Source organism: Moschus berezovskii, chromosome 21 (assembly GCF_049115385.1).
Source record: "Moschus berezovskii isolate FMDL1 chromosome 21, NW_MosBer_1.0, whole genome shotgun sequence".
In the NCBI taxonomy this organism is placed as follows: Eukaryota; Metazoa; Chordata; class Mammalia; order Artiodactyla; family Moschidae; genus Moschus; species Moschus berezovskii.
In genome coordinates, this window is record NC_142480.1 from 64,153,726 (window position 1) to 64,442,083 (window position 288,358).

A 288,358-nucleotide genomic window follows, 5' to 3' on the forward strand; every position below is an offset into this window, starting at 1 on the left:
TGGACAGCCAGTTGAACCATCAATAGACCCTATTTCCTCCTCCACCTTTGAAGGGTAGGTACAGAAAAGGGGGCTGAGAAAACACCTTTAGGGCCACGCTCTTCAGCATTTCCTCAGGGCTGCACATCACAGGGCTCAGGCTAGTCTCCAGCCTATAAGTTGCTGTGTGTCTGCGCTGTGCACAGCTGAGAGGCTTGCCCTTGTCAGGCCTGGTCTGCGTGTCTCCTTGTTTGGTGTCTGTATCCCAAGGCCAGTGGCCCTCAGGTCCTAACTTGGCTCTGGTCTCCTCACTGTTCCTTCTGATTCCTTGCAGGGTGTTTCTAGAATACTGGCACTCAATAAGACCAGAAATAATCTCTAGGAAGCCAAGCTGAATCTACTCAATCACCACACACACACAGGACTCTGTCTTTGTTTTATTGTAAATCATTACCATTACAATAATACTGGTGGCATGGTGGAGTACATTTTTATAAAGCCATTTGGTGTATAGTATAAGCTTTTGTTTCCTGTAAAAAGAGAGGTCAGCCTTAAAATTAACCACAAAAGCCCTAAAAGATGTTACAAAACATGAATCTCTACCTCTTCGGAGGTAGTTTGGTGCTTCCAGCTTACCATATGCAGTTGGAGTTCGCTTATCAATTTTACTTTCGATGTTCAAATAAGAAAAAAAAAGAACTGGAGGATAATACAACTAAACACGTTTTTACTTCAAGCAAGAAGATATTTGGTACAGAGACTGAAATAAATCAAGGCAAATGTTTCTGTTAACTGGAAAATAAAAATAATATCTTAGTGTGACCTTTCACCAAAATAATAATAATTCAACAGCTATGCTTGAACAGTTGTAACTGGAGGCATTTGAGATTTATAATATATATTATACATATAATGTTATTGTACTTATAAAAGCAGATATTATACAGAGAAACCCGACACATTTTTTCTGTTGCTCTAACAATTCCTCAAAAAGAAATTTTGTTGAGAAAGAATTCTGAAGGTTTTAAAAAAAATATTTTTACTGAAAAATAAAAACAAAAAACCAAAACTGCCAACACCTTTACCATATACAGTGTCACTTGTGCTGCAGGGGCTGCGGCCCCCACTGGTGGAGCCTTTGTGGGCTTTACTAGTCCCCATGGGCTCAGCTTCCACTTACTTGGCTTTGTAATATGGACCCTCAGGAAAACAGGATGAAGACGCAAAATGTGACCAAAAAATATGAGACTCTCGGGGGGGAAAAGTTGCATATTCTGCTCCTCTTCCCCTGCAAGGTTCTGCCTCTCCTCAGTCAGCCACCTGAGAATGCCTGAGGTGCCTGCACGCAAGCCTTAGGAGAAGCACCCCTGTGAGGGCTGACAGGTGGCTACTGACCTACCAACCCCTACCTGTCCTTCCAAAGAGGTAGGCGGCCCAGGAGCTCACACTGACTCAGACCTTCTTGGGGGTGTTCTCCAGACTTTCTCTTGTTCTGTGTTACTGCTTTGCACTCTCGTTGGCTTGGACTGCAGAGATTTATAGTGCAGCATCTCTGTTTCCAAGACCTCCTTTGCTCAGGAGCTCAGGTGCATGATGCACCCCAGATGCTGGGCTTCTTAGTGATGGTGACTCGGGGAGCAGCCTGACCTGGGTCCAGTGCCCTGGTGGACTCCATGGCCTGCTGGGTAGCTCTGCTGGCTGAGAGAGTGGCTCAGGACACAGCAGGGATGTATCCCTCTAGGAGAGGAAACAAGGAGAAACCAGCAAAATACAAGGAGTGGGGCCCAAACTCCCTTCTCTTGGCCATGGAGCCTGAGGGACGAGGACCTGGGAGATGTGAGAATTACCTTTGGGGAGCTAACAAACAGTCACCAAATAAAGTAGAAACAGCTTTCTGGGTATTTGCATTTCTAGGTGTCTCCAGACACATTTAAAAGGAATTCTTCAAGACTATGCCTTTTGTTCAGGCCCATTCAGTGTCCAGTTTCACCAGGCTGCTCTCCCAAACAGGGCTGGGATCACAGTGAATGGAGGGCCAGGGCTGGGGTCAGAGTGGAGAGAGAGTCAGGGCTGGGGTCAGAGTGGAGAAAGGGTCAGGGCTGGGGTCAGAGTGGAGAAAGGGTCAGGGCTGGGGTCACAGTGAAAGGAGGGTCAGGGCTGCGGTCACGGTGGAGAGAGGGTCCAGTAATAGGAACACCATAGCCTACAGTATGCACTCTTATGCCCATTATTATCTCATTTGATCCTTACTCCATCCTTGTGAGGGGACAGGGCACATCTGGTTCTTCCCATTGGAGGGACAAAGCACACAGCATGGAAGGCTTAAATACTTTCCACAGCAGAAGGGAGCTTGTGAGCCCTGAAGCCTGGCCCCTTAGTTTGGTCCTGCCACCACTGTTCCTTTGCTATCTTTAGCTCACTTTTGGGAAGTGAGTTATCTCTGTGGCCAAACACACCTGGAAAAGGTGGGTTGCCTTAGCACTTCTCAAATCATCATGTACACAGGCAAGGTGGGAAGGGGAAGGCCCACAACCAAGTTGGCTCCAAGTGTCTCAAATGCATGAATGGGTACAATTAGAACTAGAAGGGTTCTCTGAAGAAATCTTTGAAGCCTGAGTCCTAACTCCAGTAAAATCCACTGGGATGCTTATATTCAACATTTTAACACAAAAACAACATCTTGTTAAATACATCTTAGGAGGGGGGAAGGTGGTGAAAAAGAAAGAAGGAAGGGCAAAATCTGTGGTCCCTCTGGGTCCTGAGGCCACAGCAGTGGAGGAGGGAGCACGTCCCACTCCCAGCAGCCTTCGCGGTGGGCTGTGCACTGGGAGCTACGTGGGCTTCAAGCTAACGGCCATGCTGACCATTGGGGATGAGGTGTCTGTTGGCCCCAAGGCTGTTCTTCAAATGGTCTGTCTCTTTGCCTCCCACGGCTTCTTCCTTCTCCTCTTCCTCCTCTTCTTCCTCTTCATACTCACCCTCACTATCACTTCTCACATCCCGGATGCTCTGGACAAAGAAAACAATGGGCTATGAGTGACAACTTTCCAGAAAGACTCTTAGGTGAATAAGCAAACAAACAGGCCCAGTTCAGAGGTATGACTCCCTTCAGAGAAAACACATATTCATTCACACAATCAAACATTCACCAAGACAGAACATACCATGAATCATAAAACAAACCTTAACAAACTTAATCGAAATTGTGAAAAGTATCTTCACATCCTAATGGAATTAAGCTAGAAATCGATATCAAAAAATAATAGGAAAATTTCAAAACACTTGGAAATTAAGCAACACCTTATAAATAAATCAAGGGATCAAAAGAGTAAGTCTCAAGGAATACTAGAAAATACTTTTAATTAAAGTAAAAATATAACACATTAAACTTGTTCATGTAGTTATAATAGTGCTTAAAAGGAAATGTATACCTTATAAATGCTTATATTAGAAAAGAAGAAAAGGCTCTATTGATATGAGGTTCCAACTTAAGAAACTAGGGGAAAAAAGAAATGAAAAATAAGTGCAAAGTGAGCAAAAGGGAGGAAATAATAGAGATGAGAAATCAATGAAATTGAAAACTGAGGTTACCTGAGTAGTCTTAAAACTATGGAAAAAAATTAAATATGTAGTTTAAAATCTTCTGAAAAAGAGTATCATCAGGAACAGATGGTTTCACTGGCAAATTCCATGAAACATATAAAGGAGAAAAAATACCATATCTCTTCCAGAAAAAAAGAAGAGGAAACACATCCCAATTTACTTTAGGAGGCCAGATTACCCTGATACCAAAACCAGACAAAGACAGCATAAGAAAATACAACTACAGACCGATATCTTTAATGAACATAGACTTTAAAATCCTCAACAAAATGTTCCAAATAAAAATTAGTGATGTATAAAAAGTAGTACACCATGAGGTTTGTCCCAGTAATGCAAAGCTGGTTCTATATTTTGAAATCAGTGAATGTAACCCATCATAGTAATAATATAAAGAAGGGAAATGATTACATTAATTGATGCAGAAAAGTCATGACAAAATTCAACATCCATTCATGATTTAAAAAAAACAAAACTTTGAAAACTTCTCTGCAAAGAAGGACTACTTGATGGTGAATGACTGAACTCTTTCCCTCTAAGACTAGGGACAAGTCTGGATGTCCACTTTCACCATTCCTATTCACATTGCATTGGAAATCCTAGTCAATGAAATAGGGCAAGAAAGAGAAACAAAAGTCATACAAATTGGGAAGAAAGAAATAAAAATATCTTTATCTGCAGAAGACATATTTTTTTTAACTTTTTACTTTTTTGCTCACGCCACGTGGCATGTGGGATCTTAGTTCCCCAACCAGGGATCAAACTTGGACCCCCTGCTTTGAAAGTGTGGAGTCTTAACTGCTGGACTGCCAAGAAAATCCCCAGATGACATAATTATTTATATAGAAAATGTAAAGAATCAACCCCAAAACTCCTAGAATTAATATATGAGCTTAGCACTAAGGCTACAGCATAAAAGGGCAACATACACAATCTCTCTGTCTCTCTGTTTCTTTATGTCTCTGTTCTCTCTCTCACACACTCACAATCTTGATTTCTAAACACTAATGTAAATGTAAGTTAGTAAGTTAAGTCGCTCAGTTGTGTCCAACTTTTTGCAACCCCATGGAATGTAGCCTGCCAGGCTCCTCCAACTATGGGATTTTCCAGGCAAGAATACTGGAGTGGGCTGCCATTTCCTTCTCATGTAGTAAGCTGAAAATGTCCTCAAAAATATTATGTCTTAACTCCTGTAATCTGTGATGGCTAACTTACATGGTGAAGTTTTTTGCACATGTGATTAAATTAAGGATTTTGAGATGAGAGATGATCATGGCTTCATAAGAGGGGCAGAGGGGATCTGACACAGAGGAAAGGAATATGAAGGCAGAGGTAGAGACTGCAGTGATACAGCCACAAGCCAAGGAATGCTGGTAGCCACCAGCAGTTAGAAGAGCCAAAGAACTGATTTCCTTCATGTGTGAACACAGACCAGCCACATAGTTTTGATTTCTACTCAAAACTGATCATAGACTTCTGACCTCCAGAGCTTCAGAAAGTAAAGTTTTGTTGTTTTAAGCCACCAAGTTTGTGGCAGTTTGTTACAGCAGCCATAGTAAACCAACATGACTAGAAATTTCCAACTAAAATAGAAAGTTAAAAACAAGGAACATTTACAATAGTTTTATAAAACAAAACACTTAGGTACAAGTATAACATAAGATCTTCATGTAAAACCTGCAAAACTCTGATAAAATAAATCAAAGATCTAAATAACTAAAGAGACATACTATGTTCATGATGTATGCTGCTGCTGCTGCTGCTAAGTCACTTCAGGCGTGTCCAACTCTGTGTGACCCCATAGACGGAAGCCCACCAGGCTCCCCCGTCTCTGGGATTCTCCAGGCAAGAACACTGGAGTGGGTTGCCATTTCCTTCTCCAATGTATGAAAGTGAAAAGTGAAAGTGAAGTCACTCAGTCATGTCTGACCCTTAGCGACCCCACGGACTGCAGCCTACCAGGCTCCTCCATCCATGGGATTTTCCAGGCAAGAGTGCTGGAGTGGCTTGCCATTGCCTTCTCCATCATGATGTATAGATTCCACATAATACCAATTAAAATCTTAGCAAGATTTCTTATAGATAAGCGGATTCTAAAATTTATATGGAGATGCAAAGAAACTAGAATAGAGAAGGCAACTATGAAAAAGAACAATAAAATCGGAAAACCTGAATTACCCAATTTTAAGACTTGACTATAAAGTTACAGTAATAAAGACTGGGTGGTATTAGCAAAGGGGTAAACACATAGATCAATGAAACAGAAAAGAGAATCTAGAAATGGACTCACACAAATATGGTCAATTGAGTTTTGACAAAGGTACAAAAGCAACTTAATGGAGAAAGGGTAGTCTTTTCAACAATTGATGCCGAAGCAACTAGAAATCCATAGACAAGTAAATTTTAACCTTATATAAATGTTAACATAAAATGAATCATAGCTTTAAATGTAAAATATAAAACTACAAAACTTTCAGAAGAAAACCTACAACCTAGGGTTGAGTAATGAGTTCTTTGACATGATACAAAAAGCATATTACATTAAAAAAATGATAAACTCTACTACATCAAAATTAAAAACTTTTGTTTTGTAAAAGAAACAATTTAGAGAATAAAAATACAAGTTGCAAACTGGGCGATATTATTTGCAAATCCCATATTTAACTTGTAGGATAATAAAAAATTCTCATAACAATACGAAAAAAAATTTTAATGGGAAAATATATAAAAATAGACACTTCTATGAGGATACAGGCTGTCCACATGAAAAGATGTTCAACATTATGAGCCATTAGGAAAATGCAAATTAAAATCATGATTAAATTAAAATTAGAATTTTATTCTAAAATTAGAATTAAAATTAAAAATTCTTAGAAACCAAGTGCTGACAAGGATGCAGAGTGACTGGAAGGAACTCTTAAACATTGCTGATGGAAATGCAAAATGGTATAGACACTTTGTCTCAGCATTCCTACCCGTGATGATCTATCCTAGAGACAGATATAATATTAATGTTCACACAAAAGCAAATGTTTACAAAAACTCTATTCATAATTGCCCAAAATTGAAAGCAATCCAAATGTTCTTCAAAAAGTAAATTAGTAACCAGTTGTACATTCATAAATAGAAACAAACTTCTGATATTTATAAGACATTGGATGAATCTCAAAGGCTTTAAGTCAAAAGTTTGTTTCAAAAGGTTACCTACCAAAAGACATACTAATGTACTTTTCTTTAAAAGACATTCTTTAAAAGACTAAACTGTTGGGATGGTGAACAGATAAGTGCTGCCAAGAGCTGGGGTGAAGGGAGGAGCTACTGGAGTGATAGAATTATTCTATATCCAGATTATAGCAATGGCTACACAAATCTACACTTGTGTTGAAATTTATAGAGCTGCACAACAGTACAAAAATATTTTACTGATGATAAGTTTAAAAATAAAACAAAAGTATTTCTTGTTATAAAGCAAACATGATGGTTTCCCCAATAAACATCTGCTAAGTAAAGTATTACTCATGTGGGCATTTTGGTTGTCAGGATATTTTTACTTTGAGGGATTGGATGTTTCCTGTTTTCTTTATGCAGGAATGTCCTTCCAAGACAGTTCTTAATAAAGAGTTATATGTTTTTCCTTGGCCTCATGGTGTTCTGAAAGGAATTTTGCCAGGAAAACTCCTAGAGGAATAAAATTGTTCCCAAGGAAGGCAGATGGAATTGTCACAGATCAGATTTCACTACAAAAGATAAAAGATGGTGTGAACAATTAAAACAATACCAAGTTCTGTGCAAGGCCATCATTGGACATGATCTCTGACTCTCTAAGCTGGTTCACAAATGTATCTATTAACTCTAACCTAGAGCAGAAAAAAATATAGAAGGTGAGACTGTTTCCTCACACATAATTTTTCAAAATGACATCTATAACCATAAGGGTTTTCCCTTTTGTGACCTGAAGACTAAAACCAACCACCTCTGGAGATTCTTGGGGTATGTGTAACCAAACACTTCTTTGTGCAGACAAAGGCCTAAACAACAACATCAACAACAATGTACATATTCTGCTGTCTTACTCACAGAAATACAACTCCATAGGCCCTTTTCTGTACATTCTGCTCTTTTCTACAACACAGAAAGAGTCTCAAAATAAACAAAGCTCACTGTAAACCCTGAGGAATAAACTTGGCATTTCATCAGTTAAGATGCAACAGAGAAAGGCAACCTTTCCACAACTGGCTGGGAGCCAGGATCAGAGTGCTGCCCCCTGCAGACGGAGTCCTTTGGGGAAGGGCCATGCTTGGTTGATGTTTGCTTTCATGGACAATGCCCCTTGGCTCTCCTTCTCATTAATAAAATGATTTTTGTAGGGAACAAGGGGAAATCTGAATCAGAACAAAGAAACTAATTTCTCCCTGAAAGTGAAAGTGTGAACTGTTAGTCACTCAGTCCTGTCTGACTCTTTGTAACCCCCCTCCACCCTCTGTCATGGACTGTAGCCCACCAGCTCCTCTGTCCCTTGGATTCTCCAGGCAAGAATAGTGGAGTGGGTTACTATTCCTTTATCCAGGAGATCTTCCTGATCCAGGGATTGATCCCGGGTCTCCTGCACTGCAGGCAGATTCTTTACCATCTGAGTCACTACTGACTCCACCCCTAATTTCTCCCTAGAAAGTCATACTAGCATCTTTCCACTCCATGAAAAGTTATTTATTTATTTGCTTATGGCTGCATTGGGTCTTCCTTGCTGCACTTGGGCTTTCTCTAGCTGCAGAGAGCAGGGGCTGCTCCCTAGCTATGGTGCCCAGGCTTCTCACTGCAGTGGCTTCACTTCTTGGGGAGCATGGGCTCCATGCAGGCGCATAGGCTCCAGGACTTGCGGCACGCAGGCTTAGTAGCTGGGGCTCTAAGTCTCCAGAGCTCGGGCTCAGCAGTTGTGGTGCACGCACTTAGTTGCTCTGCAGCATGTGGGATCTTCCTGGACCAGGGATTGAACCTGTGTTTCCTGCGTTGGCAGGTATATTCTTAACCACTGGACCACCAGGGAAGTCCATTTCTACCCCTTTCTCAGGACTTGAGTAGCTGCTTTAGCTGAGAGATAAATTCATCTTGGAGGATGCTCACCTCCACATCCTTCATTCAGCACCCTCACCTCTAGGAAGAGGGCTTGGACCATATAGGGACTTTGGAAATGTATGACATCCTCACAGTCAGAAAGACTGACCTTCTGAGCACTGTTGACTTTTAGTGAGCATTGGCTAGGGATGCCATACATCTTACAATGTGCATGACACCCAAATGTCCTGACAGACCTACATTTGTAATTATCCAGGCCTGGAACCTAATTCCATTTTACATTCAGGCACAGGAATTCTTGCATGGTTGTTAATATATTCTCAGTTCTTCAGGAATGCAAATACGTACATAAATCAAAGAAAGACTATACTTCATTTTGTTCCGAACAGTTTCAGAAAGCCATGTCACGGACGGCAACTCTACCAGTGGCATTTAAGACTGCATCATCTGAATTTGCAGCTGCCCCACTCACGGTGAGTCTCCATATAAGCAAACATAGCACCTGTCAACACAGTACATTCTCTAGTGCTCTCATGCACACCTTACACATGAAATGCATATTTTATGAGAAATGAGAAGTGTCTTTCATCTTATTTCTTTTTTATTACAGTTGTGGCATTATATTGCTTTTTTGAAATTATGCTTTTGGATGAGTGCTATTATCTAGGAATTTAAATTCAGGCTAGTGAAGGGAGTGTGGGTCCAATAGAATGGAGAACCACTGCCCTTGGTGGTGAAGCTCAGGAATATTTCCTGTTAGTAAGAGTTGTTAGATGAATGATGAATGGTTGCATGTTATACAAACTTTAATAACGTAAATTGTAAATTGAATGGTGTTCATAAATATTAATAAAAACTCATATTATATTCAATTTCATCTTGTATATGCTACCTGTAATACAACAACAATGACACCCTTAAAGGGTTATTTTTTTCCACTGCCCTGAAAATCCTCTGTGCTCTGCCTGCTCATCCCGCCTTCCTGCCTAATCACTGGCAATCAGTGATCTTTTTATTGTTGCCATAGTTTTGTCTTTTCCAGAATGCCTTGTTGTTAGAATAATACAATATTTATCTTTTAAAATTAGCTTCTTTCACTTAGTAACAAACATTACTAAATAAAAAGAAATGAGCCATTAAGTTTTTTCACAATTAATAACTCATTTCTTTTTTACTGCTGAAGACTATTCCATTGTCTGGATGCACATACCACAATTATGCATCTACTCATGCATTGGAGGACATCTTGGTTGCTTCCAAGTGTTGGTAATTATAAATGAAGGTGTTATAGACACCCACACTATAAATATCCATGTGCCGGGCACCAAACTAAGCAGTTAGTATGAATAATACCATTTCCTCCTCACAGCAACCCTAGGATATAGCACCCTTCTCTTTACTTTAAGAGGGAGGCTTAGCGGGGTTCAGTAACTTTTTCAAGGTCACACAATCATGAGAGGTAGATAGGATGAAAACCCTGATCTAAACTTAGACATTTTGAACCACAGTGCTCTACAAACCCCTGCTGAAATACTTGGAGAGACAGGGCATCCAGGGGGTCAGACAGACACTGACATACTTTATTCTATTCTATTTCATTTAAAAATGATACAAAACTGATTTGGCAACCTATTAATGATCAACCCACAGTTTAAAAAACCTTGACTAAGGTGTGCTAGAAAAAAATGACGCTTTTCTAAATCAGCTGAAATCCAGAAAGTTTAAGATATAAACTACAATCTATACTATGCAAAGTACTTCTCACAAGGTAAATCTTTTCCAGAAATTACAATACTTAATAAAAATAAAAAATAAGTCAAGCAAGCTCTAGGGGAATAAGGCAACTACTAATAAATACTTGCTGAAAGTCAAGCCACAGTGTTTTCTGGAACTCTACCTGTCTGCTTTGATGAGATGACAAGACTGCTTGTACCAGCAGCAGTGAGTCTTCTCTTGGAATCAGCCAGCTTCTTTTCTTGTATTGCCCTTCTCTTTGCTTGCTCTCTGCACACCAGTACCCCTTACTTCCCTATTTCTTAGTTGTCCCTGAGCTTGTAGAACTGGTCTCATGTAACTCGTTGACCCTAACCCATCCCACAAATCATTAAGGGCCCAAGAAAATCCATGCAAAAAGAAGGATCCAAAAATATCCAAGGATCTTCTTTGAAGAGTAAAGGGTGAATCTGGGCTTCAGCAACCAAAGGACTGTAGTCACTGGGTGCACAGCTCTCACATGTGCTAAGCATGTTGCAGCACGCAAACTCCTTGTTACCTGCTGCCAGCTGCCTTTGGCACCAGTACTGGCAAAAATCACTAGCCGGCACTCCAAAAGGGCAGAGAAGTCTTGCATTCAGAGGATGGTCTTGAAGTCACAGTCACTGTGAAGGAAGGCATGCAATCAGTCTGTCTTGAGAGCATCCCATACCCTGAGGGAAACAGAAACTCTGCAACTGGGACCAAAATGATCTCCCCTAGATTAAAGGCACTTGAAGCCAACTTTCCCCTTTGAAAGGCATGTTCTAGGAGCAGGGGTACAGAGCTTGACTGAACCATGTTCAAAGACTCATTCACCTGAGCACGGGAGAATCTCAAAGCAATGGACACACTTCCAACTTTTCCTAGTTATCCTTTTTCTCTGAGAGGGGGGCTCATGAAAACATGCTTGAACCTGTGGTATCACATGGGAATTTGCTCTGGCTGGAGTCAAATGTCTCAGACACAGAGTGCAGGACCAAGGCCATGTCTCAGCTTCCTCAGTCCTGAGTGGGAGTCAAAGCAGTACTGAAAACATACCCCATAGCTGGCTTATTCATGGCTCCCAATTTTTTGTGACTGGTGTATATACATAGAGTGCCTCTTCTTGATCTTCAGAACCATGCTCAAAGGTTGCTTTGCTTTTTAAACTGTCCCAACTCACCAGTATAAAATATATTCTATTTTCTACAGATGGTGTTTATTTTCATTACATTTGCTGCTATCTATATATCTAATTTCCTGAAGAAATTATTTCACTTTTCAAAGGCTTATAGGCTTTTAAAAATGAACTCCTAAGAGAAAAAGTAAGTTTTAGGGATAGGTGGATTCTGGAGAACATCTGGTCAGTCACATTTATTTTCCAGGAGAGATTAAAGCTACAGTAGTTGATCCCAGCCAGCTCAGTGACTCAGTTTACTGGAGAAGAACTCAGATTATAAAATGTGGCTCTTGATAAAAGTGCATGGATTTCTTTCATATTTTCTACATTACCTGAAAATAAATTTAGAAGACTCTGTGGTAATCATCAAGTTGTGATGTAGAAAATGATTTGGTATCATAAACATACTTTGCTTTGGGAATTAAAACCATTAAAATTAGTGTATTTTCTACACATTCTGCATCTTTTCAACACAGTTTAAATTCAATAGCCTGAAAGTTCCACAACTCTAATTGGGCAAAAATATACAAAACCATTTTGAAAAAAATCTTCAGGATTTAAGTAAGCAATACTTACGAAATAACCATGAAAAGACAGAGGGTTAAGTATACAGCCCAGAAAATGAGTACTAAAATCTAAATGGTGAAGTTTGTTTCAAACGTTAGCATCAAACAAAGAATTCATACGCACCATTAAGGGAAAAAATCCAACATGACAGAAAAGCAGACAAAAGATATAAACAGATGATTCACAGAAGAGACAGCTATTGACAATTATATAAAATTCTCAAGCTTAGTAATAAGAAAAATGCAAATTAAAATAAGACAAAAATCTCATGTTCATCAAACTGGTAACTATTGAAATGTCTGAGGATGTGGGGCAAGAAAGACTCTCGAAGATGTCGGAGGAGTCAGTGGACGTGGAGTCCATCTCTCTCCATGGAGACATCAGGAATACACCTTCAGACACAGAAGTGCGTACAGAACACTGGCTGAGAGCAGACAGGAGGACCTGACCAGCGGAAAAGAGTATATAGAACCACGCAAAACTACATAGGACAAAGGAACTGGGGGAAAGCAGGAGTATTAGTAGGGCTGGTGGAAAAGGAAATGGCAACCCACTCCATTATTCTTGCCTGGATTATTCCATGGACAGAGGAGCCTGGTGGCTAAATTCCATGGGGTCACAAAGAGTCAGACATGACTGAGCATGCACACACACACACACACACACACACACAATAGAACTGAACCAGCCCTCGGTGGGTGGGGGAACTGAAGCAGGGGTCTGATCCCCACATTGGGGCAACTGTCTGAGTCAGAGGAGAAGCATTTAAGGCTGAGAGTGAAACAACTGATCTATGGCAGCGCAAACTGAATGAGAATCAGACAGTCCTTGCTGCAGCCATATATACGCCAGGCAGGAACGTGGGTCTCCTGGAAGGAACAGCGACTGGGAGCTGGAGTTTAGGGACTGTGGAGCAATCCCAGGGCGAGGGGGCCTGCTGATTGTGGAGAGACGGATTGAGGGGACGTGAGAGAGGAGATTGTGGGGGGAAATGCCTGTGGAAGAAAGTCAGGCAGCCACAGAAGCAAGACGATACTGCTGAGTCACGCGTAGAGGGTGAGCCATCACCACAGCCTCTCTCTCACAACAGGCCAGTAATGGCCGCTGAACCATAGAGAGCCTGGCCCATCAAATGCCCGAGGCACTGAACTACAGAGTAGGACCCCACCCAGGGTGCCCTTTTAAGTGCCTGATGCACAGATCTACAGAGTAGGACCCTAGTCAGGGGGACCCTCTATGTTCCTGATGCACTGAACAACAGAGGACCCCAGGCAAGGGAGCCCTCTTAAGTGCCTGAAGGGGCAGAGCTATGGAGAAAGACTGGCCAAAGAGGCCTTCCAATCACCAGTTACAAAAGGCTCGAAGAAAGACTCTGATCGGGCCATGACTCCCGTGGCAGAGGCAGTCCGTGTCCCTGCACACTTGGTGCTGCCAGGGTCTCTGAAAGCCAAGTAGCTGTGCCACCTTCACGGTCAACTTTCACTGGGGCAGAGCTGCCATAGGCAAAAAATGCCTTGCGTCTATGCATGCAGGGTCGCTTCAGTCATGTTGACTCTTTGTGACCCTGTAGACTGTAGCCTGCCAGGCTTCTCTGTCAGAGAGGGGATTCCCCATGCAAGAATACTGGAGTGTATTGGCCAATACTGGTCGCCATACCCTCCTAGAGCACTGTATTTCCTGCTGCCCTAGCAACAAACTCCCCTGAGTACCTGGTGCTGCCAGAACCCCTGCGACCCAAGCAGCTGCACCACCTCCACACCTGGCCCTCACAGGGACAAACCCAAGCCCTCCAGGGCAACCTCAGGAGCAAACCCCATTGGACAACCCACAGGTAGAGGTAGAAATAAAACCACAATTGAAACCCAGGGACAGTGTGACTAAGGAAGAAGACCCCAAACCCTCCCACCAGCTGTACAAGCTACAGATTAAATCCACACAATCAATTAGGCAGACTCTGTGTCTATGGAATATATAAAAAGTCATTGAGAGCTACCACAAAAGAAAACGCACTAGTTCTGATAACAGTGGACCTTGGAGGCAAGAACACACAGGAGTAGGACCAGATTGGAATCCAAGCTGCCCCCACAGCAGGTCCAGAGATCAACACAGTGTTGGAGGGCATCCTAGGGAGGTGAGGTGGACTGTGACTCCCAGCGAGGGAAAGGACTCTATGAGCAGTGACTCAAGAGAAACATTTATTATTCTTATGTTTTGACTTGCTCTGTAGAATCTTTTGGAATTGGTTTTTTTCCCCCCTCTGTTACAGTTGGTGATTTTATTGGCACTATGAAATCCAATTAAGCTTTTTCTTTTTTCTCAGTCACATTTTTTGTTGTTATAAACCTCTGCCTCTGCATTGGGCTTTTGCAGTTCTGTGGAGTTTTCCTTTTTCTTTTCTTTTCTCCTCTTTTAATTTTTAAAACCTATTATTATTTTGTCTACATTTATTCCTTTGTTTGCTTTTCCTACTGTTCTTTTCCCCTTGCAGTTAATCTTTAACATATATAAATCTTCCTTATCTACCTCTATTTAACTTTGCATCTCTATTCTTCCTTTCTTTTCTTTCTCTCCTTTCCACTCAACATATTTGTTAGTTTTATTTCCATTGCTTTATTCCCCGATTGGCACCTTACTCTAGTTTTGTTTTCCAGTTTGTGCTTTAGTTGGTTTTGTTCTGGCAGATATAACTTTTGGTTTCCTATGTTCGCTGGGTCAATCTATTGTACTTTATTTTCATTGGACTGTTTTGATTTTGCTTATGTGTGTATATGTGTATATTTAGCCACACTTGTTATTGTTGTTATAAACCTCTGCTCTACATTGGGCTTTTGCAGTTCTGTGGACTTTCCCTTTTTTTCTTCTTCTGTTTTTTCTTTTCTCTTTTCTATAATTTTAATTTTTTAAAACCTGTTATATTTTTTCTACACTTATTCCTTTGTTTGCCTTTCCTACTGTTCTTTTTGCCTTGCAGTTAATCTTTAATGTCTATAAATCTTCTTCATTTACCTCGATTTAACTTTGTTATCTACTTTTTCTTTCTTTCCTTTCCTTTCAACATATTTGTTAGTTTTGTTTTCATTGCTTTATTCCCCACTTGGCACCTTGCTTCAGTTTTGTTTTCCAGTTTGTGCTTTAATTAGTTTTATTCTTAACTGGTAAATATAATTTTTTATTTCCTTTGTTTGCTGGTTCAATCTATGTATTTTATTTTTGTTGGACTGTTTTGACTGTGCTCATGAGTGTATGTATATGTGTATATTCCATTATTTTAATTATTATTTCCCTGATTTTGTAACTGCCATTTGTCTGGGGAATCATCTTTTGTTTCTCATTTTTGGATATTTGTTTTAATCTCACTTAATGCCATAACAAACCATTTGTGGAAGCTTCGTTCCTGACCAGAGATCAAGGCCTGAACCTTTGGAGTGGGAGCACTGACTCCAAGACCCTAGACTACCAGAGAAATAACCCTAGAGGGTATCAAATAGTGAGAACTCACACAAAGGAAACCACTTGAATACAAGACCCAGCATCACCCAACTACCAGTAGCACCCTGTGCAGGACGCCTCATCTAAACAACAAACAAAACAAAAATATAAACTCAATCATCAGCAGACAGGATTATCACCTCACTCAGCCTTGCCCATCAGAGGAAAAACAAACAAACAAGTCAGCACAAATCTCACCCTATACAAAGCTTAAACAAACCACTGGACCAATATAGGAAGGGAAGAAACCAAAAGGAAGAAAGAATTCAACCTCCTTCAAGGAAAAAATTCAACTTGCCTTGAAGCCTGGGAAAAGGAGACCTCAAGCACAATAAGTTAAAAAAAAAATAATGAAAAGGCAGAGAAATACCACACAAATGAAGGAGCAAGCTAGAAACACAGAAGTCCAAATAAATGAAGAGGAAATAGGCAAATTACCTGAAAAAGAATTAAGAATAATGATAGTAAAGATGATCAGAAACCTTGAAAACAAAATGGAGAAAATGCAAGAAACAATTAACAAATACTTAGAAGAATTAAAGAATAAATATACAGAGTGGCTCAGAGGTTAATGCGTCTGCTTCCAATGTGGGAAACCGGGGTTCGATCCCTGGGTTGGGAAGATCCCCTGGAGAAGGAAACAGTAACCCACTCCAGTATTCTTGCCTGGAGAATCCCATGGATGGAGAAGCCTGGTCAGGCTACAGTCCACGGGGTCGCAAAGAGTCAGACACGACTGAGCAATGGAACGGAACAGAATACAAAGACAAACAACACAATTACTGAAATTAAAAATACTCTAGAAGGAATCAATAGCAGAACATCTGAAGCAGAACAAATAAGTGAGTTGGAAGATAAAATGGTATAAATAACTTCTGAAGAGCAGAATAAAGTAAAAAGTATTAAAAGAACTGAGGAGAGTCTCAGAGTACCCTGGGACAATATCAAATACACCAACATTCAAATTATAGGGGTCCCAGAAGAAGACGAGAAAAAGAAAGGGTATGCGAAAATTTTTAAAGAGATATAGTTGAAAATTTCCCCAACATGGAAAAGGAAATAGTCAATCAAGTTCAAGAGGCACAAAAAGTCCCATACAGGATAAACCCAAGGAAAAAATGTTAAGACATATACTCATCAAACTAACAAACTAAATACAAACTAACAAAAACTAAACACAAAGAAAGAATATTAAAAGCAGCAAGGGAGAAGGAACAAGTAACATACAAAGGAAACCCCATATGCTTAACAGCTGATCTTTCAGTAGGAACTCTGAAGGCTAGAAGGGATGGCAGGATATAGTTAAAGTACTGAAAGGGAAAAATCTACAACCAAGATTACTGTACCTGGCAAGGATCTCATTCAAAATTGATAGAGAAATAAAAAGCTTTCCAGATAAGCAAAAGTTAAGAGAATTCAGTACCACCAAACAGTTTTATGACAAAGGTTAAAGGGACTTATATGGTCAACAAATACAAGAGACGAAAAAAGATCTACAAAATCAACTCCAAACAATTAAGAAAATGGCAATAGGAACATATATATCAATAATTACTTTAAATGTAAATGGATTAAATGCTCCAACCAAAAGACACAGACTGGATGAATGGATACAAAAATAAGACCCATATATATGCTCTCTACAAGAAACCCAATTCAGATCTAAAGACACATATAGACTGAAAGTGAGAGGGTGAAAAATATATTCCATGCAAATGGGAAGCAAAAGAAAGATGAAATAGCAGTCCTCATATCAGACAGAATAGATCTTAAAATAAAGAAGATTACAAGAGATAAGGAAGGATACTACATAGTGATCAAGGGATCAATCCAAGAGGAAAATGTAACAATTGTAAATATCTACGTACCCAACATAGGAGCACCTCAATACATAAGAAAAACACTAACAGACATAAAAGGAGAAATTGACAGTAACACAATAATACTAGGAGACTTTAACACCCCACTAACACCAATGGACAGATCATCAAAACAGAAAGTTAATAAGGAAACACAAGTCTTAAATGATACATTAGATGAGATGGATCTCATTGATATCTTCAGGACATCCCATACAAATGCAGAAGAATACACCTTCTTCTCAAGTGCACATTCTCCAGGATAGATCACATCTTGGGTCACAAATCAAACTTCAGTAAATTTAAGAAAACTGAAATCATTTCAAGCATCTTCTCTGACCACAATGCTATGAGACTAGATACCAATTACAAGAAAAAAACTGTAAGAAACACAAACACGTGGAGATTAAACAATGTTTCTAAATAACCAACAGGTTACTGAAGAAATCAAAAGGGAAATAAAAAAATTTCTAAAACAAATGATAATGAAAAAACAACAACTCAAAACCTCTGGGATGAAGCAAAAGCAGTTCTAAGAGGGAAGTTTATAGCAATACCTCAAGAAAAAAAAACAAGAAAAACATCAAATAGACAACCTAACTTTACATCTAAAACAACTGGAAAAAGAAGAACAAAAAACCCCCAAAATTAGTAGATGGAAAGAAATCCTAAAGATCCAAGCAGAAATAAACGAAAAAGAAATGAAAGAAACAATAGCAAAGATTAATAAAACTAAAAGCTGGTTCTTTGAGAAGATAAACAAAATTGACAAACCTTTAGCCAGACTCATTAAGAAAAAAAGAGAAAAGAATCAAATCAACAAAATTAGAAATGAAACAGGAGAGGTTACAACAGACAATGCAGAAATACAAAGGATTATAAGAGACTATTATGAACAACTATATGGCAATAAAATAGATAACCTGGAAGAAATGGGCAGATTCTTAGAAAAGTTCAATCTTTCAAGACTGAACCAGGAAGAAATAGAACTTATGAACAACCCAATTACAAGCACTGAAACTGAAGCTGTGAGGACCAGATGGCTTAACAGGAGAATTATATCAAACATTTAGAGAAGAGTAAATGCCTATCCTTCTAAAACTCTTCCAAAAAATTGCAGAGGAAGGAACACTTCCAAACTCTTTCTATGAGGCTACCATCACCCTTACAACAAAACCAGACAAAGACAACACAAAAAAACAAAATTACAGGCCAATATCACTGATGAACATGGATGCAAAAATTCTCAACAGAATTTAGCAAACAGAATTCGGCAACACATCAAAAGCTCATACACCATGATCAACTTGGGTTTATTCCAGGGACACAAGGATTCTTCAATATATGCAAATCAGTCAATGTGATACACAATATTAACAAATTGAAAGATAAAACCATATGATAATCTCAACAGAGGCAGAAAAAGCCTTTGATAAAATTCAGCACCCATTTATGATTAAAACTCTTCAAAAAATGGGCAAAGAAAAAACATACCTCAACATAGTAAAGGCCATTTATGATAAGCTTACAGCAAACATTATTCTCAAATGGTGAAAAACTGAAAGCATTCCCTCTGAGATCAGTAACAAGACAAGGGTGTCCACTTTCACCACTATTATTCAACATAGTTCTGGAAGTCCTAGATACAGCAATCAGAGAAGAAAAATAAATAAAAGGGATCCATGGAAAAGAAGAAGTAAAGCTCTTGATATTTGCAAATGACATGATACTGTACATAGAAAACCCTAAAGATAATATCAGAAAATTACTAGAGCTAATCAGTGAATTTAGCAAAATCACAGGATACAAAATCAATACAAAGAAATCACTTGCATTTCTATATACTAACGATGAAAAATCAGAAAGAGGAATCAAGGAGTCAATCCCATTCACCATTGCAACAAAAAGAATTATATATCTAGGAATAAACCTACCAAAGAAGGCAAAAAGAACTGTATAGAGAAAATTATAAGACACTATTGAAAGAACTCAAAGATGACATAAACAGATGGAGAGATAGTCCATGTTCCTGGATAGGAAGAATCAATAGTGTAAAAATGACTATACTACCAAATGCAATCTACAGATGCAATATGACTCCATCAAATTACCAATGGTGTTTCTCACAGAACTAGAACAAAAAACTTCACAATTTATACGGAAAGACAAAAGACCCCAAAAAGCCAAAGCAATCTTGAGAAAGAAGAATGGAGCTGGAAGAATCAACCTTCTTGACTTCAGATTATATTACAAAGCTACAGTCATCAAGGCAGTATGGTACTGGCACAAAAAGAGAAATACAGAACAATGGAACAAGACAGAAAGTCCAGAAATAAACCAATGCACCTGTGGGTACCTTATTTTTGACAAAGGAGGCAAGAATATACAATGGGGCAAAGACAGCCTCTTCAACAAATGGTGCTGGGAAAACTGGACAGCTACATATAAAAGAATGAAATTAGAACACTTCCTAACACCATATAGACCATTCAGGTATGACCTAAATCAAAACCCTTGCAATTATACAGTGGAAGTGACAAACAGATTCAAGGGATTAGATCTGATAGACAGACTGCCTGAAGAACTACGGATGGAGGTTCATGACATTGTACAGAAGGCTGGGATCAAGACCATCCCCAAGGAAAAGAAATGCAAAAAGGCAAATGGTTGTCTGAAGAGGCCTTACAAATAGCTGAGAAAGGAAGAGAAGCAAAAGGCAAAGGAGAAAAGCAAAGATATACCCATTTGAATGCAGAGTTCCAAAGAATAGCAAGGAGAGATAAAAAAAAGCCTTTCTCAGTGATCAAAGCAAAGAAATACAGGAAAACAATAGAACGGGAAAAACTAGAGATCTCTTCAAGAAAATTAGAGATACCAAGGGAACATTTCATGCAAAGATCGGCTCAATAAAGGACAAAAAATGGTACGGATGTAACAGAAGCAGAAGATATTAAGAAGAGGTGGCAAGAATACACAGAAGAACTGTACAGAAAAGATCACGACCCAGATAATCACAATGGTGTGATCAGTCACTTAGAGCCAGACATCCTGGAATGTGAAGTCAAGTGGGCCTTAGAAAGCATCACTATGAACAAAGCTAGTGGAAATGATGGAAATTCGGTGGAGCTATTTCAAATCCTAAAAGATGATGCTGTGAAAGTGCTGCATTCAATATGTCAACAAATTTGGAAAACTCAGCAGTGGCCAAAGGACTGGAAAAGGTCAGTTTTCATTCCAATCCCGAAGAAAGGCAATGCCAAAGAATGTTCAAACTACCACACAATCACATGCATCTCACACACCAGTAAATTAATGCCCCAAATTATCCATGTACATGAGCCATGTATATGCCTTCAATAGTACATGAATCATGAACTTCCAGATGTTCAAGCTGGATTTAGAAAAGGCAGAGGCACCAGAGATCAAATTACCAACATCTGCTGGATCATGGAGAAAGCAAGAGAGTTCCAGAAAAACATCTATTTCTGCTTCACTGACTATGCCAAAGCCTTTGACTGTGTGGATCACAATAAACTGTGGAACATTCTGAAAGAGATGGGAATACCAGACCACCTGACCTGCCTGTTGAGAAACCTGTATGCAGGTCAGGAAGCAACAGTTAGAACTAGACATGGAACAACAGACTGGTTCCAAATAGGAAAAGGAGTACGTCAAGGCTGTATACTGTCACCCTGCTTATTTAACTTCTATGCAGAGTACTGAGGAACGCTGGGCTGGAAGAAGCACAAGCTGGAATCAAGATTGCTGGGAGAAATATCAATAACCTCAGATATGCAGATGACACCACCCTTATGGCAGAAAGTGAAGAGGAACTCAAAAGCCTCTTGATGAAAGTGAAAGAGAGTGAAAAGGTTGGCTTGAAGCTCAACATTCAGAAAACAAAGATCATGGCATCTGGTCCCATCACTTCATGGGAAATAGATGAGAAAACAGTGGAAACAGTGTCAGACTTTATTTTGGGGGGCTCCAAAATCACTGCGGATGCTGATTGCAGCCATGAGATTAAAAGACACTTATTCCTTGGAAGGAAAGTTATGACCAACCTAGATGGCATATTAAAAAGCAGAGACATTACTTTGCCAACAAAGGTCCATCTAGTCAAGGCTATGGTTTTTCCAGTGGTCATATATGGATGTGAGAGTTGGACTGTGAAGAAAGCTGATCGCCGAAGAACTGATGCTTTTGAACTGTGGTGCTGGAGAAGACTCTTGAGAATCCCTTGGACTGCAAGGAGATCCAACCAGTCCATCCTAAAGGAGATCAATCCTGGGTGTTCATTGGAAGGACTGATGCTAAAGCTGAAACTCCAATACTCTGACCACCTCATGTGACGAGTTGACTCACTGGAAAAGACTCTGATGCTGGGAGGGATTGGGGTCGGGAGGAGACGGGGACGACAGAGAATGAGATGGCTGGATGGCATCTCCGACTTGAGGGACATGAGTTTGAGTGAACTCCGGGAGTTGGTGATGGACAGGGAGGCCTGGCGTGCTGTGATTCATGGGGTCGCAAAGAGTCGGACACGACTGAGTGACTGAAATGGACTGAACTGAATCTTAAATTCCCCAACTAGAAGAAATTCTGAACAGTTAATTATGAAAAGCCAGGCACTCGAGAAACAGTGTGTTTGACTGTTCTTACAAAAACCTAACTTTTCTCTGTATAGGATGACGTTGTCATGTCAGAAAGCAAGGAACAATCTGGGATCAACACCAACTACAAAATGAAATCAACAAAAGGAGAGAGGAGTTTACCTACTCATTCCAGGAATTTCAGCCTGGGTACTCTTGACATTGTCAGCCAGTTAATTCTATAGGGACTGTTCTGTCCGTTGTAGGAGGGTTAACAGTAGGTATTTCTGGTCTCTCTGCACTAGATGCCAGTTGTGACCACGAAAAATGTCTTCATGTGTGGTTAGTCACATCCAACACTTTGCAACCCCATGGACTGTAGCCCACCACGCTTCTCCATCCATGGGATTATCTAGGCAAGAACACTGGAGTGGGTTGCTATTTCCTCCTCCAGGGGATCTTCCAGACCCAGGAATTGAATCTATGTCTCCTGCGACTCTTGCACTGGCAGGAAGATTCTTTACCACTGAGCCACCTGGGACTGTCCCAGCAGGTGTTGGCGGGGGCAAAATCACTCCAAGTGAGAACCACTGATTCAAAATATGTATCTTGAGCCCCTGTGCATTGTGTAAGGCTTTGGGGATATAATAGTCTGCTTTCAAATAACTCACACTATGTTCAGTGAGCCAAACCCTAAGGTATCAAACATATATTAATATGTAACCACACATTTGTAAGTATTATGAAGTAGAGAATACATACCACAATATAAATTGGGGACCTCACTTAGATGGGAAGGAAGATCTTGCTAAGGAAATGGAACTCAAAGGCTGTAATTGGAAGGTTAAGAAGGAGTAGTCAGTAAAAATGGGGTAGGCATTTCATGAAGAAGACATAGTACATACAAAGGCCCTGAGATGAATGGCATGCTCAGAGATGAAAAAGGCAGTACAGCTAAAACGTGATAAGAAAGATGATGCATGACCTAAGATGAAATCAGGGAGTATGCATGGACCAGATTATGGATTTAACAGGTCATGTTCAAAAGTTCCAAGTTACTTCTGTGTTCAAATGGAAGCTGCTGTGTAGCACTGCTTGAAGTATTAGGAACATATATGATACAAAAGACAAGGTCTGTATCCTCAGAAATCTTCTGCTTTCTGTGGAAACTGGTTTATATATAACAGTATTCTCTGTTGCTGTGTGAAAACAGTTGGAAAGAATCCAGGGTGGCCACAGGTGGAGCACTTAGGAGGCTGTGGTCATAGACCAGGAGAGAAACGTCAGTGGCTTGGAATGGAGTGGTAGCATTAGAGGTGTAGAGGGGCAATTGCATAAGGAAGAATGGTGCCCAGAGGCCTCCAGATTTGGAGGGGTTTTTAAGCTCATCTAATTTCTGGGGCTTCCCAAGTGGCTCAGTGGCAAAGAATCCACTTGCTAATGCAAGAGACGCAGAAGATGTGGCTTCGATCCTTAGCAGGAAGATCCCCTGGAGGAGGAAATGGCAACCCACTCCAGTATTCTTGCCTGGAAAACCCCATGGACAGAGGAGCCTGGCAAGCTACAGTCTACGGGGCTGCAAAGAGTTGGACATGACTGAGCACAAACACACACAATCTAATTTCTACATGTTGATATGCTTTTTTTTTTTTTTAACAACCAGAGCAGAAGATGTACATTCTCCTGCTTGTACATTTCCAGTAATTCATTACCTGTTTCTTTTTCATATGGTTCTAAAATCTGCCTCTATCTAAAAGGGGTCTATGTGCTTCCTTCAGACATTGAAGTTAATCCCGCTTTAAACTAAATATTCTCATTTTCTTCAGTTTATCCTCATGTGACATGGCACCAAACCCTTCACTACTCTGCATATTTTACAAGTACCTATTCCCATCCACAGCCACCACCATACTCTGGGCTGTCTATGTGTAACACAGACAGCACCACTCAATTAATACACAACTTACCACTTTCATATTCACCCAAAAAAAGTGAGTACAAATTTAAAGTCAAGCCCTGATGACATCCATACTGTTAGCTTTATTTTTGTGTAATTTTGTTTCTATCTTTAGATTCCAGAATATATACACCTTTAAGAATTAATCATGATTTGTCCATTAGTGAAAGTAAGTAGCTGGCCCTGGTGTGCAGGCCTCCAAAATTATTGCAAGGATTACTGAACAAAATAAACTTTGACAATGAGAAAAAATATGCTGAGGATAAAACTATGAATAATCTCTTCCATAGCACTTCCATACACTCTGGAAATGACATCTGCAACCACGGCTTCAATAAAATTGCAGAGCTGTGCTTCTGAAATGCCTTAACTAAACTCTGTGCTCAGGAACCTGTGGCTTTACAGTAATGTCAAAAGCCCAGGAGGTCATGAATGACTCATAATGTCCCACTGCTTTTTGAATGGCTCCACATCGAAATCCACAGTTGGCAGTGAAACAAAGAACACTATAATAAGCACTTTATGCTGTTTTGAAAGAAACTTTTAGCTTTAACTGAATGAAAAAGAAGTGTACTCAATAAAAGAGTTTAATTTTCTAAACTATCAAAATACATTCCTTTCTGTTATATTAGTTCTTATTATCCAAGTTGACAAGGTTACAGAAAAAAACATTTGAGTTTTTCCCTTTTCTTTTTTCTCTTCAAAGGAGTTGCATTAAATTTAAATAGGATTCTCTGAAACTTGGCTATACATGGACATTTCCTGCCAGTTATCTGGAATATGAAATTTCTAGACCAGTGCTTCTCAAACTTTAATGTGCATATGAATCACCTAAGGTTCTTTACGAAATACAGATTCTCATGCAGAAAGTATCTAGTGGGGCTTGAGAGGCTGCATGTCTCATCAGCTCTGGGTGATGCTGTGGCTGACAGTCAGGGACCACATTATAGTTCAGTTCAGTTCAGTTCAGTCACTCAGTCGTGTCCGACTCTCCGCGACCCCATGAATCACAGCACGCCAGGCCTCCCTGTCCATCACCAACTCCCGGAGTTCACTCAAACTCATGTCCACAGAGTCGGTGATGCCATCCAGCCATCTCATTCTCTGTCATCCCCTACTCCTCCCGCCCCCAACCTTTCCCAGCATCAGAGTCTTTTCCAGTGAGTCAACTCGTTGCATGAGGTGGCCAAAGTAGTTAGCAGGTGGTTGATTAGGTCAAAGACCCTCTCTAGATCTGCTCTTTGTAGAAAGAAGTTGAAGCAGAGGTTTGCCTAAGAGTCTTTCACATTTTAAAATCCCAAGATTGCAAACAATTTTGATCTCCTTAACTCTGTATGTCTTGAGTCTTTTTAGTCCAGAAAGGCAATATAAAATTACCAGTATGTCTCACTTTATGTAATAGATGGTTGTTTAAAAATAATTAGTAAGTCATCTTATAAAATGACTCATGTCTTTAATTCTCCAGAGAAATATACTATTTAGAGAACTCTGGTTTTCTACAAAGGAAAGAATCTCAAAGTGCTTGATGCCTTGTTTCAACTTTTTATTTGTAAGGATTTTTCAGCACAGAAGATCTATGCAATACAAAGTCTACTGCTCTTGTCAATTTTTTGCACAATGGGAGTATTTGCTGAGGACATGGGGAAGAGTACAACTACCTTTGTTTTTTATAAAACAGATTCTGCAACTGGAGAAATGTCAAGGGACACTTGTGCAGAGTGGAAAGGACACACACAGAGCTGGGTTTCCCCACTTGATCTAGTGGCTCTCAACCTGAGAGACAGAGAATTACTTATGATGAGGGAAGATGAGGACTATCAAAATCCCCAGTGTTTGGGTCCAGTCCTTGTAGATTCTAGTTTAGTTGGTCTAAATTAGGACCTGGCCATGAATATTTTTCTTAAGGCTCCACAGGTCAGTTTGGTGAAGTTGTAACTACAACTTCATAGTCAGCATGAAACAAGCTGAACTGAAGTGAAACAAAAAGTGGAAATCCTGGGAGATCTTTTAGAGTGAGGTCCAGAATGATACCTTATTTTTCAATCATCTTAAATTTGATTACAGTCTTCTCCTGAGCCAAAAAATAACTTTACCCCCATGAACTAGATTACATAGGATAGTTCTTTTAATAGGTCTTTTGGACAAAAGGTCTTCTGAAACATATAAGCACCTGTCACCAAACGTCATGCTTTCCCATTCTTAAACAAAAGGCTCAAATGATAAGCTGGTCAAGCAAAATGAAGTTTAACAAGAAGGAACATAACTTTCACAAAGGACACTATCATCACCAGACAATCCTGAGAGGAAAATGTGGCTTGGCTTATGTGAAAAACACTTAAGAGATTTTAATCAATTTCAAGCTCAATGTGAGTTAACAGCTAATGGGAACTACCAGCAACTCAAAGAGAAACTACTATGCACTGATGCACCATAGTTTTCACAGAAAGAGACATCAGACCTTCTTGACCTTGTATTAGTCAGACCATACCTAGAAGAAACCAGTGATCATTTAAAGAAAAACCTGGAAAAAAAAGAAAAAAATTACAAATTCCAGTTAGCTCCCATAGTCCTCCAGCTTGTTTCTAGGAAGGGAGCAGGAAGAGGAGATTGGAAAAACAAGCAGCATGAGAGTACAGGACTTAGAAGAGGCACAGACAAAATTACCCCCAGAAAGAAAAAGTGAAACCATTAAGAACCCAGAAGTTCACAACCTTAGCTAACGAGAAGGCGGTCCCAACATATGCAAAATAGGAAATGTCAGCCTCGGAGTAGCAGAACTTGAGAGGGAGAGCTGTGTATAGAGATAAGAGTGGTACCTGGAGATAAGCAATGAGGGTAAAGAAGGAAATAGAAGATGTAAAGTAAGGCTCCTGCAGAAAAGAGAGAAAAATAAGATAAAGCATTGCTTTAAAAATAATGATCCTGAGAATAGTATCTATCTTCCTTCCTTGCTCACAAACTGGAAAGGTTTTTTGAGTGGAAAGAAAGAGGTACAGCCAGCATGTTACAATTGAATATAACACCAAGGACCCCATGAGAACATATCCCACCACATGTTGCATATGCAGTGGTCAAGAAGCATAACTGCTAGTCTAAAGCCAAAGACATAACACCCAATGCAATAGCCAGCCATTCACGTGTGCTTTCTGAAGTGTGGTCAGTCCAAACTCAGAGATGCTCAGTTCAGTTCAGTTCAGTCGTTCAGTCGTGTCCGACTCTTTGTGACCCCATGAATCACAGCATGCCAGGCCTCCCTGTCCATCACCAACTCCCGGAGTTCACTCAAACTCATGTCCATCAAGTCGGTGATGCCATCCAGCCATCTCATTCTCTGTCGTCCCCTTCTCCTCCTGCCCCCAATCCCTCCCAGCATCAGAGTCTTTTCCAGTGAGTCAACTCGTCGCATGAGGTGGCCAAAGTATTGGAGTTTCAGCTTTAGCATCAGTCCTTCCAATGAACACCCAGGATTGATCTCCTTTAGAATGGACTGGTTGGATCTCCTTGCAGTCCAAGGGACTCTCAAGAGCCTTCTCCAGCACCACAGTTCAAAAGCATAAATTCTTTGGTGATCAGCTTTCTTTACAGTCCAACTCTCACATCCACATATGACCACTGGAAAAACCATAGCCTTGACTAGATGGACTTTTGTTGGCAAAGTTATGTCTCTGCTTTTGAATATGCTGTCTAGGTTGGTCATAACTTTCCTTCCAAGGAGTAAGCATCTTTTAATTTCATGGCTGCAATCAGCATCCGCAGGGATTTTGGAGCCGAGAAAAATAAAGTATGACACTGTTTCCACTATTTCTCCATCTATTTCCCATGAAGTGACGGGACCAGATGCCATGATCATTCGTTTTCTGAATGTTGAGCTTCAAGCCAACTTTTTCACTCTCCTCTTTCACTTTCATCAAGAGACTTTTTAGTTCCTCTTCACTTTCTGCCATAAGGGTGGTGTCATCTGCATATCTGAGGTTATTGATATTTCTCCGGGCAATCTTGATTCCAGCCTGTGCTTTTTCCAGCCCAGCATTCCTCATGATGTACTCTGAATAGAAGTTAAATAAGCAGGGTGACAATATACAGCCTTGACGTACTCGTTTTCCTATTCAGAACCAGTATGTTGTTCCATGTCCAGTTCTAACTGTTGCTTCCTGACCTGCACATAGGTTTCTCAAGAGATGCTATATGTGTAAAATACACACTGAATTTCAAAGACTTACTATGAAAAAAGGATGAAAAATATATCATTAATGATTTTTCTGTACTGATTGCTGAATGACTATATTAGCTTTAGGTAAGAATTACAATCTTCCCTTGATTAAAATACATACCAGACAAAATATACTTTAGGTAAAATTGAAATGATAATAATTTGCTTGTATAATGTTAAATAGAATATATTTTTAACTATTTTTACAATTACACGACTAGATAACATTATGTATGTGTCTCACATTATATTTTAATTGGACAGCACTGACCTTGAGGGAAAAATCAGGAAAAAGGAAGGAATCACCAAATAGTTGTACTTATTTGAAAGGTAAAATAGTATATCTCAGGAAGCATATTAAGTATACCTATTCAGAAAATAAAATACTATGACATCTGCTTTTGTCTATTATTCTAGCGTGTTAAAACAAATAAAAAACTGGATAAAATATGTGAAACAGCAGTTTTTAGACACTGGTCAATAAGCTGCTTGGGACTGTGATTCCTGAGAAAAGGGAAATGAAGGAGGGGAGCCCCTCAGCTGCCCCAGTTACCACGTGGAGGAAGCTTCCAAAAGCGGAAGCACAGCAAGGATGCCAAATGGAGCCTAGTGGTGCCACTGAGGAGAGGAAACAGAGGCTGGCACTCACCAAAGCCAAGGACGCTAGAACTCATGGGGCAGAATGCTGGTAAGAAAGGAGTTACACAGACAGTGAGCTCCACAAATCTTCAGTGTGGTCCCCTTCAGCCTTTGGCTGAGTACTGATCAGTGCCTGTGTATAAGGAAACTACTGGAGACCAGGCCAAGGACCACCAGAAGGGGGCTGGCAAAACAACCTCTGGAGCCCACGCTGAAATGGCCATTTATTGTCTTCTCACCACCCAGAGTGGAAAGAACTCTTTGTACACAGGCAGTAAGGATAATACTATGAAGGACTCCACTTAATACCATAGACGAGCGACTGAACTGAACTGAACTGAAAGGCTGTTCCACTCTTATCTTCATAAAGCTAAAAGCAGACTTTAAAAGGATCAAACTTATTACAAGTAACTTGGCTTCACGCAAAACTATAATACACTAGGGGTGCTACAAAAACAAAAAACAGTATGTGAAAGAATACAACAATATCCAGCATCTAACGCAGTAAATTCAAAATGTCTGGAATCCAATAAAAAACTACCAGGTTTGCAAAGAAGCTGGAAAATGTCACATAACTCTGGGAAAATTCAGTTAACAGAATCAGACCCAGAACTATTAGAGATGACATAATTAGTACAGAAAGATGCTAAGATAATTATTATAAATTATGCCTCATATTCAAGGAGGTAGAGAAAAACATTAATATAATGAAAGAAATGGAAGATATAAAAAGATGAAAATTCAATTTATAGAGATGAAAAATAGAACATGTGAAATTTAAAAACACACAGGATAGGCTTAACTGTGGTTAGACACAGTAAAAGAAAAGATTAAAAATTGAAGATGTAGCAATAGAAAATTTTCAAAATGAAACCGATCAAAAACAAAAAGACTGAAAGTGACTAGAACAGTAATGATTTGTGGGCCAGAAAAGTGGTAATTGAAGTCCCAGAAGAAGACAGAAAAAGAATGACAGAAGAAATTTTGAAAATGCTGAAATTTGATGAAAATTATAAACCCCACAGATTCAAGAAACCTCATGCATAAAACCTCATGCATAAAACCTCATGCATAAAACCTCATGTACCTTGGACTTCAAGGAGATCCAACCAATCCATTCTAAAGGAGATAAGTCCGGGGTGTTCACTGGAAGGACTGATGCTAAAGCTGAAACTCCAATACTTTGGCCACCTCATGCAACGAGTTGACTTACTGGAAAAGACTCTGATGCTGGGAGGGATTGGGGGCAGGAGGAGAAGGGGACGACAGAGAATGTGATGGCTGGATGGCATCACCGACTCGATGGACATGAGTTTGAGCAAACTCCGGGAGTTGGTGATAGACAGGGAGGCCTGTAGTGCTGTGATTCATGGGGTCGCAAGGAGTCGGACACAACTGAGCAACTGAACTGAACTGAACTGAAGACGTGTCCTAATCATGAAAATTAGTGCTAAAGAGAAAATCTTAAAATCAGCCAGAAGATACATTATTTAGAGTAACAAAGTTAACAGGAGAGCAATATCTCACCATAAAATATGTAAGTCAGAAGACAATGAAGCAGAATCTTCACAGTAGTGAAATAAAGGGGGAAAAAGAAAAAGTAAAAACGAAAAAATTGAAGACTTTTTCAGACAAAAACTGACATAATTAATCACCAGCAGACTTGTACTACAAGAAATGAGTGTCTTCGTGTGGAAAAAAGAACAGAAAAAAAAAAAAAAAAACCTGCTACCTAATGTATACTTATATTTACAGAAAGGAATGAAGAGAGCCAGAAATGACACATATGGAGGGAAATACAAAATACATTAAATTTTTTTAATTTTTAAAATAATTAACTGTTCAAAGCAGAAAAGCAATATGAGATGTTATTTATAATACATATAACTAGTATTTACATATACTTGTTTTTATATAAATATTACATAATTAAAACTATATAGGATTTATATGATTATTATATGCAATTAAAATGCATGACAACAATAACACAAAAAATAGGAGTAAGTAAGTAAATAAAACTGTTTCTGTGCTTGAGGAAGAAAACATGATGTACCTCTACAGAAAGGGGAAAAGGATATATGTGCAGATAGGAGGTGATTCCCAATCATGGAGATTTTTACCTGGGAACATTTGAGAACACCTGGAGACATTCTTGGTTGTCATAACTATGGGTGAGAGTGTCACTAACATCTGGTGAGTATAGGCCAGGGGTGCTGTTAAAACATCCTACAGTGCACAGGACAGCCCCGACAACAAACAGTCACCTGGCCCAGGATGTCTCTAATGTATTCACTGCTGAGAAGCTCTGAACCAGAGACAGACCTGCTAACTTTAAGGATGCCTCTGGAACACATGAGGAAGAGAGGCAGTCAGCACTTACAGGACCTTCTGTGAAGACTGGGAGCCAGGAGTGCTCCCTTCTCTACAGGTTATGAGAGTGAGCAGATGAGGGACCAGATCTATCAGACTCCAGCACTTGCCTCCCAACAGCATTATGAAACTTCTTGGGAAGGCTCAGTCTGACCCCCGACCCCTTTACAGGGCAGTGTCCAGAGACTCAGGCTATGCCTACTCACCCGTTCTCACTCCAGAAACCCTCATGTGGCAAGTTTTCTCACCAGACACCTCAGCAAAGTGTTTCAATGCTTCAGTGGGTGGGCCAGGGCTCAGTAATCTATTTTTCACAGCTCAAAAAGTATATATAACATGAGAGAAACAAGTGTCTTGGGAGTGAGGGGGTACAGGAAAATATACTGGGGTTGAGACTGACTTGGAATCATTGCAATGTTTGGTTCCATGATTATGACACTACCACATATTTCTCCACATCTCATAGTGTAGAGAGTAATTTCATTTACTTTTTGTTGCTAAGTCGTGTCCAACTCTGTGACCCCACAGACTGCAGCACACCAGGCTTCCCTGTCCTTCACTTCTCCTGGAGTTAGGTCAGATTCATGAGCATCTAACTAACCATCTCATCCTCTATGCCCCTGTCTCCTGCCTTCAATCTTTCCCAGTATGAGGGTCTTTTACAACGAGTCAGTTCTTCACATCAGGTGGCCAAAGTACTGGAGCTTCAGCTTCATCATCAGTCCTTCCAATGAATATTCAGGGTTGATATCCTTTAGGATTGACTGGTGTGATCTCCGTGCAGTCCAAGGGACTCTTGAGAGTATTTTCCAGCACCACAATTCAAAAGCATCAATTTTTCAGTGCTCAGAGCTCTTGCATCCATACATGACTACTGGAAAAACCATAGTTTTCATATAGATCTTTGCTGGCAAAGTGAAGTCTCTGCTTTTTAATACACTATGTTTGTCATCACTTTTCAAGGAGCAAGTGTCTTTCAATTCCATGGCAGAAGTCACCATCCACAGTAATTTTGGAGCCCAAGAAAATAAAATCCACTTTTCCCCCTTCTATTTGCCATGAAGTGATGGGACCAGATGCCATGATCTTAGTTACTGAATGTTGAGTTTTAAGCCAGCTCCTTCACTCTCCTCTTTCACCTTCATCAAGAGGCTCTTTGGTTCCTCTTCACTTTCTGCCATTAGAGTGATATCATCTGCACATATGAGGTTGTTGATATTTCTCCCAGCAATCTTGATTCCAGCTTGTGCTTCTTTCAGCCCAGAATTCCACAGGATGTATATAAGTTAAATAAGCAGGGTGACACTATACAGTCTTGTCATACTCCTTTCCAAATTTTGCACTCGTCTGCTTTACCATGTAAGGTTCTAACTACTGCTTTTGACCTACATACAAATTTCTCATGAGGCAGGTAAGATGGTCTAGTATTCCCATATCTTTAACAATTTTCCATAGTTTGTTGTGATCCATACAAAGGCTTTAGCATAGTAAATGAAGTTTATGTTTTTCTGGAATTCCCTTGCTTTTTCTATGAGCCAATGGATGTTGGCAATTTGATCCCTGGTTCTTGTGCCTTTCCTAAACTCAGCTTGTATATCTGGAATTTCTTGGTTCACATACTGTTGACAACTAGCTTGAAGGATTTTGAGCATTACCTTGCTAGCATGTAAAATGAGTACGATTGTGTGGTACTTTGAACATTCTTTGACACTGCCCTTCTTTGGGATTGGAATGAAAACTGACCTTTTCCAGTCCTGTGGCCACTGCTGAGTTTTCCATATTTGCTGACATGTTGAGTGCAGCACTTTAACAGCATCATCTTTTAGGATTTGAAAAAGCTCAGTCTGAATTCCATTGATTGTTCATAGCAATGCTTTCATAGCACTTGACTTTACAATAAAGGATGTCTGGTTTGAGGGAGTGATCATACTATCATGGTTGTCTGGGTATTAAGACCTTTGTGGTATAGTGATGTATATTCTTGCCTCCTCTTCTTAATCTCTTCTGCTTCTCTTATGTCCTTTATCATGCCCATCCTTACATGAAATATTTCCTTGATATCTCCACTTTTCTTGAAGAGATCTCTAGTTTATCCCATTCTACTGCTTTCTGCTATTTCTTTGTAATGTTCACTTAAGAAGGCTTTCTTATCTTTCCTTTCTATTCTGTGGAATTCTGCATGCACGTGGGTCTATCTTCCCCTTTATCCTTTGCCTTTTGCTTCTCTTCTTTTCTCAGCTGTTTGCAAAGGCTCCTCAGATAACCACTTTGCCTTTTTTCATTTCTTTTTCTTGGAGATTGTTTTGGTCACCGCCTCTTACACAATGTTATGAACGTCCGTCCATAGTTCTTCAGGCACTCGATCAGATCTAATCCCTTGAATCTATTTGTCACTTCCACTGTACAATCATAAGGGATTTGATTTAGGTCATACCTGAATGGCCTATTGGTTTTCCCTACTTTCTTCAATTTAAGCCTGAATTTTGCAATAAGGAGTTTGTGATCTGAGCCACAGTCAGCTCCTGGTCTTGTTTTTGCTGACTGTATAATTTCTCCATATTTGGCTGAAAAGAAAATAGTCAATCAGATTTCATTATTGACCATCTGGTGATGTCCATGTGTAGAGTTGTCTCTTGGGTTGTTTGAAAAGGGTGTTTGCTATGACCTGTGTTTTCTCTTGACAAAACTCTGTTATCCTTTGCCCTGCTTCTTTATGTACTCCAAGGCCAAACTTGCCTGTTACTCCAAGTATCTTGTGACTTCCTACTTTTGCATTCCAGTCCCCTATGACGAAAAAGACATCTGTTTCTTTTTGGTGTTACTTCTAAAAAGTCTTGTAGGACTTCATATAACCAGTCAACTTTAGATTCTTCAGCATTAGTGGTTGCGGCATAGACTTGGATTACTGTGGTATTGAATAGTTTGCCTTGGAAACGAACTGAGATCATTCTGTTGTTTTTGAGATTGCAAGTAATACCACATTTTGGACTTTTAGTTGACTAAGAGGGCTACTCCATTTCTTCTAAGGGATTGTTGCCCATAGTAGTAGATATAATGGTCATCTGAATTAAATTCCCCCATTCCTGTCCATTTTATTTCCTAAGATGATGATATTCACCAATCCCTAAGATATTGATATTCACTCTTGCCACATCCTGCTTGATCACATCCAATTTACCTTGATTTATGGACTTAACATTCCAGGTTTCTATGCAATATTATTTTTTATAGCATCAGACTTTACTTTCATCACCAAACACATCCATAACTGAGCGTCATTTCTGCTTTGGCCCAGCCGCTCCATTCTTCCTGGAGCTATTTGTAATTTCCCTCTGCTCTTCCCCAGTAGCATATTAGACACTATCCAGTCTGGGGAGATCACCTTCTGGTGTCAAATCTTTTTGCCTTTTCATACTGTTCATGGGGTTCTCACAGGAAGAATACTGGAGTGGTTTGTCAGTCCCTCTTCCAGTGGACCACGTTTTGTCATAACTGTTCACTATGACCCGTATGTCTTGGGTGGCCCTGTACAGCATGGTCCATAGCTTCATTGACTTAGCACAACAAGGTTGTGATCTATGAGGGAGAATTTCATTTACATCACAGCGTTTAATCCTTACCACAACCCTGTAAGGAAGGTAGGCAGTTATCAACTTGAATTAGAGAATGGAAGGTGGAGACTCAAATCAAGATGGCAGAGAAAGAGGACACAGAACTCACCTCTCCCTGTGAACACATCAAAAATACACCTACATGTGGAAAAATTCTCACTGAAATCTAACTGAAAACTGGCAGTAAACCTCCTATACAACCAAGACTGTAAGGAAGACACATACAGGAAGCAATTGCATTTGGACCTGGGCCCTGGAGGGGACTCAGAGATAAAGGAGATGACATGGGTGGAGATGCTTCCTGTGGAGTGAGTGGTTTGAGCCACATATTGGCCACCTCAGCCCTGGGGTCCAACAAAGAGAAGGTGAGACCCCTTGGCTAGTAGGAGGACTGGTAACACAAACAGAAGGTCTGAGCAAAAGCTTGACTCTGCTCATGAGAAGCACGGGAATACCTGCTTGCTCCCAAGGCAGGGCAGAAAGACTGGATTGAGAGCACATAGCTGCTGACTGGTTTTCTGTGACTACCCTGGTGTGCTTCTCAGCCCAAGCTGAGCAATACCCCAGCACTGTTTGCCTTGTGTTGCAACTCCACACGGGAGCATGGGCAACTACAACCAAGGAAAATCTCAACCGTGAGATGCTTCAGCAGCTCAAATACAAGTGGCAACTGAGCAGGGAGCAGGCAGCCAGTCCTGGCAATTGCAGACACAGTGCCTCAGAGGCAGATCTCATCTCTGAGGGTAGCCAGGCTGCCACAACCCCTGCCCTGACCCTAGCTGAGTACTCAGCCCCTCCTACTCCAACTCTGCTACCCTTATGAGCTGAGGGTGCCAGGGCTGGGACACAGCACACACTTAAGACAGAGCTTCTGCTCCAACAACTAGAGACATGAATCATAAATCATGAACTAATCATGATTTACCCATTAGTGAAAGTAAGCAGCTGGCCCTGGTGTGCAGGCCTCAAAAATTATTGCAAAGATTACTTAACAAAATAAACTTTGAGTGATAAAAATATGCTAAGAAGATAAAATTATGAATAATCTCTGCCACAGCACTTCCATACACTCTGGGAATGACATCTGCAACCACAGCTTCAATAAAATTGCAGAGTTGTGCTTCTGAAATGCCTTAAGTAAACTCTGTGCTTGGGAATTTGTGGCTTTTTTACAGTAACAGCAAAAGCACCAACGAGGGGGTGACACCTACTGGGCAGAGGTAGAAGCACTACCTTACACACATGGCTTTGGTTCTAGCCCCTCCTTCTCCAGGTCCACTACCTTCCAAGGTGGTAACTGCCAGTTCTCCCTGAAGAAAGGCATAACTCATGTTCATGCCAAATCCAGCTCTCCCAACAAGGCCACTGGGCACCAGCAGACTGCATAGGGATGCTCCCACATAAGGACACTCCTTCGAGACTGTGATAGGTAATTATTTTACCTAATTTCATAAAGAGAAGAAGACAAGCAAAATAAGACAGAGGAATTTGTCTCAACTGAAGGAGCAAGAGAACCTCCCTGGAAAAACAACACTAATGAAACACTAATAAACAGTTTACTAGATAAAGAATTCAAAGCATTACTAATAATAATGAAAACTGAACAGATGAACACAGTGAAGATTTTAACAAGAAACTAGAAAGTATAAAAAATATCCAGTCAGAATTGAAGAATACAATAACTTAAATGAAAAAACAAAACACTGAAAGGAATGAACAGCAGAATAGATGATACAGAAGAACACATAAGTCAACTAGAAGACAGAATAGTGGAAAGCACACAATCAGAATAGGAAAAAGAAAAACACATTTTTCTTAATGGAAATAGTTTAAGGGATCATTGGGATAACATCAAGTATCCCAGAAGGAGAAGAGAGAGAGAAGGGGATTGAACATGTATTTAATGAAATTATGGCTGAAAACATCCCAAACCTGAAGAAGAAAATAAATATCCAGGTACAGGAAGTAGAGAGGGTCCCAAATAAGATGAACCCAAACAGACACACACCAAGACAGATCATAATTACAATGGCAAAAGTCAAAGAGAGAATTCTAAAGGCAACAGGAGGAAAACAAAGAGATACAAGGGAACCCTTTGTATACGATAAGGATAACAGCTGATTTTTCTGTAGTAACTTAGCAAGCTAGAAGGGAGTAGCTGCTGCTACTGCTGCTAAGTCACTTCAGTCGTGTCCGACTCTGTGTGACCCCATAGACGGAAGCCACCAGGCTCCCCCGTCCCTGGGATTCTCCAGGCAAGAACACTGGAGTGGGTTGCCATTTCCTTCTCCAATGTGTGAAAGTGAAAAGTGAAAGTGAAGTCGCTCAGTCATGTCCGACCCTTAGCGACCCCACGGACTGCAGCCTACCAGGCTCCTCCATCCATGGGATTTTCTAGGCAATACTACTGGAGTGGCTTGCCATTGCCTTCTCCGAGAAGGGAGTAGCAGGATATACTAAAAGTGTTGAAAGGGAAACCCTGCAACCCAGGATATTCTACCCAGCAAGGTTATCATTTAGAATCCTAGTACAATTTTGTGGGGCTTCCCGGGTGGCTCAATGGTAAAGAACCCACCTGCCAATGCAGGAGACTCAGGAGACATGGGTTCAATTGCTGGGTCAGGTAAGATCCCCTGGAGGAGGAAAAGGCAAGCCACTGCAATATTCTTGCCTGGAGAACCCCATGGACTGAGGAGCCTGGCTGGCAACAGTCCACAGGGTCGCAAAGAGTCAGACACGACCGAGTAAGAGAGTGCATGTGCGCGCACACACACACACACACACACACACAGACACACACAGAGTGTGTGTGGGATTCAGACACGACTGAGTAACAGAGTGCATGTGCGCGCGCGCACACACACACACACACACAGACACACACAGAGTGTGTGTGGGATTCAGATACGACTGAGTAACAGAGTGCATGTGCGTGCGCACACACACACACACAGACACACAGAGTGTGTGTGGGATTCAGACACGACTGAGTAACAGAGGGCATGTGCGCGCGCGCACACACACACACACACACAGACACACACAGAGTGTGTGTGGGATTCAGACACGACCGAGTAACAGAGTGCATGTGCGTGCGCGCACACACACACACACACACACACACACACAGAGTGTGTGTGGGATTCAGACATGACCGAGTAACAGAGTGCATGTGCGTGCGCACACACACACACACACAGACACACACAGAGTGTGTGTGGGATTCAGACACGACTGAGTAACAGTGCATGTGCGCGCGCACACACACACACACACAGACACACAGAGTGTGTGTGGGATTCAGACACGACTGAGTAACAGAGGGCATGTGCGCGCGCACACACACACACACACACACAGACACACAGAGTGTGTGTGGGATTCAGACACGACTGAGTAACAGAGTGCACGCGCGCACACACACACACACACACAGACACACACAGAGTGTGTGTGGGATTCAGACACGACTGAGTAACAGAGTGCACGCGCGCACACACACACACACACACAGACACAGTGTGTGTGGGATTCAGACACGACTGAGTAACAGAGTGCACGCGCGCACACACACACACACACACAGACACAGTGTGTGTGGGATTCAGACACGACTGAGTAACAGAGTGCACGCGCGCACACACACACACACATACAGAGTGTGTGTGGGATTGTAGATTTATGCAGCCACTCTGGAAAACAGGGTGAAGTTTGCTCAAAAAAACTAAAAACAGAATTACCATGTGATCCAGCAATTCCACTACTGGGGATATATCAGAAGAAAACAAACACACTAACTTGAAAAGATATATTCACCCTAGTGCTCACAGCAGCATTATTTATGATAGCCAAGACATGGAAGCAACCTAAGTGCTTATCAATAGAAGAATGGATAAAGAAGAATGTGGTGTATGTATATATACTCAGTGGAATATTACTCAGCCAGAAAAAGAATGAAATTCTGCTACTCACAACAACATGAATGGACCTTAGTGAAGTCAGTCAGATGAAGACAGACAAATACTCCACATTATCACTGATAAGTGGAATCCAAAAGATGAAACAAATGAATGTATATAATAAAACAGAAAAGGTCTCATAGACACAGAGATAAAACTAGTGGTTACCAGTGGGGAGAAGGAAGCGGGAAGGGACAATATAGGGAAATGGGATTAAGAGACACAAACTACTATGTAGAAAATAAATAAGCAACAAGGACATACTGTACAACATGGGGAAATAAATATAGTCATTATTCAGTCACAGCCTTAAATGGAATATAATCTGTAAAATATTGAATCAGTCTGTTGTACATATGAAACTAATATTGTAATCAACTACACTTCAATTAGAAAGAATACAGAGGATGAAAAATAAATACTTTGAGGCTTCACATCTAAGTGTTTGGGAACCCATGCCCTCTGATCTCTAGTCTGCCTCCCTACAGAGGGTAAATGTAGTTCTCTTTGTGGGGGCTGGTGTTAGATTTGGGATAGGGCAGGCAGAGACTGGAGGCTATGTGGACCCCACGATGCACAGCCCAGAAGCCCATTCAGGACCACAGCTCTGATTTCCCAGCTGTGAGAGCTTCTAGCTGTGTTCTTCTCTGGTATTATCCTTGGCTAAAGGGAGCTCCCTTGACCAGAGTCACGCCTCTCTCCAGAGGACAGCCCACATCCAGTGACAGGTTAGTGCTGGGGTACAGAGGTCTGGTCCCACTGCTTTAGCTGTAGTACCTCTGAAGGGCCACACAGCTACAGCATGCTCTAGAGGGTGGGTTGAGGCCTTTGTAGCAACTGCACCACATTTTAATTTCTCCCTCTGCCCAGTTCAGCTCCCTTCTCTCTCTCACCGGTGTGGAATCCGAGAACCCCTAACGCCTTCTGTATATGCATCCACACACATACACACTCATCCTCACATGTGATATAGGGAAGAAACAATGGCTAGAGAAAGGAGACAAAGTCTGATTGGGTCTCTTCTATGTCTTCACTGAGTTTACCTCCCCCTCATTATTCTTTTTCTGGATAGCCAAGATCCTGGGGCCTCCCAGAGGCTGGACTTTCTCCACACTCTTCATATCTTGCACCCAGAGAAGTGGGTACATTGATTGTTGTGGGTGCAGAAAGGCTGACTGGCTTCTATCAAATCATGATGTAAGTAGCGACCTAGTGAAGCTATTAAGTAGGACAAGTACTCACCTTGGCCTGCAACTTTATTGTGGCCAGGCCTCAACACAGTGCTCCAGTGATGGGATCGGAGGTCCCAACCCAGCCAACAAGGAAGAACAGCCAATCCCATTCCCTTAGAAGACCTGACCACGGTTTCCAGGTTCACACCAAAAACATTACAGAAGCACACCTACAGGCCTGTGCTGCTCAGGGCAATGTTGAGGAGATGACAGGTCTCAGGGCAGGCCTGCAAGATACACTTCAGAGACACAGGAAGGGAGCATGTACCCAGTGCTGCTCACTTTTAAGATTTCCTGAGCCTGACACGTGTGGCAAGGAGACACTAATTGCAGAATATAGAAAATAGCTCCCCTGAAAGTCAGAGTTCCACAGATGGCATGCTTGCTATTCCCTAAACAGAACTCAGATAAAGCCATCAGTATTATAAATCATTCAAGCGCTAAAGCCCACATGATAAATCAAAATGGAAATGTTTTAAAAAATGAACTAGGTTTATCCATATCTACAAGCAAAATGAATTTTCAGGAATAGGGTTCCTTTTGCGTTATGTAAAGCCCTCTCCTGAGTCTTATGCAGTAGGGGCATGGAGGGGTAATGGCCACAGAAAACTGTGGGAGAATAACAGGGACAGGATAGGCCAGGCACACTCTTCCCCTCACGTGCTCTGACCAATCTCTCTGGCCCAAGAGCCCATTAATAAAACTTTCACATTCTGGTGTGAACGTGTAAATTTATTAAAAGGCATGAATTGTGCTTGTCCCATTGTCTAGGCCGATACAGAAACTGAAACTCAAGTTCCATATAAAACATTTGTGTGTGTATGTGTGTTTATGTGCATGTACTTATGCATCTGTTTCTCCACTAATAAAATGAAGAATATCTATTCCTTTTAGAAGTATATAAAAACCCATTCCATTTTGTGAAATTATTTTTTAAAAACATGAGTACAAGAGATGTCGGAGTTTCTTTTACCTATTTTCACTTGGATCTTCTCCCATAGCTCCCCTTCCTTTTCAACTTCAGCAATACACTATGAGGGGAGCATCAAGTCAACATTTGGGACAGAGGAACTAAAGGCAGGATTTAAGCACCCATTGCTGTACTCAAAAATACTTCATGGGACAGTTCTCACCCGAACCGGAGCCCTCCTTCTACAACAGCTTCAGTTAACCGCTTGTCCATCAAATAACTTATGCAGTCCAGTACCTCCAAGAACAGCATCTTGATAACCATTGTTAGAAAACAGAAAAGACAAGAAACTTAAGGGTACATGCATAGGGAGCCAATACCTGATAAAGTAAGTATGGAAAATTACCATATAATTACATAGTTCATGGGCAACTGCAGGAAAGGGAGGTTTGTCATTTTTAAACAGACACCGAGCAACTGAAATCTCCTAGAGGGAACAGGTCCCACTCAGCTACCAGCACCCAGCTGCTTTCCATGCCTGATTCCAAAGGAACAGAGGGTAACTGAAGAAAACTGAAATAAAATCTCATTTTTACTTATTTAAAACTCCTAATATAATCTTTCTCCCTCAGAGGTCAGTGTGCTTGGAATTAAGAGCTGAAAAGATACACTGCTGTTGTCAGCCACAGGAAGAGGGGTTACCTCACAGTGACTGGGTGTGTGCCTCCCAGTGACTGTTTTGACAGAAATAAGAAACAGTTTAGAAAAAAACCAACAGAAGAATTGCCAAATAGCTTCAGAAAACATACTGACCCATGCCACTGTAAGAAAATGCCTGTATAATGCTATCCTAGCATGAAAAAGAGGTATTCCCGGGGAAGGATGCTGGTGGTTCCCGTCCGGATTTGCATGGCCTTAGGAAGTCCCTTCCTCCCTCCACGCCTCCGATTCCCCTTTGGGCAGGTGATCCTCTCCTTCCAGTTCTGTGCCACTTCCACCTCCACTATGAATGTGAGGTTGGGGCTTCTCCCAAGCAACAACCTTGGGGCCCTGGCTGTACGTGTGGGCCTACTGTGGGGGCCTCTCAGTAGAGGGCAAAGCAGCAGGGGTTCCATTGGGGGCATGGGGCTTAGAAGAGGCCAGTCTACTTGTGGGCCTGGCCCTCATTCAAGATATGTTTTCTCTTTTATTATCTTTTGACTTCTTTAAACAACTCTACACTCAGGTGTAAAAGAGATCTATGATTGAATTACACCAAAAAATCTCCCAATGGGAATTTGCCCTCAATGAGATTTTCTGAAAAGCAGCCTCTATGAAGAGCTGGAATTGATTATTTGCCAAGGTAACCAAGCAAAGTCAATGACAAGTTTGTGGGAAGTGACCATAAGCCACACTAAACTCACATACACAGATGTACACTGTTCCGGGGAGGCAGAGAACAGCATTAACCTCAAGAACCCCCAGTCCTGTGTGACCCTGGGTGAGCTGCATGTGCTCCTCACTCAGCTCTCTCCTCCTCCAGACATCAGAGACAACCATCCACATGGACATCAGGGGTAGGCGGCAGTAGCAGCACCATGAGGGGACGCTGGTTTCCTGCCAGACACTTAGTGGTCTCTTCTAGCTCCGAAATCCTATGTGATTCTCTATTTGTGGCTGAACTGAACATCAAGTATAGAAGAACATTCAAATTTGAAATTCTTTGAGTCTAGTAATTTTGAAAAAGTATTTTTGTTATCAAATTTTCTAGATTCCACTGTTGTTTTTTGAATAGACTGTTAAACTAATCAATCTACATAATACCCAGACATACGGAAATACAAATCAATAGCATTTTTATAACACTCTATTTCAGTGGTCAGTCTTTGTGATATTTTTATGATGTCTTGTTCAGCTGTTTTTGCATCCACTATCGCAGACTAACAAAAGAGAACTGAAGTCTTCTCGGAAGTTACAGATTTTATGTTTCTTCCCTAAAATGCTGATATCTGAGTGAATGTGTCCAAAAGTACTATCTAGAATGTGAAAGTCGACTGGCAGAAGATGGCTTAGGAAACTGTCACTGGAGCCACTGGCAGAAAGTCAAGGACTCTGACCTCTGACATCAGCTGCAGCTTTATCTAAGGAAATGGAAGACAGCTTGACTGCAAGTAAACTTCCAGGTCACCGGAAACTCACAGGGTCTCTGGGATTCAGCACAAGGAATAGTGCTACCTTATAACACTGACAGTGGTGATGGCAGCTAACACTGATCATGTGGGCACTGGGTGCCAGGCACTCTTCTAAGGGCTTTTTCCTACGAGGTAGGCACTAATATTATCAGCCTCATTTTATAGGTGAGGAAACTGAGGCAATGAAGAGAAATGATAATGCTCAAGATACGAATCTACATAGAGCCATTAGTCTTAGCTACTACCCTAAATGCTTTACTAGGAGGTAAAAAATAAAGATTAAAAATCATTTAAAAAATAATTATAAAACTGTTTTATGCTTTTAAAAAGTTCAAAAATAAACTGAAGGATCTATGTTTTAATCTACTATTTTGACTACTCAGTTTGTTTCTGTACTCACTATTTTTTACTCCATACAACTATTTTAAATTAATTTTCTGGTTATTAATCTTCTTCCCTGAAAAATTAGGAAAGGTTAAGTATGATGGGGCTTCCCAGGTGGCAAGTCTTAATGACCCAGATAACCATGATGGTGTGGTCATTCATCTAGAGCCAGACATCCTTAAATGTGAAGTCAAGTGGGCCTTAGGAAGCATCACTACCAACAGAGCTAGTGGAGGTGATGGAATTTCAGTTGAGCTATTTCAAATCCTAAAAGATGATGCTATTAAAATGAAGCACTCAACATGTCAGCAAATTTGGAAAACTCAGCAGTGGGCACAGGACTGGAAAAGACCAGTTTTCATTCCAATCCAAATAAGGGCAATGACAAAGAATGTTCAAACTACTGCAATTGTGCTCATTTCACATGCTAGCAAGGTAATGCTCAAAATTTTTTGAAGCTAGGCTTTAACAGTACATGAATCAAGAAATTCCAGATGTAAAAGTCGAGTTTAGAAAAGGCAGAGGAAACAGAGATCAAACTGCCAACATCCTTTGGATCATAGAAAAAGTAAGGAAATTCCAGAAAAACATCTGTTTCATTTACTATGCTAAAGCCTTTGACTGTGTGGATCATAACAAACTGGAAAATTCTTAGAGATGGGCATACAAGACCACCTGACCTGCTTCCTGAGAAACCTGTATTCAGGTCAAGAAGCAAGAGTTAGAACTGGATGTGAAACAATGGACTGGCTCAAAATTGGGAAAGGAGTACCTCAAGGCTGTATATTGTCACCTTGCTTATTTAACTTATACACAGAGTACATCATGCAAAATGCCGAGCTGGATGAAGCACAAACTGGAATCAAGACTGCCGGGAGAAATATCAATAACCTCAGATAAGCAGATGACACCACCCTTTTGGCAGAAAATGAATATGAACTAAAAGGCCTCTTAATGAAGGTGAAAGGAGAGTGAAAAAGCTGGCTTAAAACTCAACATTCAAAATATAAAAATAATAATGCTTTTCTTGAGTCTCTGCTGTCAGCATCATTTCCCTCGCTGGGAGTCACAGTCCACCTTGCCTCCCTAATATGCCCTCCAACACTGCACTGGTCTCTGGACCTGCTGTGGAGGGAGGCAGCTCAGACTCTAATCTGGTCCTGCTCCAGAGGTTCAAGAGAGATGGGACATATGTATACCTATGGCTGGTTCATGTTGATGTCTGACAGAAAGCAACAACATTCTGTAAAGCAATTATCCTTCAATAAAAAATAAATTTCAAAAAATATCTGAACATTCAGAAAGATCATGGCATCTAGTCCCATCACTTCATGGCAAATAGATGGGGAAAAAATGCAAATAGTGACAGACTTTATTTTCCTGGACTTCAAAATTACTGCAGATGGTGACTGCAGCCATGAAATTAAAAGACACTTGCTCCTTGGAAGAAAAACTATGACCAATAGCATATTAAAAAGCAGAGATGTCACTTTGCCAACAAAAGTCCATATAGTCAAAAGTATGATGTTTCCAGTGGTCATGAATTGATGTAAAAGTTGGACCATAAGGAAAGCTGAGCGCCAAAGAATTGATGCTTTTGATCTGGTGTTGGTGTTGGAGAAGACTCTTGAGAGTCCTTTGAACTGCAAGGAGATCAAACCAGTCAACCCTAAAGGAAATCAGTCCTGAATATTCATTGGAAGGACTGATGCTGAAGCTCCGATACTTTGGCTACCTGATGTGAAGAACTGACTCATTGGAAAAGACCCTGATGCTGGGAAAGATTGAAGGCAGGAGGAGAAGAGGATGACAGAGGATGAGATGGTTGGATGGCTTAATCAACCTAACGGACATGAATTTGAGCAAGCTCAGGAAGACGGTGAAGGACAGGGAAGCCTGGCATGTTGCAGTCCATGGAGTCACAAAGCATCGCACATGATTTAGCAACTGAACAACAACAACAATTATAAGTTAAAAGACTCAGGGTCTTCTAGTTTTGACCTTACTATGCAATTACTGTGTGTATTTGGTTGAGCCTCAGTTTCCTCAGTTTCCCTTATTAGAGTGTTCCTTTCTCTAACTAAAATAGTTCTGCATGTGTTGAAGTGTCATTCTGTGAACTTAAGAGACACTGCTTGTCAAGAGCAGATGGCTAGGACCAGTTGCCAAGGCACTGGCTTCTCCAGTCTGGCTGTAATAGCTGCAGGCTACAGTTCCACCTCCATGTTCTGGTGATGTACCAGTCTAAGATGTCACAGAAACATGCTTGAGTTGGCCAGCACCTAGTATGATATTTCAGCTCAGTTCAGTTCAGTTCAGTCGCTTAGTCGTGTCCGACTCTCTGCAGCCCCATGAACCACAGCACGCCAGGCCTCCCTGTCCATCACCAGCTCCCGGAGTTCACTCAAACTCATGTCCATCGAGTCGGTGATGCCATCCAGCCATCTCATTCTCTGTCGTCCCCGTCTCCTCCCACCCTCAATCCCTCCTAGCATCAGACTCTTTCCCAGTGAGTCAACTCGTTGCATGAGGTGGCCAAAGTATTGGACTTTCAGCTTTAGCATCAGTCCTTTCAATGAACACCCAGGATTGATCTCCTTTAGAATGGACTGGTTGGATCTCCTTGCAGTCCAAGGGACTCTCAAGAGTCTTCTCCAATACCACAGTTCAAAAGCATCAATTCTTCGGCGATCAGATTTCTTCACAGTCCAATTCTCACATTCATACATGACCACGGGAAAAACCATAGCCTTGACTAGACGGACCTCGGTTGGCAAAGTAATGTCTCTGCTTTTTAATATGCTATCTAGGCTGGTCATAACTTTCCTTCCAAGGAGTAAGTGTCTTTTAATTTCATGGCTGCAATCAGCATCCGCAGTTATTTTGGAGCCCCAAAATATAAAGTCTGACACTGTTTCCACTGTTTCCCCATCTATTTCCCATGAAGTGATGGGACCAGATGCCATGATCTTTGTTTTCTGAATGTTGAGCTTCAAGCCAACCTTTTCACTCTCCTCTTTCACTTTCATCAAGAGGCTTTTGAGTTCCTCTTCACTTTCTGCCATAAGGGTGGTATCATCTGCATATATGAGGTTATTGATATTTCTCCTGGCAATCTTGATTCCAGCTTGCGCTTCTTCCAGCCCAGCGTTCCTCATGATGTACTCTGCATAGAAGTTAAATAAGCAGGGTGACAATATACAGCCTTGACGTACTCCTTTTCCTATTTGGAACCAGTCTGTTGTTCCATGTCCAGTTCTAACTGTTGCTTCCTGACCTGCATATAGGTTTCTCAAGAGGCAGGTCAGGTGGTCTGGTATTCCCATCTCTTTCAGAATGTTCCACAGTTTATTGTGATCCACACAGTCAAAGGCTTTGGCATAGTCAATGAAGCAGAAATAGATGTTTTTCTGGAACTCTTTTGCTTTCTCCATGATCCAGCGGATGTTGGTAATTTGATCTCTGGTGCCTCTGCCTTTTCTGAAACCTGCTTGAACATCTGGAAGTTCACAATTCACATATTGCTGAAGCCTAGCTTGGAGAATTTTGAGCATGACTTTACTAGCGTGTGAGATGAGTGCAATTGTGCGGTAGTTTGAGCATTCTTTGGCATTGCCTTTCTTTGGGATTGGAATGAAGACTGACCTTTTCCAGTCCTGTGGCCATTGCTGAGTTTTCCAAATTTGCTGGCATATTGAGTGCAGCACTTTCACAGTATGATATTTAGAAGAAAGCAAATAAATACTTAAGAATGATTAAGTTCTAAGTAATATCAAACAAAAGCATGCTATGCTTCTTCTAATTTTCTCTTAAAGCACGTCTCATGTTAGCAAAGAGAGTAATATGTCAGCCCATTATACTTCCCTATGTGATGTGTGGGCTGGTAGTTCATCACAAAATCCTCCATTTTATAGGAACCAGTTATGTTTCAATGCCAATTCTTGTTCTCGAAAGAAAGCTGCCTGCTAACCATGGTGTGTATATGTTAGTGTCCTGAAATTACAACAATATTGTTATTTTAAAGTAGCAAATTCATCATAAGCATGCAGCAATCCTATTGCTTAGGGAAAATAAGTTTTTCTTATTCTTAAAAAAAATCACATTTTTTTAAAAGAATAATCACTTTTATCTTTTCAGTCTACCATGCAAATTCATAGAGACCATAAACAGATTCATAAATTATTTTGTAATAATTTTGCCATCCAAAATACCATGACTTCTTTCCCAAAATTATTTATTCATTTGCATGTTCAAAATTACTTATTAGGGGCCTGTCAGACATAAAGAACTTGAAAAGACAAATTCTCAATCACTGTTATAGGATTTTAAAAAATATTTTGGAGGCCTACAGACCTCTGCAATTCCATTTTATAAATATCAAGAATTAGTCACCTTAGTAACAATTGTTGTGTGTTAAAACCTAAATATTTATTAAATAGAATTGAAAACTGACTCATTAGTTGTCCTCTAAAAATTTCAGCTCCTGCCTCTATCCCTCTCCTCCCCTTTGCAATGCAACTACGCCTTCAAACAACATTCTTTAAAAGGCGGCTTTATGGCTTTGGAGGAAGAAGCTAATTTCACAGCCAGATTTGCCACTGCTGTGGAAAACAGAGTGCACATGCAAGCCAGCTGAAGTCATAAGGGCTGCAAGGATTAGGGCCGCGGGGGACTCCACTGCTGCTGTCAAACTGCAATTGGAAACAGATTTTCCAAAGTACGGCATGAGAAATCAGGAATTCCTGTCCACAGCTCCCCAACCCAGAGGGTTTTTAATCAGGCTTGGTATTACCCATTAGAGATCAGAAATATGAAAATCATGATGAAACCAAACAAGAGTATTTTCTAGTTTCCAAATTTTGTTCTGCCTGGATCCCTTCCAAGCCTGTAATTATTGTCACTCACTAGGAGATGTGGGTTTGCTCCCTGGGTCAGGAAGATCCCCTAGAGATGCGAATGGCAACCCACTCCAGTATTCTTGCCTGGAGAATCCCATGGACAGAGGAGCCTGGCAGGGTACAGTCCATAGTGTTGCAAAGAGTCTGACATGACTTAGGGACTGAACAACAGCAATGACCAGTTAAAAAGGGAACCGCTTCTGACTGGGACAGGAGCTCTAGGAAGCTGGACCCAAAGGCAGGGCAGGCTCAGTTCAGTGACCTGCTTTCCTTCCAACCCCTGGATATGCAGATTGTCTTAAATGCTCAAATTCAGTTACTTCAACTGTACCTGTCACTTGTGAAAGTGAAGTGAAAGTTGCTCAGTCGTGTCTGACTCTTTGCGACCCCATAGACTATACAGTCCATGGAATTCTCCTGGCCAGAATACTGGAGTGGGTAGCCTTTCCCTTTTCCAGGGGATCTTCCCAATCCAGGGATCGAACCCTGGTCTCCTGCATTGCGGGCAGATTCTTTACCAGCTGAGCCACAAGGAAAACCTGTCACTTAGGGATAAAGTAATTTTTGCAGAGATCATAGAAAAACCTTTGAGAACATTAATAAACTAGAATCATTCAATGAAAGGTTTATTTTCTAAGTCACTCCAGCTAAAGAAAATAATTTTTTCTCAGGAAAACAAGTTCAAATCATCAATTTAGTTTAAAAAAAATTGACGATTTGATTTAGGATTAATCCAGATGTAGCCTAATTTCCAATACCTTCGTCTAGATTTAGAAGATGCAGAGGTCATTTATGGCAACCTCAACTTCATTTGTCAACTTTCCAATGATCTTTGAGACACAAATGCTAAAGTAGGAAAATTAATCAGAGATTTTATTTTAAAAATGAGCTTATCAGATAAACTACAAGCACATCTATTACATATGTCACTCATTCTGATCATGATACAATGCTATGTTATACAGGGATTAGGTAACACCCAAAAGTGGGCCAGCTGTAACTTCCTTGAAAGATTCTTAATTAAAATTCCCCTATATGTATGGCTTCCAGGCAAGGAAGGAGTTATGACTTGATTTTTTTTTTTTAACTTGCCTTAAAAATTCCAGTCAAATTCCATCTATACAACCAAACTTTCTCTGGTCACCTTGAGTCAATTTCTCTTTTGTTTATCACAGCAAGTTTCTGGTACCTCTCTTCAGCACAGGACATTTTACACAACAAATATAGTTGCTGCTGCTGCTGGTAAGTCACTTCAGTCGTGTCCGACTCTGTGTGACCCCACAGATGCCAGCCCACCAGGCTCCCCCGTCTCTGGGATTCTCCAGGCAAGAACACTGGAGTGGGTTGCCATTTCCTTCTCCAGTGTGTGAAAGTGAAAAGTGAAAGTGAAGTCGCTCAGTCATGTCTGACTCGTAGTGACCCCATGGACTGCAGCCTACCAGGCTCCTCCATCCATGGGATTTTCTAGGCAAGAGTACTGGAGTGGCTTGCCATTGCCTTCTCCGAATATAGTTGCTAGTAGATGAATATTCCCCAACTAGACTCTGGGCTGTTTCTCCAAAAGCAATGATTGTATCTTATTCATTTCTTTAAGCCATCTCCTCCCCTGTTCTGAAATTAAAAACTAGAATTCTAAATGAAACAAAAAAATTCCCTTCCATTGTCTAAAATGTATTATTCATTTCTTAGGGAAGAAGATAGTTTCAGAAAGAGTATTGGCAAATGATGGACAAAATTTCAGATAGGAGAAGAAAGCTCAGGGGGAGGACATTATGCACAAACTGGACAATCAGCTAAGGTGAACTAAGGATCTGAAACAGCACTTAATTCTCACCATAAAGCCTGCCCCAAACTGGAGCAAATTTAGACTCATCAGGACTTTCTTCAAGAAGCAGCAATCAATTCTTGAATAAAAGTTTTCCAGAAAATCCTTGTCCTCTAATAAAAGCAATTTCTTAAGAACACCTTGGAAATCTACTTAATAACCATAAACAGATTCATAAATTATTTTGTAACTGGCTGTCCAAAATACTGTGACTTCTTTCCCAAAATTGTTTATTCATTTGTATGTTCAAAATTACTTATTAGGGGTCTGTCAGACATAAAGAACTTGAAAAGACAAATTCTCAATCTCTGTTATAATATCTTAAAAAATATTTTGGAGAAATTCTCAAGACAATCAAATCAAGAAAAAATTCTGGTTAACTATAAATGAAGTAGAATGTTCCATCATCTAAGCCTCACCTTTGTTTTGGCAATGAAATCTACTTGCTAAGAGCAATGAAACCTGAACAGCCCTTACCTTCGTGAATATACTTCTTTTGAGCATCTTCAGGATGAAGTAACTCCAGTAAAGATTAAGAACTTGCAGGACCATGAGCTGTAGGTTGAGGAAGATGTATGAAAAGAAAGGTTGAAGGTAGTGCAGAGGCAGAATCAGCGTGCAATACAAAATCCTGAAAAACCAAACAAATGAGAATGTTTCATTAAAGTCAAAGCACTTCTGAATTTTCAGTGAGGAAACAAGTACTCTTTCTCCCAAGGCATACAACATTTATTTCATTTCTAATAATGTTCAGGAAAGACTCAAAACAATATGGTAATATCACCTTTTATATCATTTTTGGAAAGCCACAAATGTTCCTCTTTTCAGTTTCCTCTCTGCAAAGAGAACTGTATATACTAACCCCAATCACCTTCCCGGGATTGGAGAACATGAGATAATGCATATGTGCGTGGGGTTATTATTGCCTTTTACACAGTCTCATTCATTTGGCATCAAAAGTGAATGGGAAATTCTACATGAGTAAATTTTCTGGACAAAACAGACTTTTAAAGAAGCAAAAATTCTATCATTACTTTTACTTCCACTTTCTAAAGTGAATTGAATACTTTATTAATTTCATAAACAGACTCCTGGACACAATATGAACTGCCCTCAATGACCAGGATGCACAGTGCTTTCAGATACAATTGGAGCATGAAGGCTATCTGTTGTCTTCCCAAACTGCAAACACTGCTGTTTAGACATGTTTGGAAGTATATTACTTGAATTATAAAAATAGTTTTTTCATACAAAATTGGAAAAATAAGAAAGCTTCCCATAAATTTAAAATTAAAAAAAATAATGCTGTAATTTTGTGCATTCTTTTCTAATTTTTCTTACATATATTTAAATTTTATTTTTAAATTAACATATAGTAAAATTGACTATTTGGGGGTGTGCAGTTCTACAAATTACAATAAAAGCATAGATTTGTATAACCACCACCACAAAATAGAGACAGAGTGGTTCCATCAACCCCCAAACACTGGTGCTGTCCCTTTATAGTCATATCCCCAGGCCTAACACTTGGCAACCGCTTATCTATTCCCCACTCCTTTAATTTTGTCTTGTCAAGAAGGCCATATAAATGGAATCATACAGTGTGTCAGCTTTCGAGATTGCCTTCTTTCACTCAGCACAGAGCCTCTGAGATTCATGTAAGTTGTTGTGGGTATCAATAGCACGACTTTTTTAAACTAGTGAGTGGTATTCCATTGTGTGGGTATACCCATTAGTGACCATTTGTATTGTTTCCAGTTTTTGACAATTGTGGACAGATCTGCTATAAATATTTATGTAATATTTATGTTTTTTTGGGCACATGAGTTTTCACTTTTTAAGGGTAAATACATACAGGTGGGACTGTTGGCTATCACACTGCCAAGTATATGCTTAACCTTACAAGAAACTGAAAACTTATTTTCCAAAATGACTATTTTGCATCCCAATCAGCAGAGAATGAGAATGCCAGTTGTTGCTTATCTTCAGCAGCACTTATTATTATTCAGTAGAGACTTTGCCACTGCAGTAAAAGTATCACTTGTGGGATCTTACATTCAGTTTCATTTAGCTTTAAATCAAAACAGTTTACACACAATCCCTAGAACCCTATTTCTGACAAATAGCAAGGAGATCTGGATCCACAGGTAGGAACAATGCCCATGGTCAGCTTGAAGCAGTTACAGACGATGGACCATCAGCCCCTCTGCCACTTATAAGGTTTTAAGAGTCCAGACTCCTTGAGGGGGAAATCCTACAGCATGCAGGTAGCTAGATATGAGCAGAGAAATGGGGACAGGGATCGGGTGGTAGGAAATCACACATCTTGTAAACAGCAGGGGTCCACAGACAGACAAAGAGCAAAGCAGAAACCTTCAGACTGATAGGAAATTGCGTGATAAGGGTCTGAATAGAAGACAAAGAAAGGTGTGAATCTCCTGTGTTCAAATGTAACCTTCTGTTCATTATGATCTTATTAAAAATAAAATCAGCCTTATAGATAAGAAGTACCCATCCTGCATTGACACTTCTGATCTAAGCTAAATAAGGACAGAAATACCTCTTCCTCTCAGGAAAATGGAGTTGGCATGAAAATCGGGGAAGATGCCCTCCCCAAATTCCTCCTTAGTGAATATCCTGCCCCTTCATTAGTATGCCCATCATAACCAGTTTAGCAAAGAAATCCAGTGTGGCAGTTCCTCACCTGCCTACTCACTCTCCCTGAGAGCATATCCTTACTTAAATAAACCCCCACTTTACGTTCTTTAAAAAAAAAAAAGTTTACACTGTTTGAATAATTTGGTGTGTTAGGGGAAGCACACTGCCTGAATCCGCCAACCCTGGCCAGGCACCATAGTCACCGTTTGCATGAGTTGTCTTATGACAGGAGGACGTGGTAAGGACATGGAACTAGTAAGCCACCACCAACCAGAAGAGTTCAGGAAAGGTAAAAAGGAGACACCACGTGTCTGACCACATCCCAGCATCCTTGTCACTGGCATCCATCTTGGCGGAGCAATGGGGGCACCACCAGGAAGGCCTCTGAGTCAGGATGATTTGTCAGAGACAACCCAGAAACTAATCCCATCACCATAAAACCTGAGACTGGGAGCCATGGGGCAGAGCAGTCCTCCTGGGTTCCCTTACATGACTGCTCTCCACCCGGGCACCTTTTCCCAACAAAACCTCTTGCTCCATTAGTCTCCTCAGACAATTGGTTTCTGAGTGTTAGACAAGTGCTCACTTTTGGGCCCTGGAAGGGGTTCCTCTTCCTGCAACAAATGGTGACTCTGGTGGGGACTCTTCTTCACCACAACTGACATCCTGACTACTTGGGGTACTCAACTGACATACTGACCACTCAGGGTGCTTGGGGACCAGCTTACCCACCAATGGACCAGACCCAGCAGCTCCAACTGGGACCATTTTGTCCTTGGTCTCCTCCTGATGCAGACAACTGGCCAGGGTGCCTGACCAGGTAAGGAACAAGAGACTTTACTGACCTCTCTCACCTTCCCTCTATCTTTCCTCTCCTTAACCCTTCCTATCCTACCCTTTTTTCCAGTCCCCCAGTCTTAGACACAGGAGTCTGGTCAAAGGGCCTCAGACTGAGCTGAGGATCAGAGCCTAATCACCTCTGCTTGGCAGAGAACTCGAATTCTGGTCCTGTCCTGGTTTCTGCTTTGAATTCTGGTTCTGTTCTGGTCTAGCCTGGTTTCTGGTAGGGCTGATTTCTAGTCCTCCCTTCTTTGAAGGCCCAGAAGTCCCGTAACACCTGGGTATCTGCAGGCAGCCAGAGATGTCTGTAAGGTCACCCCTTTTGCTTCCCCATCCCGCCTCCCTCCCCCTTGTCTTTCAGCCTGGCTTCCTTTCCTCCATTTGAAATCTCTGAAGACTTGAGATTACTTTCATTCACTCTGTAAGAACTTGGATCTGAAGTACTGTGTCTCTATAGGAGGTTTTATGAGAGAATGTAATCTTGTATTTAAAGGAGTGTCTGATTAGGATGGTTGGGTATGTGTATGTGTTCTGTGTTGTGATTTGTGACGGCCATTTTGCTTCGTGTGGCTGCCATTTTGTTTAGACCTGATGCTGTTTTGTTTTAGAGCTTGATTTTCTCTTCCTTGCCTTGAGATCAGAGCTTTCAGAAACACTAATCTAGACCATCTCTAATTCTTAAGACCGAAGGGCAAATGGGAAGAAGCTTTTAAAACTGTTATTTATCCCAACTGTTATTTATAAAGTAGTGAATTTTATATTGTAATATCTGATTCATGACTAAGTTTAGAAAATGAAGCCAAATCTTGTGTCTGGATATGTGTGTGTCTCAGTATGTGTCTTTGTCTCTGGATAATATGTTGAGATTAATTTGTAAATGAGCTCTATTTAAATGGCTTAAGGAAATGTAAGTGCTTACAAATCGAACAATTCCAAATTAAGCTAAATGAATTTCAGGTTCATGTGAACTAGGAAGTACTCAATATTAATACGTGGTGATACAGACATGTCTTTAGAACCATCAATAAGTATAATACTTCGTTGTACCTAGATTTACTAGAGGTCAAATAAGACTGTATTCTATCTGCTACAAATGTGTTAACAAGAAAAGGAACAAACACAATGTGGAAAAAAACTTTCAGGGAAGTGCTTTTAGTAAGAAAAGGTGTGAGAAATGAAAAAGTAGTGAAACGAATGAGTTACGAATGATCAGGATTTTCTAAAATTGGATTACAATTAGTTGGGTAAGTAGATTTTGTTAGGAATGACTTCAGTTCAGTTCAGTTCAGTCGCTCAGTCATGTCCGACTCTCCGCGACCCCATGAATCACAGCACGCCAGGCCTCCCTGTCCATCACCAACTCCCGGAGTACACTCAAACTCATGTCCACAGAGTCGGTGATGCCATCCAGCCATCTCATTCTCCGTCGTCCCCTTCTCCTCCTGCCCCCAACCTTTCCCAGCATCAGAGTCTTTTCCAGTGAGTCAACTCGTCGCATGAGGTGGCCAAAGTATTGGAGTTTCAGCTTTAGCATCAGTCCCTCCAATGAACATCCAGGATTGATCTCCTTTAGAATAGACTGGTTGGATCTCCTTGCAGTATAAGGGACTCTCAAGAGTCTTCTCCAATACCACAGTTCAAAAGCATAGATTCTTCGGCGATCAGCTTTCTTCACAGTCCAACTCTCACATCCATACATGACCACGGGAAAAACCATTGCCTTGACTAGACGGACCTTGGTCGGCAAAGTAATGTCTCTGCTTTTTAATATACTAGCAAGGTTGGTCATAACTTTCCTTCCAAGGAGCAAGCGTCTTTTAATTTCATGGCTGCAATCAGCATCTGCAGTGATTTTGGAGCCCAAAAAAACAAAGTCTGACACTGTTTCCACTGTTTTTCCATCTATTTCCCATGAAGTGATGGGACCAGATGCCATGATCTTTGTTTTCTGAATGTTGAGCTTCAAGCCAACCTTTTCACTCTCCTCTTTCACTTTCATCAAGAGGCTTTTGAGTTCCTCTTCACTTTCTGCCATAAGGGTAGTGTCATCTGCATATCTGAGGTTCTTGATATTTCTCCCGGCAATCTTGATTCCAGCTTGTGCTTCTTCCAGCCCAGCGTTCCTCATGATGTACTCTGCATATAAGTTAAATAAGCAAGGTGACAATATACAACCTTGACGTACACCTTTTCCTATTTGGAACCAGTCTGTTGTTCCATGACCGGTTCTAACTGTTGCTTCCTGACCTGCACACAGGTTTCTCAAGAGGCAGCTCAGGTGGTCTGGGATTCCCATCTCTTTCAGAATGTTCCACAGTTTATTGTGATCCACACAGTCAAAGGCTTTGGCATAGTCAATGAAGCAGAAATAGATGTCTTTCTGAAACTCTCTTGCTTTCTCCATGATCCAGCGGATGTTGGCAATTTGATCTCTGGTGCCTCTGCCTTTTCTAAAACCTGCTTGAACATCTGGGAGTTCACGGTTTACATACTGCTGAAGCCTGGCTTGGAGAATTTTGAGCATGACTTTACTAGCGTGTGAGATGAGTGCAATTGTGCGGTAGTTTGAGCATTCTTTGGCATTGCCTTTCTTTGGGATTGGAATGAAGACTGACCTCTTCCAGTCCTGTGGCCACTGCTGAGTTTTCCAAATCTGCTGGCATATTGAGTGCAGCACTTTCACAGCATCATCTTTCAAGACTTGAAATAGCTCAACTGGAATTCCATCACCTCCACTAGCTTTGTTCGTAGTGATGCTTTCTAAGGCCCACTTGACTTCACATTCCAAGATGTCTGGCTCTAGGTCAGTGATCACATTATCGTGACTATCTTGGTCGTGAAGATCTTTTTTGTACAGTTCTTCTGTGTATTCCTGCCACCTCTTCTTAATATCTTCTGCTTCTGTTAGGTCCATACCATTTCTGTCCTTTATCGAGCCCATCTTTGCATGAAAAGTTCCCTCGGAATCTCTAATTTTCTTGAAGAGGTCTCTTGTTTTTCCTATTCTGTTGTTTTCCTCTATTTCTTTGCATTGATCACTGAGGAAGGCTTTCTTATCTCTCCTTGCTATTCTTTGGAACTCTGCATTCAGATGCTTATATCTTTCCTTTTCTCCTTTGCTTGCCCCGGCGGCGCAGACGCGACGCGAGAGACGCCGGCCCCGGCGGCGCAGACGCGACGCGAGAGACGCCGGCCCCGGGCGCAACGAGCCACGCAAAGAGGTGCGGCCGTGAGGAGCTACCCCACGCCTGAGGCCAGGGCCGGCGGCCGAGAGGAGCTACCCCACGTCCAACAGGCGGTGGCTGCGCTGGCGCAGGAGGGCCGAGAGAAGCTACTCCGCGTTCAAGGTCAGGAGGGGGGGCCTTGAGGAGATACCCCTCGTCCAAGGTAAGGTACAGCGGCTGCACTTTGCTGGAGCGGCTGTGAAGAGATTTTCCAAGACCAAGGTAAGAGAAACCCAAATAAGATGGTAGGTATTGCTAGGGGGCACCAGAGAGCAGACAAACTGAAATCATAATCACAGGAAACTAGCTGATCTAATCACATGGACCACAGCCGAATGTGGTCCCCTGGAGAAGGGAATGGCAAACCACTTCAGTATACTTGCCTTGAGAACCCCGTGAACAGTAACAAAGGGCAAAATGATAGGATACTGAATGAGGAATTCCCCAGGTCGGTAGGTGCCCAGTATGCTACTGGAGCTCAGTGGAGAAATAACTATAGAAGGAATAAAGGGATGGAGCAAAAGCAAAACCAATACCCAGTTGTGGATGTGACCAATGATAGAAACAAGGAATGACTCAGCCACAGGAAAACTGGTTAGAACCCACAAGGTCCAAGATGGCAGAATCTGCTTTCACTAGACCTTGAGCCTTGGTATGTACACCCATTGTGACACATGTAAGCTAAGTGACACACCTGCCAGCACTGGCTAAATCTGACTGACTGTTCTAAACCCTTTGGATTTTGGGGGGACAAAATTTCCTAATTCTATCGAAGTTCTTTTGACCTCTAAGTTAACTTTGGGATGCTTCAGAGGGCCCCTGAAACATCCCAAAGAGAGATATATTAAATTAATTGTGTTTATTTGGTTGGTTAAATTACATGGGAATTATTATCAAATGAGTAATAAATCCTCTCAGGTTATATTATATGATAAATGTTAATAATATAGTATCCTAGAACTTAAATGGAGTTCCTAAAATTTTGTCATGTTCTGGTATTCTAATGGGAAACCTGATGACTTTACAAAGGTTAACAAAAGGACTGCTTGTGAACATGCTTATAACTTTTATGGTTTCTATATGAAAAAACTTATAGGTTTGAATCAGTGTTTCCCAGGGGTAGGGGAAATATTCCCCTCAAGCTAATTATGACATTAATGTGGTAAAATTATAAACAAATGGAAACAATTATCTTTTCTCTCTCTGACCCTTCCAGAGATTGGAAACTCTTAGATTTTCAATAACTTTTTCAGACAAGTTAGGAAAGTTAGGTCACTAACAAGTACAGAAATCTCAAGGAATTTTTGAGACCCTGAAAAGTGAAGACTTCACCCAGATTTGTTAGGCAAATTCTGTGACAAGCCTTTGGCATGACTTTCCTAGCCCTGAGAGATTTTATTTTAAAAGTTCGGTCTGAGACTCTATAAAAGTTTCAGCAAAGCAAAAAGTCTATGATCAATTATGGTTATATAAATCATCAGGTCAGGTTTATTGAGACCAGAACTATTTTGCAAACTAGTCTTAATTTGGTTATATTTGGTAAAAATGAGGGTGATTTTAGGGAGAAAAAGGTGTTTCAATAAATGTTAAATCCAAGTTTGTTAATGAAGGTCCGTATCTACTAAGACCCATTTCCTGAATAGTTCTTTGCTGTTAGGGTATATTACTGCAAAATTCACTTGAATTATTAAGAGACACCCTAAGTTTGTTTCTGAAGCTTATCTCAGTAATCTATCTTCAGACGAAGATCAGATGCCTCACAGCCTACAACCAGGACTGGAAAAGGACATAATTTAAGGGACTGAATCCAACCTGGATGGAAGGACCTTTTTATCAGGTACTCTTAACTAGCTCATTCACAGTGAAATTGAAGGTAAACTGACTCTTAGATTAATTCCCACTTCCAAAGGTCCTGATGCTGGACTAAGTCTATAGAGAGGAGAGGTGACCTGATCTCACCTTAAAATGACACCCAGAGGAGAAACTGCACCACACCAGGATGAGAAGAAGACAACATCAGAGACAGACAGTTTGCCCAAGATGCTGCACCTGATTCAGATGATCATTTATAATGTTTTCTCGACTTCTTGGACCTTTGCATATAAATCAAATGCTTTTCTATCATAGGCCTGATCCTATGCTAGTTTTAGAAATCAATCCAATTATTGGGATTGTGGCCAATCCCTGTGTCCAGTTCTGGGTTACCTTGGTGAATTTCTTCACTCCAAGGCTCAAAATGGTTGGCCCTGAGAAAATTTACTTTAAAAGGAAAATTATAGTCATGTTCAGGTCACTACTGATACTACTGGATGGTATCTCCTCACTTGGCCAATTAATAATGCCTGCTTTGACCCTGGTCATAAATTTGAGTTTTCTTCTATTACTCAAGCTCAGTCAGAGCAACAAGCAAAGTTTTAGCAAAGGAAAAATATCTTCCACAATTATGGGATGGATTAATATATATAGATAACACCAGGCTATGATAATTTTTTTAAAAAATAAATAAATTTAGCTTTAAAGTCTCCTCTACGTTGGGAACTATTAAGTCATACTAAAGATAATCAGGCTAGTAACACTAGGAACGGAGAAGGCAATGGCAAGCCACTCTAGTACTCTTGCCTAGAAAATCCCATGGATGGAGGAGCCTGGTAGGCTGCAGTCCGTGGGGTCGCTAAGGGTCGGACTCGACTGAGCGACTTCACTTTCACTTTTCACTTTCACACATTGGAGAAGGAAATGGCAACCCACTCCAGTGTTCTTGCCTGGAGAATCCCAGGGACGGGGGAGCCTGGTGGGCTTCCGTCTATGGGGTCACACAGAGTCGGACACGACTGAAGTGACTTAGCAGCAGCAGCAGCAGCAACACTAGGAAACTGGGCTATGTGCCTTATCAGTTCAGTTCAGTTGCTCAGTCATGTCCTACTCTTTGCAACCCCACGAATCACAGCATGCCAGGCCTCCCTGTCCATCACCAACTCCCGGAGTTCACACAAACTCATGTCCATCGAGCTGGTGATGCCATCCAGCCATCTCATTCTCTGTCATCCCCATCTCCTCCCATCCCCGATCCCTCCAAGCATCAGAGTCTTTTCCAGTGAGTCAACTCGTCGCATGAGGTGGCCAAAGTATTGGAGTTTCAGTTTCAGCATCAGTCCTTTCAATGAACACCCAGGATTGATTTCCTCTAGAATGGACTGGTTGGATCCCCTTGTAGTCCAAGGGACTCTCAAGAGTCTTCTCCAATACCACAGTTCAAAAGCATCAATTCTTCGACGATCAGCTTTCTTCACAGCCCAAGTCTCACATCCATACATGACCACGGGAAAAACCATTGCCTTGACTAGACGGACCTCGGTTGGCAAAGTAATGTCTCTGCATTTTAATATGCTACCTAGGTTAGTCATAACTTTCCTTCCAAGGAGTAAGCTTCTTTTAATTTCATGGCTGCAATCAGCATCTGCAGTGATTTTGGAGCCCAAAAAAATAAAGTCTGACACTGTCTCCACTGTTTTCCCATCTATTTCCCATGAAGTGATGGGACCAGATGCCATGATCTTTGTTTTCTGAATGTTGAGCTTCAAGCCAACCTTTTCCCTCTCCTCTTTCACGTTCATCAAGAGGCTTTTGAGTTCCTCTTCACTTTCTGCCATAAAGGTGGTGTCATCTGCATATCTGAGGCTATTGATATTTCTCCCAGCAATCTTGATTCCAGCTTGTGCTTCTTCCAGCCCAGCGTTCCTCATGATGTACTCTGCATATAAGTTAAATAAGCAGGTGACAATATACAACCTTGACATACTCCTTTTCCTATTTGGAACCAGTCTGTTGTTCCATGTCCAATTCTAACTGTTGCTTCCTGACCTGCATACAGGTTTCTCTGGTATTCCCATCTCTTTCAGAATCTTCCACAGTTTATAGTGATCCACACAGTCAAAAGCTTTGGCGTAGTCAATGAAGCAAAAATATATGTTTTTCTGGAACTCTCTAGCTTTCTCCATGATCCAGTGGATGTTGGCAATTTGATCTCTGGTGCCTCTGCCTTTTCTAAAACCTGCTTGAACATCTGGAATGTCACAGTTCACGTGTTGCTGAAGCCTGGCTTGGAGAATTTTGAGCATGACTTTACTAGCGTGTGAGATGAGTGCAACTGTGCGGTAGTTTGAGCATTCTTTGGCATTGACTTTCTTTGGGATTGACATGAAGACTGACCTTTTCCAGTCCTGTGGCCACTGCTGAGTTTTCCAAATTTGCTGGCGTATTGAGTGCAGCACTTTCACAGCATCATCTTTCAGGATTTGAAATAGCTCAACTGGAATTCCATCGCCTCCACTAGCTTTGTTCGTAGTGATGGTTTCTCAGGCCCACTTGACTTCACATTCCAAGATGTCTGGCTCCAGGTGAGTGATCACGCCATCGTGATTATCTTGGTCTTGAAGATCTTTTTCTGTACAGTTCTTCTGTGTATTCTTGCCACCTCTTTTTAATATCTTCTGCTTCTGTTAGGTCCATACCATTTCTGTCCTTTATTGAGCCTATCTTTGCATGAAATGTCCCCTTGATATCTCTAACTTTCTTGAAGAGATCTCTTGTTTTTCCTATTCTGTTGTTTTAGACAGTGCCAATATATAATTTCCCTGGAAGATAAGGATTCGTACGGAATAGACTAAGTCAGATGACCTGGGATATACTGGGCTGCATCTAATGGAAGCTCTTAGCTTAATTCTTACTTATGACTTTACTAATACCGCTGGCTATGTTATCTGTATTTCACCTGTTTTACAAAATTGCTGTTTCTTACATTACCAAGTGTGTAACTGAACCTCTGATAAAATAATATATAGTTTCATATGAGATTGATGATGATAACAATGTAACTCTAGATATGGGAAGAAGCAACAAGAGAGAATGCTTTCCTGGACCAAGAGGCTAGTAAGACAGGTGGTCCAGAGAATTCTGGATACTCTTTTATGGCCTAGTCCAGTAACAGCACATTGAATGGGCTATAAGAGAAATCTTTGCCAGATCTGGGAATTGTCAGCATTCTCAGTACAGTGGGACAAAATGGTCATGAGATGTGCCCCTAAAATCATGGTCAAGCTTATGATCATGAAGGGGCCCTATCAACTGAAAACTGGCACTTGCCATCTACCTCTACAAAGATCAAATCATGGCCACTGCAGTTGCTGACCTTTAACACCCCTGAAAGGAGTTCAGGGTGGAGATAAAAAAATGAGGCACTCTGTGCTCTGGGAAAAACTGGAAGACCAGTCCTTCACATAGATATTTTCAGGAAAAGATTTTATGAATCCCAATCCTTGCATCTTCTTATACCTAGAAAAACACTAACATTGTTAATTGTAATATCTGCTTTGGTTATTAAGGAGAATATCATAGTTAAAAATCAAAATAGAGTAGCTATGGTTCAGATATCCATGGAAATAAGTAGGTCACAGTAATGGGGGTAATTTCAGACTAGTCCTTATATTGCTAAGAACTTGAGTTTTCTGAGCTGTGTCAGACTTAGATGCCACCAGACATTCTCAGAACAATGTCTGTAGGAAGCTAATAACTGCAACCTTACTTTTTATAAAACTAGGCAACTGGCTACCTGGCTACAACTGTCCCCAAAGTGCCAGGTCCAGACATGATTTCATGCTTATTCTTCTGAAAAGAAATGAGATTTATTCTTTCTATTAAAATTCCAGTTGTCACTCCTCCAATTACTTCTAGTTGGGTCTGTTACACCAAAATGGGAGACCAAGAGATTGACGTTTTAATCATATAAAACTCAGATCTAGGACTTGGAACTCAGAAATAACTTCCAGTTCAGTGTCTGTTCTCCAAACTGAGGCAGTCCTATGACCCATTTTGACAGGAAGTTATCAGAGTCATAGTTTAACAACCCCCTGAATTAAAACTAAGCAGGATTCTGTGGGGCTCTAGAGTACAGATCTGTTCTGTATTCTCCATTTCTTGTTTGTAGGATCTAGGCTTCATTCAGCATCCTTGACCTTCCCTGAGCCCCCAAAGGCAGATTCAAACAGTTCCTGATCTGGGAAGGGAGGGGATACAGAAACAGAGGAGGAGCAATCAAATGGTGGTACAGCCTTGAGGCAGGGTCCTGGTTTTCATTCCAATTGCAAAGAAAGGCAATGCCAAAGAATGCTCAAACTATCGCACAATTGCACTTATCTCACACGCTAGTAAAGTCATGCTTAAAATTCTCCAAGCCAGGCTTCAGCAATATGTGAACCGTGAACTTCCAGATGTTCAAGCTGGTTTTAGAAAAGGCAAAGGAACCAGAGATCATATTGCCAACATCCACTGGATGTTCCAGAAAAACATCTATTTCTGCTTTATTGACTATGAAAAAGCCTTTGACTGTGTGGATCACAATAAACTGTGGAAAATTCTTAAAGAAATGGGAAAACCAGACCACCTGACCTGCCTCTTGAGAAACCTGTATGCAGGTCAGGAAGCAACAGTTAGAACTGGACATGGAACAACAGACTGGTTCCAAATAGGAAAAGGAGTACGTCAAGGCTGTATATTGTCACCTGCTTATTTAACTTATATGCAGAGTACATCATGAGGAACCCTGGGCTGGAAAAAGCACAAGCTGGAATCAAGATTGCTGGGAAAAATATCAATAACCTCAGATATGTACATGGCACCACCCTTATGGCAGAAAGTGAAGAACTAAAGAGCCTCTTGATGAAACTGAAAGAGGAGAGTGAAAAGTTTGGCTTAAAGCTCAACATTCAGAAAACTAAGATCATGGCATCTGGTCCCATCACTTCATGGAAAATAGATGGGGAAACAGTGGCAACAGTGGCTGACTGTATTTTTGGGGGGCTCCAAAATCACTGCAGATGATGATTGCAGCCACGAAATTAAAAGACGCTTACTCCTTGGAAGGAAAGTTATGACCAACCTAGACAGGATATTAAAAAGCAGAGACATTTTTTTGCCAACAAAGGTCCTTCTAGTCAAGGCTATGGTTTTTCCAGTGGTCATGTATGGATGTGAGAGTTGGACTATAAAGAAAGCTGATTGCTGAAGAATTGATGTTTTTGAACTGTGGTGTTGGAGAAGACTCTTGAGAGTCCCTTGGACTGCAAGTAGATCCAACTAGTCCATCCTAAAGGAGACCAGTTCTGGGTGTTCACTGGAGGGACTGATGTTGAAGCTGAAACTCCAATACTTTGGCCACCTGATGTGAAGAGCTGACTCATGTGAAAAGACCCTGATGCTGGGAAAGATTGAAGGCAGGAGGAGAAGGAGACAACAGAAGATGAGATGGTTGGATGGATATGGATGACACCTGAATGCAGAATGTGATCCTGGCCAAATCTGGTAGGAAAAGCAATGAAAGGCACTATCAGATCAATTGACAAAACCAAAACACGGATGGTAGATTGCTACCTTTCTTGAAATTGATGGAAGATTCTGTAGAAGAATGTCCTTGTCCTTAGGAAATACACACTGAACTATTCAGGATTAAAAGGGCATGATGGTTTCAACTTTGGTTCAGAAAAAAATGCATATATATATATGCACATATACACACACACATGTGAGCGTGTATGTGTGTGTGTGTGTGTGTGTGTATTGAGAGAGAAAAAGAAAGAAATACAGCAAACCAGGGAAATGTTAATTGGTAAATTTGGGTAAAGGGAACAGGTAAGAGTTCTCTGTAATATACTTGAAATTATTCTGCAAGCTTGAAATGATTTCCATACAAATAAACAAATAAAGGGGTTGCACTAAATTATGAATAAAGCCCCTCATTCTTAAGTTCTATGGACTGTGGTAGTTGTCTTTCTTAAGTTTACAAGCAGCAGCAGAAGCGCCAAGCCTGTGGGGTGTGGGAAGAGCTCCCCTGAGCAAGACTCTGAGCAAACACTTGCAGTGATTTGTGCTGTCTCCTCCAGAAGCTGTGTGACTGGAAAGTCTAGTTCTGAGATAGGCATCTGCAGGGCGGTCCCAGGGAGCGGGTCGGCTGCAACAGAGCCCTCTCACAGCCCTGCATCTCCTCTGGTGACTGAGGGAAGGACACTGCCATTCCTGGCGGGTGTGGAAGCTGACGGGACCCCAGCAGACCCCTGCCTGCCCCTGACTGACTTCTCAGAACTGAGGCCTCAGGCGTTAAAAGGAAAAAAGACTATCATGTGCTCACTTTAGTCTCCCTCTGATGGACATCAGCTGAGAGCACTGCTGGAGGCTTTTGGCTCTGCTGTGTCTCCTTAAAACTGTCCTCTCTCTAACAGCCATTTCAAGGGTTTATATTGTCTCATCGCCCACAAAATTCTTTTTCATATGAGGCTTCTCAGGGTACTATTTTTTGATACCAGTGAGACCTGGATCATCAAAAGATGAAGCCCAAGGTCCCGTGAACCAGTGGTGGGAAAATAAAGTTACCACTAGCATATGTATCCCTGGAGGTAAGGAAGTTGTTTTGAGTATTTTTCACAGTTAGAAATGTTTTATTTTTTAACCATTTTTAAAATTTAAGTATAGTAAATTCACAATGCTGTGTTAGTTTCAAGTGTATAGCAAAGTCATTCAGCTATAGATATATGTATCTATTCTTTTTCAGGTTTTTTTTCCGTTATAGGTTATTACAAGATATTGAATACAATTCCTCTGTAGGTCTTAGTCTTTTACCTGTTTTAAATATAGTAGTGTGTATCTGTTAATCTCAAATCCCTAATTTATCCCTCCCTCACTTTCTCCTTAGGTAATCATAACTTTGTTTTCCACATTTGTGAGTCTGTTTCTGTTTTGTAAGTTCCTTTGTATCATTTTTTTAGACTCTACATATAAGTGATATATTTTTCTTTCTCTGACATTTTGCTTAGTATGATAATCTCTTTAAGTCCATCAATGTTGCTACAAATGGTATTATTTCATTCTTTTTTTACTTCTAAGTAATATTCCATTGTATACATGTACCACATCTTCTTTATCTATTAATTTGTCAGTGGACAAATTAGGTTGCTTTCATGTTGTGGCTATTATAAATAGTGCTGCTATGAACACTGAGGTACATGTATTTTTTTGAATTAGAATTTTCGTCTTTTCCTATATGCCCAGGAGTGGGATTACAGGATTACATGGTAGCCCTATTTTTAGCTTTTTAAGAAGCTTCCATATTGTTCTCCTTAGTGGCTGCACCAATTTACATTCCCACTGACAGTGGAGGAATATAGGAGGGTTCCTTTTTTCCTCATCCTCTCCAGCATTTATTATTTGTAGACTTTTTAATGATGGTCAGCCATTCTGAACAGTGTGAGGAGATAACATATTGTAGTTTTGATTTGAAAGAAATGTTTTACTCTTCAAATGTATGAATAAGGTGGTGGATACAAAGATCTCTTCTACTGCCATCATGAACTCAGCAGGCTAGGAACTGCATCTCACTTATCTGTGAGCTCCTCACAACATCTAGGGATGAGTTCAAGAAATGAAGCAATGACCCAGCATTGCGACCTGGAAACATCAGCTGTAACATGCTCCTTCCCCTCAGAGCAACCATCTTGGACTAAATCAATATCTGCTCTTTTTATTTAAGGAGAAAAAGTGTCAGGAGTCAGGGTAATCGTTTATCTGACCTTTGGAGGATCTTTTTTCACTGAATGGGCTTCCCTGGTGGCTCAGTTGGTAGAGAATCTACTTGCAATGCAGGAGACCTGGGTTGGATCCCTGGGTTGGGGAATGAGTCTCAGGTGGTATTTGTATAAAGTAGAGAAATACATCCAATAATTCGCAAATATAGCAGCCATTATTTTAATACAATAGTTGGGAATACAATGTGAAAAACATAAGCCTTAAATTTAAATGCTTTTGAAGAAAAACTCAAATAAATAGGGTAACCAAGCAATTAGATTAAAGCAGTTTGGCCTGTGCCAACTGGAGTGTCTACCTAATGTTGACAGTAGCAATGTTTAGAAAATCAAAGCAGTTAACTCTTGCTGATATTGACTGAAAAATGGCTATAAATAAGTTCCCTGAAAAGAGGAGGGGAGGAGAACTGGCAACACAGCTGTACAAACACATATGGAAATTCATGAGGGAAAGCAAACCTGCTTGAGGCTGAAGGAATAAGGGGAAAGGAGAAGAAAAAGAAAGACACACATGATGTTAAACTCTTGTTCTTTCTCTCAGGGTTTCAGATCCCTTTCAGATGGCACCACCCAGGAGCTTTCTCCACACTCAGTCCTTCATCTCACCACAAAATGGGCAACAAAACAACTGAGAAGAACAGAGCAGTAGATGGCGAACCACCCCCCACAGCACCTCTGAAATGTCTGAATCTTGAAATGGGCCTCTTGTCTGCACCTTGTTTGGTCCACGGTAAATCCTCAACAAATCTGGACTAGTAAAACGTCCTTAAAAAGTAAGTATGCAGAGTTACAAATTTTAGACAGATGTCTGGAGCCAGACTAACAACAAGGAACTGACTTTTCCTCTTTGGCACCACAAGATGGTTGTGTAACAGGTTCAAGCTGATGGGATAGCTATTTAAGCCAGAGTAATACACTACAACTGATGCTTTTGAAAACCATGAAAAACCCAGCTCCCAAACTTCCAATAGTTTGTTGAGGTTTTCTTTAACCCTCCAAGTGAGGATCAGTCAACATCAGTACAGAAAAAATTTTACCCACAAAAAATTTTTATAGTCAAGTCTACTAATACTGGTTTATTTGCAGCCCAACTCTCTGAAGACAGCAAACAGTGGTATTGGCTGCCCTCTGCAGTGAGCTGGTGAATTCAGAAAAATATCAAGATCAAGAAAATGCCAAATGCATGTAACTAATTCTCCTTGAAATACAGAAATGCTGGCAAGAGAATGAGTTCTTATGTCTAGGATTTTAAAATTGAGGGTGTGTGGAAAAGTAACATACCACTTCCCAATCACTCAACCCTAACCTAATGTTCAACTGTCTGTGAGGCTTGCCTGTTGATTTTGAGACATTAAAGTTAAGTTCTAGGTGAGATCCTTTGTTGCTGAATCACAAATCAACCACAGCAGCAATACTTAGAAGCTTTTCAGAGAGTTCTCTAGACTGAGAACTTCTATGGTATGTGTTTTTAAAATATGTCTATAAATTATTTGAAATTACTCCCAACAAGAAATGGAGGCTAATTTTCCTTCCCTTAAATATGAACTGGCCTTAGTGATCTGGATCCAATGAAGAAAATGAGGTTGGACATGACATGCTATGACATCTGAAGCTGAGTTACAAAAGGAAACACAGCATCTTCCAAGCTCTCTCTTTAAACTGCTCACCCTTAAAATCCATCTGCTGTCCTAGGAACAGATCAGGCCAGTGAAGGGCCATGGGCATGCAATCCAGCTGACAGGCCCACAGCAGTCTCAACCAATAACCAGCATCAACAAGCTGATGTCATGGGTATCACCTGAACCTTGTGCCTGAGGAAGCCTTCAAGAAAACTCCAACTCCGACTGCCCAGCTACCATCTGACTGTAACCACATGAGTGAAAACCATGTAAATGAGGTCAGTCAACTCCGAGATCCATAGAGGTAATAATAATGATAATAATAACGTGTTATTTTAAGAGATAAGCCTGCCAACTATGGCTTGTTGATAAAGACTGGCCTATAGAGCATTTTTCTACAGCCAGTGATCTAAGCTGGGTTTGGTACATTTTTAAAGGATTGTAAAAGAAATAGAACAAAACAAAGAAAAACATGCAACAGAGACCATACATGGCTCTTAAATTCTAAAATAGTTATTCTATGGCCCTTAATAGAAAAAATTTGCTCACTACTGTGTTAAGCCACTAAACTTTTTAGAAGGTTTGTTATACAGCTATAGATAACTGGAACACATGGTACCTCTGAAACAAAATAAGCAGTGGGCATATGCTAGATTCAGAGCACCATGAAAGTCACACTAAAAAACCACAACTTAACTGCTATCTTCAAGTCAATTCTTATCCTATCGATATTGTACAATATTCTAATTTCACAAACACACTTGATCAGCCAAAGTGAAAGTGATGGTAATATGATTCATCAACCAAGAAGAGCATCTTAAACATGCATCTCAGATTTGATTCTGGATTAAAGTCCAAATTCTCAGAGACTCATTAATAATTTCAGTAATAACAGTTGGCATTTACTGAGTCTTTACTATGTTCCAGACACTATTCTAAGCTATTTAATATTTCTTATCTCACTTAAGCCTCGTGACAATCCTTACATTTTACAGATGAAAAACTGAAGCAGAGAAAATTGATCTAACCTGTACAAGATTGTACAGGTGATAAGTTTGCAGCTAGGACTGACCTGTACCCATGAAATTCATCACTGCACTCTGCTATTTCTCTCTAGAAAAAGTATCTAATCAAGACACCCTGTCCTGTGTAAAAGAACGCAGCTGGCTTCCACAGAGTGACCAGCACCCTTTGAAATCTCTAACCAGTCTTCCTGTGTGCTCTCCTCTCACAAGGAATCAGGCCTGCAACCTGGGACCCTATCTCTTTCTCCTGGAACCAAGGACTTCTAACAACACTAGTTTTTCTGTTGAGAGTATCTGAAACTCCTAGGCTAGCCCCAACTACAGTTAGTTTTAAGCTGTTCTTTCCAAACCCTCAAAGTCTTCCTCACATTTTCCCTCTGATTTCTGTCAATCGACACATGGGAAATTACACTTGTTGAAGGAAAGGCTGTCAGGAGAGACACAACGTAAGTTCTGCATTGCCAGCCCTTGGCTAAACAAAATCAACAGACTGAGCAAGAGCCAGTGGTCCATACCACTGTTACAACTAGAGATCATGAAGAATGAAATCAGCATCAGTTTTGTCATATGTGAAGTGGAAGTGATGACACTTATCTTTATGGTTTGCTGTATAGCTAGTGCCAAGATGTATTAAGGGCCTAATCCAATGCCTGGCATTCAATTAATGGTGGTTATTAACTATTGCAATTCTAACACAGAATGTGCCTCTCTTTTAAAGAGCTGGTAACTGACCAATGACATTTCACTGAACAACTGGAAAAGTTGTTAATTGCAAAAAAGATCCATGTTCATGAGAGCAGACGAAGAGTAAGAGATGCTGCTTTCCACTGATCACACATCTTTTATCTTCCTTTGTAGCAAGCCTTTCACATTAGAAGGTGTGGTTTTAATTATCTATAAAAATGGCCCTTTCACATTCTTCTGTCCAGCTAAACTTGGCACAAATAGCTGGAGATCAGTATGAGAAAGAAAGGGCAATGTTCCAACCTGAACATGCAAGGTCACCTCAGCATAGCGACCAAAGGCATGCACAGCACCTTGTCTACTCACCAGAAGGGAAAAATAATGAGGCGACTGATCAAAAACACGGTGGAGAAGATGAAAAACAGGATGTTACAGGTTTGCTTCCATCCGGCATAAGAAAACATCTTAGCAGACTGAGAAAATAGAAAGAAATTGCATTCAGATAGGGTGATAGTCGTGTAAAATTAAATATCTATAAATTAAATTATATCTGGGATTTGCTTCAAAATCTTGGTGGGGGTTGGGTTATGGATAGGAAGTAGAGGAAATAAGATTGGCCCACATTAATAACTATTAAAGCTGGATGGTAGACCCATTGGGCCCTTTATATTCTTTACCTTGTCATATGTTTGGAACCTTGCATAATACAACATTTAAAAAATTAGTTAGAATGACTGTAATATTACTCTTTTATTACATAAGCACTACAAATTAGCATAACTACTTTTAGCATGTATGTTAGCTTGACATTTATTGAATTCCTCTATTTAACTGGGAGGAGAGCTGGACTGAAGAAAGGCTGGGATATGAGTAAAGCCCTGGGCTGGGCTGGGCACGCTGCAATCAAGGCAGCTACTTTCAGGCGGATGATACAGAGTGGAGTTAGGAGGCAGCCCTTAGGGCCCTATCCTGGTTGAAGCAGAGTTTCAAGCACTTGATTTTTCCTGCTTACTTCATTCTAGTCTGTAGTGCTCATATGATTTGTGTTGAGTAAAAAGAATTACAGAAAGTGCTGTTTAATGTGGTATTAATGTAATGAGGATTCTCTTGCATTATCCAGTGTAGCTCAAGGCTGAATGGGAAAGTGTCTGAAGTTGGGAGTGGAAGCTGGGCAGAAGTGTGGCTTAGGCCTGCCAGTTTTAGAACTGAAATCTCCCAGGAAAGTCAAGGTCCATCTAGAACAAGAGAAGCAGCTTATTACACTTCAGGAATGGTTTACACTGCATTTTCCATACTTTTCCCTACTTACCAAGGGGTAGGAATGTGATCAGACTATGGGGTTAGCAGAGACCCAAAAGGAAGTAGCCTTCACTGCTAAAATGGAAGGCTGGCATGCCAGCGAGGCCCAATTTGGGTATGGGGAGAAAGCTAGGAGTTTACAGTGCTTGGAATATAGGGAGCTGTTTGAAGGTCAGCAGCCAGGCCCGGCTGCCTGGAGAATCCCAGGGATGGGGGAGCCTGGTGGGCTTCTGTCTCTGGGGTCGCATAGAGTCGGACACGACTGAAGCGACTTAGCAGCAGCAGCAGCAGCAGCCAGGCCCGGCAGGAAGTTGGAGATGTGCATAGATGTGAAGAGAGCCACCTGAGTTGGCAAAGTAGCACTTCTTTGGGCCCATGCACATACCACCTATCCTGGACTGTGCAAAGATGGATATCAGACAGTAACCGCTCTCCTTTGCAATCAAGACACTGTTAAAGTGTTGGGTCCTGGATCCAAACTTAACATGTAGAAAAAGAGGATCATGAAGATACATGAAGAAGGCACAGACTGCTTATGAGTAAAAACTGTAGATGCTGAGGCTGTTCTTCCTTGCAAAGAAAGAACTAAGAAATGACCCAATAACTCTTTTGAAGAACAGGATAGATTAATAGTTTCCATCTTTAGGAAGGTCTAAACAGGTCACCTAGGGAATCTATGTCATATCAGTGTCAGGGTAGGCAGGGACAACATGGTGCTTATTCCCAGTCCTAATACCTAAATCTCCCTTTTAGTAATGCAGTGAAGCTGTTCTTATGGTGGACACCAAAGGCAGTTGAACTAGAGGGCTAGAAGAACAGAATAGCATAAAGTTTTAAAGTCGTAGCCAATGTGATCTTAATTTTCAGAAAGGGTTACTGAGATCTGATTGGAGAAGGAGGTGATTGTAACAGAGATGGCTACATTCAGAGAGCAACACATGGAAGAACTGGCATAGTCCTCCTTCTGCTAAGTCATCTGCTTCTCTGAAGCACATGTAATAATCTTTACCCTTACAATTGGATTTACATGTCTAATTATGGTTACATACAAGAAACACAATTCTGCACTTAGCCAATTTTAACAGTAGCCAGTTGCTTTGAAATGTCTTCAAATGACTTCTGGTTACATCTACAACAGGGTTTGGCAAATTACAATTCAGCTGAGGGACTAAAGCTGCTCAGCACCTTGAGTTAAGAATGGTAAGAATGGTTTTCACATTTTTAAAGGAGTATAAAAGAAAAGGAAAAACAACAGAAAAAGAAGAATATGTGACAAGAGAGCATATGAGGTCCACAAAGCTGGCTTTTTCCCAAAAAGTTTGCTGAATTCAGTAAGGCTATGGTTTGTCCAGTAGTCATGTATGGATGTGAGAGTTGGACTATAAAGAAAGCTGAGCACCTAAGAATTAATGCTTTTGAACTGTGGTGTTAGAGAAGACTCTTGAGAGTCCCTTGCACTGCAAGGCAATCCAACCAGTCCATCCTAAAGGAAATGAGTCCTCAATATTCATTGGAAGACTGATGTTAAAGCTGAAACTCCAATACTTTGGCCACCTGATGTGAAGGGCTGGCTTATTTGAAAAGACCCTGATGGTGGGAAAGATTGAAGGTAGGTGGAGAAGGGAACAACAGAAGATGAGATGGTTGGATGGCATCACCGACTCAATGGACATGAGTTTGAGTGGACTCCGGGAGTTAATGATAGACAGGGAAGCCGGGTGTGCTGCAGTCCATGGGGTCGCAAAGAGTTGGATATGACTGAGCAACTGAACTGAACTGAACTTGCTGAATCCTGGAACAAGATCTTATTAAATTAATTTCTTCCATATCAACTTACATTTAATTATTAGCCCTTCAAGAGGTTATCCTGAATGCAAATATGTTAGTATCATTTCCCCCAGCTTGGGCTACCCCTGTGGCTCAGCTGGTAAAGAATCACCTGCAATGTGGGAGACCTGGGTTCAATCCCTGGGTTGGGAAGATCCCCTGGAAAAGGGAAAGGCTGCCCACGCCAGTATTCTGGCCTGGAGAATTACATGGACTGTATAGTCCATGGGGTCACAAAGAGTTGGACCTGAGTGAGCAACTTTCACTTTCATTATAAATGAATATATGTAAATAATGAACAATGTGGCTCTAAGTATAGCAGGACCCACTGTCTCAGGGTAAACAGAACCAATACACAACAGAAACACAGAGAGTAAACAATACTAATTTTGCTTTGTTTCTTATATTTTGTATGGCTCGAGATTAGGAAGACTCTTGTTTTAAAGTCTGCTCTGAAACACTGCTTCCTTAGAAAATAAAAATCATTTAAATAAACATTAATTCCCATTCCTTAAAGCTGGAGGAGGAACCCTGCAGGGCAGTGCAAGCATTCGGTGCCTATTTAACTTTGGCTTAAGTGAACATATGGGGCCAATCAGCTTTAAAAATTCACAATGCCATAGTCCAAATTTTCCTTTTAAAAGATAAGAATTCATTTTTTCTTCAGATACCTCAGCTTACTTCCTAAGCTAATAACTGCGTGCAAGTTGCAAATAGAATCCCACAAAATAACCCCTCTCTCTCGACTACCATGGAGAAAAAAATTAGAAACTAAAAACTTTCCTTTCTTTGAGCTTGAAAGACCTGGGGACCTAGAGATATCCACAGAATTCAGGTGTTTTCAGAACTGAGAGCTCTGCTAAATCACTCACAGAGAGTTCTTCCTGTAAAGAGTCACAGTTAACCCAGGACATGGTACTGTTATTAGTTTTTTAATGGCAAACATTTACCTCTAGCCAAATATCGGCCACATCATGTACAATCATCACGAGGGTCCCACTGCGAATATAATTAGCACACCAAGAGAAGCTCATCAAACTGACAGCAGCCAGGTGGTGGATGACATGTGCTAGAAAATCCTACATAATGAGGGCAAATGGAGACCATTAAGTAAATGCAGCTATTTTCCAACCAGTTGAATAGATAATAATAATAATTTAAAAACTAACAACTTATATCTGCATATTTTGAAATTTGTAAAATGCTTTCATTTTCATTCTTAAACACAATTCTTATGAGAGAGATAGAACAAGTGTTATCCTCATTGATAATCATTTGAGATAACACTGAATAGTTGCCATCTAAGTCCTAATATCTGCCATTCTTCCCACTGCCCTACACCAGATATATATACACTTTACACACATACAAAAGATATATATATATACATAAGAATATTCCTATGTACATTTACATTTATTGTTAATTCCCTGCCTAATTCCAAGAGAGATATAATGAAATTACACAACCATTAAAATAAGAGTTACTGAATATGAAATAAGTAACAAATAAAAGTGGAATAACTACATTAGCAAAATATTGAAGTATTTTACTAATACTAAACAAAGCAACAAACAAAAATAAGCACTGGCTAGAATGTTGAGAAGTTGGAACCATTATACATTGCTGGTAGGAATGTAAAATGGCATGGCTGCTTTGTTAAACAGTCTGACAATTCCCCTAAAGGTTATACATAGGACTACTATATAGTATAGCAGTTCCACCGCTAGGTATACATCTGAGAAAAATAAAAACGTATGTTCATGTAAAAATTTTCATATAAATGTTCACAGTAACATTATTCATAATAGCCAAAAAGGCAGAAACAACCCAGATATCTATCAATTGATAAATAGATAAACAAAATGTAGTATTTCCACATAATGTAATATTACTCATTAATAAAAAGGAATAAAGTACTGATGTATGCCACAACATGAATGAACTTTGAAAACATCATGCTAAGTGAAAGAAGCCAGATATTAGGTTGGTGCAAATGTAATTGAGGTTTTTGTGAATTTTAAATCATTATAACTAGGCTCAAACACATCTTTATTAATCAAAAGAAGAACCATTACAATCAACATATTTTTGCCAGTGAAAAATAAGTTTGTTTATTCTTGTAGCATAAACATCTGTGCTTCAATTTGTCAAACTCTTGGAAAGCATTTTCTGCCTCCTGCTGGTTGTGGAAGCATTTTGCCTGAAAAAAAATCATTGAGATGCTTGAAAAAGTAGTCAGTTGGCGAGAGGTCAGGAGAATACTGTGGATGAGGCAAAACTTCATAACCGAATTTGTTAATCTTTTGAAGCATTGATCGTGCAACATTCAGTTTGGCCTTGTCATGGAGAAGTATTGGCCCCTTTCTGTTGACCAATGTCAGATGCAGGCATTGCAGTTTTCGATGCATCTCATTAGGTTGCTAACCATACTTCTCAGATGTAACAGTTTTGTTCTGATTCAGAAAGCTGTAGATCAGACAGGCAGCAGACCACCAAACAGTGACCATGACTTCTTTTGGTGCAAGTCTGGCTTTGGGAAGTGATCTGGGGCTTCTTCTCAATACAACCACTGAGCTGGTCATTTCTGGTTGTCATATAAAATCCACTTTTTATAACTTGTCACAAACTGATCAATAAATGGTTCATTGTTGTTGTGTAGAATAAGAGAAGATGACACTTGAAAACAATGATTTTTTTAAAAAAATTTTCAGTCACTTCATGAGGCACCCACTTATCAAGCTTTTTCACCTTTCCAATTTGTCTCAAATGCCAGAAGACCACAGAATGGTCGACACTGAGTTTTTTGGCAACTTCTCAAGTGGTTGTAAGAGGATCAGCTTCGATGACTGCTTTCAGTTGGTCTTTGTCAGCTTCCGATGGCCGGCCACTGCACTCCTCAAGTTCAAGGCTCTCGTCTCCTTTGCAAAACTTCTTTAACCACCGCTGCACTGAAAGTTCATTAGCAGTTTCCTGGGCCAAATGTATCACTGACGTTGCGAGCTGTCTCTGCTGCTTTACGACCCATTTTGAACTTGAATAAGAAAAATGCTCAAATTTGCTTTTTGCCTAACATCATTTCCCTAGTCTAAAATATAAAATAAACAGCAAGTAATAAGTCATCAACAACAAAAAAAAAGAGTGAGAAATGTGCATTAAAATGATGTATAATATTATCACAATTTATTTAAGAATGTATTCAAGTATCAAATGGGAAAGTTCAACAGTGCAAAACCACAATTACTTTTGCATCAACGGAGACCTGGTGTGCTGTGATTCATGGGGTTGCAGAGAGTCGGACACTACTGAGTGACTGAACTGAACTGAACTGAAAACAAAAAATATATATTGTATTACTACATTTATATAAAATATCCAAAAGAGGCAAATGCATAGACACAAAAAGTAGGTTAGCAGCTGCCTGGGTCTGTAGAGGTTAGAAGAAATGGGGAGCGACCGCTAAAGGGTACAGAATTTCTGTCTGAGCTGATGGAAATAGAATTGACTGTAGTGATGACTGCAGAATCCTGTGAATATACTAAAAACCATTGTATTATGTATTTAGATAGAAGAGTTGCATGGTATGTGCATATCTTCATTAAAATGTTTTTTCAGTTCAATTCATGTCTGACTCTTTGTGACCCCACGAACTGCAACATGCCAGGTTTCCCTATTCATCACCAACTCCTGGAGCTTGTAAAAACTCATTTCCATCAAGTTGGTGATACCATCCAACCATCTCATCCTCTGTCGTCCCCTTCTCCTCTCGCCTTCAATCTTTCCCAGCATCAGGGTCTTTTCTAATAAGTCATTTCTTCGCATCAGGTGGCCAAAGTATCGGAGTTTTAGCTTCAGCATCAGTCTTTCCAATGAATATTCAGAACTGATTTCCTTTAGGATTGACTGGTTTGATCTCCCTACAGTCCAAGAGACTCTCAAGAGTCTTCAACACCACAGTTCAAAAGCATTGATTCTTTGGTGCTCAGCTTTCTTTATAGAAAGAAAGCTCACATCCATACATGCCTACTGGAAAAACCATAGCTTTGACTATACGGACCTTTGTCAGCAAAGTAATGTCTCTGCTTTTTAATATGCTGCCTAGGCTGATCATAGCTTTTCTTGCAAGGAGCAAGTATCTTTTAATTTCATGGCTGTGGTAACCATCTGCAGTGATTTTGAAGCCCAAGAAAATAAAGTCTCTCACTGTTTCCATTGTTTCCCCATCTATTTGCAATGAAGTGATGCAACCAGATGTCATGATCTTAGTTTTTTTGAAAGTTCAGTTTTATGCCAGTTTTCAGTCTCCTTTTTCACTTTCATCAAGAGGCTCTTTAGTTCCTCTTCACCTTCTGCCTTTAGAGTTGTATCATCTGTATGTCTGAGGTTATTGATATTTCTCCCGGCAATCTTGATTCCAGCTTGTGCTTCATCCAGCCTGACATTTCACATGATGTACTCTGCACAGAAGTTAAATAAGCAGGGTAACAATATACAGCCTTGACGCACTCCTTTCCTGATTAGGAACCAATCTGTTGTTCCATGTCTGGTTCTAACTGTTGCTTGACCTGCACACAGATTTCTCAGGAAGCAGGTAAGGCGGTCTAGTATTCCTATCTCTTCAAGAATTTTCCACAGTTTGTTGTGATCCACATAGTCAAAGGCTTTGGCATAGTCAATAAAGCAGAAATAGATGTTTTTCTGGAACTCTCTTGCTTTTTTGATGATCTAATGGATGTTGGCAATTTGATCTCTGGTTCCTCTGCCTTTTCTAAAACCAGCTTGAACATTTGGAAGTTCCTGGTTCACATATGGCTGAAGTCTGGCTTGGAGAATTTTGAACATTACTTTACTAGTATATAAAATGAGTGCAACTGTGAGGTAGTTGGTACATTCTTTGGCATTGCCTTTCTTTGGGATTGGAATGAAAACTGACCTTTTCCAGTCCTGTGGCAACTGCTGAATTTTCCAAATTTGCTGGCATATTGAGTGCAGCACTTTCACAGCATCATCTTTTAGGATTTGAAATAGTTCAACCGGAATTTCATCACCTCCACTAGCTTTGTTCGTAGTAATGCTTCCTAAGGTCCACTTGACTTTGCATTTAAAAACAACCATTTTAATGTTTTTTTAAAAAACTTAAAATTTCAGTTTCCTTGTAGCCAAAGTAAAAATAATAACAATAACAGCCTAATTTATTGAGTACTTTCTATATACCAGAAAGTGGTTTATATGGATTAACTTGTTTAATCCTCACAACAACTGGAGGAGATAGAAACTATTTTTAACTCTACATATGAGGACATTAAGTTTAGTGAATATAATCAACTAGCTTGAAATGGTAATGAAGACGGGATCTACACTTAGGCAGTGTGACTTCAGAGCCTGTGCTTGACCCAATCCTTAACAGTTTTTTGTCTCTGAAAGTATGTATTTTTAAATATATGATGTATATCTACATTTAATTTTTTGAAAAGTGCTATGAACCTGTAAATAATAAAGAGAAAGCAACTATTGAAAAAAATCAAAGGCTCAAACATGGGAAAAGGATGATTATGGGGTCATCCTACCTGAGTCTCTCTATTAATACTTTCTAAATAATGATTATTTTCAATTCTATCCCTTGAGAAAATGCCTCAATTAAAATTTGATATATTCTTAGCCTAAACTAAGTTAATAATAATTAAACTATAGCGATCAAGTTTTCTGGAAAAGGAAATCATTTCCATCAGATTTTCTACACTATGTTCTTATGGTTTATTCTGTAAGTTTCTTTTTAGATCTTCAGTTGAGCAGCTGACTGTGCCCCTTAGTGGTAGATAATGTACACCATCACTTAAACATCATTTAGTCAAGCCAGCTTGGTTTTACCTCCTTAATACGAATTCCACCTGATTTTATTTATCATACGAATTTTGCTACAAACTGATCTTTTATACAGAGCATAACATACAAAGTACATGCCAAGAGTATTTGCCATTTGGCCTGTACTGCTAGTGGGCATGAGGAAACCTGTGACTGCACCGAGAGTCTAACATGGTTTTCTGCGCCAGCAAACGGGAATCAGCAGCAACCAAACAGTGCCTAAAAATATCTTACTTTGTGACCTCAGAGGATGCATTTAGCATGCCTGTGACTCAGTTTCCCTGGAAATAGAGCAAAGCTAGTAGTGCCCGAAGCAGTATTTCCTAACAAGAATCTTGGACAAATTAAAGCAAAAAAAAAAAAAAGTTTTCAAAGACACTGAATACATCAAAGAAAAAAGTAGTCTGTAATCAACTAAAAGACCCGTTGTAGAATTAAACCTACTAGCACTTTTCTTCTTTGCACTGAAGAACACTACATTCCCAAACCAAGAGAAAGAAACAGACAGCATAAAGTAGAGTCCTTTTCTCATCAAACAAGAGTGGAACTTCAAAGTTAAAGTTTTTATAATATTTCACTACAAATACTGATCAAGTCACCAAAGAATGAGCATATTTGCACTATTCTATGTGCTATAAAAGTAAAAAAACAAAAACCTATCAACTAGAACTAAGAACACAAAAAAATATAAAGATTAGGATTTGGGGAAGGGGGATGAACATTTCTGAAAAAAACTGGATAAAGCAGCTTTGTAAATAAGACGCTTACCTTCCTCTTGATATCAGAGCCAAGGCTAAATAAGAGAGACCAATAAAAGCTCATCTCCAAAATGTAGTACCAGTACTGGGATGGCAGCAAGGGCTGAGGAAAACAAAAGTATCCACTACTTTAACATCACCATATAAACAACTCATTTTAAGGATTAAAAATACTGTTTATACCTATTGGGCTATACAGTCCATGGAATTCTCCAGGCCAGAATGCTGGAGTGGGTAGCCTTTCCCTTATCCAGGGGATCTTCCCAACCCAGGATCAAACCTAATTCTCCCACATTGCAGGGGGAGTCTAAGCAGGATTCTGATACCAGCTGAGCCACTAGGGAAGCTTATATACCACAAATTCCTCTCAAATAATAATGTCTTACATTTCAACTTCTGAAAAGGAATTAGAAACAATATTTTGAGGCATTTTCTTTCTAAAAAGGGAGACAAGAATTCCAAAATCAAGTTAAATGTTTTGTTTAAAATGTAATAAGACTACAACAGGTGTAACTGCATTATTTTAGTTGATTGAGAGTTAAATTAGATTGAAAAGTTGTTTTGCTGGCTCAACAAAATACCTTGTTTTATGTTTATTGAGTACTACTCAAATCTGATGTCCTAACCTCTTTTCTGGTGATAGGCTGGGGACCCAAACTGGCCCATTCTCAGATGGGACAGTAGTAAAATATATACAGTTATTTAGGTAGTCTAAAAAGGTCTCCTAAAAAACAGAATGAAATTCCTACAGCTAGAGTTTTCTTTAAAGTAAGGAGTGGTGTGCTTCTTTTAGATAAGCTGAGACATTATATTACTATGTGTGATGGGATGTAACATTAATGCCCTCAATGAATCTCACCTCATATTCATGTCCTGGTATAGTCACCTCCAACATGACCAGGAATTTGAATTCTGGGCATTGGTCAAGGGGACATAGCAAATATGATGCAATCAGAGACCTCATAAGCACCAAGTAAGAAACCCGAGGCCTTCAACTGTGTGGATCATAACAAACTGCAGAAGCTCTTAAAGAGATGGGAATGCCAGACCATCTTACCTGTCTCCTGAGAAATCTGTATGCAGGTCATGAAGAAACAGTTAGAACCCTGTGTGGAACAACTTATTGGTTCAAGATTTAGAAAGGAGTACAACAGGGATGTCTGTTGTCACCCCATTTGCTTAACCTATATGTTGAGCCCATCATGAGAAATGCCTGGCTGGATGAGTTACAAGCTGGAATTAGGTAGGTGGGAAAAACATCAACAATCTCAGACATGTGGATGATACCACTCTAATGAGGGTGAAGGAGGAGAGTGAAAGAACAGACTTAAAACTAAATATTAAAAAACAAAGATCATGGCATCTGGCCCCATTACTTCATGGCAAATAGAAGGGGAAATGGTGGAAACAGTGACAGATTTCCTCTTCTTGGGCTCTAAAATCACTGAGAATGGTGACTACAGCCATGAAAACAGAAGACAACTGCTTCTTGGCAGGAAAGTTACAAGAAATCTAGACAGTGTGTTGAAAAGCAGAGACATTATTCTTTTGTCAAAAGTCCACATGGTCAATGCTATGGTCTTCCCAGTGGTCATATGTGATTGTGAGAACTTGATCATAGAGAAGACAGAGTGCCAAAGAACTGATGCCTTTGAACTCTAGTGCTAGAGAAGACTCCTGAAAATCCGTTGGACAGCAAGGAGACCAAACCAGTCAATCTTAAGGGACATCAACCCTGAATATTCATTGGAAGGACTGATGCTGAAGCATCCAGTATTTTGGTCATCTGATACAAACAGCCAACTCATTGGAAAAGACCCTGTTGCTGGGAAAGACTGAGGGCAGAAGAAGAGGGTGTCAGAGGATGAGACGGCTGGATGGCATCACCAATGCAATGGACACGAACTTGGGCAAACTTTGGGAGATGGTGAGGGACAGGGAGACCTGGTGTGCTGCAGTCCAAGGGGTCTCAAAACATTGGACACGACTGGGCAACTGAACAACAATAAGAAACCTGAGCTACCCTATTGGAGGCCACAAAGCAGAGAACCAAGATGTCCACTGACAAAAATACAAATTAGGGCACATGTGCTATCCCTTAACCAGCCTGGCAGCTAACTGAAAGTATATAAATGAACTCAGTTAACACCACATGGAAAAGAACTGCTTGGCTGTGCCTAGCCCAAACTGCTAATCCATATCATAAGCAAATAAATCGTTGCTGTTTTAAAGTACTAAGTTTTGGTGATGGTTTACTATGCACCAGCATAAACTGATACAACTGAGAAGTGAAGAGTAAGGCTAATACATTAAATGGAATAGTTTTCTGATCAATTCATTATCCTTGATAAGGCCATAAAAGAAAGAGAACTTCTGCTTTATTCTATGACAAGTCTGTATGAGACTAACCCTCCCAGTGAGAACTACTTTAAAAATATGGAAAAGTACAGAAAATATCTGTTTGAAGGTACCAAGGAACAACCAAAGCATCCTGAAGCATCCCATGGAGCCAAGATTTCAAAGATAAGAAAAATGCATTAAATGGAATCTTTTATTTCTAGTGCATCCTTAATTCAAGAAGTACTACAGACCCTACACAGGATAATTTCAAAGAAAATCACACCTATGTATAGCATAAAGTCTGTGTTTGCTGATTTACAATCACTATAGGGCCCAGAGACTCCATACATTCTATATTCTCTGAGGTATAAACATTCCTTTATCTTAAAAATATAGTGAAGAGAAAATATCTAGATATTCAAACACAATGTTATTTCAAACATAGAAAATGTGCAATTGAAACAAATGAAAGAGAATTTCTAGAAAACAGCAGCTCAGAATTCTAAGCAGAAGTTAAGCAGGACTTTTGCCAATCTCATAATGTGAGGAAGCAAACTGATGTTCAGGGCCAGCCAAGGAAAAGGAGTCCTGGTAAATACTATAACCTTTTATTTAAAACCACTGTAAGAGAATGCCCTAGAAATACAGATGAGCTATAAATATATCTGCCCTTACAAAGACTGGAATTCACATAAAATCACTTCAAAACATATAAAACTTAAGATGATCTGTCTAAACTCTAATTGCTTAAAAGAAGTGAAAATAAGTCCACTCAGGAGGTAGATAATATCATTCCTAAGTATAATTTTTCATATGCAGTGTCTATCATTCAACCAAAAGTTATCAAGCAAAAGGAGACATGGATAAGAAAGAAAACAGGTAATCAAGATATTGGATTTATCAGGCTATAACTTTAAAATGACTTTTAAAATTAACTAGGCTTTTAAGGTTATTTTTAGAAATCAGTGAGAATTTTTAATAGAGAACTGGAATCCATGAAAAAGAATTAAGTGAAAATTTGAGAACTGAAAAATATCATAACCAAAATTGAGAACTCAAAGGATGTGTTTCAGAGCAGATTAGACACTGCTGAAAAATGTACTAGTGATCTGGAGGCTATGAAGTGGAAAATATCCAGAGCTGTGAAGTGTCTGATATTTCACCCTATTTGCAAGTTATCTTGCCACAGTTTCATAAATGCTGGTAGGATATATGAGACTCCTGGGTTAGAGATAAAGGATAGTTTATTGTTCACAGTACTATATTTGCCAGAATAACAATATTTGGGCCAGTTCTCCCATCCAATGCCCATGGCTAAACAAAAGGGTCAGTTTATGCAAAGTTGGGCACAATAAAGGACAGAAATGGTATGGACCTAACAGAAGGAGAAGATATTAAGAAGAGGTGGTAAGAATACACAGAATTATACAAAAAAGGCTTCAAGACCCAGATAACCATGATGATGTGATCACTCACCTAGAGCCAGACATCCTGGAATGCAAAGTCAAGTGGGCCTTAGGAAACATCACTACGAACAAAGCTACTGGAAATGATGGAATTCCAGTTGAACTATTTCAAATCCTAAAAGATGATACTGTGAAAGTGCTGCACTCAATATGCCAGCAAATTTGGAAAACTCTGCAGTTGCCACAGGACTGGAAAAGGTCAGTTTTTATTCCAATGCCAAAGAATGATCCAACTACTGTAAAATTGTACTCTCTCTCACACTAGAAAAGTAATATTCAAAATTCTCTAAGCCAGGCTTCAACCGTACATGAACCAAGAACTTCCAGATATTCAAGCTGCATTTAGAAAGGCAGAGGAACCAGAGATCAAATTGCCAAGATCCACTGGATCATCAAAAAAGCAAGAGAGTTCCAGAAAAACATCCACTTCTGCTTTGTTGACTATGCCAAAGCCTGTGAATGTGTGGATCACAAAAAACTGGAAAATTCTTGAAGAGATGGGAATATCAGACCACCTGATCTGCTTCTTGAGAAACCTGTATGCAGGTCAAGAAGCAATAGTTAGAACTGGACATGGAATAAGACTGGTTCCAAATTGGGAAAGGAGTATATCGTCAAGGCTGTATATTGTCACCCTGCTTATTTTACTTCTATGCAGAGAATATCATGTGAAATGTTGGGCTGGATGAAGTACAGCTGGAATCAAGATTGCCAGGAGAAATATCAATAACCTCAGATATGCAGATGACACCACCCTTATGGCAGAAAGTGAAGAGGAACTCAAAAGTCTCTTGATGAAAGTGAAAGAGGAGAGTGAAAAAGTTGGCTTGAAGCTCAACATTCAGAAAACTAAGATCATGGCATCTGGTCCCATCACTTCATGGCAAATAGATGAAGAAATAGTGGAAACAGTGTCAGACTTTATTTTTTGGAGCTCCAAAATCACTGCAGATGCTGATTGCAGCCATGAAATCAAAAGATGCTTACTCCTTGGAAGGAAAGTTATAACCGACACAGACAGTGTATTAGAAAGCAGAGACACTGCTTTGCCAACAAAGGTCTGTCTAGTCAAGGCTATGGTTTTTCCAGTGGTCATGTATGGATGTGAGAGTTGGACTGTGAAGAAAGCTGATCGTCGAAGAACTGATGCTTTTGAACAGTGGTGTTAGAGAAAACTCTTGAGAGTCCCTTGGACTGCAAGGAGATTCAACCAGTCCATTCTAAAGGAGATCAGTCCTAGGTGTTCATTGGAAGGACTGATTTTGAAGCTGAAACTCCAATACTTTGGCCACCTCATGAGAAGGGTTGACTCACTGGAAAAGACTCTGATGCTGGGAGCGATTGGGGGCAGGAGGAGACGGGGACGACAGAGAATGAGATGGCTGGATGGCATCACCGACTCAATGGACATGAGTTTGAGTGAACTCCGGGAGTTGGTGATGGACAGGGAGGCCTGGCGTGCTGTGATTCATGGGGTCGCAAAGAGTTGGACACGACTGAGCAACTGAACTGAAGGAACACGTGTAACAGTTTAGTTCTGTCAAGGGCAGCAGGGAAAGGTTTTAGGGTGACGGGTTCAAAGAGTCATACTTTTTTATGCAGTTTTTTAAACTATCTGGGGATGTTTTCTATTGAGATGGGTCTTGAGAGACTGTGAACACCCAGAGGGGTTGCCTTTAAACATTCAGCAAACTAAGATTATGGCATACGGTCCAATCATTTCACGGCAAATAAATTGGGAAACAATGGAAACAGTGACAGACTACCTCGGGGGCTCCAAAATCACTGGAGACGGTGACTGCAGCCATGAAATTAAAAGACGCTTGCTCCTTGGAAGAAAAGCTACGATCAACTTCAGTTCAGTTCAGTTCAGTCACCCAGGACTGGTCTCCTTTAGGATGGACTGGTTGGATCTCCTTGCAGTCCAAGGAACTCTCAAGAGTCTTCTCCAACACCACAGTTCAAAAGCATCAAGTCTTCGGGATCAGCTTTCTTCACAGTCCAAGTCTCACATCCATACATGACCACTGGTAAAACCATAGCCTTGACTAGATGGACCTTTGTTGGCAAAGTTATGTCTCTGCTTTTTAATATGCTGTCTAGGTTGGTCATAACTTTCCTTCCAAGGAGTAAACGTCTTTTAATTTCATGGCTGCAATCAGCATCTGCAGCAACCTTGGAGCCCCAAAAAATAAAGTCTGACACTGTTTCCACTGTTTTTCCATCTATCTCCCATGAAATGATGGGACGAGATGCCATGATCTTAGTTTTCTGAATGTTGAGCTTCAAGCCAACCTTTTCACTCTCCTCTTTCACTTTCATCAAGAGGCTTTTGAGTTCCTCTTCACTTTCTGCCATAAGGGTGGTGTCATATGCCTATCTGAAGTTATTGATATTTCTCCCAGCAATCTTGATTCCGGCTGTGCTTCTTTCAGCCCATCATTCCTCATGATGTACTCTGCATATAAGTTAAATAAGCAGGGTGACAATATACAGCCTTGACGTACTCCTTTTCCTATTTGGAACCAGTCTGTTGTTCCATGTCCAGTTCTAATTGTTGCTTTCTGAGCTGCATACAGGTTTCTCAAGAGGCAGGTCAGGTGGTCTGGTATTCCCATCTCTTTCAGAATTTTACACAGTTTGTTGTGATCCACATAATCAACTTAGCATATTAAAAAGCAGAGACATTACTTTGCCAACAAAGGTCCATCTAGTCAAGGCTATGGTTTTTCCTGTGGTCATATATGGATGTGAGAGTTGGACTATAAAGAAAGCTGAGCACCGAAAACTTGATGCTATTGAGCTGTGGTGCTGGAAAAGATTCTTGAGAGTCCCTTGGACTGCAAGGAGATCCAACCAGTCTATCCAAAAGGAAATCAGTCCTGAATATTCATTGGAAGGACTGATGCTGAAGCTGAAGCTCCAATACTTTGGCTACCTGATGTGAAGAACTGACTCACTAGAAAAGTCCCTGGTGCTGGGAAATATGAATGCAGGAGGAGAAGGGGACAACAGAGGATGAGATGGTTGGATGGCAGCACTGACTCGATGGACATGAATCTAAGCTCCGGGAGTTGGTGATGGACACGGAGGCCTGGCATGCTGCAGTCTGTGGGGTCACAAAGAGTCAGACACAACTGAGTAACTGAACTGAACTGACATTTGCACATGCAGTGGGTTTTGTTACCAGAGAGGAACCCTGAAACAGGGAACTTAAATCTTTCATAATGGAGAATAACATGTATATCTATTGTTCCAGAGGAGAGACTGCCTCCATCTTCCAAGCTTGTTCGCCATACAAACATCTTTCAAAAGACAATACAGAACTAAGCCAGCCTGTGTTTCGCTTCATATGACATGCATAAATGCAAGAGATCTGTGGAGAACTGTGTTCCTATAGATTGAAGCAGTGAGGCAGAGGATAGAAAGTATGCGAAAAAGCATGTAAGAGATTTGGGACCTAGTGTAAGAGTCTAGCACATTAGCTCACTTGTAAATTGAAATTCCAGAAAGAGAGGAGAGAGAAAAAAAAACAAAAGCAACAGCTAAGAATTTTTCAAAATGGATTTAGGACATCAAGCTACACATTCAAGAATTACTATTGACAATAAGCAGGATAAATTCAAAGAAGACAACATTTATGCCTATCACAATCATACTGCTGAAAGACAAATACAAAATGTTTAAAACAGAGGAATAAAAAGACATCATCCAAAGAAGCAAAAATAAAATGGACAACTGAATGAAAGAAACTGAGGGGATCCAGAAGACAATGGAATGACGTCTTTAAAGTGCGCAAAGAAAATAACTAGTAACCTAGAATTCTATGCCCAGCAAAACTCCTTTTAAAAAATAGGGTAAAATGATGACATTTCCAGACAAGCAAACCAAAGGGGCTTCTTCAGCCATAAGGATAATAATGCCAGATGAACGTGTGGAAATGCAAGATGCCAAATAATATCAAGGAAAGGGCAAATTGACATTTATAAATAAATTATAGTAGTGACTTGTAGGCTTTTAAATATTTGAAGGAGGAGATAGGTGTAGTCTAATGACCTTTCAGTGACTGGAAAGAGGTAAGAGCATTAATTTGTATCAGACTCTAATAATTGAAGAATGCAAAAGGTAATCTCTGGGAAAACTACTGAAAGAATGTGTGCATGCATGCTAAGTCACTTCAGTCGTGTCTGACTCTTTCAGGCCCTATGGACAATAGTTCGCCAGGGTCCTCTGTCCATGGTAAGAATGGTCCAGGCAAGAATACTGGAGTAGGTTGCCATGCCCTCCTCCAGGGGAATTGTCCTAACCCAGGGATTGAACCCATGTCTCTTATCTCCTTCACTGACAGGCAGGTTCTTTACCACCAGTGCCTGCATAACTGAAAAGCTAATATAAGGGAAGAAACAGAGTAATAATTTTAAAAACTTCACTGTCCTATACAAAAAAGTAATAAGAGAGTACCAAAAAAGGAAATGTATCCAGTGATACAAAAAGAAAATAAATAGTAATATGGTAAATTTAAACTCAAGTACATAATTACATTAACCATAAACAAAGTAAAGGAATGAGACAAGTGATGGGTAAATAATGAACAAGAATGAGTAAGCTCCAGTAGACAAAGCGCCAAAGACTGCATGAAAGTGGACACAGAGCAGGAAGGGACTCAGACCTAACTCAGGGGGCAGGCTGCTGAGGAGGGGAGGGACTGCATCAGGGGGACTTACCTGTCTGGGGTAGCCATTCCAAACTTCCCACAGGTCATATACCCAAGGTTTCTGAAAAAGCAAGGAACCAAGAGAAACTGTTCAGAGTCAAAGGCTGATTTCAGCAGAAACCTAAGCCCTTCCTGATGTCGCTGACAGGGAGGAAACATGCACAGTAAGATACTTGCATCACATTCCTGCTCCCCCAGCAGTATCTCCCTCCTTCCGCAGGTATTTCAACTTGTTCTTATACAATACCTCTGTGACATGCAAGAGTTCTAGTGAGTCTGGGATCGATAATAGTCCTGATTCTCAATGGAAATTATTTATTTCAAACAAGTGCCTCTTTTAATGAAATCGTTTCTGGACCAATTAGATTACTGCTTCTGTAGCAATAAAAAAATCTTGAAATATTCATAGCAATAAAATATCTTAAGAGAAATCTTAAAAGAATCTTTAAAGACATCTCCAAAAGCTAGTTATCTTCTTTTTCTGTTAGCAATTTACTATTAATTTTATACATCACATAATGAGATAATCGTTTAATAATTATTTTATCAGACAATGTAAAGGGATTATGATAAGGAGAGATTTGATTTCTGATGGACAAGTAATGAAAGTCTTCATGAACAAGTGATTAGAGTGAGTAGAGGTTTAAAAGCTGGTTACCTTATTGAAAGTATATCTCAAGGGATTCACAAGCAGGAATTTTTAAAATTAAAGACAAATTACAATCAAAGATATATCAGAAAGAAAACTTACATCATAAAGAAATGCAATTCCAGCAATGGTAATAATTAGGTAAAATGTAAATCGCCAGCTGCCAAAAGAAATAAAAAACTTGTTAAGGTGACTGACACCTGAGGAGAAAAACATTTTACATAACAGTTTGGAAAGAATGCACATTCTGGAGTCAGAAAAATCTAAGTTAATATCCTGATTCTGCCACTTGTTGGATGGCTAAAAGTTCAGGTATGTCACTTAACTCAAGGAGCCTTAATTTCTTCATCCATAACAAAACTTACCTCCAAATGTAAAAATATTGAAGATAACTTATGAAAAATTATGATATAGTACCTGGTATGAACTAAGCAACCAGTGTTAGCTACTGTTATTACTAATATGCCTAGCCTAGTTCCTGACACATGATAAATGATGTTTGATAATCAGTTCAGTTCAGTGCAGTCACTCAGTCGTGTCTGACACTTTGAGACCCCGTGGACTACAACACGCCAGGCCTCCCTGTCCATCAGCAACTCCCGGAGTTTGCACAAACTCATGTCCATTGAGTTGGTGATGCCATCTAACTCTCTCTCCTCTGTCGTCCCTTCTTTTCCTGCCTTCAATCTTTCCCAGCATCAGGGTCTTCTCAAATGAGTCAGTTCTTTGCATCAGGTGGCCAAAGTATTGGAGCTTCAACTTCAACATCAGTCCTTCCAATGAATATTCAGGACTGATCTTTAGGATTGACTGGTTGGTTCTCCTTGCAGTTCAAGGGGACTCTCAAGAGTCTTCTCCAACACCACAGTTCAAAAGCATCAATGCTTCAGCACTCAGCTTTCTTTATAGTCCAACTCTCATATCTATACATGACTACCAGAAAAACCATAGCTTTGACTAGATGGACCTTTGTTGGCAAAGTAATGTCTCTGTTTTTTAATATGCTGTCTAGGTTAGTCATAGTTTTTCTTGCAAGAAGCAAGTGTCTTTTAATTTCATGGCTGTGGACACCATCTGCAGTGATTTTGGAGCCCAAGAATATAAAGTCTCTCACTATTTCCATTGTTTCCCCATCTATTTGCCATGAAGTGATAGGACTGGATGCTATGATCTCAGTTTTTTTGAATGTTGAGTTTTAAGCAAACTTTTTGACTCTCCTCTTTCACTTTCATTAAGAGACTCTTTAGTTCTTTGCTCTCGGCCATAAGGGTGGTATCATATGCATACCTGAAGTTATTGATATTTCACCTGGAAATCTTAATTCCAGTTTGTGCTTCATCCAGCCCGACATTTTGTATGATGTACTCTGAATATAAGTTAAATAAGCAGGGTGACAATATACAGCCTTGACATACTCCTTTCCCAATTTGGAACCAGTTTGTTTTCCATGTCTAACTGTTGCTTCTTGACCTGCATACAGATTTCTCAGGAGGCAGGTCAGGTGTTCTGATAGTCCCGTCTCTTTAAGAATGTTGCACAGTTTGTTGTGATCCACACAGTCAAAGGCTTCGGCATAGTCAATAAAGTAGAAATAGATGTTTTTCTGGAACTCTCTTGCTTTTTGATGATCCAATGGATTTGGCAATTTGATCTCTAGTTCCTCTGCCTTTTCTAAATCCAGCTTGAACATCTGGAAGTTCACGGTTCACATACTGTTGAAGCCTGGCTTAGAGGATTTTGAGCATTACTTTGCTAGAGTGTGAGATGAGTGCAATTGTGCAGTAGTTGGAACATTCTTTGGCATTGCCTTTCTTTGGGATTGGAATGAAAACTGACCTGTTTAATAATACTGTTATCTAATTACTCACTTCATCCAAATTTAATTCCCAGTGAAAAGGTTTCTATGTGGCTAGACTTTAGTCATGTTTCTAAAAAGCACGTTTTAAAAGAATTTTTTTTCTTATGTATGGAGAGGGATTTATATAGATTAAGAGACACTTAAAAGACCAATTATAATGCACAGGTCTTATTTAGATCCTGATTCAAATAAACAAACTACAAAGAAAAGTATAAGACAATCAAGGAAATTTGAATACTGATTGAATATTTGCTGCTATTAAATACATTTTAAAGGTATGACAATATCTAAAATGGGGTTCCCAGGTGGCATACTGGTAAAGAATATGCCTGCCAATGCAGGAGATTCAACAGATGTGGGTTTGACCCCTGGGTCGGGAAGATCAACTGGAGGAAGAAATGGCAATCCGCTCCAGTAGTCTTGCCTGGGAAATCTCATGGATAGAGGAGCCTGGTGGGACATGAGTCGGACATGACTGAGCACACACACTCACACACACAATATCTAAAACAGTTCTTATCACTTAGAGATACATAATAAAATACTTACAAATGAACCACACAATGTCTGATATTTGCTTCAAATGTGATCTTCAATAGTAACTGAAGGAAGGTGATCAAAAGGTACAAACTTCTAGCTATTAATTAAATTGGTACTATGAATGTAATGTGTAACATGATGACTATATTTATACTGCTATATGGTATATTTGAGAGTTGCTAAGAAAATAAGTTCAAAAAGTTTTCATCACAAATAAACTGTTTATTCTTTTTCCTTTATGTATCTATATGAGATGACAGATGTTAACTAAAATGACTGTGGTAATCATTTCACAACATTCGTAAGTTGTCATTATACTGTACACTTTAAATTTACACATGCTATATGTCAAATATATCACAATAAAATCGAAAGAAAAATATTATCCACATACAAAAAGATCTGGTAACAGAGAGAAGTAGATGGGGGCAGAGAGGACACAGGATAGCCTTGAGTTGATAATTATTAAAGTTGGTGATGAATACATATCACACACAGCTTATTAAGCCAGTCTTCCTACTTTTGTATATGTTTGTGAGTATGTGTTTATCTGTGTGTGTGTATGTGTTAGTCACTTAGTCATGTCCAACTGTTTGCAAGTCCATGGACTCTAGTCCACTAGGCTCCTCCATCCATGGGATTCTCCAGGCAGGAATACTGGAGTGCGTTCTCATGCCCTCCTCCAGAGAATCTTCCCAACCCAGGTGACCCAGGTCATCCGCATTGTGGGCAGATTCTTTACCATTAGAACTACCTGGGATGTTTTGAATATGTTTACTACTTTGCTGGGCTGCATGAAACACAAGATGGAATCAAGATTGCTGGGAGAAATATCAATAACCTCAGACATGCAGATGATACCACCCTTATGGCAGAAAGTGAAGAAGAACTAAAGAGCTTCTTGATGAGAGTGAAAGAGGAGAGTGAAAAAGCTGGTTTAAAACTCAGCATTCAAAAAACTAAGATCATGGCATCCAATTCCATCACTTCATGGGAAATAGATGGGGAAACAGTGGAAGCAGTGACTGACTGTATTTTTCTGGGCTCCAAGATTGCTGCTGATGCTGATTGCAGCCACGAAATTAAAAGATGCTTACTCCTTGGAAGGAAAGTTATGACCAACCTAGATAGCATATTAAAAAGCAGAGACATTACTTTGCCAACAAAAGTCCATCTAGTCAAGGCTATGGTTTCTCCAGTGGTCATGTATGGATGTGAGAGTTGGACTGTGAAGAAAGCTGATCCCGAAGAATTGATGCTTTTGAACTGTGGTGTTGGAGAAGACTCTTGAGAGTCCCTTGGACTGCAAGGAGATCCAACCAGTCCATCCTAAAGGAGATCAGTCCTGGGTGTTCATTGGAAGGACTGATGTTGAAGCTGAAACTCCTATACTTTGGCCACCTGATGCGGAGAGCTGACTCATTTGAAAAGACCCTGATGCTGGTAAAGATTGAGGGCAGGAGGAGAAGGGGACGACAGAGGATAAGATGGTTGGATGGCATCACTGACTCAATGGACATGAGTTTGGGTAGACTCCGGGAGTTGGTGATGGACAGGTAGGCCTGGTGTGCTGCAGTTCATGGGGTTGCAAAGTGTCGGACATGACTGAGTGACTGAACTGAACGGAACTACTTTGCAAAATAAGATTTTTTAAAATTAGTACTATTTTTTCTAATGATTGCTGAAACAACAATAATATTAAAAACAACATTTGTTCCTTACATTTGTGTAATGCCTGTAGTGCTTTCCTCAACATACCTGTTAAATAAGAAAGAGGAATATAGGCCTATCTTCACTTTGGAGATGAGAAGCCAGATCTTTTATAAAGGCTAGGCCTAGTCAAAGCTATGATTTTTCCAGTAGTCATGTATAGATGTGAGAGTAGGACTATAAAGAAAGCTGAGTGCCCGAGAATTGATGCTTTTGAACTGTGGTGTTGAAGAAGACTCTTGAGAGTACCTTGGACTGCAAGGAGATCTAACTAGTCCATCCTAAAGGAAATCAGTCCTGAATATTCATTGGAAGGACGATGTTGAAATTGAAACTCCAATACTCTGGCCACCTGATGTGAAGAACCAGTTTATTGGAAAAGACCCTGAAGCTGGGAAAGATTGAAGGCAGAAGGAGAAGGGGATGACAGAGGATGAAATGGTTGGGTGGCATCACCGACACGATGAAATGAGTTTGAGTAGGCTCTGGGAACTGGTGAGGGACAGGGAGGCTTGGTATGATGCAGTCCACGGGAACACAAAGAGTTGGACACGGATGAGCAACTGAACTGAACTGGAGGCCATTCCTCAGTTCACACAGCCAAGCAGTGACACAGTCAAGGCAGTAATGTAGGTCTTTGAACCCTGAACCCAGTAGTGTTTCCAGAAAACTGTCACTGCTTCTAAGTTAACATGATGGTTTTCCTTCATGGCTTGTTTTGATTAGGGGAAAATGTAGGGTTCAATTACTCAGAAAGTTGAACCATAAAGTGAGCCAGCTGAGACTCTTTCCCACTTGTTTCATTTACTGCTGGTTCAGCAAAGCCATGTGCTTAAATGCAGAGAGCATTTCCTTGATCCTTAATTATTCTGGCCAAACAAGAAGTACAAAAATGAGATGATGAGGTCTGCCAGGCCCAAAGGAAGCCATAAGCTTGGTGGCACATCTCATATCATTTGCGTCTCAAACATGTATTGACCTCTTAGTCCTGTTTCAGGAACCATGCTAAGCATACTTGTGTGATGCCATATTTTCTTCTTTACAACAAGCTTATGAAGTAGCTCCTTTTGTGGGTTGTTGCTTGATTCTAACAACAACACTAAAAGGTAGATGAGATGAAGACTAAATAATGCTAAACTTGAGAGAGATCACATAATTCACCCAAGACTGTATAGTAACAATCAGTATTGTTGTTCAGTCACTAAGTCATGTCCGACTCTGTGACTCCATGGACTGTAGCACGCCAGGCTTCCCTGTCCACTATCTCCCAGAGTCTGCCCAAATTCATGTCCATTGAGTCGGTGATACCCTCCAACCATCTCATCCTCTGTCTCTCACTTCTCCTTTTGTCTTCAATCTTTCCCAGCATCAGGGTCTTTTCCAATGAGTCAGCTTGCTGCATCAGATGACCAAAGTATTAGAGCTTCAGCATCAGTCCTTCCAATGAATATTCAGGGTTGATTTCTTTTAGGACTGAATGGTTTGATCTCCTTGCAGTCCAAGGGACTCTCAAGGGTCTTCTCCAGCACCACAATTCGAAAGCATCAATTCTTTGGTGTTCAGTCTTCTTTATGGTCCAATTCTCACATCCATACATGACAGATGGAAAAACCATAGCTTTGACTATACAGATCTTTGTTGGCAAAGTGATGTTGCTGCTTTTTAATACACTGTCTAGGTTTGTCATGGCTTTCTTTGCAAGGAGCAAGCATCTTTTAATTTCAGGGCTTCAGTCACCATCCACAGTGATACCAGAGCCCAAGAAAGTAAAATCTGTCCCAATCAGATGCAAGAGTAAAATCTAAGCTTCACATCCTCCCGGACCAGCCCTATCAGGTCTATTACACTATTCCAGGGGTTCTCACAGTCAGGGATCTCTGACATCAAACACTTTCACAATGATAATGAAATGTTATTTGTCTTATTTCGTACTCTCATTTCCTCTCAAGTGTCCAGTGGCATTTCCCAGAGGCTAAATGTCCTGTGATGGTATCATTGCTCTGATAGCTGATGACACATGTGCTTGTGGAGTCTTATATTTTAATTTCCATTTCTAGTACAGTAGACTTCAATAGGTAAAACTCACAAAAGCAGATGCTCTTTGGGGTCTGTAATAGTTTTTAAGAGAACAAAGGGGTCCTGAAACCAAAAAGCTTGGGAGCTGCTATGCTTCACTAATTGTGAAGCAACTGACTAATTGTGCTTCACTAATTTTCCTTGCTTCAGATGAACCTAAGGCAGCAAAATGTCCTTTTTTTCCAGGAATGGCTGAGACAAACATGATTGTGAGGGGGGAAAAAACCTCTCAGAAAAAAACAAATTGACTGGTTAGACACAGATGGCAAAGTTGAAAGATGAAGGCTGCTAAGTGCGATCAGGGAGGAGCTGGACAGCGGGAACTCAGGCGACATGAGACAGGACAGACATGTTTCTCCACAGTGGTGGGGCAGGATGGAGCAGGCGGTGGACCTGCCCAGTGGCCAGCTGGGCAAGTGATGGTCCACCCAGCAGCAGAAGACTGCCTCCCACCAGCACGAGACACACCAGGTACTTGTATGTGTGCATGCTTAGTCATGTTGGACTCCTTGCGACCTCATGGACTATAGCCTGCCAGGCTCCTTTATTCATTAAACTATCTAGGCAAGAATATTAGAGCAGGTTGCTATTCCTTCTCCAGGGGATCTTCCCACCCCAAGGGCTGAACCTGTGTCTCTTATGTCTCCTGCATTGGCAGGCAGATTCTTTACCACTGAGCCACTGGGAAGGCCCACTTGGAAATTGCTTGGTGTTTTAATTAAATTTCTCATTGCTAAATGGAAATACTTATTTTAAAAAGAAAAGTGATCAGTTAATATGGAATCTGATTTAAAAATGAAGGATTCACTATGGATTAAAATCCTGAATACTGTAAAACAGGGCTTAAGGGTCACCCTTACAGAAAGTAATCAAGGAAACAATACACTGAACTTAAGGTGTTCAGAGCTTAACCATCCTGGTATTGTGGAGAAGTGCTGGCCTGTTGGAGAGTAATTTGTAAGAGTTCTATGAGAAACCAAGGGAACATTTCAGAAAAGATGGGCTCGATAAAGGACAGAAATGGTATGGACCTAACAGAAGCAGAAGATATTAAGAAGAGGTGGCAAGAATACGCAGAAGAACTATACAAAAAAGATCTTCATGACCAAGATAATCATGATGGTGTGATCACTCACCTAGAGTCAGACATCCTGGAATGTGAAGTCAAGTGGGCCTTAGAAAGCATCACTACGAACAAAGCTAGTGGAGGTGATGGAATTTCAGTTGAGCTGTTTCAAATCCTGAAAGATGATGCTGTGAAAGTGCTGCACTCAATATGCCAGCAAATTTGGAAAACTCAGCAGTGGCCTCAGGACTAGAAAAGGTCAGTCTTCATTCCAATCCCAAAGAAAGGTAATGCCAAAGAATGCTCAAACTAACACACATTGGCACTCATCTCACATGCTAGTAAAGTCAGGCTCAAAATTCTCCAAGCCAGGCTTTAGCAATACGTGAACCATGAACTTCCAGATGTTCAAACTGGTTTTAGAAAAGGCAGAGGAACCAGAGATCAAATTGCCAACACCCACTGGATCATGGAGAAAGCAAGTGAGTTCCAGAAAAACATGTATTTCTGCTTTATTGACTATGCCAAAGCCTTTTGACTGTGTGGATCACAATAAACTGTGGAAAATTCTGAAAGAGATGGGAATACCAGACTACTTGACCTGCCTCTTGAGAAACCTATATGCAGGTCAGGAAGCAACAGTTAGAACTGGACATGGAACAACAGACTGGTTCCAAATAGGAAAAGGAGTACGTGAAGGCTGTATATTGTCACCCTGCTTATTTAACTTCTATGCAGAGTACATCATGAGGAACACTGGGCTGGAAGAAGCACAGCTGGAATCAAGATTGCCAGGAGAAATATCAAGAACCTCAGATATGCAGATGACACCACCCTTATGGCAGAAAGTGAAGAAGAACTAAAGAGTCTCCTGATGAAAGTACAAGAGGAGAGTGAAAAAGTTGGCTTAAAGCTCAACATTCAGAAAACAAAGATCATGGCATCTGGTCCCACCACTTCATGGGAAATAGATGGGGAAACAGTGGAAACGGTGTCAGATTTTATTTTGGGAGGCTCCAAAATCACTGCAGATGGTGATGGCAGCCATGAGATTAAAAGATGCTTACTCCTTGGAAGGAAAGTTATGACCAACCTAGATGGCATATTAAAAAGCAGAGACATTACTTTGCCAACCAAGATCCGTCTAGTCAATGCTATGGTTTTTCCAGTGGTCATGTATGGATGTGAGACTTGGACTGTGAAAAAAGCTGATCCCGAAGAATTGATGCTTTTGAACTGTGGTGCTGGAGAAGACTCTTGAGAGCCCCTTGAGTGCAAGGAGATCCAACCAGTCCATTCTAAAGGAGATCAGTCCTGGTGTTCATTGGAAGGACTGATGCTAAAGCTGAAACTCCAATGCTTTGGCCACCTCATGCGAAGAGTTGACTCATTGGAAAAGACTCTGATGCTGGGAGGGATTGGGCGCAGGAGGAGAAGGGGACGACAGAGAATGAGATGGCTGGATGGCATCACCGACTCAATGGACATGAGTTTGAGTGAACTCCAGGAGTTGGTGATGGACAGGGAGGCCTGGCGTCCTGTGATTCACCGGGTTGCAAAGAGTCAGACACAACTGAGTGACTGAACCGAACTGAACTGAACTGATGTTGGGGAATAAGTTTCCTGAGATTTCCAAAATGCCTGGGGCTGGGTATGTCCTGCCATGTTTCCTGTAGCACATCTCATAGCTGAGGGAATAAAGTGCAGTCCCTACACAATTAAAGAGCTTGACAGATTGCCCCCAATAGCAGGCGACCTTGAGCAAGTACAGAAACTAGATAATGTGCAGTTTCTCATTTCTCAAACAAGGCCAGCCCCACTTTCCCTGACTGCCCCACACTGTGAGAGGCAGGGAGGATCAAACTAAGATTATTTATAAACTGTAAGGCACTATGATTTATAAGAAATTACCATACTCCTTCACTGGAGTATGATTCAGCTCTGAGGTAGAGACTTAGTCACTGCTTGGGACTTTATTTAAGATAAGAGTCATTTGCTAGAGAGGATAAATGATAACAGAAAAACAGAAAGATGTAACATGAAACCAGTTCCACTTTATAGTGTTTTGTAGTGATTGTCAAGAGAGATTCACCTGGGTCAAGGTGACATAGTGGCAACACAATATTAACTAATATCACAAGGGCTAAAACTCAGAGATAAACAGTTAGAAAACAAACCAAGTCATACACCTTCAGCTACTGTGGGAAAGACAAAAGAAGCCCATGATGAGAAAAAAAAAAGTTTATCTCAAAGACACCGTGAAGAATTGATCTGTGCCTCTAAATATACATCACCAGTCTCACAGTTGGATGACTGTACTCAGGAATGTATAGGTAGTTAAAGAAAGTCATTAAAGTTTAGCCTTTCACAGGCTTGATTTCTTTGAGAGTCTTATACCAAATCCCTATCTATTTCACCATCAAAACAAATATATCTGGTGAAACTCATTAGGCAACCTGAGGACCTTAAGAAATAGGCAAAAGAGAACTGCCATATGACCCAGCAATCACACTCCTGGGCATACACACCGAGGAAACCAGAATTGAAAGAGACACATGTACTCCAATGTTCATTGCAGCACTGTTTATAATAGTGAGGACATGGAAGCAACCTAGATGTCCATCTGTAGACGAATAGATAAGAAAGCTTTGGTACATATACACAATGGAGTATTACTCAGCCATTAAAAAGAATACATTTGAATCAGTTCTAATGAGGTGGATGAAACTGGAGCCTATTATACAGAGTGAAGTAAGCCAGAAAGAAAAACACCAATACAGTATACTAACACATATATATGGAATTTAGAAAGATGGTAACCTTAAGCCTGTTTATGAGACACCAAAAGAAACACAGGTGTATAGGACAATCTTTGGAACTCTGTGGGAGAGGGCGAGGGTGGGATGATTTGGGAGAATGGCATTGAAACATGTATATTATCATATGTGAAACGAATCACCAGTCCAGGTTCAACGCATGATACAGGATGCATGGGGCTGGTGCATGGGGATGACCCAGAGGGAGGATAAGGGGAGGAGGGAGGTGGGAGGGGGATTCAGGAGGGGGAACACATGTCCACCCAGGGCGGATTCATGTCAATGTATGGCAAAACCAACCAATATAATATTGTAATTAGCCTCCAATAAGAAAAAAAAAGAAATAGGCCAAATGAAGGAATGCTATTGGTGTGTAGAATGTGGCAACCCAACTAACATTTATTGGTCTGGATGTAAAGAAGAAGAACGAAGTAATAGCAATGACCTAGACCCTTTTTGTGGCACAGGTGTCAGTTTTTGACACCAAGGGAGCAACCTAAAGTACTATAATACTCTGAAGAAGAGGAAACAGCAGCATTTTAATAAAGCCAAAAATAAGCGTGATACTGCCACACTGCCCTCGGAATGTGTCTGCAGTAGCTGGCTACGCAAACACTCTGTGTGGTGCCAGTCCATCCAGCCCCCCGCTACACCAGTGGGGACACCCAGAGGAACTGGTCGTGCAGTCCACAAGCAGGAGTAGGGTGCGGAGACAGAAAGAAGTCCTCTTAGCCAGCACTGAGAGAAGAGGACAGCGCCCTCTCAGACCTTCTCTGCCCTTAGAATAGGACAGAACAACTATAATGTGATTGGAAACAGGCAATAGCTGGTGAGCTAGGGCCAAGTGCTACCCTCGAAAAGATAAACACCAGTTAAGACATTTTTATGAGTTTTCTGGACTTCAAGATAAGTACATAATATCTCATTTAACTGAGACAGTTCATATCTTACCTTGTTTAATAAAGAAGGAAAGTGAAGCACAAGAGGTGGATGAGTGGCTAGTATCAAACTCTTGATTGGTAAGTGATAGAGCAGGCTCAAACCCTTCTTCTGCTGCAACCTCAGGATTCTTTCTGAGATGACTGTTCTGCTCCATACAAAATGGTACCATTTCAAAAGCTTTAACTATCCTTACCAAGCTTCCTGGAATTTCTTCATCCTGCAAGGCCTATCTTGACTCTGCCGACTCCTAAACCATCTTTCAACCTGGCGCTCTGTCAAGTTACACTTCTTTGCCAGTCCATAAATATCAGTCTGAAAGGGGATGAAACAAATGAGTGAGTCCTTAAGAGCAGAGTAGGCTGGCAGGCAAACAAAAGACAGTGAGACTGAGTTAAAAGCATTTGTGCACTGGAGATGAGAGAGATTTGCATTAATCCTTGGGCCAGTGCATTTACCCCTTTTGTTCATGGAATCACACACACCCATCCCAAAACAGAGAGAATATTAATTCCCAGAAAACTCAGTTGCTAAGAAAGACCAATTCTCCATAAGTTGGTAGCAACCCATACATTCAAGGTCGATACATGGCTCACTTCTTCAGCCAATTTTATTTAGGGCCTCGTAGGCACCCCACTCCAGTACTCTTGCCTGGAGAATCCCACAGACATAAGAGCCTGGTGGGCTGCCGTCTGTGGAGTCGCACCGAGTCGGACACAACTGAAGCGACTTAGCAGCAGCAGCAGGTTCCACGTAGAGTAGTTTAAGATGTCAATCAAACCCAATCTCTGTATTTTTTCCTGTGAGAAAAATGGGACTCCAAGAGTTTTAACAGCTTGTCCAAGACCTAAAACTAGTAGCAAAGTGAGGATATGAACTTAGGCTCCTGCCCTTTCTGTTATTTCATACAATGTTTCTAACAGATCCAAAACTTTCACATTTAATCATATGCACAGCCTAATTTGGAGAAGGAAATGGCAACCCACTCCAGTATTCTTGCCTGGAGATACCATGGACAGATGAGCCTGGCTGGCTACAGTCTACAGGGTTGCACAGAGTCAGACATGACTTAACGACTAAACAACAACAGCATATTTTAAACCAACCTTAAATAATTCCAATTGTAAAAAATAAGGATTTCAGATTATAATAATGATGACTGCTTCCCTTCTGGAAGGCAGAAGTTGAGGTTATGGTTTATAATTGAAAACAATGTGGATGACAGATTTGCTCAAAGATCACAAATGTGAAGTTCTCCCAGGGCCAAACAAGAACCACCCAAAATGACCGACAGAAGAAGCTCTGCTTCCTGGTGGTATTTTAAGCTGTGTTCTTTCAACAGGGGCATGTTTTACATGCTAAACCTACAGTACCTTCCACTTCCACACGGAAATAAGCTCTGTAATATTTTTGAGACACCAGTCTTCTCGATCTTTCATTTTGCAACGCTGAGTACGAGAAATATTTCAGTTTACTCTTAACTTAATGCATGTTCAGTCGCTTCAGTCGTGTCTGACTCTTTGCAACCCTGTGGACTATAGCCCACCAGGCTCCTCTGCCCATGGCATTCTCCAGGCAAGAACACTGGAGTGGCTGCCATTCCCTTCTCCAGGGGATCTTCCCGACCCAGAGATAACTGCAAGCTTATTACTTAATCTGAAGAGAAAGAAAGCAAAACAAAACATAGACAAGACATATTATACTGTTTCCCTGTAAACTCTCATCTCTAATACTATTATTTTATAGGCCAAGGTTTCACCTCCTGTTCTATGTTGTTTTGGTTTGTTTTTGTGTTTTTGATGGCCCTAAATTGGCAGCTATTCATTGGTGAGTATTTCCTGCACGTATTGTGCTTGGCACTGAAGATCTAAATGAACAAGATCAGTATTTACCAGGCCTCCCCTTCATGAGGTAAAGTCTGTCTGGTAAGGAAGTCAGAAAATGCAATAAAGAATTCTAACAAATTATGATGAGCGCTGAAACAGGGGAAGGTCAGGGTACCATGGGACCTAACTTAATGTAGGCAATTCCTGGAAGTTACACTTATGCTACACCCTGAAAGATGTCCCAAGAAGGAGAAGATGAAGAAGGGAAGTGTCCTGGCAGCATGTGAAGTCATCTGGGGATGAGAGCACAGGGGAGCTGGGAGTACTCAAGGGACAGAAAGAGGTCTTGCAAGGTAGAAACATACAGACAGGTGAGGAGGAAAGATGTGGCCAGGGCCACAGCAAGGAGGGCCTTGCCTGGAATTTATCTGTAGGTTACAGAATGTTTGCACTTTGAAGGCTTCCTCTTGCAGTGTGTAAAGTATGAAGCACCAGTATTGAGCGGAGGTGGAGACAGTGTTTACTTTGCCTTGTTATTTTTGACCTCTCTCAGCGATGTCCCCACAGCAAGGATCTCGCACTCCAGATGGGACAAGTTTGGAGGTCTGGATACACTCTCCCAGGCAGCACCAAACTTGTCACAGCCCTATCGCAGGAGGAGAGAACACAGCAGGTTTTCAGGCAACAGAATGCAGTAGGAATGGCAGGGAACTAAAAACAGAAGATCGAGTTCTGCTATTTCCTAGCTCTGCAGCCTTGAGCTGTGTGCTCTGACCCACTGTGGGAAATGGGGCACTGATGATGAGTGGTTGCCTCCTATCTCGTGGGAGTAACTTAGGATCTCGAGGCTCTATCTAATCATCTATCATGTGCTACATCAATGCTAGAGATTATGGCTGAGCCCACAAAGGAGACCACAGACTGAAAATCATTTCAAAAAAATATTCCTCTACTCCTAAAATAACTTGTAAGCATGAATAGATTCCCCCAAACAGAAAATATTGCTTGCTCCATAGCAGAACATATTCTGAAATGCAGCAGCACTACATTCTGTACTTTCTGAGACTGAAGGGCTTCGGGTCCAGCTTGACTGTTTTAAAAGTTTTATTCATCCGATCATTCACAAATGTTTACTGAGCCTCTACTCACTAGTGGAAGTCAGTATTCTAGGCACTGGAGATTCAGCAATGAGCAAAGTCCCTGTTCTCACAGTAGAATTTTCCCAGATCTAAGAACAATACAATTTTACTACCTCATCATTTCTACAGATACCTGATGAATAAATGTATCTAGAAGATGGTGATCAAACATGATTTGAAGCATTTTTTCCTGATTTGGAGCACAGATGAATCTGATTCAAAATCTTGACAACACTGGCCTCATATATCTACAATATTATTGGGAAAGAAGTCCTCTTGCAAACAGATGTCTTTTGTAGTATTTTGTTATTAATATATGAAAAACACATTTATTGAACACCGACTAGGTACAGAAAGTTGTGTAAGATATTATGGGAATATAAACAAGCAAATTTAGAAAACAACTAATATTCCCTTGGGATAATTAATGTTGGGAAGATATATTTGAGAACATTCCTGTAAAAGTCTACATAATAGGTATAGCCTATGAATAATAGGAGCTGACCTTGACTGTATGCCAGGCAGTATCCTAAGTACTCAATTCAATCCCTGAATTGAGAGTCCTATGAGGTAACTGCTGTTAACACACTCAGTTCACAGAGGGGGACACTGAGGCAGAGGGGTTAGTCTGCTCACCTTCACACACAATCTGTTCTCACAATTAGTGTTTTTAGCCTGAACACTACAGAAAATGTGTCTGTGGAAGGGAAAGGCTCTCAGGCAGAATCTAGAAGAGAAGCAGTGTGGCCTGAAATGGAGTCATGAGGCCTGGCTACATGATGCAAAAACCAACTCTCTGGGACCATGGAAGAGCCACTCAACCTCTTTGTCTATCACATGTCTCACCCATAAAATAAACTGGACTAGAGAGCTAGACCGGAGAAGGCAATGGCAAGCCACTCCAGTGCTGTTGCCTAGAAAATCCCATGGACAGAGGAGCCTGGTAGGCTGCAGTCCGTGGGGTCGCTATGGGTCGGACACGACTGAGCGACTTCACTTTCACTTTTCACTTTCACACATTGGAGAAGGAAATGGCAGCTCACTCCAGCATTCTTGCCTGGAGAATCCTGGGGACGGGGGAGCCTGGTGGGCTTCTGTCTATGGGGTCACACAGAGTCGGACACAACTGAAGTGACTTAGCAGCAGCAGCAGTAGCAGCAGAGAGCTAGACAGCCTTTGGCTCTAAAAATGTTTGAATCCATGGTTGAGACAAGCTAGCAACCTGGAATGCCCCTATGAACCCTTCTCCAAATATGGACCACAATACCTGGCTGATGTCAGTCTTATGGCACCACGCTTTCTTGAGATTACCTTTCAGAACTACACATTCTTTGTTCTGCAACAGTTCTCATTGCGCTCTTGCGAAGGAAAAAGGCTAGTTAATAAGTTCTGCTGTTCTTTCATTTTACCAACAGCAGGAAAAATGATCTGTTGACCAGAGCTATTGGTATGTTATCATGATTCTCTACCAGTTAACATGATTCTCTCTCTGAATTTCATCTTGAAATTGTCATTGAGATACACACAGAGAGAGGCATACAGATATATAAACAGTGGACACAGCTGCACATACACAGTCATAAAGAAGTGTGTGAAACAGAACAAAACTCTCAGTGGCAGTTCACATGTATAGCTTTTTCAGTTCAGTTCAGTTCAGTCGCTCAGTCGTGTCCGACTCTCCGCGACCCCATGAATCACAGCACGCCAGGCCTCCCTGTCCATCACCAACTCCCAGAGTACACTCAAACTCATGTCCACAGAGTCGGTGATGCCATCCAGCCATCTCATTCTCTGTCGTCCCCTTCTCCTCCCGCCCCCAACCTTTCCCAGCATCAGAGTCTTTTCCAGTGAGTCAACTCGTCGCATGAGGTGGCCAAAGTATAGCTTTTTGGACCTCATCAATACCATGTTATATCCTCTGTGCTAACCAGCATAGAATTGATACTGTGTATCTGAAATGTTTTTGTTTTTGTGGTGCAGTCTGTAGCAGCTGAAGAAGAATCCTCTGTGTGTCCTCAGCTGCCTTAATAAAGTCAGATGTTACGTACCCGTATTACCACTGCAGTGCCCTGTGATTACAGACTTGGAATACTTTGTTAGAGGTGATACTCACCCATCCCTTGAACCAGCACAATTTTTTTTAGTCTTCCCAGCAACTTGTCTTACCTCAGCTATAAATTAAGCAAAAATGCTGTCTATATGACATCGGCCAAGTTAATGTGTGGAAGTATTGTGGTATCATTTTGTTTCCACACCTGAAATCACTATTAAGTCATCTACTTTGCCTTCTTCTACTGCAGGTCAGGAAGCAACAGTTAGAACTGGACATGGAACAGACTGGTTCCAAATAGGAAAAGGTGTACGTCAAGGTTGTATATTGTCACCTTGCTTATTTAACTTATATGCAGAGTACATCATGAGGAACGCTGGGCTGGAAGAAGCACAAGCTGGAATCAAGATTGCTGGGAGAAATATCAATAACCTCAGATACGCAGATGACACTACCCTTATGGCAGAAAGTGAAGAGGAACTCAAAAGCCTCTTGATGAAAGTGAAAAAGGAGAGTGAAAAGGTTGGCTTGAAGCTCAACATTCAGAAAACAAAGATCATGGCATCTGGTCCCATCACTTCATGGGAAATAGATGGAAAAACAGTGGAAACAGTGTCAGACTTTATTTTTTGGGGCTCCAAAATTACTGCAGATGCTGATTGCAGCCAGGAAATTAAAAGACACTTGCTCCTTGGAAGGAAAGTTATGACCAACCTTGATAGTATATTAAAAAGCAGAGATATTACTTTGCCGACCAAGGTCCGTCTAGTCAAGGCAATGGTTTTTCCCGTGGTCATGTATGGATGTGAGAGTTGGACTGTGAAGAAAGCTGATCGCTGAAGAATCGATGCTTTTGAACTGCGGTGTTGGAGAAGACTCTTGAGAGTCCCTTATACTGCAAGGAGATCCAACCAGTCCATTCTAAAGGAGATCAATCCTGGATGTTCATTGGAGGGACTGATGCTAAAACTGAAACTGCAATACTTTGGCCACCTCATGCGACGAGTTGACTCACTGGAAAAGACGCTGATGCTGGGAAAGGTTGGGGGCGGGAGGAGAAGGGGACGACGGAGAATGAGATGGCTGGATGGCATCACAGACTCTGTGGACATGAGTTTGAGTGTACTCCGGGAGTTGGTAATGGACAGGGAGGCCTGGCGTGCTGTGATTCATGGGGTCACGGAGAGTCGGACACGACTGAGCAACTGAACTGAACTGAACTGACTATATTCTATCTTCCTAAGATGTAGTACTTTTATTCTACAGGCATTTTACTGGCCAACTTGTTGTCATCTTGATCTGTTATACAAATACTACCTTGATTTTGTAATCTATGAGCAATATAAATTAGATGCTTTAATTATGTCCCTTCATCTTCATAGTTTAGTGGAGGACGTTTTCTAACACTTGGGGGTTGATATATAACACTTCTTCTATTACCTATGCAAATGTCCAAATTATAACTACACTAAGCCATACTGTATATTCAACTGAGCTAGAATAATTATTTACAAACATAGCTCCAGACTCTGAAATATATTTTCAACATCCTGTACACAGTTAAAGACATCATTTAGCCATAGTAGAAGCAGCACTTGATAGGGAGTCTTGGGCCAGGGTGCAGGTTTGGATTCAGCCATTAATTAGCTGCATGATCTAGGACAGGTCCACTGGTGACCTTAGTTTCCTCATCTCAATTGTAAAGAAGAAAGATGACCTAATCTCTAAATCTCTTTCAGCTTTTCTTCACTTTTCTTTAACTATCAGGTGGCCAATTTATCTTCATAGCTGAGAAACTCGATAAGAGCCAAATTTTCTACCTTGAGCCTCGGTATATACGCCCATAGTGACATATCAACAAGCTAAATGATACACCCATCAAAATTGACTAAATCTGACCAAATGTTCTAAGCCCTTTTAAGTGATTTTTTTGACAAAACTTCTTAAATCGAATTCTTTTGAAGTTCCTTTGACCTCTAGCTAACTGTGGGGTGCTTCAGAGGGCCCCTGAAACATCCCAAAGAGAGATATCAAACTGTGTTTATTTGGTTGGTTAAATTACATGAAAAATAGTATCAAATGAGTAATAAATCCTCTCATGTTATAATGTATTATAAATATTACTAATATAGATATCCTAGAAATTATATGGTGGAGAAGGAAATGGCAACCCACTCCAGTGTTCTTGCCTGGAGAATCCCGGGGATGGGGCAGCCTGGTGGGCTTCTGTCTATGGGGTCACACAGAGTCGGACACGACTGAAGTGACTTAGCAGAAATTATATGGAGCTCTTAACTCCAATACTTTGGCCACCTCATGAGACGAGTTGACTCACTGGAAAAGACTCTGATGCTGGGAAGGATTGGGGGCGGGAGGAGAAGGGGACGACAGAGAATGAGATGGCTGGATGGCATCACCGACTCGATGGACATGAGTTTGAGTGAACTCCGGGAGCTTGTGATGGACAGGGAGGCCTGGCGTGCTGTGATTCATGGGGTCGCAAAGAGTCAGACACAACTGAGCGACTGAACTGAACTGACTGAACTGAACATTCTGATATGTCCTGGTATTTTATGAAAAACCTGATGACTTCAGAAAAGTTAACAAAGGACTGAATGAACCAGCAAATTTGCTTATAACTTTCATGGTTTTTATCTGAAAAATTACAGGTTTGAACCTTGTGTTTTCCAGGAGTAGGGAAAACTTTCCTTTCAAACTAATTATGAAAATAATTTGGTAAAATTATAAACATTACAAACAAAACAATTATATTTTTTATCTGACTCCTCCAGAAATTTGAAACTCTTAGGTTTCCAGTAAGTTTATCACATGAGTTAGGAAAGTTATCTCACTAACAGGTACAAAAATCTCAAGGAATTTTTGAGACCTTATAAAGGGAAGAATTCACCTAGATTTGTTAGACAAAATCTGTGATAAGCCTTTGGTGTGAGTTTCCCAGCCCTGTTTATTTTAAAAGTTCAGTCTGAGACTCTATAAACGTTTCAGCAAAATAAAAAGTCTATGATCAATTAAGGTTATATAAATCATCAGACCAAAATTAGTGAGAACAGACCTATTTTGCAAACAAACTCACCTTAATTTGGCTGTATTTGATAAAAATGAGGGTAACTTTAGGGAGAAAAAGATGTTTCAATAACTGTTAAATCCCAGTTTAAAATAAATAAATAAATAAAATTATTCTCAGATAATAATTATTAATTATTCTCAGATAGAAACAAAGGATAATAAGGATTCTCTGACAGAGTCCTAACTTTTCATAAACACAACTAAATAACTTCCCCTCTGCAAAATGTAAAATGATGCTTAAGCATTATTGTCACCAGAGGTAACAGCAGTATTTAGGTGAATGACTTCAGTCTTTTAGAGCAGATAGAAATAAATAACACACAGAGATGGCTTGTCAGACTGCTCTCTTTTTAGGAAAAAAAAAAAGGCACAAACAGAAACTGATGGCAGACAAGTTAGAGACTGCTGGCAAGCCATGAATAATTCTGGACATGATGCCTAGTGCTATGTGGTCAGATTTCAATATGCTCATTTGTGCAGGGAGGCTGCCAGACCAGTGACAGAAAGTGTCACAGAATCAGCAAGTGAATTCAGCAGATAAGTTCAGGACCTTAAAAATCTATCTATCCTGAAACCACATTAGTACATATTTTTGACTTAAAATTACTAGTGAGAGATGTCTGTATTTGTCGGAGAGGGTGTGCCACTTTTGGAGAAGTTTTTATTTAATCTCATTTAAATGTGGGGTATAATGAAACTAGACTTGCCTGGACACTACTATTTTTACATAACCTTTAGGTTAAAGTCTTTTTCTGTAGTATAAACATGCAGTGCACTGTAACATTTCATCAAGTACATCTTGCATAGAGAAGAGAATCGTGACTCTCCTAAGGATTCCATCTCTGGGGAGTGGGCAGGAGCACAGAGTATTTCTGAGTAGTTTGAAGCCTTGGATAAAATAAAGGGTTCTGCTCAGGAAAGCCACCCCGAGAGACACTTTTGTAATGTGTGCCGTGTGTACTGACAGTGCCACAGTCATCAGAAGTGTCATATATGGGCTGCTCTGCCTTAATAAGGATCCATTTTCATTGGTAAACTTTGTACATATCCTAACACTGAAAATTAAATTTTGATCTTTATACCCAAACTGTCAGTGTTCAACACTAGTTAAATATCTGTTACTTTATATTTTATATATTTTATATCATTATATATTTTATATATTGTATATTATTATTGTGTCACTTTATATTATGCTCAGAATGCTTTATAACTTATCAAAAGAGGAAAAAATCCAAATGAAACAAATTATTTGCTGTTCAACTGAAACTAACTTTTTGCATAGATGAGGTAAGCAACAGATGATGGAAATATTAAGAAAGGAGATTTTAAAATACCAAACAAAGAATTTGTACTTACTTGAGATGGTTTCCTTGTGGAATGTTTGAAAAAATTCTCTAAAACAGTATTTGGTATAATCTTCTTTTGAACTTCCTCTTTAATGCCAAATGTTTTTGCTAGAGGTGAAGCAATAAACCTATGAAAATATAAACAAAAGAAAGAGTCAGACATGGCTGAGAAACTAACACTTGCTTTTCAAGTTCAAAATCTGAGAATGAATCCACAATGTCGCCAGGAAAGTCAAGCTGTAACTTTAGATTCCAAATGAAACATCAGTCATTAGACTACCTAAAGCTAATATCTGCCTTAGAGAAACTCAAAGAACAAAATTTGAGATCTTTATACAAGCAATAACTTAAAATACAAAATACACTTGACTAAACACACGGGGGTGAGGGGTGCTAACAGTACAGTGAAAATCCTCCTCATATAGCTTACAGTCAGCCCCTAGGTAAGTGGTTCCTGCTTATTCAAGGTTTCACATCCATGGGTTCAACCAACCATAGATTTAGCGCTGTAGTATTTACTACTGTAAAAAATATGCTTACAAGTGGACCCTGCAGTTCAAACCGTTGTTGTTCAAGGGTCAACTGGACTTGCATAGTTCTAAAATCCATTCTATGTAAACTCAAATATATTTATATATAAGATCCAGGAACCAGGATAAACCATCCTACTTAGTTTCATTTTTAAGATTACTAGAGATTAAGATAAATGTTTTTATTTTCTTTGGTGATATTATCTTAAAGAAATTATTATGCCCCCTATTTAAAGTTCTAACAAATGAAAAATGGCATGACTCTTGGCTAAATATTTAGCAATGGGATTGATAGGTTGTATGGCAAGTATAGGAACCTGGAATGTTAGGTCCATGAATCAAGGCAAATTGGAAGTGGTCAAACAGGAGATGACAAGAATGAACGTAGACATTCTAGGAATCAGTGAACTAAAATGTACTGGAATGGGTGAATTTAACTCAGATGACCATACTATCTACTACTGTGGGCAGGAATCCCTTAGAAGAAAGGGAGTAGCCATCATGGTCAACAAAAGAGTCCAAAATGCAGTACTTGAATGCAATCTAAAAAACGACAGAACGATTTCTGTTCGTTTCCAAAGCAAACCATTCAATATTAGAGTAATCCAAGACTATGTCCCAACCAGTAATGCTAAAGAAGCCGAAGTTGAACAGTTCTATGAAGACCTACAAGACCTTTTAGAACTAACACCCAAAAAAGATGTCCTTTTCATTATAGGGGACTGGAATGCAAAAGTAGGAAGTCAAGAAACACCTGGAGTAACAGGCTAATTTGGCCTTGGAGCATGAAATGAAGCAGGGCAAAGGCTAATAGAGTTTTGCCAAGAGAATGCACTGGTCATAGCAAACACCCTCTTCAAACAACACAAGAGAAGACTCTACACATGGACATCACCAGATGGTCAACACCGAAATCAGATTGGTTATATTCTTTGCAGCCAAAGATGGAGAAGCTCTAAAAGGTTAGCAAAAACAAGACCAGGGGCTGACTGTGGCTCAGATCATGAACTCCTTATTGCCAAATTCAGACTTAAATTGAAGAAAGTAGGGAAAACCACTAGACCATTCAGATATAACCTAAATCAAATCCCTTATGATTATACAGTGGAAGTAAGAAATAGATTAAAGGACCAGATCTGATAGATAGAGTGCCTGATGAACTATGGACGGAGGTTCGTGACATTGTACAGGAGACAGGGACCAAGACCATCCCCATGGAAAAGAAATGCAAAAAAGCAAAATGGCTGTCTGAGGAGGCCTTACAAATAGCTGTGAAAAGAAGAGAAGCGAAAAACTAAGGAGAAAAGGAAAGAAAGATATAAGCATCTGAATGCAGAGTTCCAAAGAATAGCAAGGAGAGATAAGAAAGCCTTCCTCAACGATCAATGCAAAGAAATAGAGGAAAACAAAAGAATAGGAAAAACAAGAGATCTCTTCAAGAAAATTAGAGATATCAAGGGAACATTTCATGCAAAGATGAGGTTGAAAAAGGACAGAAATGGTATGGACCTAAAAGAAGCAGAAGATATTAAGAAGAGGTGGCAAGAATACACAGAAGGACTGTACAAAAAAGATCTTCACGACCAAGAAAATCACGATGGCAAGATCACTCACCTGGACACAGACATCTTGGAATGTGAAGTCAAGTGGGCCTTAGAAAGCATCACTACGAACCAAGCTAGTGGAGGTGATGGAATTCCAATTGAGCTATTTCAAATCCTGAAAGATGATGCTGTGAAAGTGTTGCACTCAATATGCCAGCAAATTTGGAAAACTCAGCAGTGGCCTCAGGACTGGAAAAGGTCAGTCTTCATTCCAATCCCAAAGAAAGGCAATGCCAAAGAATGCTCAAACTACCGCACAATTGTATTTATCTCACACGTTAGTAAAGTCAGGCTCAAAATTCTCCAAGACAGGCTTCAGCAATATGTAAACCGTGAACTTCCAGATGTTCAAGCAGGTTTTAGAAAAGGCAGAGGAACCAGAGATCTAATTGCCAACATCTGCTGGATGATGGAGAAAGCAAGAGAGTTCCAGAAAAACATCTATTTCTGCTTCATTGACTATGCCAAAGCCTTTGACTGTGTGGGTCACAATAAACTGTGGAACATTCTGAAAGAGATGGGATAACCAGACCACCTGACCTGCCTCTTGAGAAACCTGTATGCAGGTGAGGAAGCAACAGTTAGAACTGGACATGGAACAACAGACTGGTTCCAAATAGGAAAAGGAGTACATCAAGGTTGTATATTGTCACCCTGCTTATTTAACTTCTATGCAGAGTACATCAAGAGGAATGCTGGGCTGGAAGAAGCACAAGCTGGAATCAAGATTGCTGGGAGAAATATCAATAACCTCAGATATGCAGATGACACCACCCTTATGGCAGAAAGTGAAGAGGAACTCAAAAGCCTCTTGATGAATGTGAAAGAGGAGAGGGAAAAAAGGTTGGCTTGAAGCTCAACATTCAGAAAACAAAGATCATGGTATCTAGTCCCATCACTTCATGGGAAATAGATGGGGAAACAGTGGAAACAGTGTCAGACTTTATTTTGGGGGGCTCCAAAATCCCTGCGGATGCTGATTGCAGCCATGAAATTAAAAAATGCTTTCTCCTTGGAAGGAAAGTTAAGACCAACCTAGATAGCATATTAAAAAGCAGAGACATTACTTTGCCAACAAAGGTCCATCTAGTCAAGGCTATGGTTTTTCCAGTGGTCATGTATGGATGTGAAACTTGGACTGGGAAGAAAGCTGGTCGTTGAAGAATTGATGCTTTTGAACTGTGGTGCTGGAGAAGACTCTTGAGAGTCCCTTGGACTGCAAGGAGATCCGATCAGTCCATTCTAAAGGAGATCAGTCCTGGGTGTTCATTGGAAGGACTGATGCTAAAGCTGAAACTCCAATACTTTGGCCACCTCATGCGATGAGCTGACTCACTGGAAGAGATTCTGATGTTGGGAGGGATTGGGGGCAGGAGGAGAAGTGGACGACAGAGAATGAGATGGCTGGATAGCATCACCGACTCGATGGACATGAGTTTGAGTGAACTCCGGGAGTTGGTGATGGACAGGGAGGCCTGGCGTGCTGTGATTCATGGGGTTGCAAAGAGTCGGACACGACTGAGTGACTGAACTGAACTGATGGCAAGTATCCACTTAACTTTATAAGAACTTAGTGAATGTTTTTCAAAGTGTCTATACTATTTTACATTTCCATCAATAATGTGCCAAAGTTATTCCATATCTCTGCCAATAGCTGGTATTGCCATTTTTTAAAATTTTAGCAGTTCTACTGGGTGTGTAGTAGCTTTTATTGATTTTAGATTCTAATTTCTATTATTTCTTAACTTCTGCTTGTTATAAATTCAGTTTGCTTTTTTCCTTTGTTCATTAAGGTAGAAGGTTAGATTACTTATTTGAGATTTTTTTTTTAGTAAATTGAATTGTTAGAATGTTATTACATTTGTGAGGTGCTATCTATAAACTGTGAAAGGTACACTGACTTTATTTTTTTATTTTTGTTTAATTTTAATTGGAGGCTAATTACTTTACAATATTGTATTGGTTTTGCCATACATTGACATGAATCCGCTCTGGGTGTACATGTGTTCCCCTTCTTGAACCCCCCTCCCACCTCCCTCCCCATATCCTCTCTCTGGGTCGTCCCAGTGCACCAGCCCCGAGCATCCTGTATCATGCATCGAACCTAGACTGGCGATTCGTTTCACATATGATAATATACATGTTTCAATGCCATTCTCCCAAATCATCCCACCCTCGCCCTCTCCCACAGAGTCCAAAAGACTGTTCTATACATCTGTGTCTCTTTTCCTGTCTCACATACAGGGTTATCGTTTCCATCTTTTTAAATTCCATATGTATGCGTTAGTATACTGTATTGGTGTTTTTCTTTCTGGCTTACTTCACTCCGTATAATAGGCTCCAGTTTCATCCACCTCATTAGAACAAGTTCAAATGTACTCTTTTTAATGGCTGAGTAATACTCCATTGTGTATATGTACCAAAGCTTTCTTATCCATTCGTCTGCTGATGGACATCTAGGTTGCTTCCATAACCTGGCTATTATAAACAGTGCTGCAATGAACATTAGGGTACACATGTCTCTTTCAATTCTGTTTTCCTCGGTGTGTATGCCCAGCAGTGGGATTAATGGGTCATATGGCAGTTCTATTTCCAGTTTTTTGAGGAATCACCACACTGTACTCCATAGTGGCTGTACTAGTTTGCATTCCCACCAACAGTGTAAGAGGGTTCCCTTTTCTCTGCACCCTCTCTAGCATTTATTGCTTGTAGACTTTTGGATAGCAGCCATTCTGACTGGCGTGAAATGGTACCTCATGGTGGTTTTGATTTGCATTTCTCTGATAATGAGTGATGTTGAGCATCTTTTCATGTGTTTGTTAGCCATCTGTATGTCTTCTTTGGAGAAATGTCTGTTTAGTTCTTTGGCCCATTTTTTGATTGGGTCATTTATTTTTCTGGAATTGAGCTGCAGGAGTTACTTGTATATTTTGGAGATTAATTCTTTGTCAGTTGCTTCATTTGTTATTATTCTCTCCCAATCTGAAGGCTGTGTTTTCACCTTGCTTATAGTTTCCTTTGTTGTGCAGAAGCTTTAAATTTTAATTAGGTCCCATTTGTTTATTTTTGGTTTTATTTCCATTACTCTGGTAGGTGGGTCATAGAGGATCCTGCTGTGATTTACATCAGAGAGTGTTTTGCGTATATTCTCCTCTAGGAGTTTTATAGTTTCTGGTCTTACGTCTAGATCTTTAATCCATTTTGAGTTTATTTTTGTGTATGGTGTTAGAAAGTGTTCTAGTTTCATTCTTTTACAAGTGGTTGACCACTTTTCCCAGCACCACTTTTTAAAGAGATTGTCTTTTCTCCATTGAATATTCTTGCCTCCTTTGTAAAAGATAAAGTGTCAATAGGTGCATGGATTTATCTCTGGGCTTTCTATTTTGTTCCATTGATCTATATTTCTGTCTTTGTGCCAGTACCATACTGTCTTGATGACTGTGGCTTTGTAGTAGAGCCTGAAGTCTGGCAGGTTGATTCCCCCAGTTCCATTCTTCTTTCTCAAGATTGCTTTGGCTATTCAAGGATTTTTGTATTTCCATACAAATTGTGAAATTATTTGTTCAAGCTCTGTGAAAAATACCATTGGTAGCTTGATAGGGATTGCACTGACTCTATAGTTTATTTTGTGTAGTATACTCATTTTCACTATATTGATTCTTGTGATCCATGAACATGGTATTTTTCTCCATCTATTAGTGTCCTCTTTGATTTCTTTCACCAGTGTTTTATAGTTTTCTATATAAAGGTCTTTTGTTTCTTCAGGTAGATACATTCCTAAGTATTTTATTCTTTTCGTTGCAATGGTGAATGGAACTGTTTCCTTAATTTCTCTTTCTATTTTCTCATTATTAGTGTATAGGGATGCAAGGGATTTCTGTGTGTTGAATTTATATCCTGCAACTTTACTATAGTCATTGATTAGCTCCAGTAATTTTCTGGTGGAGTCTTTATGGTTTTCTATGTAGAGGATCATGTCATCTGCAAACAATAGCAGTTTTACTTCTTCTTTTTCAATTTGGATTCCTTTTATTTCTTTTTCTGCTCTGATTGCTGTGGCCAAAACTTCCAAAACTATGTTGAATAGTAGTGGTGAGAGTGGGCACTCTTGTCTTGTTCCTGCCTTTAGGGGAAATGCTCTCAATTTTTCACCATTGAGGATAATGTTTGCTGTGGGTTTGTCATATATAGCTTTTATTATGTTGAGGTATGTTCCTTCTATTCCTGCTTTCTGCAGGGTTTTTTTTAATCATAAATGGATGTTGAATTTTGTCAAAGGCTTTCTCTGCGTCTATTGAGATCTTTTTTAAATATATATATGTGGTTATAGCTATAAATGTCCTAGTAAGCACTGCTTTAGGTGAATCCCATAAGTTTTGATATGGTGCTTTCTTTTTCATTCATTTTATAGTATTTTCTAATTTACCTGTAATTTCTCCTCTGACCCACAGGTTATTTAGAAGTATACTGTTTAATTTCCATGTATTTGCTAATTTCTCAATTTCCTTCTGTTATGGACTTCTAATTTCATTCAATAGTGGTCAGAAAACATAACTTGTATGATTTCAATCCTCTCACTTTTATTGAGATTAGTTTTAAGGCTTAACACATGGTCAATTCTGGAGAATGTGCCTCGTGCACATGAGAAAAATGTGTATTCTGCTGTTACTGGTGATGTACTCTATAGATGTGTATTAGGTCTAGTTTGTTTATAACACTGTCAAGTCTATTTCTTTGTTGATTTTCTACCTAGTTGTTCTATCCATTATTGAAAACAGGGTATTGAAGTTTACAACTATTATTGTTGAATTGTTTATTTCTCCTTTCAATTCTGTTTGCTTCATGTTTTGGGGACTATGTTGCTAGGTACATGTATGTTTGTAATTGTTATATCATCTTAATATGTTTACCCTTTTATAGTATAAAATATCCTTTGTTTCCAGCAACAATTTAAAGGCTGTTAAACTGTCTGATATTAGTATAGACAAGGACAGAGGAGCCTGGAGGGCTGCAGTCCATGGAGTCGCAAAGAGACGGAAATGACTTAGTGACTAAACAACAACAACGAAGTATAGCCATTCCAGCTCTCTTTAGGTTATTGCTAGCATGATATATATTTTCTCATTCTTTCACCTTCAACTATTTATGTCTTTGAACTTGAAGTGTGTCTCTCATAGAAACTATATAGTTGGATCATGTATTAATATTTCTATCCAGTCCTCCTGTCTATGTCTTTTAGTTGGAGTATTTAATTCATTTAGATTTAATGTAAATTACACTTAATTATTGATAAGACAGGATTTCTATCTGCCACTTTGCTATTTACTTTCTATACAGCTTATGCTTTTTTGTTTCTCTAACCTTCCATGGCGAGCCACTCCGGTACTCTTGCCTAGAAAATCCCATGGATGGAGGAGCCTGGTAGGCTGCAGTCCGTGGGGTCACTAAGGGTCGGACACGACTGAGCGACTTCACTTTCACTTTTCACTTTCACACATTGGAGAAGGAAATGGCAACCCACTCCAGTGTTCTTGCCTGGAGAATCCCGGGGACGGGGGACCCTGGTGGGCTTCTGTCTATGGGGTCACACAGAGTCAGACACGACTGAAGTGACACAGCAGCAACCTTCCATTACTATCTTCTCTGTGTTAAAAAGATATTTTCTAGTGTATTCTTTTAATTCTTTTTTATTATTTTAAAAAATCATCTTCTTAGTCGTTAATTTATAATTTTCTAATTCAGATTAATAGTAAAATAATTTAAGCACTATACAAAATTCCATTACCTCCCCTCTCTGTGCTGCCACTGTCATATAAATTATGTACTTACAAACTGTGTTCTCACCAACAGACATTTATGATTATTATTTTATGCAACTGTCTTTCAAATCAGATAGGAGTAAAACATATTAAAATTTTTTAAAAAATTTCTTATGTAGGTCCTTTACTGGTGCTCATTATTTCTTTATGTGGATTCAAGTTACTGTCTGCATCCTCTGCTTTCAGTCAGTTCAGTTCAGTTCAGTAGCGCAGTCGTGTCCAACTCTTTGTGACCCCATGAATCACAGCACGCCAGACCTCCCTGTCCATCACCAACTCCCTGAGTTCACTCAAACTCACCTCCATCAAGTCAGTGATGCCATCCAGTCATCTCATTCTCTGTCATCCCCTACTCCTCCTGCACCCAATCCTTCCCAGCATCAGAGTCTTTTCCATGAGTGAACTCGTCGCATGAGGTGGTCAAAGTATTGGATTTCAGCTTTAGCATCAGTCATTCCAGTGAACACCCAGGACTGATCTCCTATAGAATGGACTGGCTGGATCTCCTAGGAGTCCAAGGGACTCTCAAAGTCTTCTCCAGCACCACAGTTCAAAAGTATCAACTCTTCAGCGCTCAGCTTTCTTCACAGTCCAACTCTCACATCCATACATGACCGCTGGAAAAACCACAGGCTTGACTAGACGGACCTCGGTTGGCAAAGTAATGTCTCTGCTTTTTAATATACTATCTAGGTTGGTCATAACTTTCCTTCCAAGGAGAAAGCGTCTTTTAATTTCATGGCTGCAATCAGCATCCGCAGGGATTTTGGAGCCCCCCAAAATAAAGTCTGACACTGTTTCCACTGTTTCCCCATCTATTTCCCATGAAGTGATGGGACTAGATACCATGATCTTTGTTTTCTGAATGTTGAACTTCAAGCCAACTTTTTCACTCTCCTCTTTCACGTTCATCAAGAGGCTTTTGAGTTCCTATTCAGTTTCTGCCATAAGGGTGGTGTCATCTGCATATCTGAGGTTATTGATATTTCTCCCAGCAATCTTGATTCCAGCCTGTGCTTCTTCCAGTCCAGCGTTCTTCATGATGTACTCTGCATAGAAGTTAAATAAGCAGGGTGACAATATACAGCCTTGACGTACTCCTTTTCCTATTTGGATCCAGTCTGTTGTTCCATGTCCAGTTCTAACTGTTGCTTCCTGACCTGCATACAGGTTTCTCAAGAGGCAGGTCAGGTGGTCTGGTATTCCCATCTCTTTCAGCATTTTCCAGTTTGTTGTGATCCACACAGTCAAAGGCTTTGGCATAATCAATGAAGCAGAAATACATGTTTTTCTGGAACTCACTTGCTTTTTCCATGTTCCAGCGGATGTTGGAAATTTATCTCTGGTTCCTCTGCCTTTTCTAAAACCAGCTTGAACATCTGGAAGTTCACGCTTCACGTATCACTGAAGCCTGGCTTGGAGAATTTTGAACATGACTTTACTAGCGTGTGAGATGAGTGCCATTGTGTGGTAGTTTGAGCATTCTTTGGCATTGCCTTTCTTTGGGATTGGAATGAAGACTGACCTTTTCCAGTCCTGTGGCCACTGCTGAGTTTTCCAAATTTGCTGGCATATTGAGTGCAACACTTTCACAGCATCATCTTTCAGGATTTGAAATAGCTCAATTGGAATTCCATCACCTCCATTAGCTTTGTTCGTAGTGATGCCTTCTAAGGCCCACTTGACTTCACATTCCAAGATGTCTGGCTCTAGGTCAGTGATCACACCATCGTGATTATCTTGGTCATGAAGATCTTTTTTGTATAGTCCTTCTGTGTATTCTTGCCACCTCTTCTTAATATCTTCTGCTTCTTTTAGGTCCATACCATTTCTGTCCTTTATCGAGCCCATCTTTGCATGAAATGTTCCCTTGGAATCTCTAATTTTCTTGAAGAGATCTCTTGTTTTTCCTATTCTGTTGTTTTCCTCTATTTCTTTGCATTGATCGCTGAAGATGGCTTCCTTATCTCTCCTTGCTATTCTTTGGAACTCTGCATTCAGATGCTTATATCTTTCCTTTTCTCCTTTGCTTTTCGCTTCTCTTCTTTTCACAGCTATTTGTAAGGCCTCCTCAGACAGCCATTTTGCTTTTTTGCATTTCTTTTCCATGGGGATGGTCTTGGTCCCTGTCTCCTGGACAATGTCACGAACCTCTGTCCATAGTTCATCAGGCACTCTATCAGATCTCGTCCCTTAAATCTATTTCTCACTTCTACTGTATAATCATAAGGGATTTGATTTAGGTTATGTCTGAATGGTCTAGTCGTTTTCCCTACTTTCTTCAATTTAAGTCTGAATTTGGCAATAAGGAGTTCATGATCTGAACCACAGTCAGCTCCTGGATTTGTTTTTGCTAACTGTATAGAGCTTCTCCATCTTTGGCTGTAATGAACATAATCAATCTGATTTTGGTGTAGACCATCTGGTGATGTCCATGTGTAGAGTCTTCTCTTGTGTTGTTGAAAGAGGGTATTTGCTATGACCAGTGCGTTCTGTTTCAGTCAGTAGGTCTCCCTTTAGTATTTCTCTTAGGGTAAGTCTGCTTTGCAACAAATTCTTGCAGTTTTTGCTTATCTGGAAATGTCTTTTTTTCTCTCATTTTGAAGGATAATTTTGCTTGGTTGACAGTTTTTTCCTTCTTGTTATTTGTCCTCCTATTGCCTTTGGCTTCCATGGTTGCTGATGAGAAATCAACTCAATCTTATCAAAGATCACTGTTATGTGATAACATGCTTTTCTCTCATTGCTTTCAAGATTCTATCTTTCAACAGATTGCTTATGATATATCTAGATAGGAATCTCTTTAATTAACCTTATTCTTCTTAGATTTTGGTAAGGTTCCCAAATTACAGATTTTTGTTTGTCAACAGATTTGGGGAAATTTTTAGCCACTTATTTTTTCAAATACTTTCTATCCTGTTCATATCCTCCCCTTCTTCTGGAATTCCCATTATACATATGTTGTTATGCTTCGTCAGGGCCCACAGGTCTCTGATGTTCTTCATTTTTCTATATCATTTTTTTTTCTGTTCCTTAGACTGCTGACTCTTTCTTCTGCCTGCCCAAAAATGCTGTTAAGCCCCTCCAGTGAAGGTTTAATATGAGTTATTGTATTCATCAAATTGCAAATTTCTATTTGATTTCTTTTTGTAATCTGTAATTTTATCTCTTTACTGATATTCTTAATTTAGTGAGACATTTCTTTCCTTAGTTTTTAAGCATGATTTTCTCTAGCTCTTTGAACATTTTTTAAAATAGTTGACTTAAAGTCTTGTCTAATAAGTTCAACATTCAGGCTTTGTAAGGGACACACTCTATTCACTGCTGGGTTTTTTTCCCTGTGTATGAGCTATACTGTCTTTTTTTTTTTTGCATGTCATAATCTTTGCTTAAAAGTAGACATGCTTACTAATATAATGCAGCAACTCTGGAAATCAGAATATCCCCCTCTTCAGAGTTTGTTGTTCGTGCTTTTTGTTGTTGTCCATTTGTTGTTTAGTTTTTTAATCCTATCTGTAAAGTCTATATTCTTTATGTGTAAGCACCAAAGTCTTTATTAGGTTAGCTTAGTGGTCTACTAATGATTAGACAGAGAGGTCCTTAAATGCCTAGAACCAATAAATCTTCCAGTGTTTGCTAAGGGGCTTGTGTACACTTCAGGGCACACCTTCAACACTCAACCAGGCAGTGGACAACTTTGCCTCCGCCTTCATTTCCTGTCTGCACAAAGCCTTAAGGTCATCCAGAGGTAAGAGCTTTGGACTCACCTCTAGATCATATTTTTCTTGATCATGTGGGTGGCCCTGGCCATGCCCAAAGCTCTACAAATTCAAGTGGCCTTCTAACTTCCAAGAGTATGTCAGAACTTTTCAAAATCTCCTATGGACATATTTCCCAGCTTATCTTTAAAAAAGTAAAGTTTTTGTTTATTTTTTGACCCACTAGTTATCCACTACCCTCAGTTCAGTTCAGTCACTCAGTTGTGTCTAACTCTTTGCCTCCCCATGGACTGCAGCACACCAGGCTTCCCTGGCCATCACCACGTCCCGGAGCTTCCTCAAACTCATGCCTATAAACAGTGATGTCATTCAACAATCTCAGCTTCTGTTGTCCCCTTCTTTTCCTGCCTTCAATCCTTCCCAGCATCACGGTCTTTTCCAATGAGTCAGCTTCCCATCAGGTGGCCAAAGTACTGGAGCTTCAGCTTCAGCACCAGTACTTTAAATGAATACTCAGGACTGATTTCCTTTAGGATAGACTGGATCTCCTTATAGTCCAAGGGACTCTGAAGAGTCTTCTCCAACACCACAGTTCAAAAGCATCAATTCTTTGGTGCTCTGCTTTCTTTATAGTCCAACTCTCACATCCATACATTACTACTGAAAAAACCATAGCTTTGACTAGACAGACATTTCTTGGCAAAGTAATGTCTCTGCTGTCTAGGTTGGTCATAGCTTGGAGCCCAAGAAAATAAAATCTGTCACTGTTTCCACTGTTTCCCCATCTATTTGCCATGAAATGATGGGACCAGATGCCATGATCTTAGTTTTCTGAATGTTGAGCTTTAAGCCAACTTTCTCATTCTCCTCTTTTACTTTCATCAAGAGGCTCTTTAGTTCTTCTTCACTTTCTGCCACAAGGGTGGTGTCACCTACATATCTGAGGTTATTGATATTTCTCCCGGCAATCTTAATTACAGCTTGGGCTTCATACAGCCCGACATTTCACATGATGTACTCTGCATAGAAGTTAAATAAGCAGGGTGACAATTTACAGCCTTGTTGTACACCTTTCCTAATCAGGAACCAATCTGTTGTTCCATGTCTCGTTCTAACTGTTGCTTGTTGACCTACACACAGATTTCTCAGGAGGCAGGTAAGGTGGTCTGGTATTCCCATCTCTTCAAAACTTTTCCACAGTTTGTTGTGATCCACACAGTCAAAGACTTTGGTGTAATCAATCAAGCAGAAGCAGATGTTTTTCTGGAACTCTCTTGGTTTTTGATGATCCAATGGATATTGGCAATTTGATCTCTGGTTCCTCTGCCTTTTCTAAATGCAACTTGAACATCTGGAAGTTCATGGTTCATGTACTGTTGAAGGCTGGCTTGGGGAATTTTGAGCATTACTTTCTAGCATGTGAGATGAGTACAACTGTGTGGTAGTTTGAACATTCTTTGACATTGCCTTTCTTTGAGATTGGAATGAAAATTGACCTTTTCCAGTCCTGTGGCCACTGTTGAGTTTTCCAAATTTGCTGACATATTGAGTGCAGCACTTTCACAGCATCATCTTTCAGGATTTGAAGTAGCTCAGCTGGAATTCCATCATCTCCACTAGCTTTGTTCACAGTGTTGCTTCCTAAGGCCCACTTGACTTCGCATTTCAGGATGTCCGGCTCTAGGTGACTGATCACACCATCGTGGCTATCTGGGTCATGAAGATATTTTTTGTATAGTTCTGTGTATTCTTGCCACCTCTTCTTAATATCTTCTGCTTCTGTTAGGTCCATACTATTTCTGTCCTTTATTGTGCCCATCTTTGCATAAAATGTTCCCTTGGTATGTCTAGTTTTCTTGAAGAGATCTCTAGTTTTTTCCATTCAATTGTTTTAATCTATTTGTTTGCATTGATCTCTGAGGAAGTCTTTCCTCTCTCTCCTTGCTATTCTTTGGAACTCTGCATTCAAATGGATATATCTTTCCTTTTCAACTACCCTCAGGCAGTTCCAAAGTTAATCAGTTGTCTCTAATTGTTTCAGACAAGTACCCCTTCTTTCCCCAAGGGAAAAGGGAAATAAAGACAGTTTATGAGTAGTGCCCTTTCAAGAAACCACCAGACAGGTCAGAGAATGACAATTCTCTGGGAATGATGGTTGAAGGAGCTCCAACTCTGTTCTGCTTCCTTCAGTGGTTACCAGGCTGCTGATTTCCATTAAAATTGTGGGCTGTTGGTTTTTCAAGGCTATCAGAGAGGAGGAAAGGTAAGGATAGAAGTAGGGAAAGTTAAAATGCCACAAAGCTTGCTGCTCTTTCCTACAGTCAGCTATTTTTCTTCAATAACACTCTCTGGATTGCTGTAAGCCTCTGGTTAATTCTGAATTCTGAAAAGTTAATTTGACAATTTTTGCTAGTTTCCTGATTTTATGAAGGAGAAAATGTTTAGAGGTCCTTACTCTGACATTTTTGTTAACTTCCGTTGCATAGTGGTTTTAATTTACATTTTGGTAATGACTAATGATATTGAACATCTTTTATGTGTTCACTTGCTTTTAGTATCTCCTTTGATAAGATTGCTGCTCCAACTTTTGCCCATTTAAAAAAAACCAAGTCTTTTTGTTTGTTTTTGAGTTATGAGCTTTTACACATTCTGACTTTAAGTCCCTCATCAAATATATACAAAATGTCTTGTATAGATTTTCTCCTAACCTGATTTACCACTTCATTTTATTGACATCTTTTAAAAATAACGATTAATGCATTTTTACATATCACATAATTCATCATATCAAGTATACTATTCAGTGGGTTTCTTTTTTTAGTAAATTTAACAAGTTGTACAATTATTACCATGAATCAGCTTTAGAACATTTTCATAATTCCAATATAATACCTCATATATATTTACTTTAATCCCTGCTCCCTATTAATCCTGTCACAGGCAATCACTACTCTACTTTCTGTCTTTATAACTGCCTTTTCTGGACATTTAATGTAATGGAATCATATAATTTGTGGTTGCTTGTGCCTGGCTTCTTTCATTGAGTAATGTTTTTGAGATCCATCAATGTATCTGGATGCATGTGGAGTTCATTTTTATCGGCAAATAATCTATTGTATAGATTTATATTTGCATTAACAATGCCTTCTGAAGAACACTTTAGCTATTTACCAGGAGAAATAAAAGCATATATCTACACAAATTCTTCTACTCAAATGTTCACAGAAGCTTTATTCATAATAGGCCAAAGCTGTAAACAATCCAAATTTCCATATTAGTTAAAGGATAATAAATTGCAGTATAGCAATACACTGAAAGACTACTCAGCAATGACAAAGAATCACTGATACATATAATGACATGAAAAAAAAAACCTCAAAAGCATTATGCTAAGTGAAAGAAATCAGATACAAAAGACCATAATCTATATGATTCCATCTATAGGAAATCCTAGAAAAACGAAAATTACTGACAGCATTTTAGTGATTGTAAGGAGGCTATAGGTAGGAAGAGAACTACACAGAGTACCAGGATGTCTTCAGCCAACTGGAATCTTCAGACTATGCCAAGCCCTTTGACTATGTGGGTCACAATAAACTGTGGAAAATTCTGAAAGAGATGGCAATACCAGACCACCTGACCTGCCTCTTGAGAAACCTGTATGAAGGTCAGGAAGCAACAGTTAGAACTGGACATGGAATAACAGACTGGTTCCAAATAGGAAAAGGAATACGTCAAGGCTGTATATTGTCACCCTGCTTATTTAACTTATATGCAGAGTACCTGATGAGAAACACTGGGCTGGAAGAAGTACAAGCTGGAATCAAGATTGCCGGGAGAAATATCAAGAACCTCAGATATGCAGATGACACCACCCTTATGGCAGAAAGTGAAGAGGAACTCAAAAGCCTCTTGATGAACGTGAAAGAGGAGAGTGAGAAGGTTGGCTTGAAGCTCTACCTTCAGAAAACAAAGATCATGGCATCTGGTCCCATCACTTCATGGGAAATAGATGGGGAAACAGTGGAAACAGTGTCAGACTTTATTTTGGGGGGCTCCAAAATCACTGTGGATGCTGATTGCAGCCATGAAATTAAAAGATGTGTACTCCTTGGAAGGAAAGTTATGACCAACCTAGATAGTATATTAAAAAGCAGAGACATTACTTTGCCAACAAAGGTCCGTCTAGTCAAGGCTATGGTTTTTCCCGTGGTCATGTATGGATGTTAGAGTTGGACTGTGAAGAAAGGTGATCGCCGAAGAATTGATGCTTTTGAACTGGTGCTGGAGAAGACTCTTGAGAGTCCCTTGGACTGCAAGGAGATCCAGCCAGTCCATTGTAAAGGAGATCAATCCTGGGTGTTCATTGGAAGGACTGATGCTAAAGCTGAAACTCCAATACTTTGGCCACCTGATGCAAAGAGCTGACTCACTGGAAAAGACTCTGATGCTGGGAGGGATTGGGGGCAGGAGGAGAAGGGGACGACAGAGAATGAGATGGCTGGATGGCATCACTGACTCGATGGAGGTGAGTTTGAGTGAACTCCAGGAGTTGGTGATGGACAGGGAGGCCTGGCGTGCTGTGATTCATGGGGTCCCAAAGAGCTGGACACGACGGAGCGACTGAACTGAACATCATAGTTGTGGTGATAGTTACATGCATTTGTCAAGATGCATCAAATTTTGGATGAACTTTCTTATATGTAAATCATACCTCAGTGAAGCTGATTAAAAATTACATGTCCCTATTTTTCCCTTAGTTCTAACAAAGGCTCCATTGTCTGATAAGTTAGGCTATTCTAGTACTCAGAAGTTTCTGTATGTAATTAAATGCTGGAAATTTAGTTATGAATAATCACTTAGCCCTTAAATTCATTTTTATAACCATGTAATTGAATAAAAATTTTCCTAGGGATTTCCCTGGCAGTCCAATGGTTAAGACTCCGAGTTCCCAATGCAGGGGGCATAGGTTTGATCCCTGATCAGGGAACTAAGATCCCACATGCTGCATGGTATGGCCAAAAATAAAAAAAATAAATTTTACTAAAATTCTCTGATAAAATGTATTAGTTAGCCTTAGTGTTAGCTGCGCAGTTGTGTCCAACATTTTGCAACCCCAAAAAGCAAAATGGCTGTCTGAGGAGGCCTTACAATTAGCTGTGAAAAGAAGAGAAGCAAAAAGCAAAGGAGAAAAGGAAAGATATAAGCAACTGAATGCAGAGTTCCAAAGAATAGCAAGGAGAGATAAGAAAGCCTTCCTCAGTGATCAATGCAAAGAAAAAGAGGAAAACAACAGAATAGGAAAAACAAGAGATCTCTTCAAGAAAATTAGAGATATCAAGGGAACATTTCATGCAAAGATGGGCTCGATAAAGGACAGAAATGGTATGGACCTAACAGAAGCAGAAAATATTAAGAAGAGGTGGCAAGAATACACAGAAGGACTGTACAAAAAAGATCTTCATGACCAAGATAATCACGATGGTGTGATCACTGACCTAGAGCCAGACATCTTAGAAAGTGAAGTCAAGTGGGCCTTAGAAAGCATCACTACGAACAAAGCTAATGGAGGTGATGGAATTCCAATTGAGCATTTCAAATCCTGAAAGATGATGCTGTGAAAGTGTTGCACTCAATATGCCAGCAAATTTGGAAAACTCAGCAGTGGCCACAGGACTGGAAAAGGTCAGTCTTCATTCCAATCCCAAAGAAAGGCAATGCCAAAGAATGCTCAAACTACCACACAGTGGCACTCATCTCACATGCTAGTAAAGTCATGCTCAAAATTCTCCAAGCCAGCCTTCAGCAGTATGTGAACCGTGAACTTCCAGATGTTCAAGCTGGTTTTAGAAAAGGCAGAGGAACCAGAGATCTAATTGCCAACATCCGCTGGATGATGGAGAAAGCAAGAGAGTTCCAGAAAAACATATATTTCTGCTTCATTGACTCTGCCAAAGCCTTTGACTGTGTGGGTCACAATAAACTGTAGAAAATTCTGAAAGAGATGGCAATACCAGACCACCTGACCTACCTCTTGAGAAACCTGTATGCAGGTGAGGAAGCAACAGTTAGAACTGGACATGGAACAACAGACTGGTTCCAAATAGGAAAAGGAGTACGTCAAGGTTGTATATTGTCACCCTGCTTATTTAACTTGTATGCAGAGTATATTATGAGGAACGCTGGGCTGGAAGAAGCACAAGCTGGAATCAAGATTACCAGGAGAAATATCAAGAACCTCAGATATGCAGATGACACCACCCTTATGGCAGAAAGTGAAGAGGAACTCAAAAGCCTCTTGATGAACGTGAAAGAGGAGAGTGAAAAGGTTGGCTTGAAGCTCAACATTTAGAAAACAAAGATCATGGCATCTGGTTCAATCACTTCATGTGAAACAGATGGTGAAACAATGGAAACAGTGTCAGACTTTATTTTTGGGGGCTCCAAAATCCCTGCGGATGCTGATTGCAGCCATGAAATTAAAAGACGCTTACTCCTTGGAAGGAAAGTTATGACCAACCGAGAGAGTATATTAAAACGCAGAGACATTACTTTGCCAACAAAGGTCCGTCTAGTTAAGGCTATGGTTTTTCCCGTGGTCATGTATGGATGTGAGAGTTGGACTGTGAAGAAAGCTGACCGCCAAAGAATTGATGCTTTTGAACTGTGGTGCTGGAGAAGACTCTTGAGAGTCCTTGGACTGCAAGGAGATCCAACCAGTCCATTCTAAAGGAGATCAATCCTGGGTGTTCATTGGGGACTGATGCTAAAGCTGAAACTCCAATACTTTGGCCACCTCATGCGAAGAGTTGACTCACTGGAAAAGACTCTGATGCTGGGAGGGATTGGGGGCAGGAGGAGTAGGGGACGACAGAGAATGAGATGGCTGGATGGCATCACCGACTTGATGGACATGAGTTTAAGTGAACTCCGGGAGTTGGTGATGGACAGGGAGGCCTGGCGTGCTGTGATTCATGGGGTCGCAAAGAATCAGACACGACTGAGCGACTGAACTGAACTGAACTGAACTAAGACTGTAGTTGTCCAGGCTTCTTTGTCCATGGGATTCTCTAGGCAAGCATACTGGAGTGGGTTGCCATTCTCTTCCCTAGGGGATCTTCCCGACTCAGGACCCAACCTGGGTCTCTCACATTGCAGGCTGATTATTTACCATCTGAGCCACCAAGGAAGCCAGGATAAAATGTGTATAAGTCAATCTAACTTTCAGATGGCCTAAGTTCTCCTGGAAATGGCCTATACATTTCAAAGCCAAATAAAGTATAATATTTCCCTCTAGAGGGTCATATGAAAGATAAGCATACACAATGGATAAAAATACATATCTATAACATACTTGCTGATATGAGGAAAACATCTACAGTCAAAGCATTAAAGAAGAAAGAGAAATAATAGTCCTGTTTGTTAATATGTCCAGGCTTCAAGAACAGAAATAACATTTTCAGTAAAACAGAGGAAGTATAATAAGTACAGTTTGCTACTTTAGCATTATATTTCTTTCAAAAGAATCTAGACAATCAATTCACCTTTTACTTGTGTATTCACTTATACTTACATAAGTATACGTAAATATGAATAGGTACTTAATTAAAAACTTATTTTAAAAAAGGAGAGAATAAAGAAGCACAATAAATATTTGATAAACTGAACTTAAAAAAGGAAGGAAATGACGGGTCTTAGCTCTATAAGGCGGAGAAGGTGATGGCACCCCACTCCAGTACTCTTGCCTGGAAAATCCCTTGGGCAGAGGAGCCTGGTAGGCTGCAGTCCATGGGGTCACGAAGAGTCAGACACGACTGAAGTGACTTAGCAGCAGCAGCAGCAGCAGCAGCTCTATAAGGACCTTAGACATGAACTTGCCTGAACTTTCATTTTATTGATATGAAATAGAAGGGAAAAATCTAACAGAAAAGAGAATGTGAGCTTCTACTCCCATATAAAATGGTTCAAAGTTAGGTTAATTACCAGGGCATGAGTCACAGGTTTGCGACTATAGAAGAACTGAGCCCTCAATGGCCTTGTTCAGACACCTCTTCACTTAGCACTACAACAGTTACCTTTGAGCCAAAAGCCGAGCAATCCCAGAGCACTACCCCACACATACTTTTTTTTTCAATATCCTTTTATGGAATAAAAAAGAAGGCAAGCCTAGGCATTTATTAAGCATGTGAAGTTTAAATACTTCTCTTAGACAGAAACAATAGCCTACTGCCATTAAGATTGACTCCCAGTTCCTAAGAATTGAAAGGCTCTATGATCAGAGTTTAATCAGAGGGTTTTATATGAAAGAACAAAGATCTGCAGCAATGCAAGTCTCAGATAACATTTAAGTCCAATGTATATATTTTGAGACTTTCAACTGAGGATAGTAACAATCCTTTTTCAATTCCTGTAAACTGCTACACCTACCCTTCTTTCAGTTCAGTTCAGTCACTCAGTCGTGTCCAACTCTTTGTGACCCCGTGAATCACAGCACACCAGGCCTCCCCATCCATCACCAACTCCCGGAGTTCACTCAAACTCATGTCCATCAAGTCGGTGATGCCATCCAGACATCTCATTCTCTGTTGTCCCCATCTCCTCCCACCCTAAATCCCTCCCAGCATCAGACTCTTTTCCAATGAGTCAACTCTTCGCATGAGGTGGCCAAAGTATTAGAGTTTCAGCTTTAGCATCAGTCCTTCCAATGAATACCCAGGATTGATCTCCTTTAGAATGGACTGGTTGGATCTCCTTGCACCCTTAATGTCCTCATGTTGTTCAGTGGAAATGGCAGAGGCCAGAAATCTATTCATTGTATCATTAAAAGTAAAAGAAAAGGGGTTCCCTGGTGGCTCAGTGGTAAAGAATCTGCCTACCACTGCAGGAGACATGGGTTCAATCCCTGATCCTGGAAGAGTCCATATGTCGCAGAACAACTAAGACCATCTACCATGACTATTGAACCTGTGCTCTGGAGCCCACAAGTCACAACTTCTGAGCCCATGTGTGCTGCAGCTAGTGAAGCCTGAGTTCCCTAGAGTCCAAGAAAAGCCACCACAATGAGAAGCCTGCGCACTGCAACTAGAGAGTAGCCCCTGCTTGCCACAACTAGAGCAAAGCCCTCAAAGCAATGGAGACCCAGCACAGACAAAATAAACAAAATTATAAAAATAAAAGAAAAAAAGCTTACCTTCTGATTTTACCACCTTTACCCTTGCCTTGGACTCTTCCAGGGCCGTAATTTACTCTGAGATAATGTGCTTTTTCCACAAGCACTTAAATTTGAGTAGCTTCAGTTCAGTTCAGTTCAGCCGCTCAGTCATGTCCGTCTCTTTGCGACCCCATGAATCACAGCACTCCAGGCCTCCCTGTCCATCACCAACTCCCGGTGTTCACTCAAACCCACCTCCATCGAGTCGGTGTTGCCATCCAGCCATCTCATTCTCTGTCGTCCCTGTCTCCTCCCGCCCCCAATCCCTCCCAGCATCAGAGTCTTTTCCAGTCAGTCAACTCATCGCATGAGGTGGCCAAAGTATTAGAGCTTCAGCATCAGTCTTTCCAGTGAACACCCAGGATTGATCTCCTTTAGAATGGACTGGTTGGATCTCCTTGCAGTCCAGCTTAGATCTCCTCTAAATCATACTTAAGACACAAAGAAGAATGTATAGAAGAATCTGGATGTACTAGTTAGTAATTGCTATTATAGACCCCTCCCCCCAAAAAATCAAAACATAAGGCACAAATTAAAACTTGTAAGGAAACGAAATTATAAATACAAAGCAAATGTCAGTAACTTTCAAATGATCTACATGTTTGTTCTTCATCTGTCGGTCTCTGTACTCCTTTCTGGGAAGGGCCCTTTCTCATTTTGAACGGCTGCTAGCTAGGATAAAAATGAGCCAGACAAATCAAAACTCCAAGTCTCTTCCTAGAATGAGGAAGTGTAACACAAACATAATGCAGGACAAAAGAAAGAAGGTTTCCTGTGATATCACAGGATATGCTCAAACATGGTATCAAGTTTACATGAAGTTTTGTTAGGAAAGTTCACATTTGTTATCATCCCCTTAAGCCTTATCTTCTATATTCCCAAAGGATATTAATTTACTCTCTTTTGCCATCAGGAGTATTTCACTGTGAAAGCCCTAGAAGTTCTGGTTCAGGGGAAAATAAAAACTCAGCAACCCTGAATCTGGTGTTACAGCATGTGGGCTCAAGTTTCAGGTCTACTCTTTACCTACTAACCAAGTGACCTTGGCCAGCTCACTTAGCTCTCATTTTCTTGACTGAGATCATACCACTTATGATTTTATATATCTCTTAAACTATAAAATTCTATTCAAATGCAAGGTGTAAGTAATATCTTATGATCTAAGCAGCTTAATCTAATGCAAATTACATAGAAGCCCTGACAAAATATAAATTTCTACTTCAAAAAAGCATGATCTTGCTCTCATGTTAAATTTTCCTTCCTTCTTTTGCATTAAAAGAGATATGAAAAGATATGGAAAAAAGAGATATGAGCTTAGTGGAGCAACACAGTTTTCTATAGTGTCATGAGATGGAAAAAACAAAGGGTGAGTTATTGGGAGTTAAAGTTATAAGGAGGTAGGAAAGACTATACTTAACCCCTTGAGAAAAAGTAAGAATGGCCCTAAGGATTAAAAGATTTGATTCCTTCCTGAAAACTATTGGAGAGGCCAAGACCAGGACAAAGCAAATTGGTCTTCCTAAGCTATGCTGCTTTGGCAAGCAAAACACTTTTCTAGTTCACCGTCTGATCAAATATTGAAAATGGAGCTGTCCACCCCAAAGTAGGAAATCTGCAAGTGTACAACCTGGATGTCAAGTTCAAAGCTCATCAGACACTACTCAAGAAAAGCAAGTATTTCAGGACAGCAGAGTAATTTGCTAATTTACAAGTGCAGCAGCACAATTCTAATTTAGGCATTCTTTGACAAATCCAAACATGTGAGTAAAAGCGGAGTTAACTCTCAAAAAGGAAAACACTGTCAAACATTCTCAGCTAGAGTTTAGTGGTATCAAGCAGCTTTCTTTTCCTCCCTCTATCAACAGCACATTGCTGGCCAAAATAAAGTTATTTGTACAGTTTCTTGGACAATCCATGAAACAGTTGGTCAAACCCTTGACATGAGAACCCTGCAAATGGTTATAAACATATGATCTGCACCACAGTTAGTCTTGGACAAAATGATCTTTATCAGATTTTGTCTTGAAAGAAAGTGAAAGTGCAAGTCACTCAGTTGAATCTGACTCTTTGCAACCCCATGGACTATGCAGTCCATGAAATTCTTCAGGCCAGAATACTGGAGTGGGTAGCCTTTCCCTTCTCCAGGGGATCTTCCCAACCCAGGGATCGAACCTAGGTCTACCACAATGCAGATGGATTTTTTACCAGCTGAGTCAGAAGGGAAGCCCAAGAATACTGGAGTGGGTAGCCTATCCCTCTCCAGAGAATTTTCCTGACCCAGGAATCGAACTGGGGTCTCCTGCATTGCAGGCAGAATCTTTACCAACTGAGCTATTGGGGATTTTGTCTTAAGTTTATCCAACTCTTGACATTTGAATATTCCTTTTGCTCCAAAAAAATTAATGTGCTAATAACAGTTTTTTGAAATAGAGACAACTACCAGAATTACTGGACTTCCATGGTGGCTCAGACAGTAAAGCGTCTGTCTACAATGCGGGAGACCCAGGTTCAATCCCTGGGTCGGGAAGATCCCTGGAGAAGGAAATGGCAACCCACTCCAGTACTACTGCCTGGAAAATCCCATGGACAGAGGAGCCTGGTAGGCTACAGTCCATGGGGTCGCAAAGAATCGAACACGACTGAGCAACTTCACTTCACTTCACCAGAATTACAGATGAACATTTATCTTCTGTTACCATGACACTATACAGTTTTAATAAAAAGGTTGGAAGTAATATCTATTTAAAGTAAATTAAGAAAAAGAAAAAGTTCACTTTTTCTGAGAAGGCAAATTGATATTTTTTTCTTTGATTTCCTTATCCTTTGGAATGAAGGCTTGCTATTAAAATTTTCAATAAACCTTTAAACTACACTATAAAACAATATTGTTTGGTCTTTAATGAGCCATTTATGCTATTTTATAGGCATTCTAAAATGATAATGCATCTGCCACTCTAATACTGTAGACAAAGGACATGGGCATGCATGTCTATTGTCAGACAACATGGTATGTGGAAGATGAGCTAAGTTCTTGTACCATCATTGACACTAATAAGCTCTGTGACCCTTAACCTTTCTCAATCTCAATTTTCTTCACTGTGAAACTAATGTACTTGTGAAGACAGAATTTCTGATTTTCATTTGTTCAGTTTCTAGACAATATTTACTGTGCATCTGATTTCATGAGTGCCCATTAGTGGTGACCTCTGAGCAACAGATTAAGATTCTTTAAGGATCTTACCAAAATTCTTTATTCTAGAGGTGGGGCAAAGGGGAATGGAGAGGAAAGACACACAAACATTACTTACTTTTGAAAAAAATGTCTGATAATTATCAAGACAAAAGCATATGGAATGGTCATATATAAATGAGAGGGCTTCACAAAGATGAGTCCATCGTGATCTTCAAGATCTGACCATTTTATTGTGGGAGGAAGCCAGAATCTTTCCAACCAAAACCATTCTTTAAATGTCTGAAACATTCTAAAAAGAGGAAAAAATAATATATTAGACTTATAAAACAAATATTTAAAACTGAGACAACACTGATACCTTTACTCAAAATACTTAAACTAGAGAGTTCTGAACAGAGGGTGAGAACGAAGTACTATTATTTAACGGACGCCATGGCTCTTCATTGTATTAAACAGGTATCATTCTGCAGAAACTCTAAGAACAGTTTTGGTCATGGCATGGCAAACTGAAGTATAACACACCACTGTTCATATTTTTGGCACAACAAACATTAATATTATGAGAATGTATCTTCTTCTTATATATTTCTATCATATGAAAATTCATTAACAATAATCCCTACAACTTCAATATGCCAAAGGCCAACCTCATAAAATCTCCAAGTAGGTATCCTAAGAAATTCTCTAGGAGATAAAGGACAAGTATATTTAACTTTGTATTACAATGAAGAATTCAAATTACTCCATGTCAACAAATATTTACAGAGATCCCATTATTTGTCAAGCCCTGTGCTAGGCACTGAGGATGCAAAGACTAAAAATCCAGTGTTCTTCCCCTAAGGACCTTATATTCTGTGGGCAAGGCAGGCCTGAAAGACTGACACACTTTTTTTAGGTACAATAAAACAGGTTTGTAGTGAGTGCTGTGGGCTTCCCTGGTGGCTCGGATGGTAAAGAATCCTCCTGCAATGCGGGAGACCTGGGTTCAATCCCTGGGTTGGGAAGATCCCCTGGAGGAGGGCATGGCAACCCACTCCAGTATTCTTGCCTGGAGAATCCCCATGGACAGAGAAGCCTGGTGGGTTACAGTCCACAGGGTCTCAAAGAGTTGAACACGACTGAGTGACTAAGCACACGCACACAGTGGGTGCTGTGGAACACGACGATCAGCACTAAGCCCAGCCAGGACATGTAAGGGAAAGGTCACTGGGACAGGTGACCCTTGCGACGTCTCCAACAGTGAAGTGAAGTGAAGTGAAGTTGCTCAGTCATGTCTGACTCTTTGCAAACCCGTGGACTGCAGCCTACCAGGATCCTCCATCCATGGGATTCTCCAGGCAAGAATACTGGAGTGGGTTACTATTTCCTTTTCCAGGGGATCTTCCTGACCCAGGGATCGAACCTGGGTCTCCCACATTGCAGGCAGACACTTTACCCTCTGAGCCACCAGGGAAGCCCTGAACAATAAATGGAAATAAACCAGAGAAAGGGAGGAAAATGGGAAAGAGGAAATAGAAGTTCTAAGGAAAGAAAGTACACTGATCGAGTAACTAGAAACATAGAATATATAGATGCTCCAATCTCATCATTTGTGCTATGACAGTTTTAATCTTGACATTTTGCTCTTGAGGATGTTTTGACCTTATCATTCAATAGTTAATCACAGAAAGAAGTAACAATGTCCTCAGATTCATATAGGGTAGTCAAAATAATGCTATCAAAATCTCTTGACTGATAAATAACCCAGTGCCCGTGGAACACCACCAGCAGTGTGGTTCAGCCACAATGTAAGAATTCAAGGTGTGGGATGCTTGGTCATACACAGGTGCCCAGAGCCTCAGCTTGTTGTCCTGTCATAATTACTAACAGTGCCCCTTCCTTTCAGGAGTGTCCCAGTTTGGGTAATTAACCATATGGTGACTGTCATCAAAAGCCTGGTAAGACAGTTCAGACTTGGTCACAGAGGGTCTGCAATCCATGCTAAGGAGCTTGGGCTTTAGCTAATGGAATCAATGAAGAGGATTATGCAGAAGAATAAAATGATCAGCTATTTTAGAAAGGCTGCTTGGGCATCGAGGTTCTCTGTGAGCCCACGTGGTGTCTTTGTGCTGACTAGAGGATGGCGTCCCCTCTGGGCAGACTCAGCCCTTCTACCCAGCACATGAGAGCTTGGTTTCAGCCCCCCGAGCCCCCCTCCTCCCACCCCTGGCCAGGCACACACATGGCTGCTCTCTGGCAGTGTTGCTGCTGCTGCTGCTGCTGCTAAGTCACTTCAGTCGTGTCCGACTCTGTGTGACCCCATAGATGGAAGCCCACCAGGCTCCCCCGTCCCTGGGATTCTCCAGGCAAGAACACTGGAGTGGGTTGCCATTTCCTTCTCCAATGTGTGAAAGTGAAAAGTGAAAGTGAAATCGCTCAGTCGTGTCCGACCCTTAGCGACCCCACGGACTGCAGCCTACCAGGCTCCTCCATCCATGGGATTTTCTAGGCAATAGTACGATGCACATTTCAGACACTGGAAGACTGGAGAGCAATTACGAGTTTGGGGTAGTAGATAGTTAGAAATGGGAAGGTGCAAAGAGCAGTGGCATCAGGGAGCTGAACATGCTGATAACAATGCTGTTCACAAGATTACACATGAGATCCAAAGTGGGCAGAGAATAAAGAGAGGCCAAGAAAGAAGTGAGAATGAGGGAAAAAACAAAAAATTCAATCAGCTGGAGGTCAAAGAACAAGTCTGGTGGGAAGGAGACTAAGCACCTGAAAGAGCGTGAAGACTGTCAGAGGTGAGGTTAGAGTGAAGTACTGACGTTACAGATGCCTGATTTCAGATGAAGAGGAATTTCAGAGTGTGGACTCCAATACCCTTCAGAAAAATCCATACCAAAACCAAACAACTAACCCTGGTAAGATACTCCCTATTTTATTTCATTTCTCATCCAGTGCTCAGAGACACGCACATTCAAAGTAGCAGGAACCCAGTCATACCCACACCTGTGAGGCTTGTGTGGAGAGAGAGAAGGGCTGCTTTCCTTTTCATGTATTAATTATTTTACTATAACTTCTACCCTGGAGGAGGATAAGCACCATTAATACAGTTACAAAACTGTGCAAGTATGGTGGAATAAAGATCATCAAGGAAGATTTACTGACTACTTTCCATCAGTTTTAGGGGCTACAGAAAGGAAAGGGATGATCCTGGACTTTAGGGAGCTTAGAACTGAGTGAGAACTGACCTGGATCGGGCTCAGGAAGAGACAGTGCGAACTGATGAAAGAGTTGTTAGGAGGAAAGAATGAACACACTGCCATAAGTGAACTGAGGATTCAGGGAACTGAACTCACTGGTTGCCTGGGCCATCTGACATACCTGACCAAAGACGGAATCAAGAGAGGGAATCTGTCATGAAGTGCACAGTCAGATTCAGCTCAGAACAAGAGCAGGCACAAGTCTTTGAGTCAGACTACAACTAAAGTTCAAACTTCCTACAGATCTTAGAAATGAGCCCAGGCAACAGAAGTCTCTCTCATCAAAGACAAACCTTGTTCCAGGCCTGTGTCCTTCATTGCATCAGAATGAGCTACTCTTGCAAAGGCAAACTTATTTCTTCCTAAAAGTTTGCCTCAGCATGTTCAATACATTATTGGCTCCAAATTTAATAAACTATGACTCAGGAAACAAATAGCAGTGGCAGTGAGTTTGTTTTGATATTATTATAATAATCTTTATACAAAATAGTTTGCTCACTCCTAAAATGCATCTCCATGCAGTACAGATTATTTTGTCCAGTGTGCTGCTGCTGCTGCTGCTAAGTCGCTTCAGTCGTGTCCGACTCTGTGCGACCCCATAGACAGCAGCCCACCAGGCTCCCCCGTCCCTGGGATTCTCCAGGCAAGAACACTGGAGTGGGCTGCCATTTCCTTCTCCAGTTGTCCAGTGTGAAACATAACTAAAAAATAGCTTTCAATGCTTATATAGGAGTTGCCATCCTAAATAATATGCAAGCAATAAAATGAGATTTGTTGAAAGCCTAGTAACTTTAATACCCAACAACCAAAAAAAAAAAAAAACATATAAAGGGGGAGAGAAAGAACTCAGAGTTGCAAGTGATCCTCTGGAAAATGTAGCTTAAACTGAGAAAAAACTACATTATTTATTATTTCTTCATGTACTGCCATCAAATATCAATTACTGATGCTTCAAAAGAGTTAAGAATCTCTTCTTCACAGAATACACAAAAATTAACTCAAAATGGAAGCACAGACCTAAACATAAGGGATAAAATAATAACACTCTTAGAAGGTTGTGTACAAGTAAATCTTCATGACCTTGGGTTAAGCAAAGCTTTCTTGTTTATGACAATTAACCACAAAAATAAAAAACAGATAAATTTGGCCTCATTGAAATTTTGGTTTTCAAGCAAACTTTTTGTTTCTCAATAGATACCATCAAGAAAGTTAAAAGAAAATCCGTAGAGTGGGAGGAAATATTTGAAAATCATAGATCTGATAAGGGACATGTATTTAGAATATGGCAGAAGGTGAAGAGGAACTAAAGAGCCTCTTGATGAGGGTGAAAGAAGACAGTGAAAAAGCTGGTTTGAAACTGAACATGAAAAAAACTAAGATCATGGCATCCAGTTCCATCACTTCATGGCAAATAGATGGGGAAAAAGTGGAAGCAGTGACAGATTTTATTTTCTTGGGCTCCAAAATCACTGCAGATGGTGACTGCAGCCATGAAATTAAAAGACGCTTGCTTCTTGGAAGAAAAGCTATGACAAATCTACACAGTGTACTAAAAATCAGAGACATTACTTTGCCAACAAAGGTCCAAAGTCAAAGCTATGGTTTTTCCAATAGTCATACATGGATGTGAGAACTGGACCATAAAGAAGGCTGAGTACCAAAGAACTGATGCTTTTGAACTGTGGTGCTGCAGAAGACTCTTGAAGGTCCTTGGACAGCAAGATCAAACCAGTTAATCCTCAAGGAAATCAGTCCTGAATATCCACTGGAAGGACTGATGCTAAAGCTGAAGCTCCAATACTTTGGCCATCTGATGCGAAGAGCTGACTCATTAGAAAAGACCCTGATGCTGGGAAAGACTGAGGGCAAAAGGAGAAGGGGGAGAGAGACAAAAAGATAGTTGGATGGTATCATGACTCAACTGACGTGAGTTTGAGCAAACTCCAGGAGACAGTATAGGACAGGGATGCCTGATGTATCACAGTCCATGGGATTGCAGAGAATCCGACATGACTTAAGAGAATGAACAGCAACAATAATGCTACAACATGGATGGCTCTTGAAAACATGCTCAATAAAAGGAGCCAGGCACAAAAGGCATGTATTATAAGATTCTATTCATGTGAAATGTTCAGAACAGGCAAATGTATGGAAACAGACAGAAGGTTAGTAGTTTCCTAGGGTGTACAAATGGGTGTGGGGGAATGGGGAGTGCCTGCTAACGGGCACAGAGTTTCTTTGAGGTGATGAAACTGTTCACAAGTTGGCTGTGGTGCTGATTGCGTAACTCTGTGAATACACTAAAAAACATTAAATTTCACACTTTAAATGAATGAGTTGTATGGTATGTGAGCTACATCTAAAGAAAAATAAATGTTAAAAACTCCCCTTCTAAGCTTCATCCCCTTTAAGCCTTTACGTCTTTTAATCCATGGCTCAGCCTGAACTTCACGTTAAAGCTTCCTATCATCTCATTTAAGGGGTTTAAGTGTTATCTCCCAAATTCACCTGAGTCATGATTGTGTTCAAGGGGACTTCCCTGGTAGTACAGTGGTTAGAGCTCTGACCGTTCACTGCCAAGGATGCACGTTTAATCCCTGGTCAGGGAACTAAGATCCCTCAATCCGCACAGTGCAGCCAAAACAAAACAATTAACAGAAGCAAATGAAGGAATGACTATATCCAGATTCAGACTTCAGCATGATTTTAAAGTTAATGGCTTTCTGGAAGAAAAAAAGTTCATGCTTTAAAAAGCAAAAATCAACTAACTACTCTAAAGAGAGGTGGTTCTCCCAGATGATAGCCCTTGGTACAGACTGTTTAATAGATGCCCACAGGCCAACATTCCAGCTCCAGGCAGTGGCTTTACTCTTCCAGGCTGTTCCTCCAGCCAGCCTCTCTACCATGCCTGCTCTCGAGATGCGATCTGGGGCCAAACTGCAACAAGCACTCTCCTCCTCCTTCCTGCCCTTTCAGTCTAGCAGCAGGAAGTAGGTCACTTTCTCTTAGCCTCTCAGCAGCTGTCTTAGGGCCACACGCCTGTTCCAGGACTGCAGGCATCCTTCACAGTCAGCCTTCTCTGACTCTAGCGTATAGGACATGCTGTTCTGGAGGGAGTAGGGCACCCAGCCCTCATGATAGCAGGGAAGTCATTACTATATGTGGAGCTGATGCCATGCCTTTCCCTCTGTGAAAGTCAAGGTGGACAATTCTCCATCCGCTGGCTGTTGGCCTGGGATGGCCTGGGCTTGGCCAAATGGATGCTTTACCCCGGGCTTTGAATCTGGAGCAGACAGGGACAAGCGGCAGTGTGGCAGCAGATGGCATTCTACCCAGCTGCTGCTGCTGAGAAGACAGCTGTCATCTCTCGGCTTCCTGCCCTTCCTGCTCACTGTGGTCTCTTGGTTTCTACTGTGGACCAGGGTGGACCTACCACCTTTTTTGGTGCTGTGAGTCACTTTCAGTGAAGTCTTTTTTTAAGGAATAAGAAACAGGTGGCTTCCACTGCTTATAATCAAGAGTGATGACTGATACACCTAGCATTTTCCTTACCCTCTTGAGAAACTGACAGCTCCAACTCAGCTGCCTGAACCTCAAACTTAGCAACAGTGCCTGTTCTTAGGATTTTCAAAGGGAGAAGCAGGAACTCCCTTGAATAATTGAGGAGGGGCAGGTAGCTTGTAGCATCTGTCAATTTCTCCCTCTGGTTAGCCAGGATCTCTCTTGCCCACAGCAGACACTCACTGGTCCCCTTTCCTTTCTTTCTCTTGCATTTTTGCTCCTGTTCTGCATACTATGTTTCAAAGCTGAAAGGCGCTCAGTCATTACTTGTTTTTTGGTTGTTCAGCGTAACACAGGCTACTGGCCTCCCTGAGACAGCCTTAAAAAGCTTGAATGACAAATATTATCTATACAGAGTGGAATGGTACCTGATGCTGTGTTAACTAAGTATCATAATATTTAAACAATCCTTCATTTCAGTTCAGTCGCTCAGTCACGTCCGACTCTTTGCGACCCCATGAATCACAGCACGCCAGGCCTCCCTGTCCATCATCAATTCCCAGAGTTCACTCAAACTCATGTCCATCAAGTCGGTGATGCCATCCAGCCATCTCATTCTCTGTCGTCCCCTTCTCCTCCCGCCCCCAATCCTTCCCAGCATCAGAGTCTTTTCCAGTGAGTCAACTCTTCGCATGAGGTGGCCAAAGTATTGCAGTTTCAGCTTCAACATCAGTCCTTCCAATGAACACCCAGGACTGATCTCCTTTAGGATGGACTGGTTGGATCTCCTTGCAGTCCAAGGGACTCTCAAGAGTCTTCTCCGGCACCACAGTTCAAAAGCATCAATTCTTTGATGATCAGCTTTCTTCACAGTCCATCTCTCACATCCATACATGACCACTGGAAAAACCATAGCCTTGACTAGACGGACCTTTGTTGGCAAAGTAATGTCTCTGCTTTTTAATATGCTATCTAGGTTGGTCATAACTTTCCTTCCAAGGAGTAAGCATCTTTTAATTTCATGGCTGCCATCAGCAATCCTTAGATGGAAACAAAATGAGATGGAAAGATCCCTGTGTTTTTAAAATCTGACAAGTTACTGCTTAAAAAAATGTCCTAAGCATTTGCAACAACAAATCTCATTCTGGGACCCTACCCATGACTCACTCACTTTTGAACACTCTGAGAAGCTCACTAATATCATATCAAACTTATAGCCCACCTCTCATCTTTATTAATTTGGTTGAAATCTAGGTTTTTCTGGCAACTGAAAATTGCCAAGAGTGTTGACAACGCTTCAGTCTCTGCTTAGAGTCCTTTGGGAAGCAAACGTATTCATTTACTCCTTGGCCATTCTCAGTCCCTTCTTTCCTCATCAGATACTCAAACTCCATTTCCCCATCCTTTTTACATTCTCTAAGTACTGAAATCCCTATTTACATAAAAAGAATATCTGAAGGAACTTCAATTTTTACCTATATAAAAAATCTGAAGCTATTTTTAAAAATAGGAAATATTTGCAAGAAAAGTACCTGAAGTTATTTCCTTTTACTTTGAGGAAGTAATAGAGGTGGCCATCTTAACCCAGCTGTGTATTCCCACTAATACTGTGGAAATTTTAAACCTATTTTCAACTCCAGCTGCCAGTAGTTTGAAGGAAAACCATCTAATGCATGTAGGTTTTTATGACTCATTATTTTCTGACCTCATGGATACAGAACCCAACAGGGTAAAAGAAGCCTGCTGAGCCACTTTCTTAGAAACACACTATTAAATCTGACCTTAGGAATTGAAGAAATAAAATCATCTGGGTTACAAGTTTATCACTATTTGAAGCAACATTTATGTAAAGTTCTGAAAAATGTGTTACTCAAACTACTGCTGAGGTAAGAACTCTAAATCAGGCTGAGGTTTTGGATAGCTTCTGGTATCTATCAATCCAATCCCTACTATAAATACCACATTAGTTGAGAACATAGCTCTACAGAACATATCTCTTGGATACGAGGGGAATGAAAGGAAGTAAATGTACAGAACAGAAAATATTGCTCAGATAGAAGATGGTGATGAGAAATGGGAAGTTAAGAAAATAAGTTTAACTGAAGTAAAGGTAAATTCCTGAGCAATGAGAGTGAAAAAGAGACACTCTTGAATCAATATTCTTGGTCTTTGAGTATTATGGTTGGAGGATATGAAAGTTGGTGAGTTTTTGAGACTGGTTGACCAGTTGGATTAAGTGGGACTAGGGTTTTCTGGTGAAGAAAAGTCAGTTCTGGAAGAGCAAGGATCTTGCCCACTTCATTCACTGCTGTATACCCAGAGCTTGCCACACAGCAGACACTACATAAGTGTCTGCTGAATGAATCAATGGAGGGTTTATACCATGGTCAAAAATGATATCAAATTTAACTATGTACTACTTCATTTTTATTAGTTGCAAAACAACTTTTAAAATTTGGTGCAGGAGGTCAGTCAAACATGTTTATTTACCTTCAGTCTATTTTTTTCCTTTGGAACTAACTCTACTAACTCAGTCAAAACAACTGGTTTATGCCTTTAAGATAAAACAGAAAGAAAAATATGAGCACCTAGTTGCTTCCTGTGAACTGTGCCAACTGTAAATTCCTATTCTAAAAGCATTTTAAATTGTGCCTTTTCAAATGGATAAGACAATGCAAGGGACAGAGCAACTTAACTCTGAAGAATATTTATTATGACTATGTTAGTGCATAAAAAGTTAATACCTGGGCTTATAGCTTTAGAAAACTGAAGAGAAGGAAAAAAGTCCTATACTTTCCGTTCCGTTCCGTTCCATGGCTCAGTTGTGTCCGACTCTATGCGACCCCGTGGACTGCAGCCTACCAGGCTTCTCCGTCCATGGGATTCTCCAGGCAAGAATACTGGAGTGGGTTACCGTTTCCTTCTCCAGGGGATCTTCCCGACCCAGGGATCGAACCCGGGTCTCCCGCATTGGAGGCAGATGCTTTAACCTCTGAGCCACCAGGGAAGCCCAAGGTAAAGAATTAGCTTACAACAAGAAAAAAACAATTTTAATTCTCTCATATTGAATTTTACAGTTACATCAATTTAAAGCCTTGAAGAAATTCAGAATAGATTTAGAGACTAAAAGGAAAATTCCTGAGGATCTGTAGCAAAAACGGTATCACCTTGAAGACGCCATCTAGGGGTATCAGGATGTCCTAGGTATCCATTCATCCTGACTTTTAGTTACAGACCCCCCACTCTAACCCCAAAGTTCAACCTGGACATGTGGCTGCCCTGCCATGCAAGACATTTCCCAACCTCCCTTTAGCACGGCTAGATGTGGCCATGCGTGACTATGTCTCAGTCAACGACACAGGAATGGAACTGATTTGGGTAATCTTCCCAAAGACCAAGCTACATGCCCTGGTTTCTCTCCGGCCTGACAGCTGGAAGTGGGGATGACAGACCTAGAGAAACCTTTGAAGCCAATCAGCATATGGGCCCCAGTCTACCCTTATCTGGACTGTTATGTGCAAGGGAAACAAACTTCTACCTCATGTAAGTCCCTGAATTTTGATGTTGCTTGCCTGCTCTGTGAAATGATTCTGGTACCTTTAGTCCTTTTACCTATTTCCCTTTGCCAGCTGGCCCAGGAGCCTTTGTAAGTAGGGTGTGGTGGAGAGACACTGCAGGAGCAGAGAGTTTTGTTTCTGGCTCTGGTGTGCTTCCAGTGAAGGCTCCAGGAGCCCCCAGCAGCCAGCACAACCCATCAGTGCCTTCCTGAGGAGTTTTGTGGCCAAGTATCTCCAAAGAAACACTCCCCAGTTGACAGCACCCTAGAGAGCAAATTTCTTTCAAGTTCCTGAGGGCTGGTTCCATAGCCAGTCAGTTCTCCAGGTTCCATTAGCAACCCTGTATGCTCTTTCAACTCCAGGAGTTGGTGATGGACAGGGAGGCCTGGTGTGCTGCAGTCCATGGGGTCGCAAAGAGTTGGACACGACTGAACTGACTGAACTGATGGTCTTTCAACAGGGTCTGCACATCAGCCTTGGGGGCTACTTCCTTGTGTATTCTACCTCAGCCCCAGGGGTCATGACTGCTTCCTACAGCTGTGATTCCTATAATCTTGAGTTCTTCCTACTGGCCAAACCATCATTCTCTAATGCTTACTGACTTGATGGAGAAGTCTAACAAACTTTATGTGCTTACTCTAATACCAATTAACAAAAGCTAAAGTTATACTAAACAAAAGGCCTCTGAAATTGATATGAGAAAAAAGCTTTCTCATTTTCCCCTTCTGATGCTGTACATAGAGTTTGCTTAGAGATTAAAGGTAGACTTGAGATTTCAGGAAGATGTGCTTCTGCATTTTTGCTTCCACTGATTCCAAAGCACAGGTTAATGTCTCCATGAGCCAGCTATCACTTTCTACTAAGACAATACTTTTTCACTGTTAGTAAACATTATGGAAAAAAATGCCAACAAGGCACTTGGCATCTGTACGGGGTCACTTTCTCTCTCAAGCCAAGCCCCTTCCCTGGTGCTGTTCTCTTCAGGCCATGTTTCTCTTGGCTCTGTAAGAAAACTGCACAATACGCCATGATCCAGGTTCCTAACGTAAATAGCCCCTTCCTAACTCAAATAATGAGCCAGTAAAATTTAATTCCTAGAAAAGTACAGGCAGGGTCACCATTTGCTGTTGTGTGCGGAAGAAACCCCACTTGGGGATGGCTTTGCCTGTGGCTTATTGTCCAACGCAACTCCAGCTGTGTTTCGAGGCAGCTCTCACTGCCTGTCCCCAGTGTGCACTCTCTCAGGGCACACTCTCACACTCTTCCCCAGGGCACACTCTCACTGCCCTTCCCCAGGGCACACTCTCACACTATCCCCAGGGCACACTGTCACACTCTTCAGGGCACACTCTCACACCCTTCCCCAGGGCACACTCACACTGCCCTTCCCCAGGGCACACTGTCACACTCTTCCCCAGGACACACTCTCACTGCCCTTCCCCAGGGCACACTCTCACACCCTTCCCCAGCGCACACTCTCACATTCTTCCCCAGGGCACACTCTCACACTATCCCCAGGGCACACTCTCACACCCTTCCCCAATGTGCACTCTCACACTCTTCCCCAGGGCACACTCTCACACTCTTCCCCAGGGCACACTCTCACACCCTTCCCCAGGGCACACTCTCACATTCTTCCCCAGGGCACACTCTCACACCCTTCCCCAGGGCACACTCTCACTGCTCTTCCCCAGGGCACACTCTCACACTCTTCCCCAGGGCACACTCTCACTGCCCTTCCCCAAGGCACACTCTCACACCCTTCCCCAGGGCACACTCTCACTGCCCTTCCCCAGGGCACACTCTCACACTCTTCCCCAGGGCAAACTCTCACTGCCCTTCCCCAGGGCATACTCTCACACTCTTCCCCAGGGTACACTGTCCCACCCTTCCCCAGGGTACACTCTCACACCCTTCCCCAGGGTACACTCTCACACCCTTCCCCAGGGCACACTCTCACACTCTTCCCCAGGGCGCACTCTCACACCCTTCCCCAGGGCGCACTCTCACACCCTTCCCCAGTGTGCACTCTCACACTCTTCCCCAGGGCACACTCTCACACCCTTCCCCAGGGCACACTCTCACACTCTTCCCCAGGGCGCACTCTCACACCCTTCCCCAGGGCGCACTCTCACACCCTTCCCCAGTGTGCACTCTCACACTCTTCCCCAGGGCACACTCTCACATCCTTCCCCACGGCACACTCTCAAACTCTTCCCCAGGGCACACTCTCACACCCTTCCCCAGGGCGCACTCTTACTCTCTTCCCCAGGGCGCACTCTCACACCCTTCCCCAGTGTGCACTCTCACACTCTTCCCCAGGGCACACTCTCACATCCTTCCCCAGGGCACACTCTCACACTCTTCCCCAGGGCGCACTCTCACACCCTTCCCCAGTGTGCACTCTCACACTCTTCCCCAGGGCACACTCTCACATCCTTCCCCAGGGCACACTCTCACACTCTTCCCCAGTGTGCACTCTCACACTCTTCCCCAGGGCACACTCTCACATCCTTCCCCACGGCACACTCTCAAACTCTTCCCCAGGGCACACTCTCACACCCTTCCCCACGGCACACTCTCACACTCTTCCCCAGGGCACACTCTCACATCCTTCCCCAGGGCACACTCTCACACTCTTCCCCAGGGCGCACTCTCACACTCTTCCCCAGGGCACACTCTCACACTCTTCCCCAGGGCGCACTCTCACACCCTTCCCCAGGGCACACTCTCACACCCTTCCCCAGTGTGCACTCTCACACTCTTCCCCAGGGCACACTCTCACATCCTTCCCCACGGCACACTCTCAAACTCTTCCCCAGGGCACACTCTCACACTCTTCCCCAGGGCGCACTCTCACACTCTTCCCCAGGGCGCACTCTCACACCCTTCCCCAGGGCGCACACTCACACTCTTCCCCAGGGCGCACTCTCACACCCTTCCCCAGTGTGCACTCTCACACCCTTCCCCAGTGTGCACTCTCACACCCTTCCCCAGTGTGCACTCTCACACCCTTCCCCAGGGCGCACTCTCACACTCTTCCCCAGGGCGCACTCTCACACCCTTCCCCAGTGTGCACTCTCACACCCTTCCCCAGTGTGCACTCTCACACTCTTCCCCAGGGCACACTCTCACATCCTTCCCCAAGGCACACTCTCAAACTCTTCCCCAGGGCACACTCTCACTGCCCTTCCCCAGGGCACACTCTCACATCCTTCCCCAGGGCGCACTCTCACACTCTTCCCCAGGGCGCACTCTCACACCCTTCCCCAGGGCACACTCTCACACTCTTCCCCAGGGCACACTCTCACACCCTTCCCCAGGGCAAACTCTAACACTCTTCCCCAGGGCGCACTCTCACACCCTTCCCCAGTGTGCACTCTCACACCCTTCCCCAGTGTGCACTCTCACACTCTTCCCCAGGGCGCACTCTCACACTCTTCCCCAGGGCGCACTCTCACACCCTTCCCCAGGGCACACTCTCACACCCTTCCCCACGGCACACTCTCAAACTCTTCCCCAGGGCACACTCTCACACCCTTCCCCAGGGCACACTCTCACACTCTTCCCCAGGGCACACTCTCACACCCTTCCCCACGGCACACTCTCAAACTCTTCCCCAGGGCACACTCTCACACCCTTCCCCAGGGCGCACTCTCACACCCTTCCCCAGGGCGCACTCTCACTCTCTTCCCCAGGGCACACTCTCACACTCTTCCCCAGGGCGCACTCTCACACCCTTCCCCAGTGTGCACTCTCACACCCTTCCCCAGGGCGCACTCTCACACCCTTCCCCAGTGTGCACTCTCACACTCTTCCCCAGGGCGCACTCTCACACCCTTCCCCAGTGTGCACTCTCACACCCTTCCCCAGGGCGCACTCTCACACCCTTCCCCAGTGTGCACTCTCACACCCTTCCCCAGGGCGCACTCTCACACCCTTCCCCAGTGTGCACTCTCACACTCTTCCCCAGGGCGCACTCTCACACCCTTCCCCAGTGTGCACTCTCACACTCTTCCCCAGGGCGCACTCTCACACCCTTCCCCAGTGTGCACTCTCACACTCTTCCCCAGGGCGCACTCTCACACCCTTCCCCAGTGTGCACTCTCACACTCTTCCCCAGGGCGCACTCTCACACCCTTCCCCAGGGCGCACTCTCACATCCTTCCCCAGGGCGCACTCTCACACTCTTCCCCAGGGCGCACTCTCACACCCTTCCCCAGTGTGCACTCTCACACCCTTCCCCAGGGCACACTCTCACACTCTTCCCCAGGGCGCACTCTCACACCCTTCCCCAGTGTGCACTCTCACACTCTTCCCCAGGGCACACTCTCACATCCTTCCCCACGGCACACTCTCAAACCCTTCCCCAGGGCACACTCTCACACCCTTCCCCAGTGTGCACTCTCACACTCTTCCCCAGTGTGCACTCTCACACCCTTCCCCAGGGCGCACTCTCACACCCTTCCCCAGGGCGCACTCTCACACCCTTCCCCAGTGTGCACTCTCACACCCTTCCCCAGGGCGCACTCTCACACCCGTCCCCAGGGCACACTCTCACACTCTTCCCCAGTGTGCACTCTCACTCTCTTCCCCAGGGCGCACTCTCACACTCTTCCCCAGGGCGCACTCTCACACCCTTCCCCAGTGTGCACTCTCACACCCTTCCCCAGGGCGCACTCTCACATCCTTCCCCAGGGCACACTCTCACATCCTTCCCCACGGCACACTCTCAAACTCTTCCCCAGGGCGCACTCTCACATTCTTCCCCAGGGCGCACTCTCACACTCTTCCCCAGTGTGCACTCTCACACTCTTCCCCAGGGCGCACTCTCACATCCTTCCCCACGGCACACTCTCACACTCTTCCCCAGGGCGCACTCTCACACTCTTCCCCCGTGTGCACTCTCACACCCTTCCCCAGGGCGCACTCTCACACTCTTCCCCAGGGCACACTCTCACACTCTTCCCCAGGGCACACACTCACACTCTTCCCCAGGGCACACTCTCACACTCTTCCCCACGGCACACTCTCACATCCTTCCCCAGTGTGCACTCTCACACCCTTCCCCAGTGTGCACTCTCACACCCTTCCCCAGGGCACACTCTCACATCCTTCCCCAGGGCACACTCTCACACTCTTCCCCACGGCACACTCTCACATCCTTCCCCAGTGTGCACTCTCACACTCTTTCCCAGTGTGCACTCTCACACTCTTCCCCAGGGCACACTCTCACACCCTTCCCCAGTGTGCACTCTCACACTCTTCCCCAGGGCGCACTCTCACACTCTTCCCCAGGGCGCACTCTCACACTCTTCCCCAGGGCACACTCTCACATCCTTCCCCACGGCACACTCTCACACTCTTCCCCAGGGCACACTCTCACACTCTTCCCCAGGGCGCACTCTCACATCCTTCCCCAGGGCACACTCTCAAACTCTTCCCCAGGGCACACTCTCACACCCTTCCCCAGGGCGCACTCTCACACCCTTCCCCAGGGCGCACTCTCACACTCTTCCCCAGGGCACACTCTCACACCCTTCCCCAGGGCGCACTCTCACACCCTTCCCCAGTGTGCACTCTCACACCCTTCCCCAGTGTGCACTCTCACACTCTTCCCCAGGGCGCACTCTCACACCCTTCCCCAGGGCACACTCTCACACCCTTCCCCAGTGTGCACTCTCACACTCTTCCCCAGGGCGCACTCTCACACCCTTCCCCAGTGTGCACTCTCACACTCTTCCCCAGGGCGCACTCTCACATCCTTCCCCACGGCACACTCTCAAACCCTTCCCCAGGGCACACTCTCACACCCTTCCCCAGGGCACACTCTCACACCCTTCCCCACGGCACACTCTCAAACTCTTCCCCAGGGCACACTCTCACACCCTTCCCCAGGGCACACTCTCACACTCTTCCCCAGGGCACACTCTCACACCCTTCCCCACGGCACACTCTCAAACTCTTCCCCAGGGCACACTCTCACACCCTTCCCCAGGGCACACTCTCACACTCTTCCCCAGGGCACACTCTCACACCCTTCCCCAGGGCACACTCTCACTCTCTTCCCCAGGGCACACTCTCACACCCTTCCCCAGTGTGCACTCTCACACCCTTCCCCAGGGCGCACTCTCACTCTCTTCCCCAGGGCACACTCTCACACCCTTCCCCAGGGCACACTCTCACACCCTTCCCCAGGGCGCACTCTCACACCCTTCCCCAGGGCACACTCTCACACCCTTCCCCAGTGTGCACTCTCACACTCTTCCCCAGGGCGCACTCTCACACCCTTCCCCAGTGTGCACTCTCACACTCTTCCCCAAGGCGCACTCTCACATCCTTCCCCACGGCACACTCTCACACCCTTCCCCAGGGCACACTCTCACACCCTTCCCCAGGGCGCACTCTCACACTCTTCCCCAGGGCGCACTCTCACACCCTTCCCCAGGGCGCACTCTCACACTCTTCCCCAGGGCGCACTCTCACACTCTTCCCCAGGGCACACTCTCACACCCTTCCCCAGTGTGCACTCTCACACTCTTCCCCAGGGCGCACTCTCACATCCTTCCCCAGTGTGCACTCTCACACCCTTCCCCAGGGCGCACTCTCACACCCTTCCCCAGGGCGCACTCTCACACCCTTCCCCAGGGCGCACTCTCACATCCTTCCCCACGGCACACTCTCACACTCTTCCCCAGGGCGCACTCTCACACCCTTCCCCAGTGTGCACTCTCACACCCTTCCCCAGGGCACACTCTCACACTCTTCCCCAGGGCGCACTCTCACACCCTTCCCCAGTGTGCACTCTCACACTCTTCCCCAGGGCACACTCTCACATCCTTCCCCACGGCACACTCTCAAACCCTTCCCCAGGGCACACTCTCACACCCTTCCCCAGGGCGCACTCTCACACCCTTCCCCAGGGCGCACTCTCACACCCTTCCCCAGGGCGCACTCTCACACCCTTCCCCAGGGCGCACTCTCACACCCTTCCCCAGTGTGCACTCTCACACCCTTCCCCAGTGTGCACTCTCACACCCTTCCCCAGTGTGCACTCTCACACCCTTCCCCAGGGCGCACTCTCACACCCTTCCCCAGTGTGCACTCTCACACTCTTCCCCAGGGCGCACTCTCACACCCTTCCCCAGGGCGCACTCTCACACCCTTCCCCAGGGCGCACTCTCACACCCTTCCCCAGTGTGCACTCTCACACCCTTCCCCACGGCACACTCTCAAACTCTTCCCCAGGGCACACTCTCACACCCTTCCCCAGGGCACACTCTCACACTCTTCCCCAGGGCACACTCTCACACCCTTCCCCACGGCACACTCTCAAACTCTTCCCCAGGGCACACTCTCACACCCTTCCCCAGGGCACACTCTCACACTCTTCCCCAGGGCACACTCTCACACCCTTCCCCAGGGCACACTCTCACTCTCTTCCCCAGGGCACACTCTCACACCCTTCCCCAGTGTGCACTCTCACACCCTTCCCCAGGGCGCACTCTCACTCTCTTCCCCAGGGCACACTCTCACACCCTTCCCCAGGGCACACTCTCACACCCTTCCCCAGGGCGCACTCTCACACCCTTCCCCAATGTGCACTCTCACACTCTTCCCCAGGGCGCACTCTCACACCCTTCCCCAGTGTGCACTCTCACACTCTTCCCCAGGGCGCACTCTCACACCCTTCCCCAGTGTGCACTCTCACACTCTTCCCCAAGGCGCACTCTCACATCCTTCCCCACGGCACACTCTCACACCCTTCCCCAGGGCACACTCTCACACTCTTCCCCAGGGCGCACTCTCACACCCTTCCCCAGGGCGCACTCTCACACCCTTCCCCAGGGCGCACTCTCACACTCTTCCCCAGGGCGCACTCTCACACTCTTCCCCAGGGCACACTCTCACACCCTTCCCCAGTGTGCACTCTCACACTCTTCCCCAGGGCGCACTCTCACATCCTTCCCCAGTGTGCACTCTCACACCCTTCCCCAGGGCGCACTCTCACACCCTTCCCCAGGGCGCACTCTCACACCCTTCCCCAGGGCGCACTCTCACATCCTTCCCCACGGCACACTCTCACACTCTTCCCCAGGGCGCACTCTCACACCCTTCCCCAGTGTGCACTCTCACACCCTTCCCCAGGGCACACTCTCACACTCTTCCCCAGGGCGCACTCTCACACCCTTCCCCAGTGTGCACTCTCACACTCTTCCCCAGGGCACACTCTCACATCCTTCCCCACGGCACACTCTCAAACCCTTCCCCAGGGCACACTCTCACACCCTTCCCCAGTGTGCACTCTCACACTCTTCCCCAGTGTGCACTCTCACACCCTTCCCCAGGGCGCACTCTCACACCCTTCCCCAGGGCACACTCTCACTCTCTTCCCCAGGGCGCACTCTCACACTCTTCCCCAGGGCACACTCTCACACTCTTCCCCAGGGCGCACTCTCACACCCTTCCCCAGGGCGCACTCTCACACCCTTCCCCAGTGTGCACTCTCACACTCTTCCCCAGGGCACACTCTCACTCTCTTCCCCAGTGTGCACTCTCACACCCTTCCCCAGGGCGCACTCTCACATCCTTCCCCACGGCACACTCTCACACTCTTCCCCAGGGCGCACTCTCACACCCTTCCCCAGTGTGCACTCTCACACCCTTCCCCAGGGCACACTCTCACACTCTTCCCCAGGGCGCACTCTCACACCCTTCCCCAGTGTGCACTCTCACACTCTTCCCCAGGGCACACTCTCACATCCTTCCCCACGGCACACTCTCAAACCCTTCCCCAGGGCACACTCTCACACCCTTCCCCAGTGTGCACTCTCACACTCTTCCCCAGTGTGCACTCTCACACCCTTCCCCAGGGCGCACTCTCACACCCTTCCCCAGGGCACACTCTCACTCTCTTCCCCAGGGCGCACTCTCACACTCTTCCCCAGGGCACACTCTCACACTCTTCCCCAGGGCGCACTCTCACACCCTTCCCCAGGGCGCACTCTCACACCCTTCCCCAGTGTGCACTCTCACACTCTTCCCCAGGGCACACTCTCACTCTCTTCCCCAGTGTGCACTCTCACACCCTTCCCCAGGGCGCACTCTCACACCCTTCCCCAGGGCGCACTCTCACACCCTTCCCCAGGGCACACTCTCACACCCTTCCCCAGGGCACACTCTCACACCCTTCCCCAGGGCGCACTCTCACACCCTTCCCCAGGGCACACTCTCACACCCTTCCCCAGGGCGCACTCTCACACCCTTCCCCAGGGCGCACTCTCACACCCTTCCCCAGTGTGCACTCTCACACCCTTCCCCAGTGTGCACTCTCACACCCTTCCCCAGGGCGCACTCTCACACCCTTCCCCAGTGTGCACTCTCACACTCTTCCCCAGGGCGCACTCTCACACCCTTCCCCAGTGTGCACTCTCACACTCTTCCCCAGGGCGCACTCTCACACCCTTCCCCAGTGTGCACTCTCACACCCTTCCCCAGGGCGCACTCTCACACCCTTCCCCAGTGTGCACTCTCACACTCTTCCCCAGGGCGCACTCTCACACCCTTCCCCAGTGTGCACTCTCACACTCTTCCCCAGGGCGCACTCTCACACCCTTCCCCAGTGTGCACTCTCACACTCTTCCCCAGGGCGCACTCTCACACCCTTCCCCAGTGTGCACTCTCACACTCTTCCCCAGGGCGCACTCTCACACCCTTCCCCAGGGCGCACTCTCACATCCTTCCCCAGGGCGCACTCTCACACTCTTCCCCAGGGCGCACTCTCACACCCTTCCCCAGTGTGCACTCTCACACCCTTCCCCAGGGCACACTCTCACACTCTTCCCCAGGGCGCACTCTCACACCCTTCCCCAGTGTGCACTCTCACACTCTTCCCCAGGGCACACTCTCACATCCTTCCCCACGGCACACTCTCAAACCCTTCCCCAGGGCACACTCTCACACCCTTCCCCAGTGTGCACTCTCACACTCTTCCCCAGTGTGCACTCTCACACCCTTCCCCAGGGCGCACTCTCACACCCTTCCCCAGGGCGCACTCTCACACCCTTCCCCAGTGTGCACTCTCACACCCTTCCCCAGGGCGCACTCTCACACCCGTCCCCAGGGCACACTCTCACACTCTTCCCCAGTGTGCACTCTCACTCTCTTCCCCAGGGCGCACTCTCACACTCTTCCCCAGGGCGCACTCTCACACCCTTCCCCAGTGTGCACTCTCACACCCTTCCCCAGGGCGCACTCTCACATCCTTCCCCAGGGCACACTCTCACATCCTTCCCCACGGCACACTCTCAAACTCTTCCCCAGGGCGCACTCTCACATTCTTCCCCAGGGCGCACTCTCACACTCTTCCCCAGTGTGCACTCTCACACTCTTCCCCAGGGCGCACTCTCACATCCTTCCCCACGGCACACTCTCACACTCTTCCCCAGGGCGCACTCTCACACTCTTCCCCCGTGTGCACTCTCACACCCTTCCCCAGGGCGCACTCTCACACTCTTCCCCAGGGCACACTCTCACACTCTTCCCCAGGGCACACTCTCACACTCTTCCCCAGGGCACACTCTCACACTCTTCCCCACGGCACACTCTCACATCCTTCCCCAGTGTGCACTCTCACACCCTTCCCCAGTGTGCACTCTCACACCCTTCCCCAGGGCACACTCTCACATCCTTCCCCAGGGCACACTCTCACACTCTTCCCCACGGCACACTCTCACATCCTTCCCCAGTGTGCACTCTCACACTCTTTCCCAGTGTGCACTCTCACACTCTTCCCCAGGGCACACTCTCACACCCTTCCCCAGTGTGCACTCTCACACTCTTCCCCAGGGCGCACTCTCACACTCTTCCCCAGGGCGCACTCTCACACTCTTCCCCAGGGCACACTCTCACATCCTTCCCCACGGCACACTCTCACACTCTTCCCCAGGGCACACTCTCACACTCTTCCCCAGGGCGCACTCTCACATCCTTCCCCAGGGCACACTCTCAAACTCTTCCCCAGGGCACACTCTCACACCCTTCCCCAGGGCGCACTCTCACACCCTTCCCCAGGGCGCACTCTCACACTCTTCCCCAGGGCACACTCTCACACCCTTCCCCAGGGCAAACTCTAACACTCTTCCCCAGGGCGCACTCTCACACCCTTCCCCAGTGTGCACTCTCACACCCTTCCCCAGTGTGCACTCTCACACTCTTCCCCAGGGCGCACTCTCACACCCTTCCCCAGGGCACACTCTCACACCCTTCCCCAGTGTGCACTCTCACACTCTTCCCCAGGGCGCACTCTCACACCCTTCCCCAGTGTGCACTCTCACACTCTTCCCCAGGGCGCACTCTCACATCCTTCCCCACGGCACACTCTCAAACCCTTCCCCAGGGCACACTCTCACACCCTTCCCCAGGGCACACTCTCACACCCTTCCCCACGGCACACTCTCAAACTCTTCCCCAGGGCACACTCTCACACCCTTCCCCAGGGCACACTCTCACACTCTTCCCCAGGGCACACTCTCACACCCTTCCCCACGGCACACTCTCAAACTCTTCCCCAGGGCACACTCTCACACCCTTCCCCAGGGCACACTCTCACACTCTTCCCCAGGGCACACTCTCACACCCTTCCCCAGGGCACACTCTCACTCTCTTCCCCAGGGCACACTCTCACACCCTTCCCCAGTGTGCACTCTCACACCCTTCCCCAGGGCGCACTCTCACTCTCTTCCCCAGGGCACACTCTCACACCCTTCCCCAGGGCACACTCTCACACCCTTCCCCAGGGCGCACTCTCACACCCTTCCCCAGGGCACACTCTCACACCCTTCCCCAATGTGCACTCTCACACTCTTCCCCAGGGCGCACTCTCACACCCTTCCCCAGTGTGCACTCTCACACTCTTCCCCAGGGCGCACTCTCACACCCTTCCCCAGTGTGCACTCTCACACTCTTCCCCAAGGCGCACTCTCACATCCTTCCCCACGGCACACTCTCACACCCTTCCCCAGGGCACACTCTCACACCCTTCCCCAGGGCGCACTCTCACACTCTTCCCCAGGGCGCACTCTCACACCCTTCCCCAGGGCGCACTCTCACACTCTTCCCCAGGGCGCACTCTCACACTCTTCCCCAGGGCACACTCTCACACCCTTCCCCAGTGTGCACTCTCACACTCTTCCCCAGGGCGCACTCTCACATCCTTCCCCAGTGTGCACTCTCACACCCTTCCCCAGGGCGCACTCTCACACCCTTCCCCAGGGCGCACTCTCACACCCTTCCCCAGGGCGCACTCTCACATCCTTCCCCACGGCACACTCTCACACTCTTCCCCAGGGCGCACTCTCACACCCTTCCCCAGTGTGCACTCTCACACCCTTCCCCAGGGCACACTCTCACACTCTTCCCCAGGGCGCACTCTCACACCCTTCCCCAGTGTGCACTCTCACACTCTTCCCCAGGGCACACTCTCACATCCTTCCCCACGGCACACTCTCAAACCCTTCCCCAGGGCACACTCTCACACCCTTCCCCAGTGTGCACTCTCACACTCTTCCCCAGTGTGCACTCTCACACCCTTCCCCAGGGCGCACTCTCACACCCTTCCCCAGGGCACACTCTCACTCTCTTCCCCAGGGCGCACTCTCACACTCTTCCCCAGGGCACACTCTCACACTCTTCCCCAGGGCGCACTCTCACACCCTTCCCCAGGGCGCACTCTCACACCCTTCCCCAGTGTGCACTCTCACACTCTTCCCCAGGGCACACTCTCACTCTCTTCCCCAGTGTGCACTCTCACACCCTTCCCCAGGGCGCACTCTCACACCCTTCCCCAGGGCGCACTCTCACACCCTTCCCCAGGGCGCACTCTCACACCCTTCCCCAGTGTGCACTCTCACACCCTTCCCCAGTGTGCACTCTCACACCCTTCCCCAGTGTGCACTCTCACACCCTTCCCCAGGGCGCACTCTCACACCCTTCCCCAGTGTGCACTCTCACACTCTTCCCCAGGGCACACTCTCACACTCTTCCCCAGGGCACACTCTCACACCCTTCCCCAGGGCGCACTCTCACACCCTTCCCCAGTGTGCACTCTCACACTCTTCCCCAGGGCACACTCTCACATCCTTCCCCACGGCACACTCTCACATCCTTCCCCAGGGCACACTCTCACTCTCTTCCCCAGGGCGCACTCTCACACCCTTCCCCAGGGCGCACTCTCACACCCTTCCCCAGGGCGCACTCTCACACCCTTCCCCAGTGTGCACTCTCACACCCTTCCCCACGGCACACTCTCAAACTCTTCCCCAGGGCACACTCTCACACCCTTCCCCAGGGCACACTCTCACACTCTTCCCCAGGGCACACTCTCACACCCTTCCCCACGGCACACTCTCAAACTCTTCCCCAGGGCACACTCTCACACCCTTCCCCAGGGCACACTCTCACACTCTTCCCCAGGGCACACTCTCACACCCTTCCCCAGGGCACACTCTCACTCTCTTCCCCAGGGCACACTCTCACACCCTTCCCCAGTGTGCACTCTCACACCCTTCCCCAGGGCGCACTCTCACTCTCTTCCCCAGGGCACACTCTCACACCCTTCCCCAGGGCACACTCTCACACCCTTCCCCAGGGCGCACTCTCACACCCTTCCCCAATGTGCACTCTCACACTCTTCCCCAGGGCGCACTCTCACACCCTTCCCCAGTGTGCACTCTCACACTCTTCCCCAGGGCGCACTCTCACACCCTTCCCCAGTGTGCACTCTCACACTCTTCCCCAAGGCGCACTCTCACATCCTTCCCCACGGCACACTCTCACACCCTTCCCCAGGGCACACTCTCACACCCTTCCCCAGGGCACACTCTCACACTCTTCCCCAGGGCGCACTCTCACACCCTTCCCCAGGGCGCACTCTCACACTCTTCCCCAGGGCGCACTCTCACACTCTTCCCCAGGGCACACTCTCACACCCTTCCCCAGTGTGCACTCTCACACTCTTCCCCAGGGCGCACTCTCACATCCTTCCCCAGTGTGCACTCTCACACCCTTCCCCAGGGCGCACTCTCACACCCTTCCCCAGGGCGCACTCTCACACCCTTCCCCAGGGCGCACTCTCACATCCTTCCCCACGGCACACTCTCACACTCTTCCCCAGGGCGCACTCTCACACCCTTCCCCAGTGTGCACTCTCACACCCTTCCCCAGGGCACACTCTCACACTCTTCCCCAGGGCGCACTCTCACACCCTTCCCCAGTGTGCACTCTCACACTCTTCCCCAGGGCACACTCTCACATCCTTCCCCACGGCACACTCTCAAACCCTTCCCCAGGGCACACTCTCACACCCTTCCCCAGTGTGCACTCTCACACTCTTCCCCAGTGTGCACTCTCACACCCTTCCCCAGGGCGCACTCTCACACCCTTCCCCAGGGCACACTCTCACTCTCTTCCCCAGGGCGCACTCTCACACTCTTCCCCAGGGCACACTCTCACACTCTTCCCCAGGGCGCACTCTCACACCCTTCCCCAGGGCACACTCTCACACCCTTCCCCAGGGCGCACTCTCACACCCTTCCCCAGTGTGCACTCTCACACTCTTCCCCAGGGCACACTCTCACTCTCTTCCCCAGTGTGCACTCTCACACCCTTCCCCAGGGCGCACTCTCACACCCTTCCCCAGGGCGCACTCTCACACCCTTCCCCAGGGCGCACTCTCACACCCTTCCCCAGTGTGCACTCTCACACCCTTCCCCAGTGTGCACTCTCACACCCTTCCCCAGGGCGCACTCTCACACCCTTCCCCAGTGTGCACTCTCACACTCTTCCCCAGGGCACACTCTCACACTCTTCCCCAGGGCACACTCTCACACCCTTCCCCAGGGCGCACTCTCACACCCTTCCCCAGTGTGCACTCTCACACTCTTCCCCAGGGCACACTCTCACATCCTTCCCCACGGCACACTCTCACATCCTTCCCCAGGGCACACTCTCACTCTCTTCCCCAGGGCGCACTCTCACACCCTTCCCCAGGGCGCACTCTCACACCCTTCCCCAGGGCGCACTCTCACACCCTTCCCCAGTGTGCACTCTCACACCCTTCCCCAGGGCACACTCTCACATCCTTCCCCAGGGCACACTCTCACACTCTTCCCCACGGCACACTCTCACATCCTTCCCCAGTGTGCACTCTCACACTCTTTCCCAGTGTGCACTCTCACACTCTTCCCCAGGGCGCACTCTCACATCCTTCCCCAGGGCACACTCTCACACTCTTCCCCACGGCACACTCTCACATCCTTCCCCAGTGTGCACTCTCACACTCTTTCCCAGTGTGCACTCTCACACTCTTCCCCAGGGCGCACTCTCACACTCTTCCCCAGTGTGCACTCTCACACTCTTCCCCAGGGCGCACTCTCACACTCTTCCCCAGGGCGCACTCTCACACTCTTCCCCAGGGCACACTCTCACATCCTTCCCCACGGCGCACTCTCACACTCTTCCCCAGGGCGCACTCTCACACCCTTCCCCAGGGCACACTCTCACACTCTTCCCCAGGGCACACTCTCACACTCTTCCCCAGGGCACACTCTCACATCCTTCCCCAGGGCACACTCTCACACTCTTCCCCAGGGCACACTCTCACACTCTTCCCCAGGGCGCACTCTCACACTCTTCCCCAGGGCGCACTCTCACACCCTTCCCCAGTGTGCACTCTCACACTCTTCCCCAGGGCGCACTCTCACATCCTTCCCCAGGGCACACTCTCAAACTCTTCCCCAGGGCACACTCTCACACCCTTCCCCAGGGCGCACTCTCACACCCTTCCCCAGGGCGCACTCTCACACCCTTCCCCAGGGCACACTCTCACACTCTTCCCCAGGGCACACTCTCACACCCTTCCCCAGGGCGCACTCTCACACCCTTCCCCAGTGTGCACTCTCACACCCTTCCCCAGGGCACACTCTCACACTCTTCCCCAGGGCACACTCTCACATCCTTCCCCAGGGCGCACTCTCACTCTCTTTCCCAGTGTGCACTCTCACACCCTTCCCCAGGGCACACTCTCACACTCTTCCCCAGTGTGCACTCTCACACTCTTCCCCAGGGCACACTCTCACACTCTTCCCCAGGGCACACTCTCACATCCTTCCCCAGGGCACACTCTCACACTCTTCCCCAGGGCACACTCTCACATTTTTCCCCAGGGCACACTCTCACACTCTTCCCCACGGCACACTCTCACATCCTTCCCCAGTGTGCACTCTCACACTCTTCCCCAGGGCGCACTCTCACACCCTTCCCCAGGGCGCACTCTCACACCCTTCCCCAGTGTGCACTCTCACACTCTTCCCCAGGGCGCACTCTCACACTCTTCCCCAGGGCGCACTCTCACACTCTTCCCCAGGGCGCACTCTCACATCCTTCCCCACGGCACACTCTCACACTCTTCCCCAGGGCACACTCTCACACTCTTCCCCAGGGCGCACTCTCACATCCTTCCCCAGGGCACACTCTCAAACTCTTCCCCAGGGCACACTCTCACACCCTTCCCCAGGGCGCACTCTCACACCCTTCCCCAGGGCGCACTCTCACACTCTTCCCCAGGGCACACTCTCACACCCTTCCCCAGGGCAAACTCTAACACTCTTCCCCAGGGCGCACTCTCACACCCTTCCCCAGTGTGCACTCTCACACCCTTCCCCAGTGTGCACTCTCACACTCTTCCCCAGGGCGCACTCTCACACCCTTCCCCAGGGCACACTCTCACACCCTTCCCCAGTGTGCACTCTCACACTCTTCCCCAGGGCGCACTCTCACACCCTTCCCCAGTGTGCACTCTCACACTCTTCCCCAGGGCGCACTCTCACATCCTTCCCCACGGCACACTCTCAAACCCTTCCCCAGGGCACACTCTCACACCCTTCCCCAGGGCACACTCTCACACCCTTCCCCACGGCACACTCTCAAACTCTTCCCCAGGGCACACTCTCACACCCTTCCCCAGGGCACACTCTCACACTCTTCCCCAGGGCACACTCTCACACCCTTCCCCACGGCACACTCTCAAACTCTTCCCCAGGGCACACTCTCACACCCTTCCCCAGGGCACACTCTCACACTCTTCCCCAGGGCACACTCTCACACCCTTCCCCAGGGCACACTCTCACTCTCTTCCCCAGGGCACACTCTCACACCCTTCCCCAGTGTGCACTCTCACACCCTTCCCCAGGGCGCACTCTCACTCTCTTCCCCAGGGCACACTCTCACACCCTTCCCCAGGGCACACTCTCACACCCTTCCCCAGGGCGCACTCTCACACCCTTCCCCAGGGCACACTCTCACACCCTTCCCCAATGTGCACTCTCACACTCTTCCCCAGGGCGCACTCTCACACCCTTCCCCAGGGCGCACTCTCACACTCTTCCCCAGTGTGCACTCTCACACTCTTCCCCAGGGCGCACTCTCACACCCTTCCCCAGTGTGCACTCTCACATCCTTCCCCACGGCACACTCTCACACCCTTCCCCAGGGCACACTCTCACACCCTTCCCCAGGGCGCACTCTCACACCCTTCCCCAGTGTGCACTCTCACACTCTTCCCCAGGGCGCACTCTCACACCCTTCCCCAGTGTGCACTCTCACACTCTTCCCCAAGGCGCACTCTCACATCCTTCCCCACGGCACACTCTCACACCCTTCCCCAGGGCACACTCTCACACCCTTCCCCAGTGTGCACTCTCACACTCTTCCCCAGGGCGCACTCTCACACCCTTCCCCAGGGCACACTCTCACACCCTTCCCCAGTGTGCACTCTCACACTCTTCCCCAGGGCGCACTCTCACACCCTTCCCCAGTGTGCACTCTCACACTCTTCCCCAGGGCGCACTCTCACATCCTTCCCCACGGCACACTCTCAAACCCTTCCCCAGGGCACACTCTCACACCCTTCCCCAGGGCACACTCTCACACCCTTCCCCACGGCACACTCTCAAACTCTTCCCCAGGGCACACTCTCACACCCTTCCCCAGGGCACACTCTCACACTCTTCCCCAGGGCACACTCTCACACCCTTCCCCACGGCACACTCTCAAACTCTTCCCCAGGGCACACTCTCACACCCTTCCCCAGGGCACACTCTCACACTCTTCCCCAGGGCACACTCTCACACCCTTCCCCAGGGCACACTCTCACTCTCTTCCCCAGGGCACACTCTCACACCCTTCCCCAGTGTGCACTCTCACACTCTTCCCCAGTGTGCACTCTCACACCCTTCCCCAGGGCACACTCTCACACCCTTCCCCAGGGCGCACTCTCACTCTCTTCCCCAGGGCACACTCTCACACCCTTCCCCAGGGCACACTCTCACACCCTTCCCCAGGGCGCACTCTCACACCCTTCCCCAGGGCACACTCTCACACCCTTCCCCAATGTGCACTCTCACACTCTTCCCCAGGGCGCACTCTCACACCCTTCCCCAGTGTGCACTCTCACACTCTTCCCCAGGGCGCACTCTCACACCCTTCCCCAGTGTGCACTCTCACACTCTTCCCCAAGGCGCACTCTCACATCCTTCCCCACGGCACACTCTCACACCCTTCCCCAGGGCACACTCTCACACCCTTCCCCAGGGCGCACTCTCACACTCTTCCCCAGGGCGCACTCTCACACCCTTCCCCAGGGCGCACTCTCACACTCTTCCCCAGGGCGCACTCTCACACTCTTCCCCAGGGCACACTCTCACACCCTTCCCCAGTGTGCACTCTCACACTCTTCCCCAGGGCGCACTCTCACATCCTTCCCCAGTGTGCACTCTCACACCCTTCCCCAGGGCGCACTCTCACACCCTTCCCCAGGGCGCACTCTCACACCCTTCCCCAGGGCGCACTCTCACATCCTTCCCCACGGCACACTCTCACACTCTTCCCCAGGGCGCACTCTCACACCCTTCCCCAGTGTGCACTCTCACACCCTTCCCCAGGGCACACTCTCACACTCTTCCCCAGGGCGCACTCTCACACCCTTCCCCAGTGTGCACTCTCACACTCTTCCCCAGGGCACACTCTCACATCCTTCCCCACGGCACACTCTCAAACCCTTCCCCAGGGCACACTCTCACACCCTTCCCCAGTGTGCACTCTCACACTCTTCCCCAGTGTGCACTCTCACACCCTTCCCCAGGGCGCACTCTCACACCCTTCCCCAGGGCACACTCTCACTCTCTTCCCCAGGGCGCACTCTCACACTCTTCCCCAGGGCACACTCTCACACTCTTCCCCAGGGCGCACTCTCACACCCTTCCCCAGGGCGCACTCTCACACCCTTCCCCAGTGTGCACTCTCACACTCTTCCCCAGGGCACACTCTCACTCTCTTCCCCAGTGTGCACTCTCACACCCTTCCCCAGGGCGCACTCTCACACCCTTCCCCAGGGCGCACTCTCACACCCTTCCCCAGGGCGCACTCTCACACCCTTCCCCAGTGTGCACTCTCACACCCTTCCCCAGTGTGCACTCTCACACTCTTCCCCAGGGCACACTCTCAAACTCTTCCCCAGGGCACACTCTCACACCCTTCCCCAGTGTGCACTCTCACACCCTTCCCCAGGGCACACTCTCACTCTCTTCCCCAGGGCACACTCTCACTCTCTTCCCCAGGGCGCACTCTCACACCCTTCCCCAGGGCGCACTCTCACACCCTTCCCCAGTGTGCACTCTCACACTCTTCCCCAGGGCACACTCTCACTCTCTTCCCCAGTGTGCACTCTCACACCCTTCCCCAGGGCGCACTCTCACACCCTTCCCCAGGGCGCACTCTCACACCCTTCCCCAGTGTGCACTCTCACACCCTTCCCCAGGGCACACTCTCACATCCTTCCCCAGGGCACACTCTCACACTCTTCCCCACGGCACACTCTCACATCCTTCCCCAGTGTGCACTCTCACACTCTTTCCCAGTGTGCACTCTCACACTCTTCCCCAGGGCGCACTCTCACACCCTTCCCCAGTGTGCACTCTCACACCCTTCCCCAGGGCGCACTCTCACACTCTTCCCCAGGGCACACTCTCACATCCTTCCCCACGGCGCACTCTCACACTCTTCCCCAGGGCGCACTCTCACACCCTTCCCCAGGGCACACTCTCACACTCTTCCCCAGGGCACACTCTCACACTCTTCCCCAGGGCACACTCTCACATCCTTCCCCAGGGCACACTCTCACACTCTTCCCCAGGGCACACTCTCACACTCTTCCCCAGGGCGCACTCTCACACTCTTCCCCAGGGCGCACTCTCACACCCTTCCCCAGTGTGCACTCTCACACCCTTCCCCAGGGCACACTCTCACACTCTTCCCCAGGGCACACTCTCACATCCTTCCCCAGGGCGCACTCTCACACTCTTTCCCAGTGTGCACTCTCACACCCTTCCCCAGGGCACACTCTCACACTCTTCCCCAGTGTGCACTCTCACACTCTTCCCCAGGGCACACTCTCACACTCTTCCCCAGGGCACACTCTCACATCCTTCCCCAGGGCACACTCTCACACTCTTCCCCAGGGCACACTCTCACATCCTTCCCCAGGGCACACTCTCACACTCTTCCCCACGGCACACTCTCACATCCTTCCCCAGTGTGCACTCTCACACTCTTCCCCAGGGCGCACTCTCACACCCTTCCCCAGGGCGCACTCTCACACCCTTCCCCAGTGTGCACTCTCACACCCTTCCCCAGTGTGCACTCTCACACTCTTCCCCAGGGCACACTGTCACACCCTTCCCCAGGGCACACTCTCACACTCTTCCCCAGGGCGCACTGTCACACCCTTCCCCAGGGCGCACTCTCACACCCTTCCCCAGGGCACACTCTCACACCCTTCCCCAGGGCGCACTCTCACACCCTTCCCCAGGGCGCACTCTCACACTCTTCCCCAGGGCGCACTCTCACACCCTTCCCCAGGGCACACTCTCACACTCTTCCCCAGGGCACACTGTCACACCCTTCCCCAGGGCGCACTCTCACACCCTTCCCCAGGGCGCACTCTCACACCCTTCCCCAGGGCGCACTCTCACACCCTTCCCCAGGGCGCACTCTCACACTCTTCCCCAGGGCGCACTCTCACACCCTTCCCCAGGGCACACTCTCACACCCTTCCCCAGGGCGCACTCTCACACCCTTCCCCAGGGCACACTCTCACACTCTTCCCCAGGGCGCACTCTCACACCCTTCCCCAGGGCGCACTCTCACACCCTTCCCCAGGGCACACTCTCACACCCTTCCCCAGGGCACACTCTCACACCCTTCCCCAGGGCGCACTCTCACACCCTTCCCCAGTGTGCACTCTCACACTCTTCCCCAGTGTGCACTCTCACACCCTTCCCCAGGGCACACTCTCACACTCTTCCCCAGGGCGCACTCTCACACTCTTCCCCAGGGCGCACTCTCACACCCTTCCCCAGTGTGCACTCTCACACTCTTCCCCAGGGCGCACTCTCACACCCTTCCCCAGGGCACACTCTCACTGCCCTTCCCCAGGGCACACTCTCACTGCCTTCCCCAGGGCACACTCTCACACTCTTCCCCAGGGCACACTCTCACTGCCCTTCCCCAGGGCACACTCTCACTGCCTTCCCCAGGGCACACTCTCACTGCCTTCCCCAGGGCACACTCTCACTGCCCTTCCCCAGGGCACACTCTCACACTCTTCCCCAGGGCACACTCTCACTGCCCTTCCCCAGTGTGCACTCTCTCAGGGCACACTCTCACACTGTTCCTCAGTGTGCACACTTCTGTGACTGAGAAACTTGTAGCACGGCCCTGGACCACTGCACCCCTGGCCTGCTTTTCCAGGCTCTCTTCTGCTCCCCTTTCCATCGCTTTCTGATCCCACAAGCAAGTTGGTTGACTTTATGACCCTTAGAGCAAAAGGCAGGTCAACCCCTTTCCTGCCTCAGGGCATATGCATAGACTGCTCCTTCGGGCTAGAATGCTCTGTTCATCCATCTTCACACTACTCTCTCTTTATCCTTCCAGTCTCAATTTAAAGTACATCATGAGGAATGCTGGGCTGGAAGAAGCACAAGCTGGAATCACGATTGCTGGGAGAAATATCAATAACCTCAGATATGCAGATGACACCACCCTTATGGCAGAAAGTGAAGAGGAACTCAAAAGCCTCTTGATGAAAGTGAAAGAAGAGAGTGAAAAAGTTGGCTTAAAGCTCAACATTCAGAAAACAAAGATCATGGCATCTAGTCCCATCACTTCATGGGAAATAGATGGGGAAACAGTGGAAACAGTGTCAGACTTTATTTTTTTGGGCTCCAAAATCACTGCGGATGCTGATTGCAGCCATGAAATTAAAAGACATTTACTCCTTGGAAGGCAAGTTATGACCAACCTAGATAGTATATTAAAAAGCAGAGACATTACTTTGCCAACCAAGGTCTGTCTAGTCAAGGCTACGGTTTTTCCGGTGGTCATATGATGTGAGAGTTGGACTGTGAAGAAAGCTGATCGCTGAAGAATTGATGCTTTTGAACTGTGGTGTTGGAGAAGACTCTTGAGAGTCCCTTGGACTGCAAGGAGATCCAACCAGTCCATTCTAGAGGAGATCAATCCTGGGTGTTCATTGGAAGGACTGATGCTAAAGCTGAAACTCCAATACTTTGGCCACCTCATGCAACGAGTTGACTCACTGGAAAAGACTGATGCTGGGAAGGATTGGGGGCAGGAGGAGAAGGGGACGACAGAGAATGAGATGGCTGGATGGCATCACCGACTCTATGGACATGAGTTTGGGTGAACTCTGGGAGTTGGTGATGGACAGGGAGGCCTGGTGTGCTGTGATTCATGGGGTCGCAAAGAGTCGGATACGACTGAGTGACTGAACTGAACTGAACTGAAGATCTTTATTGAAACTTTCCATTTCCCCTGACCCCATCACTCCTACAGCTAAAAGAAACATTCCTGTTAGATTCTTCCATTACTGCATTCTTTTTCTTCATAACATGTATCAAGTTTGTAATTATATATATGTTGATTTGATTAAAGTCTGGTTCCCTCCCCAGACATCAAGGTCTACTAGAGCAAGGACTACAGTTGTTTTGCTCACAATAGGATCCGTAAGTTGGCCTACAGAAACTGAAGAAACAGTAAGTTCTTAATAGATATTAACGGAGCCAGTGTAACACAGTGGTCAATCACATGGACTTTGGAGATAGACTGTCTAGGTCCTGAAACTTTAACTAGCTATGTGCCCTTGAACAACTAATGACAATTTCCTTATCTACAAAACAGAAATATTAATAGTACTACACTGATGAAGTTGTTAAAATGACAGTGAGTAAATATTTGTAAATGACTGTATTATATGCCTGTTAAATTGTAAATTGGAGTCAAGTTATTAAATACCACGTTGCCCTTCTAAAGGGAAGAACTAAATGAACTTTCACTTCCTAAAATTCTATACATGACACCTATTTAATTAGAAGACAAATTTAAAAATAACACTCAGTGCTAACGATGCTGTAAATGTTTTATATACATCATTTACATGTAAATATAAAGCCATTACATTCTTATGTCACTGGTGGCAACATAAACGATACCACTGTCCTGGAATGGGATAATAAATTTGAGGAGTCACTAAAATGTTCAAGCCTACCTAGAAATATGTGTTATTTGAACAAAAAAATTTAAACCCTAGTTAATAAATAACACTTTAGTGTTAGTAAATAATGGATTTTAAAAATCTGAAATGTTTACATACATTTTAAAATATTGATTTTATGTAATAATCCTCAGTTAATGCTAAAAATTGTGAAATTTATTGGATAAGGAAATGGCAACCCACTCCAGTACTCTTGCCTGGAGAATTCCATGGACAGAGAAGCCTGGTGGGCTACAGTCCAAGGGTCGCAAAGAGTCAGATAAGACTGAGTGACTAACACACACATGAAATTTATAAACATGAAAAGTGTTATAATGTGTTTAAAAAAAGAAAATTCAAAATTACATCTATACTATGAGCACATGATAGAATATGATCTACATAACATACTATTTTAATCATATACATATGTGTGTGAGCGTGTCTGCAGAGACAAAATCTAGATGGAAACATGAAAACAATAATTGATATGCTAAAACAGCAAAATTCTGGGTATTCAAGATTTTTAAATTATTGCTTTCCCAGTAGGCACCCAGCTTCCCATGACTAAAGGATATTATTAAGGTGATTTATTTCACCTTATTTTTTTAAGGGGCTAATTTTTAAGTTAAATGTTTCAAACACAAAAACTAATAGCTGATTTGAAATAAGGCAAGTTTGTTACCTAGGTAAAACATCACAGCCTTTGTATACAAACAAACAGGTAACTAAAATTTTAAAATGTGCTTATTTGGTCAACAGGAAGACAGATTCTTGAGATCTATAAACTGACTTTAGATTTTGGAGATAATAAAGATAACACAGCAAAAGGCATTTAAGGAGGCAGTAGTCACTAAAAAGTAATTCTCCTGGATGCCTCTTCACCTTTATTGAGTCTCTGGTTCATCTCTGACCTAGTCATTAACTGACAAAGACTGCCAAAGGCCAGCTCAGGACAGACAGAGGCAAGTTACTGATGAAGTGTATTCAGACTGCTGATACAGATAGGAGCTCACACAAACACAGGTACGGCTGAAATCAGAAGGATGTAAAGCAACATTACACAATAGGTAAGCTTCAGAAAAATGCAAATCCTAGGGTTCAAAGAAAAGGGTCCAAGATGATTGAGAAGAAATCTATGAGAAAGCAACACAGATTTGATAATTTTGCCTTCAAAGGTAGAATTCCCTTCCTCTCTTCCCCCTGCCCTGCCCCTTTTAGCTAACTTTAGAAGCCTAAAATACAAATTAATAGCTGGGTAACCAGAAAATGGTGTTGCAATGGAAAGAAATCTTAACCCAATTAGCATCATGTCAGCATTTCCTTTCCAGTTGCAGTTAAATATGTTGCCCTTCTCCTCTGAGTCCTTCCTTACAGGCTCTCCTCCCTTGTCTGGTGAGTCACACATCTTGCTTCACAAATTACCCTGTTATTAGTCCCAGGCACAAGTGAGTGATGTAGGCAAAAGCAAGGGAGTTGAGAACCTTGTTGCTGCTAGTGACTCAGAGGAGCCCAAGGCGAGGTCCTCATTCTGTCTCAAGTTTTCCCATTGGAGAAACTCGAGGATTGGCTGGGTGCAGAGCCTGCAGAAGCTCCCGCCTCACTTAGTCTCAGGTCAGGAAGACTACCACACAAATCACAAACCTGCAATCGAAGAATTAAAAAAAGAAAAAAAATAAAGTGCTACGTACACCACCTCAAGTAGCTCACTGTCTTTCAAGTAGCTGAAAATAAAGAACCTTGGATCTAGAGTCAGGTGGCCTGGGTTCAGTCTGTCACTTAATGGCTAAATGGTCTTGGATAACTCAGCCTCTCTGAATCTTCATCTGAATTACCATTAAATGGTGCTAATTCTACAAGGACCTGTTGTGGATTAAGAGTGATTAGGTATGTAAAAATACCTGAATACAATGAAGTACAGAATCAATGTTATATAATGATACTATCTCATTATCCCGACCTTACTGGGTAGGGGCAAGAATCCCTAAATCTTAAATAATAAGATTAAATGCTAAGTTTAAAAAGATTTTCCAAAGGAGAGGAATGGGACACCTCCTGTCCTTTATAGCTGCTTTCCCACCATGAAGTGCACATCTCTCACTACTGAGAAACGATAACTGATTTCATATTTTTCTTTCAGTAAAGGAAGCCCACATAACAGACACAAACTGTGCTAACAGACAGCCTGGAGACAAGCCCTGGAGAGGCTGTATTGTGTCGTGTCACCTGGTTCTGACCTCCACAAAGATCACAAGGGGGATGCCCAGACCTCCCCCACAACCCACTGGGACAGAATTTCAGGACTGGACATGTAGGAACCCAAGGCCTACTGGCTTGTCAGGAATAAGTGTTTGGGAATCTGAACACACATCCTCACCCCTTTAAAGCTGTATGATCTCATCTGTAAAACAGGTATAACAATTTTTATGTCTGTACAATCTAGGTCAGGATTAATGAGGCCGTGTGTCTAAATCACTTTGCATGATGCTCGGTGTAGTGAGTGCCCAGGAAACTGCAGGTGTTGGTACTGTGGTTGCTATTTACATTTCCTCCTCAACAGTACTGTGGACTTCCAGGTGGCACCACAGCCAGCCATCATGCATTGATTTCCTACAATACCTTGATCAGTATTGAGGTTACCAGACCAAGTGTTCGGAGATGGCACTGGCGACCCACTCCAGTACTCTTGCCTGGAAAATCCCATGGATGGAGGAGCCTGGTAGGCTGCAGTCCGTGGGGTCGCTAAGAGTCGGACACAACTGAGCGACTTCACTTTCACTTTTCACTTTCATGCATTGGAGAAGGAAATGGCAGCCCACTCCAGTGTTCTTGCCTGGAGAATCCCAGGGATGGGGGAGCCTGGTGGGCTGCCGTCTATGGGGTTGCACAGAGTCGGACACGACTGAAGTGACTTAGCAGCAGCAGCAGACCAAGTGTTAGTCGGGAAAAGCTTTTCTGAGGTATAATTCATTTCCTTGACAGGGTAGGTAATTAATTTTCTCAGTGTCAGCAGGATTCTTTACATCATGGTACTTGTCCTGTGCAGTATCAACAAAGGAATCTTCTATGACAGAGAGTGAAACCTACAGAAGGGTGCACAGTCACATCTTGATCAGGAAGGAATTTGGGGATTTCCCAGGTGGTCCAATGGTTAAGAATCCATCTTGCAATGCAGTGCAATGCAGGGGATACTTGTTTGGTCCTTGGTCCAGAAGACCCTACATACCATGGAGCAATTAAGCCCATGTGCCACAACTACTGAAGCCCGCAAGCCATAGAGTCCTGCTCTGCAATAAGAGAAAGCCCACACACTGCAATGAGAAGCCCAAACACTGCAACTAGAGAAAACCTGTGTGTAGCAATGAAGACCCACCGCAGCAAAAAATAAACAATTTTTTTTAAAAGGAAGGAATTTGGAACATCTGTCTTACTCACTGATAAAGAGGAGGTAAGTTACTTTTAGGGAAGGACTTAGTGGCTCGCCAGGGAAGGCTTCCCTGGTGGCTCAGATAGTAAAGAATCCGCCTGCAATGCGGGAGACCTGGGTATGAGCCCTGGGTTGGGAAGATCTCCCTGGAGAAAGGAATGGCTATCTACTCCAGTATTCTGGCCTGGAGAATTCTGAGGACAGAGGAGCCTGGCAGGCTATAGTCCATAGGGTCGCAAAGAGTCAGACTTGACTAAGTGACTTTCACTTTGGTGTTATCAGGGCAACATGATGAAGCAGGCCCCCAATTTTAATATTTAAAATATGTGCTTATGAAATATTTTCTGCTGTCTCTGCAGAAGGAAGCATCCCTTGGAAAAGAACAAGATGACAAAGATTTCCATAGTCTTCAGATAAGGGTGGCATGCATGGGTGTGAGGGCCTACAGCAGAGAACAGGGATGGAGTGAAGAAGTGCAGAAAAATAATCTCAATTACACGTTCCCAGCAGCTTTCTTCTTTGACTCAGAAATCATTAAAAAAGAACAATAGAAAGGGATACTTCCCCCTAGAAAGTAGTGCTGTCATGAGATTGGAAAACTGGGTATAGTCACTGTTTCCACCTTTGAACAAAAGGGATGGGTCATGTCCCTTCCTCAGCCAGGGCAACTTCACTGTCCATGGCCACCAGCTGTTGCTACGTACTCACCAAAAGAAAATAACTTGTAAGATTTCAAAACTGAAAAGAACTAGTCATTCCTGTCCAGGTCCATCTAATCAAGAAGTCCCTTAAAGAAAAAAATGCATATAACACCCAGGTCTTGAGTAGATGGGGGAAAGAGGGAGACAGAGAGACGGAGACAAAGAGAGGCACGTAGAGCATTTGCAAAGTTAGGGACACAGAGAGAACATCTCATCTATTAATTATACTTCTGGGAGAGTTAATGATTAAAACCATGGCTTTAAATTTACGGATCTTTTGCCTGCAAAAGTACCTGGAGGGAAAAACATCCTGGGTATATTATATGAAAATGTAACATATTATTTAAAAATAAAAATTTCCCTAGGTTTCTACACTTCTCAAATATACATTCATTTGAAAAGGGCATCCTTAAATTTCTTTCCAATATATATTTATATGATTTTCATTTGTCTCTTTGGTTTCTGCCATTAGCTGCTGTGAATCAAAGAAAATACCATGCAGACACATACCAAGGTCCCAAGTCAGTGCCACATCAGGTATAGTACCAACTCCTTTTCCCAGGATGGGGAAGGTCCAACATGTGCCAATTCAACCTGCTGCTACTCTATCGATCATGAGGTGGGATCTACAGGTTTCTAAGCCTTTTTAAAATTCCTTCTTCTCTAAACTAAAATTTATTGAGTATTTCCTCAAATTTTTTTTTCTGCTAAAGCATACAGTAACCTGATTCTGTAAAGCAGGAGCCCTTGGGAACCTAGAGAAAAGTGGTGGAACTGGGGCTGGGCTGACCCACAGGGCAGGTTGCTGGTTCCACATGCTGTAAGAGGGGATTCCAAGTTCCCCTGTGTCATTCATGTTGGTGAAACTTAATTATAAATGTCTTCAGTTCAGTTCAGTCGTGTCTGACTCTCCGCGACCCCATGAATCACAGCACGCCAGGCCTCCCTGTCCATCACCAACTCCTGGAGTTCACTCAAACTCAAGTCCACAGAGTCGGTGATGCCATCCAGCCATCTCATTCTTGGTCGTCCCCTTCTCCTCCCGCCCCCAACCTTTCCCAGCATCAGTCTTTTCCAGTGAGTCAACTCGTTGCATGAGGTGGCCAAAGTATTGCAGTTTCAGCTTTAGCATCAGTCCTTCCAATGAACACCCAGGATTGATCTCCTTTAGAATGGACTGGTTGGATTTCCTTGTAGTACAAGGGACTCTCAAGAGTCTTCTCCAACACCACAGTTCAAAAGCATCAATTCTTCGGTGATCAGCTTTCTTCACAGTCCAACTCTCACATCCATACATGACCATGGGAAAAACCATAGCCTTGACTAGATGGACCTTTGTTGGCAAAGTAATGTCTCTGCTTTTTAATATACTATCAAGGTTGGTCATAACTTTCCTTCCAAGGAGTAAGCGTCTTTTAATTTCATGGCTGCAATCAGCATCTGCAGTGATTTTGGAGCCCAAAAAAAATAAAGTCTGACACTGTTTCCACTGTTTTTTCATCTATTTCCCATGAAGTGATGATAAACGTCTTAAGGTTGACCAAAAAGAAAAAGATGCTTGGAAAGTAACAAAATAATCATATAATATTCAATTCCTACTGTACTGAAGAGCACAGATCCAGAACTTTATTAACTGTCACATCCATATTAACACTTAGATCTTTATACATTTTGAGTTTAGAAACAAGATTTTGTCCATATAGATATTCAAATGGTCATTCTTTCCTTATAGTATCTATAATGTTATAAATCAAGGGTCCAATATGTATTGGAGTTAATATATTGCATCCGATATGTAAAGCAGAGGTCTATTTTTGGAATTTCTAGTCTTTTTCATCGGTCTAGTGTGATTTTGACTTTATTTTTTATTTTTTTTCAGATAGTCTTAATTGATATTTATAAGACATTCCATCCGAAAGCAGTAGAATACACTTTCTTAAGTGTACATGGAACATTCTCAAGAATACATCACATCCTTGGTCACAAATTAAGCCTCAATAAATTTAAGAAAATTGAAATCATATCAAGCATCTGTTCAGTTCAGTTCAGTCTCTCAGCCGTGCCCAACTCTTTGCGAATCCATGAATCACAGCATAGTCTTTCTTTCAGCTAGCATTGAGAACCATTACCAGCTACAAAGGCTTCCCTGGTGGCTCAGTGGTAAAGAATCTGCCTGCAACACAGGAGACACAGGAGACTCAAGTTTGATCCCTGGGCCGGGAAGATCCTTTTGAGGAGGGCATGGCAACCCACTCCAGTATTCTTGCCTGGAGAATCCCATGGACAGAGAAGCCAAGCAGGCTACAGTCCATCGGGTGGCAAAGTGTCAGACCTGAGTGATGCATGCACCAGCTACAAAATTATTAGGTCAGGCCAGAAAGGTTATGCAGTGGAATGAAATAGAAGAGAAAACATCAATACATATCAAATATTGTTTGGGAAACTTTTTCCAATTAATGTGTGTGTGCATTCTAAGTGGAGATCTGAAAGTATTTACCATCAGTGATTGTCAAAAAACAAACAATAAAAGATTTGAAAACCACCACTAAAATGTAACCTGTGAAAAAATTACTTAGGAAAATCCAACCTGAATATTATTTTATAGTCATCATCTAGAAAAGTTCTTAAGTTTTTCTCTCCCACAGGTGGCTGTAGACCAGAATTCACAGAAAGCAGGTATACTGGACACAAGAAAGGGAAAGCCGAGCTAATGGAACAAGAGGAGCTCATTACAAGTCTGCAATGCTGACCCAAGGTCAGAAGTAACAGTGAGCCTGTGATGGGAATATCACACACGAAAACTGCTCATCTGCACAGTTGAGATTTGTTCAGCATCAGCATATTTTATAGTTTTAAAGTTTTAATCAGATGTCAAGCAAGAAAGCAAAATTTGAGGGGAAGAAATTGAAGCCAATTTAGTTATTAAATGATGTTAAGTAATCTTCATTAATGAAGAAAAGGCTCTTAGAATTTTTGCTTGAATCTTGAAATAATTATTGTTCAGCCTATCAGTCTAACCAGTAAGTATTTATTGACTATCTGCTAAAGAATGTCTGGCCAATGAAACCAAATAAAAGAAATGTGCCTTGTTTTTGAACATAAGGACTCTATAAAGAACAAGTGGATTGTGCCATGTGATTTTCCCTTCCTAATTACTTCACTTTAGAACATGGAAATGTAAGTAAAAATGATTTCAAATCCCTAATGTAATATTTTATCTTTTCAAATAACCTAAATATATGTATTAGCTGTGAATTTTATAGTTTTCCCATTAATGAGAATTGTATTTGGTAATTATTTCACAATATATACAAATATTAAATTATGTAACAACATCTGAAACTAATATGTAAATCATATCTCAGATTTTTAAAAAGCGAGAAAACTGCTTCCATTTCTCCTTTCTCCAGACCCAGTGACCACACACCACGTGTTTCAGGGGCAGAAGGCCCAATCTATTGCACTCTATGACACGAGAACTAAACTTTCGCTGCACACACAAAGTATGTATCTTTTGGTTTTGTTTTTATATTATGCACATGAATGTGTGTTGATGTGTGTGTGTCTGTGTCTATGTCATGTGTGTGCAAGTGTGTGTGTGTCTGTGTGGGGTATGTTTGTGTATACCAATCCTGAGCAGAGGGATCTGGAAATTCTGGTTAAGCATCTCAGTTTCCTGGTATTTCCTGAAGATATAATTCAGGGAAAAAGGGAATCTTTTCATTGAGTTGGAATTTCTGTACACTAAATGCCAGCTATGCATCAGGTCTCTGGTCAGCTCAGTTCACACTCCTTAGAACACTGCACAACTGCTCTCCAAAGCCTTGCCAGTGCCCACGTGGGCAAATAAATAAAGAGAAAATGGTTTTTAAAATGAACTAAAACATTTTCTATTTGGGCAGCATATAAACACTCACTGCCTGGGAAATTCTAAATGCTCCTACCTGGGAAAGGAGAAATGTATCTCAAGGTCACACCCCCTCTTACACAGCTTTCTTCCATTTGTTGGTGGGTTTCCACAGACTTTAAGGGCTGATAATAATGAAATTTCAAAATAATTTAACTGTTTCAAAACAGTGATTGCTGCAGTCCACTTACAATCAAACATCTGTCCCCCATTCACAGAAATCCTGGAGAGAATTCAGGTTATTACAGTATTATATAAGGTTAAAGATTCTTAATCTCTCCATCCACCTGCTGTTTGATGGTTTATTACCTAAGCCTTAACTTAATTAGGCTTTTAACTTAGTTTATATTCTCATCCTTTAAAATCCTTACTACAAGACACAATCTTAAGGCAACATGACCCATAAAATGAGGAGACTGATTGTTGCACTGGGCTTACAAAAGTAAGTCTTGCCACTTTAGAAAGCCTTCTTTCAGAGTGCCAACTCTCTGGTCTGGGCTGACACAGTGTTGTTCAGTCATTCTGGGTCTACCAACTACATAAAAAAACTCAGGGTGTGTAAGACCAACAAGGTCAGTGGTATTGGGTGTGCAGGTGTTGCCAGGAAAAGGAAGAATACAGTTGCACTGGATTCCACAGGGAGGTTCCCTGTGTCCCTCTTGTATCTCTCTGATACGATCTGCAGTTTACTGGGATTCAAAGTTAGGGACAGATGCCAAAATACGATTCTTGATGCCAACTGGCCTAATTAACTCCAGGCTTTTAGCTGGTAAATAAGTAAGTCGCTCTTGCCCCCAATCTGTCTTTATAAAGGTATATTATCTCCAGTTCAAGCTTTGTCCCTAAATTCACACTGGGAAAGCCCTAGAAAGTCCAGGGCTCTTGAGTAGATGGCCTGGGACCTGAAACAAATGAATGGTTGCCACATTACACTCTGTTCCATGAGTTCTTTGAGCCAGACCCTCCTCCCACACCTATCCTGTCAAGTAATGCTTTTACTAAGGCTTTGTGGGCCCAAGAAAACTCAGATGAATTCTCTGTGTGTGTGTGCGTGTGTGTAACATAAGTGTGTGTGTGTAAATGTTTGCATAAAAGCACATCCTTCCTGACCTCTAACTCTGAAATGATTAGCAGAACAAAGTGACTTTTGTAAAAGAAGTATCTGATGTTCTTGCTTTTTTGCTGGATTTTACTATATTCTAGGGGAATCTTGTCACAGGACTTTCATTACCCTGCTTCAGAGGCTATGTTGAAGCCAGACTGTATCCACCATAAAGGGTCTCGATAATCATAATGTGATTTTCACAGAACGTCAGTCACACGATGATATAATAAATAAGCACCAGTTAGCTCCATGAGGGCAGGGTCTTGCCTCTGTTGTCACTGCTGATATCCCCATGCCCAGAACAGGATCTAGCATGTCAAAGCATCAACAAGTTATTGGAGAAATGACTATTATTGATCTAATAAAGTCTACCATTTTTCAATCATGCAGATGGCACTTTCATTATTTGTCTCTCTAGTCCTTATAACAAGGCTATGTGATGGACATTATTATAATTAGCTTATAAATAAGGAAATTGAGGTTTGAAGAATTTCACTAACTTGCCTAGGTCACATAGCAGGGACTCAAATCTAGGTCTGTCTGCCTTTCTAGTCCATGTTCAATCAACTTCACCATGACTTCACCCCCAGAGCAGAAGCAAATATAAACTGATGCTTGGTCTTTTGCTCTACCAGATATCAAAATTTGCATATCATTATGGATTCAGAAACTCCTCATGTGACAAGGACTTATAAAGGGCTGATGGAAAAGGACAGGAATACAGAGGGCTCCAATCATACATATATTCCTGTGTGCAGAAAGGCAACAGAGTTCTGGCTCTCTCACTTCCCTACTATGCTGCTATAGATCTCACTGAGACTAAATTTCCTTATCGGAAAATGGCATGAGTCTTGTCTCATTGAATCAAATGTGAAATGCATAAATACACAATAAGGACTCAATTAGTGCAGTTTACTGCTAAACCCAGAATTATCTTCAAACTTATGTAAATTAATGTGATTGCTTTTAGAAATAACAGAATATTTTTAATGGGAAAACTATACAATTATTATCTCTATTTTCCTCTTCAAGAATTTGTCCCTTTGTCCAGGATTTTACTGATGAAATTTTAAGTGGAAACCCGAGAGAAATGAAAGGTGTTGTTTAAAGTCTGAACCCTCACTTGCAGTGGGGAAAGACCTTGTATATTACAGATAAATGAATGAATCATCACCCAGCAAGTTCCCCAAATTTCTTTCTTGCTCTGTATAAGGCTTTTCAGGAAATAAAATTGCTCAAAAGAACATCCTCACTAAACATTGGTTAGAAAAAATAAAGTTTTGCTTTTGTTTTGTTTTTCTGCACAAAGCTGGAAGTTTTAGAATTAATCAGCTAACGTCTTCTGGACATGACATTATCTCCCTCAAGATGAAACAAGCTTAAAAAAGCTTGTCACTGTGAGATGAGCAAGTTCTGCCTTATTCCAAATTTATGACATTCTTAAGTAGTCTGAAATGGCCTTTTCCATGCTGCCTGGAGATCCATGGGTACCCTTTTCATTTCAGCTTGAGTCAAAGCTTTCCAAATAAATCAAACTACGCTGACGGAGCATTCGGCCTCACGTGATTTCACTCTCTGAACAATTCTTCCTGTGCCTTCAATGAATCAGTTTAAACTTGCCAAAGAGCAAGTAATACAGCTTAGAAGTAGAAGTTTGAATTCACCGTCTACTCACTATTACTAAAAACTTATCAAGCAAACGGCTTTGAACCTCTGTTTTCTGTCTCTCTCCCACATCAGGCCAAAAAACAAACATTTTGATCATTTCTCTCTCTTTCTCTCTCTCTCTCACACACACACACACAGAATCAAGGCCAACTTCGTTTTGAAGGTGCTCAAATAATAACAACATCTACAAGATGGTGCCTACCTTTCTGAAACTTCAGGGCACAAAGATGCCCCTGGCTTGTGAAGACAGTCAGAGCCAGACTCCCAGTGCTCCAGCCAGCTTCGTTCTCATTAGAGAGCAACACACCTCACTGCTGTGTAAGCTCTGAAATTCTTTCAGAGACCCACCCTCTAAAGTTGCAGGTCAAGATTTCTGACTGAGGGCAATCAGTGACGTGGGGCACAGCTCCTGGAGGACACCTTCAGGTTCTTCCTGATGCGACGCTGTTTCCTGTTTCACCACTTGGAGAGGAGAAAAGTGGAATCCATTGAGACAGTGAATCACAAATGTATCAGTTGCTTCATTGTCATTGCATTTCAGTGCCCACAGTCATTCATCAACTACTACTCGGGACAGTCTTGCTCTTTGTATTAAAAGGAAGGGGTTTAGTGGCAGAGAGAGACCCGAAACACTGCTGACAGCCCTGCACGGTCCTCTGAGCTGGTCTGACAGTGTATTACTCTCCAGAAGCCTGAAACATGGGCATGGATTTTGCTAGCTAAATCACCACCACTACCACACCACAAAACTCATTAACTAAGGAGCATCACTCTTAGAAATGCAATTTTTTCCACCTGTTTCCTAGCAATGGAAGAAAATCCCCTTTTTGAACCATAAAATGACCAAAAAAATCAGGTCATCTTTTCTTTTTAGATTAGTTGGATGTGATTCGCTTTGTTTTGATTTGTGTCTCAAAGAATAATCATCACAGACAAGGAGACAAATTTAGTAGCACGATATAAATGTTTGCCTGCTTCAGATGCTTCCATTTTAAAGGCAGGTGTCCCTCATTTTACAGATCTTGAGATGTTACAACTGTGGGGACCATTTTCACTTTCCTTTGTCTGAAGATGAAACAGCTGCAACCATGGATTATTTAAAGATGCTCTGACAAGTAAAAAAGCTTCAACAAGTTGATTCCTGTCTGTCTCATAAGCTGAACCTTGCCTCCCAGGAGGTCTGAGCAGCGCCGCCTCCCTGAAAGCCTGGTTTGAAGCTCTCCTCATTGGCTGACTCCAACCGCTGAAAGACAGCTTTCTTCTTCTGTCAGCTTAATAGCTGACAGCAAAATAAAAGTTGACTAGAGGCAGAGAAGGGGAAAATGCCAGTTTGAAGTTCTCTGAAATTTTACAGTTTCTCAAATTTCCCTAATGAATTTAGTTCAAAGAAGGAAAACTGGTCAAGGCCCTTTCACTCAACACTTGCTTATGCAATTCTCCTAGTCTGGTTTTCTCTTCTCAGATTTTTCCTATTAAAGGGTTCATAAACTTTAAAGCTCATTTGGCAGGCTCATCTGTCAGCAGAATGGGCAGTGAATGTACAGACTGTGGCTCAGATCTTACCAGATCTTGCCAGGAGACTATGCAGAATTACCCCACACTGTGCATTTCTAGTCTGCTGTTCAGTCGCTAAGCTGTCTCTGAGTCTGCAACCCTAAGAACTGCAGCACACCATGCTTCCCTGTCCTGCACCGTCTTTTTTTTGCTCAAACTCATGTCCATTGAGTAGGTGATGTCTTCCAACTATCTCATCCTCTGTTGCCCGCTTCTCCTCTTGCCCTCAATCTTCCCCAGCATCAGGATCTCTTCCAATGAGTTGGCTCTTTGCATCAGGTGGCCAAAGTATTGGAGCTTCAGCATCAGTTCTTCTAATGAAAATTCAGGACTGATTTCCTTTAGGATAGACTGGTTGGATCTCCTTGCAGTCCAAGGGACTCTCAGAGTCTTCTCTAGCACCACAATTTGAAAGCATCAATTTTTCAGTGCTCAGCCTTCTTTATGGTCCAACTCTTACATTTGTACATGACTACTGGAAAAACCAGAGCTTTGACTATATGAACCTTTGTTAGCAAAGTGATATCTCTGCTTTTTAATACTCTGTCTAGATTTGCCACAGGAGACAACCAGTCCTTCAGAATCTCCTCTTGCCCTTTCCCACTACTTTCCAGGCAACAGAAGCAGGCAACTTCCATGCCTGTCCATTGGCTGCTTTCTCCTCTCTCTTGCCTGATGGAAGTCTGACTCCCCTGACAAGTCCCACAGCTCTCAGCCCACCCTTTTGTGTGTTTATAACTATATTACAGCACTCTACTATTACAACTTAGCTGGTTTTGTATCTGCTTTCCCACTACACGAGTTTCCCTAGTGGCTCAACGGTAAAGAATCTGCCTGTAATGCAAGAGACACAGGAGACGCAGGTTGGATCCCTGGGTTGGGAAGATCCCCTATGTCTTGGAAGGAAGACATAGCAATCCACTCCAGTATTCTTGCTTGGATAATCACATAGACAGAGGAGCCTGGAAGACTACAATCTGTGGGGTTGCAAGAGAGCTAGACTTGACTGAGCATGCATGCAGTCCTCACTACATTGGGAATTCCTCCGGAATGTGCCTCACACATCCTTATATCCCTGGAGCTTAGCACCATGCTGAGCTGTTCAATACATGTCAATAGTTAACACCCCAACTTGTGGGCAACCAACAGTCAGTTTCACTCTGCAGATACCTGGGGAAGAGGATACTTCTGAACTCTACTCTGGATTCCCTTTCTCAGAATTAAATAAGCCAAAACAGTACTGTAGGACCACATGATTTTTTGTTTGTCAACTGTATAACTAAATATATGTAATCTACTGATAAGATATATGTACAAATCAAAGATGGAGTATTTATACATAGCTCATAGCTTCTCTATCATCAAAAGAATCTCACATCTGCTATACTTCTTGAGTCAAGGACAAGGTATAGTTCCTCCTTCTTTAGAGACAGATGGAAAACCTGTACAACAGAGGACAGCAGCAAGAGGGACAGAAGTGAGGAATTCTGGAGGTTTGCTGGTTTTGACTTGGGGGAGTTGTTAGCCTGAGTTTCTCTGAGGAAGATAAAGGCAAACATGTTCCTTCCAGGAATCCTAAGGTAATGCTTTTCTTTTTCCTTTTTTTCTCTTCCTCACTTGTGCCTCATGATAAATGTATCAGTTCACTGCTAACAGAAAACAGAATGCAAAGGAAGCATGACAGAGCAAGATGCATGTGTGGGCGTCACTTCCAGGAAATACTGTTTCATTTTATTAGAAAACTTTAGGACTTAAGACATTAAATCAGTTTTATATATTTGAATCGCCATTAATAGACATTAAATCATTTATTAAAATATTAATGATTCACTGCATTTTAAAAAGTGAATATTACCTCTGACAATAAAATGTAAGCAATTAAGCCTGATAAGAGTAGGGCTTCCCTGGTGGCTCAGAGGTTAAAGCATCTGCCTCCAATGCGGGAGACCTGGCTTCGATCCCTGGGTCAGGAAGATCCCCTGGAGAAGGAAACGGTAACCCACTCCAGTATTCTTGCCTGGAGAATCCCATGGACGGAGAAGCCTGGTAGGCTACAGTCCACGGGGTCGCAAAGAGTCGGACACGACTGAGCGACGGAACAGAACAGAAGAGAGGAGAGGTTTCGACGGGAGTAATAAGACGTGTTACAAAACGGATGAGTTTTTATACACAGAGCAATCTTGTCACTAAATGTTACTGAAGTAAGAGTGTAAGGAATAGTTCACAGCGTAAAAGAGGGGCAGGGGATAAAAGCAGGCAAATCCAATCAGGACTTTGGAAGGCTACTTAGGAACTCAGAGGAGGAACACAGAGGAAGTAGGACACAGGAAAACAGACGGTGGGCCCTAGTGGGAAGCAGACCCCTAGATACGGTGCCACAGCTCTGCTAGCAAGGACCAGAGGGTACCCAGCTGAATGTGGTGCAGACGTGGAGGAAAGGGAAGCAGGGCAGCTTCTGATATTCTAAGTTGCGTGTTATATTTGAGACCAAACCTTAATTTTCTAGAGAAGAAAATATAATTTTAATAGCGTTTATCTGCTTTTCTCCTCAAAGGAGAGAATATCTTTCAAGAAACAGTTATCTGGCTATGTGAGCAGGCTCTCCACAGCTTTGTTTACCATCCCTGGTGAGGGCCAACCAGATGGTCTGTGCCTTGGTGACGGGGCAGGCCACATCTCAACTGGTCTCTTCCAGAAAGTTTTTGCTGCTGAACCCCAGTGCCTCTCTGTGCTCAAAATCATTAACCCCATGATTGTTCCAGTCTGTGAAGGCTTGAATTGGTAGCTTTAACATCTACACTCCCCGAGCATTCCATACACATTCTGAGTTGCACCAGCACTAACCAGGTGTGGAGAAAGATGAGGCAGGAAGGAGATGAGTGTTTGAGTGAGTATCTGTGTCACGGACACCATGCTGCACGCACTGGACAATCAGGGAGCAAAATGCCCCTCATCTATCCAGCCACCATTCATTCAGTACATGTACTGTATAAGCTGCTTGAAACACAAAGATGAAGGCGAGACCCCCGAGCTCAAGGAGCTTCCTGTCTCTCTTTTCCCTCTCACTTGCATTCTCCCTCTTATCCCATACCCTACACACCATGTGCCAATAAAGAACCAAGAGAAGACGTGCTTGGCAACCTGAGACCACCAAGGATGGGCACCTCTCTTCGGCTTGTGAATTCTTGGGAGCAAGTTTTTAAAAGGCAAGATGGAGTCCTTTATGAAAAACACAAGCTGGACTAAATTTCATGAGGTCAGCAACTAAGATTCATTCCCAAGAACAAGAACTCACACTTCTCTCTCCTTATTTGACTTTGTTATTAGAAACACTGACCAGGCTTGAGGCAGAGACTGAGCATGTGTGGGTTTGTGGCTGCAGAACAGGTGTGGACACCCTTTGGTCATTCCCAGATCCTCCTAAAGTGAAGTTCCAGGACAAATACATTTCCCCTCACTGGTTGCTTTTGTGCCGCCAAAGCATCCACAGTGCCCAGAACACTGTGGTGTGACTGAATGTAGTACTGAAATTCTAGTCCTGGGGTCTGTGTCCTGTCCCCTTCTAATCTCTGAGGGAGAGCTGCCCTAGTCCTTTAGAGCACTCTAAAAACACAGCCTTCAACAAAATACTTCCTTGCTCCAGAACTTACGGCTTCTTTATGCTGGTTACATGAAATCTAACTTCCATGACTGTCTGTTTCCTAGCCTCTCCTCCAAAATATGACTCCCAGGCAGCCTATCCCACTTTGCTCCCCACTGTCCCCCAGTACCAATCTCCCCTTGGGGTGAGCCAGTGGCTATGCTCATGCCCTGCCTGCCATCCCACCTTATCCAAGCACCACCCATTTCCTCTGGGAAACTTTGCCTCTCAAAGCAACTTGAATCAACCTTTCTCTTTACACTTATCATCCAAGTCACACTGTCAGGCCCATTTTTGTGCAGTCCCATTCTTTAATAGTACAGCACAAAAATCGTCTTGTAACTCAAATTGATAAGTATATTCCTTGTCTCCCCTAGGCTGTAAACAGCCCGTGAGCCCAGATCTCACCCCAGAAACACAACTAGGTTCATAGGAGACCCTCAGTAAATACTAGTTAAGGATCTGATAATACTCTTTCCTCCTATGTTTTAAGCTGTATGTACCTTCTGCTGTTGCTCTTCCTCCTTCCATGGTATTTTCATTCCTTCAACAATTATTTATTGAGCACCTCCTATGTGCCTGAAAATAGGAAATCACAGTGAACAAGGCAGCGATGGTCCCTGCTTTCTAGCTACTTAAGGATCTCAAACTTTGGCTATTGCTGGAAAAAGCAAGCACATTCCCTGAATGTCAGCAGTCATTTGCTCTATTAACAGATCAACTGAACTACACAGTAAGTGCTGGAGTCTAACACTTTGGAAGAGACTAAAGGGATATGAGCAAAATACCACATACCAGACTGATTATAAAGTGCCCCTCACAGGTTTCTACTGAGATCTCAATTGAGGAAAAACAATCCCCCACCTTCTTAACCTCTTTTGTGTTAGACTGGTTTTGAATTAGAAATTTAGATATCACTTTACTTGTTTCACTGCTGGGTGCGGTTTGAAAGTGTCCAATAGGACAAGATGATTTCCATTCACTTATCTCTTTTTAAAATAGTTGCCTTATCATTTCTATGGAATAAAACTGCCAAATATTAGTTCCTCTTAAAATAAATCAGGTATAAAAATTGTTTTTCCAAAAACTAATAAGATGTATCACCAAATGTTTACACGAATAATTTATGGTTATAATGTTCATTAATTCATACATTTGTGGAATTCCTATCATAGCAGTTACCAGTAAGTACAGGTTAAAAAAAATAGGTTGCTTGATGATGGTAAACTGTTGGCAAGGTCCATTTGCGAAATAAAATATTAGCCAGTTACAATTAAATGTCTGACTGACACATTAGAGAATAAATTATACACTGGGAAATTAGTTTCAACAACTATAGTCCAAACTTTAAGTTATCTAAATCCTTAAAATCAAAATCAACCAACCAACTAGTCAACAAATAAACACAAATACAAAATGTAAAAATAATTATTAAAGCAAGCATCACTGGCTGAATGGACAAGAATCTGAACAAACTCCTGGAGATAGTGAAGGATAGGGAAGCCTGGCATGCTTCAGTTCATGGGGTTGCAAAGAGCTGGACATGACTTGGTGACTGAACAACAAAAACCATTAAGAGCTTTAAATTTTAGTTAAAAATTTTAAAAAATCTCTTATCAAAGGTGAAAAGAAAAACATCTTTCAATAGCAAAATCCCTTTGACGTCAGATATGCTCTGCATCAAGTTTTCAGAAAAAGTAACATCATAATTAGGACAGACCAGAAAACTCTCGGATTATTTAACTTCATTACTGAATTTTAGCAGGGAAAATGTAAAGCAAAGATCTTCATATGGTCACACACGGCAACAACAGACATAACCTATAAATCACGCATATTTTCACAATAACAATGATGGTTTGTGGCTTCTATTATCAGCAACTACTAGAGTGACTGATCTCATATATTGGAGCAATTTTGCCATTCCATTCCTTACACATCAGCAACCATCTACAATGAATGTGATGGATCAGATACCCAAATACATGCCATGCTAATACCATGTAAAGTAATTCTAAAACATGGACCTAATTAGGGGAGAAATACCATTTGACTCTTTCATAGTTTCAGTCTGTGCAAATGTTATCAAGAAAAATTATTACTACTGCAAGGTTACTTTCTATATATGTAACATCTTTGTCCTGATCTAAACCTGTAACAATGTTAAAGATGTAATCCACAATAAGTATACTTTATATCACAACCTAGTACAAATAAACAAACACACATAACTGAAACCTTCCCCAGTGGTTCAGTGAGTAAACAGTCTGCCTTCAATGTAAGAGACTCAGGAGACACAGTTTGATCTCTGGGTTGGGAAGGTCCTCTTGAGGAGGAAATGGCAACCCACTCCAGTATTCTTGCCTGAAAAATCCCATGGACGGAGGAGCCTGGTGGGCTAAGTCCATGGGACCACAAAGAGTCAAACACAACTGAGCATGCATGCTCAACTCAAAGTTTCACAAAACAATACTTATCCATACTACTTATAACGTACTCTATTGCCTAATCTAATCTTTTACCCCATTTTCTGATGGGGTAAAAGAAAAACTGGAATAAACATAAAAAAATCATAGGGTGACTTAGGCCTAAAAGCTATGACTATGAGGAATAGGATGGGTGCCTTTTTCATCTTTGAGGTCCCAGCACCCAGATCTCACAACCAGTGTAAACGCATACTGGGTCCTTGATACATTTGGTTGAATTTTATTATTACTATTTTTTATTTTATTGGAGGCAAATTACCTTACATTAATATATTGGTTGGTTTTGTCATACATTGACACGAATCCGCCCCAGGTGTACATGTGTTCCCTTTCTTGAACCCCCTTCCCACCTCCCTCTTCCCCATATCCTCCCTCCAGGTCATCCCCTCTGGTTGAATTTTAGAGTAAGAAAAGGGTATTGTTAAGAGTTTCCTTAAAGTCACACAGAGATAATAACTTTCACCTGAGAAAAACGAAGCCCCCTCAGAAGTGCTGGCCAGGAATACAGAGGGCATAGCGGTCTGTGAATCGAGTCTAGGCCTTGAGTCCACTTACGGACAGTCTCCTGGGCTCCCTTACCTTGAACTCCACAGAAATGTGGGCTTGACCCCTAGTCACCTGACTGAGAAGATGGAGCCAACCCAGCAATTCACAAAAACCCATGAGGGCAAGACAAAGAGGGAAACCGGCTCGGCACTGGAGTCCTGGGACGAGTCTAACTGACTTTGCAAAGCCGGTAGGCGGGCTGCAGCGGGACGGCAGAGACTTGGCCCAGGACTGGACAGGGCTGCGGCCCGGCGGAGGCCGGGGCCCGACCTGGCCTCGACTTGCGCTGGGAAGGGACCGGACCTGGCTTCGACCTGCGCGGGAACGGGCCTGATACACGGCTCACCGGCGGACGGGGCATGGCCTCGGCCTGCGTCTGCACAAGGGCCCGACACGGCCTGCGCGGGGACCGGACTGGGACCAACCTCGGCCTGCGAGGCACCGACGTGCAGCAGGCCGCGGGCCCGAGCCACACCCTCTCCGCACCTTTCTTTCTGGGGCCTGAGGCCGGGCTCCGTCACCAAGCCGAGCCAGGCGGTCAATGCGGCGGTGCATCCTGGGACGCGGGCCAGGCGGCCAGTGCGGCGGTGCATCCTGGGACGCGGGCCAGGCGGCCAGTGCGGCGGTGCATCCTGGGACGCGGGCCAGGCGGCCAGTGCGGCGGTGCATCCTGGGACGCGGGCCAGGAGGTCAGTGCGGCGGTGCATCCTGGGACGCGGGTGGCTCGTGGCCGCTGGATGCGCGGGGCCGCGGGGGCCCTGCAGGCCGCCACCCACTGCAATCAACAACGTGCTGACAGTGGCAGGGACTTCACCTGGGGCGGCACCTCCTCCAACACACACTGACACGGTAACAGGGGCTAAGTAACTTGTCCACGGCAGCCACATAGCACAACTGGGCTTCGAATCTGGGTTTTTCATTATTTAAAACCTAGTGCCCTTGCTGCTCAACCGCACAACCTCTCCAGGGGGCCAATACCACTATAACTGGCCTACAGACTGTTCACAACTTGGAGCGTAGGGACAGGAAGAGGACCCGCATTTTCAGTGATCTCTCATTACAAGGTTGAATGAAGACAAAGATCGGAACTGGAAGATAGATAAAATGGGGCAGTGAAAAAAAAAAGCTTCAGTAAAAGGGGAGTGTTATTCTTTTGAATATTTTATTAAAATTTAATTCTGTGAAGGTCATTTATAGAGAAGGTAGTATAGTGAGGTAAGGAAAACGGACTTTGGAGCCAGAGAGTCCTGGGTTTAAACTTTGACTTCAATTTATTAATTTTGGGTTGTGTGACCTTGGACTTTTTAGTATTTTTAAATGCTTTTTTCCTCATAAGTAAAATAAGGATAATTACTCCTTGCAGGGTGTCCTAAGGATTAAATGAGAAAAAATAGCCTGGAAAGTATTTAGTATACTATGTGGTAAAAATTAAGCACTCAGAAAATGACACCTATTTTTACTATTTGAGTGCACAAAAAATGTAGAAAGTAATGTTCTTAATAATAACAATTATTAAGTCTTATTAAGTGTTAAGTCTTAATAAGTTCTCCAGGAAATAAAAACAAAAGGCATCAAGGAGCACTCAAGATGAGATAAAACAAGGAGTTGGAATGCAGGTAATATATGAATAGAGATGGATGAAAGGAGATTACAAGGAAGTAGAAAAATAATCATAATTTAAACCTGCTTTGGAGGTAATGATGAGTTGAACTGACATTGGAGAAAATCAAATTAGGTATGAAGAAGGGCTGCTGCTGCTACATCGCTTCAGTCGTGTCCGACTCTGTGTGACCCCATAGACGGCGGCCCACCAGGCTCTGCCATCCCTAGGATTCTCCAGGCAAGAACACTGGAGTGGGTTGCCATTTCCTTCTCCAATGCATGAAAGTGAAAAGTGAAAGTGAAGTCGCTCAGTCGTGTCCAACTCTTCGTGACCCCATGGACTATAGCCTACCAGGCTCCTCCGTCCATGGGATTTTCCAGGCAAGAGTACTGGAGTGGGTTGCCATTTCCTTCTGCAATGAAGAAGGGCAGAGTTAGGATATTCCACCAGAATACACAAAAAAGAGAACAAAGTTGAGGGTGTTAAGAGAGGAAAGTAACCATGGAGATTAGAAAGCAGAAATTCAATCTGCAAATAAATGATGATTTAAAAATGAAACTAAACACTTGCCATGAAGGCATGGCAAAAGGAAACCCAGAGAACCTATCTGGGATGGTATGTAAGACTCATCTTGTCCAGGCAGGAATACTGAAAAGAGAGCCAGACCTAGACAGAACCTCAGGACATTCTTGAATTTTAAGGACAATAAATTAATTTGGACACAGGCATCAGAAAATCAGATAAACTAAAAATAATCAAATGAGAATGGTTTCAGCTTTCTCTTCCAGAACCTCGGGATAGAGAACAATAGAACAAAATGGCAACAGTTTAAGAAAAGTTGCAATACAAAAACTATTCCCAAACAAGTTGTCATTTAAGTCAACAAAATGAATGGTAACCGAAAGACATTCTGATACACAATTTATGAGGTCTCAGAAAATATATCCCTCTTCCTAGAAAAACTGCTGAGAGGTACCCTAGACTGCCCTCTTGGAAACATTACCCAAGAGGAACCAAAATTGAGATTAGTTCATTGGATCCAGTGTGAAACAGAGTTAAGACTAACTAACAAATAAAATGGTGATAATAAAATGGCATCTAAAAGGCAAAAGTAAAATTTATAGAAGTTATATATTCTAGAGGAAGCTAGAAGATTCCTAGAAGCTTTGCGGGGAACAACATTTTGGTTAATGAATTCAGATGAAATTAATAATAGCCAGAAAACTAAATGGGCAAGAAAAGGAAAAGTGAACTAAATTTGGCACATAATGGAGTCTAGGCTTATGGCTTCAGTCTTGGCTTTGATGATAAAGGAATTTTCAAACATGTTTTTTGAAAGCATAAAAGGTAATGATTTGTATAGTTTAAAAAGTAGGTATGTTTTCCAAATAACTACAAGACATAAATACAAATTACTAACAACCCATTTGCAAGCCAAGAGAAAACAAAGGAAATATCAAGGAAGAATAAACTATCATGGCAAATATGTAATTTATGACAAGAAAAATCATTTTAAGATTAAAACTATGCTACATTTTAAAAAGGAACAACTTTTCAACTATTAAAAGGGAACAAATTTGTGATTGTGTTTATAATATAAAGTCCATTCATGTATTATCTGCTGATTACACATGATCAGACCAAAGAACTCATACCCAAAGTTTTAGCTTATAAGTCACAGAATACATTTGGAACCTCAAACCCTGATGGTCCCAAAGCACTTTTCTTCAGATACCACAGTGATTTTTTTCTCATCAACTGGTTCACAAATCAAGTAGCACAGCCCGGGTGGAAAACACAGATGGAATGAGTTCGAGTGTCATGTATTCTACTTATCCTGCTGCTGTGTTTTCGAGTCCAGCCTCCTACGGTGGGTATGTCACCACTGACCTACAACAACTGGGATGACATACCTTTACTGCAGTTGGCCCTTTAGCCACTGTCCATAACAGACTATTAAAGAACAAAACAAACAATACTGTTAACTAACTTTTTACAATGTTGTTGAAAGAGATACTTCTGATGGAATCTTAGTGGTTTCTTCACTTTCCATGCTGATCCAGGAAGTGCAGTGCTGTTCAAGGTCCGTTCCCAAATCCTCATGCTCATACTGACATACTTTTTACCCAGACATTTCAGAGAATTGGGCTGTTTGTGATTACTCCTAAATGTTATTCTGGTTTCACTATTAGTTTGTAATAAAACTCATTTGTATAGGGAAACGCGGTTGCCAATCAATCTTGTCTCCTAGTCCACCACTCATTTCCCTTCCATATAACCATCAAATCGTTCATTTCACACATTAAAAGCGTCACACAAGTAAGAGGACATGTGCCATATTCAAGCAAAGAATGCTACATGATACCAAAAATGATTTACTTGTCAAAAATCTAGTGAGTAAGGGAAATCTTTCCACTTTATTACAGAAAAAAAAAAAATAGCTAAACCAGAAAAAAAATTTAAAAGATAATTTACAGGAAAATTGGCAGTCAAAAATTCAATTCTATTTTACGATAGTGGGCTATATTACTCTTATGTTTTATAGACATAAACGAATGAAAGTCAGCAAATTAGAATGAAAAATAAACTTCCCTTCTCAGCAAATTAAAATAAGAGTTTGGCTGCAGGAAAACTTGTTCAATAAATCAAAAAACAAAGTCATAAGCAATCATAAATGCGCTGCTGGCATGTTCACTCTGTGGGCCTACAGAGAGAAGTGTGTCTGGCAGGAGGTCTAAAGCACTTTTTTAAAAAAGCGTATGCTGTCATAATGCCACAGACAACCCCAATCCCCACTCCTAGACAATATCTGTAATATAAACCCATGTTTTAAACTCTACAGCTTTCAATGATTAGGGAGACGCTTGTCTCAAACCAGACTAAAAATGCTTAAACTTTTCTCACTGGTAAGGAAATCATACCCTGATAAAATTCCATTTCTCAGTTCCTCTAAGTATTGGAAACTATACTTTCCTTGAAAAGAAAAAATAGCAAAAATACCAAAGAGAAAAAGACATGCAAATAATCCGTGGTATATATAAATATGTATTTTACCCAATGTGGTGAGTAACTGTGCTACAGTTTAGTCAATCTACTTGGAAAGGTTAATGTCATGGCAAATTTAGAAGGGGACCCCTATTTTTCTATATCTTAAAAAATATACTAGTGAGCCGAATAATTAGGAGGTTAACTGTGAAGGCTTTGATCTGCTTTGTTCAGCTTCACTTTCCTTAGAATAATCAGAAAAACTTACAGTTGGTTTGCTAGTCTGACCTATGATTAATAATACAGTTAGAAAGGCATTTCATCGACCACAATTTTCAAATGAGTATTTTAATAGAAAGCGAGATAACTCTATATGGTGTCACAAATGATATAAAAGACCAATTAAAGCTCAGTGTTTAAGGTCACGTTCCCACACCCCTGAGCAGTCCGAGTGGGCTGCCTGGGCCCTGAGGAGGGAGGTGAGAGGTGGGTTCGTCGATGACTAGACGCTGCCTCTGGGGACGGCGTTCAGATCCATGCCGACACAGGCATTTCACAGATGCCACGGCAGATCCCCGTGTTCAGAGGGACAGAGAACACAGATCAGTTGAAAACCACTGTCCTCGTGGTGTCCACCTCCTCTCCCGAGCACCCTTGGGTCTACACGTGGTCTCTCACAAGTGACCGACAGCTTCCTGATGGTTAAAACACCCAGAGTCGTCTTCTCAGATACTAGACTCCACATAAACTTCCCTGTTCAAGCCCTACCTGACCTGAGTTTCCGCAAAGCATTTCTTGTTTTCCTGCCCCTGGAATTCTCTCCACTTTCCTTCTTCATCCAGGCCTCTTTCCTCACTCTCTCCAGTCTCAGGGAAATCAGACTTTCTCCCGTGAATTTCATAATGCTCTACGCAAATGACTCCTGCTGTAATGTGGATCTTCTAATTTTCAACACGGGATTTCTGTCTGTCTGCTGGGCGTCAACACGTGCTGAAGACTGCCTGAGTCACTCAGCTGAGAGCAGAACGCATTCTCCTTGTGGAGACTGTGATGTTCCACTTCCCTATTTCCTGGAATAGCAGCAGGTGCATCTCCCACAACACAAATGCAAGTGAGAACGCAACGCCTGTCTCAGGCAAATCCTCTTCATCCTTTATAAATTTTTTTTTCCCTCCCAGTTATATGTTCATATATTGTTTAAAGATTCAGTCTTTCAGTCCTGGAAATTTTTCCTGGACTACTTTAGTACTTCACCCTCTCTGCTCCTACTTTTCTTTCTAGAACTTGTGCTATTTAGCTATGGAATCTTGTGAGCTGTCCTCAAATTTTATTGTTACTATTTTCCAATTTTTTTTTTGGTCCTGTTGTTATACTTTTTGAAGATTTCCTCAACTTGCTACATTTCTATTGAGTTTTTCATTTCTGCTATTGCATTATTCATTTATAAGTTTATTTCTCCTGAATATTCTAATATCTTTTATAACCATTTATCTCTGAAGATATTACTAGATTAATTTCCGCCTTGCTTAGTCTGTCTTGTTTTAGGCTCTGTAATGTTAAGAGACTTTCCACAAATGCCTCGTGTTCCTTGGCTATTCACTCCTATGTAAGAGCTGGACACATAAATGCCAACTAGAAACTCTCCCCATGGGTGAAGTTTGTGACTGTGGACTTCAGAGTTGGCAGGCTTGGTGGAATAATTCTTTGGGGAAGCCCCCAAACCAGTCAGTCCTAAAGGAAATCAACCCTGAATATTGGAAGGACTGATGAAGCTCCAATACTTTGGTCACCTGATGTGAAGACCTGATTCATTGGAAAAGACCCTGATTCTTGGAAAGACTGAAGGCAAAAGAAGAGGTAGGCAGAGAATGAGATGGTTATAGTATCACCAACTCAATGGACACAAATTTGAGCAAACTCCGGGCGACAGTGAAGGACAGGGGAGCCTGGCGTGCTGCAGTCCATGGGGCTGCAAAGGATTGGATATGACTTAGTGACTGAACAACAACAGTGTATCTTCAGCTCTTTTTCTTAGGTTGTCAGACTCCACAGACATTTCCTCTAATTTTCTGGGGGAAGATGTAATGGCGGGGGGGAGTTGGCTGTCAACATTGAGACGTGCCTAATTAATCCCATTGCAGTGTGGTATCCCTGCCCTCAGGTGTGTCTGGTGTCTCTCAGTCCAAAGACCTGCTAAGACCTTGGCTTTCTTGGACTGTAAATCAGTCCTTGCATGGCGCACTGCTCCTTTACTTGTGTTTCAATGATTCTGTGGACAGAGGAGCCTGCTGCTAGAATTCATCAAGGCTTTGCTCCTGCTCCTCCATTCTCGTTGTCCCTGGTGCCAGCGGGATGTTCCCAGGACTCTTTCCAGTCTTTTCTACTTGTCTGCCTAGCCACTGGTATTATATTGCTATTTAATTCACTTTCTTCAAACACAAAACCAGTCACTGACTTGAAAACCACATGGGCTCTCCACTGCCCACAAAACAGTCAAACCTTCTTAGCACAGCACACAAGGTCTTGGATGAACTGGCCCTAAGCGAGCCTGCCAGCAGGGCTTCTCTTCAGACCACTCTTTACACTCACAGCAACAACCCCTGCTTGAAGACAGTCAGTCAGTTATAGAGAGGAGGTTGGAATTAGACTGACAGTCTTGACTCTGCCACCTTACCAAGTTAATCTCATCTGCAAAACAGGGATCATAATTGTACCTGCCTATTATTATAAGGATAATCTGAGCACTTGGAACAGCAGCTGGCATATGGAAAGTGTGACTGATTTAAAAGTTAAAGGTTTTAAGTTTCTGCATACCTGTCTGCCCCAGGAGACTATCAGGTCCTTGGAGAGGATCTCTTCTCACTTACTCAACACTTGTGGTTGTGTTTATTATAATGGGGCAGACATGATGCTATTCACAAGGGACAATGTAAAAAGAACACGGCAAATGGAGGCTGTTGAAAAACTATTAAAACATAATGTAACAAATGCTATGATATAGGAAAGAACAGAGTGAAGAGAATACAAAGCAGGTAGGATCTAATGGTTCAAAACGGGTGGAGGAGTTTTCACAGGTCCAACATTAAATGGTCCAATCTTAAAGATGGGGCTTAACCAAAAAATAAATAAATTTTAAAAAACCCACAACAAAAGGAAAAAAGATGGGGCTTGACAAATTTATAAGGCAAAAGGTGGTGTTCCTAAGATGGGGTTGGGGGAGCAGCACAGGTGAGGCTAGAGAAACAGGTTGGGGCTAATTACACAAGGTCCTGTATAACCTGTTTCAGTCTCTATTTTGTTTCAACCACTATCAATTTCACCATCCTGGCACACTGGGAGTGCCATATACAGTTTTAAGGAGTTATAAGTATTTTGTTACTAGTAACAGCTGAAATGCAACTACTTGGCAATTATTTAAAAAATAAATTAGACCATGCTTCCAAATATCATTGAAGAAGCCATATATAAAAGAACATATACTCTATGATCTATTTACATAAAAGACAAAACTAGGCAAAATTAATCTAGTTCTCATTTTAGGGTATAGTTACCTTTACTGATGAGTTATGACTAGAGAGGGTTCCCAGGGGGACTCCTGAGCGCCAGTAATGTTGTTTCTTGATTCGGGTACTGGTTTCATAAACATGCTATTTGTTAAAATTCAAGTCATGTATGTGTGTATTTTGCTGTATTTAAAACAATAGATTCATAATTTATTGATTTATAAATTTAGATAAATTGTGCTCACTTGAATGCACATATGTATTTACTTGGAGAAGAGGTGGAGTTACAGACTAGGAACTCATTGTGTGAGTATCACGAGTTTTTGTTTTCCCTTATGGACTAACTCAGGACAGCTCTGGATACTCTGAACAGCCAGGAAAGTTATCACACTGCCAGCGTCAGTCATCCTCACCAATACTAGGGCTTCAGTGAGGGCAGGACAAACTGACGTACACCTAAAGGTTAGTAATACATGTAGCACCTCTGAAACCCCAACACTCAGCATACACATGAGATTGCCTTTTTCTCATTTTACATATAACAAGGGGTTGATGGTTCCTTATTAATCTTAAAAACACATCTATATAAGCATGGCTTTTAGTGCATTTACCATTTATGTACCCCTAGAAACAAAAGAATCAGGTTTCTTTCCTTTAAAAAAGTAATTTTAACTAAAAAAGAAAGTATTCAGGTAAAAAGTAACAGTAAAACAAGATAAACAATGAGAAGTCAAGCTTTCTACTCCAGATCTGTTTCCCAGGGCAACCGCTATTAGTATTTCCTTGTATGCTGTTACATATTTTATAGACACACAAAAGCATATATAAACATGTTAAGTGTGTGCATCACTCCTTCCCTGCCTTCTTGCCTTAAACAAAGGGGACTCTGATATATTTACTTTTGTTTTTTATTGTAGGTGTTTTATTTCTGTAAACATGAATATAGCCCATTCTTTCCATAAGAATATTTATAACTTAGCATATATACTATGAGTATATATATTTTGGCATTTAACCAGATATTTCTAGTCTTTTGCTTTTATAAGCAGAAGATACATTCTTTCACATAGAAGAAGCCGCCCCAATGTATACCCCCAACTCTGTTATCAAACTTTTTGACCTCTGCATTTCTCCTTGGTTAATATTAGCATCTCATTGTTATAATGATTAGCCATTATCTATTTAGTTCCACTGATTTTCCTATTTCTACCTGAATAAGTACTGATCTGTTTTATTAACACAGCCTTAAAATATACTTTTGGCATTCCTGGTGGCTTAGATAGTAAAGAAACTGCTTGCAATAGACCCTGGATCTATCCCTGGGTTAGGAATACAACCTGGAGGAGGAAATGGCAAACCACTCCAGTATTCTTGCCTGGAGAATCCCATGGAGAGATAAGCCTAGCAGGTTACAGCCCATGGGGTTGCAAAGAGTCAGATATGACTGACTGACTAACACTAAAATATATTTTAATGTCTGGTAGGTTCAGTCTCCTTATATTTATCTATAAAAGGATCATTTAAAAGTATTTTAAGGATGACATTTTAGACTGCCTTGACAGACTCACCAGCAGAATACAGTTACACTGTCAGTATACAAATCCCTCAGAGGCAGACCTTGGAGATACTCTGGACTCAGTTCCAAAATATCACAGTAAAGCAAGTATCACAGTAAGGGGAATCACACTGACTTTGGCTTCTCAGTGCATATAAACTAGTTAAGTTTACACTATACTGTAGTCTAGTAAGTGTTCAATGGCATTATGCCTGCCATACTGTAATAAAGAAATATTTACTTCTAAAAAAAATACTAACCATCATCTGAGCCTTCAGGGATGCTGAAGATGTTAAAGCCACTGCTTTATCAACTAAGCTTATAAACTATTTTTAAATCCTTTGTTGTCATTGCAACAATCGTAAGAGAATCTTCACTGGGAGCAGATTTTATCCAAGAACACCACTTTCTTTGCTCAATCCATAAGCAGCAACTCCTCATCCGTTAGAAGTTTTATATTTGTAACAAATATAATAAAGTGTGAAATATTGCAATTACCAAAATATTGCAATTATAAAAATGTCACCAAGTGAGCAAATATTTTTGGAAAAATGGCACCCAAAGACTTGGATGACACAGGGTTGCCACAAACTTTGAACCTGTAAAAAATGCAGCATCTGCAAAATACAAAGTGAAGCACAATGAGGCATGCTTGTAATGACATGAAAACTGGATTTGCTGCCCCCTCTCTAAAAGACAGAATTATTCACATCACAACAATTTTAAACAGGAAAAAGTTTATTTTTAAAGTATCTTTAAAAAATCTTAAGAATATACTTGTGCTCTCATAGATCACTTATGTATATATACACATGAAGCCAATCACTTCTCTTTAAAAAACCACTAAGATTTCAGGTTTTTTTTACATATCACATTACATGTAAACACCTCAAAGGGAAATAATAAAGGTACTGGCTTACAGTGTCCCTTCCAAAATTCAGGCCTACCCAGACCTGTGAATACAAACTTATTTGCAGATAGGGTCCCTGCTTATATAATTAAGCTAAGATGAGCTCATACTGGGGCTTCCCTGGTGGCTCAGCAATAAAGACTCCACCTGGCAATGCAGGAGGCTAAGTTTTGACCCCTGGGTTGGGAAGATCCCCTGGAGGAGGAAATGGCAACCCACTCCAGGATTCTTGCCTAAAGAATCCCCACGGACAGAGGAGCCTGGAAGGCTATAGTCCAAGGGTCACAAAGAATGATATATGACTTAGTGACTAAACAACAGACAACAAGAGGTCATATTGGATAAGACCAGGCCCTGATCCAGTGACTGGTATACTTAAAAAGAGGGAAGTTGGATACAGATAGACACACAGGGATGGAGAAGGAAATGGCAACCCACTCCAGTGTTCTTGCCTGGAGAATCCCAGGGACGGGGGAGCCTGGTGGGCTGCCGTCTATGGGGTCACACAGAGTCGGACACGACTGAAGTGACTTAGCAGCAGCAGCAGCCACACAGGGAAAACGTCATGTGAGAACAGAGAAAGAGATTGAAGTGGTGTAGATACAAGTCAAGGAATATCCAGGATTGACAGCAATGGCCAGAAGACACAAAGAGGCAGGGAAAGATTCTCCCCTAGAGCCTTAAGAGAAAGTGCAGTCCTGCGGACACCTTAATTTTGAACTTCTAGCCTCGAGAACTGAGAAAGAATAAATCTCTGTTCTTTTAAGCCACCAAGTTTGTGAGAATTTGTTACAGTATCAATAAGAAATGAATACAATTAACTATCCCAAATTTGAGGAAGTTTGAACTACCATAAATTTCAAATGTACAACTGTATCAAGTGACTTGCTATTTGATGTTTCTTTTTCAGTCACTAGGCTGCTCCCAAAAGGCAAAAGAAAAGCATGGTTTAGAAAACTCTTTTGAGGTTTATTTATTATTTTTAATACTGTTATCTCATTCAGGCACAATTATATTAAGGAAAAACAGTTCCTGGAAATAAAATGTCACTGTTTTACGAAGGGGTCATATTTTTATTATATATTGTCTCAATATGTTTTAACAACTTTAAAAGTGCTGTTGGATTATATGGGAACAGATTTTTCTTCTGCAAACGGTAAATGGCACCTTGTAGTTCTTCAAAGCACTTTACTGTTCTGTAAGATATTCCCACTTCAGAAGCAGTGTTATTCGGGGCTACGTCACAATAAACAGAGAACGGGGTATTAGATTCTTCAGTAATCGGAGGCCTTGACTGAGACTCTGGGCTAAGTTCTTTTTTATCCCCACTTGCTCCAAATGTGTCCTGAGTTTTCTTCATTGCTTCTTGGTGTGAAGATGTCAGTCTACTGTTTACTATACACAGGCTTGTGGATCCTTCTTCAGAATCATCAGAGCTGTCATAATCTACCAGGCTTTGAGAAGTTCCTGGGGTAGAAAGACAATTAACCTGGAGCTTGGTGTGGGCCTTCAACGTTACACCATGGTTCAGCGGTTCAGAAGCAGAAGCCGAAGCCCAGGAGACCCCAGAATGAACATTTGTGTGACTACCAAGAACAGCCAAAGGACTAGCTTCTGTTGGGTTGCTGTTTCTATCTTGGACAAGTGAGGAGCTACAACAACAAATATGTGTGTTATCTTTAGATTCAGTTACATCAAAATAGTTGCAAATGGTGAAAAAATTATCCCAGTCTTTTTGCAATAATTTTAAGTATCTAACAAAATATTCAAGAAAACAAGTTTCTGATGAAATCAAAAAATCAAGAAGAACGGTAGAATCAAATCCTATATTTTTTAATAAAAATAAAAAAATACAGTGTGGATTATAGCCATTTTCATGTGTGTGATGGTTCCACATTTCTTTTTCTTGGGTCAGGCTTTCAGTAGCTTCACATCCTCTGAAAATAACAGACACTCCAGATTAATGACTCTTTATAAGTTTTGACAGATATAATTCATATACCATAAATTCTGCCAGATTAGTTTTTAATCTAAGCATTATTTTCAAAAGAAAAAATTCAAAACGATCTCTTTCTCTACAAACTCTATACAAACCTGATCCAACAAAATAAATAATATCCTTTGACTTTGGTAGTTCTAGTTTTTATCTGTCCAACAAATGTCCTCTGTCTTCCTGTCTATTGACATCAGAGTCTCTTATTCGTACAGGTAACTAATTCCACACGGTAAGGTGGGAATTAACCTCCTTCCTTTCCTTCCACACTTGTCTCAAAAGTGGTGGGCATGTGACCCCAGTTACCCAATCAGAGTACCCATGGTCCCAGCCACCACGATTCCAACATGAATCTGTGGCCCATGCAGGTTAATCAGACCTCCTCTGGGATTTCTGCTGGTACCATTAAAGATCTTAACTGTAAGGTTGCTGTAAGTCTGGCACTGCTGGTGGCCCTGCCTGAGAATGAATTCAAAGTTATGAGACAGAAACAAAGAGAAATAATCAGTGACATGATTTAAGTCATGCACAGTTACACCTGATGCCAACTTGACTCCTTGGAATTCCCAGGAAGTAAATTCCTTTTTTGGCTTAGACTAGTTTGTATTGATTTCTATCATTTACAACCAATCTTAACCAGTTACATTAAAAAAATACATATGACATGAGCACAGGCCTCTGTGATCTCATGAAATTCAAGAAAATTAGAAATTCACATGAAAAATGAATTTAATTCAGAAGCTTCCTCTTTCCTGAGGTATAAGAAGTCAGCTTTGAATATTACTATATATTCTTCAAGTCATGTGTATTCAGACTGAATTTGCATTTGACCGTTTCTGAGCCTAATTCAAATCACATGCATGCATTCTGTGTTCTTGATTAGAACCTTTTGAAAATTGGCCCCAAACACTTATAGTCTGAAAGCAGTCATTGCCAGAAGTGTCATAATACAAGTAAGAACTGGCAGCACAACACTACACCAACAACCATTAGTAAGAAATCCCTTTCTCTGAAGCCAAGAAAGAAATGGAAATAAAGCAAATACTTTACGGTTTTAATAAAGCAGAAGCAGAAATACTGTGGAAGGTCATCAGTTATTAACTTCATAACCAATTACAGATATTTGCCATAGGATATGACCCAAGTACAGCTCTTTTAATAAACAGAAATAGGATCAGTATAAAATGTCATCAGTAACATAACTTCATAATCAGTTTTAGATATCTGCCTCAAGGTGATATCAGTACCAATTCAACTGTATATTAAAATGAAAATTTACAAGTTCCTTTGATTACTTACAAGTTTGAATTCAGCTTTACAAAGGCAAAAATCACCTTATAGAAGTTCAGTACAGACAAGTTAGTCTTAAGGGTGAAGAGTTTCAAACGTCAATTAAATTATGACTGAAGGAAATGGCAACCCACTCCAGTGTTCTTGCCTGGAGAATCCCAGGGATGGGGGAGCCTGATGGGCTTCCGTCTATGGGGTCACACAGAGTCGGATACGACTGAAATGACTTAGCAGCAGCAGCAGACAATGGTATTAACTTATTCTTGATCACACAGGTAAAGCAAAGAGGGAGACTCAACCAGAATCTATATTGTCTAATCTCAGTTTAGTTCTAATCCCTAGATCTGCTTAGCCATCCAAGTTTTCATAATGAGAACTCAAATGTAATCTATTTTCATGTAGGGCAGTGTTAAAGGAATTGGAACTTATAAGGAAACCACAAGATTGTTAGGGATTTTTTTCCCCTAATGATGGAAAGTAAACTGTATGTCCAATACATTATTAAAAATGTTCTCTGCTTCCCTGGCCATGTTAGTTAGTATAATTACTTTAAAATATACAAACCTGGTCAACTTCAGGTAGATGCCCAGCGATGCTTTGGCAGCCTCCAGCATGTCATCGTCTTGTTCTATGAAGATCCTAGACAACCACTCACAGAGATTGTGTGATTGCAGAGAGGGCTGAAGGTGAGGCTTTAAGAAGGTCAGTAACTCAGACATGAACCTCTGGTAATCAACTTCAAAAAATGAAAAATTTAAAGAGAAAACAACAGTTTATGAATGCATTTATAATAACTTACCTATTCACATACATTTGTAACATCTAGAGTACTTTAAAATGCATTATCATAATTCAAACATTCAAAAGTTTGAGTTAGGGATTATCTCTACTCTGTATATTAGGAAACTGAGCTTCAGAGAAAAAAAAAAAGACCCATTTTGTAGGATACAGTTAAAAGGTATAGCCAGATCATCTATTTGCCACAGTGCCAAACAGCTAGTATCTCTGAGAAATAAAAGTTGCTAAAAACATATAAATGAATAAATAGTAGACAACAGAAATTGCTTCACTGCATGCCACAGCGTTTGTACTAGAGGCCACAATACAACCAAACAAAAATAATTTGCCTTCAAAATACCAGCAGAAAAAGTTTCTGTTTAAAGTTTTTTTAAAGCATTAAAAGAAAGTACTACTATTAAGCACAAAAGTCAAAAAGGTTTTGAGGCGTTTTAACTGCAATTTAAAACTCTTGATTTATGTAACCAACGCCATCTAGTGTTGTAAATGACAACTGCACAGGATTACACCCTGCTGCTGCTCCTGCTAAGTCGCTTCAGTCATGTCTGACTCTGTGCGACCCCATAGATGGCAGCCCACTAGGCTCACCCATCCCTGGGATTCTCCAGGCAAGAACACTGGAGTGGGTTGCCATTTCCTTCTCCAATGTGTGAAAGTGAAAAGTGAAGTCACTCAGTCGTGCCTGACTCTTAGTGACCCCATGGACTGCAGCCTACCAGGCTCCTCCGTCCATGGGATTTTCTAGGCAAGAGTACTGGAGTGGCTTGCCATTGCCTTCTCCGAGGATTACACCAAATCAACCCCTAATTATCAAAACTCTGTATTAGTAGACATACCAATTTTGTGAAGGAAAATATGAATAATATACTACAAATATCTGAACAAGAATTGACTAACATTGCTTACTTTGAAGAGACTCAACAATCTATTTCTTTTAACTACAGTTATTAACTATGCTATGCAAATTCAGTTTAGTACACAAAAATGAAACTTTTTAAAAGACAATTCTAGCTTTTTGTCTTTATTGGAAGAAAATTTAATAAATTATAACTAGAATAAGAAACAACTTAAGTTAGTGAAATTACAATCCTGAGCTTTGATAATTATGAATAATTTTACTTCAGTAAATAATTATCCATTACTTTACATACAAAAGGCATTCAGAAAGTTACCTTTCATCTCATTTGCTGAAGCACAATTTTGAAACTTGATTTCTAAGGATCTTATGATAAGTAAGCTCAATGCTCTAAGAATCACATGATCTGGACCAGGGGCATGCTCATATCCAGGTAGGACTTCACCACCTCCAAAGCAGGAACGTTTTCCATGGACAGACAACGTCCTCAACAAGCCCAAATCCACAGCTTGCAGAACAGCATTGGCCAAAGCCAACAGGTCCACACCCAAAGGATTATCTGGTGGCATGAAGGCAGGGACAGATCCCCGACAAAGGTCTTCACCCACTTTGCACAGAAGGCACTTTTTGATGAAGATGATCAACTTCCTTTTGACAAAAGCCTGAACAGGCCAGGTAATAACATCAAACACACAAGAAGGTTTCAAAAATAAAATCCTCTGGCAAGTGAAATTTAACTTCAGGTGGATTCTGGAGGCTATAAGAAGTTCAAGCAATTCCAGGAAACATATCAAACTGTTTATTAGTTTAGAAGCATCTTGGTGGTTTTCAAAATGCTGAGAAAATAAGGAATTGTAAAAGACTTCAAAAAGAGTGTCAAAAGGAGTCAGGAACTGTTTTAGAATTTCTGCAATTATAAAAATAGTAATTATAAGCAACAGGAAAAACAAAGTTTTCTTAAAACACAATTTTGCAATTCAATTTTTAAAATTATCACTTTGTAAGATGAAAAAAATGGATTGGATTATTTACCTCTAACACAAACAAATGAAGATAAACATGCCAACAGCTAATAATCATGGCTAATACCCATTTTACAAATATTAGTAACATCAGACTATGCAAAGGACATATAAAAATGAAAAGCTTTAATTTAAATTTTTAATAATAGTGAAAAGAAAGTGAAGTTGCTCAGACTTGTCTGACTCTTTGCGACCCCATGGACTGTAGCTTACCAGGTTCCTCCGTCCATGGGATTTTCCAGGTGAGAATACTGGAGTGGGTTGCCTTTTCTTTCTCCAGGGGATCTTCCCAACTCAGGGACTGAACCCAGGTCTCCCACATTGTAGGCAGACGCTTTACCGTCTGAGCCACCAGGGAAATCCAGTAATAGTGAAGTTTTACATTTTTCCTTTTAAAAAGGTATCCTCAATCAAAGACTATGGGGCATGGTTTTTAGTTTTTCATATTTCAAAACAATCAGAGTTCGTAAAATAAGTTTTACTCATAAAAATATAATGCTCCCTGGGAACAAGACAATGACAATTGTTTATTGGGGAACACAGTTCATACCTGTTTTTTGTGAAGATGTATCTTTAAAGATTTCTTTAATTACAAAGGTAAGTATCCAGAGGCAGTATACTACTTTATTACTTTCAGAATATTCAGAAATATTTTTTTGGCAAAAAGAAATCCAGGAATTACTCAATGTTATCTGTAAGTGAGAAAAAAATTTTTAAGTAGTAATACATTTTCTTTGCCATTACAAATTACCTATTATACACAATTCTATACAACACTGTTTACTTCGTTCCAAAAAAAAAGTATAATATTTGCTAAAACAAGGACTTAAATATCCCAGTATTCCTTAAGTCAAGAAATTTAATACGCCATAGAAATAAAAAACCAAGAAGCAACATGAAATATTAGCAGTGATTATTATCTCTGGTGGCTTGAATGATATGAAATTTTTATTTTGGTCTTTATACATTTTCCCTTTTTCCAAATCTTCCATTGTACATATCACCTTTTTTTATTCAGGAAAGAATGTTGTTTTAAGAAAGGAACAAGCAATTATAGCTAAGAGAAATCAGTAAATGTTTAGATATATTTATTAACTAATTCAGAGATAAGAGAAAAATGATTAATTTGTTCATACTTTTTCATTATGCTGAGGACTCTTAGAATTTATATTAAACCCATGAACATGGTCTTAGTCTCAAGCAGGGGCTCCTAAGCCATGTTTTTGGAAGGGAGGGAGGAGGCCCACATACTCCTTTGAGAATCCGAACGCTCTGTGGTTTGCAGTCTATCTTTTGAGTTGAGAATCTTACCTGTAATGATTTATAACGTATTTAAGACTCTAATCCTTGAAATAAGTCACCAACATATTATTCTATTCTTACACTTTTGTGGATTTACACATTATGTGAGCAAATATTTTATTGATAAAAAACTGAATGCCAGAGATCAACTTTACAGAAAATATAAAAGTAATAGTAATATAATTTGATTACTTATCTTACCTTTTCCTTCAGTTGGAAATACAGAATTAGTGCAAGGCACTTTGCAGCCATGTGAGATAACAATTTTTCTGAGTTTTGGAACATACAGGTCTACAGGAAAACAAATAAATTTACCTACTGTTGCTGAATGTTTTAAAACTTTTATTTAAAAAATCTAGATCTTAAAAAAAAAATAACACAAAAAGCAAATGGGCTTACTAATTGAGATTCGATGTCAGATGATTTTAAAAGAATTTTAATTATATCTCTGTATTTCTCCTTTGCATGGAATTCAGTTTCCACAGACAATATTCTGGTTATCATCACTTTGATCACTGTTAACTGAAGGAGCATTATTTCTTGGATACTGCTCATCTGAGAATGTCTCTGCAAACACACAGGTGCTACAGAAAAGGTAGGCAAACTGAGAGAGGACGGCTCCTGCTTGTCCTGAACATCAAGGGTGTTTGAACAGTCTGAGGAGGTGGCTGTAGAACAATCTTGATCTGAAAATGCTGGGTAGAGATAAAAGAAGTAATCATGGCTGTCATTTTCAAGTGTGGCTCCAAGAAGTACCTTTTTGTATAATTGTTCTAAAACTTCAGAGAAAGTTTTCATTTTGATGGCCAAAATCTTTCTTATAAGAAGGTCAACAACTCCAAATTTTAAATGTTAATCTTGAAAATGCGATGAATCTCTAAGATGTTTCTTTGGTAAAACCTAAAATAGGAAAAGTAATTTTAAAAGTGCAAGCGTTATATAAATCACAAAGGAAAGGCACCTGTTTCTTTTTTAATTGGAGGATAATTGCTTTACAAAGTTGTGTTGGGTTCTGCTGTACAACAATGTCAATCAGCTGTAAGTATACAAATATCCCCTCCCTCTTGAACTTCCTACCCCAGCCACCCCTCTGGGCCGCATTACAGAGCAACTTCCTGCTAGCTATCTATTTCACAGATGTTAACGTAGGTATTTCAATGCCACTCTCTCAATTCGTCTCACCCTCTTCTTCTAATGGAAAAGCATCTATTTATTTAGCCTCTCAAGTTAAAGGTAATACTGACTGCGTAATTTTTAAATATGGAAAATTGGTAATAACATTATTTTTAATGTATAAAAACAAAATGTATGTTTTTCATGTAGATTTAAGACCATAAAATTATTTTTAATTTTATAATACCAAAAACTTCAGCTTTCCTCTAACCTTCAGTGGGCTATTAGGGTTTCTCAACATTGGCATGATTAACAGTAGGAACTAGGTAATTCTGCTTTGCTGGGCTCTCTTATGCATTGTAGAAAGTTTAGCAGCATTTCTGGCCTCTACTGATTAGATGTCAGTAGCAGGCACCGGCGGAGAAGGCAATGGCAAGCCACTCCAGTACTATTGCCTAGAAAATCCCATGGATGGAGGAGCCTGGTAGGCTGCAGTCCAAGGGGTCGCTAAGGGTTGGACACGACTGAGCGACTTCACTTTCACTTTTCACTTTACACATTGGAGAAGGAAATGGCAACCCACTCCAGTGTTCTTGCCTGGAGAATCCCAGGGATGGGGCAGCCTGGTGGGCTTCCGTCTATGGGGTCACACAGAGTCGGACACGACTGAAGTGACTTAGCAGCAGCAGCAGCAGCAGCAGGCACTGGGGGTGGGGCAAAATTGTCTAGGTTGAGAACCACTTGGCCCATAACACAAATTCATTAACTTTCACCTTCAATTTACAGATGAAAACCTAACGTTAGAATGCTATGTGGCCAAATAATTATGGTTATGCTGATTAACTCCCAACTTAAAATTATATAACATAAAGAAACCTTGGTGATCATTTATAACATTGTTGTTGTTCAGTCTCGAAGTCATGTCTGACTCTTTGGGACCCCAGGACTGCAGTATGCCAGCTTCCCTGTCCTTCACCATCTCCCAGAGCTTGCTTAAACTCATATTCATTGAATCAGTGATGCCATCCAACCATCTCATCCTCAGTCACCTTCTTCTCCTCCTGCCCTCAGTCTTTTCCAATGAGTTGACTCTTCTCATCAGGTGGCCAAAGTACTGGAGCTTCAGCATCAGTCCTTACTATGAATATTCAGGGTTGATTTCCTTTAGGATTAACTGGTTGATCGCCTTGATGTCCAAGGGACTCTCAATATTAATTTTCATAACATTAAATTAAAAAAATTTAAATGCCATCCCAAGAAAAAGACAGGATATTAAGCAAAAGCAATCCAAATATGAGCAAACTAATTTGTATTTGTAGTTGGTTATAAATTTATATATCCTGGATGTCTCAGGCTCCTTTGACCTTATGGAGACCAGAAACAAAGGAAAAAATCAGACATGGCTTTTAAGGAGAAAAATGGGTAAACAACTGACAGATGAATATTAGAGAAAGCATGTAGTTACTATAGAGCAGGCATGGCTAGGAAAAACTTGACCGTGGTGTGACCAAGAGAGATTACTGAATAGCCTTTCAATGGAATAATGGGGCCTCTGGGAATTACCTGATCTGATGGAGCTTGGTCTTTTCACTGTCTTTGAGCTGTTTTGTTGTTGTTGTTTAGTCGCTAAGCCATGTCAGACTCTTCTGTGACCCCATGGACTGCAGCCCACCAGGCTCCTCTGTCCATGGGATCTCCCAGGCAAGAATATTGGAGTGGGCTGCCATTTCCTTCTCCAGGGTCTCTTGCCAACCCTGGGATCCAATTTGTGTCTCCTGCATTGGCAGGCATATTCTTTACACTATTTTACACCTTGGTAAATTGTAGGTAACTAATGCAAATAATTCTGGCTTATGGATATGCCCATAATTGTCTGATGAAAGGGAAACCCTCCCTGTAGTGGGAAAATCCAGTTTTGCGTCCATCTGTAAACTCATTTCAATATTCCTTCTCTATATAAATTCACAGTTCATCAACTTTTAAAATGGTTGTGACATTTGGCTAGTTCTTTAATTAGTTAAATAAATTAGTTCCACATTCATTTTATATGGGTCATGATTTTGTCCTTTTAAAATGCATCCTTTAACAAAATCCATAGAATTCTCTCCTTTAGCCTGGACCACTGACAAATGCCCATCTTTCACCCCTTCCCTCCTCACCAGAAGTGGCCTCAGAGGGAGCGCTGTCACCTTCACTGGCTCCCACTTTGACTAGGGGCCGCTGGCCTGCCCCTGGTCTTCCCCGCTCCCTCTGCAGTGGGTTCTTCCCCTTGCTCTGTTTCAAAGGACTTCCAACTCCTGGTCACCCTTAAAAGGCAAAGTTGCCCTGTTCCAGTCCTTCAGTGCAGAAATATTAAGAATCCTATAAATTTTAAAGTTATAAATGAAACTTCTGTGGTGCGTATCTCACACAGTTTATAAACATAACCATGGTAATAGCAGTAATCCTGTTCCGTCCAGCAACGTTAAAACTGACCTGAGCCTTGTGCTCCCAGAAAGCAGTCATGGTTAAGAAGCACTGCACCTTCTGTGTTCCAAGGAAGGGCTGACCACCGGTGATAGGACCCACCTCCACCTTTCCTTACTGACTTCCTAGTTTTATAAACTCTTTATTTTCTTCTTCTTTGAGAGGCTCCCCATTAATAAACATTCTCCCTGTTGCATCAGCTTGAATAAAATCATCTCATTAATTATCTGGTATATTTTGTCTGTCACACAGCAGAAATTAGTTTTCACATTCGCCTTCAAAGATGAATTCCATTGTGCTCATTTTACTTTTTAGTTTAGTTACAACATTTCTTCCCAACAAAACTATTGAGATTTTTATATATAAAATATTCTGTGATAATATTTCTATACATCTTAAGTTCTTAAATGTTACCACAAGTGAGAATAAAACTGCTATTTCAACTATTTTCAACCTATAAAAAGGGCCATTGCAAATGATTCAATCATTTCAACACACAAAACTAAAATGTAAATGAAAATAAATTTAGGTAGACAAACAAACACTTCAAGAGGTTAGGGGTGGAGAGGAGAACTGGCTGTTTTCTATCACGGTGGGACCCAGGATCTTGATAAGAGTGGTTGTGAGAAATCAGATTGAAAAATTATAAACTTGAAGGTACACAGAGTCAAAACATGCTTTACAGACAGAAGGAATCACAGAAGCATGAAGTAGGGGTCACAAATGGCAGGTGGGAAACGGGATGACTGAAGACAACAGGCGCGAGGCAGTGTCTACTCTGTCGTGAACCTTGCTAATCCCAGGGTCTTTCAAGGCATTAACACTGGCCAGACAAAACTGCACTGAGGCAAATGTCTGTGGTAGACCGCCGAGAACTGAGGATTGCAGCTGATTTCAAGCAATTACACCACTAACTGCAAGGAAGGGCAAATCCTGAAAACACAAGTTAGGGGGTTAAACAACCACACTTGTTTTCTGTAAGCTGCATTACCATACTGGTCTGGAGAGAGGCATACCCCTCAAACACCAGGCTCCTAAGAGATTCCAATAAAGCAAAGTGTCTGGGAAAAGACACTTAGAATGCTGACAGGCTGTGGATCCAGTTATCCTGGATAAATGACAGAGATCTGCCTAGCCTGGAAAGTACACAAATGTTAGGAGGGATCTAATTAGGACAAGTGAACGAGCGGTGCTTTTTGGAGTTTTTTCAGAAAACACCTCCTGGCAGAGGAGCGTGAACTCCCACATTAGGGGGCTAAGGGCATGCCCATTACAAGCACAAAATTTGCTTAAAGTCTCTCTTGTAATGTTTAAGGACTATAAACTATTTGAATTTTGCAGTCAAATCTTAATAGTACCATGTTAGTCTTAATATAAAAAAGACAGTCCCCACCATTTTCAAATAAAAAAGATGGACCCCATCCATCCTCACACAAAATCAACGATTTAGGGATAATGGTTGCTAAAGTTTATTGAGTGCCCACTATGTATTAGAAACTGTTTCAAGTGAGTGATAGCTTCACAACAGCTGTTAGAGGTGGATACTTAAGTACTACACCCGTTTTACAATAAGGAAACTAAGGCACAAAGAGATCAAATTATGGAGCCAGTTAAGTGGCAGAATCAGTATTTGAACCCAGAAAGTCTAATTTCAGAGCTAGTACTCCTCAAATTTCCTCTGATGCTCCAAAAGCCTCAGGATAATGGTTGAATAGAAGCTCTCTAATAAGCTTCCTAAGTAAAAGGAGTAACTCCCACAGCCTAATCTTTAATGGTTTCTATATGTACTCCTGTAATACTGTAAAAGAGAATACTGATCCGCAGAATCACTTCTATATGTTGCACATGTTGCACTTCCCAGTATAAACTACAATTACTTTTTTCAAAAAATAGCAACCAAAGGTTGAAACATTAATTAGGACTCCCATTTGATTGACTCTTACATTAAATTACTTTTAGTAGCTACATCAAACCCAGGGTGAAAAGCCTATCTACTGATCATACTTTGACATCAGCTCATGAACAGTTTAAAGGCAGTACAAATATGTAACTAAGACAGTGATTTAACTTCATTTAAAATAATTTCAACCATTCACAACAATTAACTCAAGATGAATCATGGGCTTAATACTTAAAATTAACCTTTTAGGACAAAAAGAAAACCTTTGGGATCCAAAGCTAGGCAAAGAGCTCTTAAGACTTGGCTCCCAAAGTAAAAAGTGATAAATTGAACCTCAACAAAATTAAAAACTTTTGCTCTGTGAAAGACCCTACTTAAAGTGAAAAAGATAAGCACAGACTGAGACAAAATATTTGCTAACCACGTATCCAACAATGCACTAGTATCTAGAATATATAAAGAACTCTCAAACTCAACATTACACAAAAAGATGTTCAACCACAGTAGCCATTAGGGAAATATAAATTAAAACCACAGTAAATACCACTATCAATATGACTAAAATAAATTAGTGACACCAAATTCTGGCTAGCACGCAGAGAAAGTAGACCATTCTACGTTGTACTAGGAATGTAGAATGGTAGTCACTGGAAGAAAGTTTGGCAGTTTCTTAAAAAACTAAACATACTCTTAGAATACATCATTCCAGCAATTGTGCTCCTTGGTGTTTACCCAGAGGAGCTGAAAACTTATGCCCAGACAAAACCCTACACATGCATAATCACCAAACGTTGAAAGCAATCAAGGTATCCCTAACTAGGTAAATGAATATCTGTAACTGTGGTATATCCACTCAATGGAATATTATTCATGCTAAAAAGAGTTATCAAGCCATGAAAAAACATGGAGGAAATTTAAAAAGCATATGACTATGTGACAGAAACCAATCTGAAAAGGCACATGGGTGTATGATTCCAATTACATGTGTGTGCTTAGTCACTCAGTCGTGTCCAACTCTTTGCGACCAAGGGACTGTAGCCCACCAGGCTCCTCTGTCCATGGGATTCTCCCAACTGAGGGATTGAACCCAGGTCTCCTGAATAGCAGGCGGATTCTTTACAAGCTGAGCCACCAGGGAAGCTCCAATCACATGACACCCTGGAGAAGGCAAGACTATGGAGACAGTGAAAAGATCAGTTGCCAGAAGTCGAGGGATGAGGGAAGGAAAGAATACGTGCTGCACAGGGCTTTAAGGGCAGTGAAACTACTCTGAATGATACTACAATGATGGATACATGTGACTACGCATTCGTCTAAACCCACAGGAGGCACAACGCTGAAAAGAAACCCTAATGCGAACTATGGATTTGGGGGATTATGACGCATCAATGTAGGTTTATCAACTGTAACATAGGCACCACTCTGGTACCCCATCTGGGGACCCTGATAACGAGGGAGACTATAATGATAATGATGCATGATAACGATACATGATAGATATATATAATGATAGTGACGGATGCTGATAACGAGGGAGACTATAGTGATAATGATGCGTGATAATGATATATGATAGATATACATAATGATAGTGAGGGATGCTGGTAAAGAGGGAGACTATAGTGATAATGATGCATGATAATGATATATGATAGATACATATATAATGACAGTGAGGGACACTGATAAAGAGGGAGACTACACATGTGTGCAGACAGAAGATATATGGGAAATCCCTGTATCTTTCCCCCAATCTTGCTGTGAACTTAGGACTGTTCTAAAAAATATACAGTCTTTAAAACAAAACAAAAACTAAGTATGCAACTACCACGATCCAGTAATTACACACTTGGGCACTGATTCCAGGAAAATAAAGGCCTATAGTCACACAAATACCTGTATGTGAAAGTTCACAGTAGGTTTATTCACAGCATAAAACCAGAGACAATCAGATGCCCTTCAATGAACAGTTAACTATGAATGATGAACAGTTAACAATGAATGGATGAACAAATAACTATGGTATATCCATGTTGCTGCTGCTGCTGCTAAGTCACTTCAGTCGTGTCCAACTCTGTGCGACCCCATAGACGGCAGCCCACCAGGCTTGCCCGTCCCTGGGATTCTCCAGGCAAGAACACTGGAGTGGGTTGCCATTTCCTTCTCCAGTGTGTGAAAGTAAAAAGTGAAAGTGAAGTCGCTCAGTCGTGTCCAACCCCTAGCGACCCCATGGACTGCAGCCCACCAGGCTCCTCCATCCATGGGATTTTCCAGGCAAGAGTACTGGAGTGGCTTGCCATTACTCTTCAGTAATAAGAAGGAAAGAACTACAGATGCATGCAATGATTTGGATGACCCTTAAGGGGATCATGCTGAGAGGAAAAAGCCCATGTCAAAAGGCTTACTGTACGGTTCAACCTTGAAACGCCCAGAACTAGAGCACTGGAGAGATCAGTGGTTGCCAGAGGTCAGGGAGGGTCGTTTCCACTTAGTGAGCAGGGTTATAAAGGCCCTATGATAACAGCTGATGGGGAACATGATAACCTATATATGTGACTGCACTGAACTAAATGTACACACACAGAAATGAATACAGGTAAAAGGAGAGTCTGAGTAAGAGCAGTACACTGGTTTTATCAATATCAATCCTGGTTGTGGTACAGCACCAGTTTTGCAAGACACTACCACTGGAGGGTACACAAGATCTCTCTTCATTATTTCTTACAACTTCAAGTGAATTTACAATGAGCTCAGATTAAAGCTAAATTTAAAAAAATAACTTGACTATAGACATCAGCCTTCTGATCCTTAGCAACAATATGCATAGGACTTCACTAATATCAATACTAAAATATAAACATAAACATATTAGGGCTTCCTTGGTGGCTCAGATAGTAAAGAATCTGCCTGCAATGCAGGAGACCTGGTTCTGATACCTGGGACAAGGGAATAGCTACCCACTCCAGTATTCTTGTCTGGAGAATTCCATGGACAGAGAAGACTGGTGTGTTATAGTCCATGGGTTGCAAAGAGTCAGACAAGACTGAGCAACTAACACTTTGGGCTTTTCAGGTGGCACTAGTGGCGAAGAATCTGCCTGGCAATGCAAGAGAAAGCCTTTGATTGTGTGGATCACAACAAACTGTGGAAAATTCTTAAAAGAGATAGGAATACCAGACTACCTTATCTGCCTCTTGAGAAATCTGTATGCAGGTCAAGAAGCAATAGTTAGAACTGAACATGGGACAATAGATTGGTTCAAACCTGGGAAAAGAGTACATCAAGGCTGTATATTGTCACTCTGCTCATTTAACTTATACACAGAGTACATCATGAGAAACACTAGGCTGGATGAAGCACAAGCTGGAATCAAGACTGTCGGGAGAAATATCAATAACCTCAGATATGCAGATGACACCACCCTTACAGCAGAAAGCGAAGAACTAAAAGCCTCTTGATGAGAGTGAAAGAGGAGAGTAAAAAGCTGGTTTAAAACTCAGCATTCAAAAAACTAAGATCATGGCATCCAATTCCATCACTTCATGGGAAATAGATGGGGAAACAATGGAAACGGTGAGGCTTTATTTTCTTGGGCTCCAAAATCACTGCAGATGGCAACTGCAGCCATGAAATTAAAAGATGTTTGCTCCTTGGAAGAAAAGCTATGACAAACTTGGACAGAGTATTAAGAAGCAGAGACATTATTTTGCTAACAAAGGTCTATACAGTCAAAGCTATGGTTTTTCCAGTAGTCATAAATGGATATAAGAGTTGGACCATAAAGAAGGCTGAGCTTTGAAGAACTGATGCTTTTGAACTGTGGTGTTGGAGAACATTCTTGAGAGTCCCTTGGAATGAAAGGAGATCAAAGCAGTCAATCCTAAAGGAAATCAATCCTGAATATTCATTGTAAAGACTGATATTGAAGCTGAAGCTCCAAAACTGTGGCCATCCGATGAGAAGAGCTGACTCATTAGAAAAGACCCTGATGCTGATGCTAAGAAAGATTGAAGGCGGGAGGAGATAGGGACAACAGAGGACCAGATGGCTGGATGGCATCACCGACTCAATGGATGTTAGTATGAGCAAGCTCTGGGAGCTGATGATGGACAGGGAAGCCTGGCGTGCTGCAGTCCATGGGTTCCCAAAGAGTCGGGTAGGACTGAGAGACTGAACAACAGTGCAAGAGACGCAAGAGACATGGGTTTGATCGCAAAGAGTCAGACAGGACTGAAGCAACTTAGCACGCATGCATGTAAACATATTAGAACTCTGATCTTAAATATTTCTGGATTTAAAACTGAGGATGGTTAATATTTTCTTGAAAAATTCCTAAGAAATAGCACCTTTAAGTGCATCTATTTACTATAAAACATTCTCCCACAACTTAATTTTAAAATTATCAAAAAAGAAGCTGTTAGTAGTTTACACCTTGTCTTGTAATAAAAAAACGATGACCACTTATTTTAGAAAGTTTTTATATATAACCTCTACATTAAATTTGGAATACAGGAAAATACTTTCATGATCAATATATATAGTAAAAAAAAAACCTGCTTTTCTATGAGAAGTTAATAGTTTCCTAAGTGACTGCACTCTCAATATGGGGCAACAATACGCCTAACGCAACAACAGGTCCAAGTCTGACCAAAGGCTGACAGTTACTTTCTCTCTCTCTCCATTTACAAGGATGCCGTGATTCTTAAGGTAGAAGCTGAGGCGCTCTAAACAAAGGCTGCTTCTGAGATTCCAGTCCCTTCCCTCAAACTCATACAACATTTACTTTGTCCAAAAAAATAAAATGGGTCTGGGTATGGTTAGACTCTACAGAAAGTTGGGAGGGGGAGGAGACCCTGGGTGGCAGTGCCAAGGTTTGGAAAGGCTGAAAAGGTGGTGAAGGCACTGAGAAGGCCCAGAAAATGAAAGGACAGAAGTTCCCATCATCCATGTCCACTGCCAGGGCCATCTCCGCTGGTCAACTCCAATTTCAAGAGCACCTCCCTACCCCAGAGACAGAAGGAGAGGGAAGGGTATGTTCCAACCCGTGTCCTGGGCTAGGCACCTTCCCTTCGCCCTACTGATTCTGCTCTTCCCCTTTCTCCACATCCGTACACGCTGCAGAAGACCTGCGGTGGGGGCGAGTGGGGACAGGCTCTTCTTTCCAGGTTCAGGAACTGTTCCTTCTACCTACACCTCCAGGCCGAGAGCACATACTGACAGCTACCAGGCCCCAGGGAACGCTGTCCTTTGCTTATTTCCTTAGAACAAGTTTTAGCTGCCTCAGAATCACTTGCAAGGCACATAAGAGCAGACTGCCTGCCTGGGAGTTTCAGATACAGTGGTTCTGGGATGGGGCCCCCAAATTTTTATTTCTAACAAGTTTCCAGGTTACAGCTAAAACACTAAGAACACTTAGACCTTGTCTCATGTTTGTAAATTGACCTATTAAATTCTTGTTGGCAGAACTCTGATACAGGTCAGGTGATTTAGTTTTGTTTTTTTTTTAGCATAAAGAAAAAGCCTGATAATTAACTTATAAAGACTTAAAATGTATGATTAAGGCAATACTTAAGTGTTTTTCTCCCAAAGTGCTATACTGGTAAGAGCCTGGAATCTGGGGTCTACAATCACATGTCTCCACCACATCAGGGTTACCACAGGGCAAGCTACCACTTAAGTCTCATTCTCCTTCCATGTTCAAGGACATAATGACACTGGAAGGGTTAAGTTAAATGTGACTGTCTCCACAGTAATCCCCACTGCACATCTGTCAGCGTTTCCTGTGCCCCAGCCGGAAACAAGACAACACAGGGCAGGAAGGACCCCAAGCCCTGTCCCCTGACTCCTTTCTGTTACATCCTTTGCACTTCTATTTATGGTGTAAAATGGCTAAAAGAGAAGGAACATGATGGGAGAAAAAACAATGCTCCTCCCCCATTTTCAAGGGGGTGGCAAGTTAAGAAAGGCACAAATAGAAGTCACTGTTTACCAGATTCTTTTTTTTAAATCAAGGTATAATTCATATATAACATTATATTACTTTCAGGTGTACAACATGACACTCTCATCTATATATTGCAAAATGACCACGCTGATATATCCAGTTTACATCCATCACCAAATCTTCAAAAAAGGTTTGTGTGTGGTGAGAACACTTAAGATATGCTCCCTTAGCGACTTTCAAAGGCAATAGTACTGACTATTAACCAAGGTGTACATCAGCAGTCCACAACCATTTTGGCACCAGGGACTGGTTTCATGGAAGACAATTTTTCCACAGACTGGGGACTGTGGGGGGATGGTTTTGGAAGGATTCAAGCTCATTTACTGTGCACTTTATTTCTTTTATTATTACATGATATATAATGAAATAATTACACAACCCACCATAATGCAGAATCAGTGGGAGCCCTGAGCTTGGTTTCTTGCAACTAGACGGTCCCATCTGGGGGTGATGGGAGACAGAAACGCCCGAAGTGTGCTGCTTATGTCCGTCTACTCCATAATCTCATCGTGGTTGCTGTCATTGCAGAAAAACCCTGCTTCACAAAGAGACGATGCTGGAAACGGAAGCAGGCTTTCTAGTGCTTCTGTGGCAATCTCAGGATATGCTGCCCTGAGTTTAATCCAGAACATATGGAGATCTGAAGTTTTCTCAAACGTACTTTTAAAGCCACTGTAATTTGTGATCTCAAGCAGTTGATCCTCTACTTGCACAAAGTCGATTCACCTGGCTTATTCACAAATGGGTCACGGATCCATTCCTTCCCAGTTCAGAGATCTTTTGTGGTTGGGAAGTAATGCTGACTCTTTTGAAAGCTGACACAGGTGATCATGCACCAGCTGGGAGAAAGAAGACCCTGACTCAGTTTCTTTCAAAATCTCTGCTAATGTTTGAAATATTTCAAACACCCCAACATTCACTCATTGACCCGTAATCCAAGTTTGGCTTTGAATGCAGCCACTTTTTCAACCAGCTTGAACACACTGGTCCTTTTCCCTGAAGTGACAGATTGAGTTCACTGAGCAGGTTGAATATGTCACACAAGTAAGCAAGGTTTGCGACCCATTCTGTGCCACTGAAATGTGTTGCCAGTGGTGACTGCTTCTTTAAAAGAAATCTCTGGAGCAGCTCTCGTAACTCCAAAACTCTGGCCAGTGATCTACCTTTAGAAAACTATCTGTACATAAGCTCTGCATCCATCTCCTCATACAGCTATGTGAACAGACGTGAGTTAAGGGCATGTACTTTAATGTGGTTAACAATTTTAATCACATCCTACAAAACACTGTTAAGCTCAGGTGGCATTTTTCAGCTAGCCTGCATTTCTCTATGGATGACACTGAAGACTCACAGTCAGAGGCGACCTCTTTGACCTGATTAGTGAAGCCAAACAGTCGTCCAGTCACGGCAGCCGCTCCATCAGGGAACATACTGACACAAAATGACCAATTCAGTTTCCCCGATGAGTAGTCACTCAACGACTGGAATAGTTCTGCAGCTGTGGTGCTGGCTGGCAACAAAAGTGCACCTAACAACGTTATGCACACCCTCCTGAAAATATTTCATGAAGACAGGCTTTGTTGCCTTCTTGTCAATGCTGGTAGACTTGTCAACATGGATTACATGCCACGGCGACTCATTAACCCTCCCCAATAATTGTGCCTCAGGATCCGCTGCTGTTTCATCAGTTCATCTAGTTATGGTGTTAGTTAAAAGAGGAGCACGTGCCACCTTTTGAACTGAAGCCTCTCCTAAAAGTTCAGGACAATGTGCTTAAGCAGCGGGCAGGATCAGCTCTTTACCAACAGGAAAGGGCTTCTTAGCTTTAACGATGTTGTCAGCCACTAAGAATGATGCTCTCAGTGCAGACACATTTGATGATGTGGTGGCCTTCAATAATTGCTTCTGTTTTTCATATTCATGTCTTTTATCTTTTGGAAAACTCCAAAGACTTGTCTTTTAATGCAGAGTGCTTGGTCTCCAAGTGGCAAAGCATTTTCGAAAGTTTCACGGCTTCGTTGGATAGCCAGTGTCCACGTATGATACAAAGTGAGCTTGCAGAATATGAAGCACCTGATGCAATGAACCCATACTTTAAGTGGAACTCAGTATTTCTTTTATATGCAGCTTTCTTTTGCTGACAGTCTTAGAGTTTTCGGCTGTCTCATCATTGAATCTTTCCGTCTTTTCAAAGAAACTCTCCAGTAATGTTTGTTTTTCACTCATGCTGGCTAGGGTTAGCTTGTGGGCTTACCAAAACTGTGACTAAGACAAGTGTGTAGAGTAGGAAAGAGGGCACAGACAGAAGTGGTAAATAAAGTAACGGGCAGGCCACGTGCAGACTAAAGTAAGTATCAGATTCTGACTTAAATCCTGCCACCAGATACAGCTGTACAGTTGAAGTACATCAGCTCACTTATCACTAGAAAGTCTACCACCAGATGGAGCTTAATTGTCACTTGCCACTCACTGCTGGGTTTTGATGAGTCTGCAAGCAGTTGAATTATGGCTCTGTGCAGTCAAACCTCTCTGCTAATAATAATCTGTATTTGCAGCCCCTCCCCAGTTGGAGGCATCACCGCCTCAGCTCCACCTCAGATTGTCAGGCATAAGATTCTCATAAGCAGTGTGCAACCTAGATCCTTTGCATGAGCAATTCACAGTAGGGTTTGCTCTGTGAGAATCTAAAGCTGCAGGTGATCTAACAGGAGGTAGAGATGAGTGGCAACGCGAGAAATGAAGAGTGGCTGCAAATACAGATGGAAGACAGAGGAAGCTTCCCTGCTCATCTCCTGCAGTGCAGCCTGGTTCCTAACAGACCATGGACTGATGACAGTAAGGGCTCCTGGCCCAGGCGTTGGGGACCTCTGCTGTACAGTACAGCTCCACATCTCATTTATTTTACAACTGACCGTTTGTAACTTCAGACCCCCTTCACTCATTTGCCCTCCACCTCCACCCGCCCCTCCAATCTCTAATGAACACCAATCTGTTTTCTGCATCCATGAGTTTGGTGTTTTTGTTATTTTCTTTATCCATTCATCCATCAACACACACTTAGTTTCTATAAACCACACAGCAAAGGAATCAAGTAGTAAAATGCAAAGATAACCCACAAAATGGGAGAAAATATTTGAAAGCCACATATCTGATGAGAGGTTGATATTCAAAACATATAACGAATTCACATAAATTCTATAGCAAAGAATCCTCCCAAGTCAAAAAATGAAAAGCTAATTAAAAAATGGGCGGAGGATCTGAACAGACATTTTTCCAAAGACATACAGATGGCCAACTGGTAATACTAAAAGATGCTCAACATCATTAGTCATCAGGGAAATGCAAGTCAAAACCATAATGAGATATTACCTCATACCTATTAGATCAGCTGTTTATCAAAAGGACAAGAAATAACAAGTCTTGGTGTGGATGTGGAGAAAATGGAACCCTTGCGCACTGCTGGTAGGAATATAAGTGAGTGCAGTCTCTATAGAAATCAGTATGGAGGGCCTCAAAAAAAAAAATTAAAACTAGAACTATTACATGAAACAGCAGTTTCACTTCTGGCTATTTATCCAATGGAAATAAAAACACCAACTTGAAAAGATATATACTCCCCTATGTTCAATGCAACATTATTCACAATAGCCAAGACATGGAAGCAACCTGAGTTGTCTATCAAACAGATGAATGGATAAAGAAAATGTGACTTTTCTATAGATACAGATATTATTATCCAGTCATTAAAAAAAAAAGATGAAATCTTGTCACTTTTGACAACATGGATGGACCATGAGGGTAGTATGCTAAGTGAAATAAGTCAGATAAAGAGAAATACCATATGATCTCTTTGACATGTGGAATCTAAATAAATAAATAAAAATTCCCAGTGGTGCTAGTAGTAAAGAATTCTCCTACCAATGCAGATCAAGAAGAGAGGGTTGGATCCCTGAGCTGGGAATCCCCTGGAGTAGGAAATGGCAACCCACTCTAGTATTCTTGTCTGGAAAATTCCATAGACAGAGGAGCCAGGCGGGCTACAGTCCATATGGTTGCAAAGAGTCAAAAAAGACTGAGCACACACACACATATAAAAACAACAACAAATTCATAGATACAGAGAACAGACTGGGGTTTGCCAGTAACAGGGGGTGGGGCGGTCAAAAGTAGTCATGGGATGTAATGCACAGTACAGTGACTATAGTTAACAATACTGATTGGACATTGCTCCCATTGCTACGGGAGTAGATCTTAAATGTTCTCATCACACACACAAAAAACCTATGTGAGGACATGCATATTAACTAGACTTATTGTGATGATCACTTTACAATATGCACAAATATTGAATCATTATGTTGCTCACCTGAAACTAATATGGGCTTCCCTACTAGCTCAGCTGGTTAAGAATCTACCTGCAATGCAGGAGACCCCGTTTTATTCCTGGGATGGGAAGATTCCCTGGAGAAGGGATAGGCTATCCACCCCAGTATTCTTGGGCTTCCCTGGTGGTTCAGATGGTAAAGAATCCGCCTGCAATGCTGGAGACATGGGTTCAATCCCTGGATTGGGAAGATCCCCTGGAGAAGGGCATGGCAACCCTCTCCAGTATTCTTGCCTGGAGAATCCCAAGGACAGAGGAGCCTGGTGGGCTACAGGCCATGGGGTCACAAAGAGTCGGACACAACTGAGTGACTAAGCATAGCTCAGCTTCAAATATAATGACTTTCTCCAGCAAGGTTAGGTCCTCCTGAGATACCTAGACTCAGTCTTCTAGAATCACTGTCGTCTTACAGAATACGTCACAATTGTACTTTAAATGATCTGTGCAATGATTTCTAAGACTCCTGCTTTAAAGGAGTCTGGTTCATCACTTCTTCCCCAGCTCCTAGCACAAGGTCAGGTACACAGTAGGCATAAAATATTTATTGAATGTTTTGATGGCTGAATATTGTTTCAGTCAAGTTCTCAGAGATCTATTAACTTCATTCATTTGGTGTTCATTAGTAATATGTATGTCTGAAATATCCTAAAATCCATTACAAAGTTCATTTTAGTACTGTTTTGATCTCAAAAAAACTTTTAACTGCTGTGTAACTTTTAACTTCTGAATTTTAAAATACAATAAAACTTTCATGTCAAAAAATAAACGTTATCCATAGCAGTACTATCCATAGACGGGCTTCAGTCTTCACTGTGTTACCTAACAGTGTGCTCAGTGTGCTGGGCTGCACACGTTGAGTCCCAATAAAGGGCGAATTAAAACCACCCTGAACAGAAAAAAAGCCTGATCAGGGCTATAAGGAAGCTCGAGAGCCAGTAATTAGCTTCCATCCTTTCAGCACTGTTTTTTGTTGGGACTGTAAGGTCAAAGTAGAAATTTCTATATCCAGCCCCTTCCCCTTTTCCTGCCCGGTACTGCTGAACAAAGTTATGCTGGAAAGCAGATGACAGACTGTCTGGTGGCTGTACTAACAACATGTAGGTCTCAATCTCCCCGCAGTCACAAAAACGGTATCTGCTGTCTTTCACGACATAACCTGCTCTATCATCAGCACCGCCTGATTTAAGGGCTGAGACACAGTCTCCTGGGCAGTGATTCCTGACTTCAGTCACACAGTGAACTCACTGGCGCAGCAGGAAAAATCCCTGAGCCTTGGGCACCAAGTAAGTCAGAGTTGTTGCAGTGGGGCTTGAACATTTTTCCAATGATCAAGTACTCTTCCATATGGGGTAGAAATTCAGTTAAGACTGAGCCAGGGTTTTATGGGGGCTTCCCTAGTACCTCAGCTGGTAAAGAATCTGCCTGCAATGCAGGAGACCCTGGTTTGATTCCTGGGTTGGGAAGATCCCCTGGAGGAAGGCATGGCAACCCACTCCGGTGTTCTTGCCTGGAGAATCCCCATGGACAGAGGAGCCTAGCCTAGCAGGCTCAAAGGGCTGCAAAGAGTCAAACACGACTGAGCAACTAAGCACAGCAGGGTTTTATGAACTAAAAACATCATAAACACAGATACTTCATTTATCTGTTGTAAAATTAGTGTTTCCATTTGTCTGAATTTGATATCACCTAATTGAATGCAAAGTAAAGTATGTCTGGTGAAATCTAATCAAATTTAATTTGCTAAAAATATTATGCAATCTAGATAAATCAATGAAAAGTTATAGTTTAAGAATTATCAAATTTGAGATCACCAACACAATAAATCAATTTAGAATTACCTAGTAGCACATTCTATGAACACATGGTATGCCATGTTCCCTAGTTGTGATATAATTATCTCTCAGTAATCTTGCAAACTGTTGCAACCTGAACAAAGGATTTCAAGTGAAAAATAAATGACCAGAGAAAAGGAAAAGCTAGAAAAAGTTAGGACACAACTCAGATACCAACTTCTGTTAAGAAGCTCGCCGACCTTCATGTCTTGGTTGAAGCAACATTTAGCAACACAGTGAACTGCATTGGGCTGACGATGCTGTGAGACTGAACATGTCCTCCACAACTTCACAGATTTATTCATTTATTTTATTCTTTTTGGAATTCAAAACTGCCTGATTCTATAGTCAGTAAACTTTATAAAACTGAACTTATAATTTACATTCATACTAGTAAAATACCACTATCAACAGTTTTTGTTTTTTTTTTTACACTGGAGTCCCATTGCTAAGAAACTTGAAAATCACTGGCCTAGAAAACTCATAAAGCCTCTATGCAATTCCAGGACCCAAGAGTGCTAGTGGACATCAGGTAGCAATCTGGGTTTCCAAGGAGGCAGCAATTATTTAGGCAAAATGTACAGATAAAGTCTGCTGCTGCTACTGTTGCTGCTAAGTCGCTTCAGTTGTATCCGACTCTGTGCAACCCCATAGACGGCAGCCCACCAGGCTTCCGTCCCTGGGATTCTCCAGGCAAGAACACTGGAGTGGGTTGCCATTTCCTTCTCCAATGCATGAAAGTGAAAAGTGAAAGTGAAGTTGCTCAGTTGTGTCCGACTCTTAGTGACCCCATGGACTGCAGCCTACCAGGCTCCTCTGCCCATGGGATTTTCCAGGCAAGAGTACTGGAGTGGGTAGATAAAGTCTAGAAACTCATAATACAAGTTTTTTTTTTTTTGGCCATACCATATGGATCATGGGATTTTAGTTCTCCAACCAGAGAATGTATAGTCCAAACCCCTTGACAGCCATGGAATCCCCCAGGGTGCATGTATTGTTGAAAGTGTGTGAAATATCTGAAGACAAAAAAAGAGTATGCAAAAATAAATTTGGTAGTTGCATTGAAGTTTAGGTATTATAAGCTACTGTCCAAACTTTCTGTTATGTTATTTGTTTTTATAATAAATCAGGAAGAAATCATGAGAGAATTGAAAGATCAGAAGTTGCTAATATTCATACCACTTAATATGTCTGAATATAACGGGTTTCCAGTTAAAATTCAGTTATGTATTTTAAGGATCACGTCATGAAGTCAGTCATATCCGACTCTTTGCGACCCCATGGACTGTAGCCTACCAGGCTCCTCCCTCCATGTGATTCTCCAGGCAAGAGTACTGGAGTGGGTTGCCATTTCCTTCTCCAATTTTTTTTTAAGGATAAAGAGAAATTATTTTAATTGGAAATTATACATGCAAAAATATGTAGTAGACTTCAAAGTAGTTTTTTTAGGAAGAGTAATCTCCAAGTAGAGTACTATTGTTCCACGCTCCTGTTGAAATCCCTTTGGAAACTGCTTGCAGTCCTGCACATATTCCTTTGAATCTACAGTTAGATACTATACTTCCTGGGTGGGTTTGGTTTAAAAAAACAGAAGTTTTTAAAAACTTATCCTGTATAATTTTCAGCCTGGCTCTTAGTAGGATAAAACTTCTATTTTTTTTCTAATTTAAGCAAATGTTTAGTAAGAATGTTCTTTCAAGAATTTGTATTTTCTGAAAAGCCTTACACAGAACAAGACAAAGAAGTCTTTAAGGCTACCAATGTGAATATTAATCACTGATCCATATTATTTCAGTGCCTTCTCTATCATGCATGATGATTCTCAGTTTATAATACATCTTTTCACTCTCCTACCCCTGCCAAATCTTTAAGGCTTTTTCCTAAAGGGAGTTATTGATTACAACATCATCAACAGAATTGCTGGCCAAAGGGGTATATTCTTTAAAGGAAAAACAGGAACATGCTCACACAGATAATAATTGTGTAGTCCCTCCATTAATATTTGCTTTGGGATTTCTCTAGTGGTTCAGTGGTTAAGAGTGTGAGTTCCCATTGAAGGGGGCATAAGTTTGATTGCTGGTCTGGGAACTAAGATCCCACATGGTGTTTGGTGCCGCTAAAACAGTAAATAAATAAATAAGTTTGCCTTTTTCTGAACACAGGGAAGCCTGGAAAGCTGCATCCACGTGGTTGCAAAGAGTCGGAGACGACTTAGCAACTGAACACCACCATCACACACACACAAATTCCTGACAAGTCAGTCTCTCTTGGAGCCCCTTCTCCCTCTCTGGAGATTCCCTCTCAGACATCCTTGCTCAGTTCTTCTCCTCCTACAGTCATTTCTGGGTAGAAACTGGTTCTAGGACCCCTCAGGGGTACCAAAATCGGTAGATGCTTAAGTCCCTTATTTTCATATAACCAAGGCACATCCAGCATTGGTTGGATCAGAGAGAAAGCAAGGAATTTCAGAAAAACACCTACTTCTGCTTCACTGACTACTCAAAAGCCTTTGATTGTGGAAAATTCTTAAAGAGATGGCAATACCAGACCATCTTACCTGTCTCCTGAGAAACTTGTATGCAGGTCAAGAAGAAACAGCTAGAACTAGACATGGGACAACAGTCTGGTTCAATATTGAGGAAAGGAGTATTTCAAGGCTGTATATTGTCACTCTGCTTATTTAACTTATATGCAGAGCACATCATTCAAAACTCCAGGATGGATGAAGCACAGGCTGCAATTAAGATGGCCAAGGGAAATGTCAACAACTTCGAATATGCAGATGACACCACTCTAGTGGCAGAAAGTGAAGAGGAATTAAGGAGTCTCTTGATGAGGGTGAAAGAGAGTGAAAAAGCTGGCTTAAAACTCAACACTGAAAAAAGTAAGACCATGGCATCCAGTTCCATCACTTCATGGCAAACAGAAATGGAAAAAGTGGAAGCAGTGACAGACTTCTATTTTCTTGGGCTTCAAAATCACTGCAGATGGTAACTGCAGGCATGAATATAAAAGACACTTGCTCCATGGAAAAAAAGCTATGACAAACCTAGACAGAGTATTAAAACGCAGAGACATAATTTTGCCCACAAAGGTCCATCTAGTCAAAGCTATGGTTTTTCCAGTAATCATGTACAGATGTGAGAATTGGACCATAACGGCTGAGCTTCGAAGAATTGATGCTTTTGAGCTGTGTGGTGCTGGAGAAGACTCTTCAGAGTCCCTTGGACAGCAAGGAGACCAAACCAGTCAATCCTAAAGGAAATCAATCCTGAATATTCATTGGAAGGACTGATGCTAAAGCTAAAGCTCCAAGACTTTGGCTACTTGACACGAAGGGCTGACTCATTTGAAAAGATCCTGATGCCGGGAAAGACTGAAGGCAAATGAAGGGGGAGGCAGAGAGGATGAGACGGTTAGATAGCATCACTGATCTAATGCAGACGTATTTGAGCAAACTCTGGGAAAGGGTGAAGGACGTGGAAGCCTGGTGTGTTGCAGTCCATGGGGTCGCAAGGAGGTGGGCGCATCTCAGTGACTGAAGAACAGTAACAGCAACGCACACCCTCCCCTGCACTTTAAATCGTCTCTGGCTTAGAACAGACTACACAAGGAAAATGCCATGTAAATAGTTGCTAACCTGGTGGCAAGTTTAAATTTTGCTTTTTGCGACTTCCTGGAATTTCTTACAAATATTTTTGACTGGAGGTTGGCTGAAACCACAGAAGCAGAACCCATGAATACAACAGAGGGCTGATTGTAGTTTCCTTAATGTTTCACAGTCTCTCAATGTCCTGAATTAATATCTCCATGTTAACAACTCCAGAATCCACAATTAGGTTTAGCTCTCTTCTGGGGTCTACTCTCAAATATCTAAATGCCAGTGGAGAACTCCACCTGGAATTTCCACAGCACCTTCAGCACAAACTCAACTCACTCTATGGTCTCTCAAAGTTGCCATCTCGATACATGGCACCTGTATCTCCTAGTCACCCAAGCAAGAAACCTGGCTATCTTTCCAGACCCTCCCTCACCTCACTTCTTTCCACCAGAAGCACAAGCTGGAATCAAGATTGCCGGGAGAAATATCAATAACCTCAGATATGCAGATGACACCACCCTTATGGCAGAAAGTGAAGAGGAACTCAAAAGCCTCTTGATGAAAGTGAAAGAGGAGAGTGAAAAGGTTGGCTTGAAGCTCAACATTCAGAAAACAAAGATCATGGCATCTGGTCCCATCACTTCATGGGAAATAGATGGGGAAACAGTGGAAACAGTGTCAGACTTTATTTTTTTGGGCTCCAAAATCCCTGCGGATGCTGACTGCAGCCAGGAAATTAAAAGACGCTTACTCCTTGGAAGAAAGGTTATGACCAACCTAGACAGTATATTAAAAAGCACAGACATTACTTTGCCAACCGAGGTCCGTCTAGTCAAGGCTATGGTTTTTCCAGTGGTCATGCATGGATGTGAGAGTTGGACTGTGAAGAAAGCTGATCACTGAAGAATCGATGCTTTTGAACTGTGGTGTTGGAGAAGACTCTTGAGAGTCCCTTGGACTGCAAGGAGATCCAACCAGTCCATTCTAAGGGAGATCAGTCCTGGGTGTTCATTGGAAGGACTGATGCTAAAGCTGAAACTCCAATACTTTGGCCACCTCTGCGATGAGTTGACTCACTGGAAAAGACTCTGATGCTGGGAGGGATGGGGGGTGGGAGGAGAAGGGGACAACAGAGGATGAGATGGCTGGATGGCATCACCAACTCGATGGACGTGAGTTTGAGTGGACTCCGGGAGTTGGCGATGGACAGGGAGGCCTGGCGTGCTGTGATTCATGGGGTCGCAAACAGTCGGACACGACTGAGCAACTGAACTGAACTGAACTGAACAATACACCACTCCTACCCTGGACAACCACAACAGAGTCCTTGCTAAGGAGTTGTTTCCTGACATGCACTTCCTTCTGAAAAACATCTCCACTTTGATTCAGATAAAGTACAAATTCCTGAACATAGCATGCCCTTCAAGATCTGACTCTTGGGGTCTTCTTATGTCTGTGCCCCACAAATTTAGCTCCAGGTTTTCTCTGAGGGCCTCAGAAACTCTGCGCACTTTAAGGATTACTATTCTTGGCCATTCTCCCTAAAATCATACTCAGCCTTTCCCCTCCCACTCTCAACCTTCAAGGAGGAACCCTCCAGTCTTGGGGAGCCTACCACATATCCAAGTCAGGATTAAAGGCCTGGCCAAGTGCTCCCTCAGCCTATACATAGTATTTCTCTCACTGAATTGTCTGTAATAATTTTCTAATTTGGTTTCCCCACACTTGACTATGAGCTTCCCTGGGTAGGCCTGAGCCCAGTTTGCCTACCTAAGCCAATAAACAGCTCATGGAGAAGGCAGCAAAATGAATATTCTTGATAAATGAATGATAATGTACAATAAAATACCAGGATATCAATTTGAAATGTTTGCAGTGACCCCCATCTGCAAAACATATTAATGTATTTTATTACATAAAAGCAGTTGATATGTTGAAATACATACTTTCTTTACACAAGTAGATAGGCCTTTCTTGAGGACACTGGTGGTAGCCAAACGTCTGCTGTATTGGGTGACCAAGTTTAAGATAATGCCAACTCTTGCCTGGACTACCACAACAGTCTTTCACATCTGCAGTAACCTCACTCTCAGCTACAGTCTTCTCCACTGAGCAGCCAGTGATCTTTTTCAAAACATCAATAGATCTTCCCGACCACCTGCTACAAGGTCCTGCAGGAACTGCAGCCTGTCGCACACCCTCCACTCCCACAACCAACTTCATTATCAATCAGTTTCCCTGCTTGACTAGCTGGCCGCCTTTCCTGCAGTTCCTAGCAACGGCAAAGATTATTCCAGCGTCAGAGACTTTGCACTTTGATGTCTCTGCCTGCAAAATTCTTCCCCCCCATCCCCCCCCAGATCTAGGCATGGCTGAGTCTTCCTCACTCAGATGGCGAGTCAAATATCACTTCCTCAGAAACCCTTCTTAGCTAAAAGAGCCATCACGTCCAAGCCCAGCTCGACCCCATCCATATCTGGTAAATAATTTCGTGTCTGTCAGTCTCTTTGTTAAAACGAAAGCTCCATGAAGGCAAAGGATTACATTTATCTTGTTCGCTGTTGTCTCCCTGAAGGGTAGGACACTGACCAGCTTAGGGTAAATACCTGGTAAGTGAAAAAACGCACTTAATAATCACGGCCATCTCCCACATTTTCCACTCTTTTCCCTTTCATTCGCAGGAATTCTCAAGGGCCGCTGTCCTCGCAGAAAAGCCCTTGAAGCGTCACCGCCAACCCACAGTGTCCTCTTCCGCGTGAGAAGAGGCGCGCCCAGCCGGGAGCTAAAGGCGCCTCAGGTCCTGGAGCGGAGACTAGGAGCCGGAGCTCGCGTCCGAAAAGCACCGAGGCCGGTGGGACGAGGAGCGCCTCTCCTCGCTTCCTGGGGACTGACACCTCCTCAGTCCTAAGCCCTGAAACAGCCTCTCATCGGCCGCACAGCCGCTTCCCCGTCGCCGAGCGTAGCCACCTCTCCCAGTTACCTGCGGACGATCTACCCCAACCCACGCCGCTTCCGCATTGCCGTTCGAGCAAGGGCCGGCCCCTTCCGGCCACCGTAGTTCACGGAAAGTACAAGGCTCTGCCTCCTCCCGCATGCGCAGAGGTCCTGTTCGCCAGATACTGTTTCTTAGCAACCGCGTGGAGTCCCTCCGCCAGGGGCGGAGCGTCGGGAGCCACGACGGGGGAGTGAATGTGACCAATCAGAGATGACTCCTAAGCTCGCTTGGCACGCCTCCTCTAACTGTCGCGAATACGAAGGCCGCTTTACGGCAGGCAAGGGGTGGGGGCCGCTGGGGTAAGGAGGAGAGAAGGAAGCAACCAACCAACCAAGTCGCCCCCACCCCCCACCCCCACCCACCTCAGACCTGGTTTACGGCTCCGGGCTCCGGCTCCAGTGCGGCCGCTGATTGGCTGCTGCGGGCTTGGTCCCATCCCAGTGACCCCAAAGTGCTGGAGGGAGGGGGCGGGGGTGGCCCGGTGCAAAGTGCATCCCGAAAGCCCCCTGCCTGGCGACCCGGCGGCCGGCACTCCAGGCTCCGTGAGACCCGGGCCCTCACCGCCCCGAGCCCTCCCGGGCCCCTCAGTGGCCCGGCGCCCCCGGCCAGGAGCGCGGCAGCCCCCTGCCCCGAGCGCTTGGACCGGGGCTGCCCCCCGCCCGCGCCGGGACTTCCTCCCTGCACCCCTGCCTCAGGCCGCCCGGCGGCCACCGCCGCCGCCTCCGCCCGGCCGGGCCGTCTGAATGCTGGCGGGCTGGGGCCGGGAGGCGCCGCGGAGGAGCAGGGACAGCCGGGTCCGGCCCTGCCCGGGCTGTTTCCTCAATGGAGAAGTTGGTGAGTGTGGAGGCGGCTGGAAGAAGGAAGGGAGGCAGCAGCTGAGGAGACAGGTAAAAGTCGGTTACCCTCTGAGGTGAAGGGGCCGGCCCGGGACGGAGGGGAAGCCTGCCGCTTCCTGCCGGCCCGCCCCGCTCCCTGCCCCGGGGCCCCCGCCCCGCTCACGGGTCTCTGATTTCCAGGTGTGAGCTGGCTGGGGGGCGAGCGACGGCAGGAGAGGGTCTGCCCACCCGCCCGAGCAGCCGCGGAGCTCTGACCAGCTTCCACCGTCAAGGTAACGAGCCAGCCCTCCCCTCCCCCATTGTTTATTCCTGGCCCCTACCTCATTAATCGGTGCTTTCTTTTCTGGATAGTTACCTGGCAGTGCACCCCTTTCCTGGCTTTTAGCTTTCCAGCAAAAACAAAAACGCTGCCCGTGCCCCAGTCTTTTAACATTTTAATAACTTCCCTTTCCCAGGACCTTATTTTCCCCCTTTCCCTCTGAACAGTGTGTTTCCATGTGTTGCATTTATCTTTTGGTACGTACAATCCACCATTTACCCTGCTCAGAGACTTTGAGGCCTTTTTGTAGCTCCCCCTGCCCCTCTTACTCTCATAGGAATTCCCCAGTTCCTTGTTACTTGCTTGTTAATTCTGGATGACTCTGCTTTTTAATTAAACCACACTTTTCTGTTTTCCCCTCTTCTTTGCTATCATCTTTCCTCTACCTCCGTCAGAATATCTTTTGAGTTACCTCACAAGAGTTGGTGAAGGCAGATTCAGTATTAGCTTGAAATTTGTGAGTTTCAGAAAATAATGTGATTTTTTTTTTCCTCTAGCAAAAAGTGAATCTGTGTACCTTAGTAATGTGAATAATATGAAAGCAATACTCTCCTGAAGCACTTAGGTATAATTAACTCTTTGGGCTTTTGTGTGTTTCTGTGACAGATGTGTAAAAAGATATAAAAAGATAAATCATACTTGTTATATCTCAGATTTTCTTGTACTTATAAAACTTTACGCAGTATCTTGTTAATCATTTGACGCTCAGGAATTTAAAAACAAAAGAATGTTTTGGTGTGTTTGGAACGTAGGGTTTTATTTTGGCACTTTTCATGAGATTTCTCATTTTGAAACCCTTATAGAGAATTTGTTAGATTGAAATTTAAGCATATGTATTTTGTCGCCACCTTTGAAAGTGCACTAAAGGTAAGTTTAGGACATTCATGTAAGTCCTAAAGAGGGGATTTGAACAGGGAAATCATGTAAGAGTTAATTCCGAAATGAGCCAAGTGAATAACTTCTCTAACATCCAATAACAGGAGTATAAAGTCGCTTGTTAATCTCAGAGTTATTTTAATATCGCAGATTTTTTAGGGAATTTTATGTGCAAAGAAGTGCTTAAAATAGCAAAAATTGTTAGGAAATCTTTGACTTGTTCTCTTCCTCTGGACTTTCTGCCTTCCGGGTAAAGAAATTAATCTCTTACCTGATTCTTCTAATTGTCAAGGTGCAGCTAAAGATACTTTTAAAGGGCTTTGAGGGTTTGCGTATTCTTGAGATACCAAAATGAGAATGTATGCTACTGAATGGGATTTAGAATCAGTATTGACTAACAATTATTCCACAGTGAACATTTAAGGCTCCTTTTGTACGTACATGTAGAGTGCATGTATGGTCAGCCATGTCCAGCTCATTGCGATCTGATTGACTGCAGCCCACCAGGCTCCTCTGTCCATGAAATTTTCCAAGCAAGACTACTGGAGTGGATTGCCATTTCCTCCTGGAGGGGATCTTCCCTACCTAGGGATTGAGCCTACATCTCCTGTGTGTCCCATACTGGCAAGCAGATTCACCAGCTGGGAACCTGGGAAGCTCCCTCTATATGTGTAGGGTTCACTGCATTTCAGTAAAAGCTAGGTAGAAGGCAATTTTCAATTTTAAATATGTGAATCACCAGAGAAATGGCTAATGATTACTTTAGACCTTTTAAAAAATTGCTGAAATACTTGAAGCATGTTTTTAAGGTAAAGATGAATTATGTATATTTTCTATTCAGGCCTTCTCAGTTAAATATTTTTCTGCTTTAGATTGAACTCTAGCATGTTTTCATTTCTGAGGGGTTTTATCACCTGTGCTGAGTCAAGTACATAAGGTAGAGAGAGAACACTGCTTTTCCTCTCTGTTCATTCTGATTTCTTAACGATTCCATTGATCCTCTCAGCTTTTAGTGGTTTTTCTAAGATTATGGAGAATATATAAATTGTCAACATCTGTTCCTAATATTAGCATGATTGAGAGTATTTGGTCTAGATTATGCCAAACATTAATGTGAATACTATCAAAAAAGCTTGTTGACTGGTTTATATTCTTCAGTCTGGTAGTTAACTTTGTGTTAATTGTATTGTCAGTCACATGGTTTTGAAAAGAAAAAAATAAATGAACACCCAGTTTTTTGGTAACCAAGATTTATGAGCCCATAGGGAGAATCACTGATTTTAATTGAAGTGATCCATTTTGAGTATGCTGTGGTCAGTACTTATTGTCTTCATACCTAAAGTGATGCCATTCACAATTATATTATTTTTGTTCACATTTAACTTTGATAACACAGAAGTACATATGATTCCTAAAAAGTCTGTAAAATCAGGTTGTTTCTGTAAGCATATCTAATACCTCACCTTCAGCCTTTTCACTTCATCTTCAACAGAAAGGATGCCCTACATAGAAGACTTATCTCCTTTCTCATAAACTTAGGTACTGACATGAGGCTGCTAAGATGGTAAGGCCAGACATAGGTTAAAAAGATAAGGTTGACAAGATTTCATCATTTCTGATACTTGTGATTTACACTTTGAATTGAATTGAAGTGAGTGAACTACAAAATTTCCTCTGTTGCCTTGTCCACATTTCATGAAAATTGTTGGTCTTCCTGTTAGAACTTAGGAAGCTTATAGAAAAGTTGTACATGATAATAAATACTTGTTCTACAGAGGCCCAGTAATTTGGAGGAAATATGAATACCCTCACTTGGTTTGGAACAGAAACACTGTGGTGCTCAGCCGAGTGATACTAAAGCAACACTTCTACTTCATTTTGGGTTCCAGGCTCTTGGTTATATGAGTCGACCTCATCAGCATCCGTCTCAGCCATGGTACACGCTTTGGGCATTGTAGTGTTTCTGCATCCGTCTTCCCTCTTGGGACTTGTGAGCTATTCATGTTTTTGGGGTTTTTTTTTTTTTTCCCTTAGAACCGGTATCCTTGGAGTTACTGATTTATTTCCTTACAGCCTGTATCTCTGTTTATTCTGCAAAGAAATGCTTATTTCTTTTTTTGAGTAGCAAGCTGTTACCTTGTTTCCAGTTCATGTGAAATCTGAAAGCACAGTTCTAATTTGTGTCCCTTAATCAAAAAACGTGTGGCCTTTCAGTGAAAGTAATATGCAAAAGCTATTAATGACTAATCATTTATGCCAAAGGAAACTGGGGACATGTGGGCAAATTTGGTGCAAGTTATGTAATTTTAGACAGATCTTAAATATTTATTTTGCCTTATAGCTATTTTATTCTTTATGAATATAGATTTCTTTTAATTATATGAAGCAAGAAGCTTTGGTTTTAACTTAATGAGGTTCACTTGACATCTGTATGGAAATTAGATAGCATTTAATTCCTAAATTTGTAGTTTCTAATATGGTCAACATTGTGAAATCTCGGAGGCCTAGATTGTTTTCTTTTTTAAGAAAAGTGTAAAGTAGAAAAGATGAATTTGTAAAATTTAAACACTATTAACATTGGGCAGTAAAATCTTCCATAGAGGTGATACACGTTGGGAAGCAGTTCATTTTGATGTATAATTCTGAAGTCTTCCTTGTTAGTATGTTTTTTTTTTTTCCCTTTTCTGACTGAAACCTAGAATGGAATTTCTAAAGATTGCACCCTCAGAGTTTTAGTCATTCTGAGTCAACTTACATTGTACATACTTAGAAAATTTACTTAGAAATTTTTACTTAGAAAATTGCCTCCTTCACCATATTCTTCTATACGTGACTCCATGAGCTATCAGATTTTCAGACTTGCATTTTTTGAGGGGAAATAGACATTTTTCCATCTTATCTCTGGACTTCCTCTGTAGTTTTTAATGGTAACTTTACCACTGAATATTACGTTAACTTTCTAAGTTCAGTAGCCTTTTTTCCCTTTACTTACACATACATGGATGGTTATACTCTATTAAATGCAAACTTTCTTAAAATTGCACCATGATGAAATTAAGTTGTTTGATGCTTTGGACTATTAGGATATTTTGGTGATAAGTCTTTGGCCTTCATAATTTAAGGAGACAGGAGTCGTGTGTGCATGGTATGTGTGTCTGTGTGTTTTTTCCCATAAAGACTGAAGCACAGAGTACTTTTTTTGCTTTGAACCTGTGTTTTTTGTTTATGGAGCTTGGTATTGTCAGAATAAAGAAAAAATGATCCTAACCATTCTGCGAGTATTTGATTCATTTAAAGTATGCAAAAAACTCTATTATAAAGTTCTCTCCAGGGATAATGCCAGTGGCCAAAGACTCATAGTATGCCAGGCGCTATAAGGTACTTAGTAGACTTTCGTTTGTCTGATTGGAGTAGATGATGTGGGATTATCACGGGTTCCTGTTATTTGTGCATCTTGCTTATAGAGAGGAATAATTGAGTCACTTTGACTTTTAACACAAAACTTTTCTTGATATTATTAATAAATTAATGCCATTTAATATTCTCTTAAACTCCCACCTCAGTAGCCGTCCCCCCACCATTTCTGCTGCCTTCATGGAAGTGGTGATGGGTGTATGGAAGGCAGCAATGACAAAAACAAGGACTCTTAAAGGCACAAGACTGAAAAGTCATCTTCACTTTTCTTAGGACAGGGGTTACTGAGGAAGTACTTAGAAGTAAGGCATCCGGTGGTGGTCATTCTTGAAATGGAGGTGTGGATCACGTGGAGAATAATGACATGTTCTGTGTGGAAATGCTGCAGGCTCATCATTGAAGAAATTAGTTTGCATTTTTTATTTTAGTACAGTTTTAGATTTGGAGAAAAATGTTGAAGGTGATACAGAATTCCCATGTATTACACATTCATCTTCCCCTAATTAACATCTTACATTAATAGACACATTTCTCACAAGTATTGAACCAGTATTGAATAGTTTTATTAACTAAAATCCATCCTCTTCAGATTTCTTTAGCTTTTACCTAATTACTGTTCTCTGTTCTAGGATCCCGTCCAGGATACTACATTCCATTTAGGTGTCTGTCTCTTTAGGCTCCTCTCTTGACTATGATAGTTTCTCAGATTTCTTTGTTTCCTTGTCTTGGGTGATCTTGATATTTCGAAGAGTTTCAGATATTTTGTTGAAAGCCATTCAATTGAAATTAGTCTGGTATTTTCCTCATGATTAGAGTGGGGCTGTGGGTTTTGGGGAGAAAGAGCACAGAGGTAAATCGTCATTCTCATAATTTCATACTAACAACATGAATTGGAGCTCTTGATATTGACCATAATTCTCTAGCTGAGGCACTGTTTTTCAGGTTTCCCACCAAAAAATTTCTCCCCCCGCTTTATCCTCTTTGAAAGGAAGCCACACTTAAGGAGAAAGGGGAGTTGTGTTCCACCTCCTTAAGGGCGAAGGGAGGGGGTGAATCTACACACATTATTTGGAATTTTGCACATGAGATTTATTTCTTCCCTCCCTTTTTAATTCAATCAGTTGTTCATTATCAATACAGATTTACTGATACTTATGTGTAGTTTGGGTTAGTATCTAATAGTACTTTGATTATCTTGTTCCATTTGTTCCACCATGGCTATTGAGAGCTCTTCTAGTTGGCTCCTGTATCCCCTTGACATTACCGCCCCCCTGCCGTCTTTGCATTTTTCTTGGAGTACTTCCTTCTCTTTTGGCACTGTAGGATGTTCTAGGCTCATCTTCTGTATTTCCTGCCTAGTTCCAGCATCAACCATTTCTGTAAGGATTGTTGTTGTTCTGTTGCTAAGTTGTGTCTATTTGTGACCGCATGGACTGCAGCATGCCAGGCTCCTCTGTCCTCCACTGTCTCCCAGAGTATGCTCAGATTCATGTCCATTGAGTCGGTGATGCTGTCTAACCATCTCATCCTCTGCCGCCCTCTTCTCCTTTTACCTTCCATCTTTCCCAGCATTAGAGTCTTTTGCGGTAAGTTGTCTCTTTGCATCAGGTGGCCAAAGTACTGGAGCTTCAGCATCAGTCCTTCCAATGAATATTCAGAGTTGATTTCTTTTAGGATTGACTGGTTTGATTTCCTTGCAATCCAAGGGACTCTCAAGAACCTTCTCTAGCACCGCAGTTCGAAAGCATCAGTTCTTCGGTGCTCAGCCTTCTTTATGGCCCAACTCTCACATCCATACATGTTGTTGTTGTTCAATTTCTAAGTCATGTCCGACTCTTTGCGGCTCCCTGGAGTGCAACATGCCAGGCTTCCCTGTCCTTCACTATCTCCTGGGCTTTGCACTTTTTATAGCTTGCCATGTAGGAGTCCTGATCATGCCTAGTTTGTTTATTTAAAAGTGTTAGGTTTGCTTTCAGCCAAATATTATTTATTTCCAAGTGCATGTTTGCAGTCTTTGGCTTCCTTGAAGGAATTTGACAAGGAAAAATAGATTGTTGAAAGAGGTAAGGGTCAAAGTAGTCTGCAGTAATTTGGGTTGGTTGAAAATTCTGGTCTGCAGCCACCACCACCTGTGACTGCCTCTTTTCCCCATAGCTCATTCAGGTGCTGAGCAGTGTGACCTTTCCTAGTTTAAGTGACAGAGGGCTTGGCACACCCACCCCACTAGAATGGGATGGCAGTTGTCCCAATGAGTAATTCCTGGAAGGTTTCTGGTGTAATGTGTGGAAGTCACTTTGCATGTGTTCTTAACCCTAATGGAATTCATAGATCTAGGATTTGATGGGCATGAAGAAAGATCCCTTTTCTTTTAGTTGTAGAGAATTTTTTCAGAATTCATATGGAGAAGCCAGCAAGACTGTTGTTAATCTTTTGCCTAGTTTGGTATATGCATAATGGCATAACAGTTTCAGAATTATTAACACGATGCCTTTTGCATCTACGAAAAACAAGCATTTAAAGACAACCTCCTTTTAGTTGTCATAGATCCCGTTTAGGCCCTGGCTACCTATTGTATTGAGTACACATGTATTTTCATTGTTTAGAAAGAGCAAGAAACTAATGATGTCACTTAAAAAGTAATTCAGTTCTGAAAATATATTCTGAATAGACCCCCCAAAAAATTTGTGTTTGCATCCAATTTCCAAGTATGTGATTTATTATTTTCTTTATTTAAAAAAAAAACAAAAAACTGCCTTTTTAGAAAAAAAAAGTTTCCCCCAATAAATCATATTCTCCAACCACGTTGGAGATTAATATAAATGTAGAAATAATTTCTTCTAAGAATTACTTGAGTTTGTTCTTTGCTCTGTAAGTTGTAATGTGCTGAAATGTTAGGTCATTCAAAGGTAGACTATTTAGGCAGCTATGGTTCTTTACTATTTTTAGAAAATTTTCCATGATTATTATTACATTTATTTTCAGGTTAAGAAAGAGTTCATTAACACCAGAATCTGGAGACACTCTAAGCCCCCACTCACCATGCTGTATGTGCACAATGATTATTAGGCAATCCACATATCAGGAAAAGGGGCATTCTTTCATAAGGTAAGTGAGTGACATAGGTTGTCTGTGCTGTTCTAGGGGAAAATCCATTTAGTTTTTATTTCTCAATCAGATTACCTAATGTATACTAAACACAACACTTGCTAAAAGAAAATGTGGGTTTGTTTTGATATTGTTCAACTCTTTTTCCTTTATAGAAGGCCTTGCTTATTAAGTGCAAGGTAGTAATCCCAGTTTAAAAAAAAAAAATCTGTTAAAGCTGAGTGTTTTGAGTATATGGTAGTAGTTTCTGTGAATTTCTTCTAATGGTCTTTACCTTCCCTTATAATGCTAAAAATAAGCAAAAACCTAGTCCAGAAAGATTCTTGGTTTTAAAATTTCTAAGGCAAGAGACTTAATTTTAATGTCAGTTGAAAAAGTAATTAAGTGCAAAGATAAGGGGAAATCATGTTTCTTAAGAAAACAAATTGTCTTTCTTGAGGAAACAGTTCTTTGTAGCAGTGGTCTGATATTTTTTAACTTACATTACTTTGTAATGATACTTAGGAGTTTGTATCAATAGTAACCATTTTCTGTGTATAAACAAGGTAGAATATTTGAATACACCTTTGAGCTGGGATATCATGACCAAAGTTATGACCTAAGTTACCTTAAGTTGACCTTTGTACCATCTACAGGGATAAGTCTTCCAAGGTAAATTATTATTGCTAACAAAAGATTGTCCCAGGATGTCTAACCTACATTTGAGACCAGAATGTCTTTAAGGGACTTTGAAATAATTTTTTTTTTTTTTTAGAAATGGAAGCTACTCAATAGGAGGTGAGTCTAATCTAGTCCTTAAAGTCAGACCAGATGGAATGGCTTCTTAGAATTATGTTAGTTTAAGTTTCTGTGTGTATTTAAAAACTTAGAAATACACTAAAAAAAGTTTTTGTATACACACATGTAAGATGTAACTTCTCATCAATTCAATTTGATGAAACTTTTCCTGTTTGCATGAAGGAAATCTCATTTTATATTGAGTTTGAGTACACAGCTCTTTTGACCTATTAGAAAGTGTAGAAATTCAATATACTACTTTTACTTTTTTCACGTGGTTAATCAACAGATTGTTTAGACTTTTCTTTTAAAATATTTTTTATGATGTGGCTACTTTGAATATTTGTAGAATAAAACTTCTGGAAAATGGAAATGAGAAAAGTGCCAAAGAAATGTGGCAGGAAAGGAGGAGTAGTGAATTGTGTTTCCTAAAGTGGAAAGAATAGAGAGAAACAGAAATGAAAGGAATGTAAATATAATCTGCACATTTTCTTTCCTCTAATTTGCTTAACCCCACCTACTTCCCCTTCCCCTCCCCCCAGCTTTCCACTCTTCGGGACTAAAAATAAAATATTGAAATATTTTGGGAGACCAGCCTAAAGGTTTTTGCCTTTTTTTAAATGTTAAACTGCTTCTCATAGTTGAAGGTCTTTAGTCCTCCTAGTCTATGAATTGTCCATTTGATACTCAGTATTTACTTATTGATGTGTGATAGATTTCTTGAATAGTTTATAACTTAAATTTTCCATGTGCTTTAGGTAAATGCGAAATCCTAAAACAAGTGCTCATTTGCTTCTTCTCTTGTATCCATCTTCAGCTGCCCAGCATCACCTTCCCTTTTATGTTGTACTCATTGATATTTGCTCTGAGTTTACAAAAGGCTGTAAGAGGAAATTTCCTGTTTCAGCATTTTAGGACTTTATGTTTTGCTTTCTTTTTGAAATCTTTTATAATCTTAGGGAAATTGCTGAAAGTTCTGATCAAAACAGATACATGTTAATTTGTTATAGTATGAATTGTCATCATTAAGGCTTCCATGAGTTAGCAATGGAAAATTCTGGGGTATTTAATGAAAACACTGTCATGTATTAGGTATTCTAAATTTTATGTATTGTGCCTCCCCTTCAAGGCTGATCCCTGTGACCTAATGAATCCTTTGTAAAAAAAAAAAAAGTGGACTCAGCTAGGATGTTACACCACCATTGTCGAAGGAACCCTGAACTCCAGGAAGAGTTGCAGATTCAAGCTGCAGTGGCTGCCGGGGATGTTCACACAGTGCGGAAGATGCTAGAGCAAGGCTACTCTCCAAATGGCCGGGATGCTAATGGCTGGACTCTGCTTCATTTCTCTGCAGCACGAGGAAAGGAAAGGTGTGTTCGAGTATTTCTAGAGCATGGAGGTGAGTTTACTAGGAGCAAACCTTTCTTCCCCAAGGAAAAACAGATGAAATTCTGTTTAGTTTAAAGTAATGTGTGCATGTGTATATAATTTCTGATGCTTCTTTTTTCTAATACTACTTCTTCTCTCCTTTGTAAAGATGTTATAATTATGCTGAGTTTTGTTTAAAACCAGATTGTCTAAAAATTGGTTTGTTGAATGTGCTTTTTTTCCCCTTATAACTCTAGTTTCTATATAGCCAGATTTCCCCAGATTATTTCAACTAAAAACAACCCTTCTTCAGGTTGTCTACTTGCTTTGTTTCAGAAGCAGAAGTGGCTGTGGTCCCAACAGCTAAGAATTGCTCAAGTTACCCCTGTTGAGAGTTGCTCAAGCAGACAGAGATACCATAGGCCCCTATAAATACCATGGCCTTCATGATACCCTATCTTTTGAATTTACCTCTTCTAAAAGCATTTTTAGATGCTTTTATTACTGTTTTAACTCTTGCCTTTTCTAGAATTGTACATAGTTTCTAGGTATCCTACAAGATTATCTGAGGTCTAATTTTATATGCAACTGGAAGCTACATTTGCCATTTTATGTTTTTGCTTTGAAAAACTGTCCATTCCCATAATTAATAGTAACTAATAATTGTGTTAAACTCACTTTTTTCCCCCTTAGATTTCCACTTAATTTGTTTTCCTAGATGTACACTTGTACAAGTGTACAAGATGAACAAATATATTTATTTGTATAAACTTGTATAATAATAACAAGTGTATTATTTTTGTAAATTATGATGTAAAGCAGCTTAGTTGGAACTCAGGATTCATTATGTACTACTCTAGGGCCTGAATTGCTTATTAACAATCATTTAGTTCCATTTCTATGGTGTACTTTGACTAGTTAGAAGTCGTCTAGCTGTCATTAGGATCTTGTGAATTAATGTGAAGATAGGAATATGAAGGCTGTGAGCGTGGACTAACTGCAGGGCACTGCTAAACTGAGAGTGGGAATCATCACATGTCTTAGTGGCCCTGAAATAAGAATTATGTCCCCAAAATAGTTGGCCGTTGACAGGACCCCACCTTTCGCTGGCCTGGGCCTCCTTTGTGGCTGTCCTCCGCCCCTCCCTGTGGCCCTTGCTCATGCCTCATTTCACCTTGAAACTTGGAAACCTCAGTGCGGAAGGCCGTGAAGGAGTACTGTATGAGGAATGCATGAAGAAAGATCTGGAAAAACTAAGAAGTGGGTGTAGAATCAGAATAGTTAACTTTCTGATACTGCTTAGTCAAATGAAGGAGCCAAACTCACATTTTTAAATTCTTCCTAGTTGTGTTACTTTCTGCATCTGCCAGCCTTGCTTTTAAAAAACTAATTAAAAAAGAAAGGTCAGTTACTCAGGTAGTATATGAACTTGTCTCCATAAAATAAATAATACACAATTTCAAATAAATTATAAATAAAGCCAAAGTCCCTTTTGGTCAGCTCCCAACCTGTGTCTGCCCACCCTTGCCCAGAAGTAACTCATGGCTCTAAGTTTGGTTTGGTCCTTATTTTTCTAGAACATTTCCTAACGTACTTCTAGAAAATACATCTTATTGTGTTGTGTGTGGTTTTAGAATATAAATAATGTACTGATTGTATTATAATTCTGCAACTGTTATTTTTTGCTCAGCTATATGTAACTTCAGAATTTTTTAAATGTTAGGTTGGCAGACTTTTTCTGTAAAAGGCCAGATAGTAAATATTTTGGGCTTTGCAAGCCCTCCTTTTTCTGTTGTTAGCTGCTCAACTCTGCCTTTGTGGCATGAAAGCTGTCATATACGGCGTGAAGGAATGAATGTAGCCGTGTGCTGCTTGAACTTTATTTATAAAAACCAGTGGTGTTCTAGATTTGGCCTCTGGGCCCAGTTTGCTGAGCTCTATATCTACCCCCAACACCCACTGTCTGTTTGTATACATATGTGTCAGTCAGTCAGTCAGTTCAGTTGCTCAGTCGTGTCCATCTATTTGCGACCCCATGAATCACAGCACGCCAGGTCTCCCTGTCCATCACCAACTCCCGGAGTTCACTCAAACTCATGTCCATCGAGTTGGTCATGCCATCCAGCCATCTGATTCTCTGTCGTCCCCTCCTCTTCCCGCCCACAATCCTTCCCAAAATCAGAGTCTTCCAGTGAGTCAACTCGTCCCATGAGGTGGCCAACGTATTGGAGTTTCAGCTTTAGCATCAGTCCTTCCAATGAACACCCAGGATTGATCTCCTTTAGAACGGACTGGTTGGATCTCCTTGCAGTCCAAGGGACTCTCAAGAGTCTTCTCCAACACCATAGTACAAAAGCATCAATTCTTCGGCGCTCAGCTTTCTTCACAGTCCAACTCTCACATCCATACATGACCACTGGAAAAACCATAGCCTTGACTAGACGGACCTTTGTTGGCAAAGTAATGTCTCTGCTTTTTAATATGCTATCTAGGTTGGTCATTCCTTCCAAGGAGTAAGCGTCTTTTAATTTCATGGCTGCAATCAGCGTCCGCAGTGATTGTGGAGCCCCCCAAAATAAAGTCTGACACTGTTTCCATTGTTTCTCCATCTATTTCCCATGAAGTGATGGGACCAGATGCCATGATCTTAGTTTTCTGAATGTTGAGCTTCAAGCCAACTTTTTCACTCTCCTCTTTCACTTTCATCAAGAGGCTTTTGAGTTCCTCTTCACTTTCTGCCATAAGGGTGGTGTCATCTGCATATCTGAGGTTATTGATATTTCTCCCGGCAATCTTGATTCCAGCCTGTGCTTCTTCCAGCCCAGCATTCCTCATGATGTACTCTGCATAGAAGTTAAATAAGCAGGGTGACAATATACAACCTTGATGTACTCCTTTTCCTATTTGGAACCAGTCTGTTGTTCCATGTCCAGTTCTAACTGTTGCTTCCTGAACTGCATACACGTTTCTCAAGAGGCAGGTCAGGTGGTCTGGTATTCCCATCTCTTTCAGAATTTTCCACAGTTTATTGTGATCCACACAGTCAAAGGCTTTGGCATAGTCAAGGAAGCAGAAATAGATGTTTTTCTGGAACTCTCTTGCTTTCTCCATGATCCAGCGGATGTTGGCAATTTGATCTCTGGTTCCTCTGCCTTTTCTAAAACCAGCTTGAACATCTGGAAGTTCACGGTTCACGTATTGCTGAAGCCTGGCTTGGAGAATTTTGAGCATGACTTTACTAGCATGTGAGATGAGTACCACTGTGCAGTAGTTTGAGCATTCTTTGCATTGCCTTTCTTTGAGATTGGGATGAAGACTGACCTTTTCCAGTCCTGTGGCCACTGCTGAGTTTTCCAAATTTGCTGGCATACTGAGTGCAGCACTTTCACAGCATCATCTTTCAGGATTTGAAATAGCTCAACTGGAATTCCATCACCTCCACTAGCTTTTTTCATAATGATGCTTTCTAAGGCCCACTTGACTTCACATTCCAAGGTGTCTGGCTCTAGGTGAGTGATCACTCCATCGTGATTATCTTGGTCTTGAAGATCTTTTTTGTACAGTTCTTCTGTGTATTCTTGCCACCTCTTCTTAATATTTTCTGCTTCTGTTAGGTCTATACCATTTCTGCCCTTTATCGAGCCCATCTTTGCATGAAATGTTCCCTTGGTATCTCTAATTTTCTTGGAGAGACCTCTAGTCTTTCCCATTCTGTTGTTTTCCTCTTTTTCTTTGCATTGATCACTGAGGAAGGCTTTCTTATCTCTCCTTGCTATTCTCTGGAACTCTGCATTCAGATGCTTATATCTTTTCTTTTCTCCTTTGCTTTTTGCTTCTCTTCTTTTCACAGCTATTTGTAAGGCTTCTCAGACAGCCATTTTGCTTTTTTGCATTTCTTTTCCATGGGGATGGTCTTGGTCCCTGTCTCCTGTACAATGACAGGAACCTCCGTCCATAGTTCATCAGGCACTCTTATCTATCAGATCTAGTCCCTTAAATCTATTTCTCACTTCCACTGTATAATCATAAGGGATTTGATTTCGGTCATACCTGAGTGGCTTATTGGTTTTCCCTACTTTCTTCAATTTAAGTCTGAATTTGACAATAAGGAGTTCATGATCTGAGCCATAGTCAGCTCCTGGTCTTGCTTTTGCTGAATGTATAGAGTGTCTCCATCGTTGGCTGCAAAGAATATAATCAATCTGATTTTGGTGTTGACCATCTGGTGATGTCCATGTGTAGAGTCTTCTCTTGTGTTGTTGGAAGAGGGTGTTTGCTATGACCAGTGCGTTCTCTTGGCAAAAAAAAAAAAAGCCTTTGCCCTGCTTCATTTCGTGCTCCAAAGCCAAATTTGCCTGTTACTCCATGTGTTTCTTGTCTTCCTACTTTTGCATTCCAGTCCCCTGTAGTGAAAAGGACATCTTTTTTGGGTGTTAGTTCTAAAAGGTCTTGTAGGTCTTCATAAAACTGTTCAACTTCAGCTTCTTCAGCGTTATTGGTTGGGGCATAGGCTTGGATTGCTGTGATATTGAATGGTTTGCCTTGGAAACGAACTGAGGTCATACTGTCCTTTTTGAGATTTCATCAAAGTACTGTATTTCAGACTCTTGTTGACCATGATGGCTACTCCCTTTCTTCTAAGGGATTCCTGCCCACAGTAGTAGATATGATGGTCATCTGAGTTAAATTCACCCATTCCAGTCCATTTTAGTTCGCTGATTCCTAGAATGTTGACATTCACTCTTGCCATCTCCTGTTTCAAGTGCTAGTAGTGTTTATTAGTATGGATATACTATCATTTGTTTAAGTCATCCTGTTTTATTTTTTGAGAGAGGCTGAAAGTTTCTCAGTAGGACATTTTATTTGTTGAAATGGTAACACATGCATCCGTGTACATGGTCAGCATCTAAAGGAAAGGTGTAACGGACAGACTATTGAGAGGGAAACGTCTGCCCTTCAGCGCTGATCTCTTCCTCTCCTGCCCAGAGGCTCTCTGATTGAATTCTTTTGTGTCCCTGAAGAGACAGTCTGCATCTATGTGTGCATATTTTTCCACGCGCCACCTTCTCACCTGCTTCCCTTTTGTTAATCTTTGGTTCTGCATCTTGGTTTTTTCATAAAACGATTTACTAAGTGATAGTTCCGTTGTTGCTGATTCCATTGTATGGATGTAATTTCTTTACACTTATTCCCTATTGTTGGACATTCTGATTTTTCATTTTTCTTCTTCTAGGAACGGTGTTACAGAGAATGTCCTTGACTAATCTTTGTACATGTGTGAGTTTATCTCTTGGATGATTCCTAGAAGTATAGTCAAAGGATCATTAGTTTTTTTTTGTTTAATGGATATTGACAGATTGTCCTCCAAAGAAGGTTGTTAGTGACTCTGTCCCTAGCAGGTGGGAGAGGCCCAGGCCCCTGCCTTTGCCAGGAGGGTATCGCTGAGTGGTTTGCTCTTCTGTGTGACGTGCTCGCTTCTTCCCCCGCCCCTGCAACAGTGGCACGAAGAGCAAAGCCGTGCAGGGCTGGACTGCTAAGAGTGCCTTTCTGCCTGCTTGCAGGAGTTGTTTCTGTACTCTCTGCTGGTAGTTACATGCTGCAACAGTCAGCTCCCAGTTGGTGCTTTTTCGCTGTCTTGTTGTGCTTGTTTTTATTGGGCAGAAGTTTGCATGTTGGGTAAACTGTGTCTTCTTTGGCTGATGGACTGGGCTTTCTGTGTCTTGTACCTCATTCCACAGGGTCATTATTGGCCTGTATTTTTTCCTAAAAAGTTTCATGATGTTTAGGACCTTAATCTATCCAGAATTGGTTTTGGTTTATCACATGGTTGCAGTTTCATACATAAAGGAAGCCTACTTCATCCCTTCTTTCTCATTGTTGTGCCCTGCCAACATGCATGGTTCCATTAATTCTGTTGTCAGTATGTCCCTGGGTGAGTGTAGTATTGCTGTAAATTGCTGTTCTCCAGTAAGCTTTAGTATCTGGTGGAGCAGACCTCCTCTTCTGCTCTTTAGGGGTATCTTGGCTGTCCTTTGTTGTTGTCATCTCAGTTGCTACATTGTATCTGACTCCGCCGCCCCATGGACTACAGCCTGCCAGGCTCCACTGTCCATGGGATTTCCCAGGCAGGAGTGGGTTTTCATTTCCTTCTTCAGGGGATCTTCCCGACCCAGGGATTGAACCTACATTTCCTGCATTGGCAAGCAGATTCTTTACCACTGAGCCACCTGGGAAGCCCTGGCTAATCTTATCACTTTGCATTTCCATATAACATTTTAAAACAACAAAATTATGTATTTTGCAGAAATCTCTCACTTATTCTTATATAGCACCGTTTACTTTCTCCATTTTCTTGCTTCCTTAGTAGAATAAGAACTTTATGGAATAGTTTTTAATAGCACATTATGTGACAATTTGGGAACATAAATAGGAGTGGAGCCCTCTTCCCGCTCTCCGCTCGCCTTGGCCCCGCGTGATGTTAGACACGCTGTGTATTTCGTCTTGGCCTGGCTTCTGATCTCCAGACCAGTGCTGCCTGTTCAGCGTCTCCACACTCATGGCTCATAGTACAGCATGAGCTGCTGCTTGACCATGTTCTTCTGTAGTAAATGGCACCAAAGCTATGCCAGAAACCTAGAAACTATCCTTCTAAATAGTTGTCAGATCATTTCACTTCTTTCATTGGAGGCACTGTCCTACCTCTGGGTAAGGAAACCTTGTTCCTCACCAGAACTCTTAAATGTCTCTTTCATCCCTGCTACCAGTCAGCGCCCTCCCAGCCAGTCTCCAAATGGAGTGACCTCCTAAAAATGACAGTTAAAGGATGTCTTCTTAAAATCCATCAGTGGCTTCCCCCCTCTCTCGGGACATTTCTGAGTCCCTGATGTGACCTCGTGGCCCTGCAGCGTCTGCTCATCTGCATTGTCTCCCAGTTTGTCTCTGAGCCGTGCCTGCCCCTGGCCCAGCGCCTCACTCACCTCTCCCCGCGTTTCTCAGGGAAGCCTTCCCTCACCATCCGGACTCGCTCAGATCTCTCTGATATGGTACTGCTAGGCTCTGTACCTTTGTATTGTAGCTCCTGTCACAAGCAATGAAATAATAATTTATTTTATTAATTAATATAATTATAAAATAATAAATTATTTTTGTAGTATTCTATTTAGTTCTCTTCTAGTTTGAGGCATCGTGAGGACAGAACCCATGTCTGTATTGTTCTCAGTGAGAGGGAGAGAAGAAACAAGCACCAGTTACCTGAGATAATTATTCCCCAGCTTTACAGAGACAAGGCTGATCCTTTTATTATTATTATTCTTATTATTAAAAGATTGAAATGGGCCAGTCTGCTGGTAGGATTAGAAAAGTGCCTGAATTCTTCATACCTGCTCTTTTCCTTAAACCAGTTTCTTTAAGAGCTTTTAAACTTCCAGTTAGGTTGGCCCCATCCTGTTAATAAGCTTATTTTGTGCTGGACATTAAGGTGAAATGATGTCAAAAATTCAAATATGGGGCAGGGAGAGATGCACAGAAGCAAAGATTCGCTTTCCTCTCTCCCCTCCCCCTCCCCCATCTCTGCGCAGGAATAGCGGAGGGGGAGGCGGCCAGTTGGCCGCTTGTTCAGGTATTTATTCAGCAGGTATTTATTGAGCACCTGATATATGCTGGGCTCTGGTCAGGCCCTGAGATGTGGACCTAATCATTATGTTCTGCTTCTGGCACTCCACAGTCTACTGAGGGGATGGATTTATAGCCAGCATTTGTTGAACATTTAGTATCAGCCTGATTCTGCACAACTGTTTATGAGGTTAAGTAAGTAAGGCATGTTTTTTCCACTGAGAAAACTGAGCCACAGAATGGTAAGTAATTTGCTCACAATCAATTCACCTAGTGAATTGATTCTGTGTGACCTATAAGAAGACAGTGCAGCCCCGAGAGACTGAGCTGAGCACTGTTTATAAACCACCAGCCACTGTTGGGGTGGAGGCGGCGGGAGGGGCAGGGAAGGCCTCCTGGAGAAAGTGTGGTTTGGTTGCGGTCTTAAAAGGTGAGGCCGTGTATGGTGCTGGAAGGGTGGAGTTGTGGAGTTATTCCAAACACAGAGGACACTGATGAAGGGTTGAAGGAAAAGGGGAGCATGTTTGGTTTTAGGAGCTGAGATTCAGCGTGATTGGAGTACATTCAGCCGTTTATTTGGGAACAGTGGTGAGCCATGTGGGAAAAGCAGATGTGTGCCGTGGAAAAGCTCACTGGTTGTAGCTTTGTGAACTTAGAGAAAGGGCCCAAGACTTCAGGCGTTGCTCCCTGATCAGGACTGCAGCCTCATCTCCCTGAACCCCGCATGTGTTTCCTGAGCACCTGCTTTGTGCCAGGCACTGTTTGGAGGGCTGGGACTACAGTAACAAAATAAAGTCTCTACTGTCATGACACTTACGTTTCAGTAACCCACAGTCTGCGATATCAGATCGTGAAGAGAAAAGAAGCAGAGAAAAGGGGTAAAGAGGTACAGGCTGCTGTTTTAAATTAGGTATTCATGGAAGGCCTCTAACGTGACACATTAGCTGAGGCCTGAAACAGATGAAGACCAAACCATGTAGGTATCCGGGAGAAAAGTGTTAAGTAAAACTTTAGGTTGGGAACATCTTAGCACTTTTAAGAAGAAGCCAGGAAGATGGTGGCTGGAGCAGAATGATGGGAGAGGGGACCAAACAGAGCTCAAGAGAGTCAGCCAACATGTTCTTTAGCCCCTAGACCTTTAACTTCGCTGTGAGCGAGAAGGGAGGGTGCCATTGACCACTTCTCAATTGGGGAGTGATGTGAACTTCCTGAAAGACTCACTCCGGCTGTTCTGAGAAAGACAGATTGTAGACGAGCAGGGAAAAACCAGAAAACCCGTCCAATGCTTTGAAATAGTTCAGGTGAGAGATATCCGTGGCTTGGGCTACATGATAGCAATGGGTGTATTGAGAAGTGGTCAGATTCTGGATATATTTTGAAAAGGGAGACAACACGATGTGGTGATTGACTGTGAGGTGGGAGGGAAAGAAACCAAGAATAACTATGGTTTGGGGGCTGAGGGTTAGGAAGAAAAGAGTTGTCATTTACTGAATGAGCAGGAGAAAGTTAGCCAGAGCAACTGGGGAGTGGGGGAAGACATAGATGTTTAAGCCTTTCACCCTACCAGAAATTTTTAATCTCAAGTACATTAAAAGATTGGATCTGGCAGGTAAATCTGTACACCTGTACAGTGAAACTACCAGTGAGTGAGCACACCGATCTATCAAAACTCAGAGCTCAGAAGTTTCCATCTGTGTGCTGTGGTGACAGCGATGTATTCCAAAAGGGGAAAAAGTAATATGAGGCTGTCTTTAGTTTAATCTAAACCTGTGCTGTCTATAGCATGTGTAGCAGCAGGCATACCTTAGAGATACTGAGGCTTCAATTCCAGACCGTCACAGTGAAACCAATGTTGCAGTAGGGGCAGTCACACGAATTTTTTGGTTTCCCAGTGCATATGAAAGTTATGTTTATACTATATTGTGTGGTCTGGGAACTGTCGAAAGAAACAGTGTACATACTTGAGTTAAAACATGCTTTATTGCTAAAAAATTGCTAGCCATCATCTGAGCCTTCAGTGAGTTATAATCCTTTTACCGGTGGAGGATCTTGCCTCATGTTGATGGCTACTGACTCATCAAGGTGGAGGCTGCTGAAGGCTGGAGTGGCTGTGGCAATTTCTTAAAATATGACAGAAATGAAATTTGACCATCACTTAACTCTTCCTTTCACAAATGACTTCCCTATAGCCTGCAGAAATGTTTGATAGCATTTTATTCATGGCAGAACTGCTTTCAAAATTGGAATTAATTCTGTCAAATCCTATTGCTCTTTTTATCAACTAAGTTTGTGTAATATTCTGAATTCTTGTGATTTCAACAACCTCCACAGCATCTTCACTTGAGATTCCATCTTAAGAAATCACTTTCATTACTTGTCCATGAGAAGCAACTCCTCATCTGTTAAAATTTCATCATGAGATTGCAGCAGTTCAGTCACTCACGTCTTTAGGCTCCACTTCTAATTCTAGTTTTCTCGCTAAGTAATCTGCAGTTCCTTCCTGCACTGGTCTTGACCCTCTCAGCGTCAGCTATGAGAGTTGGAATCAACTTCTTCCAAACTCTTGATATTTTGTCCCCTTCCTATGAGTCATGAATGTTCCAAATGGCATCTCGAATGATGAATTCTTTCTAAAAATTTTTCAATTTACTTTTCCCACATCCATCAGAGAAATCACTATCTATGGCATCTGTAGCCTTAGGAAATGCATTTCTTCAGTAATAAAATTTCATAGTCGAAATTACGCCTTAACCCGTGAACTGCAGAATGGATATTATATTAGGCATGAAAACAGCATTAATCTTACTTATGTCTCTATCATAGCTCTTGGATGACTAGGTGCATTGTCAGTGAGCAGTAATATTTTGAAAGGAATCTATTTCTGAGCAGTAGTTCTTGACTTTGAGCTTTATACCTTCAGTAAACTGTATTATACACAGATGTACTGTCATCCAGGCTTTGTTGTTCCATTTATAGAGCATAGACAGGGTAGTTTGATACAATTCCTAAGTGCCCTCGGATTTTGGAATGGTAAATGAGCACTGGTTTCAACTTAAAGTCACCAACTGCTTTAATAAGAGTCAGCCTGTCCTTTGACACTTTGAAGCCAGACTTTGACTTCTCTGTCAAAGTCCTAGGTAGCCTCTTATTCCAATAACATTGAATCACTCCTTGTTTAGTGGGTAAATTTTAAAATGGAGGCATTTTCTGAGCCTAAATATAGAGAGAAAAATAATTAGACTATGATTACAGTTATATATATATTTTAAATATATAAAAGAAAAGCTGAAAGCAGTCTCCTGTCACTGTGGACAGTAGTTATTGAGGAATGCTGTTTTTGCTTTGCTGCTTTTCTAAATTTTCAGTTTTTCATTAGCAAAAAAGTAATGTTTCTTGGGGAAATCCTGTTTGGGAACATTACACCACCTGACTTTCCAGTTCTTTGTTCTGTGGTGAATTATTAGTCAGCTTTTAAGGATTTGTTTAGATTTTTTTCCTCCATCATTGTTGCTTTTTTTTCCTATAATGACACTTATGGCACATTGCATAGCTGTTTTTAAACCTCGAAGCAGTGTCTGTTCCTGTGCCACTTAGCTTTGTATTTGGTACTTTTAAAACTTTAGAGAAGAGTAATCACATAAATAGCAAATTAAGGTGCAGTGCTTATACATATATTTTGTAAAATTCTGAGTTTCCCACTTTTAGGATTTTATAATGTCCAAAAGTATTTGAACTTTTAGACACAGATGGGAAGCATATAATAACCTCTGTAAATATTCTGCTAATGTTTTTGACCAAATTAGTGTATATATTTTAATCCTTAGAGCAGCCAGTTTAAAAAAAAAAGATAATGCAAAGAAGTATAGCTAGAACATCAATGGAGAAATTAAAGTGGAATGCTAAAAATTGTTCTGATAATATTTTTAAAAAGTTATAAAGGAAAGAAGAGAGACTAGGAGACAAATGGAGAACAAATAATAAAATGGTAAATTAAATCAATTATATCAATAATTACATTAAACATTAATGGACGAAACACTTTGATGAAAATCTAGAAATTATCAGAAAGGTAAGTAGACAAAACTCAGTTATATGCTGCTTACAAAGATATACTTTAAATATAAAGGTACAGGTAGGTTGAAAGTAGGTAGATGATGGATGGGATATGTCATGGAAATATAGCATGCAAATAGCAAGCATGTGAAAGCCTGAGAGGCTGCATTATGGCATATGAAATAGATTCCAAGACATAGACTACTATCAGAACTAAACAGAGACATTTCATGGTGACAAACGGGGCACTTCACTAGGAGGAATAACATTCATAAAATGTGCCCGAAAAGGGAACTTCAAAATAACGTGAGGCAAAAAATTGACAATGAAAGGGAGAAATAGACAGTTTCACAATCTTGAATATTCTAACATTTCTCAGCAATTGATAGAACAACTAGATTTAAAATATCAATATCTAGAGAAAATCTTAAAAACATTATCAAACACATTGACATATTATTTTTGAAAATAGCATCCAACACCTTCAGAATATACATTGTTTTTGTGTGCATGGACATTAGGATAGACCATATGCTGGCAATAAAGTAAGTGTCAGTAAAGTTTAAAAGGCTGAAATCTTAAGGGTATTCCCTAACTGCAATGGAATTCTATTAGAAGTCAACAACAACAACATATCTAGGACAGCTTCAGACGTTTGGAAGTCAAATTTTGAGCTGAATGATAGTGAAAGCACAGCATACCAGAATTCGTGGGATATACTAGAGCAGTGCTTAGAGAGGAATTTATAGCTTTCAATGTTTGAACAGGAAAGACAAGCCATCTTAAATAAGTTATTTTTTAACTTAAACTTGAAAAAGAAGAAATTGAGTCCAAAGTGGCTGTTTCCATTTACTCTCTCTGCTTTCCAACAAGCTCTGTATCACAGTATATAATGAGAGCTGGAATCCTGTTTGATGGTAGAAGGGACTGACCTGATTTTGGAGCCCATGGAAATGCCCCGTGCCTAGACTGCTGTTGAAAATAACCCTGGTCTTGATCTAGGTGGTAAACAAACTGCAAGCTTGTTTGACTTGCAACACAGCTACTTGACTGAGGCTCTAATACCAGTTGGAGCAAGCAACAGAGCAGACTCACATTTAACAGGAGACCTGACAAATGAGATAGCCGTGTGGGCTTTGATAAGCTGCTATGTATTCCTGGGAATTTGGAAGGCTGATGCATGCTTAAGAAAGACCAGAGAGGACCATGGTTATCGACTCATCTCGCGTTGAACTTGAAGCCAGAAAATGAAAGCTGTGACACATTTGTAAGTTGTCTGATTATTAAATGTGTGTATCAACCTACACACAGACCTCCTTGGCAAAGGATGGAAGCCTTACTGGTTCAAATTGCTTTAAGCACGATCTCTAACCAGTTACTGGTCAAATATAAGTTATTCCTAGGAGCAGCCACTAGAAGCCCTGCTTTGATAATAACAACTGAGCAGAGACGCTGTATACTCTTAAGGAAGACAAACTATGTAGAATCAGTTTAGGCAATTCACTAAAACCAATAAAGACAGCAGCCAACCTAGAAGAGGTAAGGGTCAAAACCCAAGGATGCTGTGATACAGTCTAAGATGTTCAATTTTCAGTAAATCAAGAGACTTGCTAAGAAACTGGAATGTATTGCTCATACAGAGGAAGTGAAACTAGCTAATACAAAGTGTCTCTGAAGAGGCAGATGCTACATTTAACAAAATTTCAGGATAACTGTTATAAAGGTGTTCAAAGAACTAAGGAAACCATGTTCAAAGAGTGAAATGATATGTGACAGTGACTCATCAAATAGAGATGATCAATAAAGAAATTAAAGCCCCAATATTGTGGCCACCTGATGTGCAGAGCTGACTCATTAGAAAAGACCCTGATGCTGGGAAAGATTGAAGGCAGGAAGAGAAGGGGACAACAGATGAGGAGATGGTTGGATGGCATCACCGACTCAATGGACATGAGATTGAGCAAACTCCAGAAGATGGTGAAGGATAGGCAGGCCTGGTGTGCTGCAGTCCATGGGATTGTAAAGAGTCAGACAAGACTGAGCAACTGAACAATAACAATATATATATGGGAGTGTGTGTGTACATATATATATATATATAATATATATATTATATAAATATATATATAAATTCTAGAATTGAAAGTACAATAACAAATGAATTTATTAGAGTGATTAACAGAGATTTGAGCTGGCTCAAGAAGGAATTGGTGACTTTGAAAATTGATCAGTAAACATTATCCAGTCTGAGGAACATACATAAAAAAGAATTTTGAAAAATAACAACAATAAGGTATTTAAGATAGCTTATGGTCAAAATAACTTATGTTTGACCAGTAGCTGGTCAGAGGTTGTGCTTAAGCAATTTGAGGCAGTAAAACTTTTACTTTGCCAACGAGATCTGTGTATTAGGTTTAGACACATTCAGTAATCAGATAATTTACAGGTATGCTCCAGCTTTCATTTTCTGGCCTCTTGTTTAACCAGAGATGAGTTGATAACTGGGGTCTTCTCTGGTCTTTCTTAAGCATGCATCAGCCTTCCAAATTTCCAGGAATATGTGGCAGCTTATCGAAGCCCATATAGCTGTCTCATTTGCCAGGTCTCCTGTTATATGTGAGGTGGTTCTCTCGCTTGCTGTAAGCAGTGTCAGAGCCTCACTCAGGGGCCCCACAGACCTGTGGAACATTATTAAGCATACCAACACATGCAGAGAAAGAAGTCCTTTTAGCTGAAAGAAAAGTACCATGTGTAATCCAAGTTCACAGGACAAAGAAAAATCACTGGTAAAGGTAACTGTATGCATAAAAACAGTACATTCGTTCTTACTGCTATTATTACCTCCCAGTTTTAAGGTGTGGGCCAGACTGTTCTCATCTGTAGACTTAACTGGGGAAAAATTTGCTTCCAAGCTCACTCAGGTTGTCATCAGATTAATTCCCTTGGGTGTATAGGACTGAGGGCCTTAGCTGAAGGTTGCCAGTAGTTCTTAGAGGTAACCTGCAGATTCTTGTCCTGCGGGCTTTCCCAGCAAGACTCCTTAGTTCATGAAGGCAGCATGAAGAGTTGCTGCAGTGAATCTGCTAGCAAGATGCAGCCTCGTGTATCATAACATACACAGTAGTGGCATTCGGTCACCTTTGCCTGGTGGTTTGGGTTAGCAGGAAGTCCAGGTCCTGCTCATATGCATGGGGAGAGATTTACACAAAGGCATGAGCAGGGATTATGGGAGGGGCCCCCTTAGGAGCATGCTGCCATAGACAATGTAAATACGTTTCCCCCTTTTCATCTCTTAAAGACAACATAAGTAATTTTAAAATGGTTGTTGGTGGCTCAGAGGTTAAAGCGTCTGCCTGCAGTGCAGGAGACCTGGATTTGATCCCTGGGTCGGGAAGATCCCCTGGAGAAGGAAATGGCAACCCACTCCAGTATTCTTGCCTGGAGAATCTCTTGGATGGAGGAGCCTGGTGGGCTACAGTTCACGGGGTTGCAAAGTGTCGGACACGACTGAGCGAGCGCCTTCAGTTCAGTTCAGTTGCTCGGTCGTGTCCGACTCTTTGTGACCCCATGAATCACAGCACGCCAGGCCTCCCTGTCCATCACCAACTCCCGGAGTTCACTCAAACTCATGTCCATTGAGTTGGTGATGCCGTCCAGCCATCTCATTCTCTGTTGTCCCCTTCTCCTCCTGCCCCCAATCACTCCCAGCATCAGAGTCTTTTCCAGTGAGTCAACTCTTCCCATGAGGCGGTCAAAGTATTGGAGTTTCAGTTCAACATCGGTCCTTCCGATGAATATTCAGGACTCATTTCCTTTAGGATGGACTGGTTGGATCTCCTTGCAGTCCAAGGAGCTCTCAAGAGTCTTCTCCAACACCGCAGTTCAAAAGCATCAATTCTTCGGTGCTCAGCTTTCTTCACAGTCCAACTCTCACATCCACACATGACCACTGAAAAAACCATAGCCTTGACTAGACGGACCTTTGTTGGCAAAGTAATGTCTCTGCTTTTTAATATACTATCTAGGTTGGTCATAACTTTCTTTCCAAGGAGTAAAGCGTCTTTCAATTTCATGGCTGCAGTCAGCATCCACAGTGATTTTGGAGCCCCAAAAAATAAAGTCTGACAGTTTCCACTGTTTCCCCATCTATTTCCCATAAAATGATGGGACCAGATGCCATGATCTTAGTTTTCTGAATGTTGAACTTGAAGCCAACATTTTCACTCTCCTCTTTCACTTTCATCAAGAAACTCTTTAGTTCCTCTTCACTTTCTGCCACCTGCCTATCTGAAGTTCTTGATATTTCTCCCGGCAATCTTGATTCCAGCTTGTGCTTCTTCCAGCCCAGCGTTCCTCATGATGTACTCTGCAGGGTGACAGGGTGACAATATACAGCCTTGATGTATTCCTTTTCCTATTTGGAACCAGTCTGTTGTTCCATGTCCAGTTCTAACTGTTGTTTCCTGACCTGCATACAGGTTTCTCAAGAGGCAGGTCAGGTGGTCTGGTATTCCCATCTCTTTCAGAATATTCCACAGTTTATTGTGATCCACACAGTCAAAGGCTTTGGCATAAAGTCAGTAAAGCAGAAATAGATGTTTTTCTGGATCTCTCTTGCTTTTTCCATGATTGCCTTAACTTAATGTCTATATCAGTAATAGTGCAAAGGAGAGGAGAGGAAAGGGGGCTGTCAGGGCAGTTTCTCTGTATTGCTAGAACAACCTTCAAAGTAAGAATAGGAATGAAATAATAAACAGAAGAGAAGAAATCAGTGGAATTGAAAATAGACAAATCATGGAGAAAATTGATGAAACCAAGAAAAAGCTGATTCTTTGAAAAGATCCATAAAATTGATAAACTTCAAGGTAGACTGATGAAGAAAACAAAAAGGCGCATAACCAATAACAAGTATCAGGTTTTCACTACAGATCCTGTAGACACTGAAATGATAATGAGGAATATAATGAGCACCCTTCTGCCATTTAGAAGAAATGGACAGTTTGCTTGTAATACACAAATGGCCAGAACTGACCCAAGGGAAAAACAGAATAATTAGTTTACATCAAAGAAACTTAGTTCATAACTAAAACTACACTAAAAACCTTAGACCTGCTGCCTTTTCTGTTGAATTATTTCAAATAATAAAGGCATAAACGTTAACAAACTCTGAGGAAATGATCCCAAACTTATTGTATAAGGTGTGTAGTACCCTGAAACCAAGTAAAGATATTTCAAGGAATGAAAACAACAGACCGGTATCCCTTATGACAACAGATAGAAATACCCTTAACAAAGTACTATCAAGTCTCATTCACCATTATATAAAAAAGAATATATCACAGCTAAAAAGTGTTTATCCCAGGAATGCAAACTTTCCTTAATATCTGAAAATATATTGAGTAATTTACCCTGTTAATAGAATAAAAGTAAATACCAAATGATCATTCCAATAGATGCAGAAAACGGAATTGATAATATGTTACTCAGTTGCTAACTTGTGTCTGATTCTTTATGACTCCATGGACTGTAGCCTGCCAGGTTGTTCTGTCCATGGAATTTTCCAGGCAAGAATAGTGGTGTGGGTAGCCATTCCCTTCTCCAGGGGATCTTCCTGACCCAGGGATTGAACTTGGATCTCCTGCATTGCAGGCAGATTCTTGATCATCTGAGCCATCAGGGAAGTGCTTCCCCAATTTTGAACCAGTCACTTGTTCCATGTCTGGTTCTAACTGTTACACCCTTGAACCGCAGGGGTGCTCATTATATTCCTTTTTATCCTTTTAGTGTCTATAGGATCTGTAGTGAAAACCTGATACTTGTTATTGGTTATGTGCTTTTTTTGTTTTCTTGACCCTGTGGGTTCTTGGGAGACAGGTAAAGTGGTCTGGTATTCCTGTCTCTTGAAGAATTTTCCAGTTTATTGTTAGCCACACAGTCAAAGGCTTTAGCATAGTCAGTGAAGCAGAAGAAGTTTTTCTGGAGTTCCCTTGCTTTCTCAATGATTCAGAAAATGTTGACAATTTGATCTCTGGTTCCTCTGCCTTTTCTAAACCCACCTTGTACATCTAGAAGTTCTTGGTTCACATATTGTTGAAGCCTAGCTTGAAGGATTTTGAGCATAACCTTGCTAGCCTTTGAAATGAGCACAATTATATGGTAGTTGGAACATTCTTTGGCATTGCCCTTCTTTGGGATTGGGATGAAAACTGATCTTTTCCATAGTGGTCCTGTGGCCACTGCTGAGTTTTCCAAATTTGCTGGCATATTGGGTGCAGCACTTTAACAGCATCATCTTGGAGGATTTGAAATAGCTCTGCAGGAATTCCATCACCTCCACTAGCTTTGTTCATAGTTATGCTTTCTAAGGCCCACTTGACTTCACACTTCAGGATGTCTGGCTGTAGGTGAGTGACCACACCATCATGGTTATCCAGGTAGTTAAGACCTTATATAGTTCTTCTCTGCAGTCTTGCTACCTCTTCTTAAACTCTTCTACTTGTGTTAGGCCCTTACTGTTTCTGTCCTTTATCGTGCCCATCCTTGCATGAAACATTTGCTTGATCTCTCTAGTTTTCTTGTAGAGATCTCTAGTCTTTCCCATTCTGTTGTTTTCCTCAGTTTCTTTGCATTGTTCATTTAACAAGGCTTTCTAATCTCTCCTTGCTGTTCTTTGAAACTCTGCGTTCAGTTGGGTATATTTTTCTCTTCTTTCCTCAGCTATTTGTAAAGCCTCCTCAGACAACCACTTCTTTTTCTTTGGTTTTGGTCACTGCCTCCTGAACAGTGTTAAGAACCTCCATCCATAATTCTTCAGGCATTCTGTCTACCATATCTAATCCTTGAATCTATTCATCACCTCCACAGTGTAATCATAAGGGATTCTATTTAGGTCATATCTGCATGGCCTAGTGGTTTTCTCTATTTTCTTCAATTTAAACCTAAATTTTGCAACAAGGAGCTCATTGTATGAACCACAGTCAGCTCCTGTTGTTTTTACTGACTGTATAGAGCTTCTCAGTATTTGGCTGCAAAGAACATAAATCTGATTTTGGTATTGACTGTCTGGTGATGTCCATGTGTAGAGTTGTCTCTCGTGTTGTTGAAAAAAGTGTTTGTTATGACCAGTGTGTTCTCTTGGCAAAATTCTGTTAATCTTTGCCTTGCTTCATTTTGTACTCTAAGGCCCAATTTGCCTGTTGTTCCAGGTACCTTTTGACTTCCTGCTTTTGCATTCCAGTCTCCTGTGATGAAAAGGGCATCTTTTTTTCATGTTAGTTCTAGAAGGTGTTGTAGGTCTTCATAGAACCAGTCTTCAGCTTCTTTGGCATCAGTGGTTGGAGCATAGACTTGGACTACTGTGAAGTTAGATGGTTTGCCTTGAAAATGAACCAAGATCATTCTGTCATTTTTGAGATTACACCCAAGTACTGCATTTCAGATTCATTTGTTGACTGTGAGGGCTATTCTGTTTCTTCTAAGGGATTTTTGCTTACAGTAGTAGATGTAATGGTCATCTGAATTAAATTCTTCCATTCCCATCCCTTTTATTTTACTTATTCCTGAGATGTCAGTGTTCTGTTTGGCCATCTCTTGCTTGACCACATCCAATTTACCTTAACAGTGGACCTAACATTCCAGGTTACTATGCAATACTGTTCTTTATTGTATCAGACTTTACTTTCACCACCAGATACATCCACAACTGTGTGTCATTTCCACTTTGGCCCAGGTGCTTCATTCTTTCTGGAACTGTTAGTAATTGCCCTCCACTCTTCCCCACTAGGATACTGGACACCTTACAGCCTGGGGAGTTCATCTTCTAGTGTCATATCGTTTTGCCTTTTCATACTGTATATGGGGTTCTCCAGGCAAGAATATTGGAGTCGGTTGCCACTTCTCTGGTGGACCACGTTTTGTATGAGCATGTCGTAGCCCTGCGTGACATGGCTCATAGCTTCATTGAGTTATGCAAGCCTCTTCACCACAGCAAGGCTATGATCCATGAAGGGGTTGACAATATAGTATACCCATTTATCATAACACTCTTAGCAAGCCAAAAGCAGAAGATAACTTCCAAACCCTAAAGAAAGACACTTGTGGAAAACTACAAGTTTTTCAAAGACTACAGAATTATATCATAGTAAATGAGCTGCTGAATGCTCTCCCTCTAACTTCAGGAACAGTGCGAGTATATATGCTTTTGCTCCATTTATTCAGCATTTTGTTATTCAAATAAAAGTCCTGGAATTGGAGAGGAAGAAGTAAAGCTGTCTTTATTTGCAGAGAACATAATTGTGTATTTAGCAAATTGTAAGAAATCTACAAAGATGTCTGGAACTAAAAAGTGAATTTAGCTAGATTACAGAGTATACAGGTCAATACACAAAAATCAGTTTTATTTCTCTATACCAGCAAATAACATTTAGAGAATGAAATGTAAGACAATCATTATAATAGCAACAAAGTTTAGTAGTAAGTGTAATGAAAGATGTGCAATACTTAATACACTGAAAAGTATAAAACATTGCTGAGGGAAATTAAAGAAGACCTGAATAATTAGAAAGGTGTTCTGTATTTACGGTTTAGAAGAATAAATAGTATTTAGATAATTTGGAACGAGTTTACATTTTTGGAGTATTTAGAATATTCCAATCAATATTTTTACAGGCTTGTTTGAAGAAATTGGTAGGTTGGTTCTAAAATTTATTGGCCAAAACAGTTTTAAAGAAAATTTGAGGATGTTACCTGCTATCAAAACTTACTATAAAGCTCCAGTAATCAAGATAATCAGGTATTGGTGTACGGATACACTTTTAGATTGGTGAAACAGAATAGAGTTCAGAAATACAAATAGTGAAACAAATTTGTATGGTAAACTGTTTTGTGGCAAAAGCACCAGGATAAATAATTAAGGAAAAGGTAGTCTTTTAAACAAATTTGTTTGTTGTTCAGTTGCTAAGTTGTGTCTGACTCTTTGCAGCCCCATAAACTATAGTGCCCCAGGTTTCCCTTTTCTTCACTATCTCCTGGAGTTTGCACAGACTCAGGTGCATTGAGTCAGTGATGCCATCCAACCATCTCACCCTCTGATGGCCCCTTCTTCTCCTGTCCACAATCTTTCCCAGCATCAGGGTAATGGAGCTTCAGCATCAGTCCTCCCAGTGAATATTCAGGGTTGATTTCCTTTAGGATTGACTAGTTTGATCTCCTTGCAGTCCAGGGGACTCTCAAGAGTCTTCAACACCACAGTTCAAAAGCATCAATTCTTCAGCATTCAACCTTCCTTATGGTCCAACTCTCACATCTGTACATGACTACTGGAAAAACCATAGCTTTGACTATGTAAACCTTTGTCAGCAAAGTGATGGCTCTGATTTTTAATATGCTGTCTAGTTTTATCATAGAAATGAGCAAGCATTTCCTGGCTGCAGTCACCGAACGCAGTGAGTTTTTAGCCCAAGAAAATAAAATCTGTCACTGTTTCCACTTTTTCCCCTTCTGTTTGCCATAAAGTGATGGGACCAGATGTCATGATCTTTGTTTTTTCAGTGTTTAGTTTTAAGCCAGCTTTTTCACTCTCCTCTTTCACCCTCATCAAGAGGCTCTTTAGTTCACTACTTCCTCTTCACTTTCTGCCATTAGAGTGGTATCATCTGCATATCTGAGGCTGTTGATACTTCTCCCAGCATCTTGATTCCAGCTTGTGATTCATCCAGCCTGGCATTTTGCATGATATAGTCAATATAGAAGCTAAATAACCAGGGATACAGTGTACAGCCTTGACGTATTCCTTTCCCAATTTTGAACCAGTCTGTTGTTCCATGACTGGTTCTAACTGTTGCTTCTTGACCTGCGTACAGGTTCTTAGTAGATAGGTAAGATGGTCTGGTATTCCCATCTCTTTAAGCATTTTCCTCGGTTTGTTGTGATCCACACAGTGAAAGACTTTAGTGTAGTCAATAAGCAGAAGTAGGTAAATGTTTTTCTGGAATTCACTTGCTTTTTCTGATACAGCAGATGTTGGCAATTTGATATCTTGTTCCTCTGCTTTTTCTAAATTCAGCTTATACATCTGAAAGTTCTTGCTTCATGTAAACAAATGGTGCTTGAACAAATAGACACTTATATGGAAAATAATGAACCTTGATCTGATGTTGCACTCTACACCAAACCAGCTAGCAGTGGATCATTGCTGTAAATATAAATGTTAAAGTTATGAAATTTCTAGAAGAAAACAGAACATCTGTGATTTTGTGTTAGGCAAAGATTTCTTAAACAGGACGCAAAATGCACAAACTGTCAAAGAAAACAAATGACAGTAGACTTCATCAAACATGAAAATTTTTGCTCTTCCAAAGACACATTATATAAAGTGAAAAGGCAAGCAATAGACAAGGAGAAAATACAAGACAAAAGGGCTTGTATCCAGAATATATACACAGTTGAATTTTAAACTCAGTCATGAGTAAAAGTACATAATAAAAATGGGTAAATGATTTCAAGAGACACTCTGCAAAAAGAAAATATATAAATAAGCCAAGTGAGTCATTGGGGAAATGTATGTTAAAATCCCAGTAAGTTACCACCTTATACTCAACAGAACTGGTAAAGTTAACATTGCTAATAATGCCAAGTATTAGGAAAAATGTAGACCATTCAGAATTCTCATACATTGCTAGTGGGACTGTAATATTGTGTAGTCGTTTAGAAAAAGTTTGGTACCTTTTTTAGGTTAAATTTACATTTAGGGATTCTTAAGGGGTTCAGTGGTAAAAAAAGATCCTTCTGCCAGTGCAAGAGATGTGGGAGACGCAAGTTCGATGCCTGAGTCGGGAAGGTCCCCTGGAGGGGGAAGTGGCAACCCACTCCAGTATTCTTGCCTGGAGAATTCCAGGGACAGAGGAGCCTGGTGAGTCTGTTGGGTCTCAAAGAGTTGGACACAAGTGAGCGACTGAGAAGTGAAAGTGAAAGTACTAGTTACTCAGTGGTGTCTGACTATGTGACCCCATGGAATATCACCCGCCAGGCTCCTCTGTCCGTGGAATCCTGCAAATGTACATTTAACATGTGACCCTGCAGTTCTCTCCTAGGTAGTTTTCCAAGTGAAATGAAAACATATATCCATAAACAGACTTGTATGTTAATGTTTGCAGTAGTGTTATTCATTATAGCCTAGGAATAACCTATTTGTCCATTTGCTAATGATTGTATAAATAAACTGTATATCCATAGTATGAAATACTGTTCAGCAGTACAAAGGGATGAACTTTTGATGAGCAACAACAACATGGGGATAACTTTCAAAAACATCACAATGAATAAAGTAAGTCAAATGAAAAAGCCTAATACTCTCTGAAATTCTAAAAAGGCAAGGCATTAGTAGTTGCCTGGGGCCTCGAGTCTGGGCAGGGGAACTGACTATAAAGGGGCAGGAAGGAGCTTTTTTAAGAGGATGGGAATATTGTGGTTGTGGTGGTAGTTACATGACTATATGAATCATTAGTTTGTCAACCTGTATACTGAAAATGTCTCAGTTTTATTGTGCTGCGGTAAAGCTATTGGAAGGAAATCATATTGGTCAGGAATGTTTCTCTGCTTTTATTTATATGTATTGCTAAACTTTTCAATAAGTTTAAAGGGTTTTTTGAGACTTCTGGAATTTGTATTAAACACGTGCACCTGAGGGGAGAAGGCTTGCTGACGTGAACAAAGTTACAAGGTTGATGAGGCTGCTGTGTTGGTGTTCAGGGAAGGCTTTTCTGATGAACATTTGAACAGACACAGATGAAGTGAATTCAGTTAAGTTAGAGAAAATCTTGCCTGTTTCTTACAGAATTTTATCTAGATGTTTTGTAGTTTCTACTACTACATTTAAGATTTTTTCTTATTGCATTGGCTAATAGTAATTTTTGTTTTCATCTTTGTCTTATATTTTCCATGTTAATTTCTTGAGAAAAGTAACTGTACAGATTTTATGTGTTGTTAACTTACAGTCTTCATTCTATGCTTTGTTTCCAGTATGTGCTCAAATAATGCATTTTTATGGTTTTTGCTTAGAATAAACAGATCATTGCTGTATTTATTAATATTTTTCTTAGCTCAGTATAGCATTCATTAAGTTATAAGTAAAACCAAAAAAAACCCCCAAAAAACCTAAAGTGAAAAACCAAAGATGCAAGTGCATGTTCATGTAACATAATTTTAATTTTACTGTAAAATTACACGAGACTGTTTGCTGGCACCTTTAAAGGCACTCATGGTAGGTGAAAGGTGGGAGAAGTGAAAGTATTCTTGAATTTCACTAACAGATAAGAGACAATTTTGGAAACACTTGATTGGTTGGATATAGATTAGAAATGACTGTCTTCGCAAGATTTACGGTTTTGTTTGAATAGTAGAGGTTCTTTTCGATTTCATGCCTGTCTTCACTCTAGATAAGTAAGGTATCTGAAAAAAAACTTGAGGGCATCATCTGTCAGAATGGAAACATGTCAGTGTATGGCAAAACCAATACAATAATGTAAAGTAATTATCCTCCAATTAAAATAAATTAAAAAAAATAACATATGCAAAGAAAAAGGAAACATTAGTAGCCTGTGTTCACATCTTGCCAGTAGATGGCAGCAATGTGCTTTGTTTAAATGTTCTTGCTCTTTTTTTTTTTTAAGTCGCAACTTGAATAGATACTATATATTTTTCTTTTAGTGAAGAGCAGGGCAGATGTGATACCCTTTTTTCTTTAAACACATAAAAGTCTTATTACTGTTGTATAATATCAGTTTATATGAAATAATTTTAGAAATTCAACTGATATAACTTACCTGAAAAGTATTAACATTGTATAACTTTTATTGTAACTACTTCTTAATTGAAATTTGTATTTTTCACAGTATTATTACTATTTTACATATACTTCTCTGCCTTATAGGTTTTTCTAAGAGCCCAAACTGTCATAAAATGTTAAAGAACTAAAAAATATTTTTACTAAACAATACATGAGTGTTTAATCACATAACTGTGGAGGCTTTTTATTTGTTTGTTTGAAAAACACTCATGAATTTTTCTCATTCATGAACAAATGAAGAATTAAGGGTGACTTTTATAAGAAAAAGCATTTGACTCTTAGGTAGTTAGGTCCAACCAATTATCCTCACGTCGAATTGCCGGCCTCCGGGAAGTGATCTGCCTGCAGTGAATAAAGGTTCTTTCCCGTCTTCTGCCCCCTGCCCAGGAAGGCCCAGTGGGATGAGAGTGGTGTAAAACTGACTCTCAGCTTCAGGAAGGACTGGGGACAGGGGACAAAAGTCTCTGACTTGAGGAGTCACATAGCTGATAAGTCATTTTAGTTTCTGTCTTCTTTTTTACTTCTTTCTTCCAGAAATCTGTTGATTTAGAAGAGAGGTTTGGAACTGTTTTAGAAAATAATATTTACACAGTGCTGAAGTTTCTCCCAATTTTTCACACAATGTGTGCTGCCTAATTCTTAAAAACTTCAGAGTTCTTGTAAAACAAAGAATTCAGAATAGACTTTTATCTTATAGAAACATGATTTATCAAGATCACTTAACATATACCTTACATACTTTGGAATTTTTATAGACCACAAAAAAATGTTTTTTCTGTTTTTTTTTTTTACCTAATATACCCTAAAATAACACAGCCTGCCAGACCACAGTACATCCGTAATTTAGAGCAGCAGATGTTGCTACACATGCTTCTTTTTAAGACCAAGAAGCAGCACAAGAGAAAATAAAACAAAAAGTTCAAAACAGAAGAGAAACACAAAACAGTGCAGAGATGAGGGAGTTGGGAAGCCCAGGGCAGCTGGTTAGATTAGCCAGGAGAAGGGGGTGTGGTGATCTGAACTCTGCGTTTGCTGTGTTTCTCTTTTAAATGCTTTGTGTAAGTCATATGCTCATCCTGTTAATCCAGGTTTGATGGCTTTCTACTAAAATTTATTTTCCATTAAAACTACTTCAATTAAGCTGAAGCAAGAAGGACTTGATGCTCATTATATGTTTAATCATTCTGCATTTCATGTGAGAATTGGCTAAGATGTGCTGTGCCATGGCAGAGTTTGTTGCTTTCTCTCCCAGAGTCTGCTAATGTTTTCATTTTGGTTTTAACTCTAGCTGATCCCACAGTTAAGGACTTAATCGGAGGCTTCACTGCTCTTCATTATGCAGCCATGCATGGCCGGGCCCGGATTGCACGCCTGATGTTAGAATCTGAATACAGGAGCGACATTATTAATGCAAAAAGCAATGATGGCTGGACTCCCCTTCATGTGGCCGCTCACTATGGTAGGGACTCATTTGTCCGACTCCTACTGGAGTTCAAGGCTGAGGTTGACCCGCTCAGTGATAAAGGTACAACGCCGCTTCAGCTCGCCATTATCCGAGAGCGGTCAAGCTGTGTGAAAATCCTCCTGGACCACAACGCCAACATCGACATTCAGAACGGTTTCCTGTTGAGATACGCTGTGATTAAAAGCAATCACTCTTATTGCCGAATGTTCCTCCAAAGAGGAGCAGACACAAACTTGGGTCGCTTAGAAGATGGACAGACTCCTTTACATCTGTCTGCCCTTAGGGACGATGTGCTTTGTGCACGGATGTTATATAATTATGGAGCGGACACGAACACGAGGAACTATGAAGGACAGACCCCACTGGCTGTTTCAATAAGCATTTCTGGAAGTAGTCGACCATGTTTGGATTTCTTACAAGAAGTCACAAGTATGTAATTTAATTATTGCTATTATTACATTTAAAAAAAACTTTTTTTGCATCTTCTGAGGAGCTTAAGGTGGTTTTACAACTTAAAATGACTAGATGTTAATGATTCTTGTTAGCCCTGCTCATTCCACTTGTCTGAAATGAAAAAGAAAGCTCTATATCACAGAATTTTATAAAACTAAAGAATTATGTTACTAAAAGTAAATAGGCATAGATAGGATAAGAGAAAAATTGGCGGAAAGGATGCAGAGAGGAGAATTTTTTAAATTAACAGAGATCAATACTAGAACAGGGCATTTCCTACTAGTCATAAACATAGTCTTTCCAGGCTTTCATGAAATTGAGAATGAGGAATTAGGAGGAGGATTTTGGGTCTTAGCACCCTTAGCTATGGAAGTGTCTTAGAATTTGTGCTTCCTTTTCCTAAGCTGTTCTCGTGTTTTATCATTGCGTTTCTAAGGATGCTAGAAATTAGAAATGGTTGTAAGGAAATGTTTATTCCCAGTAGGAAACTTGGTGCCACTGTCCCCCGCCCACACCGGATGGTGTGACCATCCTGTTTTCGTGTGGGCACTTGATTTTTAGGCCACGCAGTGTCTGGCCCGCTGCGTCAGTGGTGCCTGTGTGCTGTTTCTCTGATGGAGGAGTTAGTTTGTGTGGAATCGCCACCCTCTCCTCTCCCACTTCCTTATGGGCACTCTCAGAGCTTCATATTCAACAGGAAGCTATCGTCTATTAACACGGCGTTTTGTCTACTGTACTTTTTAATGAATTCCCCTTTGCTCAACTAATTTTTATGTTTCATTCATTGTTATAGAAGAAAGACGTTCTGGGTCCCAAGTAGTAGAGGATTAGGAGCTTACTTGACCTGCTTGTAAATAATCCACTGTCCTCCTTGGAATTGAATTTGGGAGTAGAAAATTTATGAAGAAATGAAGTATAATTTGGATTTTGTTTATTCATAAGAAAGACAGGATGAAATTATTACCACTGAGTATATTCATACTCAAGCATAAAAAAAAAATCACACTCAGGGTCTAACGCGTGCTGTCCGATAGAACGTTCAGTGATGACGGAAATGATCTCTGTGCCATCCACTGTGGTAGCCACTGGCCCCATGTGGCTGTTGAGCACTGATTTTGTGGCAAGTGCCACACAGGAAATGGATTTTATTGTATTTATAAATTATTTAAATATCCGCAAGTGTCAGGTGGCTATCGATTTTTTCTGCACAGATGTGCCTGCCTTAGGAGAGGTATTTTGGGCTGTCTGGTAGGTGAGCCCTTGCAGAAAACTTTTGAGACACAGTGCTGTACTCAGAGACAGGAGGTGTTGTATGTGCTGAATTCTCCCCACTGGCTTCAGATCCAGGCCATATTTTAGGAAAAGACTGCAGCAGAAGTTCAAATGCTAATTCTTTCAGCAGATATTCTAGTAGTCTTCATTTACAGACTGATAGGGGTGTTGGTGTTGTAAAAGATAAAATTAGTCTTGGACTTGAGGTTAGCATTCTGTCTTGGTATATAGCCTGTACAGTATATCTTATACATAAATTCTGAGTGTCTTCTTGTTGTTGCTTTAACTTTGATACTAGATTACCTGGCTGCCTTCAGGAAGGCATGTTACACATAAATGCCGCAGCCTGTTAAATCCTTTGATCAGTGGTTAATGGTGTAGACTAGGGTTCAGCTGACTAGACTTAGCTCCAGCCCTAACTCTACTTCATACTACCTGTGATCTTGGGTGGGTTTGCTAACTGCTCTGTGCCTCAGTGTCCTTATCTTAAAATTAGGGTAATCATATCTGTCTTATAGGCTTGTTGTAAGGATTGAATGAGTTAATATGTATAAAGCACTTAAAACAATACTTGGCACATTATAAGTGCTATGTGTTTTTTTTTCTTTTTTTAAAAAAGAAAATAAAGTATTTAATGAAGGTGGATGAACAGCAGGGGCTGACTTGCTACCTACAGATATAATCCCTTAGATTCTTATTCTACCCTACCTGTTTTCAGCTCTCTAAACTGTGGTACGGTCTGCATGTGGAGACAGGCGGCCAGAGGGATGGGATTTGCCACCCCTTTGTCCCTGGCCTTTTGGAGCTGCTCAGCTCCACCATGGAGTGCTGCTGGAGAGCAAGTGTTGAGTTAAACAGAGATTCACATGTACCTTTAAAATTAGGGCGGATAGAAAAATTGACATGCCTGCCTCTTTGTGTTTGAGTTCTTCACTGCACCTGAAGCAAAGCCTTGCACCTAGTAGGTCCACAGAAAAGGTGGGTTGGCTGACTGCAGCCATAAGGAAGGATGATGGCTTAGCAAACTTGGGATGCTTTTCAGAAGCGAAGGAACACATGTCCTTGGAAGGCTGCAGTTAGCCTCTGTCTTCAGATGCTGCGACTTAATTCATTACCTCTTGACTTTGCCATCAGTGGTGTCTTCTGCCAAAAGCAAATGAAATGTTTCTGCTTCACCTGTGCATTATTTATGAGGTTTTCTTTTTCCTAGTGTGCTGGAGGGACCGACTGTAACTGATGGCTCCCTGGAGCTCTGTACTGGCTTTCTTGAAAACCAGAGTGAAAGATGGTTGGGTGGTTCAGGGAGCGTCAGGTTAAATCCCTGAGCTCCTTCCCACCTGTGCTGCTGCCGAGCCCCTGCTCCCTCAGCCCCGCGTCCTCAGCCTCTGATCTGAGAACTCAGACTCCTGAGGTGTAAGAACAGCGAAGGCACTGGGTGGTCTTTGTTCAGGGCCGTGCTAGTTTTCGTTGTTCCATTTTGACTAGAGAGCACATTATTTAAATCGGAAGAGCTCAAAACAGTCAAAATCTTAGAATCTAAAAGCTGTTGTGGCTTTTTAGAAAAATTGCCATAAAACCTCTGATACACACTCCATAAAAACAGGGCAGGTCAAGTGGCTTAGTTACAGAGTAGCATCTGCAGGTGCGTTGTTGATCACAGTAGAGGGAGAAGCCACAAAAAGCTATCACTCTGCAGACAGACTTCCAGAAACGTCTGCCTTCTTGAATGTCCGGAACTCAATGTGGTCTCCCTCCAGAAAGACAGTCGACTGAAGGAGCAGCTTTTTTGTGCCCGGGAATAATGAGTACAACCAAGAAGAGCCAAAGATCATACCTAGAGCATGAGGATCACCTTGCTGAGGGAAAGATGTTTCCTCCTTAGAGAAGCTAGTTTTTGGTCTCTTAGTTCTTTTACTTGGAAAAAAAGAAAAAGCAGAGAGAGTGGAGCAAATAAACTAAAGATACAGTAAGTGAGATCAGTGAAGGTGTGACCGGTGACAGGAAGAAGTGGTGGTGATGACAGGCAGCAGCAGGCGTCCTGGTGGAGACCCCTCACGGAGGCCTGTGAGACACTCATTCTGAGGGTTGTGCCAGTGCATGCCGTTAATTAGAGTAATTTGTATATGTAGTTTGCACAAACACCATTATAGAGCTAAGAGGATCATGGAAATTCTGGCATATAGGAAGGGGCAAAAATTCTCTAGCTAAAGAGCAGAGATTGTAGGAATGTTTGTCCAATTTAAAGGAAAAAATTAACATTTATGCACAAGAAATGGCAAGCACAAAAAAATATTAAAAGAAGTACAAGACCAAAACTTCAAGAAAGATTGTTTCATAAGGAAAGCTTCCCTTGAAATGGTTCAATAATATCGAAAACCTCCCTGAGGAATTGGGTTATAAGCTGGCACTCTGTTCCCCTTGTCAGCTCCCTACCCTACAGTGTAAATTTCCCTAGTCAGAGAGGCATTCAGAATATGGAAGTCTTTTAGGAAAGAGAAAGTCCATGAGAAAGTATTGCCCTTTCCGCTGTTTCCTGCCTTACCCCCACCCTGTTCCCCCCAAATACCCATACTTTGGTGAGAGGACTGTGGTGGGGGATCAGAGAAACGTTTATTCTCCACTTGGGCTAGGACTCTGGTGAGGTCTCTCCCTTGGCGAACAGACCTTTGTTGTGAGGTTTCCTGAGTGTCCGTCAGGTCAGTGTTCGCACCCTCCTCCTGCCAGAGCCGCCAGGGCTCTTGCTTGACTCTCCTTGTGAGAAGCTGAGGGAGTCCCTGAAAGGACAGCTCAGAACATGTGAGCAGTTCCTAAGACTGTGGCTCTCACTCCCAGGCTGGACCACGCACAGCGATTGGCCGCTTGTCTAAAGGATCATTTAAGTGTTCCTACTAGTTTCTGGCTCCAGTAGCTTCTGCCCCAAGTGCACCGATTTCAGCTCTGATTCTAGATCTAGATTCTAGATCTGTCTTTTTCTCCAGATTCTATGGTGGAGGTTTGCCCTATAGGTCCATTTACTTATGGGTCCTAGATATGCCCTTGATTCTGAGTTTGTTCAGCTTTTTCTTCTTGTAAGGACTGGAGTGATTATGATTACTTCAAGTTCTCTTTTATGTTGGAGCTGAAACCGGAAGTCTGTTCGTTGTTTTTATCATTTTTCACTTACATTGTGAAAATCATCCACAGTGTGAAATCATCCTGTCCGCGGTCCCTAGGGCTGAGCAGCGTTTGCCCTGTTGGGTTCAGAGGCCCATGTCTCCCTCCCGGCACCCCGATGGTTTCTCAGCAGGGCCTGTTTCTGGTTGCTATAGCGTCAGCTGCGTCCTGTGGTGGGGAGAGCAGACAGTGGACTCTTGCCCCAGTGTCTGACTTACCTGATATGCTTGGGCAGGCCACCTAGCCTCCCATCTGCCCCATGGGTCTGTGGCCTTCTCTGAAAATCGGGGGAATTAGATTCTGTGGGTTCCCTCCTTTTAAGAGTGGTTATTGGCAAGAATTTTTAAAGGGAATGATATCCTGCTGCTTGTGGTTTTATTTTATTTTGTTTTTGGATTCATACAGAATGGTGTGGACTCTCCAGGGTCTTTAAGACATGAGATCAAAACTAATTTCATAACAGTACTAAGATATTATTGGCCTCTTTGACTGCACTGACTTTGCACTGACGTATAAGAGTGGTGATGGGTGAAACAGCAGGCACCTGAGCATTCATGAAGGCAGTGGCCCCAGAAGCTGCTAGCAGCTGTGTTCTTCACCACAAGGCAGTCTGAGTAGAGTGTTCCAGATCCATTTAGGAATGTCTTTGATTTAATTTTATTAAATCTTATCCATTTGAGTATGTACCTTTTTAAAATATTCTGTGGGATGGAAATTGAAAGTGTTCTTACTCTGTAACAAAGTGTGATTGAATTAAGGGAAAGTACATCTGTGATTCGTTTGATCTGAACCAGCAACTTTTTTTGATGGAATACCGTATTTACCTAAAATACAAGGTGGACAGCCAAGCTGGTTAGGCTTTGGTATTTGGTAGACATTTTCTTGAAAATGAATAAACTTCACTTGTCGCCTTAAGGAAAACAACTGAAAGTATTTATGATGAGCAACAAATTTTGAGCTTTCAAGTGAAAGTTAGAATTTTGAAAAGCTTATATTTGCCACTGGGACATTGACAGTTTACCGGTATGTAAAAACTTTTCAAAATCAGTAGAGCTGTTAACAAAAGTAATTTTTTGCTATCATGCAATGAATTGGATCACCATTGGAAAGATCTGCATAACTCAGGTAATCAGTGTTTTCCAAACAGCTAATGCATGGTGTTACACAATCATGCATGGGTAAAAGATCCCTTTAAAGGGCAGAACAGAACAATGGATTTTAATATGAAAAGGTATAAAAAAGTTCTCTGATTTGGTGTCAGATTCCATATTGCATCTAACCTTTAAAAAACACCTCTTGTTGAGTTTTGGTGTAGTATCAAAGATCCATGATTTATCTATAAAGGCCATTAAGTATTCCTTTTTTCCCACTACCAATATGAGTCTGGATTTTCATTTACTTCAATCAAGACAGCATATTATTTACAACAGATGGTATGCAGAAGCAGATCTCTGATTCCAGCTGTCTCCTCTGAAGCCAGACCTAAGAGATATTTGCAAAGATGTAAAGACCTACAAGACCTTTTAGAACTAACACCCAAAAAAGATGTCCTTTTCATTATAGGGGACTGGAATGCAAAAGTAGGAAGTCAAGAAACACCTGGAGTAACTGGCAAATTTGGCCTTGGAGCACGGAATGAAGCAGGGCAAAGGCTAATAGAGTTTTGTCAAGAGAATGCACTGGTCATAGCAAACACCCTCTTCCAACAACACAAGAGAAGACTCTACACATGGACATCACCAGATGGTCAACACCGAAATCAGATTGATTATATTCTTTGCAACCAAAGATGGAGAAGCTGTATACAGTTAGCGAAAACAAGACCAGGAGCTGACTGTGGCTCAGATCATGAACTCCTTATTGCGAAGTTCAGACTTAAATTGAAGAAAGTAGGGAAAACCACTAGACCATTCAGATATGACCTCAATCAAATCCCTTATGATTATGCAGTGGAAGTGAGAAATAGATTTAAGGGACTAGATTTGATTGATAGAGTGCCTGATGAACTCTGGATGGAGGTTCGTGACATTGTACAGGAGACAGGGACCAAGACCATCCCCATGGAAAAGAAATGCAAAAGAGCGAAATGGCTGTCTGAGGAGGCCTTACAAATAGCTGTAAAAAGAAGAGAGGCGAAAAGCAAAGGAGAAAAGGAAAGATATAAGCATCTGAATGCAGAGTTCCAAAGAATAGCAAGGAGAGATAAGAAAGCCTTCCTCAGTGATCAATGCAAAGAAATAGAGGAAAACAACAGAATAGGAAAAACAAGAGACCTCTTCAAGAAAATTAGAGATTCCAAGGGAACTTTTCATGCAAAGATGGGCTCGATAAAGGACAGAAATGGTATGGACCTAACAGAAGCAGAAGATATTAAGAAGAGGTGGCAGGAATACACAGAAGAACTGTACAAAAAAGATCTTCACGACCAAGATAGTCACGATAATGTGATCACTGACCTAGAGCCAGACATCTTGGAATGTGAAGTCAAGTGGGCCTTAGAAAGCATCACTACGAACAAAGCTAGTGGTGGTGATGGAATTCCAGTTGAGCTATTTCAAGTCTTGAAAGATGATGCTGTGAAAGTGCTGCACTCAATATGCCAGCAGATTTGGAAAACTCAGCAGTGGCCACAGGACTGGAAGAGGTCAGTCTTCATTCCAATCCCAAAGAAAGGCAATGCCAAAGAATGCTCAAACTACCGCACAATTGCACTCATCTCACACGCTAGTAAAGTCATGCTCAAAATTCTCCAAGCCAGGCTTCAGCAGTATGTAAACCGTGAACTCCCAGAGGTTCAAGCAGGTTTTAGAAAAGGCAGAGGCACCAGAGATCAAATTGCCAACATCCGCTGGATCATGGAGAAAGCAAGAGAGTTTCAGAAAAACATCTATTTCTGCTTCATTGACTATGCCAAAGCCTTTGACTGTGTGGATCACAATAAACTGTGGAACATCCTGAAAGAGATGGGAATCCCAGACCACCTGACCTGCCTCTTGAGAAACCTGTATGCAGGTCAGGAAGCAACAGTTAGAACCGGTCATGGAACAACAGACTGGTTCCAAATAGGAAAAGGAGTGCGTCAAGGTTGTATATTGTCACCTTGCTTATTTAACTTATATGCAGAGTACATCATGAGGAACGCTGGGCTGGAAGAAGCACAAGCTGGAATCAAGATTGCTGGGAGAAATATCAATAACCTCAGATATGCAGATGACACTACCCTTATGGCAGAAAGTGAAGAGGAACTCAAAAGCCTCTTGATGAAAGTGAAAGAGGAGAGTGAAAAGGTTGGCTTGAAGCTCAACATTCAGAAAACAAAGATCATGGCGTCTGGTCCCATCACTTCATGGGAAATAGATGGAAAAACAGTGGAAACAGTGTCAGACTTTGTTTTTTTGGGCTCCAAAATCACTGCAGATGCTGATTGCAGCCATGAAATTAAAAGACGCTTGCTCCTTGGAAGGAAAGTTATGACCAACCTTGATAGTATATTAAAAAGCAGAGACATTACTTTGCCGACCAAGGTCCGTCTAGTCAAGGCAATGGTTTTTCCCGTGGTCATGTATGGATGTGAGAGTTGGACTGTGAAGAAAGCTGATCGCCGAAGAATCGATGCTTTTGAACTGTGGTGTTGGAGAAGACTCTTGAGAGTCCCTTATACTGCAAGGAGATCCAACCAGTCCATTCTAGAGGAGATCAATCCTGGATGTTCATTGGAGGGACTGATGCTAAAGCTGAAACTCCAATACTTTGGCCACCTCATGAGACGAGTTGACTCACTGGAAAAGACTCTGATGCTGGGAAAGGTTGGGGGCGGGAGGAGAAGGGGACGACGGAGAATGAGATGGCTGGATGGCATCACCGACTCTGTGGACATGAGTTTGAGTGTACTCCGGGAGTTGGTGATGGACAGGGAGGCCTGGCGTGCAGTGATTCATGGGGTCGCGGAGAGTCGGACACGACTGAGCGACTGAACTGAACTGACTGAAAACAATACCACTCTTCTCATGAAATCTTTCTTGTTTTGGAAAGCAGCTTTTTTTTTTTCATAAAAATTTATTTCAACTGACAATGAATTTATCACTCTTACTTTAAGGAATCAGTATTTTAAACATTTCTGGATTTGGTGAATATAGATACAGCACACGTAGTGGAGAGGGAAATGGCAACCCACTCCAGCGCAGTTCAACAGCAACACACATAAACGAAAATTCTTTGAGGTCATCCAACTTTAAGAGTGCAAAGAGGTCCTAAAACTAAAAAAGTTGAGACCTATCTGTGTTTAATTTCTACATTCAAAATTTTAAGGACACCCTGTTAACCTCGTGTTTCAGGATTTAGTGATTTTCTAACATATTTCCATTTGCAGTTACAATCTGTGAATAAGCTGGAATGTTGAAAATTACTGCTAGGTCGATGTCAGCATTACTTAGGATCTGTAGAGAGAGGTCAGTGATCATTCCATCAGATGTTCTGGGGGTGAAACAGATTCATTGTTTGTCAGTTTGGAAGACTAGTGCCCTGAGTTGTAGACAGCGGTTTCCGGGATTCACCGTGCACAGGAGCATCAAAGGCGCCAAGGAGTCCTTGAGTAAGTTAACCACTTAACTAGTTTTTAAACACATTGTTTATCTATTCATTTATTTATTTTACATAGCATGCCAGGCTCTTGCATAAATTATTCTTAAGGCAGTGAATATGCCAGTTGGGTTTGTGTTTAATATTCAGAAGAGTCAAAGGTAATGTAATAATCTGTGTTTCTAGTAGTTGCTGTTCCAGTACTTGAAGCAGCCACTCAATATGCTTTAGTGGTATGTAAAAGGTAGTGCTGGGTTGTATTTTGATTTGTATGTTCTAAATAATTAATAAAAGGAATTAATTATTTAAATTAAATTTTAAATAATTTTAATGTGTTTGATAATTTAAGTACTTTATATTTTAAAATATTTTTATTTAAATAAAAATGCTTTAATGATTACACTGATCAGAAAGAATTTGAAAAATAAAGGGCTCATGTTTCTGAGAGAAAAAAGATTAGGTAAATGGAAATGAGTTGATAAAATTGTTTTTCAATGACAATCTGTCAAGTACTTTTTAAAGTAATTTTAATTTACTTTTTAAAGTAATTTTAAGAAAGTGAAATTTAGGCTGTGACTTTCTCAGCTAAGTCCAGACAGCAACAGGTGTGTAAGCAGATGATCATAACAACTCCTCTGCACCGGTGCCCTTACTCCTGTGTTCCTTTCAGATGCTTCTGTTACCAATGTCTTTCACTTTTTGTTTGTTTGTTTGTTTAGTATGACTTACCAAAATAGTGATACTTAATATAGCTCTTTGGAGAAATAATTTGTGTAACACATTTTAACTAAGATTATTTTTGATTATTGATTTTTCTTCTAATTGGGGATTTTGCTGCTGCTAAGTTATGTCAGTCATGTCCGACTCTGTGCAACCCCATAGACGGCAGCCCAACAGGCTCCTCTGTCCCTGGGATTCTCCAGGCAAGAATACTGGAGTGGGTTGCCATGTCCTTCTCCAATGCATGAAAGTGAAAAGTGAAAGAGAAGTGGCTCAGTCGTGTCCGACTCTTAGCAACCCCATGGACTGTAGCCTACCAGGCTCTTCAGTCCATGGGATTCTCCAGGCAAGAGTACTGGAGTGGGTTGCCATTGCCTTCTCTGGGGGATTTTGCTACACTTCTGCATTGTAGTCTTCCTAGGTTATTTAGTCTCAATTATTAAAATTACTTTTAGAAATAAATAGTACACTGAATTTATAATAGGCTAACCTTTATACTTAGCACTTTTCATCTTGCGTCAACATCTGGAATGTCTCCCAGTACCTCTGTTTTATCTCAGTTTCCCTTTTAAGATCCTGCTATGAGCACGTTTTATTCTTTTGCTCTTGTCCCTGAACCCCCTTCAGAGGGCTTAATATGAAATGTATTAAATCTTATTTTATAGGATAAAGGTAGTTGCTAGCTCACCTCAAAATAAGGATCATGGTATTGAAAAATAAAAGGCTACTTTGATTTCACTCTTGGATGCAATCCAGAATTACACAGCATCAGCTTGGATGATGCGGTGCACAGTTCTAAGTCAGATTACACTACATTTTAAGGTTCTTTGATATAGAAAGTATGACCTTATTCTGTACCGTTTCTATCATATTTGTATTACTTTCTGTTTCTTGTGTAGCCTTCTAAGGATTTCTGTTATTTGTTACAAAGCAGTATGTGCTTTCTTTGGCTTAAGGCAAATGCAGAGGTGGCCATGTCAGAAGGAGATATTTAATGCTTTAGGGTGTTTAATTTTTGAAATTATGCTGCAGCCCTGGTTTTGTAATTTGTTCTAGACCAGACCCTTCAAAAGCTGATTTCCTATTTTATACCAGCCCAATTATTACTAATGATGGGCTTCTTTACCAAGTGGAAAGACTAATAACCCTTTGAAGTGTTATGTAATCCCATTGTAATTCATTAGTATGAATAATAGTTTGTAGTGTCTCTGCATCCCCCATAGCGTTTATAGTTCCTTAAATTATATTTGTGTGTGTGTGTGCATGAGATGTCTCCCCCAGGTCCACCCTGTTGTAATCCCATGAGCACAGCAGTTGCTGTTTAACAGCACAGGAGTGAGGCACCTACTAAACAGCGTGTCCGTGTGTTGATTGTTGTTGTTGTCCCTTTATTCTCTCTCTGCCTTCTTTCCTCTCTTTCCCTCTCTCCTCTGCCCCTTTAATCTTTCAGTTCAGTTCAGTTCAGTCGCTGTCGTGTCCAACTCTCCGCGACCCCATGAATCACAGCACGCCAGGCCTCCCTGTCCATCACCAACTCCCGGAGCTCACTCAAACTCATGTCCACTTTGGGACAGCGCATTTTTCAGTACATAGTAGGTGCACAGTGAGTACTTGTGAGTGATGTGTTGACAGGAAAGTAAGTACAGGTGTACCTTGGAGATGTTGCAGGTTCTATTCCAGACCACTGCAGTGCAGGGAGTCAGGCAAATTGTTTGGTTTCCCAGCTCACAGAAAAGTTATGTTTACACTATATTGTCATATACCGAGTGTGCAATAGCATTTTGTCTAAAAAAAAAAAAAAAGTAATAATGACATGCATACCTTAACTTAAAAAGTACTTTATTACTGGAAGATGCCAATCATTATCTGAATCTTTAGCCAGTGGGAAGGCAATGGCAAGCCACTCCAGTTCTATTGCCTAGAAAATCCCATGGATGGAGGAGCCTGGTAGGCTGCAGTCCGTGGGGTCGCTAAGGGTCGGACACAACTGAGCAACTTCTCTTTCACTTTTCACTTTCACACATTGGAGAAGGAAATGGCAACCCACTCCAGTGTTCTTGCCTGGAGAATCCCAGGGACGGGGGAGCCTGGTGGGCTTCCGTCTATGGGGTCACACACAGTCGGACACGACTGAAGTGACTTAGCAGCAGCAGCAGTAGTAACTTCAAAAAAAAGATCACTGATCACAGATAACATAATAATAAAATAATAGTCAAGAGATAATAGTACAATAATAGTGAAAATATTTGAAATACTATAAGGATTACCAAAATGTGATGCAGAAACATGAAATGAGCAAATGCTGTTGGAAAAATGGCATTGATAGACTTGCTCAACTCAGAGTTGCCACAAGCCTTCAATTTGTAAAAATGCAGTATCTACAAAGTGCAATGAAATGAAGTATGCCTGCACCTCTTTCTTCAGTCATAATCTTCTATCCCTAAAACGATTTTCCTGGGAAAAAATGGCCCCTTAAATAGTCTTGGAAATAGCAGTCATTGCAATGGGTAGTCTTCATTACTTTTTATCACGTAGCCTGCTTTTCACCTGGTGCTACTGCCTCCCAAGGTGAGGAAATAGCCATGTATTTGTGGACACCCTCACTTCATCACTGCACAGCTTCTTCTACAAGGTTCCCCCATCGCTGCCTAATCCAAGTCATGTAGTGATTTCCAGAATATTATTTCCATCAGTTTGCCCAGAACTGGGCATCATGCTCCTTTACTATGAAACTGTTAACTCATTTTCTTACCATCTTAGCAGCAGGAAAACAGAGCTCTTTCCAAGAAGGAGCCCTATACTTTTTTGAGAAGGAGAAGCAAAACATTATATCCTTCCAGTATTTAAAATTACTGTTTTAACATATACCAAATACTCTATAACTCTTACTATATGCCTGGTCCTATTGTGAGCACTTTACCAAAACTAATTCTTCTTAACGCTTGTAAGACCTATTGTGTAAGGTCATCCTTAGTTCGTAGATGTGGAAACCAAAGCAGAAGGCTAAGTAGCTCACCGAAGAGCTGCTAGGTCTAACAGTTGATGGTGTAACTGTGGCTTATCCCGTTTGAGGTATTTCTGCAGACAGGAGTTACATATGGTCAAGAAATCTTCAAAAGATTAGATTCCTCCAAAACATTGAGACTGCTACAACACACTGCTTAAGAAGAAGAGAATTCAGTAGCAAATTGAGTAAAGCTTTCTGATATTTAGGCACAGGAAGCACATTTTCCCCTGGAAAGGCTCATGTACTGGTAGCTCCTGCGGATGGTGGCTTTTCTGTAGCTGCATCCCTTGAATTCAACTTGCTGGCTCATCTTGGCCCTCTTGCGATTTATCACAGCCAATGAGGAGAGCCAGTGGCACTTGTAATATTATGCCTGGGAAATTTTCTTACCTAGATTGTTGGGGCATTTCCAGTTTTCCCCTTACCCCAGGTGACATGTTGCCAAACTATATCTTCCCTTTCCTCCAGCTTCTAGTAACATTTGTAAAGCTTTTAGCCCTGACCATCAGCCTCGTCAAAGCTCTTCCCAATGACAAAGCTACCTATTTTAGATATATATATATATTTTTAATGGTAACACCCTACTTCCACATTCCAGAATCTCAGTTATCTAATGCTGCAAAATTGAGTGACTTAAAATGATAATAGTTGGTTATTTTATTTCTCTGCACCAAGCATTGCCATCTTGCTGGGGCCGCTCCACTTGACTGGGGCCTTTCCACCTTCAAAATGTCTCACTCTGATGGCTGGCTAGTTGTGCAGGCAGTTGGCTGGGAGCTCAGCCTGGACTGTTGGGCAGTGATCTCAGTTCCTTTTTGTAGACTTAATGGCCTGGTGATAGTTGTGTGCCAAAAGTGAATGTCTCAAGAGCCAGTTGGGAGCTCTGATTTATGAGTTTCGCCATAGTCAGGAGCCCATCCAGTTTCTCGGAGAAGGAACTCAAATACCATCTCTTAATACAGGGGTATCCAATCACGTTGTTAAAGAAGAGCGTGAGGTCTTTGGAGATCCTGTGCTCATCTTTGGAGAGTGTAGTCTTCCACAAAAGAAGACCCTTTGTCTCCATCTTTCCTACCTTAGCTAAGCAAATTCCAATAATATAATAATTTTTTCACATTGTTAAATGATATGTTTTCATTTAAGTATACATGTATATTTATATATGTCAATTTTATCTCATCTGTTTTGCCTTGAATACATTGTGGTTGTTCTTTTCATTAATACTGTACTTCAAAAGAACCTGCCATCTTTTAGGAAAATCAAATTCTTTTAAAAAAAGATTCAAATATGATTCATACTCTGGTTTGAATTTGTAGATCAAATAGTTTAAGCATTTATTGAAAAATGACAGATAATTTATTCTCTTCCTAAAGGTAGCCCATGAATGGTGATGAAAAATATTTCAAAACAGATTAAGAAATGATTTGCTGTTGACATGGGTGTATTTTGCAATGAGTTAGTTGACTGTTTTATACTCTTAGGACAAGCCTATCAAGTATTCATTTGTTCAGCTAGTATTTGTTGAGTATTGATTGTGTCAGGTGTTGGCAGCCAGAAATCATCTTGTCCTCATGGAACATGTGAGGAAGAAGATGGGCATTAATGGGTAATCGCCGAGTACATGTGAAACATAGTCATGTTCAGTACTCCAGAGAAACGTACTCAGAAAGTGTCTGATAGGGAAGCTGACCTCGTCTGCTCTAGTGAAGAGGCCTTTTCAGCAGAGATCTAGATGGTAAAAAGGATATAGCCTCACCAGGAGAGTCACGAGTGCATACAGCAGCCTCGCACAGATCCTCAGGTGGACATCCATGGAGATCATGCCGCCGGCCTACAGCCGTTCTTAGGAAAGCAGCAGCTTCAGCTGTGATTCTGTTAAGAGACCATGGTTTAGTGCCTCTCTGAAAGCGCAGGATCATACAGGCCTTACAGTGCAGAGGTCTGAGTTTTAAGGTCCCTTTTTCATTTATAATTTTGAATAATGGTGATCCTGTAAACAGGTACAGTTCACGTAGGTACCAAGTATAGCAGTGGTCCTCCACGTATGGCCTGGGGACTCCTGGAGTTAACCAGGCCCATTCAGGATACCGAGATCAAAATGATTTTCCTTGTAATACTAAGACATTATTTGTCTTTTCCACATTCCTCCTTTTATGAGAGTAGGTGAACTTCCCCAGAGACTGGATGATGTGGTTTTATCACAACAGATTGGATGTGAGAGCATACATGAGACTTCAACTATCATCCATTCATCCAGACCTTTAAAACTTGCAAAAATGGAAAGAATGCCATTCTTCTCATTTATTTTTGAAAATATTGTTACTTTCATAACAATGTTGTTTATGTTAACATGTAATAGTCTTATCTTTATTATTTGTAAATGAATTAATATGTATTTCTGAACTTTGTTTTAACTTCTTACATAGTAATTAAAGTGTAAAGAGGTTTTGAGACCAAAAAGTTTGAGAACTGCTGAAGTATGGCATTGTTCTTGACTTTAACCATGTTACTTAATGTTGGAGATGCAAGCAGTCTGTAAAATGGGGATGATGATCAAAGTACTTTGCTCGTAAAAGGATAAAAACAAGTTAGTGTATGTCAGGAGCCTATAAGACTACATGGCACAGAGTACACATTGAACATATGTTAATTTGTATCATTATTGCCATTTAATATGAAAGTAAAAATTTGTGTGAATCCAAACACTTCTGAGGCTCTGTGGCAAAGAATTTTTGCTTTTGTTTGTGTTCATCTCTATTGTTTTGGTGAAACACAGTATTCAAAGGTGAAAGAAATTGCAATGTGTAATTTTTTTTTTTTTTAGTTCAGTTATAGCATAGGTTTTTATTGGCAGATGGTCAGGATGGCTTGTTTGAAGACATGGAAATTCAGGATAGCTTGCTGTGCCTCTTCCACCTTCCTGCCCTCTCTCCCAGTCCGCTCCCTTCTCCCCTCAGCAGGGTTCTGCTGTATCTAGAATCATGGGGAACAGAGGGGCACACCTCATTTGGGAGAGCTCCCCAGGGTTGGGTTCCATGCTCTGGACAGGGAGCTGATAGGAGGAACTTAGTTCCCTCACTTTTCAGGTGGAGACACTGAGGCCCAGAAGAGGGATTTGCTCACACAGGTTCAACCCGCATATTAGAGGCCTACCTGGGACAAGAACTGACATTCCGATTTGTAATGGTAAGAATACCAGGCTGAGAATCAGAAGAACTGGTTTTAGTCTCAGTCTCAAACACTTCAGTTGGTCGTCTGATGTTGAGCAGTTGACTAAAATCACTGATCCTTAGTGTCCCTATTTGTAAAATGGAACTGAAACTACCTACCATCCAGGGCTGTGAAAAGGATCAGTGAGATGCCATATAATGGTACCCAGGATGCATCCTCCTAGCTCATCTCTCTGCTCCTTTGCATGTAAAGTCCGCAGAGAGACACTTCCCAGTGAAATAAAATACTCCTTTCAGAACCTTAAAGCCCTCCTTAAATGTTGTGTTTTGCAGGTTTGTAACATTTTCTTTTTTCTGTCTTTTTAGGACAGCCCAGAAACTTGCAGGACCTGTGCCGAATTAAAATTCGACAGTGTATAGGCCTTCAAAACCTAAAACTACTTGATGAACTACCAATTGCCAAGGTCATGAAAGACTACTTAAAACACAAATTTGATGATATCTGATACACAGAGAACTGTGAGCAAGATTAGGAGTTATATTCCAGATACTTAAAAGGCTTTTTGCCTTGCACAAAGTATATCCTATGCAATTTCTGATTTGCTGTGAAGTCAGAAAGCAGGTATACACTTACAGGTTTTTTTTGTTTGGTTGGTTTTCATTGTAGGGGAGAGATTTTTTTATACACACACACACACACACACACACCACATGCTTGAAGGTCTTAATTTGGTTTCTTGGTCCAAGTTTAAGAGGTCCAAGCTTTCTATACAATATTGCATTTAAAACAATTGTTTTTCCAAAATGACACAAGCAGGTTTGGAGTGGAGAATTGACCCTTTCCAAATTTATGGTTTCATTGGCGTGCACAATATTATAAACCAGCAGAGCACTTGTTACAGTTTGGAGGCACAATTTCACCCAGGGCATCCAGGGTTCTACTGGAAAATGCCCTAAGAAATTTTTTAAGCAATGCTGTCACCTCATTCATTTTAATGAGTACAAATTGGCTGTTTCAAACTGTTCTTTTTCTAATTAGCGTAGCTTTGGATGACTTAAGCCCAGTCCCTCTGCTTGTGGGTGTGCTTCTTTCTGAGTTCCTTTCTTAACAGCTGTACTACACTACCCGGAGACGCTGAGTCTCGACTTCTGTCTCGAGCTGAATTGTGCTTTTAAAACAATTAACGGGAAAGAAACTAACTTTATACAGCCCGTGTATTCTGTTTTTAAAATAGCGCCTCCAGTGCAATACTCTTCCTGGTGTATTTTATCCATTATTCACTTGATGTTCCTCATTCCACAGCTGGCTTTGACATGCCTGTGAGAACAGGAACTGCCACTTTAATTTTAATTGCAGAACATAGAGTCAGTTGCAATTTCCATTTTAAGCTTTGTCTTTTACTTCAGTTTAAGCAGAACATTTCATGTCCTGGTGATAGAGTATTCCCTAAAAATAGCCAAAAAACTGTTAAATCATTTGGCTTTAATGGATAAATAATTTGGGATGGTTTCATGGTGTTTATTTCTTCCCAGTTGAAATAAAATGTCTAAAGGGTAAAATTTCTAATGGGTGCACATTTGTAAGTCTGGTTAATTTCTAATATGCTAATTAAGCATTTCCTATCTCTTTTAAAGTTATACACAGTGATGCTCTTCAGAACAGTTATTTTCTGGGTTGATCGGCATCTGTTTGCAGTATAAACATAAATATGGTAAAGTGTCAATAACAGTGGTTCCAGAGGTATTAGGAATCTGTGGAGATGCCCTTGGAAATGAGCCCTGTGCTTGATGTGTCATCGTATTAGTTCCAGAAGAAGCTTTCAAACTATCCCAGTATTGTTCTTAGTGCTTTGGGAAATTTCCAAATATTTACACACTAGTAATAAATTTATTATCAGAAGTTTACAAAATAAAGGGCTTCTCTTGTCTGAATTTCTAGTTTTAAGTCATTAAGTATAAAGTTATTTCACCTGAAAAGTTTAACTAAGTAGAATTAGGAGTCTCCTCTGACTATCCTTTTTCAGAGCCAACAGTGATATTTCCTCAAGCACAAAATTTATTCTCTTGGATGCGGAGTAGCTCTGGCATCAGATATCTGCTCTGCTGGGCCTGGGCTGGGAGCAGGTTTCTGAACAGTGGGCAGCTTCGGGGAGAGGGTGATGTGAGGGATCACGGATGGGGTACGTAGCCTCTTCTGCAGGGAACCACTCAGAGTGTGGCCAGTTTTGCAACCATCCAAAAACTGTAATTGGAATGTAATAGAAATGGGTGTTCTGACTTTTTTCCCGTAAAAATATCTCCAAAACGTTATCTTCTGAGAGAGAGTCCTTGCGAAGCTAGCAGCTGAGCTGTGTTCTCCTCTGGAAACCAATAATCAGAGCTAAGACACACTTTTGGCATTGGGGACCTGGCATGGCTGGAAATGAATGGTGTTGCTTCTCCCTGAACCCAGGCCAGGGAGACAAGGACGTGGGAAGGCAGGCAGAATCCTGTACTTTGAACAGTGATGTTACCGTTAAACGTTCGCACAGGGCTCATCTCCTCATGTATCTATTAATTTATTCAGTTAGTTTAAAATGATTTTCTTCCCCAGCCATTCAGAGGTCTCCAAAACTAAGTTCACCACTGAGTTAGAGGCAGGAAATTCCAAGTCAAAAGATCAGATGAAGGTAAATTCTTTGTTCTATATTGATGCTTAGACTTCAGAAAAAAAAAAAAAATTATGAGAGCTCTTCCTGGAATCAGAATTTCTGTTTAATGAAGAAGTGTATAATCCCATTATTTGTTTGAGGTTTGATTTTTCTGGAAACTTGAAAAGAATGTTTTATTTTTGTTGTTACTAGAATTCCAATTTTATAGCATCTTTAACAATAACTAAAATGTCTCAAATTCGGTACTGGTGGAATCCAGGGATGAATGTGCAGGTCTGCTCTCCAGTTTGATTGGCAGAGAAGCGCTCTGTAGTAACATAATGAGAACAAATGTTTTCAGAAAATCAACTGGTTTTTCCAGAATCTTGAGAAATGTTCAGAATAGTATCAAATTTGTCACTGATCCTTCTGTTTCTTTTGAAATTTATTATTTAAGCCTGTTACTAAACCTTTATAAAAATATATTTGGCAAGTACACCAAAGACACCAGCTCATAAAAGATTATGATCATTAATGAACTGCAAACCTCATTTTTTGCAAACGGAAGATTTTTTTTTGTGTGTGTAAATATTTGTGTTTATAAATGTACAGCAGAGTAAGGGTGTTTTTTAGATTATTTAATTTCCGTATTTCTAAACTATTTACTACAGAATAATCCACACTTGTTAGTTTGGAGGACTTGACAGTTTTGTTTTTTTAATTCATTATCAGTCATGCTTGGAGCAGCATTTCCGCCAGAGAGTTCAGTGTTCTGGCAGTAGCTGAGCACACATCTGGAGCGTGAGGGAGTCTAGCTTGGTTTGTCAGATGCACACCCTGCGAGACGAGAGTGTGTAGTTTAATTACCGCAGTGGGCCATACAAAAACTGAGGTTCTAACTTTGCTGCAGAATTGCTCATCAGCCCAGAGTGTCATTGGGATGGGGCCCTTGGCCCACAAATTGAGCTCTCATGTAACTCCTAGTGTGTTATATCATAATGTATTTTGTTCTTCCTTTGTAATGTAAGTTTTGCTTTGGGTCAGTTTGAATTAAAAAAGAAAAAGCACTTAAATCTGGTTTAAAAAATAGTGGAACTGTGTTTTATTTCTAATCTGCCTTAACTTTTTAATACTTCCAGCTATTTGGTCAAAAGAAAGAAAGTGAACTCTGCCTTTTATTCCTCAGCAGTTTAGATAATTAAGAATTGGGTAAGAATGTAATATAGGAAACAGCACTGCTTCAGATCATTTAAGAATCCCCCCCACCCCCGCCCTGCTTTTTAACGCATTCTTCAAATACCCTCCAATAAAAGACTGTCTGTCCTCTTCTGCGTGTTGATCGGGCACTGAGCCTTTTGGGGCCAGATTCACCTCTGCCTCCTCTGACTGAGGACAGAGTTTGGACCACAGCATCTCTAAGCACAGAACAGTATATTCAGTTAAACAGTGAATTTGAGGTAGTTTATTAGCTTGCAAGAGATATAACAAAACAACTTTGCTTTCATGCTTCCTCTGTATCTCATTAAGCACAGCTTGATTTAGGAGAGGCCTCAGACTCACGATGGTGTGCTAAGGGAGGGCAGACGACTTCGCACCTCCTGCAGAAATGCAGTGTTGTGCAGCCATAGCCTTACTACAGACTTGTCCAGGATTTGGCACAAATGGAAGCCAAGAATGGGACATTTGAAACTATTCCTAATGATCAGCGGGGGAGTTCAGATGTGAAAAATAGCTGTGTTGCTTGGAAATCTTGAGGTCATTCCTTTTCCAATATGATGTAAGTAGTGTATTGTTTTTTCAGCTGAAGGACAATTTACAAAAATAGCTTACTAGCTATTGATAAAACAGATTATCTAGTTGATAAAAAGCCACCTCCCATGTAGTTGGCTTTCAAAGATAAAGTGAACTTTTATCATTTTGTATTTATGTAACAGTGTGGTTTTGTGTTCTCATAACACATCTTAGAAATTTTGATGTTAGAATTAGCTTCAATACTAGTGAAGATTTTAAATATCCACTGCCAGAGACTGTTATTTAGGTTGATGTAGTCTCCTAAGATACAAAGTCAGTTTGTCTTTATTTTATCATTATTTTGTCATTACCTGTAAGGTTTATAGTAAGGTCTCTTAATTCTTAGATAAAAATGAAAAGGTCAACTAGCATATGGCTCTGCTGATAAATAGTGATCAAAGTCTTACATTTCTCTAAGATCATGGTACATTTTGTAGATACTTATCTTCCAGAAAAACTGATTTTTGAGTGACAGTTAACAATGCTCGATCCCATTTGAAAAGACTGAAGTCCTATGAGAGATCATCATTGTGTGAATAAAACACAAAAGTGGCAGTGTTGCAGTGCGTGAACTCCTCCTGTGGGGCGTCTGCCACCAAGTGTTGCTGTTTCCATTCTTACTCACCTGTGCCGAGTGTCTCGTGCTGGGTTTCAATTGTGCATCCACAGGCTAAGTGCTTTATCAATTCTGAAGACCCATAAACCATTAGAAGTAAAGAATCAGATTAAAGCAAAATATTTCTCCTCTGTTGCAGATATGGCCTCAAAAAAAAAAATCTTGTAATCATGTGTAGTTATTATAATATTTTTTATATTAAATCTTGGTTTGTTCCAGCATCTTAAAAATCTCACTCTTAACCTTTTTTTATGTTTCCTTGTAATTAGGAAATTGTTTTAAATGCATAAAAGTGTAATTTATGTTATATTATGTAGTCATTAAGTGACTCACTTTCTGTGAAATAGCATTTTATGAATCAGAAGTGAGATGGCTGCATTTGGACAAGGGGATGAGTTGAAGCTGAGAATCTCAGTTACGTGATGAGTAGACTGGCGCTTTGTGACCGACACAGAGGGAACCCAGCTGCAGATACTCCCTATTTTATCTGGCAGACAGACTCAGGTTTTTCTTGCTTCTCAGTCTTGAACTAATGTTGCTTTTCTTCCTCTGATAGTTTTGGGTCAGGTCACCACTCAATTTTCTTTTTCTTTACTGAAAAAATAAAAAAGAACACTTGTAGGGGTGGACTTATTGTACATGACCATCTTACATTTCTCTAGAGGTTTTCTAAATTTTCCCTCTCTTGCTTCTGTCCCCTTAACCCTTTAGTGAAGCACACACGTGCACAAGGCATGGCCTCACCCAGTTGCTTTTTTTTAAGTTTTTGAGTTCCTTCCTTACATGGATGGAAATGCAGCTTAATATCATTAGGAAATATAGTGCAGTACCATTTAAGAAGACTAATAAGTCTGGGCTACATCCGTTTTCCATCTTGGGTGGCACCAGAGAGAACAAATTGCATTTCTTCCTAGTTTATTACCGATGTTCTTTTTTTTTTCTTATTTTTTTTTTACTACCGATGTTCTGAAGAAGTCATTTTCTTTAAGTTCGTTGCACAGCGACCTCCTTCAGCCTGGGTCTCATTTGCCTGGATCTCACACAGTGTTTGCTGAAAGAGCCTTAGGTACATGTGGCAGTTGGTCCTCAGCCAGTCAGTTTCTTTCCTCAAGCCTCCGAGGAGCCCAGGACCACGTGGAGGGCAGCATCAGCATTTCTCAGCTCCAGATCTCTGGCACCTCCTGCCAGGACTGTGTTTTGCTGTTCTTCCTCTCCTGCGCCCCTACCCTTCAGCCATCCGCTCCCCTCCCCTCGATGACATGGTCCGTGAGCAGAGGACCCCCGTGATCGTGACATGCGGGCACCGGGGTGGCAGACTCCCAAACAAGCCCCGGGACTCTGGTCATGGGGCATCCGTCCCGCCAGGAGTCCCCCTCCCGGGGCCCCCACGCCTCCCCTTGCAAGTCCAGCGCACTGAGGTGTCTCCACGGGTCGCAGCTGCACCCCCTCGCGTCTCCGGGCAGCCCGGTGGGGACTGAGGTGCAGCGCCCGGCCCGTCCGTGTGCCCTCGCCCTCTCCCACGTGCGGCATGGATGCCCTCTGCCCGGGGAGCGGAGGAGCCCTGCTGACTGCGGTGTCTCACCGTTGCTCCCTTCTGCTGTGCCTGCCTGGTCCTCGCGTAGTGGGCGCTCAGTCAGTATTCCTCACGTGAGTCAATCCAGTCCAAACCCTTGCTTTTACAGGCAGGGGAGCCCTTCTCTCACGGGTGGAGGACTGGGGTGGCTGGGAGCTGTGGGCCTGCCCCAGTGGCGGGCGGTGAAGGCTCCGCTCCGGCTCCCCAACCCCGGAGTCTTCGCGATCCTGGCCTGCCGGCGGCTC

The 288,358-nt window shown here is 42.0% G+C and overlaps 3 protein-coding genes and 1 long non-coding RNA gene across 10 annotated transcripts; 2 read left to right on the forward strand and 2 right to left on the reverse strand.

Annotated features, from left to right (window-relative positions):
* Positions 1–409: 409 nt before the first annotated feature.
* On the reverse strand, positions 410–178,457 carry CERS3 (ceramide synthase 3). The gene is made up of 11 exons (XM_055417690.2): positions 178,347–178,457; positions 133,481–133,654; positions 109,300–109,417; positions 100,035–100,153; positions 88,936–88,993; positions 88,195–88,245; positions 79,675–79,767; positions 73,995–74,123; positions 70,285–70,391; positions 50,720–50,873; positions 410–2,988 (listed from the first exon to the last, which is right to left on the reverse strand). Exons 2-11 carry the CDS (start codon positions 133,651–133,653, stop codon positions 2,827–2,829), a joined length of 1,164 nt encoding a protein of 387 aa, XP_055273665.1. The 5' UTR covers position 133,654; positions 178,347–178,457; the 3' UTR covers positions 410–2,826.
* Positions 64,973–166,289, forward strand: LOC129550218 (uncharacterized). 3 transcript variants are annotated; one of them, XR_016035676.1, is made up of 4 exons: positions 64,973–65,408; positions 67,132–67,363; positions 68,283–68,513; positions 165,719–166,289. It is a non-coding gene; the product is annotated as an uncharacterized LOC129550218 (long non-coding RNA). The 3 variants fall into 3 exon arrangements; XR_016035677.1 differs by having other exon boundaries at positions 68,283–68,487; XR_008684789.2 differs by lacking the exon at positions 165,719–166,289 and having other exon boundaries at positions 68,283–70,861.
* An 18,300-nt stretch (positions 178,458–196,757) lies between the features above and the next one.
* On the reverse strand, positions 196,758–228,535 carry LINS1 (lines homolog 1). 3 transcript variants are annotated; one of them, XM_088829699.1, is made up of 7 exons: positions 228,115–228,535; positions 204,587–204,882; positions 204,389–204,478; positions 203,436–203,577; positions 202,180–202,770; positions 200,774–200,945; positions 196,758–198,863 (listed from the first exon to the last, which is right to left on the reverse strand). In XM_088829699.1, exons 2-7 carry the CDS (start codon positions 204,740–204,742, stop codon positions 197,981–197,983), a joined length of 2,034 nt encoding a protein of 677 aa, XP_088685825.1. In that variant the 5' UTR covers positions 204,743–204,882; positions 228,115–228,535; the 3' UTR covers positions 196,758–197,980. The 3 variants fall into 3 exon arrangements, with proteins under 3 accessions (XP_088685825.1, XP_088685824.1, XP_088685823.1); XM_088829698.1 differs by having other exon boundaries at positions 228,094–228,535; XM_088829697.1 differs by lacking the exon at positions 228,115–228,535 and having other exon boundaries at positions 204,587–218,558.
* Positions 228,536–228,850: 315 nt separating this feature from the next.
* ASB7 (ankyrin repeat and SOCS box containing 7) lies at positions 228,851–287,099 on the forward strand. 3 transcript variants are annotated; one of them, XM_055417688.2, is made up of 7 exons: positions 228,851–229,369; positions 229,499–229,590; positions 236,910–237,032; positions 238,939–239,208; positions 264,974–265,579; positions 281,420–281,519; positions 281,870–282,008. In XM_055417688.2, exons 4-6 carry the CDS (start codon positions 238,998–239,000, stop codon positions 281,476–281,478), a joined length of 876 nt encoding a protein of 291 aa, XP_055273663.1. In that variant the 5' UTR covers positions 228,851–229,369; positions 229,499–229,590; positions 236,910–237,032; positions 238,939–238,997; the 3' UTR covers positions 281,479–281,519; positions 281,870–282,008. The 3 variants fall into 3 exon arrangements, with proteins under 3 accessions (XP_055273663.1, XP_055273662.1, XP_055273661.1); XM_055417687.2 differs by lacking the exon at positions 281,420–281,519 and adding an exon at positions 237,787–237,809 and having other exon boundaries at positions 228,854–229,369; positions 281,870–287,099; XM_055417686.2 differs by lacking the exon at positions 281,420–281,519 and having other exon boundaries at positions 228,855–229,369; positions 281,870–287,098.
* The last annotated feature ends 1,259 nt before the right edge of the window (positions 287,100–288,358 follow it).

What these genes read in the sequence shown, in the direction of transcription:
- ASB7 (XM_055417687.2), top strand. Translation starts at nt 238,998, where the DNA reads ATGTTACACCACCATTGTCGAAGGAACCCTGAACTCCAGGAAGAGTTG. An exon ending in AGTATTTCTAGAGCATGGAG is followed by an intron (nt 239,209 to 264,973) that starts GTGAGTTTACTA and finishes TTTTAACTCTAG; the next exon opens with CTGATCCCACAGTTAAGGAC. An exon ending in TTTCTTACAAGAAGTCACAA is followed by an intron (nt 265,580 to 281,869) that starts GTATGTAATTTA and finishes CTGTCTTTTTAG; the next exon opens with GACAGCCCAGAAACTTGCAG.
- LINS1 (XM_088829697.1), bottom strand. Translation starts at nt 204,985, where the DNA reads ATGAAAACTTTCTCTGAAGTTTTAGAACAATTATACAAAAAGGTACTT. An exon ending in ATTTCCAACTGAAGGAAAAG is followed by an intron (nt 203,578 to 204,388) that starts GTAAGATAAGTA and finishes TCTCACTTACAG; the next exon opens with ATAACATTGAGTAATTCCTG. An exon ending in TTCAGCAAATGAGATGAAAG is followed by an intron (nt 200,946 to 202,179) that starts GTAACTTTCTGA and finishes CATTTTTTGAAG; the next exon opens with TTGATTACCAGAGGTTCATG.
- CERS3 (XM_055417690.2), bottom strand. Translation starts at nt 133,653, where the DNA reads ATGTTTCAGACATTTAAAGAATGGTTTTGGTTGGAAAGATTCTGGCTT. An exon ending in CCACAAGGAAACCATCTCAA is followed by an intron (nt 100,154 to 109,299) that starts GTAAGTACAAAT and finishes ATCCCCTTTCAG; the next exon opens with ACTGATATTTATGGACTGGC. An exon ending in TGGCCGATATTTGGCTAGAG is followed by an intron (nt 70,392 to 73,994) that starts GTAAATGTTTGC and finishes CTATTTTCTCAG; the next exon opens with TCTGCTAAGATGTTTTCTTA.